Raw genomic sequence first — 243,793 nt, 5'->3', positions numbered from 1 at the left:
GAGGGACTCAGAGAATCAAGCCTGCAGTTTTAACCAAACCATCTTTGCGGGTAGTGTACTTGAATCTGGGGTATCCTCTTGTTTTATGTGGGTAATTTAAGGGTTAATAGTGTTATTATTAATAAACTTGTTGAACCTTTACTTCTGATTGTCCTTCGTCCATCTTACAAATAAGGGCACCGGGGTAAAACCTTGGAGTAAGCAAACTGGTTGAAAGTATCTGAGAATTAACTGGCACAACACCATTCATAGAGAAGGAAACAAGAGAGTGCAGAATGTAGTGTTCATGTAGAGAAAGATCAACTTAATGCAAGGTAAGCCCATTCAAAAGTCTGACAGCAGCTTGGAAGAAGATGTTCTTGAGTCAATTGGTATGTGACCTCAGACTTTTCTATCTTTTTCCTGATGGAAGAAGATGGAAGAGAGAATGTCCGGGGGGCCTTAATTGTGCTGGCTGCTTTGCTGAGGCAGTGGGAAGTGTAGACAGAGGCAACGGATGGGCAGCTGGTTTGCATGATGGATTGGGCTACATTGTGACCGTTTGTTGTTCCTTGCGGTCTTGGGCAGAGCAGCAGCCATACCAACCTGTGATACAACCAGAAAGAATGCTTTATATCGTACATCTGTAAACGTTGGTGAGAAAGACCTGGTAATCTGCTTTTATGATTTTGATTGAAGGATAAAATTTAGCGAGAGCACCTATTTCTAGTGCTCTCGGATTGTTTACCTTAACTGTAAAATGCAGATAGGATCTTGGCTTAATTTCTTATCCGAAAGACAGCAATTCCATCATTCGCTGAGTACTGTACTGAAGTGTAGACTCAAGTTTCTGAAGTGGTGCTTTGATCCACAGCCTTTTGATTCAGAGGTGAAGGTGTTACCAGATGAGCCACAGCTGACTCTTTAACTAAGATTTTCAGTCAAGGAGAGCACTAAAATTGTCAAGTTATAACAAGCTAGGATGTGGGTGTAAGCTTTCAACTCTTAAGGGAGTTAAATCATGGAGGATATATAAAAAAAATTTAAAACCAAAATGAGTGGTTGCCACTGTTAATTAATGACACAGATCAGTGAAGAAAGTCATTAGAAACTTACAGGACAGAAGGAGACCATTGAGCCATTGTGTTTTCACTGGCCAACAAGGAGCCTCATCCCAGATTCTGGCTCTTGGAGTTTACAACGCTTCAGCTGGAGGGGTTTGAAAAGAAAAAATCAAAGACATGCAGTTACATCACACCTTTTGCATTATCCCAAAACATTTTATAGACAATAAGTACTTTTGAAGTGTAAAGTACTTAATAACTTTTTCAGGTTTCTGTCTGGACCACCTTTTCAGGCAGTGAGTTCAACCCACCACCCTCCTAGTGTTTCCCCTTGAATTGCCTCTATATCTATCTCTAACCATTAATCTATTCCCCCAGAACTGGATCAATCAATCAAAGGGAAGAGTCCCTTCTTTTCAGTCTATTTAAACCCCTCATAATTTTATAAACTGGATCTCCCTTGACCCTCTGCCATTCCAAGGAAATTAGACCACCTAACCATTCCTAATAACTAAAATTCTCTAGTCCAGACCATATCCTCGTAAGTCTCTTCGGTACCCTCTCTTTCCTGCTGTAGTGATCGGGACTGTGCTCAGTACTCTAGCCATGGCCGAACCAGTGTTTTGTTCACTTCCAGCATTGCATTCTATGCCTTGATGAATAAAGTTAATGGTGATTGTCCCCATTACAGTAAGTATTTTGTATGCCTTTTTAATCAACTTTTGTCTACATGTCAAGCATCTTCAGAAATATGTGGACTGCAGTCTCCAAGTTCCTCTTTCTATCCCTTAATGTTTACCCTATCATGTATGTCATGTAATCCTCCTTCTAACACAAATAAAAGACTTCTACTGCATATGAATTTGCCCTGTTTGCCCCTCCCCCATTAAATGTGCCATTTACAGGTTCAGGCACGGGCAATCTAGGGGGCCATCCATCCTGACTGTCTGCCCCTCTACTGTGGCTACGTTCGCCGCCAGGTGTCCCTGGAGAGGGAGCATGCAGTGTCCGCTGGCGCAGTTGACGCCTTCCGCGCCCGTTGGACACCGCAGGGGCTAGGGTGCATTGTAGACCCCAACAATCACATTTTGATTTAATGTTTTAAGTTTCCTACAGACTTTGGTTTTGTTCGGGCCATCCCCACTTTCTTTTTTGGGAGGTGCTTCTTTTAATATGTCCCTAAGTTAACTTGAGTTTGTTTACTTGTCTGATGCCTTAAAAGAGCCCCCCCTCCCCATTTCTCCAGTTGTCACCCATTTTAATCCATCTCACTCTTCTAAAAACCGTAGAGGTTTTGATTGTCACAACATTTTCTGATGACAATTTAAAATAACTTGTTACTTCATTGGTAAAGTTGCAAAGCCAATGTGCAGAGTGGACATGACAAAATCCATCTCCTTGCTTGCTCCCCCCAAAAAAATTAAACCAAATCCAATTCATGGTCCCCACAAGGATGTCCCGAGGCATGGTACATTGGGGAGACCATGCCGACGCTATGACAACGGATGAATGAACACCACTCGACAATCACCAGGCAAGAGTGTTCTCTTCCTGTTGGGGAACACTTCAGTGGTCACGGGCATTTAGCCTCTGATCTTCGGGTAAGCGTTCTCCAAGGCAGCCTTCACAACAGCGCAGAGTCACTGAGCAGAGACTGATAGCCAAGTTCTGCGCACATGAAAACGGCCTCAACCGGGATCTTGGGTTCATGTCACACTATCTGTAACCCCCACAACTGGCCTGGACTTGCAAAATCTCATTAACTGTCCTGGCTGGAGACAATACACATCTCTTTAACCTGTGCTTAACCATCTCTCCACTCACATTGTATGTACCTTTAAGACTTGATAAGCTGTAAAGACTCACCTTCCAATCATTATTCATGTAAATTGAGTTTGTGTCTTTATATGTCCTGTGTGTGATGAAAACTCCCACCTACCTGATGAAGGAACAGCCAGTTCCGAAAGCCAGTGGCGTTTGCTACAAATAAAACTGTTGGCCTTTAACCTGGTGTTGTGAGACTTCTTTCTGTGTTGTCTCCACAAGATTCTCAGCTCAGGTCACCGTCTGTGTGGAGCTTGCATGTTCTCCTCGTGTCTGTGTGGGTTTCCTCCAGGTACTCCGGTTTCCTCCCACAGTCCGAAGATGTGTGGGTTAGGTTGATTGGCCGTGCTAAGAAATTGCCCCTTAGTATCCAGGGATGGGTAGGTTAGAGGGATTAATGGGTATAATATGTAAGGATATGGGGGTAGGGCCTGGTTGGGATTGTGTTTAGGTGGAGACTCGATGGGCCGAAGGGCCTTTTTCTGCACTGTAGGGGATTCTATGGTTCTATGTTAAGAGACATACAAGATCCAGGCTGATCTGGGGTTTGATCTTGGCCCATAAGGCTGACATTGAGACAGGGGGAGGGATAAGGCTGGCTTTTTTTGTCCAGTTTGCCTCGCTGAAGGAAAGGAGGGCGGGACTCGTGCTGACTGACAGGTGGGGCGGCCAATCAGAGCCGGAATCCCGGGGCGTTACCTTGGAGATGTGTGACATGGCCAATGAGAGGTGGGTTAGGCCGCAGGGCGGGGCTGGGTTCAGTGAGCGGAGCTGGGTGAGGGAGAGATACGCGCGGAGGGAAGTTCCAGCCCCGGGCTGCCAGCTAGGGCCATGGTGTCGGCTATCATCTCGCGGAGTGTGGTGTAAGTGAGAGCGGGCTAGGCCCCGGCGCGGGAGGGGGAAACACCGCGACAGGGTATCGGGCTGCTCCCGGGGCGGCGAGGCTCTGCGGCCTCGGTGACGCGCACTCCCTGGCCGGGCAGCCGCCTGGGGAAGGCCCCGGCTTGAGCGAGCGGCCGGGCGGGCAGACTCTGAGTCCCGGTCACCGCCTCAGCCAGGCCGCTCTGTTGGGAACCTCTGTGGGAGGATGTGAAATGTGTTCGGTAATATTGTGGGGGATTGCGTGTGTCTGAATTCCTCCAGAAGTGACTGAGTGACCCGCTCATGGAGTGGCTGCTGTGGGCACATCTCCACCCAGCAACATCACCAAACTTAGTCACTGTAGATCCGCCATTCCAAATACACACCCTCGGGTTAGGACACCTCATTATTTGCTTTACACCTTTGGCACCCTGCCCTGAGATGTGGAACTGTTTTCTTCTTAAATCGAATTCCAACTTGCTTGTTTTGTCTTCCAGAAATAAGTCATTGGAGCCGAGCAGTGTTTTTCTGAGTGGCTGGGGATCCAAATAAGGACCCCTTAATTAGGATGATAAAAAGGCATGCCAGTTAACTATGAAATGCCTATTTATTTCTGTCTGCTTGCCTTTTTTGGGCTTGTTGCACAGCCTTGATTTGTTATTGTCACGTGTATTGAGATACAGTGAGACGTATTTCTTGTGTATTATATAGACAAAGTATACTGTACATGCAGAAGGAAAGGAGAAGGTGCAAAATGTAGTGTTACAGTTACAGCCAGGATGTAGAAAAAGATCAACTGATTATATGACAGGTCCATTCAAAAGTCTGACAATGAGGGAAGAAGCTGTTCTTGAGTCAGTTGGTACGTGATCTCAGACTTCTGTGTCTTTTTCCTGATCGAAGAAGGTGGAGGAGAGCATGCACGGTGTCCTTGATTATGGTGGGTGCTTTTCTGAGGCAGCAGAAAGTGTAGACAAAGTCAATGGTTAGGAGACTGGTTTGTGGGATTTTGTTTATTCATTCATGGGATATGAATGGCGCTGGCTGGTCAGCGTTTATTGCCCATCCTTAGTCGCCCTTGAGATGGACTGGGCTGTGCTCACAACCTTTGTAATTTCTTGTGACCTTGGTATGGCTCCTGCCATACCAAACTGATGCATCTGGAAAGGTTGCTTTATATGGTGCATCTGCAAAAATTGGCCAGAGTTGTAGTGGATGTGCTACATTTCCTTAGCTTCCTGAGAAAGTTGAGGTGTTGTTGTGCTTTCGTAACTGTAGCATTGGGATGGGGGGATAGGACAGGTGGTTGGTGATCTGGACACCTAAAAACTTGAAGCTTGTTGACGTTTCCATTGGTTGTGTGGTCTGGGGATGCTTTACCTCATGGCAACAACTAATAGGTTGCCATCTTTTCATATGAACACGAGTGTTAACAGTAGTGTTGGCATCTGTGCCTTTTTCACTGCACTGCTGAAGGGGTCTGCTTGTTCAATATTTATTCCTAACACCTTTTAACCTGCATTGACTATCATGGAAAATAAATGTGCTATACTGTAGCAAAATGTCCTAAAAGTACTTCAGAAGCATAAGGAATTGTCCTGAGCCAAATACTGATTTGCTTTATTATTGTCACATGTATTAGTACAGTGGAAAGTATTGTTTCTTGTGCGCTAAATAGACAAAGCATACCTTTCGTTGAGGAGGAAAGGAGAGGGTTCAGAATGTAGTGTTAAAGTCATAGCTAGGGCGCAGAGGAAGATCAACTTAATGCAAGGTAGTTTCAATCAAAAGACTGTTGGCAGCAGGGAAGAAACTGTTCTTATCAGTTGGTATGTGACCTCAGTTTCGATCTCCTTCTCTATGGAAGAAGGTGGAAGAGAGTATGCCTAGGGTGCGTGGGGGCCCTTAATTCTGCAGGCTGCTTTCTGAAGCAGCGGGAAGTGGACAGAATCAGTGGTTGGGAGGCTGCTTTGTGTGATGGACTGGGCTTAGTTCAGAACCCTTTGTAGTTTCTTGCAGTCTTGGGCAGACATAGCAAGCTGTGATACAACCAGAAAGGATGCTTTCTGTGGTGCATCTGTAAAAGTTGGTGAGAGTTGTAGCGGACATGCCAAATTTTCTTAGCCTCCTGAGAAAACATAGGCATTGCTGGGTTTTCTTAACAGTGTTGGCATGGAGGGACCAAGACAGGTTGGCAATCTGGATGCCTAGAAACTTGGAGCTCTTGACCGTTTCCACTTCATTTCTGCTGGAGAGGCCTGTCCTCCACTACACTTCTATCTCCTTTGTTTTACAGACATTGAGGGAGAAGTATCAATTTACCAATTCTGTCTCTTTCCTGTACTCCATCTCATCATTGTTTGAGATCCGACCCATCAGCAAACTTGAAAATTGAGTTGGAGAGGAGTTTGGCTCCACAGTCATAGATGTGTCAGGAGTGTCATAAGGAGCTGAGGACACAGCCTTGCAGGGCACTGGTGTTGAGGATAATGTGGAGGTGGTGTTGTTGCCTATCCTTATTGATTCCGCTCTGGGTTAGGAAGTCTAGGATTCAGTTGCAGAGGGAGGAACCGAGCCCTAGGCCATAAAGTTTGGAGATGCATTTTGGAGGGATAACAAGTGTTGAAGGCTGAGCTGTAGTCAATAAATAGGTGTCTTTGTTATCTAGGTGTTCCAGGGTTGAGTGTAGGGCCAGGGAGATAGTGTCTGCTGTGCACCTGTTGCAGCTATGGGTGAACTGTAGTGGATCCAGGCAATCTGGGAGGCCGGAATTGATCTGTGTCATGACTAACCTTTTGAAGCACTTCATAATGATGTATGTCAGAGCCACTGGGCAATAGTCATTAAGACATACTGCCTGGCTTTTCTTTTGTACGGGGATGATGGTCATTGTCTTGAAGCAGGTGTGGACCTCAGATTGGTGTAAGGAGAGGTTAAAGATGTCTGCAAATACCCCCACTATCTCTCCGCGCAGGATTTGAGTGCTTATTTGGGTGCCCCGTGTGGGCCATTTGCTTCAGATAATTAATATGCAGGCTGTCAGTGTTGGTCAGTGACCAGAGGGGTGCTGGGTGAGGTGGATCTGATTCAAGAGAAGATGCAAGCAATAGTGTTTTAAATTAAGGATGTGAATGTTGAAGTAGTTGAGGTTGGAGGTGACAAAGGTGAAGATTAAGAGTTTTAAACAGTGGATGAGCTGTAGTAGTGATGGAAGTAGGCAATGTACGAATTAATGTTATGGCTGATGGTCCTTGCCTTGATGGCTAAAAGACATTGAGTTAAACGTTCAGTTTGTTGCTCTGCTGGGGAGAGGAGCGTACAAAGTCGTAAGGATACTGAGTTGTTGGTGGGGAGCTGAAAACAATGGTTTTAGACTTGCTAATATTTAACTGGTGTGTTAGGTTTAAGTGTTGGAATGGAAAGTAGGATTTGCCCAGAAAAGGTAATGGAGTAGTTGCATGTGACAAATGTAATGTGCATTACAAATGAAGATAATTAACAAAAGAAACAAAGGTGAGAATGCATTGCTTTTTTGTAAATTTCTCACTGTCCTTCAATTTAGGAACCTCTGTGTTGGCACACAGTGTGTCCTTTAGCTGTTGGGCCACAAAATGCAACACAGCTGAGCCCAGTTGTGCCTTTGCACAATGTTTACTTGTGTTGTCACTTAGCATGGTGCACATTGCTTTGACACCAGTAAATGCTTGTGGAAGTTATAAGAAGCCTTTGTTTACATTTCTGAACAGTGCATATATTTAGAGTAGAATGTACAGTATGAAGAGGACTCCAGAGCATTTCCTTGTATGTTCCTACCTATATGGCTGATCTAAGCTCTAGTTCAGGTGCTGCCTTAGATCATCAGTAGGCAGTACTGTACACAGTCCCGGGTTAACCCTTAATGTACCAAATCCTTTTACAATATTTGCGCAAGGATTCTTCCTGTCAATCATAGAATTGAACAAACTGAAGCATGGAATACAATCACAGAATTTGATTCAACGGAAGGTGGTTATTTGACTGTCTCGTGCTGGATTTCTGAATGCACTCTGCTTTTCCGAGTGCTTAGCACTTGTGCAGTAATATTAATTATAGATGCTCTGGCAGGCCATTCCATCTTCTTAGATAACCCTCTAATGAATATATAAGGAAGTCTCCAAACACCCACCTTCATTGGCCTGGAGTTTGCAGTCAGCAACAAAATTGTAGCACTTATCACTGACCTGGAAGAAAGCTGACATTAAAAAATCTTGTCATCCCTGATGTGGATTTCCCCTTTACTGGTGATCAGGCAACAATGATGTCATCGAGCATGGGTCAGTATTTCATCATGTTGAAGTCTCCTCAAACAGCAAACTAGCAAGCAGAGTGCACCGATTAACCTTTGTTTTTTCATTATTTTAGAGTGTGAATGATTGTGGCATATGAATGACACTAAGCTGGAAGCTGAAATATCCACTTTGCATTTTAGTTTTTTTTATCAGAATGTATAAATTGGACTTTCAACAAATAAACATAATTGTTTTAATGCAATTGATGTTTCTCAGCAATAGTTATGAGCTTACAATGCCTTCAAAACCCAGTAACCCTCGTTCAAAAATGAGCGCAAGATTGGCACAGTGGTTTGCACTGCTGCATCACAGTACCAGGGACTTGGGTTCAATTCCAGCCTTGGGTCACTGTGCGGAGTCTACATGTTCTCCCCTTATCTGTGTGGTTTCCTCCCATATTTCAAAGATGTGCACATTAGATGGATTAGCCAAACAAAATACCCCTTAGTGTCTCAATGTGTAGAGGGGTTAGCTGGCTGAATGTGTGGGATTATGAGGATGGCCTGGGTAGGATACTGTCTGAAAGTCGGTGCAGACTCGGTGGTCGCTCGGCTGCCTTCTGCACTGTAGAAATTCTATGCAACTTGTTTGAGGTTTTTGCTGTGAAAAATTGTACAGTTTTAGTGATTTCTACTTAATTGCAGGCTTATGGCTTCAGCAATGCGCTGTTGGGGGAAGTGTAGAATCACAGAGCAACTTTGAATTTACATGTTGAACTATGCATTTGCAGACTCCAGTTTCAGACAGAGGAGTAATGACAGTGCATGCTGTCTGTTTTGATACCATTGCTGCAGCAAATTCAAAGCAAGTTTTTTGGCAGTGATAAGGGTACCATTTGGCCTTGGATGCTGATGCTATTCAGGAGCCAGGGTTTAATTATCAGCTGCTGACCTGCAGTAAAAGAGTTTCACTCTAATTAACCCATAATGACCTCCATATGTAGTTAATGCATATGATCTTAAAAAGAACAGCAGAAAAATGCATCATGCTACTTGGCATAATGTTGTTGAACTTGCAAAACAGCATTTCCTCTGCTTTAGAAGGGACATTTGTTTGAATTAGACTATTCCAGTGGATTGAATGCAGGGGGAAAATAAGAAAGGAACAGGGGAAACGGACACAACTGATCAAGCAATAGAAGATTGGCATTGATTGCTGATAAGAATTCTCTAGAGCTATCGTGCCCAAGTTATTTTTACTACTTATAAAAGTTATTTAAACTGTCAGCTTTTGTATTACTATTTCTGTTATCCACGTTTATAGTGCAAACTGCTTAAGTAATCTTGTCACATGCTTTAATTATACTTGTAAATGGGAATACTGAGTTGTAATTGCAATGTGACTAGTTTATGTAGGCTATTAACATTATAAATGCAGTCATAGTTTTTTACATTGGAGTTACAGAAGTGAGAATAGAAATGTGTGACTTTAAAATGGGACTGTATTACATAGGTATATGTTCTAGTCCAGTTACCACCTGCACTTGTAACCGTTTCATCTGAAGTTGAACAGTGCTCTCGAGCCCCTATATGGACTTGATGACAGACTGAAGAATCTCACAAGTTTGTGTAATTCACACCTTGTCTCATCCTCTCCTGGGTGGTGCTCCTGCATTTTTGCTGCAGCAGGGTTAATAGAATTTTGTGACTTTACAGTAAATATGGCAAAGCCATTTCTGTTCAGAGTTGCCGTGAAAGCATTAATTTGTTTTCTCAGTGGAATCATCTTGTTTCCTTGCTGATGATACTCCCCACATTATGTCTAGCTCATAAATGTGCACTACAGACATCAAGGGACCAGCATCAATACCTGTGGTACACCAACACCGGGCGTAGGCTTCCAATCATGAAAACAGCCTTCAATCGTCACCCCTGCTTCCAACCACAAAGCCCATTTTGGATTCTGGAGAGTAGTCCATGGTGAGTTTGATGATGGGATGGAACTTCTTGACGTCGTCATGTAGTTGTTTCTGTGATTGTTCGCCATGAGTCCAAAGGAAGAAAATGTCTTCAATGTATCTAGTCCGTAGCATAGGTTGAAGGTCCTGTGCGATGAAGAAGTCTTGAACAAGACTGCACAGGATCTTCAACCAATGGACAACTCTCCGGAATCGGTTGCGTTCTTAGACGTGCATCTCCGTCAAGGACAGTCACCTCAGCACTTCACTATACTGCAAGCCTACAGATAACCTCACGATGCTTCCACCCTAAACATATTAATGAAGCCATCCCCTACAGACAAGCCCTCTATATTCATAGGATCTTCTCAGATGAGGAGAATCACAACAGACACCTCCAGACGCTGAAAGATGCCCTCATAAGAACAGGATATGGTGCTCAACTCATCAATCAACAGCTTGGACACACCACAGTGAAAAACTGCGTTGACCTCCTCAGATGACAAACACAAGACACAGTGGACACAGTACTCTTCGTTGCCCAGGCAGAGAAGCTACAAAATCTTCTCTGAAGCTTTCAGCATGATGAAGATGAACATTTCTCTGGTGTAGTCCCGGAGGATTGGAGGATAGCGAATGTTGTCCCATTGTTTAAGAAGGGGAACAGAGACTTTGCCGGGAATTATAGACCGGTGAGTCTTACTTCTGTTGTGGGCAAGGTTTTAGAAAAAATTATTAGGGATAGGATTTATAGTTATTTGGAGTGTAATGAATTGATTAGAAATAGTCAGCATGGTTTTGTAGCAGGTAGGTCGTGCCTTACTAACCTTATTGAGTTTTTTGAGAAGGTGACCAAAGAGGTGGATGGGGGTAAGGCAGTTGACGTGGTATACATGGATTTTAGTAAGGCGTTCGATAAGGTTCACCATGGTAGGCTTATGCAGAAAATGCAGATGTATGGGATTGTGGGTAATCTAGGAAGTTGGATCAGGAATTGGCTATCAGATAGGAGACAGAGGGTGGTGGTGGATGGTAAATATTCATCATGGAGTGCAGTTACGAGTGGTGTGCCTCAGGGATCTGTTTTGGGGCCACTGTTGTTTGTAATTTTTATTAATGATCTGGATGAGGGTATAGTTGGGTGGATTAGTAAATTTGCTGATGACACCAAAGTTGGAGGTGTGGTAGATTGTGAGGAAGGGTGTCATAGTCTGCAGGGAGACTTAGATAGGTTGCAGAGCTGGGCCGAGAGGTGGCGGATGGAATTTAATGCGGAGAAGTGTGAGGTAATTCACTTTGGTAGGAGCAACAGATGTGTCGAGTATAGGGCTAACGGGAGGACTTTGAATAGTGTGGATGAACAGAGGGATCTAGGTGTGTGTGTACATAGATCCCTGAAAGTTGGGAATCAAGTAGATAAGGTTGTCAAGAAGGCGTACGGTGTCTTGGCGTTTATTGGTAGGGGGATTGAATTTAGGAGTCGCAGTGTAATGTTGCAACTGTACACTACTCTAGTGCGGCCGCACTTGGAGTACTGTGTGCAGTTCTGGTCCCCGCATTACAAGAAGGATGTGGAGGCGTTGGAGAGGGTGCAGAGGAGGTTTACTAGGATGTTGCCTGGTATGGTGGGGAGGTCCTATGAGGAGAGACTGAGGGATCTAGGGTTGTTTTCGTTGGGAAGAAGGCGGCTAAGAGGGGATCTTATTGAAACATATAAGATGATTAGGGGTTTAGATAGGGTGGATAGTGATAGCCTTTTTCCTCGGATGGAGAAAGCTAGCACGAGGGGGCATGACTTTAAATTAAGGGGGGGTAGCTACAGGACGGATGTCAGGGGTAGGTTCTTTACCCAGCGGGTGGTGAGGGATTGGAATGCCCTGCCTGCTGCAGTTGTAGATGCGTCTAGTTTGGGGGCGTTTAAGAGATCTCTGGATAGGTTTATGGACGAAAAGGGATTGGTATAGGCTAGTGGGTCATTGTTTTTGTAACTGGTCGGCGCAACATCGTGGGCCGAAGGGCCTGTTCTGCGCTGTAATGTTCTATGTTCTATGTTCTATTTCGTCAAGGCCATTCCCCACATCCCCTCTTCTTGCCTTCAAACAACCACACAACCTAAAATAGTCCATTGTCTGCAGCAAACTACACTGCCTTCAGGAGAACACACTGCCTTCCGGAGAACAGTGACCACCATACCATATAATCCTGCCACAGCAACCTCTGCAAGACGTGCTGGATCATCGACATGGATGCCATCATCTCACGTGAGAATACCAGCCACCAGGTACATGGTACATACTCTTGCAACTCAGCCAGTGTCATCTACCTGTTGTGCTGCAGGAAAAGATGTTCCAAGGCATGGTACATTGGTGACACCATGCAGATGCTATGACAATGGATGAATGAGCACTGCTTGATGATCATCAGGCAGGAGTGTTCCCCTCCTGTTGGGGAATACTTCAGCAGTTGCGGGCATTCAGCCTCTGATCTTAGGGTGAGCGTTCTCCAAGGTGGCCTTCACGACACATGGCAACGCAGAATCACTAAGCAGAAACTGGTAGCCAAGTTCCACACACGTAAGGACAGCCTCAACCGGGATCTTGGGTTCATGTCATACTCTCTGTAACCCCCATACATCTGTTTAATCTATGTCTAACCTTCTCCGCTCAAAGACTTAGATTCTAACTATTATCTTGTAAATTGAGTTTGTGTCTATATATGCCCTGTTTGTGAATGCAACTCCCACTCACCTGATGAAGGGGCAGTGCTCCGAAAGCTTGTGGCTTGTGCTACCAAATAAACCTGTTGGACTTTAACCTGGTGTTGTGAGACTTCTTACTGTACTTCTGTGACCAAAGACGATTTGCAAGTTAGCATCAGATCCCAGCAATTTCCTCCTTGGCCTCTCAGCAGCCTGGGATGCCTCTTGTTTGGGCCTGGGGGATTTATCCACTTTAAAGTCATCAAAAACTGCTCATACTACCTCCCTCACAACGCTGATCTGTTCAGCTATGTCTCAGTGTCACTCCTTGCATTCTATACCTCTGTCATTCTTCTCCATTGTGAACACCAATGCAAAATACTCATTTAATTTCTAAGGCTACATCTTTCAGCTCTTTGGTTACTGTCTTGCCCTGAATATACTTGTAAAACACCTCAGAATTTTCCTTTAAAGTTCAATTGTGTCACAATTAGGCTTACATTAACATTGCAATGAAGTCATTATGAAAACCCCGGTGTCCCCACACTCTGGTGCCTATATTTTGCCTGCCATTCCCTCACTTTATTCAATTCCCCCACTTTGTTCTCCTTTAAGTACTTCCCTGCACTTTCTCTCCTCCTCTACAACATCCACTTTTCAGTTCCCCTCTAGTTACTGTAAGTTTCACTTTGTTCTTATCCAACCTTGTATATCACTTGACATCCAGCATTCACTGGATTTTTTGGTCCTGCCCTTTACAGGAACATGTTGGTTTTGTACACTCTCTCATTCCTTTTGAAATACTCCTACTGTTCTGTTGTGGATTCCCCTACAAGGAGTTGCTCCTCGTTACCTTGGGCTGTGTAAAGCATTATGCTATTAAAATGGACCTTTGCCCCAATCCACAACTCTTATTTCTGGGCCATCTTTGTCCTTTTCCATCACTACTTTAAATTTTACTGAGTTACGGTCACTATCACTGAAATGCACCCCAGTCTGTCCAGTTTCATTTCTTATTTACTATTTAGCAGTTTGATACAACTGAGTGGCTTGCTAGGCCATTTCTGAAAGCTTTTAAGAGTCACCTGCACTCTGGTACATTATTTGTTGACAGAGTAAGAAGTCTCACAACACCAGGTTAAAGTCCAACAGGATTTAATCCCACTCAGCTGATGAAGGAGCAGCCCTCTGAAAGCAAGTGGCTTTTGCTACCAAATAAATCTGTTGGACTTTAACCTGGTGTTGTGAAACTTCCTGTTACTGTTTTTACCTCAGTTCCATGCTGGCATCTCCACATCATTATTGGTTCACAGGATCAGGTTAAAAGAGGTGACGCGATTTCTTGAATATTGCAGTAATTTAACTAGCCCTGGCATGACCACATTCACTTTGTCTTGCTGTTGTGCTTACAGTAGTGCTGAGTTCTTTTGTCTCCCATTGTTGCTGGTAAAACCACTTTGCTTACAGGCAGAATTATTGTTGGCCTTGTGCTGTGTCAGCAGTTTTGATCTTATTGTGGTTGCAGCAGCTTGCTTCTCCTTCCTGCAGCTGCTGTACATGCTGAGAAAGGAGTTCTCTGTGCTCAGGCTACTATGAAATCTGAACTAATATTTTTTCCCTTTTCCAAACTCTTACATTTTTCCCATTCCCACTGTTGTCAAATCCACACCTTTGACAATGCCTCTAAATACCAACCTGTTATGGTCCCAATTCCTGTGTGCATAAATGCTCCAAAATGTCAATATCCATTCCCCATGTTCTCAAATTCCATCTATAGATGCCTGACTCCATGCCACATATTCTCACACTCCAATATTTAGACCTAAATTTCATCTAGAATTTTCTGTTCACTTATCCATAGCAGTCCCTGACCACTTTGTTTAATGTCAATTCTTGCAGGCATCAACCTGCCCAGCATTGGCACCTTGCATGAGCCAACCTCACGTCCTAGGATTATTTGTCACCAACCTATGCCTCTGTGTCTACATTTTCTGATATTGCATGGGATCCCCTACCTGCTGGGTAGTTTATCCCTACTCGACCCAATAGTTGTGTGCTAATTTAATAATAGGTAAGAGGTGGAACTTGTCAAGTAACGCAATGTACTGACATGCTACAGTGCTTCAAAGAATTGAGTGCATGTAGTCCAGCTGTGAGATCTCAAACCTCCAACTGAGTAACACTTTGTTGCAGTCTCAGTGGCCAAAGTTGACTGTAACTTATGATTTTTAAGCAGTTGATTGCCTTTTTGCAGGTCTTCAAATCTTTGCATTGTTCTCAACCAATATAGATGAAGTGAAGCTATGTTGGGCTGGATGTAATCGCCTTCTGATTATATTGTAATTGTCAGTTGCTGATTGTAACTAGGAATGAAGGGTAGTGAATGCAGCTTAAAAATTTTCCTGAGAAATGTTACATTACTAGGGTCAAAAGTAGAATTCTTTTGGTTGTATGGAAGATGAACTGCTATTTATAAACATTCTTCAGGTTTAAACGATGGCCATTTAGATGACTCAAATGTTACATTTGAAAGTTTGTATTTCACCAAACCACTTGGGCCTTATTAGAATTGTCTTTAGGTTCTGCTGTAATAGCATAGACCCAAAGAGGAGTTTGATTTTTTAAAATGCAACGATTAGACAGTTATGGATGTTAAGGCTGCAACATACAGTGGGTGAAAATCTGCTCCACAGACAGCTGTGGGTTTGAGGAAATTCCAATCTAATTGCCACAGCCGTGGAAACCGGAATCTGCAAAGTCATTGAGGTGGTTTGAAATTCAAGCTGTGGAAGCTAGAAATATTCTGAGCTTCCACTGAGATGAAAGAACATAAAATAAAGCAGACTGCATTAAAATTGTTTCTTTGAGGTATGAGAGCAACTGAAAATCAAGATTGGATACTTAAAAGTTAATGTTACTATTTGAAATATTCCTGTCTGCTATGTTATAACCCAGTGAAAAAAATTGAGGTGTCTGAATTTACACTGACACCAATTATTTGGCTTGCAAGAAAAACTTGACACTTCTACTGAAAAAAATTGTCCATCTTGCTGCATAATTAGCCTCTGCAAGAAATAACACAAGAAAGAGCTCATCAAAGTAGCCCTATGAAGACAGTGGCCTTCTTGCCAAACAGATTTTACAAATTTTCAATCTTGGAAGGAATAGTGGCTGGCAGAACTGATGCTTTCATAGACCTATTCTTCAGCACAGATGACCACATCACATTTGAGTAGCTTCCTATTAATGCAGAGTCAATTCAGTACCACAGTGAATAATACAAGTTCCTAATTTGGTTCCTGATTGGTTGAGGTCAGCAGTATTTGCTGAATTGACATGCTACAAAGTATGACAAATAAGCATGGATTCCATGTTGATCATTGCTTTCTGCCTCTTGTTGGAACCAAGGTACCAAGTGAAGAGCATTGGATCCAGTTTTGGTAGATTAGTGACATGTAATTTGGAAATAGGGGCATGCTTTAAGTAAAGACGATCATAATCGACATCTGAGATTTTTACCGTGTAGTTGGTAGGTTAGATTAAGGAGGATAAATGGATGTACAGTATTTGCATTTTCTGGAAGCATTTGATAAGGTCATGGACATTGTTAGATAACTTGAGTGCTCATGGTTAGGGAAATGTATCAGTATGGATTGAGGACTGGATAACTGATGAAAAACGCAAGTGAGTGAGTCTTTTCTAAGTTGGCAAGCTGTAACTGATAGGATTCTGAAAGATTGAGTGCTCTGGCTTCAGTTGTATAAAATCTATGTAGATAAGAGGACTGAGGATAACATATCCAAGTTTGCTGACAACACAAAGTGAGGTGGGAAAGTAAGCTGTGAGGAGAACACAAACTACAAAAGGATGGAGACTCTAAGTGAGAGGGCAAGAAACTGTAGGTGGAGTATCATGTGGAGAAATGTGGCAATCTTCCTGAGTAGGACAAGTAGCAAAGCTGTCTACTTTTGGAATATTGTTGGTCAGAGATTTGTGTTTCATTGTACACAATTCACAGTTAACGTGCAAAACAGTGGCAATTAGGAAAGCAAATAATAAGTTGCTTTGTATGCCAGTGGGATTAGGTGCAGTGAAGTGGATTACAATTCCAGCCCCAAATGGTGACTGCCGTAGATTGGGAGCACTGCTTCAACAGTCCCTCTCATCTGAGTTCAAGGCAGCCAGTTCCCTCACTTTTAGATCTGAGGAAGATACGTCTTCCCTCAAGAAAGGTGACTATTAAGAGACCTTACCTCCTCCGAGATGGCCAACAAATTATATAACAGTCTAAGTTTTTATTAACTGGATATTTATAAGTGTTCATGGGTCATGGTCTCTCTTCAAAAATTGGTGAGACAGACAGAAAAATTGAGATGGCAGATGTTGTGCTGACTGTTCTCAGTGAAAAGATCAAGAGCAGGTGGGTGGGGTCTAGTTAAAATGAGAACATTGGAGGTGGGTGAAATGATCCATTGAATGGGAGAAAGATTCCTGCCCAGAGTATGGAGACACTGATTTTCTGCAAATAAAAGGAGTTACTATGGGTACCCGCATGGGTCCTAGTTATTATAGCTGCATTTTTGTGGGTTATGCGGAACACTCCTTGTTCCAGCCCTACTTAGGCAAGCTCCTGCAAATATTCTGTTATAGTGATGACTGTATTGGTGCTTCATGCCGTTTCATGCTTTTATCTGGACCTGAAACAAATTATGAATTCTGCCTCCAATTTCACCCTTCTCACCTTCATATGGTCCATAACCACTTATGTGGCTTTTGAAAAGTCCCAGGTAACTTGCTTCACACCATTGGCCTCTGTCAACTATGGCAGCTAAAAATCTTCTAAAAATTCATGAACCCCCAGAGATGAAACCAAATTTGTTGCCCCTAATGAGACCACGCTCTTTCCAAAAAATCCCCGATGGTCCTGCAACACACAATTCCAGTCATTTTCCAATGTGAAAAATCAAACTGACCAGCTAATAATTCTCAGCACCCTTTCTATTCCTTTTTTCAAAAAATATAACAAGCGGTTTTCAATTCTTTAGGTGTTTCTCCATCTTCCAAAAAGTGTCAAAGAGCAGACAAAGCAGATGCGATTTTAAAAAAATCCCTCTTTTTCAGAATATGATGTGTCTTATTTAGACCAGCAGATTTCTTGCATCTGAATAGCTTTTGTTGAAGATGGTGGTACAGTGGTTAGCACTGCTGCCTCACAGCAGTGAGCTAAGTGCACAGCCGTGAGTGGTTAGCACTGCTGCCTCACTGCACCAGGGACACTGGTTCAATTCCAGCCTTGGGTCACTGTCTTCTGGAGTTTGCATTTTCTCTCCATGTCTGTGTGGGTTTCCTCCCACAGTCCAAAGATATGTGGGTTAGGTTGATTGGCCATGCTAAATTGCCCCTTAGTGTCAGGGGGATTAGCAGGGTAAATGAGGGTTACGGAAGTAGGGCCTAGGTAGGATTATGGTTGGTACAGACTCGAGGGGCTGAATGCCCCCCTCCTCTACTGTAGGGATTCTATGAAGACCATTACGAGTGAAGTTAATGGCCTTCAATCAGTCAGTTGTACTTTTGAGAGGTGACTGAAACTTGAACTAATTCTTCGAGCGCAGCCTCTGGAATAAAAATCACTAAATATTTGAGCATGTTGTTGGGCATGATTGGCGACTCTCCCAGTTCCTGGATTAAATAGGAGGCCAGTAAGATTTTTAACTTTCTGTTTGGGCTTCACATAGTTCCAGAATGGTTTACTGTCCCTACATTCTGCAATCATGTTCAAGATTCAGCACCACTTATCACATGACAGATTTGAAGTTGTTAGCAGATCTGTTACAAGTAACATGATTTTCTTCTGTCCTGTGCATTTTATAAGTCAACTCAGCTAACTGCAATTGTCTCTTTGCTTCTCATACTTGCTGTGTTTCCCAGAGCAGTTGGCGGGTTTGCTTCCCTAAAATGACCTGTGCCAGTAGGTTTATACTCATCCATGGTCACCATTATTGGTACCATATTTGATGTATTGTATTTAAATACCCCAAATGTCATGGTAGGAATTTAATTTGTGCCTCTGAATCATTTAGATCTCTGAAATACTAGTGCTAGTAATGTGACAACTACACTCGTGCCTGCAAAGATTGTAGTTAATTGGAGTGATGGCTGAAACTTAATCAAGGTACAAATTTTCTGTGACATTGCAGTTTAAGGCAGACTCATTATAATGTTGTTAATTACAATGCTGAAATGGGAGGGTAGAGTTTCTGCTCTCGGCGGAATTGATGATCCTGGCACAAATTGCACCATGTTACTAAATGTTTATTCCGCTGGAATTTTGACAATCTAATTAGCATACCAAATATAAAACTTGCCATGGAGTAGCGGAATGTTTTGAAGTGCTTTTATTTGAAAAATGTTCCTTTGTAAACTTTTTTCACATTTAAAATCGTTGACTTTGCAAGATCGAATTAATGCAGCTGAAAATATAACTATAATTTATTTTGTATTTAATCACTAGAAGTTGTTGAAGGGCAGGTCACACCACTTCACACACTTTTTGCAGATTGAGGTGAGATACTCTGCGTGTTTCAGTGTTCGTTCTGAGCCGGGGGTGGGGTGGAAATCAATGTCCACTTCATAACAATCACGAGTATTTTAAATCTGTCATTCAGCTACCTGTGTGCAACCTTGTTTTAAATTGCAGAATGATGTTTAAAGATAGACGGAACAGTTTTCTAATTAAATTGGGATGCAATCTAGTCAGTTTCAGCAAATTTTTAAAAACGCGTTCAAAACCTATCAAGTTTCTTGCATCCTCAAACTTAATTTTTGGAGCCTTGTCAAAGCCTGCAAATAACTATGATTAGTGGAGACTCCACAATGGTGATTAGTTCACCCTTGGCTTTATTAATTATGGAATAGAATACACAAGCAAGGAAGTTATTGCTGTGCCCATTGAAGCACTACTTCGGCCCCAGACGGAGCAACATGTCTAATTCTGGCCGCCCTGGGGGGTGAGAGGGAGGGTGTGTGGTGGTGGTGACCGTATTTTGTAGGCAATGCTGGTTTCAATTTTTTTATGCATCAGCCCAAAGGATTGCAGGTACTTGGGCGACTGAACACATGCTGTACTTATATTTCTGCATTCTTTATATGCCAGTGTTGAGGATGGTGCCAATGCAGTCGCGTGTGATTCCCAGCTGTGGTGTTTTAAAATGTTCAAATCTGGTTGCGTGTTTGGAACAAAATCAGAAAATCCACTCTGTCGTTTTTACTCTTCTTGCTCTTATCTGTTTCTTGGAGAGATGCTTGAAGACACTTCTGCTTTCTGCTATTCATGTGAAAATGCAAAGCTGAAATTTGCAATGAGGATTTATGCAAGCGCCAACCTGCATTCCACCCCCCCCCCAAAATTTGATGCATCACCACATCATGATCGTGAAATTTTAAGAGGGCAATGGGAATGCAGAATTTATTTGCAAGTTGGGTTGATATGGTCACCATAATCACGAGAGGAAAGGGGCCTCTTATCCAAGATAAAAATGGAAAATGCTGGAAATACTTGGCGGATCTGGCAGTGCCTGTGGAGAGAGAAAGGGTTAAACAATTTACGTTGAATCAGTGCTGACGAAAGCTCACAATCTGAAACATTAACTATGATTCTGTCTCTGCTTTTCCTCCCTCCCTCCTCTCTCCACAGATGCTGTCAGATCTGTTTAACGTTTCCGGCATCTCCTGTCTTTAATATCCGTGTTACCTTAGTCGTGCCCCATCATTGCCTGGTGTTGATGTGCAGGTTCCAACAATTGAAACTTATTCTCCTCCATTTCCACAGCCACATGGAACCATTCCTTTCCTTTCTTTCCAGATGGTCAATTTTGTAATGATCAGAAATGTAGTTTAACCCCTAGTGCTGAGGTTGCAGTAGTGAGCTCACGTGTATCGTTGTGATCGGCACTTCAAGGGTTCATTTTATCAGCAAACTGAAAATGCCTGTTATTATGTAGACTAGATTGCTGAGCACTGATGTATAAAGATTTATTGCTTCGATTACTTGGGATGGTGTATTTAGTAGTTTACTAGATATTAAATCCAATATACAAATTAGAGCAGTAAAAATTCTTGATTAAAATCAGGAAATCCTATGTTTTCTCTTTGAGGTGTTGGATCCAACTTGCTGTCTCCTGTTTACTACGTTATCTGTTGGGATTTTAGCCAAGGTTTTTTTTAGCAAAATAGTCTGTGTGTTGTCTCGGCTTAGCAGAGGAGTTTCAGACATGTGTTCATATCCTTTCCCTGTCAAGGAAGAGGTTTCATTCCAGGGGCTTTGTGATCAGACATGTCCTTCCCTTGTGCATGTCACACTGAATCTAAATTGGCCAGCTTTTGAGCTATTCTTTAATGAAATTCACTATTTTTGTTGTCATTGGTTGACTTAAAATACTTGTTCATGCCATGCATGTTCCAACAAGGATTTTTGCACTGAAAATGAATCCATGCTGATTAGCTGTGCAAAATGGGCCTCCCTTTATTTGCAGATTGTTCTACTCTTGTGAAAAATCATCTATAACTGCATCTGACCTCAAAAGTGCAGCAGGTTTAAAGGGTGTTACATTTATAGCAACTCAAGTAAATAATGTAATTTTTAAGCAAGTGGGTAGTTGGAATGGACAAAGTTTCTCCGTTGAATATATCTGTAGATTTTTAGATCTGTATGTCAGTTCAATTTAACTTTTATAACCATAAACTTTAGCAGTATGTTTTCAGATTACTGTAAGTATACAGCTGCCATAATTTTTGAAACTGTTCGAAACACAGTAATAGAGACATTTTTCAGGCCAGTGCTGTCTATTGTGCCTGCATACTAGACTTTAGTTCACCAACCCTGAATTCTGTTTCCTGGTGGGAACTTTTGAACCTGCCTGAATTTCTTGCTGAATTATTGTTGTTAAGTCTATTCCAAATATTGCTCTTCTACATGTGAAATAAATTTATGGATTTTCCACTTTAGTCCTTCAGTTGAAACAGGAGCTATGATTCTCTGTGCACAGCAGGAAAACCAGATGTTGTCAAAGGCTGCTGACATATACACAACTGGTGTATGTAAAGTACTGTTAACTATATAGCAAATCTGTTTCCATTGATGTAAAATTCTTACCAACTTATGTCAATGTCTGAATATTAGTTGGCTTAATATACCCAATAATCTACATTTGAAAGGTCTGATGGACGATTTGCATGAGCATATTTCCTTACACAAGGAGTAAGGTCTTCTCTCGTAGAAATGTACAGAGCACTGAGTTCATCTTAAGTTGCACTATTATTCAGCACATTTTCAGTAACAAATGTGGTTATTGGTACAATTCTGACACTATTACAAAATCTTTTGGCTGAGTACAGTATCTGGTCAGGATTTGTTGTCTGCGAGCATTTGCTAACTTCAATATACAAGTCTTCCATTATGAAAGACTTAAATTTTTAGCTGAAGCCAGAGTGAAAGCCTGGCTTTGTTCCCATCTGGTTCATCTGGGCAAACTGCCATTAGTCTGTACACAAGATGTACGCTCTCATGTCTACATGTTGGCAGAGTTTGAACTGAGTGCTTGTAGTTTTTAAAACCATTTGAGATATGCAGTTCTTGAGGACGCAGCAAACATTGTATTGCTTTGTGGAGCAAAAATTTTGAAATGCTGTTACATTTATCAAAGCTTGAAAATAATAATGAAGGCCCAAAGATGAAGTGATGTTGAAGGTATATCTGAATAGCTTGAGCAGAATTATTTGCTGGGAATGAGGAATCCACTCAGCATATGAATTACTCTGGTGTGTTGTAATTTTTGGAGCAGAAGCAGATGGGCATATATCAAGTCATAAACAAATCGTCCATTGTCTCTTTTTCTTGCCATAAAAGTAATGTCTGCTTTTCGCCAGTGCATCAACAAAGGGTGTGTTTTTACTTTGAAGTCTGGTATAGTTCAGTTTGAGAAAATTTATGTTTTATGTTTAGGCAAGGGGGATACGTTATGGGCATAATGTGAAAATACCTACAACTGATAATGCAGGACTAGATGTTTGTCTCTCCCTTACAACCATTATTTTTAAACTCTTGTCCAATAAATTATCTACTTGCAACATGGCTAATTGTAGTTTTGGTTACTGGAGATGGTTGACCGAGCAATCTTGATACTCGTGCATATGTACTGTAACCTTGATGTGAGTTTCTTCATGTTAAGGTGGAGAATGTATTTGTGCTTTTGGTCAGTTTTTGTGCTTTGCTTTGGTTACCTGTGGAGCATTAAAAATGTTGGTCTTTACCATGGAGTCAGGGAAGGCGGCAAAGGCACATTGCAGGCAGCAGGGGCTGGGGAAGCACTGGTCTCAAAAATTGGGTGGCCTGGAGCATTTCGTCGTGCAAATCAACAGTCATGCAGGCCAGAGTGATACAACTGCTGGACAGCAACTAAATTACCCAACTGCAATGTCCGATGAATTCATTGCAGAATTCCAAACTTTGAAAGAGTGAAACTGCAAAATTAGACACACTGGTGGCAGATGTTGTGTAATGTGCACATTTTCTTTTATTCCTTTATAGGAATGTGTGTGGCGAGCTAGAGCAGCATTTGTTGCCCATACCTAACTACCCTTGATAAGATGGTGATGAACTGTCACCTTAAACCATTGCAGTCCATAGCCATGCCCACAGTGTTGTTTGGAGAGAGCTCCAGGATTTTGACCTAGTGATGGTGAAGAAACAGTGATGTATTTCCAATTCAGGATGATGGGGCGGGGTGGAAAAAATGTGGTAGTGATTTTCCAATGTGTCTCTGTTCTTATTAGTTTAGATGGTGAAGATTGCAGGATTGCCAGGTACTGTTGAAGGACACTTGGCAAGTTGCTTCAGTACATCTTATAAATGTTGTACGTAGCTGCCACTATGCACTGATGGTGGAGGAAGTGAATGTTTATGATGGTGGATTCAGTGCTGATCAAGTGGGCTGCTTTGTCTGGATGATGTCAAGTTTCTTGAATATTGTTGGAGTTGCACTCATGGATGCAAATTGCGAATGTTCCATTGCACCCCTGACTTGTGCCTTGTTGATGGCAAACAGGAATTGGGAAGTCAGGAGGTGAGTTACCCGCCACAATTCCCAGCTTTGACCTGCCCTTGTAGCTGTGCTATTTATATGGCTGTATGGCATGTCACTAAAACGGTGTTACCGTAGCACTCTGTAGTTGCATAAAGGCATCTGTCACCCTGCAAATAGTTCACAATTTTCCAAATGTATTTTTGTTTTAGGATACTTGTTTACTCCCTTCAGCAATGCTGTGTGTGTATTAAAGACAATTCTTTTTTGGAAACACCTACATTTAATTTCAGTGCACAAAACTAGACCTAGGATCTATTGGGCTAAGTGGGACAATAACTTCTATCTTCCCAAAGAACATGGCAATGTAATCTTAAAATTACAACTAAACTGGCTGAAAGCAATTCTAGAAAAATGTCTCTGTACAGACTTGTATGAGAAGTGATATGCCCTGAAAGGGTAGATTTGAGAGTTTACAAGGCAGATTGGTGTTGGGGACGGAAACTGTCAAGAAAGCATGGAAAGCTGCTACCTTCAGCAAAATAGCACAGCAGGCTAAGTGGATTCTCCTGCTGCTGCTAGATGGATCATAGTGTTTCAAACAAAAATAGTCCCCTACATATTTTCAAAGCTTCTGTTTTCTCAAAGGGGAAGGGTCAGTTGACTAGATGGGCCAGAGTCTGGTGGAGAATGTCACCATGTGGAGATGCTGGCATTGGACTGGGGTAAACACAGTAAGACGTCTCACAACACCAGGTTAAAGTCCAACAGTTTTATTTGGTAGCAAACGCCACTAGCTTTCGGAGCACTGCTGCTGCGTCAGGTGAGTGGGGAGTTCTGATCACACACAGGGCATATAAAGGCACACATTGAGTTTACAGAATACTGATTAGAATGTGAGTCTTTACAGCTAATCAAGTCTTAAAGGTGCAGACAATGTGAGTAGAGATAACATTAAGCATGGGTTAAAGAGTGAGTGAGATGTCGCAAGCCCAGGCAAGTCATGGGGGTTCAGATAGAGTGACATCAACCCAAGAGCCCGTTTGAGTCCATCCTCGTGTGCAGAACTTGGCTATCAGTTTCTCCTCAGCGACTGTGTTGTCGTGTGTCGTGAAGGCCGCCTTGGAGAACGTTTACCCAAAGATCAGAGGCCGAATGCCCATGACCGCTGAAGTGTTCGCCGACAGGAAGCAAGCAGTCTTGCCTGATAATTGTCAAGCAGTGTTCATTCATCCGTTGTCATAGCGCTTGCATGGTCTCCCCAATGTATCATGCCTTGGGACATCTTTTCTTGCAGCATATCAGGTAGACAACGTTGGCCGAGCTGCAGGAGTATGTACCAAGTACCTGGTGGATGATGATCTCGTGTGAGATGATGACATCTGTGTTGATGATCTGGCATGTCTTGCAGAGTTTGCTGTAGCAGGGTTATGTGGTGTGGTCACTGTTCTCCTGAAGGCTGGGTAGTTTGCTGCGGATAGTGGTCTGTTTTGAGGGTGTGCGGTTGTTTGAAGACAAGAAGTGGGGGTGTGGAGATGGCCTTGGCGAGATGTTTGTCTTCATCAATGACATGAAGACTCCAGAGAAGATGTCATAGCTTCTCCGCTCCGGGGAAGTACTGGATGACGAAGGGTACTCTGTCCACTGTGCCCTGTGCTCATCATCTGAGGAGGTCAGTGTGGTTTTTCGCTGTGGCGCGTCAGAACTGTCGATCGATGAGTCAAGCGCCATATCCTGCCCTTATGAGGGCATCTTTCAGCGACTGGAGGTGTCTGTTGTGATCACCCTCATCTGAGCAGATATTGTTTATACAGAGAGCTTGTCCATAGCTGATGGCTTCTCCAGCTTTCACCCTAAACACATTAAAGAAGCCATCCCCTACGGCCAAGCCCTCTGTATACACACGATCTGCACAGATGAGGAGGATCGCAACAGACATCTCCTGAAAGGTACCCTCATAGAACAGGATATGGCACTCGATTCATCGATCGACAGTTCTGAAGCGCCACAGCGAAAAACTGCACTGACCTCCTCAGAAGACAAACACGGGACACAGTGGACAGAGGACCCTTCGTCATCCAGGACTTCCCCGGAGCAGAGGAGCTACGACATCTTCTCTGGAGTCTTCAACATGTCATTGATGAAGACGAACATCTCGCCAAGGCCATTCCCACACCCCCACTTCTTGCCTTCAAACAACCGCACAACCTCAAACAGACCACTGTCCGCAGCAAACTACCCAGCCTTCAGGGGAGCAGTGACCACAACACCACACAACCCTGCCACAGCAACTTCTGCAAGACGTGCTGGATCATCGACACGGACGCCATCATCTCACGTGAGAACACCATCCACCAGATACATGGTGCATACGCCTGCAACTCAGCCAACGTTATCTACCTGATACGCAGCAGGAAAGGATGTCCCGAGACATGGTACACTGGGGAGACCATGCAGACGCTACGACAACGGATGAATGAACACCGCTCAACAATCAGCAGGCAAGACTGTTCTCTTTTTCCGTTGGCGAACACTTCAGCGGCCACAGGATTTGACCTCTGATCTTCGGGTAAACGTTCTCCAAGGCGGCCTTCATGACAGATGACAGCGCAGAGTCGCTGAGGAGAAACTGATAGCCAAGTTCCGCACACAAGGACGGGCTCAACTGGGATCTTGGGTTCATGTCATACTATCTGTAACCCCCATGACTTGCCTGGGCTTGCAACATCTCACTTACTGTCCTGTCTGGGGACAATACATATTTCCCTAACATATGCTTAATGCTATCTTCACTAACATTGTCTGCACCTTTTAAGACTTGATTAGCTGTAAAGACTTGCATTCTAATCAGTATTCTGTAAACTCAGTTTGTGCCCTTCTATGCCCTGTATGTGATCAGAACTCCCCACTCACCTGACGAAGGTGCAGCTGAAAGCTAGTGGCATTTGGTACCAGATAAACTGTTAGACTTTAACCTGGTGTTGTGAGACTTCTTACGGAGATTGTCACCAACTGCCCTGTACTGGCTATGGCAGCCTGCTTCCTTGGTTTGCCTTGTGCTTGATGTGCAGTGGATGCCTCTCAAGCTACATACCCAACTGTTCCTCCCTGTCTCTCTCTGTCACTGTACCACAGCTAATTACCATTACTTTGCATATAAATGTGTATTGCGTATCTTCTAACTGATTTTCTTTTTTCCAACAGCCTTGTATTTGGGACCTTGTATCCTGCTTACTATTCGTACAAAGCTGTGAAAACCAAAAATGTAAAGGAATATGTAAGTGCCTCTTTGAATTGGATCCTACAACTTCTTATGCAAAAAAATCCTTTTAAACTGAAATTACTTGGTCATACTACACTACCACAAATTCTAGTTTTCAATCCCTGCTGTCCTGTTTCCAGATATGTAATTACGAATAGCTAAAGGTGATTTTTAAAAATTTAACTGAATATTGTCAGTTGTGCTGTACATTATTGAATGAATTTGTAGTATCATAACACAGTGGTGAGGCTTTTGGATTGGTTCTTTACCCTCGTAAAGAAATCTTATGAGCCACAAGTAATGATATAAGATGTGACTTACCCAAGTATGACAATGTGATCTTGATTTTAAAGTTGCTGGCAGCTTGTGAGGTGAGAATGGTATTAAGAAACAAAGATAAGGTGGAGTGATTGTGAGTAACTGATAGGTCACTTTTACTTTTGCAATATTGGAGTAACCAGCTTGTTGAATAAAAGTTGTTTGTGTTGTCATGCCACCGGGTTCTGTTTCTTCCCTGCCCCCATCCTTTCTGTTCTGCTTAAATTTTAAAACATAAGTTGTGACCAGACACCACCTTGTCTGCCTCGTCTTGACAAGATTTGTTTTCCTTGATCTTTCTGCTGCTGTAAATTCTTTCCAAGGTTTTTTTTTCATATCCCTTGGCACGAAGTGTAGATTGCATAAGTGAATGCAATGAAATTGCATGATCAAGCCAATTTAACTAAAGTACAGATGTTTCAAAGATTGTGTTCCATATCTTGAACCCTAAAGTTTTTCAAATTCTTGTTTCTTGTCTTTCTAGTGTCTTGTACATAGTCTCATGATGGCAAAATGAGTTTGGACACCGCTGAAATTATTCTAATTCCGTCTGAGATTTCAGTCATTTAGCTTTATGTACAGTGCTGTATGCACAAGTGGGAACTTGAGTCCCAAAACCTTGTAAGGGGAGGACCTTTTGTAACTTAGTTCAGAGGAGACTTGTGTCATGCTGACTGGAAATCAAGTTTCAGGAGGTTAAAAACACAATATGCATAAAGAGAGTGATGCAGAGAATTTTTATATTTTAATAAATCTAAATCTTAAAAAAAAATCCACCTGCAGTGTCACTTAACAAATCAGATTAAACCTGGTTTTAAATATGGAGGGTGCATAGAGAAGACTAAAAGCAATGGATCGCAATTAGTCTGCAAAACCAACTGTTGAAAGTAATATCCAGGTAAGACAGAGAAATTGTGATACTCAAAGTAAGTGTGATAATGAGGAAGTGTGCATTGGACACAAGACTTGGATTATAAAGTAGCAGATTTTGTGGTCGTGCTGAAACCAGATTATTGTTGGAGGTAATGAACAAACTGAGTCTTCCAATTTCAACAGGGTCTTTGCTCAATATGCATGAGGAGCAGTACTCAGAGCTGTAATTCCAGCTTGTTCCCTAGCGGCTCTGCTAATCATAGGTTCTTACACATTCTTATACTATAAAAGTGCTGCATCTTGATTAGGTCACCACATTGTCACTTGAAATTTGTTGAAGTTCTGTTTTGATCACATGCTGATCCATTGTCATGTGTGCTTTATCTTTAATTGTTTTCTGAACATATCCTGTCTACCTGTTTGCAATATCAGAATACTGTAGTTATCAAGCCGGTTTCAACGGTGTGTTAATTGTCCCTGTTTCCCTAATACTTGATTAATATTCCAGAGACGCAGTGGCTCTTCTAGACATTGTGAAGTATTGATAAGTAATGTCAATTCTCTTATTGTTGCTGTAACCTCAAAGATCTCACCTGGCGTGTGAATGTTTTCATGCCACCTGTGATGTAGTTGCTTGTAATCTGTCATGTGTCTGCCTGCAGTGAATTCAATTTAACCATTTGTGATGGAAAAAATGAATAACTGCGGCACTGAGAGGAAGTGAATAAGGACTGGATTGGTAATATTGCTTTGAACTAATGATGAGCAAAGCCGCAAGTCAGGACGGAAAGATTAATGTGACAAGTAAGAATAACCGGAATAAAAACTACAAATGCTGTGTAACTATTTGGCATGTCATGACTGGAGGGACTGATTGTGGACAAGTCCCCAGGACCGGATGGAATGCATCCAAGGGTTCTGAAGGAGATGGCGGAGGTGATAGTGGATGCCTTGGTGATTATTTTCCAAACGTCGCTGGATTCCGGGGACGTGCCGGAAGATTGGAAAACGGCTAATGTTACGCCATTGTTTAAGAAGGGTGGCAGGCAAAAGGCGGGGAATTATAGGCTGGTTAGTTTAACGTCTGTTGTAGGAAAAATGTTAGAATCTGTGATCAAGGAGAAAATAGCGAGGCATCTTGAGACTTGTTTGGTAGAGCAGACACAGCACGGTTTCGTTAAGGGGAAGCCGTGTCTGACGAATTTATTGGAGTTCTATGAGGATGTGTCTAGGGCGGTGGATAGAGGAGAGCCGGTGGATGTGGTCGGTCTTGATTTTCAGAAGGCGTTTGACAAGGTGCTTCACAAGGTTATTGCAGAAGGTCAGGGGGCATGGAGTTGGGGGTAGGGTGTTAGCATGGATAGAGGATTGGCTGTCAAATAGGAGGCAGAGAGTGGGGGTCAATGGGTGCGATTCGGATTGGCGGTTGGTGACTAGTGGAGTGCCCCAGGGGTCGGTGCTGGGGCCTCAGCTATTCACCAATTATATAGATGATCTGGAGGAGGGAACCGAGTGTATGGTGTCGAAATTTGCTGATGACACGAAGATTGGTGGAACGGCAAATTGTGCGGAGGGTGTGGAGAGTCTGCAGAAGGACCTAAATAGGCTGGGCGAATGGGCCAGGAACTGGCAAATGGAATTTAATGTTGGCAAATGTGAGGTTGTCCACTTTGGTAGGAAGGACTATTACTTACGTGGCGAAAAACTGCAGCATGCGACGGTGCAGAGGGATCTCGGGGTCCTTGTGCATGAGTCACAAAAACCCAGCCTGCAGGTGCAGCAGGTGGTCAGGAAGGCGAATGGGATGCTGGCCTTCATAGCGAGGGGGATTGAATATAAAAGTAGGGAGGTCTTGCTGCAGCTGTACAGGGCACTGGTGAGGCCGCAGCTGGAGTACTGTGTGCAGTTTTGGTCGCCGTACTTACGCAAGGATATCTTGGCCTTGGAGGGAGTGCAGAGGAGGTTTACTAGGCTGATTCTGGAGTTGAGGGGGTTGAACTATGAGGAGAGGCTGAATAAACTAGGCTTGTACTTGTTAGAGTTCAGAAGAATGAGGGGAGATCTCATTGAGACGTACAAGATGTTGAATGGGATGGATAGGATAGAGGTGGAGAGGCTCTTCCCGCTCAGAAAGGACAGTAGGACTAGAGGGCCCAGCCTCAGGATAAAGGGGGGGGCGGTTTAGAATGGAGTTGAGGAGGAACTTCTTCACTCAAAGGGTGGTGAATCTCTGGAATTCTCTGCCCGTTGAAGTGGTGGAGGCTGCCTTGCTCAATATTTTTAAGACGCGGGTTGATAGGTTTTTGATAGGCAAGGGGATTAAGGGTTATGGGGAGAGGGCGGGAATGTGGAACTGAGCCACGACAGATCAGCCATGATCTTATTGAATGGCGGGGCAGGCTCGAGGGGCTAGATGGCTACTCCTGCCCCTATTTCTTATGTTCTTTATGTTCTTATGTCAGGCAGTATCTATGGAGAGAGAACAAGATTTGATGTTTCAGAGCTTGTTTCGGACCTTTCATCAGAAAAGGAAGAAGTTAACACATAACAAGGTTTCTACCAAATGCAAAGATAGAGACAAAGGGTAGGGGAGAAGGCCTTTCAGGTGGAAGGCAGAAGACATTAAGTGACAAAAGAGAAATCATCAATAAATGAGAGTGGGCAAGGAGCGACAGAATGGCACTAAATAGTAAGACAGCTAGCACAGATTTAATAGGCTGATCATTCTTTTGTACTGTGAAATGTGGATTCTATAAAAGATCCTTTATTTTTCCCCCCAGTTTTATGATGCTTTTAGTTCATAAATTTCTTCAACTAGCATTGATTTGAGCTGTTACAGGCTGAAGTGTGAGTATCAAACGCCATCCCAATGTGGAAATAGGCTATCTATAATTGTACCACTGGTTGGTCATCTGAGCTGAAGTGAGCATAGTATAAAAATTCATATTCGCAGAATGATGTACTAAAATCCTGGTGACAACTTTTCACCATCTGTTGCTCCCTGTCTGGCCAGCTGCTGGCATAAGCAGTATTGTTGATTGGAGCTTCATGCCTTTTATGCAGTAAATTTAAACATCGTGTTGATGACCATCATATTCTAACTCTCAAGTTACAGGAACATGTGTTGAGCTGCAAAATCTCTGCCCGCTGAAGCCCCATGTAGGATTTATTTGTACGCTACTGGCAAACGGCAATTTCATTACATTTGGCCCGAAGCAGTCCCAATATTACAGTGTGATTTTATTAAGTAGATCTGCAATTCCAGCAGAATAAGCTGATCATAAAGGTGATATATGTCAAACTGTGAATTCTGGAAATGCACAGCATGGGTTGACTTGCATATGAAGAAGCATCTTACTAGATTTGGCAAGAAGAAACAAATCATTAGTCTGTCTAATGTTTGGCTTGACTAGATCAGGCTTAGTTCTTGCAATACAGTTAACGCTTAATGGATATGGTACTTGATTTCAAGGTATGACTAGCTCGGAATACTGCAGGATGACGATGTTCTACTGTAGTTGGCAGCAAAGATCCTACTTGTGTTTCATTAAAACAAAGTGGATTAATTCTAAATTCCTTGCTAAATCAATATTGCAGCAAGATTTTTGCATACAAAGTGTTCTGTGAATGCAGTTTTAAAACATTATTCTTTTTAACCAAGTCATTTCTTTACACATGGTTCACACTCGTGGTTTGCAACATGCGAGTGTGGGTAGTTCCCTCGCCAGAGCTACTGACAAACTCCCTGAGACCTTTTGCTAATGTCAGCTAACCAGAGGGAAACAACGCTGCTATTATGGGGGAAACTCATTTTTTTTTCTCTGGCATGTTATTTCTGTTGTTAAACAGCGAATCAGGAAAGAGACAGCAATCTGATCAGAGATGGACAAGCCCCTGGGATTGCCACACATGCAGTGGATTCGGAGTTGGCTTTCAATTCCACAGATGTTAGTTGTTAAACTGTATTTATTCAGGACTGCTGCTCCTTGGGTTTGCGTGTGTTTTTATGAAGAGACACTGGTTTCAGCCTTAGAGTTGATCCCAGTGAAGGCCAAGAGAAGTTTAATTTGGCTTTTAGACAGTGAGGATATTTGACGCCGAACCCTGAAGTAGTTGCTTTCTTACTTGATCTGCAGTGAGCTGGCCAAACTGCAGCCCCACGAAGGGTGTTTTAACTTGCTGTGATTCACATTATCAGTAAGTTAGCATTCCACAATTTCAGACATGTTTTGTAAACAAGTCGTGACAAGTCTGTTCGCTTGCAGCTGTTTCAGTAAATCCTGTTTGCTTTTCCTTACTATAAGTGAGAGGTGCCATTGTGTTATGTCAATGTTGTGAAATCTGTCAAACTGGCTCTTTGAGGCAGCTGAATCACCTTGAAATTTGGTCATGTTTCAGATTCTGGTGTTTGTGAACAGAACTCACGTTTAGTGTATCACTGTACTTTTAGCTCACTTATAAGGAAAACTCAGTATTCACAAGATTGAAGATGCCATGGAAACCATATTGTAAATATATTCAGTAGACATGATGTAATTTTCACATATTTAAAGCAGGGTATTTTGCACTCAGTTGCTTGATGACAGCTGCATTGGCTCTTGAGGCTTTCGGTTGTCAATGCTGTCTAAGCGTGTGTGACTTCTTTCTCTATGAACTTTGCTTTCACGAGGCTGGTAAGTTGTTGCTCACCCTATTGTTTATGCCTGTTAACTTGCCAGATAAAATAACTGCAGACCAAAAAAAATTGTTCCCTCATCCAAGTAACAAGTTTATTTTCAGCTGCCCTTCTGTGTGGAAAGCTACTCAAGTCCATTTTGACCCCTTGGAACAATCTTTGTGTCCATGTTCAAGTTACTTTTTATGACTGGTTGCTTTCCCAAGATGTTCGCAGTGAAAGATTAAAAGTGTCTTTTTTGTATCTAGCTAATTCTTTCCAGCTTATTTTTTTCAATGCCGTGTTTCCTTCACTGCATCTCTTCTTCCCCATCCACCTCCGTGACATGGAGATGCCGGCATTGGACTGGGGTGGACACTGTAAGAAGTCTCACAACACCAGGTTAAAGTCCAATTGGTTATTTGGTAGCATGACCTTTTGGAGTGCTGTCCCTTCGTCAGGTGACTGAAGGATTGGATTCGCAAACAGGGCATATATAGACACGGACTCAATTACAAGATAATGGTTGGAATGCAAATCTTAACAGGTGCAGACAATGCAAGTGGAGAGAGGGTTAAGCACAGGTTAAAGATGTGTAAATTGTCTCAAGCCAGGACAGAGATTTTTTGCAAGCCCAGGCAACTCGTGGGGGTTACAGATATGTGACATGACCCCAAGATCCCAGCTGAGGCCGTCCTTGTGAACGGAACTTGGCTATCACTATCTGCTCGGCCATTCTGCATTGTGTGTCTTGAAGGCTGTCTTGGAGAATGATTACCCAAAGATCATAGGCTGAATGCCTGTGATTGCTGAAGAGTTCCCCGACAGGAAGGGAACACTCCTGCCTGGTGTTTGAGTGAGTGGTGTCCATTTATCCGTTTTCATAACGTCTGCATGGTCTCCCCAATGTACCTTGCCTGCAGTGCATCGGGTAGACAACATTGGCCGAGCCGCAAGAGTATGTACTGCGTACCTGATGGATGGTGTTCTCATGTGAGATGATGGCACCTGTGTTGGTGATCCGGCATGTCTTGCAGAGGTTGCTGTGGCAGGGTTGTGTGGTGTTGTGGTTAGTGTTCTCCTGAAGGCTGGGTAGTTTGCTGTGAACAATGGTCTGTTTGAGGTTGCACGGTTGTTTGAAGGCAAATAGTGGAGGTGTGGGGATGGCCTTGGCGAGATGTTGGTCTTCATCAATGACATGTTGAAGGCTCCGAAGAAGATGTCACCCAAGGTGGCCTTCAAGACACATGGCAACTCAGAATCGTCAAGCAGAAACTGATAGCCAAGTTCCAACACATGAGGCTGACCTCAGCCGGGATCTTGGGTTCATGTCACACTATCTGTCACCCCCACAACTGGCCTGGACTTGCAAAATCTCACTAACTGTCCTGGCTTCAGACAATTCACACCTCTTTCCAACCCTTTCTCCACTCGCATTGTCTGCACCTGTAAAGATTGATCACCTGTAAAGTCTCGCATTCCAACCGTTATTTTATAAATTGAGTCTGTGTCTATGTATGCCCTGTTTGTGAACCCAATCCTCCACTCGACTGATGATGGGGCAGTGCTCTGAAAGTTTGTGCTACCAAATTAACCTGTTTGATTTTAACCTGGTGTGAGACTTCTTGCTGTGCTATCTACCCCCGATATCCATTTCTTTAACTGTTCTATTCTCTGTGATTGAGTAACAATGTATGCGGCCCTTCCATGGGCAAGAATGAAATGAATATTTCTGAAGGCAGAAGCAAAAGTGTAAAAAGTGAGATGTACCAAGTAGAGGTTGACACTGTGAGCAGATACAGCAAAACTGTTAGGAAATGAGTGCATAGGAGAAATTGACCAGGAAACAATTAGAGAGGGGATAGCATTGGGAGACTGGGATTGGTGCATGTGAACTGGCAGTGGAGAATCTTTTCAGGCTACTTTGGAATCTAGATAATCTGAGCCTTAAGAGCATTCTAGAAACAGGATACTTGGAGCATTAGGGTGGATTCTGGAGCTCAAAAATGAGCTTGCTTGTGTTCGTGAGAAGTTTATTTGAGGTATTAGAAGCTTCCAGGAGTAATTTTTGAGAATTCTACTTTGGTATTGCAGGGACACATCATAATGCGAGTTTTTCAGATGTCTTGTTTTTGGTTTATTCTTTGACCACTTGGACCTGTTGCAGGTAGCAAGGTGCCACAGTCGAATTGGTCATTTACAGAACTAATATTTGTACAGTCTTGAAGTACTTACCAATTCTTCTGTACAGCAGTATTTTGTGGGGAAATCTTGAGGCTTAAAGCATGGCTATATATCTGAAGAAGTTATACTGGCTATGTGCTTATCTTTGTGTCATCTTTTTAATGCATATTGCTAAACCACCCAGTACCATGAGCAGGTCAGTTTGAACAGACAACATTGATTTGTGTAGTGGTTCTGGACAATCAGACTGCACATCACCCTTTTCACTGAGAATTTGGTTTCTATTATCCTGGGTACGAAAGGGTATTAGCAATGGAAATTATGGTTATTATCTTCCAAAATCTGAATCATGATGCTGTCGTCAGGATCAATTCTAATTCAAAAATTATGGGTATTGGCAGAAATTTTTTTGAACAAAACATTATATGCTATCGATGGGTGTGTACGCTTAATTTCTTTGGAGCAAAATCATGACTTGGTGGAGCAATATGTCTTTAATCATTGTTGTGATTCATAGTTAATCTGTGTCTCCTTGTAAACAACGTCACCAGCAATTCTTTGTATTGAACCAAACAGCATTAACAAAAAGTTAAGACCATATCTTTACCTCCCCCTGCTTGAAGTCTGGAAATATGCTTGTGTAACTTTATTTGCAAATACTTCATATATTGTCTGGTTGTCTATTGCACATTTTGATCTGTGGTGTTGGAAACATCTGCAAGTAAAGCTAGGGTCCATATTTGACAGGTGCTTCATGTAATGTTAAGCCAAGTCTATTCTCAGTAATGGATGAACTCTGTCAACATGGAACTCATGATCCATAGTATTTGCATCACTAAATTCTGGATTTAGATCTCTTAGTGACACTGGCATGTGGGATCTCTTTGCCACCTGGTGATATCCTTAGAACTGCTCTGAAATACTTGAAAAATGTTGACAAACGTGGTTGCAAATTTGTGCAAACAAGATCCCTGAACAGCAATGAGAGGAATTGTCAATGAAACCACTTTTGTGATGTCCATTGAAATAAATATTGACTAAGGCACTGAGGGAATTTCCTCTAGGTGACTTCAAGTAATGCTATTGGATCCTCACACCCCACATAAGCGTACCCTTTTTTTCAGAAATTTGCAGACCCTTAAAAGTTTTTTTTTTACACAGTCCTACATGCATGACATCTTTAAGGGGCTGACTTGTGTACGCTCACACAGGAACTTCTGCATTTCTGCGCAGTTGTATAAATCATTACATCAATGATTTGGTGGAAAATGTAGGTGGTCTGATTAATAAATTTTCAGACGATACAGAAATTGGGTGAGTAGCAGATAGTGAGGAGGATTGTCAGAGGATACAGCAAGATATAAATCAGCTGGAGATCTGGAACGAAAGAGAGCAGATGGAATTTAACCCAGACAAATGTGAGGTGATGCGACTTGGAAGGTTTACTGCAGAAGGAAAGTATACGGTAAATGGTAGAGCCCTTAGAAATATTAGAGGGATGTAGGTGTGCAGACCCACAGTTTTCTGAAGGTGGCAACCCGGATGGACAAGGTGGTCAAGAAGGCATATGGCATGCTGGCCATCATAGGCCAGCGCGTTGAGTATTGGAATTGGAAAATCTTGTTGCAGCTGTCTAAGACTTTGGTTAGGCTGCATTTGGATTACTGTATTCAATTCAGGTTGCCACATTGCCGGAAGAGTGTGATGCATTGGAAAGGGTGCAGAAGAGATTTACCAGGATGTTGCCTAGTTTGGAGGATATGGACTATGCAGAAAGGTTGAGCAAACTGGGATTGTCCAGAGGTCTGGATAGATACATAGGCAGGGATGAGGGATATGAAACACATAGAGGCAAGAAAATATTAGATTAGAGAAGCATGTATGTTGGCACAGACTTGGTGGGCCAAAGGGCTTGTTCCTATACTATAATGTTCTTGGTTATTGTGCAGTTTGGAGGGAACCCTGAGAACTGGAGCTTGCTCTTCATGTCTAATCCAAAACTGACAGCAGTTCTTCTGCAACACTGCACCAGAGTGTAATCAAAGTGCGTGTTCAAGTCTCTGTGGCGGGACTGAACCAAAGACCACCTGCCCCAGGTGAGTGCTCTCAATGAGGCAAAGCTGACAGCTGGAATAAATGTACAGCTTTACTGCCAGTTTTTTATATATATATATATATTATGTATAGATACAATGCAAAGCATGTATCGTCCTATTTTGGCCAGATGGCCATTTGGCCAAAACAAGATAATATGCCTGTCTAGGTGAATCTCATTAACTTTTCCTGAATTATTTCTTTCTCCTGAGATGTATTAAATTATCTCTTGAATCCACTTCTACTATCAAGCTCTGTGAAAGAAACTCCTTCAGGGATCAAGAGTTTTCTGCTGTTTGACAGATTTCTGACATTTGGATTTTGGAATTCTGCCATTCTAAATATATCTTAAGCATCAGCCTCCTCGAAAATCCAAACAGGGCTGAAAAATTGAAAGTGCAAGCGTCAGTCAGAGTAGGAAAATAGTGCAGAGCTGTTGTTGGAAGAGCAATAAGCATGGTAGTGATGCAATCTCTGAGGGGTACACTCCTTCAATCACAGATTCTGTTTCTCTCAAGCTTGCTATTCCAGCTCCTGCATTTGCAGGTTTCCTCTCTTCCACGTTTTGCTTCTTCTCTGGGGACACAACTTATGATTGGAGGAGCAGCATGGGCAGAAGGATAGGAATCTGAGATGGGTTGAACTCGCAGTTATTCTGTCCAGTCCCACGACCGCCATGCTGGAGACCAGTCGCTTTGACCAGACAGATGTTTAATATCCCCTGAAAGAGAAGCTGAATAAAGAAAAGAGGAGCAAGACAGCCCAAAACCCAGAGGGATCCCTGGCAACTTCTTGTGCGCCACCTTCTCCAAGGTGGCGAAACCTGGGGGCATATTATAACTCTCCAAGTAATGACTCCTGGAGCAGGACTAGAGGCACCGCTGTATCAAAATGATACCTTTGTGGCCAGCAGAGAGAGAATCTGCGGCCCAAGGCCTTGGAGTACTGGACAGTGGAAGGGGTTATCAAAATCTCAGTTAACACAAAATGCTACCTGGGAGTGATTGTGTGCTTGCCTTCATCCTGCAAACACTGGGCTTTGAAGATGACCAGGCTAATAGTGAACTGGTAAATGAAGCTTTTATTGTTTCTGGAATACTCTTAGTTAAAAGAGCGTAAATGTAGCTTGAGGTTCCATTTCTGTACAAGAACAATGAACATCAATATGTGGTGCATGTTAAATGCAGAATTTGATGATTGTCCAGAAATACCTTCAGTGGGGTCAGGGCATTGCAGTGGATGTTGCAAAGCTCTGTTTGAATCTGGCCTGGGATTGTCATGGCAACACTTGTTTGTTTATTTATTCGTGTCACAAGCAGGCTTACATTAATACTGCAATGAAGTTACTGTGAAAATCTAGTTGCCACACTCCAGCGCTTGTTTGGGTACACTAAGGAAGAATTTAGCATGGCCAATTCACCTAACCACGAAATTGGAGCACTCAGAGGAATCCCATGCTGACTTGGGGAGAATGTGCAAACTCCACAAAGATAGGAATTGAACCCAGGTCCCTGGCGCTGTGAGGCAGCAGTACTAACCATTGTGGGGCCCTTTTTTGGTTTCGGGGGGGGGGGGGAATCAACCTGCTGATATTTTAGCATTCTGAGTCAGGAATGATGTACCTTTGGGGAATGTGGCCACCCTCATTCCCACATTATTGCCTCACACTGAATGTGTTGATTCTTGGCTATGGCATAGTTTCACTGAATCTGTTCATTTCAGTCAAGGTCAGTCTGTTCAGCACAGATAAATAATTGAATCTGGGAACTTCCTGGCTCGTGAGACTAGTGGATAAGTTGCTAGACATATGGGATGTTAACGACTACTTTCAAATAAATAAACGTGTGATGGTGGGTGGGGAGACAGACACATGAGAAGAGATATGATAAACCATACCGGAATTCATTTGGTCTGTTGCTAACTTGGATAAACTGGTTAAACCTGACTGGTTCGTGTCTCATTGCATCAGATAGTTGGAATTTGAGATGAATCTGATCTTGGTTTATTTTTTGTAAGTGTGGGAATTGCGTTTAGAATCCAAATCGGAGAGAAAACACCAAGGAGCTAAGGAAGACTGGTTCCCTGAACATGTTATTTGCTTCGAATGACTGGGATTGAATTACCGTGTACTCGTAGATGATGAACAGAGAATTTTCAGGATCTTAGCTCACGAATGGCAATTCCCTGCAGCAGCTTCCCTGCCATTGACATACGTAATCCAGCAAGGCCATGTCCTGTTGTTAGTATGGATGCCATCCTGTATTGCATGTATTAACTACATGAAAAGTTGAAATGCTGAGGTCATTTGGTAATTTGATACGAATGCGTTGGCCCAAAATTTTGATGATACTAAAAGGAAAAAGAGAAATCTGAAGTAAAAATGAAATACTGCTAATGCTGGAAAAATAAAGTGTTAGCAATATTCAGGTTTGGCAGCATCTTTGGAGAGAAAGAAGCGGTTAAATGTTTTGAGTTGAATATGACTTTACTGTTACAGGCACAGCTTTTATCCAAGAGAAAGATAGTGACTTGAAGTCTCACAGTTTGCCCATTGGAAATGGCCTCACAGTCCTTCAAATGCTATAAAATTTGGCACCTTGTGCTGCTGTGACTTCTTTGCTTTGTGCTATCATATGAAAATGTTACAAAATTTTCGCACCTTTTTGATTTTGACCATTTCCATTCCCAACTCCTTATATTATGTTTCCTCATCAAAATTCTCTGTCATGTACAATTAACTCCTGTTAAATGGGGTTGTTGTCTTGGTTGATTTCCAGTGGTTTTCTTTAAATTTTTAAGAGCTCCATTATTTTGGGCAGGAGAAGGCCATACTGTGTCCCATGTTGTAGATCTTACCCTTTTCTGTTAGTGTAGATGCTGCTGCTCTTCTCCCCCCCCCATTCCCTCTCAGGTATTTGACCTTTCATCTTCTTGAAAATCAGTCGCCTCATTTCTCACTTCTGCCCACAGTTCGATTATATTTTATATTTATAATCAAATATGAGAGGCTTCAATCAGCATCCTTCACACAAAATACATAGATTTCAGTCGCTTTGCTAATGCAACCTGTTACAATCCCAGAGGGGATCCACAAACCAAAACAACCCAATTTACTGAATGTACCACCCCAAGATCTCAGTTTTTGTAACTTGTACTTCACAAATTAGAATCAATGTAAATTAAATATGAATTAACATGCAAACAAATAGAGGTAAATTTCTCTTTAAATAGATGATACCACAAAACTGTGCTTAATGAATCAAACATCACTGCTGTTCGTGCCACCACATGCAATTCCAAAGTTTTCCAATTTAGCTTATAGAATATGTAGGATCTCCAACTTTTCCACTGAATCGCTGTGGCTCTTGAACCACTTCAACAGTATTTGTATTCCACCTAAGATCCTAGGTTAGTCCTGACAGGGTGGGCAGACATTTATGATCTTTTCTCTCACACGTCCAGTCAGTTCCTTTTCAATCAAGAATAACCAGTTCACAACCTGGGCATCCAATATCGGCCTGAGCTGTTTGCACTGAGTTTAGGATTCAGTTTATTTTAGCTTGCTCGTATGTTGTTTCCCCGAGAGCTTCTGGAATTCTGTTTCTTCTTGCTGCTACATAGATAACTGACCTTGTCATAGAAAGCTTTATTTCTTCCCATTTGAATTCCGATCCTCTATCTGTTTTCAGCCTCGCAGACTCTCCATTTTACCATTCCTTCTGTTGGTACTGCTTCCAGGTCACCAGTATTCCACAAATTATAGTTTAAGACATTTAAAACCATTGTTAAATGTCCTCCTTCAAACATTTTTTTTTTAAAAACCATTAAGATTCCCCAGACATTTTCCAGTAATTACTTATTTTCCTTCATGTTACTGTTTTTAGGTCAAAGGTTGTCACACTTGAGTGGGTTTCTGTTTGAGTTTCTCTCCCTGTGACAACCAGATCACATGCATGTCTGAAGTGAGCTATTTTTCTAGAATGTCCTGTTTATGTTGAATTAAAGGTACATTTCAAAACATAACGGTTTGTCAAGTTCAGCGTTCATGATAAGCACATTTCTTATTTGCCATTTTTTCCTATTAATAAATCTTGAGCTGAATGTTTGAGACTTTTCTGCTTTAAGCTGTCATTCACCTTTTGCAATCGACATTTTGTACTATTGCTTCATTTAATACAGCACTTAACAAGGTTTTGTTTGTCAACTATTTCTACCGGCTTGTGGCAAAAGAGCAGTGAAGTGCAACTCATTGAATGGCTTTTTAAAAGAGCTGGTATATGAACGATGGGCTGAGTTGCCTCCTCCTGTGCTGTAACCTTCTGTTTTTTAAATTTTTTTACTCAATCCAGTCACAGAGCCAATGCTCAGAGTGGACTGGACAACCCCAAATCTATTCCTTGCTTGCTCCAAAACCAAATTCAAAATCCAATTCTTGGTCCCCACAAGACAGACAAACAAGATCCAAGCTGACAAGATAAAGCATTGCATCCCATCTTGGGCTTGATCCGACACTTGATCTTAGCCAGAAGGCCAAGAAGCAATGTGGCAGTTCACAAAGTAGTGTGAAGTTAATTGTGGCTTCGGTTACCCGTGATTTGTTTCACTTGAAGGAAGAAAAAATTATCTCATATTAAATAAATATTTGAAATCTAAATTTATTTCAGCCCAGTAGCAATTTTACTTGATTGGTGTTTGAAAAATCTTAAATGAGAAGTCCCATTATGTTGAACCTCCGTTACTTTTTACAACACTCTGTACTGTTTCAACTTAGTTATTCGTGATACTTTCAGTTTCTAAAAGATTCTTGAAAGGGGGTAAGGCAAGAGTGGGAGTTTGTTGCTCAGTAAGATTTCCATGTATCCCTTTCATTCTTGGAGGAATCTGTTATCAGCAGGTAAGTTGAAGGGCTTTTCCATCCAACACTCCAAACATTCTCAATCTTCTCAGATGAGCAAGTGATATTCGCAAGCATTGTTGTATCAATTTGGTTCAGATTTTTAATACCCTTGTGTCAGAAGAAATACATTCAAGTCCTATAATCTAGGTTGACATTTCACATGCCTTGGCATGATGCATTGTTGAGAGCTTTGTACTTTTCTTCACCTGCCTTCAAGAGATCCTCGGCACTGTTTGAAAAGCAGGGATTTCTCCCAGTGTTTTGGCCAACATTCATCCTGCAATGTGAAAGATTGACAGGCAAAAGCAAAATTTTGTGGATGCTGGAAATCTGAAATAAAAATAACCTGCTGGAAATACTCAGCAGGTCAGGCAGCATCTCTGAAGAGGATTTGAGATTAACTGTCCATTTACTTCACGTACTGATTTGCTGCTTTGTTTGCCTATAAAATAGGAACAGCATAAGAACATAAGAAATAGGAGCAGGAGTAGGCCATCTAGCCCTTCGAGCCTGCCCCGCCATTCAATAAGATCATGGCTGATCTGTCGCTGCTCAGTTCCACTTTCCCGCCCTCTCCCCATAACCCTTAATCCCCTCTCTTATCAAAAACCCAAAAAAAAGTTCAAAAATTGATCTCACACTTTTTCCCTCGGTGGTGATTATAGTCTTGAGCATGAAAAAAAGCTTGCAAGTGGGCTGAAAAAACAGCTGTGTTTTGTCTTAGAAATCTTTTGGGAAAAAAAGCTTTTATAAAATGGAAACGGAGTCAAAGTTGTTGAAACTTGTTCCATAAATGCACTGTAAATGAGCACTCAATATTCTTTGTGTCCCAGGGAGTTTGCTCTCAGGATGGTTCTCTCTCCGACAAGATCCTGACACATTTGAAAACCGTTCTGTTTTCTGGTGAACCATTAGTAATTATCTTTATGCATTTGATGTAAATGAATATTATAGTGGTGAGCACCCGGTATGTAATGGAGAGTATATCCTCCTTATTTGTGTATCCACTTTGTTATTTATGGCAGCGATGGTGGCTGAGCGAGTGGAGGGGAGAAATCAATGCCCCTTTTTCATTGCAGGGGGATAATGCTAGCTAGTTGGAGGGTTGGTGACTGGAAACAATACACAACCTTTTGTGGATGGCTTTGTAAGGAGACTATTGCTACTTTACCATTGAACACCTTTTGGGACCCTGCAACCTCCTATCCATGTGCCCCCAAAGCACCCCATTCCCTCAATGGAATCCATTTGTGCTGAAATTGTAGTTTGTTGCACCTCAGCCTACTGGCCTCTGGGTTAACACTGGATCCTTGAAGATCTAAGGTGCAGGATTGCCCAGTAATGGGGGTTCCTGCCTCCTTTTACTTTATGTACAAGGATGAGATGGACAAAAGCCCTTATATGGGAATTGATAGAAAATCCTAAAGGGCTTTTGTATTCTTCCTGGGCCAAAGTTCAAGATGAATGTGATCTGGTCAGCAATCCTCTAATAGTTTTACAGCAATTGCAGTTGCTGTTTTTAGTACTATTAATGACTGATTGCAATAACAAAACACAGTAGTAATCTTCTGAAGGGCAATTAGGGATTGCAGTAAGTGCTGGCCCACGTCCTATGAATGAATTAAAAAAAGTCAGTGTTGATAGTGTTAGCAGGTGTTCCTGTGCTGGATTTATTTTCAATTAGATATTGTCCACTTTAAAGTAAGTTGACTAACGGCTGCATTTAAGTCACAAAATGTTCGTTTCTAGATTTGGTATTGGTTGTCCTATTGTTTGGGGATTATCTAAAACAGATAGCAGGCTTTCTCACTGGCCTTTTCAATGGATTATTGAACAAATAACCAAACAACTTGTTCTGCAATTATTTTCTGGGAAATATCCTGGTGTGGATTTTTTTTTTAACTACTGTGTCTCCTTGGGGAAAAAAATGAAACCCAAGGAGAAAATGCTGGAAGGCATACAGTCAGGTCATAATTATCAGTGAGAGGCTAATCTGAAAAGCTTCGGTCTGTCCTAACTTTAACCTCTGACATGAGGATCAGACTGTGGCTTTTTATTTTGCACTGCCTGCAGAACTTGAATGTCTCCCTTGTTTCCTTGGACCAGAACTGGATGCAGTGTTCATGATGTAATTTGATCCAAATAGCACTCTAAAGTTTGAATATTATTTTCTCTGTCCTAGATTCAAATGCTTTGGCCATGTAATTCCACATCCTATTAACTTGGATTGCTGCTTTGTAGTGTTTGGATATGTTTTAACATTGAATCCATTGAGACATTTAGATGTCTGTGGCTGTTTCAACGCTGTTTATGGAGTATGAATGTTGTCTGTGTTTCCTTCCTGTGCAGTACATTAAATTTTATCTGTTGCTGTGCCCATAGTGGCACAGCTTTTTGTAACCAGGTTGGAGGTGAAGTGTAGCTCCCCTGCCAATCATACTGGAGACAGTATAGCTCGAAGTGACTGATGTGCAGAATTTATTGTGTAACTATTTTCCACAGCTGAATTTGATTGTTGTTGTTTTGTGTGGAACTTTATTAGAAGCTTCATGCAAATTGGAATGTACTCCATTGTGAGTTTTGGTGCACTCTGACCCAATTGTCATTTCTACCTAGATGCTGAAAGTGTTAGTAAGGCGAGTTAGTTTGCAGTGAATCTAGCTATACCAAAATTTGTAGCACTCTTCCTTTTTGAGAAGGCGGTGGGCTCGAGATCAATCCAGAGACTTAAATACGTAATTGTCTGGCGCAATGTGGTATTGGGCGAGTGATATACTGTTTTGAATGAGATGTTAGAACCTGTCTGCCTGCTCAGGTGGACATGAAGGATCCCATGGCAGCATTCAACGAGCTGGGGAGTTGTCTGGTCCAATCCTTGTCCTGCAAACAAAAGCACCACAGAGTATATGGCACCTTATTCTGGGGATCTTTGTGGAATCCTGATATGCACAAATCGGGCTCTATGCTTTTCTTCATTGTGACTACATTTCATGAGTACTTCATTGAATAGGAAATGCTTTGGAATGTGATGAGTAATTTTATAAACACAAGTTGATTTGTTGTGCACATGATTCTCAAGTTTAATTTTTCCAGTACTTTACATGAAATTGAAGTAAGATTAATACGTTAATTCTGTGTTAGCTGCCACACTTACTTTGTGCCTCCTCTTTGTGGGAATGGGTAGATGTTTGTGTTGCGATGCCTGGGACCAATAATGGTAAAAGAACATTGCTTTCATTGAGAGGAATTTTGTGCCCTAAAATGAAGGATCAATAATTTTAATTGCACTTGTGTTGTTGCTTGAAACGCTGTCCTCAGGAAGGGAATATCAAATTGCAAAACTAATGCAAAGTTGAGTGTGTGGTAGAAATTATTTCTGAAATTATGGTGTTATTTGAGGTTATATTTTTTGATGTTGAAGTCACTGGATAGATGCAGCTTTGTGCCCGTAGTTTACAACATGGCAAGTTCTTGTTTGCCTGTATTTTCAGGGCGGAGATGAGTAGTGGTCAGGCTTTCTTGCAGGGCAGTAGTTTGAATATTTTAGGGACTTAATGTAAAATTGCAATGTGTATAACACTGCATCACATGCCCAGCGCTTCATTGTGCGAATGACCAAAGCTAAATCCTGATAGGGGTGTGTGTGAACCTGGCAAAGTTGAATGGAAGGGAGCGGCATAATGGTGTTCGTTTATGTATTTGCACTTGATTGTGGCCAAACCACAGACTCCAAGTGACATTTATCCTGGTATTCTATAATTCTATGAATCCCCTTGTGTATTTCTACTGTAGTCTAAATTATTTTCCTATTTAACTATTTTTCATTAATTTGTAACATAATAAAAGATTGTTATTGGTTTTTTTTTAGCATGATTAAAGCTAATTTGTTTTAAATTTGTCAGATGTGAAACCAGGGCCTGGGAGAGGCGCTGCACAATCACACCTGGAGTCTGAAATTGTATCAGCAACTTGGTTTAATTTTATGCATATAAATTTTCGTTAGGGAGCTACCTTTTGCTTTTAGCATTTTGCTGGAGAAATAATCTTGCTGTATGCTGTTCCTTCGCTCCAGAGTTTAAACACTACCAAATCCTGAGCTGCCTCCAACTCGCTCACAGAAACAGTTGAGTGAATATTCTGTTAGAATATTAAAATAAGCCTATTACTGTTGTGTCGTCAACCGTCTGGATGCCTAACAGGCAGAAGTCTCTCCCCTTCTCACTTCCGGTAGCAGAGTGGTAACCTAGCATCTTTCAGCCTGTTGTTATTATTCAAGGGTACAAAATTGCAAATAAAATTAAGCCTCGGAGGAGGTGCAATGCCTGCTGCAATCAGCTTGGATCATGTAGATCAAGCCCAAGACAGGAATTGAGAGCCCTGTCTTGTCAGCTTGGATCGGGAATGTCTCACTTGCTGAGACTCTGAATTTGGATTGGATTGAATTGGATATATGAACAAAAAAAAAGTTCATGAGATGTGGACATCACTGGCTAGGCCAGCGTTTGTTGCCCACCTCTAAATTGCGAAGATGCTGGTAAGCTACCACCTTGAACGGCAGTGTCCATGTGGTATAGCCACACCTATAGTGCTTGCTGTTAGGAGGGAGTTCCAAGATCTTGACTTAGTGACAATGAAGAAATGGCAATATATTAGCATGTCGGGATGGTGAGTGGCTTGGACGGTAACTTGCAGGTGTTGGCGCTTCTGGGTGCCCCCTTGCCCTTGTCCTTTTGAGGCGGTGGTGGTCTGAGCGGCAGTGCATCTTATAGATGGGGAAGTGTGGAAACAGACAAGAGAGAAAAAGCTGGAGTAAGATCAGAGCAGCACAGGACAGGCTCCCTGGTGAGGAATCCAATCCCATGACTCCATAAGGAATAGGAACAGGCCATTTGGCCGCTTGAGGCAGTGGCTGGCTCCTGGGGCTGTGAGGTCCCCCGCTGCTTTTTTTCAGTTCCTAATTGGAGAGGCAAGGCTGTGAGCAGAGCGAAGGCTGTGAAGTGCTAGTCTGTTGAGGTGGCTGGGGCAGGGATGTTTCTGTGTAATGAAATGTCCTCAGTGGCTCTACCTTCCCTTCTCTTTCTGACTGGTAGCACAGTAATGCTATCACTGCTTTGATCAATGCACTTGTATTATGCTGTTGCTGCTCTTGATACTCATGACCTATGCGACATATGTATTAGGTGCCATTTGTACCCAGATGTCAGCAATAGGTGTCACCATTTTGCGAGCAACTTTGTGATTGTTTGGAGAATATAGAAAAGGGGGGAGAAAACATGGATGATTGGGGAGGGTTCTGCTCTGGGGCAGGGGGGAGCGTGAAATAGTAGACGCATCAGTGCCCCATGATTTATCTCCTTGATCCTGGTGAAATCAATTCACGTCACATACCAGCTGCACAATAGCTCCAGCCAGTCTGCTGTTTTTAATGTTTTGAAGTTTCCCGAGAACTATTTTTTATTTTCTAATGTTTAAGTACGTGGAATGTTGTAAATTTAAACCAAATATCTGCAAACGCGGTAACTACACAGCAGTACTGTCTGATACTGGGATTGGTGTTTTAGGTTCAACCTTTTGTCCTCTCTTAAACATATGCAAGTATTTTGTGAAAGTTGGGAGAAAGATTGGCAAGTATGAGAAGGCCCGATTAAATGTTAGAATTTTGTTGACTGTCCTTGTATTTTGCTTGCATGTGCTTTACTTTGCTGGCTCCTGGGAGCTAATAGCACAACTCGCCACCAAAGGTGGCACCAAATAGGCACTGGCGCTGAACCACACCATTATGACGGTGGTAGCGTGAGAGGAACAGATGGCCAAGTTCATGGAAAGTTCATCAATTAAAGCCAAACGTTGCTTGTCCCAATTTCTACGTGGCATGCGTGCATTTTGCTTCACTTACTCAAGCTGAAAATAACCCCTTAATTGCTATGAGAGTTTGAACTGACTGCATGGCATAACTTCTAAGAAGCAACACTGAAATTCCAAGGTCAAGTGCTAGATTTTAAGATATTATGGGACATAGCAGTAATGATCTTGTATAGATGTATATGTATCTTGCAAAATGTGCATTGCGGCTCTATTTCCATAATAATGGCTAGTAAATGTTGCTTAGTATTGATTGGAATGTATCTTAAACATGGTCCCAGATCTGTATGCACTTTGCAAGAATGTCAAAGGATGTCACTTGAACATTAAGTTGTGACTTAATATTGTTTTGTATGTATTTATATAATCCGTTTAAGTGTGCCCCAGAATTGTTACTGTTTAATTCCATAAATTTATCACACCTGCGTGTGATTTTACAGCTTGGTGAGCTGAGTATTGTGAGTGACATGAATGCCATTCACACCATTATGTAGCACAAATAGTGAGTAGATTCCTTTGGCCATTGTTTGTGGCTTTCAGCAGCATATGTTCACCCCATGCTGCTCACCATTCTTGATTTGATGGTGAACTGCTGAAACCAGACACAAGTGACCTCCAGTAACAACTTATTCCTCGTGATTCACTGATGTCCCTCCAATCTCTCTGGATTCTGCTCAGTGACAGCCCACAGCACCTCCATTAGGTTGCTGTACATGCCATGTGGAGTACTGTGGGCATTTTCCTCCATCCTGTCCCCTTCCCAAATAAGGGCTTTTTCAAGCATAGTATTTTGGTTCAGCAGCTTGTCTTCACTCCTCCAAAGTGAGCAGTTTGATCACTTTATAAAATGCTAAGTGTAAGCACAGGTTAGGATTTATGAGGGTTTGCTTAATCATTTTTGCTTCCCTTTTGGAAAAGGCAAAGGTATTGCTTCTGTTAAATTAATTTGACATTTCTAACTAAAATATTGTTCTGTGTTTCCCTCTTTCAGGTTCGTTGGATGATGTACTGGATTGTGTTTGCCCTTTACACTGTACTTGAAACTTTTGCAGATCTCATGATATCTTGGTAAGCTTACGAAATAGCAATGAAACTGTTGAGTTGTCCTTGAAATGATACTAGTTCACATAAAAATTTTAAAATTTATTAGAAAGAGTGTTAGAAAGTAGAAAGAACAACTCTTTGGAAATGCACAAATAAAAAACTGGAAATGCTAGAAACACTTAATAGTTCAGAGAGACAAATGGTTACTGTTTCTGGCTGATGACCTTTCATCAGAGCTGGAAAAGGTTTGGAATAAACAAGATCCAAATAAGTAGAAAAAAGGTCAAACGGGGAGGAAAGAACAAAAGTCAGTGATTGGCTGGAAGGCGAGGAAGAAAAGGAATGATGACAAAAGGAGGTGGTAATGCAACAACTTTATTTTAACAAAAAGTTGAGTCTAGCAAAATGTAAATGACAAAAACAGAATCATGACCAATTACTGCTGCTCAGAAATAGAAGGGACAGCTATGATCTGAAATTATTGAACTCCTGAGTCCAGAAATCTATAAAATGCCTCCTGTATGGCAGGCAAGCTGGCCACTCTGAAGAGCAATAACAGGTTATGATATTTCTGCTGTATACTTACCCATCAGTTGAAATCATTTGATGAGTAAGTGCCTCCAAGATTGCCATTTGTTTTTCTCGTAACAGCAGCTGACTCACTATATTTCCAGTAATTTGTTGGTTGATCAGCCTGTTTTGAAACTGCTGGCTGTTCCCTTCATGCTGGCTCGATTGTTACCACAAAAAGTAGTTGTGGCTAAAACATTGTACTTTTTCAAGAAGTTGGATGTAGCTCTTGGGACTAAAGGAATCAACAAAATGGAGAGGCAAGTGAGAACTGATTACTGAGTTGGATAATCAGTCACCCTGTCAGGAGCATTGACCAGTTCATACTTTAGCCATGAGTGGACACAATGATGGCATGGATAGAGGATTGACTGGCAGAGGGCAGAGTGTGGGGATAAAGGGGTCTTTTTCAGAATGGCAGCCAGTGACTAGTGGGGTGCTTCAGGAGCCAATGCTGGGACCACAACTTTTCACAATATATATTAATGATTTGGAGGAAGGAACTGAAGGCACTGTTACTAAGTTTGCAGATGATACAAAGTTATGTAGAGGGAAAGGTAGTACTGAGGAAGCAGGGAGCTGCGGAAGAACTTGGACAGGTTAGGAGAGTGGGCAAAGAAATGGTAGATGGAATACAATGTGGAAAAGTGTGAAGTAATACCTTTGGAAAGAGAAATGGGCACATAAGCATTTTCCCATTTAGAAAATAGTCTAGGAAATCAGAAACACAAAGGGACTTGGGAGTCATCGTTCAAGATTCTCTTAAGGTTAACGAGAAAGTTCTGTCGGCAGTTACGAAGGCAAATGCAATGTTAGCATTCATGTCGCAAGGGCTAGAATACAAAAGCAGGATGTACTTTTGAGACTGTATAAGGCTCTGGTCAGACCCCATTAGGTGTACGGTGAGCGGTTTTGGGCCCCATACCTAAGGAAGGCTATGCTGGCCTTGGAAAGGGTCCAGAGGAGGTTCACAAGAATGATCCCTGGGATGAAGATCTTGTCATTTGAGGAACGGTTGTGGATTCTGGGTCTGTATTCACTGGAGTTTATCAGGATGGGGGACGGTATCTTATTGAAATTTACAGGATACTGCGAGACCTGGATAAAGTGGATGTGGACAGGATGTTTCCACCAGTAGGAAAAACTGGAACCAGAGGGCACAACCTCAGGCTAAAGGGACGATCCTTTAAGACAGAAATGAGGAGGAATTTCTTTAGCCAGAGAATGGTGAATCTGTGGAACTCTTTGACACAAAAGGCGATAGAGGCCAGGTCACTGAGTGTCTTTAAGACAAAGATAGATAGGTTCTTGATTAATAAGGGGATCAGGGCTTATGGGGAAGAGAAAAATATCAGCCATGATTGAACGGTGAAGCAGACTTGATGGGCCGCGTGGCCTAATTCTGCTCCAATGTCTTAAGGTCTTATGCCCACATTTCTTGGCTCAAAACCTTGAGTATTTAGCATGCATGTTACAAATGAGAATGGGTGCCTGACATACAAGGGCCTACAGAATTAATCATGTCACTGTGGATTATGTTGAGGACAAAAATGCTAAATAATACAAAGGCAGATGATACTGACAGCGGCAAGTTAATGAGCATGATATCAGTAAAACAGGATCTTCTGCAAAGGGACCATTGATGGACCATGAGAAACATGGCCAATTAAGCAAAATGAGGCATGGTTTTATAGGTGAAGGATTATTTCTCACACCAGTTGGACTTCCCTGAGGGCAGAATGGTTTGGGTGAAATAAATAAGGGAACTCAGTAGATGCTGCTTATTCAGCTGTTAGTAAAGCATTTGACACCACTCCACGTGGGTTTGAGAGGGTATGGTGAGAAAAGAGACTTTAAGAATTGACTTGGTTACTTAACATCCTGATTTGGGATCTTAATTTAGTTGTGCAATATTGCTTAATCATTCTTTGAATCATTGCATGTGTAAATTTAATTGCTCATGGAAAATATTTTCTGAATTATTGAGATTGGAATGGAACTGCTGTGATTCTTGGGACCCATTTTGAAGAAGTTGACTCATTCCCATATAAACCTATCAAGTATGTGGCTACTATTGTATCTATGCCTATGGAACATTGAATTTTTCATATGGATTATATCGAGTTTCTTTCAGTCTTGATCGGTTAATTGTTTCCAAGGTTTCAAGAACCAATTTCCAAATCGAGTCAGCAAATGGCTGATGGGTTGTATTCTCCACTGCGTTATCCTAGCTGTTGGAAACGTTAATGGCTGTGTCAGAGGTCATTTCATCTGTCGCTCTGGCTGCTTATGGGATACCCATGAAATAGCTGTCCGTTAGCCAAGGTGTTGCATATATCAACCTGTATTCCCTTTGCACGCTGTTTGAACTTGTCTGTTACTTCCTGGTAGCAGAAACCACTGTGTCCTTTTTCCAATAAACTCTGTCTTGATGTTCTCCTGAGTACAGCTGGCTATTGTATGTACTACTGCAAACCAGTCTTGCAGTGAGTGCATGGGAAACTGATCTTTGCATGGTGCCTGCATACTTTTGGAAAGAATACAAGGATCAGTGCTGGAATAGGCCACTTGACTCTTGGACTTTGCCAAATCAGCAAGATCATGGTTGATAGTCTACCTTAACACCATCCTGCACTCTCCCCTTATCCCTTAATTCCCTCAGTACTCAAAATTCTGTTGACATCTTGTCCTGGATACACTGAACAACTAAGCATCCACATTTCTCTGAGAGAATTTATTAGATTCACAACCCTTTGAGTGAGGAAATTGCTCCACGTTTTGGTTCGAATGGCTGACCGCATATTCTGAGGTAGGGATCCTGTGTTCCCAATTCCCCAGATGGGGAAGTACTTTCTCTGCATCTACCTCTGAAGAATTTTATGTAAGGGCGGTACGGTGACGTAGTGGTTAGCACTGCTGTCTCAGTGTCAGGGGCCAGGGTTTGATTCCCAGCTTGGGTCACTGTCTGTGCGGAGTCTACACGTTCTCCCCGTGGATTTCCTCTTGGTGCTCCAGTTTTCTCCCATAGTCTGAAAGACCTGCTGGTTAGCTGCATTGGCCACAAAAATTCTCCCTCTGTATACCCATACAGGCACTGGAATGTGGCAATCAGCAGATTTTCATTGCAGTGTTAATGTAAGCCTACTTATGACAAATAAACTTAGATTTCATTCTTCTGAACTCCAGGGAATACAAGCCAAGGCACTTCATCTCACCTATCGGGACATTACCTTCACCCCAAGAACTGTTCAATGTTGCACTCCTTTGATGGCAACTGCGTCCATACTTGGGCAAGGAGACCAAACTGCGCTCACTAGTTGAGATGTTGACCATAAAGCATGTTTTCTTCTGGGAAGAAGTGACTCAAAGTTGCTGTGTTTATGCTCCAAAATTACACACACATTTCCTTTTAAAATTCTGATCATTCATTAATATGATAATTGCTTCCTGTACCTGCCCATTATTTTTCTGTAATTCATGTTGAACACCCATGTCCCTTTGAGTGCAAAATTTTCCAGTCTGTTTAAAAATGCATTCTGCATTTTTATTTTTCCTACCCAAGTGGATAACTCTCCCTTATCAGTTACTTTCCCACCTTAATTTGTAAATTCAACAAACTTGGATATGTCACCTTCAGCCCTTTTCATAGAAGTCATTACTATGGATTGTATGTAGCTGAGGTCAAATGATGCCACGTGGAGGGCTGCTGCCTTGTGTGATGGTCCTTCTTACAAGATCTGCAGAATATGATGTGATCTGGGTCAACGTTTACTGTGGTTTGAGCAGAAAATTGTTGCTCAAAGAAAATTGTAAGGACTCTTTGAGGTGATCTTACTTTTCCCCCAAGTTCCTGTTTTAATAAAACTTGCCAATAATTTGTGTTCTATTATTGTAGTATGCTTCCGGTCTCTGGTGAGGTGATAGGGATTTTTGGCAGAGGAAGTTGCATGAAACTAAAATTGCAGAAATGCAGATTGTGACTTCTGGAAAATGTATTCTGATTGTTTCCAGCTTAGATATATTTCAATGGGTCAAATTGCAACTTGTGTTTTACAGAACTGAACAAGCATGAAGTAATTTAGAAATGACTGGTTTTGTCAGTGTGAAACTAAATGCCTCCCTAACCTGGCTTTTGATATTGTATCTAATTTGAAAAGTGTTGCTCTTGGTTGCAGGTTTCCACTGTACTACGAACTTAAAGTGGCATTTGTTATCTGGTTGTTGTCTCCATACACTCGAGGAGCAAGTTTAATTTATAGAAAGTTTCTACATCCTCTTCTCTCCTCACGTGAACGAGTAAGTTTTTCTGCTAAGTCTAAGCATAGTGTCAGTTCTTAAAATAATCCTCATTCTAACTAGATCATATTGGTGAAAGCATTTTAAATTGCTAGTTTTATCTGAACCCTGGTTTCTAGGACGTGACGCACAAAGTGAAAATGTGCTACAGTGCGGAAAGCAACATGAGTTGCAATTTTGTGAAGTAAAACAATTCAAAGCCTTACTTGTTTGCTTATTTGCCAGTGAAATGTACTCCTGCTGCAACAATAATTTAACTGAAAGTGTATGTTTTAAAATGTTTGCAACTGGGAAAATAACAGCGCAACTAAGGTTGGAAAACTAAACTTAAATATTTTAAAGCTTGTAATTGATAGGCATAAGTCCAGATACTACTCGAGATGCTTTGCATGTTGTACGATGAGGGATGATGCAGTTGAATGGCAGTCTGTTTTTGAGAGTGCATTACACTGTTTCTTCCAGGTTAAGATTGGTGCTGGGAAATGTTATAATTCCAAAGTTTGGGGCTGTCAACTGTTTTTCAGGTCGGTTGTGCAACGAGTGGCTGCAGACTAAGCTGTTGCTCAGTCCCAACCTTCGAATATGTCAAAATGCAGAAGTGAGACCTCCGACTAATGTTGCCAGATAGTGTCAGATTAAATGGGAGGTGGATTAAGCTTGGCTCAATTCACATAGGACTTTTGTAATCAAAAGAAAATAAATTTTCATCACATTTGTCCAAGTTTAATTCAGGTGCAGGTGAAAAGTCTGTGGCATCCAATTCTCGTCCATTTCCCTTTCTGTGCATCCAGGTGTCACCCTTGGTTTAATGATCATGTGATACCCTCCTAGTTCTAGGGTCTGGGTTCAAAGCCCCATTTGAAGCACATGATCCACTTGGTGGCACTGCACCAATGTCAGTGGGGGATGTGTGTTTCAAATGAGGTGTTAAGTTTGGGTACTGTTTTCCTTCCCAAATGGATATGTCAGAAAGCAGGAGAATTTTCAACTTGTATTTCTTCAGGAATGTCATGAATAAAAAATCTAGCAGTTTATATCATTGCCACTTGTTGGACAATCCTGTGTACAAATTGACTACCAATTCCTATTTTTCACCAATTATCACACTTCAACCTACTTGTGCTGGATCTGAGATTGTCTAAGTGCAAATTTTGACTGAACATTTCAGTAATATTTTGAGCTTTTCCATTTTGGATATTGGAAGCGATTTTTGTTCGTCATGAAATGAGGTATACAACATTTCTGAGCAACAGAAGACTTTTTCCACACGAAAGGCTGTATGATGTAATTTGCAAACTGGTATTTTCATGACTAAATATTATGGTGTTTGTACATTGATTTTTTTTTATCACAGGATATCGACGAATATATTAGTCAAGCCAAAGATCGAAGCTATGACACAATGGTGAAGTTTGGAAAGCAAAGTCTAAATTTAGCTGCAACTGCTGCTGTGTCTGCTGCAGTGAAGGCAAGTGATGATGTGTCTTTGTTGCAGAGTCTCAGATAATTGAAAATGGCTCAAATTGAAGATCTCAATTAAATTCCTGCAGAAATCCCATAGTATTTTAATACCTGAACATAACACTGTCATTGACCCTTTATTCTGCCCTGCTTGCAGGCTGAATTCAGTATCCTGTGTACTTGCAAGGTTTATTTTTTCAAAGCTTTAGTGTGTGCAACTCTGGTACAAGAATGAGGGCAGTTTATGTACTGTTTTATTATGTGTAATATACTTGTTGAAAGGTGGTGCACAAAGAAAGAGAAAGCAGAAGATGTTTTTCATCTTTGTGTAAAGATCATCCTCCTCCCTCAAACCCTCATACCTCATGCCCAGACGTTTTAGATTTACATTTTCAGCATTGGATTATGTTAAGATATGTCTTCATTAAACCTCCAAAAAGCATTTAGTCGTCCAAAGGTTGATGCACAAATTAAAATTATGGTCTATTCCCACTAGTTTAATTCTGCATCAACAGTTTTATGGAATTTTTATATGCCTAGCTTGTCATTTCCCTTCTGTCTTTTATTCTAACTATGATATTGCTTTCTCTTGCCTGTACTCGCAAACTGTCTTGCAGGATTGTTGCTCAGCTTTCTACTGTTGTACTGGCCCATTCAAGTTGAGGTAATAAGACTATTGGCATAAATAGTTTGACATGGATAATTGCTTCTGTACTTATTCTCTTAAGTTATGGGTGAATGGCACTAATTACCTTTTTGGCCTTAAAAGTGGATGTTTGTTACCATTGGGAAGATTCCAATAAATGGGATTGTACTGCTGGCTTTTAAAGCTACTAACAGCATGCTATTCTCATTAGTAACCTTGCAACTCCAATTTTCAGTACTCTTTTAATATTTCTGCACAGCTTTTGTTCAAAAGTGTATGTTTTGTGTTTCCACTGGAATTTCAAAACCTTTTCATGAGTTGTAGTCAATCTGAAGATTAAAATGGGGACTTTTGGAGTTTATTTGAATAATCTTTGAGGTCAGGCAGCCAGTTATGGAATGCAAATTGACTAAATCTTTAATGCAAGTTGAATTATCAGTTGGAAAGGTGAAAATTTCTGATTGACACAGCTTACCAACACGTGCAAGTCTTGTCTACAAAATTCAGCTCCCCATCAGTGGACATTGATCTTGGAGTGTGTTGTTTCATGCTCTGAATAATTTTGGGATTTGTCTTGACCTACAAATTTTATATAAAACACAAACAGTTTGTAGTTTCCCCCTTAAACATTTGAGATTATTTTAAAACTCTGTTGCTTGTGCTCACTCTGGAGAACACAGTACTGTCCAGTTGCTTGAATATCATCATGATGTGTCAGTAAAAGTTAACTTGTAACAATACCCTGCGTTTGCTTTTTACCTGTAATGTTGCTTTTATGGTTTAGAACAGGACTTTGGTAACACTGCATGCAAGTTGTTTCCTCTCTGCAGCATTTTTCTTTGTTTGTTGCCCCTTAATTTAGTGATGACCATTAGTTTGAGATGTGTGGATTTTGTAAAAAAAACCTCCCTGTGTAGTTTCTTTTGCAGCTGTGTGCTGCATTCCATGTCTGTGTTCTATGTATTGGCAGAAGCCTGAAAATAAATTCCTGAGATGAGAAAAACACGCACATCCCCTGTGTTGAAAGAAGTGTAGGATGGCACAGTGGTTAGCACTGCTGCCTCAGCACCAGGGACCTGGGTTCGATTCCCGGCCTCAGGTCACTGCTTGTGTGGAGTTTGCACGTTCTCCCCATGTCTGCATGGTTTTCCTCTGGGTTCTCCAGTTGCCTCCGACAGTCCTAAGATGTGTGGGTTACGTTGATTGGCCATGTTAAATTGACCATTAGTGTTGAGAGGTTTGTGGGGTTATGGGGATAGGGCCTCGGTGGGATCGTGGTCGATGCAGACTTCTTCTGTACTGTCGGGTTCTATGATTCTGAGTGACCAATGCTGGATGCACTTCCATGGCAGTGGCATTTTCTCCATGTCAAAGTCAACTTGCTTTATGAGAGAGGCTGAACATTGATGCAGTTGGATATTTGAATTGGGACAGGGAGCGGACATCACACCAGCTATTTTAATCCGAGTCCCAGTTGGCATCTGAGCATGTTTTTGTTGAGTGACATTAGGGGGTCTGAGTCCAGGCCTAACCTTTTTTAAAATCCCATTTAGTCTGGCCATGGTGGTCCCATTGTAGTACCCCAGCTAACGTTGACGTGTTCTAGATTTGTGTTTAAACCTCGTACTTTCTGATCTGAGTTGGTGCCACAGCACTTAATGTTTGTATCCACTGAGGCTGAAGCAAAAATTTTATTTTTAAATATGTGAAAGCTCTTGGTGTTCAAAAATATTTAATGGAAAAATGCTGCATTTACGAACTCTCATTTTTGTTGTACTTTGCAGAGTCAAGGTGCAATTACAGAAAGGCTGCGAAGTTTAAGTATGCATGATTTAACAGCAATACAAGGTGATGAACCGGTAGGACATTGCTCCATAATCAGTGCTGCTGATACCAGACAGAAGGTGAAACATCTGCCAAAGGAGAACTCTGGTAAGTAGTAAAAGGCACTACGCAACCACTCAACTAAACTTTGAAAAGTAATGATTTGTATAATGCAACTTGGCAACTTACTGGAAAATAAACCAAGTGAAGTGTGACTGTGTAAATAACAAGCCAGAATATTTTTTGGAAGGATGGGGGAGGGTTGAGAGCAACAACTGGCATTCAGTGAGACCTCCAACAGTCTCTACACAGCCTACTGAGTGTGGCTCAATAGATTTGATTGCCATCTTTAATCTGTGAAATCTAGGCTTTGAATTTGAACTAAATTATGATTGAAGTGTATCTTGTCAGTTGCTTGGAGATGCAAGCATTCTGGTCATGTTTCAGGGCCAATAATCCTGCGGTCAGAAGAGAGGGACTCAGATTCTACCATGGCGACTAGCATCAAATTTATTTAAATGTGTGGAATAAAAAGCTAGAATATATAATGTTGACCATCTAGTGATAGAATTGGGACTGCCATCAAGCCCATCTAATTCACTAATTTCTCTCAGGGAATTTAATCAGTCCGTATCTTGTTTGGCCGACATGTGTCTTCACATCCGCAACAATGTGGTTAACTCTTAATTGCCCTCTGAAGTAGCTTAATGAGCCATTCAGTTATCTGAAAATGACTAACTACCTTAAGGGAAAACACTTGTTAGTGTTCAGTTTGGACAGTAAAATTCACTTTCTTCCAGGTGACTAATGGATGGTGAATCATTTCATGTTTCTAGAGATCACAAATCCCCAAAATGGGAAATAGTCTTCACTGTAGTTGAGCATGCTCCTTGCGATTTGGCTGGGCTGGCATGAGTTTTAGCTTGATTCTGATTTCCCTGCTTGATTTTGAGGCTGGCTTCAGAAGACAGAGCTACTTGCTTTCCCAGCCTTGACATCTGGGAAGTTTGGCAGTCTGCCAAAATTGAACTGAAACATGGTGATTTGGCACTAATCACACTAATGATAGTGGAAATCTGCAACTCTCAATCTGTCACAACCCCCATCCCGCACACCATTCCCATTCCTTGAAAGGCCAAGTGTAAAATACCTCCAGATACCTTGCTGGATACTTTGAACGTATGTTTAGCTAAAGTATTCTAATCTACTGCCAACCATTTTGTAAGTTTTTTGTAAGCCAGAAACAGTTTATATATATAGTGACAAAGTGTCAGTTTGTACTACGCTAATAGATTTTCACACTATAAAAAAGTTCATGGTAAAAGGACATCTGTATTGTATTTCAAAAATAGAATCTTTTTGCCTTTTCATAATGATGTTAGTGTATCCTGATGATCATTTGCTTTCTGAATGCTTTGTTGTACAAGTGCGGCATTGATACAAAGTGATTTCACTGCCACCAATGATCCAGTGTTAGTTTGACCTAAATTCAAAATGAGGAGGAATGGAGTGGAGGATCTGGTGGCTTATCAAAAACCAGAACAAAACGAATGTTATTCCCCAGAGGAGTTGAGTTCTTGGCACCAGGTTTGTACTTTATAATTTTGACGCAGAGCCCAATCTGAATCATAGAATAGAATCCCTCCAATCTTCAGCCCATCGAATCTGCAGCACCCACAATCCCACCCAGGCCCTACTCCCGTAACCCCACATACTTACCCTGCTAATCCCCCTGACACGAGGGTCATTTTTAGCACGGTCAATCAACTTAACCCGCACGTCTTTGGACTGTGGGAAGAAACCGGAGCAATGACTCAATTTGTGTAAATGCATCCTGAATAATTAATTGCGGGTGAAACTTCCATTTTTGCCCTGAGTTCTTGCTCTGATGAATTAATTAAGTGGATTACAGTTGTTGCTTCTAAGACTGGAGTAGTTACAACAAGATATTCTGTTATTTCACTTAATCTTTCAAGTTGCTTATCTTGTTCCAACTGAAATCCTTTTCTTCTCATCTCCTATTCAACTGGCAATTGATACAGTTAATAAAAGCTTGAAAGTTTTCATGATTATATATCGATCCTTTGACCGCTTAAGTTTGTGTTCTCTGATTCTCTCACCATGCTGAAAATAGCCCATTATATCCATCTGTCATCTGCTTGTTGGATGAAAAACATCAATTGTCTGTCTGAACCTGCTTTTTCCCCCCTTGAGATAATGGTTTTGATTAGAGTGCATACTTGCCATTGTAATATCCTTGTACATGTGTGGCCAGGTGCATCTTCTGAAGAACAAATCCAGTAGATAGTGACCATCACTGGTAATGAGGAGTGGTTAACAGTACTATCCCCAAAACAGATAGCAATGTCAACGACAGTTAGCAATCTGACCAGCTAAATTTCTGGGCCTAGAGTTTTTCAATTTGGAACACATATTTTTTAATACAATAGCAAATTGTGGTTACTATTTTGAATATTGAGATGAAAAGCAGTGGTTCGTCCCCAAAAAAAAGGTCTTCAAAGAATTGTGTTATTATCTTTGTGCTCTGATCACCTTGCTGAACCTGAGAAGTGTAATAGTAGAACAGAGTGTGTGGGTTCAGTGAATGCTGTCTGAATTGATTGTAAACTGGAATCTCAGGGAATGTTAAAAAGAATTTAAAAATGTTGGTGGATTTGTTAGACCATTATGATGTGCATACAGTATAACTCAGGAGTAGTTTAAGTTAGGTGAAGCATAGCTGGAGTGAGAAATTTGTGTACACAATTGACTATCTTGGTATCAATGTGCTGAGGGGTGCCAGATTGCTGAGTAATTATAGGGGTGTTACGTGACTGGAACTTTGAGGTTGGCAAGGCTGAAGCACTGTGTTTGACAATTTTCACTTCCTCCCTGATTCCATCCCTTTCTCTCGCAGCTGTTACTGAATTAAGTTCAGACCCCTCACCCTTCTCATTTAACAAGGTTTTTTGGTCCATCTCCAGCATCGTCATCCACCTCCACACCTCGTGTTCTCAGTGATCTCCTTGCTGGTCGCTCACCCCAAATTTATCAAATGCTTCATGACCCACATCCTGTCCTATTCACCATTCATTCCCGTCCCTCCAAACTTCCATTGGACCCCTGTCGCTCTAAAGAATAGAATTTGTATCTTTGCCCCCACCCTCCTCTACAAATCCTCACCAGGCATCAAAAACCTACTCCAATCCTCTGAGCAGTTCTGTGCCACTCAGTTTGAATGTGGCCATTCCTGTCCACCATTGATGCCTAATTTCTGAATATAAAATTGTTTCCCAGTGCATAGCCTTCAGAAATTTCATTGGAACAGTCTGGAATATGCAGATTGATGCCATCCCAGTATGTTGCAAGTTGTGAAGTTCATTCATTGTTTTTGGGAAGTCATTCTGAAGATAACTAATCTTAACTTAAATTTACTTGTACAATATGTGGGCTATATGGGGGTGGCACAGTAGTTAGTGCCAAGGACTCTGATTCAATTCCCAGCTTGGGTTACTGTGTGTGGAGTCAGCACATTCTCCCCATGTCTGGTGGGTTTCCTCTGGGTGGTTTGGTTTCCTCCCATAATACGAAAAATGTGCTGTTTAGGTGCGTTGACTGCGGTTAAACTCTCCCTCAGTGTAAACCGAACAGGTGCCAGAGTGCGGCAACTTGGGATTTTCGCAGTAACTTCATTACAGTGTTAATGTGAGCCTACTTGTGACCAATAAACTTCAACTTATTTCCAGTATTTGAAGCATGATCAATTATATCAGTGTATAGAATGACAGAATCTAGCCTGTGCTGTCCTCAGGCCAGACAATGCTGCTGTCATCACTGTCAGTTCAGATGATGTTTTGTTTCTCCAGTTAACCAGTCTCTTAACTTGCTGATACAGCTAAAAGAAAATTGCAAGTGAGAAAACACAGCTCCAAAAGTGCACATTGGGTTGGTTGTTCTTGAAAACTATACTCATATGGCCTGCCTTTACATACACAATTCTTCAGAGCAATCTTTTCTTCACACCCCATAAAATTTTAGCAAAATTCCAGCTTTGATTTTTAAAACATGTAGTGATATTTCAAATGTAGAATAGTTACAGTCTTTAAGCTTGCCTGTGAGGGCCTTTAAGAGCATAGTGCTCACGTCACTGTAGAAGCAGATTTTAATTGGGTATTGACAGGAGCAGCATGTAATTGACATTTGATTATAATATAGGCAATATACTTGTGCTGTGTGCATGTGTGTGCGTGCGTGCAGGCTGATTGTGTGGGGGGGGGAGGGGGGGTGCGGTTGGGTGGGGCATTTTGTTGTCTGGGCTGTGTAAAGGGAAATTATGAAATTGCAGCATGCTTTTCCAACTCTCTCTTGTCTAGACTGCAGTTTTAATTTATAACATTTTGGGGGACTTATTTTGTTTTGGGAGTTGGGTATTGAGGTGTGTGGTGCCCCCTCGTGGCCAATTGGATAAATCCTATGTACATTCTTCCATATTGGTACATTTGTTGTTAGAATTTAAACACTGAACATGTGGGAAAGAATTTCACTGTTTGTGCAATGACTGACACTTGGCTTTCATATTCATAAACTTCCGTAAGAGCAGCTGTAGAATGTGGTCAGCATGTTCACTAAATTGCCATTTCACCCATCAGACAGACATTTTGATTTCGATGAAGTGGATGACAAGGAACAATTGGAGAATGAGCAGGATGGTGCTCATTCGGACGATGACATCGCCACACAGAAGTACCTCCGACGATCGCAGAGCCTCAAAGTTAAACAAAAAGGCCACCGTAGAGAGGTAAATTCTATTGGCTCCCTGTAACTGGACCTTTCTCTCTCGCTCTGCTGTTTTCCTGCTTTGATTCCTTCCAATGTGTTAAGCATGTATTGAGAGAATTTTTGATTAGTGTATTTCCAAATATAGTTTTGAGTAAAGTTTTAGTTGCAGTATTTGTAAATCCTGTTTGGTGTTAAATATAAAGCTAGGTGACTTTTTGGTACAAGGTGAAATTATGGAACTGCTTGTTAGAGCAGACACATCTCAAAGGCTTTAATAAACAGAGTGGCTTTGATAAAAGTAACTGCGCAAAATGGCTTGAGTCGGTGATCAGAAGGCATAGATTTAAGATCATGCTAATTGATATTGAATCTGCTTCCAGTCTTTCAGGCAATGCATTCCAATTCGCCATAACTTGCTGCATAAAACAAATTTTTAAAAAAATCTGACTTCAGGTTCTTGACTAATAATTACCTTCAATCTATTTCCCCTGGTTACCAAATCTACTGCCTGTGTAAACATTTTCTCTCTCCATTTACTAGATCAGACACTTCATCACCTCTGTTAATAATTTCAACTTCTCCAGTTTCTCTCTGTGGCTCAAGCCCTACATTCCTGCTACCATTCAGTAAATCTCCTCCACACCCTCCCAAAGGAATGGATTGTTTACGAATGGGGAAGTTAAGAATGAGCTGTTAATAATTGGAGAAACTCTTTTTTTTGACCCAAGCATCAATAAGTATGAGTTATAAATTGAGGGTTTGTACTTGTTTAAAAGTAAATGCATTAAACACTTTTTGTTTTGTACAGGTTCGGTATGGATCACTGAAACTGAGAACAAAGAAAAGGCCCCAGTGCAGTTACATCACCATGGGATAGAGTGGAGCATTTTGTTAAATGTTTCGGCTAATTGTGACTTGACCTGAACATGTGCAGTTTGATTTCAGTTGTAAATATTTCAATTTTCCGCAAAAAAAACTGCGAATTGGTGGTTCCTTCATATAACTCTTGTCTTCCTGACTGATCCCATTGAGTTGGCCCAATGAATTAGGCCTTATTTTGTATGCGCGTCCTGTGATTGGGCTTAGAAGTAAGGCGCAATGAGGGGTAGTTTTCAGTTATTAACAAGAAAGGTGATCATCACTCAAACTAACTTTTCACCTAAAATATGAAACTTAAGTAAAGAGCAATACAAAGGAGAAATGCACAACCAAACAGATTGGTTATTTTAAGGAGAAAACGTGAAATACTTGAATCCAGGAAATACTTCTGTTTTCAATACTGGAGTAGCTGATGGAAAGCTTGAATTTGAGTTCTGTTTAACACAACAAAGATGGCAAATATTCCAGATGCACTTCTGTTGTGGCAAGTGCATATCTGACTCAAACCACACTTGCTCGGTAATGATTTGCTAACTTTCTGGGTTAATAGTTGGAATTTTATTCTGTGATATGTGCATGTATATTTCAGATAGCATATTTCAAAAGTTGTGTATACTTAAAGCCAAAATGCAAATACTTAGTATTTTTAAATGCAAATATATCAGAACACTAACTGCATGTTTTTACAATTTTTTTGTAAAGGATAATGGTACTTTTGGTTGGTATATGCTGTAAATCCTTCAAAACTATAAATATAGAATATACTGATGTAATTTCAGTAGCAAGTACTTGAGGAAACTGTATGATCATGAATGTTGTGTGCTTTGAGATTCTGACATTCAGATAAACGTTGGCACTGTAGTATATGACTATTTATTTACCAGGTCCTCAAATAACTGAAGTTGTTGGCTTTGTTTTGATATGTAGAATGCAGCTGAGCTGCAGTACATGTACCGATTAGTGCAAGACTTGAAGCTTTTTTGTAATAAATCTACTTCTGATTGTAAAAGCTTTGCCTCAATCTATTAATTCCCGTGTACTTTGTCATTTCTACCTGTTAACTGATGGGAATGCAAAAGACCCAATGTTTCCCATCGCTCATGTTTTGTATTGAATCAACTTCAAAGAAAGAATTGCGTTTATGGTGCTTTTCATGTCTACCAGATGTCTCAAAGCCAGTCAAGTGCTTTTGAATTGTTGCGATGTGGAAAACATGGGGAGAGGTCATGACTAATCTGTGGTTTGAGATGTTGGTCAAGGGACAAATGCTGGTCAGAAGGCCAGGGATAATTCCCCTTTTCTTCACAATAGTACTGTTGGTCTCTTTTAGATCCAACCAAGCAGGTAGATGAGCCTCAATTTCCAAGAAAAAGAGAGAGGTACTTCAGGAATCTCCTTGGGCCTTGCTCACGTTGGTATTCCATTTTGGAGGTTCCTTCAGGGAGTGCAGACAGAACCATACTGGCACCATAAACAGCTCCTCTGTATAGGAGAGGAGGAAAAGGGGAAGAGCAATAGCAATTGGAGATTCCATAGTCGGAAACAGACTGGCCACAGTAGCGCCTATGTGATTCCAGGATGGTGTGTTGTGTCCCTGGTGTTCGGGTCCAGGATGTCGCTGCACTCTGCACAGTATCATGAAGAGACAGGGTGATAATGCAGAAGTTATGGTACATGTTGGTATCCGTGACACAGGTAGAAAGAGGGCTGAGGTTTGCATCAAGAATTCAGGGAGCTAGGCAGTAGACTAAAATGCAACACCTCTGGTTGTAATCTCTGGATTACTCCAGTGCTACATGCTAGCGAGCACAGAAATAAGAGAATATTACAGATGAATGCGGGTTTTAAGAGTTGGTGCAAAAGGGAGGATTTTAGATCCTTGGATCACTGGGACCATTTCTGGGAAGGTGGGATCTATACAAGGGGAATAGTCAACATCTGAACCAGAGTGCAACTAACATCCTTGTGGAATGTTTTGCTAGTTCTATTGGCAGGAATTTAAACTAATTCAGCAGAAGGGACGGCCATAACAGGAAACATTTTGGTCTACATTTACTTTATCAATCCCTTTTAAAAATTTGACATACCTCAATCAGATCCCCTCTCATCCTTCTAAACTCCAGTGAGTACAAGGCCAAACTGTTAAATCTTGCTTCGTACGTCAACCTTTCATCCCCGGAATCAATCTGGTGAACCTCCTCTAAACTGCCTCCAATGTCACCACATCTTTCCTCAAATAAGGAGACCAAAACTGGACACCCTGTTCCAAATGTGGTGTCACCAACACACCATATAATTGCAACAACGCCTCTCTTACACTCCAGTCTCTTTGCAATAAACACCAACATCGCATATGCCTTTTTTACTGCATATTGCACCTGTATCCTGACTTTCTGCAACTCATGAACATAAACACCCAGATCCCTCTGCCCAGACGCATTTTGAATCTGCCTTCCATTCAGGTAATAAAGTTGCTTTTCAATTTTATCTGCCAAAATGAGTAACCTCTCACTTACCCACATTAAACTCCATCTGCCAAAATTTGGCCCATTCCCCTAGCCAAACATATCCATCTATATAATCTTTATATTCTCGTCACTGCCTGCTTTCCCATCTGTTTTAGTGTCATCTGCAAATTTTGCATTGTTACACTCTGCTTCATTTCTATATAGATTGTAAACAGATGAGGACCAAGAACTAATTCCTGTCTTACAGTTACATTTTGCCAGCCAGAGAAGGATCCATTTATCCCAACCCTCTGCTTTCTGGGAGTCAGCCGATCCTCAATCCAATCCAGTATTCTACCCCCAATCCTCTACGATCTCACCTTCTGGATCTGTCTTTTCTGTCGCACATTGTCTTCTGGAAGTCTAGGTATACCACATCCATAGACTCCCCACTATCCACCTTGCTGCTTACATCCTCAAAGAACTTGAGCAAGTTTGTCAAACATGACGTTCCCTTCATAAAACCATGCTGTCAATGTTAGATGGAGCTTTCTTTCCAAATGTTCAGTTATCTCCTCCTCAGTGATTGATTCTGGCAACTTTCCCACCACAGGGTCAAGCTAACTGGCCTACAGTTTCCTACTTTTTGCCTCTCCCTTTTTGAACAGGGTTGTTACATTCATGTGTTTCAAATCCACCTGGACCTTACCAGGATCCCAGGAATTTTGAAATATCACAACCAATGCATCTGCTATCTCTGTTGCTACCTTCTTTAATACCCTAGGGTGCAGAATATAGGGTCCCAGAGACTTATCTGCCTTTAATCCCATTAGTTTATTCAATATCTTCTCCCTAGTGATGGTTTTTGCACCAAGTTGCTTTGCATTAATGACAGTTTTTTTGGAAAATCTTCATTATTCTCCATGAAGACAGAGGCAAAATATTGATTCAGTGTCTCTGTCATCTGTGTTCCCCATTAACATCTCACCAGTATTGCCACCTTACCAGTGGTACAGTGGTTTGCACTGTTGCCTCACATTGCCAGGGACCCAGGTTCAATTCCAGCCTCAGGTCACTGTGTGGAGTTTGCACTTTTTCCCTGCGTCTGCGTGATTTTCCTCCGGGGGCTCCGGTTTCCTCGCACAATCCAAGGATATGTGGGTTAGGCTGATTGGCTGTGCTAAATTGACTTTTAGTGTCAGGGATATTAGCAGGGTAAATGTGTGGAGTTACAGGAGTAGAGCCTGGGTGGAATCATGGTAGGTGCAGACTCAATGGGCTGAATGGCCTCTTTCTGCATTGTAAGGATTCTATGAAGTTTTCATAATGATAAGTAGATTAACATGTTGAACAGCAAAAAAAAGGAGACTTTAATACAATGTACTGCACTGAATTCTTGTGGAGATTATGACCATTTTATACAATAGGTGATATATATGGGTTATTCAGAATAGCTTCAAAAGCAGATGAAATGGTTTAATTTGTTTGTTCCTCATGGTGCCATGTCTCAGTACACGGAGAATCACAGGCTGGATGGGTGACTGAGAGGGTTAAAAATGTTATAATAATTACATTTTCAATAAAGTGACTTTGGCAGAAAATTCTCGACAGCGAGGAAGTTTCTAATGTTGGAATGGAGGGAACGGGGAAATGGGTGAGATCTTGGTGTCTGATGCTGCGGGAGAAGCAGGAGTTGTAAATGGGAACAGGTAACTGGAGAAAACTAGAGGCACGATTGTGGTCACTGAGGGACAACCATGGCAATTCTGGGTGACAAAGACACGGATTGCGAGTTTGAGCAGTGCAAGTGTGAGGTTGGAGTACAAACAACCAGTCATTGGGAAAAGCAGCTGAATCTATCAGAATAGCACGTTTGTGTGTGAGCTTTGTGGTTTCGGCCGAGTGGGCGGTTAGGGAGGTAGGTGGAGATGAAGTCAGAGGCACTGAGGCGCTGACATAAACTAAAAAGTATGGCTTAAATTTTGTTGAGTTTGCAATGGAAGGAATCTTGGCTGATGCAGGACTTGATGCAAGACAGATGGATAGGATGTGACTGCCAACGATGTCAGATGTAAAACCGGGAGTACTCAGTCAAAAGATGACTATATACATGCAATGACTGTGATGGAAGATAGCATTCAGATGAAAAATGTGAAATGTCAATGTGGAAAGGAGGCAAAAGGCAAACCCAGAAAAAAAGGTAACAACGTGCATTAATATAACATCTAGAATACCACAAGATGTTCCAAAGCACATCACAGCCAATGAAATACTCTGAGACATGTAGTAACATGTTGGAAATGCAGGACTCAGTTTGTGCACATCAAGGTCCCACATATAGCAATGTACAAATGACCTGGTGTTGGTTAAGGAATAAATATTGGCCAGAACATCAGTTGGACCCCTGGCACTTAAGTAGTGTCATTGAGTCACATACAAACATGAGAGGGAAGGTGGCCTCACTCACTGCAGGCCCAGTCTGACAGACATATCCTTAATGACTCAGCCAGTTCAGAGGGCAGCTAAACCACTCTTTGCGAAGGACAATTGAAGTCCCTCACTCAGAGTACATCCTGTGCCTTGGCCACCCTCAGTGCTTCTTCCAAATGGTGTTCAATATGGAAGAGTAATGATTTATCAGCTAAGGAAGGGCAATTGGCAGTAACCAACAGGGTTTCCTTGTCCATGTTGAACCTGATGCCATAAGACTGCATGGGGCTTGAAGTCAATGTTGAGGATTTCTAAGGCGTTTCCCTCCTGACTACAGACCACTGTGCTGTCACCTCTAGAGTCTGTGGTACCAATGGATCAGGACATAACCAGGGATAGTGAAATATATGAATTTCATTGAATTTACATCATAAAACAGACCATTAAGCTGAATTGGTCTACATTGGAGTTTATTTTCCAGTAGAGACTCCTCCTGCTTCCCTTCATTGAACCTTTTGTTATGTACGATGTACTGATTTATTATGTACTCATTTAACTTCTGCATAAACATATCTATGCTAATTGCTACAGCTATGAAGTGGCATGGTACTGCATCACAGTGGCTAGCATAGTACCTCACAGTGCCAGTGACCTTGGTTCGATTCCCGGCTTGGGTCACTTACTGTCTGTGTGGAGCTTGCACACTTTCCTTCCGTCTATGTGGGTTTCCCCCAGTTTCCTCCCACAGTCTGAAAGACGTGCTGGTTAGGCGCATTGTCCGTGCTAAATTCTCCCTCAGTGTACCCGAACAGGCACCAGAGTGTGGTGACTAGGGGATTTTCACAGTAACTTCCTTGCAGTGTCAGTGTATGCCTACTCGTGACACTCATAAAATAAAAAAGTGGTAATTTTCACAGTCTAACTAGCTTTCCCCTGAATTCCTTATTGGAGTTATTGGTGACCATCTTATATTTGTAGGTGGTGTTGTGACGCAGTGGATAACATCCCCTGCCTCTGTTCCAGAAGCTCTGGGTTCACCTAGATTTGATGGCCAAGGAAAGTGTGTTCATGCAGCTGAACAGAATGTCAACCTGAAAAGAGCAGGACAGACTCCTGGTCAGTTGTGGTTGACGTGGAGTAGCTATAGGCCTCTGGCAACAGGCTCATGAGCTGTTCCAGGAGAATATCCTTGCAATGGCAACAGACAAAAGTCTGCTTTGTGCCCCCACGAGGTGTAGAGAGATAATAACCTGATATTTATGGCCCCTAGTTTTGGATTCTACCATAAATGTAATATGTTTATTTCATATGCCAGTCAATCATTTCATGACTTTAAAGAAGTCTATCAAGTCATCCCTCAGCTTTCTATTTTTTGTTTATCTCTCCAATCCAATTGAAGTCCAATTCAGAGTCTCAGCAAGTGAGATGTTCCTGATCCAAGCTGACGATGTTGGAGTGGAGTAAACACAGTCAGAAGTCTCATAACACCAGGTTAAGGTTCAACAGGCTTATTTGGTAGCACAAGCCACTAGCTTTCGGAGCGCTGCCCCTTCGTCAGGTGAGTGGGAGTTGTGTTCACAAACAGGGTATATAAAGACACAAACACAATTTACAAGATAATGGTTGGAATGCGAGTCTTTACAGGTAATCAAGTCTTAAAGGTACAGACAATGTGAGTGGAGAGAGGGTTAAGCACAGGTTAAAGAGATGTGTATTGTCTCCAGCCAGGACAGTAAGTGAGATTTTGCAAACCCAGGCAAGTCACGGGGGTTACAGATAGTGTGACATGAACCCAAGATCCCGGTTGAGACCGTCCTCATGTGTGCGGAACTTGGCTATCAGTCTCTGTTCAGCGACTCTGCGCTGTCGTGTGTCGTGAAGGCCGCCTTGGAGAATGCTTACCCGAAGGTCAGAGGCCCAATGCCCGTGACCACTGAAGTGTTCGCCAACAGGAAGGGAACAGTCTTGCCTGGTGACTGTCGAGTGATGTTCATTCATCCGTTGTCGTAGCGTCTGCATGGTCCCCCCAATGTACCATGCTTCGGGACATCCTTTCCTGCAACGTATCAGGTAGACAATGTTGGCCGAGTTGCAAGAGTATTTACCATGTACCTGGTGGATGGTATTCTCATGTGTGATGATGGTATCCATGTCGATGATCCGGCATGTCTTGCAGAGGTTGCTGTGACAGGGTTGTGTGGTATTGTGGTCACTGTTCTCCTGGAGGCTGGGTAGTTTGCTGCGGACAATGGTCTGTTTGAGGTTGTGCAGTTGTTTGAAGGCAAGAAGTGGGGGTGTGGGGATAGCCCTGGCGAGATGTTCGTCTTCATCAATGATATGTTGAAGGCTCTGGAGAAGTCCACGGATAACCTCACGATGCTCCACTTCTCCAGCTTCCACCCTAAACACGTTAAAGAAGCCACTCCCCGTGGACAAGCTCTCCGTATACACAGGATCTGCTCAGATGAGGAGGATCGTGACAGACACCTCCAGTCGCTGAAAGATACCCTCATAAGAACAGGATATGGCGCTCGACTCATAGATCGACGCACCACAGCGAAAAACTGCACTGACCTCCTCAGAAGACAAATACCTCCTCCAGCTGGTTGGGGGGCGCTCTGCCAGGAGGTCTGCGTGTGATATCGGCTCCGGCCAGAAGGGCGGCAACGTGCAGGGGTGGAGTTCGGGTGTAATACCATCTCCGGCCGCGCGGCTGGGTGGCCAACTGTGTGCCGGGAAGTTTGGGTGTAATACCAGCCCCGGCCGGGAGACGGCAGTGTGCCGGGCCGTTTGGGTGTAATACCAGCCCCGGCCGGGAGACGGCAGTGTGCCGGGCCGTTTGGGTGTAATACCAGCTCCGGCCGGGAGGGTAGCGGTGAGCCGGAAGGTTTGGGTGTAATACCAGCTCCGGCCGGGAGGGTAGCGGTGAGCCGGAAGGTTTGGGTGTAATACCAGCTCCGGCCGGGCGGGCGACGGTGTGCCGGGAGGTCTGTGTGTAATACCATCTCCGGCCGGGTGAAGGGCGCTGTGCCGGGAGGTTTGTGGTAATACCAGCTCCGGCCGGGCGGGCGGCGGTGTGCCGGGCGGTTTGGGTGTAAACGAGCTCCGGCCGGGCGGGCGGTGGTGTGCCGGGAAGTTTGCGTGTAATACCGGCTCCGGCCGGGAGGGTGGCGGTGTGCCGGGAGGCTTGTGTGTAATACCGGCTGCGGCCGGGTGGGCGACGGTGTGTCGGGAGTTTTGGGTGTAATACCGGTTCCGGCCGGGCGGGCAACGGTGTGCCGGGAGGTTTGGGTGTAATACCAGCTCCGGCCGGGCAGTCGGCGGTGTGCTGGGAGGTTTGGGTGTAATACCGGTTCCGGCCGAGCGGGCGACGGTGTGCCGGGAGGTTTGGGTGTAATACCGGCTCCGGCCGGGCGGGCGGCGGCAGGTGTGGGTGTCATACCGGCTCCGGCCGGGCGGGCGGCGGTGTACCGGGAGGTTTGGGTGTAATACCAGCTCCGGCCGGGCGGGCGGCGGTGTGTCGGGAGTTTTGGGTGTAATACCGGCTCCGGCCGGGCGGGCGGCGGTGTACCGGGAGGTTTGGGTGTAATACCGGCTCCGGCCGGGCGGGCGGCGGTGTACCGGGAGTTTTGGGTGTAATACCGGCTCCGGCCGGGCGGGCGGCGGTGTACCGGGAGGTTTGGGTGTAATACCGGCTCCGGCCGGGCGGGCGGCGGTGTACCGGGAGGTTTGGGTGTAATACCGGCTCCGGCCGGGCGGGCGGCGGTGTACTGGGAGGTTTGGGTGTAATACCGGCTCCGGCCGGGCGGGCGGCGGTGTGCCGGGAGGTTTGGGTGTAATACCGGCTCCGGCCGGGCGGGCGGCGGTGTGCCGGGAGTTTTGGGTGTAATACCGGCTCCGGCCGGGCGGGCGGCGGTGTGCCGGGAGGTTTGGGTGTAATACCGGCTCCGGCCGGGCGGGCGGCGGTGTGCCGGGAGGTTTGGGTGTCATACCGGCTCCGGCTCGGCGGGCGGCGGTGTACCGGGAGGTTTGTATGTAATACCGGCTCCGGCCGGGCGGGCGGCGGTGTACCGGGAGGTTTGGATGTAATACCGGCTCCGGCCGGGCGGGCGGCGGTGTGCCGGGAGGTTTGGGTGTCATACCGGCTCCGGCCGGGCGGGCGGCGGTGTGCCGGCCTCCGGGCTGTATCTCAGTCCGTGCCCCGCTGCCGTTCTGATGGATGTGGACACTGCTCTGCTGTCGGTCGGTGAATTCGGGCGGTATCAGAAACGGTTGACGGTGACTTTCGTCCTGTTGCAGGTTGGTGCCCGGGTCCGGCAGGAAGCAACTGCTTCAAACTCGAACTGAAAACCGGCCGGGAAAGCGGTTGTTTTCCTCCATCCTCCCCTCCCCCCCCTTTACCCCCTCAGCACCCTCTCACCCTCCCTCCTCTCTCTCTGGTCCCCATCTACCTGGGCTCCTCACCCATTCATTACCCTCTTTACCTCCTGTTTCCTCTCCAGTCTGTAGAGCCCAGCTTCACACTGCCTCTTTCTGACCCCTTCCTCTGTCTCCCTGTCCCTGTGATGTGGAGATGGAGGTGTTGGACTGGGGTAAACACAGTAAGAAGTCTCACAACACCAGGTTAAAGTCCAACAGGTTTATTTGGTAGTAAAAGCCACGAGCTTTTGAAGCACTGCCCCTTCATCAGGTGGGTGGGAGTTCTATTCACAAACAGGGCATATAAAGACACAAACTCAATTTACAAAATAATGGTTGGAATGTGAGTCTTTACAAGTAATCAAGTCTTAAAGGTACAGATAGTGCGAGTGGAGAGAGGGTTAAGCACAGGTTAAAGAGATGTGTATTGTCCCCAGTTAGTGAGATTTTGCAAACCCAGGCAAGTTGTACGGGTTATAGATAGCGTGACATGAACCCAAGATCCCGGTTGAGACCATCCTCATGTGTGTGGAACTTTATCAGTTTCTGCTCAGCGACTCTGTGCTGTTGTGAAGGCCACCTTGGAGAACGCTTACCTGAAGACCAGAGGCTGAATGACCGTGACCGCTGAAGTGTTCCCCAACAGGAAGTGAACACTCCTGCCTGGTGATTGTTGAGCAGTGTTCACTCATCCGTTGTTGTAGTATCTCCCCAGTGTACCATGCCACAGGACATCCTTTGCTGCAGCGTATCAGGTAGACCACGTTAGCTGAGTTGCAAGAGTATGTACCGTGTATCTGGTGGATGGTGTTCTCACATGAGATGATAGCATCTGTGCCGATGATCCGGCACTTCTTGCAGAGGTTGCTGTGGCAGGTTTGTGTAGTGTCGTGGTCACTGTTTTCTTGAAGGCTGTGTAGTTGGCTGCGGTCTGTTTGAGGTTGTGCAGTTGTTTGAAGGCAAGATATGGGTGTGGGAATGGCCTTGGCAAGATGGTTGTCTTTGTAGATGACATGTTGAAGGCTTTGGAGAATATGTTGTAGCTTTTCTGCTCCAGAGAAGTACTGGACAATGAAGGGTATTCTGCCTGCCATGTCCCATCTTTGTCTTCTGAGGAGGTCGGTGCAGTTTTTCACTATGGCGCGTTGGAACTGTCGACCGATGAATCGAGAGCCATATCCTGTTCTTCTGAGGGTATCTTTCAGCATCTGGAGACGCCTGTTGCGATCCTCCTCATCTGAGCAGATCCTGTGTATACGGAGAGCTTGTCCATAGCGGATGGCTTCTTTAACGTGTTTAGGGTGGAAGCTGGAGAAGTGGAGCATTGTGAGGTTATCCGTGGACTTGCTGTACAGTGAGGTGCTGAGGTGACCCTCCTTAATGGAGATGCGTGTGTCCAGGAATGCAACCTATTCCGGAGATTAGTCCATGGTGAGTCTGAAGGTGGGATGGAACTTGTTGATGTCGTCATATAGTTGTTTCAGTGATTGTTCACCATGAGTCCAAAGGAAGAAAATGTCATCTATGTATCTAGTGTATTGTATCTGTTGAAGGTGTTGTGCGGTGAAGAGGTGTTGTGCGGTGAAGAGTCTTGTTCGAACCTGTGCATGAAGGTGTTTGCATATTGAGGTGCGAATTTCGTCCCTATGGCTGTTCTGTGTGTCTGGCTGAAGAACTGGTTGTTGAAGGTGAAAACATTGTGGTCCAGGATGAAGCGGGTGAGTTGTAAAATTGTATCTGGAGATTGGCAGTTGTTGGCGTTGAGTACTGAAGCAGTTGCAGCAATGCCATCGTTGAGGGGGATGTGACAGGTTTCAGCAGCTTCCACAGAGTTTGAGAAGTAGGGAATCTTGATGATGTTGATCAATAAGTTTCATTGCTGTAGTAATTTTGAGGAACGGTTAATACGTTTCGTGGAATCCCCAGATTTGCAGATTGACCAGGTGGTTAACGGTGAGGTTGTATGTCTTGGGCTACAAGAAGATTTTGATGGTATGGTCAAATAGGCAGATAAATAGCAGGTGGCTGAAAAGTGAGAGGAGATACACTTTGGAAGGAGTAATTTGACAAGGAAGTATTCACTGAACGACACTAGTTCTGTCCAGAACTCTGAAAGCAGAAAGACATGTTGGTTGGGTGTTGAAAAAGGCAAATGAGACACTTGCCTTTGTCAGTCGAGGCATAGATTACAAAAGCAGGGAAGTCACGTTGGAGTTGGGTAGAACCGTGGCAAGGCCACAGCTGGAGTACTTTGTGCAGTTCTAGTCGCCACATTATAGAAATGATGTGACTGCACTGGAGGGGGTGCAGAGGAGATTCACAAGGATGCTGCCTGGGATGGAGCATTTAAGTTACAAAGAGAGGTTGGGTAGGCTTGTGTTGTTTTTGTTGGAGCAGAGAAGACTGGGGGACAACCTGAGCGAGGTGTATAAGATTATGAAAGGCATCGAGAGAGTGGATAAGGTTCCCCTTAGTTGAAGAGTCTGCCACAAGGGGATGTAGGTTCAAGGTGAGGGCAGGAGGTTTAGGGGGAGGATGTGAGGAAAACCTTTTTTATTCAGAGGATGGCGACAGCCTGGAAGGTGCTGCCTGAGAGGGTGGGAGAGGTGTGTTGCCTCACATCCTTTAAAAACTACCTGTTTGAGCACTTGTCACGTCATAATATTTAAGGATGTGGGCCAAGTGCTGGTAAATGGGATTGGGGGAAGGTCAGGTGTTTATCATTTGTCAGAGCAGACTCGATGGGCTGAAGGGCCTCTTCTGCACTATATGATTCTGTGGTTCTATTTTATGACTTACTACAACCTGACACGAGATGACACAATGCATCATTTGTAGCTTGTCGGGCTTTGTATTGAAAGGGTGGTACAGTGACAGAATTGTGTATCGAGACCACCTAAATTCAAACAAACATGAACTCAGTAAAGATTAATGATAAAGTAGGACTGCTGAGAAGCAAAACGATCGGCTAAAACTGGGAGAAAAATATCATTACGTTTGGCAGGACAGTTAATCAAATAAATCTCCACAGAAAAGTACATAGAATAAAAAACAAAGCAAACAAATTAAAAATACGTTTAAACAGCAGAACAGATTTGGCAGTGTGATAACAGAGTTTTGGCGAAATTATGAGGGTAGATTGCACAAACTTGGCTTGTATTTGCCTGGGCTCAGCAGACTGAGGAGTGATCTGGTCAAGGTGCTGAAAATGTTAAAGGGGTTTAGTTGGGTCGAAACTATTTTGTCTGGCAGAAGAATCAAGGACAAGGTGAACTGATCTTCAGACGAGAGCTTGGCCACCCAGCAGTGAAACGAGAAAGGACTTTGTCTCACAAAGATTGATGGAAAACTGAAATCCTGTCGCCAGTAGGCTGTGGACTGTTGGACCTTTACATGTCGGAGGTTGATAGATTTTTGTTGGACAAGTATATTGCTCGCACGGCTGGGTAACCGGATTTAAACTATCCGGTTGAGTGTAAGAGCTGGTCTGAGGAGCTAAGTGGAGGTCTCCTGTTGCTATATTCCTAAAGATTCTCATGGGACTTAAGAAGAGGAAAATGATGGAGTGCTGATTGAATCAGATGTAGAAAATGACGGTGAGGAAGCTGCAGAGAATATTTCCTTCACTCACCTGTCCAGGGGGCAACGGTCACTGCAATGTCCTTATTGCCTTCAGGGCCAGCCCAACACCAATTGCTGATCTAAGTTTGGACACTCTGGTCTCTGATTGTCCTCTGGGAAGTACCCCATGTCAAATTTGACAGAGGAAACCTGGAGGAGTGGTTTCCAGAGACAGGAGGCTTGGGGACCAGAGCGGATTCAAGATAGCCAGGGGTGAGTTGAGATATGTTGGAGGCAGTGAGTGTGGACGTGATCAGATAAGTCTGACAGGGTGATGGAGGTCAAATCAACAATAACTCTCAGCAAAGAAGTTGGATGAACATTTCAAAAAGAGAAAAATAAATGACAAGGCTGTAGGCGGAGTGGTTAGCCCTGCTGCCTCACAGCACCAGAGATGTGGGTTCGATTCCCTGTGTGGAGTTTGCACGTTCGCCCCATGTCTGTGTGAGTTTCCTCCGGGTGCTATAGTTTCCTCCCACAGTCTGAAAGATGAGCTGATTAGGTATATTGGCTATGCTAAATTCTCCCTCAGTGTATCCAAACAGGCGCTGGAGTGTGGCGACGAGGGGATTTTCACAGGAACTTTATTACAATGTTAATGTAAACCTACATGTGACGCATAAATATACTTAACCTTCAGCATGAACAATGAGTAGCGCGACTTACAAAGAGGTGTCTCAGGGCTGGCAGAGATAGGATGGGTAGAATGGCTTTCTGGACTGTGGTATTCTGTGCTGAAGCCACAAGGTGACTTGTGAAGGATTCTTCTGCGGAAAAATCCTGATGTATAAAAAAAAAATTGTGACCCTTGGATAAGGAAATACGTTGTTTAAAATCTCTTCAGGTAAATTGCACTGCAATAAAGGTCAAGGCTTCAGCTTGTTTTAGCAGCGTGTAACTGATTACACATTTCTCCTTTGTACTTAATTTATCACTATTCAGAAAGTGAGAGCAAGTCAACTGCAGGGAGTGTTCACTGTCCAGTTTATTATACTGAGGGGAGTGTTCACTGTCCAGTTTATTACACTGAGGGGAGTGTTCACTGTCCAGTTTATTACACTGAGGGGAGCGTTCACTTTCCAGTTTATTACACTGAGGGGAGCGTTCACTGTCCAGTTTATTATACCGAGGGGAGCGTTCACTGTCCAGTTTATTACACCGAGGGGAGCGTTCACTGTCCAGTTTATTACACCGAGGGGAGCGTTCACTGTCCAGTTTATTACACCGAGGGGAGCGTTCACTGTCCAGTTTATTACACCGAGGGGAGCGTTCACTGTCCAGTTTATTACACCGAGGGGAGCGTTCACTGTCCAGTTTATTACACCGAGGGGAGCGTTCACTGTCCAGTTTATTACACCGAGGGGAGCGTTCGCTGTCCAGTTTACTCTGTTACACCGAGGGGAGCGTTCGCTGTCTAGTTTACTCTGTTACACCGAGGGGAGCGTTCGCTGTCCAGTTTACTCTGTTACACCGAGGGGAGCGTTCGCTGTCCAGTTTACTCTGTTACACCGAGGGGAGCGTTCGCTGTCCAGTTTACTCTGTTACACCGAGGGGAGCGTTCGCTGTCCAGTTTACTCTGTTACACCGAGGGGAGCGTTCGCTGTCCAGTTTACTCTGTTACACCGAGGGGAGCGTTCACTGTCCAGTTTACTCTGTTACACCGAGGGGAGCGTTCACTGTCCAGTTTACTCTGTTACAGTGTCTGATGAGGTTTATTGTATTACACTTACTGAGAGAGTGAAATGCAGTGATCCTGCTGTGATCACAGTTGTTGACTGTGATTTCATTTATGTTCAAGGTAGTGTGCATTTTTGGTTCCGGATGATTAAGTATTTCACTTGCCAGCATGTTATCACCTGCTCCTTCTGGAAAAACCTCTTCTTCATGACTCTTGACAAAACTCCTATTCAAAATCTGTAAATAGTGCAACGCTTTGATGCTGAGAAGGTTAAGGAGGTAGGATAGAAATGATAACCATGCAGAGTTAATTATTGATGTTGCTCCAAAGGATGTGACAAATGCAACAAATTTTAATTGTTGACAAAATTAATCAAATTGGGGAAGGTCAATGTGGAATTGTCTACCTTGGTCACCTGTTGAAGCAGAGTTCTTGGTTTGATTAGGAAGAGGCATTTCTGTAATTGCTGGGTAGGGAAGGAACCATTGATCCCTGATACAAGTACTGGTACAAGCATTTACCCCACTGCCAGCCCACCTATACTGGTATGCAAATCAAACTGAGAAGAGACTCAGGTTTCTGGACAATGAGATTAAATTAATTGGATTGCAGAGGAAAATACCACCATAGTCTTTGATGTCAATGGCATAATCTTTGCTACAATATTCTCTAATTGTTTTCATCTAAGTAGTGAAGATTGGGTTGGTTACGTGCAGGAGTGCTGGAACCATGGTTGAAGGTTGTGATATACTGGAGAAGTGTTTTGTGAGGGAGATTCCGGGTATAAACTTCCACCATTGCAGCTGATCAGTTGAACTTAATACAGTGAAATGTCTGAGGGAGGGCATTTCCTACTCCAGCAGGGCTACAGAAGACTGACTGGCACCTACAATATGGTGTTGAGAATTATGAACAGGTAATTGGGATGTTTCTATTAGTAACAGTTGAAAAAACTTTTAGATTGGCCTTTTTCTGGAGTATGCTCAGAACTGAAAGAATTATGCCACGTTTAAAGGGAGGATTGGACAGCAGGCCTGCTCTTGCTGCCAATACTTGTTTGTAATTCTTGTGAATGTTGGCAGCAGAAACTTTTTCTGCCTCAAGTACTTTGTGAAATGTATGGAATAGCCAGGAGCTGTGTCTCATTCTGGCCAATATTTATCACTCTGTAAAAATAGATTACCTGATAATGATTCCATTTCTGTTTTATCAGAGTTCGCTGTGTGCAAATTAGCTGTTGCATTTCTGACATTGTAACTGTGACTACGTTTCAAAAGTACTTCTGTTTGTAAAATGCTTTGGGAATTCCTAACATTGTGAAAGGCACGCTATGAATGTTGGTTCCTCCTTTTCTGTACAGGAATGTAATGATGCATCTACTGGTGGTGCATTTGAAATAAGCTAATGTATACAGTTAAACTAAACAAGGTTACAGGAGGACCTTGACATGACGAGTGCATGATTTCAAAAATTACCTCTGTAAGGAGATGCCAAATGCCCTTTCTTAGAGGATATGGTGAAAATATTGCGGATAGTTCTACTAATTACAGGTGTAACTGGATTACTTTCTTTCCTAGAGGGGCACTGAGATAGATAAACTGGACAGTGAACACACCCCTCGGTGTAATAAACTGGACAGTGAACACTCCCCTCGGTGTAATAAACTGGACAGTGAACCCTCCCCTCGGTGTAATAAACTGGACAGTGAACTCTCCCCTCGGTGTAATAAACTGGACAGTGAGCTCTCCCCTCGGTGTAATAAACTGGACAGTGAACACTCCCCTCGGTGTAATAAACTGGACAGTGAGCTCTCCCCTCGGTGTAACAAACCGGACAGTGAGCTCTCCCCTCGGTGTAATAAACTGGACAGTGAACTCTCCCCTCGGTGTAATAAACTGGACAGTGAACTCTCCCCTCGGTGTAATAAACCGGACAGTGAGCTCTCCCCTCGGTGTAACAAACCGGACAGTGAGCTCTCCCCTCGGTGTAATAAACTGGACAGTGAACTCTCCCCTCGGTGTAATAAACTGGACAGTGAGCTCTCCCCTCGGTGTAACAAACCGGACAGTGAGCTCTCCCCTCGGTGTAACAAACCGGACAGTGAGCTCTCCCCTCGGTGTAACAAACCGGACAGTGAGCTCTCCCCTCGGTGTAACAAACCGGACAGTGAGCTCTCCCCTCGGTGTAATAAACTGGACAGTGAACTCTCCCCTCGGTGTAATAAACTGGACAGTGAACACTCCCCTCGGTGTAATAAACTGGACAGTGAACTCTCCCCTCGGTGTAATAAACTGGACAGTGAACACTCCCCTCAGTGTAATAAACTGGACAGTGAACACTCCCCTCGGTGTAATAAACTGGACAGTGAACACTCCCCTCGGTGTAATAAACTGGACAGTGAGCTCTCCCCTCGGTGTAATAAACTGGACAGTGAGCTCTCCCCTCGGTGTAATAAACTGGACAGTGAACTCTCCCCTCGGTGTAATAAACTGGACAGTGAACTCTCCCCTCGGTGTAATAAACTGGACAGTGAACTCTCCCCTCGGTGTAATAAACTGGACAGTGAGCTCTCCCCTCGGTGTAATAAACTGGACAGTGAACACTCCCCTCGGTGTAATAAACTGGACAGTGAACCCTCCCCTCGGTGTAATAAACTGGACAGTGAGCTCTCCCCTCGGTGTAATAAACTGGACAGTGAACTCTCCCCTCGGTGTAACAAACTGGACAGTGAACACTCCCCTCAGTGTAATAAACTGGACAGTGAACTCTCCCCTCGGTGTAATAAACTGGACAGTGAACACTCCCCTCGGTGTAATAAACTGGACAGTGAACTCTCCCCTCGGTGTAACAAACTGGACAGTGAACTCTCCCCTCGGTGTAATAAACTGGACAGTGAACTCTCCCCTCGGTGTAATAAACTGGACAGTGAACACTCCCCTCGGTGTAATAAACTGGACAGTGAACACTCCCCTCGGTGTAATAAACTGGACAGTGAACGCTCCCCTCAGTGTAATAAACTGGACAGTGAACACTCCCCTCGGTGTAATAAACTGGACAGTGAACGCTCCCCTCGGTGTAATAAACTGGACAGTGAACACTCCCCTCGGTGTAATAAACTGGACAGTGAACACTCCCCTCGGTGTAATAAACTGGACAGTGAACACTCCCCTCGGTGTAATAAACTGGACAGTGAGCTCTCCCCTCGGTGTAATAAACTGGACAGTGAACGCTCCCCTCGGTGTAATAAACTGGACAGTGAGCTCTCCCCTCGGTGTAATAAACTGGACAGTGAGCTCTCCCCTCAGTGTAATAAACTGGACAGTGAACTCTCCCCTCGGTGTAATAAACTGGACAGTGAACACTCCCCTCGGTGTAATAAACTGGACAGTGAACACTCCCCTCGGTGTAATAAACTGGACAGTGAACACTCCCCTCGGTGTAACAAACTGGACAGTGAACTCTCCCCTCGGTGTAACAAACTGGACAGTGAACTCTCCCCTCGGTGTAACAAACTGGACAGTGAACTCTCCCCTCGGTGTAATAAACTGGACAGTGAACACTCCCCTCGGTGTAACAAACTGGACAGTGAACTCTCCCCTCGGTGTAACAAACTGGACAGTGAACTCTCCCCTCGGTGTAACAAACTGGACAGTGAACACTCCCCTCGGTGTAATAAACTGGACAGTGAACACTCCCCTCGGTGTAATAAACTGGACAGTGAACACTCCCCTCGGTGTAATAAACTGGACAGTGAACACTCCCCTCGGTGTAACAAACTGGACAGTGAGCTCTCCCCTCGGTGTAACAAACTGGACAGTGAACACTCCCCTCGGTGTAATAAACTGGACAGTGAACACTCCCCTCGGTGTAATAAACTGGACAGTGAACACTCCCCTCGGTGTAATAAACTGGACAGCGAACTCTCCCCTCGGTGTAATAAACTGGACAGTGAACACTCCCCTCGGTGTAATAAACTGGACAGTGAGCTCTCCCCTCGGTGTAATAAACTGGACAGTGAACTCTCCCCTCGGTGTAACAAACTGGACAGTGAGCTCTCCCCTTGGTGTAACAAACTGGACAGTGAACAATCCATGAATTGACAGCCGTTGCATTAATAAAAAAGATTTCTTTGTGGCTTCCAGACAACACCAGAAGTCCTGTTCTGTTACACCGTGTGATGGGTGAGGTTTATTGTATTACACTGAGTGAGTGAAATGCGGTGATCCTGCCCAGATCACAGTAGTTGACTATGATCCCATTTGTGTTCATGATGTGGGTATGCCGGCGTTGGACTGGCGTAAACACAGTAAAAAGTCTGACAACACCAGGTTTTAGTCCAACCTATTTATTTGATAATATACTCACAAGCTTTCGAGGGGACTGCCTCTTCGTCAGGTGAATGGAGAGTTCTGGCCTCAGACAGAGCATATAGAGCACAGACAGTTTAGAGATTACTGATTAAAATGCGAATCCTTACACCTAACCTGCTGTTCAAGACCTGAAGTGGCTGATAATGTGAGTGGAAGGAGCACTGATCACAGTTTAAAGAGATGTGTATTGTCTCCAGACAGTACAGTAAGTGAGGTTTTGCAAACCCAGGCAAGTCACGGGGGTTACAGATAGTGTGACATGAACCCAAGATCCCTGTTGAGACCGTCCTCATGTGTGCGGAACTTGGCTATCAGTCTCTGTTCAGCGACTCTGCGCTGTCGTGTGTCGTGAAGGCCGCCTTGGAGAATGCTTACCCGAAGGTCAGAGGCTGAATGCCCGTGACCACTGAAGTGTTCGCCAACAGGAAGGGAACAGTCTTGCCTGGTGACTGTCGAGCGATGTTCATTCGTCCGTTGTCGTAGCGTCTGCATGGTCTCCCCAATGTACCATGCTTCGGGACATCCTTTCTTGCAACGTATCAGGTAGACAATGTTGGCCGAGTTGCAAGAGTATTTACCATGTACCTGGTGGATGGTATTCTCACGTGTGATGATGGTATCCGTGTCGATGATCCGGCATGTCTTGCAGAGGTTGCTGTGACAGGGTTGTGTGGTATTGTGGTCACTGTTCTCCTGGAGGCTGGGTAGTTTGCTGCGAACAATGGTCTGTTTGAGGTTGTGTGGTTGTCTGAAAGCAAGAAGTGGGGGTGTGGGGATAGCCCTGGCGAGATGTTCGTCTTCATCAATGATATGTTGAAGACTCCGGAGAAGATGTCGTAGCTTCTCCGCTCCGGGGAAGTACTGGACGACGAAGGGTACTCTGTCCACTGTGTCCTGTGTTTGCCTTCTGAGGAGATCGGTGCGGTTTTTCGCTGTGGCGCATCGGAACTGCCGATCTATGAGTCGAGCACCATATCCTGTACGAGGGCATCTTTCAGGGTCTGGAGGTGTCTGTCACGATCCTCCTCATCTGAGCAAATCCTGTGTATACGGAGGGCTTGTCCATAGGGAATAGCTTCTTTAACATGTTTAGGGTGGAAACTGGAGAAGTGGAGCATTGTGAGATTGTCTGTGGGCTTGCGGTACAGTGAGGTGCTGAGGTGACCGTCCTTAATGGAGATGCGTGTGTCCAAGAATGCAACTGATTCTGGGGAATAGTCCATGGTGAGTCTGATGGTGGGGTGGAACTTGTTGATATCATCATATAGTTGTTTCAGTGATTGTTCACCATGAGGCCAAAGGAAGAAAATGTCATCGATGTATCTAGTGTACAGCATCGGTTGAAGATTCTGCGCAGTGAAGAAGTCTTGTTCGAACCTGTGCATGAAGATGTTGGCATATTGAGGTGCAAATTTGGTCCCCATGGCTGTTCCATGTGTCTGGATGAAAAACTGGTTGTTGAAGGTGAAGACATTGTGGTCCAGGATAAAGCGGATGAGTTGTAAAATTGCATCTGGAAACTGGCAGTTGTCAGCATTGAGTACTGAGGCAGTCGCAGCAATACGCTGACAACTGCCAGTTTCCAGATGCAATTTTACAACTCATCCGCTTTATCCTGGACCACAATGTCTTCACCTTCAACAACCAGTTTTTCATCCAGACACATGGAACAGCCATGGGGACCAAATTTGCACCTCAATATGCCAACATCTTCATGCACAGGTTCGAACAAGACTTCTTCACTGCACAGAATCTTCAACCGATGCTGTACACTAGATACATCGATGACATTTTCTTCCTTTGGCCTCATGGTGAACAATCACTGAAACAACTATATGATGATATCAACAAGTTCCACCCCACCATCAGACTCACCATGGACTATTCCCCAGAATCAGTTGCATTCTTGGACACACGCATCTCCATTAAGGACGGTCACCTCAGCACCTCACTGTACCGCAAGCCCACAGACAATCTCACAATGCTCCACTTCTCCAGTTTCCACCCTAAACATGTTAAAGAAGCCATTCCCTATGGACAAGCCCTCCGTATACACAGGATTTGCTCAGATGAGGAGGATCGTGACAGACACCTCCAGACCCTGAAAGATGCCCTTGTAAGAACAGGATATGGTGCTCGACTCATAGATCGGCAGTTCCGATGCGCCACAGCGAAAAACCGCACCGATCTCCTCAGAAGGCAAACACAGGACACAGTGGACAGAGTACCCTTCGTCGTCCAGTACTTCCCCGGAGCGGAGAAGCTACGACATCTTCTCCGGAGTCTTCAACATATCATTGATGAAGACGAACATCTCACCAGGGCCATCCCCACACCCCCACTTCTTGCTTTCAGACAACCACACAACCTCAAACAGACCATTGTTCGCAGCAAACTACCCAGCCTCCAGGAGAACAGTGACCACAATACCACACAACCCTGTCACAGCAACCTCTGCAAGACATGCCGGATCATCGACATGGATACCATCATCACACGTGAGAATACCATCCACCAGGTACATGGTAAATACTCTTGCAACTCGGCCAACATTGTCTACCTGATACGTTGCAAGAAAGGATGTCCCGAAGCATGGTACATTGGGGAGACCATGCAGACGCTACGACAACGGATGAATGAACATCGCTCGACAGTCACCAGGTAAGACTGTTCCCTTCCTGTTGGCGAACACTTCAGTGGTCACGGGCATTCAGCCTCTGACCTTCGGGTAAGCATTCTCCAAGGCGGCCTTCACGACACACGACAGCGCAGAGTCGCTGAACAGAGACTGATAGCCAAGTTCCGCACACATGAGGACGGTCTCAACAGGGATCTTGGGTTCATGTCACACTATCTGTAACCCCCGTGACTTGCCTGGGTTTGCAAAACCTCACTTACTGTACTGTCTGGAGACAATACACATCTCTTTAAACTGTGATCAGTGCTCCTTCCACTCACATTATCAGCCACTTCAGGTCTTGAACAGCAGGTTAGGTGTAAGGATTCGCATTCTAATCAGTAATCTCTAAACTGTCTGTGCTTTATATGCTCTGTCTGAGGCCAGAACCCTCCATTCACCTGACGAAGAGGCAGTCCCCTCAAAAGCTTGTGAGTATATTATCAAATAAATAGGTTGGACTAAAACCTGGTGTTGTCAGACTTTTTACCCCATTTGTGTTCCCAGGGCTGCATCATATGGGGTGGGTTGAGCCTAACTGTGTGGGAAATTGGTGCAATGAGTATAACGGAGGGTTGTCAAATCTGGCTCTGTGGTGAGTTAAATAAGTACTTGCCACAAAGTTATGTAAGGGTACATGTGTTGTGTTTTGTTTAGCAGTTGGGAACTAATGGAGCAGGAGAAGAATAACCAGCTCCTCAAAGCAGTTCTCCCATTCAGTTGCATAGCTGTTGATCTGTACCTCATCTCCAATTTCTTGCCTTTGCTCCAATTCTTTTAATATCTAACAAAAATCCTGCATTCACAGATTTGAAAGCTTCGATATGTAGCTTTCTGGTGGGAGAGAGAGAGTTCTAACCTTTCTGTACCCTTTGTGTGAAGATGTACCTTCTGATGTTGCAATTGAAGAGCTGATTCTACTTCTAAGATTGTGGTATCTGGATTTTCTCAATGGAAATAGCTTCTCTACATCTAACTTATTGAATAGTTCTAACATTTCAATCACTCAACTTGGGTCACTGCTCATTCTTTTATATTCTACGAAGTACCAGCCAAGCTTATGCAATTTGTAAAATTAATCAATTTATTTTCCCATGTCTGTCCTATTAAATCCTTTTATCGTTTTAAACCCTTGGTTAAACCAAACTTCTGAACTCATTACTTTGCAGCAAATTTTGTCAGCAATTAAGTTATGTGGCTGTCACTGACCACCTGTAAATTGTCAAGATGCTCCTCAGATTGTGGGTGGTTTCCCCTGGTTGAGCAGGGCCAGGCTGGTGGCTGTAGGTAGGCTCATAGATAGTAAGTTTCATTCCCCGAGACGTAATGAGTTGATGTGATGTGTTTGCTTTGCAGATTTATATAGCCTGCCAATCGATGCTGATTGTACTAGTGGGAGCACAGCCTAAGTACAGGATAACCACACCAGAGGTGCCCAGTACGCATGAGGAGCTTGTCAAACACGTCGTATTTGAGGACGATTTCACCTCCATTGCGACTGAGGTAATTGAGCAATGTGATCCAGGTGGTGTAAAGTTGAACCTCCAGTTGAGTGATTTATCAGTAATATTAATACCTTGCCAGCCTTTTCTCTCTACTTCTTGCTTGCTTTGGGTGCAGTCCACATCTGCTGATCATCCTCTGGTATACCTTGCATTCATCCACTATTCCTTGAGTACCAGTGATTGTACAATCATCACAGCTGAACGAAAACTTACCCTCTTGATATAAGTATGTCTATATAAGGGGAAATTGGATAAGTAGATGAGGGAGAAAGGAATATTATTATATGCTGATAGAGTAAGATGAAGTGGCATGTCTGGGGCATGGACACTGAGGGCATTTGGGTTGAATGGCCTATTTCTGTGTTGCACACTCATTTAAATTTCCAACAGGCGTCAAATGGGAAGGAATCCCGGCTGATTACCTTTCCCTTAACAAGATTAATGTAGAGTCATCAAAGCACAGATTGAGATCAAATTTATGGCCAACTGGCCTGTAGAGCTCAGCTACTGACTGTACAAATCTGCTGAGGCATCAGAGGGGTCATTGCATTATTTAATTGAGTCTTGCATGAGAGAGAGGCTGGTCTTTGTTTGAGCAATGGATATTTGGCAGAATGTGAGCTTCCATGATTCGACAGGACTGGGACTGAGTGAAATTTGGGTGGTCCTCTTTAAGAGGTTGTCCTCATAAATCAACCCTGGAAATGAACCCAGAAATCAACCCTGGTTCAATGAGGAATGCAGGAGGGCATGCCAGGAACCTACTATTGATCATCAGTAAACTGATGGAAGGGGTCATCAACAGTGCAGTCAAGTAACACCTGCGCACTAACGCTTAGTTTGGATTCCACTAAAATCACTCAGCTCCTGAGCACATTACAGCCTTGGTTCAAACATGGATTAAAAACTCCTGAGCTGAAGTGAGGGTGACTTCCCGTGTCAGCAAGGTAGCATTTGACCAAGAGGAGCAAAACTGCAGTCAGTGGGAATCAGGGAAACGCTTTGCTGGTTGGGGTCAGACTTACCATAAAGCAAAATGGTTGTGCTTGTTGACGTTGTATCATCTCAGTAGGAGCCCCTCAGGATAGTGTCCTGGGCCTAACCATCTTCAGCTGCTTCAATGACCTTTCTTCCAGCATAAGGTCAGAAGTAGGTATGTTCCCTGATGCCTTCACAACGTTCATCACCATTTATGACTCCTCACATACTAAAGTAGTCCCATGTTCAAATGCAGCAAGACCTAGATAATATTCAGGCTTGGGCTGTAAAGTGGTAAGTAACATTTGACCATCTCTAACGAGAGAATCTAACGGTAGGACCTTGACATTCAATGGCATTGCTATCATTATCAACACCCAGGGAGTTACCAGTGACCAGAAACTGAACTGGACCTGCCATGTAAATATGGTGGCTACAAGAGCAGGTCAGAGGCTGGGAATTCTGTGGTGTGTATCTTGTTTCTTGGCTCTCCAAAGCCTGTCCACGATGTGCAAGGTGCAAGTTTGGAGAGCGATGGAATACTGTCCCTTGGCTTGATGGGTGCAGCTCCAACCACATTCTTGACAACATCCAGGGCAAAGCAGTCTGCTTGATTGGCACCCATTCGCAAACATTCACTCCCTCCACCACTGACTTGCAGTAGTCGCGGAGTGTACTATCTACAAGTTGCACAGTTGGAACTCACCATCCACACCCACAACCACTACCCATTTAGAAGGATAAAGGCAGCAAATGCTTGGAAACTCCACCACCTGAAACTTACCCTTCGAGCCATTCACCAGTGTGACTTGGAAATATATCACTGTTCCTTCACTGGGTCAAAATCCTGGAATTCCCCAAGAGCACTGTGGGTGTACCTACGCCTCAGGGACTGCAGTGGTTCAAGAAGGTGGCTCACTACTACCTCCTGAAGACAAGTAGAGATGGGCAATAAATGTTGGCCTAGCCAGTGATGTCCACGTCCAATAAAAAGTCAAATACACTATGCTCCATGGCTAATGGTAACAAATTGAAAGAAATGGAGTGCACTGCTGCACAGATTAATGGAGGGACATATGGGAATATTTTATACACCAGCTGTGATGATACTGTGCCTTTAAGAAATTATTTTAGTCATGTTTCTGTGCTGAATGTGTTTCTAGTCCCTTCCATTTTATCAGAGCCATTTTGTCTGGATCCAGTAGCAGCAAAATTATCTTAATTGTTGCAGTGTTTGTTTTAATCTGGACTCGTGCAGGATTCTGTTAGTTTGTGTTTTTCCCTGGGATATTGCATCGTAAGGTAAGGTCAAATGACTGGTACAGCTCGGCTTTCACAGAAAGTTCAAGGCAATCTGCTTTTTGACATCTTGAGAGAGAAGTTGCTTTCTCAGTATCTTTTGCTCTGGAGACTGAAATCTGTCAAAAAATAAGTCTTCATCTGCGATTCTATTGTTTGGGGGCGGAACTTTTCCCTGGAAGCTGCTGCATGCAAAGTAGAAGGCAATTGTCTGTTTGGATTACTCTCCAGAGGTGTCAAAGGCTGGCAATCTAGTACCCAAGTAAGCATCTTTGCTAACTGGTTCTGAAGAAGGGATTTATGTCTGTGTGGATAAAGCCGTGAGAAATGGTCATAGCTTGGAAAATCAAGATGTAGAATGAATTTGGGTAGAGATAAAGGCAAAATATTGTGGATGCTGGAACCTGAAACAAAAACACAACGCTGGAAAATCTCAACAGCTCTGACAGCATCTGTGGCGAGAGAATAGAGCTTACTTTGAATCTGGATGATCCTTCATCAGAGCTGCTCTGGCAAAGGGTTATCCTGACTCAAAATGTTGGCTCAGTGTTCTGTCCACGCACTGTCTCTGCACACCTGCTGAGATTTTTCCATCATTTTTTGTATTTGGTTAGAGATAAGATAGAAAAGGAGAAAAAAAAATCATTGGTGGGAGTAATTAATCGGGACTTTAATGCTTATCTCACTTCATGTGGAGATGTTGGCATTGGACTGTGGTAAGCACAGTAAGAAGTCTCACAACACCAGGTTAAAGTCCAACAGGTTTATTTGGCAGCACTAGCTTTTAGAGCCTCAAGCTCCTTCATCAGGTGAGTGAGGACTTGTGTTCACAAACAGGGTGTATAAAGACACCAACTCAATTTACAAGATAATGGTTGGAATTAGAGTATTTACAGTCATTCAATTACCTGTAAAAATCCAGTCTCACTTAAGATGGAGAATGAATCAAGAAATAGTGGAGGCTGTAAGAAAAGAGCTGCAGTAATATTGGGTAATTTTAATCTTTATATTGATTCGATGAATTAAATTGGCAAAGGTAGCCTGGAGAATGAGTTCATAGATTGCATTTGGCTCAGTTTCTTCGAACAATATGTTCTGTAATCAATTAAGGGAACAGGCTGTTTTAGATTTGGTAACATGTAGTGAGATCAGATTGGTTAGTGATCTTGTAGCAAATAATCCAGTGCTGCCGAAACTAAGATACTTAGGAAAGCAAATTATGAGGGGGATACAAAGACACTGAAAGGGATGTTGGATTTGTGGGTCCTACCATGGTCTCATCTGGACTCACCCATGAACACAGTGGCTACGGAGCAGGTCGGAGGCTAGGAGCACTGCGGCAAGTAACTTATCTCTTGACTCCTCAAAGCTTGTCCGCCATCCACAAGGCACAAGTCAGGAATGTGATGGAATACTCTCCACATGCCTGGATGAGTGCAGCTGTAACAACAGTTGAGAAGCTTGACACCATCCAGGACAAAGCAGCCCATTTTGGCACTCCATGCACCACCTTCAACATTCATTACCTCCATCACTGACGCACAGTGGCAGCCGTGTGTATCATATTCAAGATGCACAGCAGTAACTCAGCAAGGCTCCATCCACAACACCTTCCAAACCCAAGGCCTCTACCACCTAGAAGGACAAGGGCAGCAGATGCCACTACTTCCCCTTCCAAGCCACATCCCATTCTGACTTTGAAATATATCACCATTCCTTCACTGTCGCTGGGTCAAAATCCTGGAACTCTCTCCCTAACAGCATTGTGGGTATCCTTACACCACATGACCTGCAGTGGTTCAAGAAGGGAGTTCTCCTCCATCTTCTCATGAGTGGGCAGTCAATGCCCATATAGCCAGTGATGCCCCTATCCCATGAATGAATAATAAAAAATATGTTATATGAATGTGCAAAAATCTGGCAGATGGGGTATATAATATTGGAAAAATATGAAGTCCACTTTGATGGGAAAAATTAAAAAAAAAATAGAGTGGGTGCAGAATTCTGTAGTTTTAAAGAGGTCTGGATATTCTGATAATTGGGTGGTTCCAGACCACAGACTGGTAAGCAGGATGACTTACAGCTGTGGGGTGTAGCTTGGCTGAATGTTGGTCAAGGCAGCATCATCTGCCCTAAGTTTTAAAACTGTTTTTTAAGCTTTTACATGGTAGACAAGTGATACCTCAGTTGTATAAATCTCTGGTTAGATTGCATTTAGAGAAAATGCAGTCCAGACTGAAATGGGAGCTTGGAGAGTTAAATTATGAGCAATTTGTATGGACGATGGTTATATTTATTTGCGTACGAAAGATAAAGAGGTATTCAAGTTGAGGTGCTTAAGATAGTAAAGTTTGACGTGGTAGACAAAGGTACAGTTTCCTTTAATCGGGGACACCAAAGAAAGGAGCGCAATCTTAAAATTAACAACATTTCTATCACAAAAGGTGGTGGAAATCTGTAAATCCATTTTCAAAGGCTGTGACAATTAGAATTTTCAAGACTCTGATTAATAATTTGTGTTATGTTAAAGATGTTGAATGATGTCATGCGAAAGCAGATAAAATAAGTTGAGATTGAGTTATAGTCTAATTGATAGGATGTGCTTGTGAGGCTGGATCTTCCCAAAGAATAATTAATCCTTTTATTGCTGAAGGACTGGTGGCATTGATGCCTTTCCAATAGCTTCAGGCTGTGCAGGTAAAAGACCAGTCAGTGGTTGCTGCTGTCTGTGTGCTGCTTGCTGCACCTTGTGGTGTATACTCCATTTCCTTATTGTGTGCACAATGATGTGGTGTTGCCCTTGTTGCATGTGCCTTTGTGGCATTACGGTTGAAGTTGAGTTGAATGTCAGAGCTGCAGTGTACTTCCTATCTGGGGCACCCGGAGGAGACTGAGACAACATAAATGCACCCCAACTCCTTTAATGTTTCAGACCACTCATTGACAGAAATGGATGCACGAGCTGCCTGATTCTATCTAACATGTTTTTGGATTTTTCTGGTAATTTTACATTTTTGCTGAGATAGGCTTCTGTTCCTTGTGTGTTCTTTTGTTAATGTTTTCTCTCTGCACCCCAAATTACAAGTTAGACTGAGAGATTTAAATTGCTAATGAATTGTTACTTGCAGCTTTTTCTCTATATCAACAGTGGTACTTAATCAAGCAGGAAGCTTACAAAGTGAACTTGGCTGGATCCTTGTTCTTTGTCGGATTGCTTATTGGGAACATTCTGTTTGGACCCTTGTCTGACCGATTTGGCAGGAAACCAATCTTCCTCACAGGTAAAGATTAACGTAACCCGCTTATTAATTTATACCCACACTGGAATGTAAAAATGAGATTTATTTTTACCTGTGCAATTCCATCCATTTAATTAAATGTACAGGACTGCGATTTCGTCAACGGGTTGCATTTATAAAATGCCATTAACTTCAGAAAATGTTATTGATCAATATTTGATGGAGAGTCAGATAAGGAGATCTTAGCTTGGGTGTAGAGCTTGGTCAGAGAGAGAGGTGTTAAAGCACACCTTAATGGAAGAGCAGACGAGAGACAGAGACAGAGAAATTTGGGAAGTGATTTCCAGAGCTTGGGGCATTGGCAGTTGAAGGCACAACCACCAGTGGTGGAGTGGTTAAAATCTGGATCTTCAAGAGGCCTGAATCAGAGGAATGCAGATATCTGACAGGGTTGTAGGACCAGAGGAGGCTCCAAAAATAGGGAGAGACTTGAGGGATTTAGACATCAGGTTGAAAATTTAACTGAGGCCTAATATGAATTGGTGAGTGTGGAGCTGATGGGTGGACAGGGCTTGGAAAGAGGAATTTAGGATAGAAGCAGCAGCAATTTGGATGATGTGCAGAATGTTGGAGGCTGACCAGGAATGAATTTGAATAGTCAAATCTAGAGATAACAGATGCATGGAAGGTTTCAGCTACAGATAGACTGAGGCAGAGATGGAAATAGGCCCACGTGACTCCAGCTATCTGATAACAAACAAGGAACATCAGACTTTAGTTGGGCTTCACCTGAGCACTTTTCTCAAGCATCTCAAAGCATTAGCTAATTAATGAATTTCTCAACGGAATGTGCAGGCCATGCTTTTAAGTGGATGGAGTGATGTGGGCAATGAATTAATTATAGTCAGTTCTCCCTTCAGAAGAAGTCAGGAGTGGGTAATAGTTGGTGCTTGATCCCTTCCATGCTGCCCATCACCCAGTTGAACTACTTTCAAGGTCCAAGTCTTGGTTGAGCCCATTCCACAGAGCACAGATCAATACAGCTGGAATTGGACTCCTTGATCATTGAATGGTGTGGTCTGCTGAAGCAATTCTTCCAAACAACCTTCCTTTTTATTTCTTTCAGGTTTGTTCCTTGATGTGGTATTTGGGTTTATGACGGCAATCGCTCCAAACTATGAAGTCTTTGCTGTAAGCCGACTTCTTGTTGGGCTTGTGAATGGTGGCATGTCCCTAGTGGCATTTGTACTGACGCAGGAGTTTGTGGGAAAATCCTATTGGGCTTTGACAGGTGGGTGACTTTTCAGCAAAGTCTGTACCTCTGTTGCTTAGCTTTCTCAGCATCTTCCTTCAGCATCTCGAGTGGGGCAGTTGTTCTGTCTCTCTGGTAGTGTTTTAACCTTGTAATTTCATTTTTTTTCTCCCTGGAAAGGTGTCCAGAATGATATTGTCCCTGTAGTAGTCGATGAGAAAAGACCTGCAATGCTGCAGTTGGATGTTCTGATCATTTTTTCTCTCTGAATATGTGGAGAACATACTGGGATTCACTTGCAGATGAAGAATTTGCTGTATCAGCATGTTTTCTTTATTATTTGAAGATCAACGCTATTGAATTTATAACCATTTTGTAGATGTTTTTAACTGGAGCAAGATTACGGACATTGATGAAAGAGGTTGACAAATGCAGGTCCAGATAGATCATTATAAGTGTATATTGTATTTATTGGGCAGGATTATTTAATAGCAGTGTTATAAACAGTAGAAGCTTTGGTTGATTAGTTCTTTGTTGATCAGAAGTGGCCAGATGACCACTTAATATGTATGTATTTAATATTGAAGAAGAATTGCATTGGAATATATGTGCATAAATCATTGAAAGTGGAAAGTCAGGTTGAGAAATTTGGAGAAAAGAGTACGGGGGCCTGGACTTTATAAATGGATACAGAGAATATAAAAACAAGAAAGTTATAAATCGTAATAAAACAGTGGTTTGGCTTCATGGAGTATTGTGTCCAATCTTGGACATCACATGATGTGATAGCTTTACAGAGTGTACCAAAAGGCACCATGAGAATAATTCCAAGATGAAGGACTTAAGGTACCTGGATAAATTGGAGAAGCTGGGGTTGTTCTCCTTAAAGACGAGGAGAGCTGATGGAGGCATTCAAAATCATGAGGGGTCCAGGCAGAGAAGTTAGAGAGAAATTGGCAGAAAGCTTGAGAGCCAGCATTCACTGAGTTTTAGTTCTTATGCCAATCATCTGCGGCAAGCTGAAAAACGTATTTGTTATGCAGCAAGTGTTTAGGATCAGGAATGCACAGCCCAAGAGTGAGAGGGAGGCTTTCAACTGTGGCTTTCAAAAGAAACTTGGATAAGCATTGAAGGAAAAAAAGTGCAAGATCAAGGGAAATGGATTAGCTGAGTGGTTCTTGCAAAGACCTGCCATGAAAAAGTTGGCCCAAATGGCCTGCTGTGCTGTACCAATTCTGTGATTCCTCATATTATAAATTCTGTTTTTTTTATGCAGGATCACTCACCAATTTAGTGTTTGCAGTTGGAATTGCTGCTTTCTCTGTTATTGGCTATTACATCAGAGACTGGCGTATCCTTGCTGCTGTAGCCAATTGTCCCGGAGTGGTGTTTTTCCTTCTTTTCATGTGAGTTCTTATTTAAATCCTTAAACTGAGAAGTCTAACTAATATTACATTTTTGGAGAATAATTGTGAGTGAATTGGATACAAGCAGAACTGGAGTAAATCTAATTATGAATTTACATAATGCAGCATAAAGACCTTGTAAGTAGTGGCATTTTTCTTCCTGGGCACTGTACAGAAAATTGAGTGTCATGTTTGTTAGGATTGCAGAAGATTCACTGTCTTAAACATGAGATACTTGGTAGCATCCTTTCTAAGTCAAACCTCTGGGTTATTGGGACAGTGCATTGAGGGGTTTGCCTGCAATGTTGGGTTTCAAAGCCAGAACGTAATCCAGGCTGATGTGGAGCTTTGCAGGGTGTGGAGTCGAGCCACCAGATTTCTTAACTTTAGTCAGCTTTGGGCTGAGACACATTTGCAAATGTGCAGAAGGAAAGAGTGGCAACTGAAATGGGAGGAGTTGTGTTAGAGAAGGCCAGAGTGCTGAAGACCTGCTTTGAGGCCTGCATCAGCACTGAGATTCTGCACACAGTCATTAAAAGGGTACTGGCTAGCTGAGTTTTTCCGTTCTCTCCCCACCCTTCCCAAAACAGGAATTAGAGGACAGCACTCAGCTTTGGAGAAATTCGGAGTTTGGAATCTCATAAAAAAGTGAGTTAATCAAAAAGGTTAGGAGCAGATAAGGAAAGATGTGAGAGAGCATCAGGGGAAAATATGAAAAGAAACACCAAAACATTTTACTAAGAGCAGTAGTTTAGTTTTAAAAGTGAGATGGATCACCTGAGAATAGAAGATTGCCATTCTAGGTGATTAAATTGTGATAAGGATATTTAATAAATATATCTTATGAGAACATGAGTGGACCATTTAATTCCCACAGCTTTTGTACTATTCAATTAGAGCATGGCTGACTGTCTAAAATTACATTCAATTAAGAATATAAGAATTAGGAGCAGGAGTAGGCCTTGAGCCTACTCCATGATTCAATGCAATCATGACTAATCTCCACTCTCCTGCCCTTTGCCCATAACCCTTCAACCCATAACTAATTAAAAATCTGTCTATCCCTTCCTTAATGTCCCAGCATCCACAGCACTCAGGGATAGTGAATTCCACAGACACGCAATCCATTGAGAGAAGTAATAAATCTGCTACCCCTTATCCTAAAACCTCTCATTCTGCATTTCCCCACAAGAGGAATTATCCTCTCTATATCTAGTTTATCAATCCCCATTATCATCTTGTATACCTCAGTTAGATCTCTTCTCATTCTTCTAAACTCCAGGGACTATAGATCTAAACTGCTCAGTCTTTCTTCATAAGCCACACTCCTCATCTTTGGAATCAATCAAGTGAATCTCCTCTGAACTGCCTCCAAATCAATTACATTCCTCCTCAAGTAAGGGGACCAAAACTGCACACAGTACTCTGGTTGGCCTCACTCATGTTTTGTACAGTTGCAGCAACACTTTTATATTCTATTCCTTTAGCTATAAATGTCAAAATTCCATTTGTCTTCCTTAATAGCTGCTGTACCTGCATACTAGTATTTTGCAGTTCATGCATGAGGACACCAGAACCCTCTGCAGTGAAGCACTCTGAAGTTTCTCTCCATTTAGATAATAAATTGCCTTTCTATTAATCTCATACTTATCCATTTCAAACCCCATCTGCCACATTTAGGCTCACTAACTTAACCTATCCATATATTTGTAAATTTCTAATTTCCTCATTGCAACTTATTATCCCACCTATATTTGTGACATCTGCAAGTGTGGCTATTGTAGCTTCTATCCCTGCATCCAAGTCATTAATATAGATTTTAAATAGTTGGAGCCTGATGCAGAACCCTGTGATACCCCACTAGTTATATCTTGCCAACCTGATAATGACCCATTTATCTTGACTCTCTCTGTAGCCAGTCCTCTACCCAAGCTAATAAATTTCTAGAATCTTAGAATCCCAACAATGCAGAAGGAGGCCATTTGGCCTATCGAGTCTGCACTCAACTACAATCCCACCCAGGCCCTATTCACATAACCTCGCATATTTATCCTGCTAACACAATGGTCAATTTATCATGGCCAGTCAATCTAATCCACACACCTTTGGTCTGTGGGAGGAAACCGGAGCATCCGGAGGAAACCCACACAGGCATAAGGCATGGGGAGAACGTGCAAACTCCACACAGTCAGTGACCCAAGGCCAGAATTGAACCTGGGTTCCTGGTGCTGAGAGGCAGCAGTACTAACCACCGCACCACCCTTATCCCCATGTGATTTCACCTTATGTATTAACCTTTCATGCAGCACCTTATCTAGTGCCTTCTAGAAATGCAGGTACACTACATCTACAGGATTTCCTTTATCCACTTTGCTTGTTACATCTTCAAAGGACACTAGCAAATTAGTCAAATCCAACTTCATCAGTCCGTGCTGACTGATGGATTGTGTTTTGACTTTCCAGATGCCCTATTATTATTTCCTTAATAATGGATTCTAACAGTTTCCCAATGACAGATGTTAAACTAAGTGGTCTATAGTTCCCTATTTTCTGCCTCCCTCCCTTTTTGAATAATTAGCATTTTTCCAATCCACTGGAACCTTTTCTGCATACAAGGACCTTTGGAATATTAATTGCAACTGTCACTTCCTTTGAGGCCATCAGGACTTATCTGCCTTCAATCCCAATAGTTTGCTCATTATTTAGTCTCTAGTGATAAGGCTTGTTCTATGTTCTGCCCCCTCTATAAACTCTGCATTACCTGTTACTATTCACAGACAGTATAGGCCAGTTAATCCAACTCAATCAGCTCAGAGGAACAGAGGGTTCTGGGTGTGCTTGTCCACAGATTCTTGAAGACGGCAGGACAGGTTAATAACACAATTAAGAAGGCATATGGGACCCTTGTTCTTTTAAGTCATGGCATAAATGATAAGAGCAGGGAGGTAAGGTTGGAGCTGTAGGTTAGGTCACAGCTAGAGTATTGTGTGCAGTTCTGGTCACCTCTCTGTAGGAAAGATGTGATTGCACTGGAGAGGGTGCAGAGGAAATTCATCAGGATGTTGCCTGGGATGGATCATTGAGCTATAAGGAGAGACTGAATAGGCTGAGATTGTTTTCTTTAGAGCAGAGGAAACAGTGTGTATCTGATTATGGATGGAGTAGAAAGCAGCTGTTCTCCTTAGGTCGAGGTCATTAACAAGGGGGCATAATTTTAAGGTGACGGGTTTAGAGGAGATTTGAGGAAAATGTTTTTCACCCAAAGGTTGGTGGGAGTCTGGAATGCACTGCTTGGGAGGGTAGTAGAGGGAGGAAACTTCCAACCTTTAAAAAAACACATGCATAAGCACATGCAATGTCATAATATTTGAGACTGTGGGCCAAGTGCTGGAAAGTGGGATTAGCGTAGGTTTGTTGGTGCAGACTAGGTGGGCTGAAGGGCTCTTCAGTACAGTATGACTCTATATCAGTGCTAGTCTGTGCTGGTGTTGATGTTCCATATGAGCTGTTTTGACACTTCTGTGTGAAGAAATGCACCTTGACGAAACCCTTAATAGCTTGCTCTAATTTTAAGATTGTGCCCCTTCTTCCGAACGCAACTGAAGAAAATAGTTTCTATCCTCTCAAATCCCTTAATCATCGTAAACACCACAATTAGATAACCCCTGAATCTTTGATACTTGAGGGAATATAAACCTGGTCTATGCATCTTGCCCTCATAATTTAATCCCATCATCATTTTGGCAAATCTGCAGTCCACTACCTCCAAGACCACCATATCCTTCCAGTGGTGCAGTGCTCAGAACTGAAAACATTTCGTCTAAAAGAGCTTTCATTAACCTTTCTGTAAAGAGAGGAAGGTTGAACCCTGAAATGGTTAAGAACAGATGGATAAAGGAACTGTTACTCGACTAAAAATCATTTGTGAACCAAATTAATATTTCTGGTTTTAATTATTCCCTCATTCCTTGATTAAAATCCACCCGCATCTCATTTATCAGACGCTTGATGTCATTCGGTCTCTGAATATTGCCACTTTCCCCAAGGCATTCAGCTTTCCTCCAAAGCTTGATGATATTCCAGCTTAACTTCCTATTTTTCATACATTCATCACCAATTGTAAGTGGGAATAAAATGGTCCAGGGATTTTCCTTTCTGGCATTTTGCTGGGTTCAATGACCATTAATTTCCTGTTTACTTATTTATGATTCTATTTGCTATGTTTTCTTTTGTTACTTCTCCATATAAACTCTAGTTAGAAGGGTTGTCACTTGCCTTTTAAAGTGCAGTTTTATTGTTGTTTTTCAATCCTAGTAAATGTAATTTGGCAAGATATTAAATCACTCCTTGTACATTGAGGTTGAATCACCTAATTTAACAATACATTTGCCATGTTCTGTACAATAAATGTCAACTTCACAGAACTGTAGTTCCCAGACTCCTGATTAGCGCTCTATTAAAAATAACGATTGTATTTAGTGTTTTTGAATCTTGCATTTAATGAGTTGTGGCATAGCTCCTCAAGCTAGTCCTAAAATTTAATTGGTTCATGTCTGACCTGTATCTTAACCCTACTTACCAACATTTGTTCCATTATTCTTCGATTTTGTTTTGCTGGTTAAGGGTATTAACGATTTTAATTTATCCCCAACCTCAGCAGGTTTCTGCCCAAAAAAAGAGCTTGAGGAAGAACTATTTTCTGACATTACAAATGGTGGTTAGGTGCATTGGCCGTGCTAACTTCCGCATCAATGTACCCGAACTGGAGTTCAGTGGAGTGTGGTGACTAGGGGATTTTCACAGTAACTTCATTGCAGTGTTAATGTAAGCCTACTTGTGACACTAATAAATAAAACTTAATTTTAAATTTAACCTGGACTGGACTAGCTATAACTTTAAGATTCTGCTCCACTGTTCTGGACTGCCCCCACTAACTCACCAAAGGAGAGAGTGTGGAGGCAGAAGGGGTAGTATTCTTCATGAATACTTTGTTGTTTTACACAAAGGCTGTGTTTATTTTTGCTGGAACACCATGGGGAGCACTTCCTACATGTGCGTCGAGGCAGTGCCAACCATGTAAGCGAGAGCTGTTTTTAAGTTTAGTTGGTGTCTTGTGATTCATTTTATCATTCGTAACAAGACAGAGATTATGATGCAACCTGAAACCTGGTATTAGGGAATAAATTGAATCAGAATCATGTTTGGATTGACAGTTCTTTAAATGTTCTGTTCATTTCCCATTCATTTTTATTACAAATTTCGTTAGAAGTACATTGGGGTATTTTTTTTTAATAGGACTTTTTAAATTTGCTGTCAAAAAGTCTTTGAGAAGCATCAACATATATGAGTTGACTCCATCTTGCATTATTTATTGACATTTATTATTTCACAAATGATTATATTCTTTGGTAGCTAGGCTGTACCAGGATATAGTTTTTATGATTATAGTACCTGCCAAAAGGGCCTTTATTCACAATTTTTCACTGCTTTGAATTAAAACAAAATTAATAAATAATATGTATTAAATAGTAAAACATTGCATAATGTGGGTGTAAAGATGCTCGTTCACTAGCTTAGGAAAAACACAACTCATTTATTTACAGGTTAAAACTGTACAGAAGCTTGTGGCTGCAGTCAGTCCCGAGAGGACTCTGAATGCAGAAGCCCGTGTTCAGCAGGCTGATTCCTCACACTGCTCCCTGGTTGGTTTCCTGGGTTAGGTGACCCTTACTCTATAGAATGACCTTTAAAGGGACAATCACCTCAGTGGGGCTTGAAGTAACTCTGGGTTGGATTTGATGTTTCTTATACACACGTGCACTGTTTGTAACTGGGACTGTCTGAATGTGAGCAGTGACTTGATAATTTGCCTGTGTAAGGTGTGCAATAATACAAGAGAGGTGACAGTGCAGCAACTCCTGAGCTCCTTTTGAGCACATTGTCACTGAACATAGTATTCTGTGTGCAAGTTGTCCAAGTTTCTCTGTGGTAATTGACATATAAGCAGAACCCACGCTTCTCATGAGCTGCTGGGCCTTCAATTACCTGCCTGTTGTTCTATAATTACCCTGGAATGTTCCTGGATCTCTTGCAAGAGTAACATTGAATTCTGGTTCTTGGATTTTAAATCCACTCAATAAGAATGGCCCGTTTTGTGTCACCCGGCACTTTATTGTGTATTCTGTGTTCAGCCTCTGACATAATGAAGTTTATTTGTATCTGTACATGGGAACAATTGGAAGTGCTTATTTTGTTTTCAAGACTGTTCAATAAAGAGAGCCCTATTAACTAGCCAGGCTGTGCAGGAATTGGCACTTGCGTAACACTGATGTTCTTGCCGGCCACCAGAAATGCACCAGCAAGAGTTCCACAGGGTTGGCTGCTGCAGAGTGGGCTGAATGCACGTGCGCATCCATTCTTGACATCGTTACAGTCGCCAGCAAGAGTTGCAATGTTTCACAATGGCCACGGATGAAGCAGACGTTGTAGTTTCAGGAGAGGCGTGAAAAGTCGATGGGATTATCAAAATCGGGGGGTGGGGGGATGGATATTAAAGTTTTTAGCATCCTTGCAAGTGTATAAATAACCAGGTGAAATGTATCCCAGGCTGCAAAGGGAAGAAATAGCAGAGACTCTGATCATCATTTTCCAATCCTCTCTGGCTACAGGCATGACGCTGGAGGACTGCCAACATTGTGCCGCTGTTTAAAATGGGAAGAAGGGATAGCCGAGTAATTGTAGGTCAGTCAGCTTAACCTCGGTGGTGGGAAAATTATTGGAAAAAGTTCTGACAGACAGTATAAATCATCATTTAGAAAGACATGGATTAATCAAGAACATCAGCATGGATTTGTTAAGGTAAGGTCACATCTGACCATCTTGATTGAATTTTCTGAGGAGGTAAAACAAAGTGTCCCTCGTGGTACACGATTGATGTAAAGTACATGGATTTCTAGCAAGGTTTTTTTGACAAGGTTCCATATGGTCGACTGCCCGAAAATTCAAAGCTTAGGATCCAAGCAAAAGGGCAAGATGGATCCAGAATTGGCTCAGTGGCTTTTTGTGGTATGTACCAATGATTTTGACTTAAATGTAAGTGACATGATAAAGAGATTTGCAGTTGATATGATTGATAGCTGAAAGAAGGGAAGAAAGCTGCAGGAAGGTATAAATGGATTGGTCAGCTGTGTGGGGAAGTGGCAATGTGGAAATGTGTGAGATAATACCTTTGGGGAAGGCAAACAATGCAAGCAAATACACAATCAAATTCTTTGAAGTGGTGGCAGAACAGGAGGGTCCTTGGTGTGTGGGTCCAATCGCTGAAGGTAGCAACACAGTTAAATAGGGTGCTTAGAAAGAAATATGGATATTTTCCTTTATTGGCTGAGGCAGAAGAGAAGGGAGGTTATGATGTAGCTGCCTTGAACTCTAGATGTACCACAGCTGGATTAATGTGTACTGTTCTGCTTATATTACAGGAAGGATGCAATCACATTCGGCGGGGGGTGTCATTGAGGAGATTTACATGAATGGTGCTAGGAATGGTGATTTTAAGCTATGAGGAAAGATTGGATAAATTGGGTTTTGATTCCTTTGGAACAGAGGAGGCTGAGGAGTGTGCAAAGTTATGGCCCCCCTTTTTAGAGTGGCGAGGAAGGACATAATTCTGTTAGCAGAGAGTTCAATAACCAAGGGGCAGAAGAATTTGAGGGGAATTGAGCAGAAAGTTTTTCACGGAGGAGGTAGTGGCACCCTGAAAATTGAAAGGGCAATGGGGGCAGAAATCCTCAGTGCGTTTAAAAATTTAATGGAAATGCACTTGAATTGCTGTAGCCTATCGGGCTATGGACTGGGAATGTTGGATAAGGCTCTTTTGACCAGCAGATCCATGATGAGCTAAATAACTACCTTCTGGGTTGTACATGTTCTATGTTTCTATCTGCCCTTTAACATTGTTTGACCATTTTAAACATCTCAGCTAGATCACCCCTTATTCTGCTGAAGTAGTAAATTTTGTAAACTTAGAAAAAATTCTTCATTAGTTAGTACTTAAAAAAAAAAGTATTTGTATCCATCCTGTCCCTTAATGTATTGTTGTGACTTCCCAAAGAACTTTACAACAACGGTTTACTTTTGAAGATAATGTTATATCGTCAAACACAAGAAACAACTTTTGTTTAGCAAGTCCTGCAAGCAGCAATAAATAGGTGTTGGTGGCAGAGGGCACACAACAGAACGTTACTTTATTGCAACACTAATTTGAGTTAATTAACTCTGCAAAACGATTCCTTCAATTCTGACCTCTTGTGCATTGCTGGTGTTCATTATTGCACAATTGGTTACTATGCCTTCAGCTGCCAAGTTCTGGAATTCCACTCCTCATTCCCTCTACTCTCTTCCTTTCAGATGTGCTTCATTCATTGACTTTTAGTTACTTGCCCAAATGCTTCCAGTCATGGCAATGGTGTCAGATTATGCTTGATAATATTCATATGAAACACCTTGGGATATTTTACTAAGTTAAATTTGCTATATAAATGTGATTTGTTATTGATTTATTGAACAGTGAATTCAGTTGCTGGATTACAGTATACCACAAACACCATCAGTGGCAGCACTTGTCACCTTCTCTCAAATAGGGTATTATAAGGGTAGAAAGTGCAGTAATTGGGTTTCTTGTTGGTACTTTTGGACGATACCTCTTTACTTGGGGTTAAATGTATTGTTTTTACGACTTGACAATTTTCCAGTTTGATCTTCAGGAATCCCTGTAGCTCCAAGTGATGTAAATTTTAGTGATTTGAGTTGTGTTTCACAGTGCCAATTTTCTGATGCAGTACAATTCCAGAATCGCCAAGGTGGTTGTATTCTCAGGGGAGGACTGAGGAAGCAGAGGAGGGGCTACAATATATCGCACAAAGGAATGGGAATGAGAAGGTTTTTGTGCAACTGAAACCCTGTTCTGGAACACAGAAAACTGGTCAGTCAACTCATGGAGTGGTGGACCTGGTGAGATACCCGACGTTACGCTGGAGAACTGCTATCTTGATGTATGTGTGGTAAGTAATCATTAAAAGGTGCAGGAATTTGCAGATTCAAGTGAATCTGAAACATGTCTTAAACCTTTCCACTATAAAGGTACTGTAATCTACTGTTCTCAAGAGGATCATTTATTAAGTTCAACTTCCCCACTTCAATTTTTATTTTTACAACTTTGTGGGAGAAAATTATGATTGGATTAAATCTGAATCTCCATATGAATGCAGTGAGGTCTCACTTACATATTGATAAGTGACAAGTTAATTAATTCATCCCATACTGTTTTTGAAATTTACTGTGTAAAGGGCCAATGACTAAATTGAACTGCACAACATGAAGTTTATTATAACCAATGGCGGAAATATCATTGCTTATATTCCTTTCTATTAATTTCAGTCTACCCGTCCCTGATTTCATTTTCTACATTCTTTTTCTTTCCTTCTCCACTTCTGCCTCTTTGTCTCTGGTGCTTTTCTTGCAGGTGGGGTGCGATTGTAGGGTAAGGAGCTATTGCTGACTGTGCTTAGGAGAGGCTTGGAAGAGAATACACCCAATTTGATTTACTCCATGTAACGTCAAGAAACATCTGAAGGCACTGGTTATTGCAAAGGCTCGGGGTCCTGAAAACATGCAGGCAGTAGTACTGAAGACTTGTGCTCCAGAATTAGCTGCATCCCTATCCAAGCTGTTCCAGGAAAGCTACAATACTGGGGTCTCTACCTGGCAATGTGGAAAATTGCCCAGGTATGTCCTGTACACAATAAAGCAGGACAAGTCAAATCCAGCAATAACCTGCCCATCAGTCTACTCTCAATCATCAATAAAGTGATGGAAGGGGTCATTTACAGTGCTATCAAGTGGAAATTAAGTCAATTTTGCTTCTGCCAGGGTGACTCAGCTCCTATATTACAGCCTTGGATCAAATGTGGTCAAAAGAGCTGAACTCCAAAGGTGAGGTGAGAGTGACTGTCCTTGACATCAAGGCTACTTTTGACTGAGAGTGGCATCAAGGATTCCTAGCAAAACTGGAGTCAATGGGAGTGAGGGAGAAAACCTTTCACTGGTTGGCATCATACTTGGCACAAAGGAAGATGATCGTGGAGGTTGGAGCTCAATCATATCAGCTCCAGGACATCACTGCAGGAGTTTCTCAGCATAGTGTCCTAGGCCCAACCATCTTCAGCTTCATCAAAGACCTTTTCTCCAACAAAAGTCAGAAGTGGTGATGTTTGCTGATGTTCAACAGCACTTCCAATTCCTCAGATATTGAAGCAGTCCATGTTCAAATGCAGCAAGACCTGGACAATATCCATGCTTTTGCTGACATGTGGCAAGTAATATTTGCACCACATGTGCTAGGCAATGACCATCTCTAACAAGAGAAGGTCTAACCATCACCCCTTGACCTTCGGGGGTGTTGGGGGGGGGAGTTTGTGTGTGTGTGTGTGTGCGTGTGTGTGTGTGTGCGCGCGCACGCACGCGCCATTGACCAGAAACTGAACTGGACTCACCATATAAATACTGTGGCTGCGAAAGCAGGTCAAAGGCGCAGAATTCTGTGGTGATTAAGTCACCTGACTACCCAAAATCTACCTACCATCGACAAGACGCAAGTCAGGAATGTGATGGAATATTCTCACCTTGCCTGGATGAGTACGGTTCCACAACAATCAAGAAGCTCAACAACATTGAGGAATTGAGTTTAGGAGTCGGGAGTTAATGCTGCAGCTGTATAAGACCCTGGTCAGACCCCACTTGGAGTACTGTGTTCAGTTCTGGTCACCCCATTACAGGAAGGATGTGGAAGTCTCTGAAAGGGTGCAGAGGAGATTTAGAAGGATGTTACCTGGATTGGATGGCATGCCTTATGAGGATAGGTCGAGGGAGCTCGATCTTTTCTCCTTAGAGAGACGAAGGATGAGAGGGGATCTGATAGAGGTGTATAAGATGATGAGAGGTATTGATCAGGTGGATTCTCGGAGGCTTTTTCCCAGGGCTGAAATGGCTGCCACAAGAGGACACAAGTTTAAAGTGCTGGGGAGTAGGTACAGCGGAGATGTCAGGGGTAAGTTTTTCACTCAGAGGGTGGTGAGTGAGTGGAATTGGCCACCGTTGGTGGTGGTGGAGCCAAATTTGTTAGGATCTTTTAAGAGACTTCTGGATGAATACATGGGACTTAGTAGGATCGAGGGTTATAGGTAAGCCTAGTAGGTAGAGATAAGATCGGAGCAACTTGTGGGCCTAAGAGCCTCTTTGTGCTGTAGTTTTTCTACGATTCTGTTCTATAACATCCAGGAAGAAGCCACCTAATTGGCCACATCCCATCCATGACCATAAACATTCACTTGTCCACCACTGACACATGTAAGATCAGAAGCCATAGGAACAGCAGCAAGCCATTTGATCCATCGAGTATACTCCGCCATTTAATGAAAACCTGACTGCAATGATGTGACGATGCTCAACTCCATTTTCCCACCTTTCTCCATAACCCTTGATTCCATTCCTGATTAAAAATCACATTGTGGCAGCAGTGTGCACCACTTACTAGATGCACTGCAGTAACTCACCAAGGTTCCTTAGGCAGTACCTTCCAATCCTGCCTCTGCCACCTAGAAGGATGAGGGCTGCAGATGTCTGGCAACACCAGCACCTGCAGGTTTCTTTCGAAAGATCACACTATCCTGACTTGGACCTGTATCATCTTAACTGCAGCTGGCTTAAAATCCTGGAAATCCCTCCCTAACAGCACTGTGGTGTAACTATATCATGCAGACTGCACTGGCAGTACACCAGCACCTTCTCGAGTGCTATTAGGAATGGGGGCAATGATGGGCAATAGCAAGCCAGTGACACCACATCCCACAAAAGAATAAAAAAAACTCATCACCACCCAATCACCTGAATAACCCACTTCCCTCCGAGATAGTTCATCATACACATCAGCTTTCATCATCCACTTTACATCACTCCAACTTGCTCCGTCCTCTTCCCCCTGGTGTCCCCCCAAAACTTTATTCTCCGTTGGTCAGTTCACCAACTTAGCCTCTTGTCTGACTGTATGCTGATTGATTGATAGTTTTGTCTCTTTTTTTGTGTTTTAATGAAGCCATGGGTTGGAAATGTTCAGCTCTGGATTTAAAAAATAATTGGCCTCTGTTTGTTCTTTGAACAGGTATGTCTGTAGCCTTGTGTATTATGGCCTGACATTGAACGCGGGGGAATTGAAAGGCAATCGTTACCTGAACATTGCTTTGTATGGCCTTGTGGAAGTGCCAGCGTTCCCCCTCTGCCTTTACTTCATTGATAAATCCTGGTAAGGTTAATCTTCCACCTCATCTTTAAATTACTAATTATGGTTTTAGGTTTGTGTTGGCAGTGAAGTGTAAACCTTCAACAGTGGAATAAATCCTCTGCACACAACCTTGGGTAACATCTACTCTGCGATCTGAGGGGTAAAAGCAAAGCCCAGTGGGTGTGAGTTCCCTCTGTTTAAGCACTGGGTTGAATTCTAATGGTAAGAAGTCTCACAACACCAGGTTAAAGTCCAACAAGTTTATTCAATAGTAAACCCACAAGCTTTCGGAAACGCTGTTCCTTCGTCAGGTGTGTGGAAAGAACATTGCCACACTGAAGAACTTTCCAATGTTCTTTCCACACAGCTGACGAAGGAACAGCATTTCCGAAAGCTTGTGGGTTTACTATCAAATAAACCTGCTGGACTTTAACCTGGTGTTGTGAGACTTCTTACTGTGTTTACCCCCGTCCAACGCTAGCATCTCCACATCTTGAATTTTGATGGACAGGATCTGAAAGTGTGGTACTTATTGTAAAACCACCGCAGTTCACAATTGCAGAATGATATTTGAGATGCTGTTGAGAGGAGGATGATTCTGCCTCCGCCTCCCTCCAGTTCAGCAGTGTGACGGTGAAGGAATCTGTCATGTCATTTGCCTTTCCTAGGAGAGCTATAATTTGACACAATCCTGCCTTTCAAAGCTGGATTATCTGAGTGTCTTCTCTCTCTGTACCGAAACTTACAGCATGTTGGCTAAGCACCTACCACCTTAAATGGTAACCGGGGGCTATGTGAGGGGCAGTAGTTTTCCAGGACGGGTTTTACAGCAATATCTACATTATTATTGTCCAGAATTAGCTGGAACTGGGCATCTTATGGTGTAGGTTGTTAGTTAAACTTATTGCTACACAATGCAGCTCATTACATATCTACTGGTTCTCTGTTTGGAGGTGCAAGCTGCTAACAGCGCATGGGGGACCTTGCTGAATATTTAATGAGTGTATCAGCAGTGTACCTTTTAGTCAGTGACATTTAAAGATTATGAAATAAAGGGAATCACGGAGGGCTTGCTGCTCTGCCTCGAGATGGCATCTTTCAGATGAAGCATTAAAACGAGGCCCTCTGATTGCCTTGTGGGTGGACATAGAAGATCTCACTGCACTACTTCAACGTAGAGTCGGAGAATTCTCCTTGATGTCCTGGTCAGTAGTTATCCCTCAATTACTATCACTACAAGAACATTGCCACACTGAAGAACTTCAAGCCCACATAGAGGTGGATTTGTCACTTGTCGTTTAGTGTTCTATTTTAATTTTTTTCTCCTTTTTTTTTCCATCCTGCCTCGACTGGCTTTCCGACTCTGGCCAGGCGAGATCCAGAGAGTGCAGCCCGTCCCTGATGTTGTCTGGAGAATTAGACATTTTGACCAGTGTATTATAGCTCATTTACCAAGATGCCTTTTCTTTCATGATTACTGCAATACTTTTGCTCCCAAACTTTGACAAAACACCTTTGTTAAATGAAACTTAAATAACACTCTAGCATATTTACCTGAGACCCGAATATTACCATGAGGTTGAACTGGCCAGGGTTGCTCCACTGGTATGAATCTTGGTCTCGGATCTTCAACCATTGTTCACTGCATCCCTGTTGTGTTCTGCTGCTGATATTGAGTCCTTGCTGATGGGGTATCTAGGATTCCCTGCTTATCCCCTTTTTGGCGCCTTTCCAGAAAGCTCCTTGGCACCAGCCAGTGGGATTACAGAGTTCAAATATGTAAGACGCCATGACTATCTGTGGATATGTATTCCCAGATGCACGGAGCACACGTAACTCCTCCATATATGGAAATGCAGCATGTCTAGTGGACATTCATAACATTGTCCTAATTTTGAGGGGGGTGGGGAACTGGGGTTGGGCTGGCTGATTTTGTTACAGTAGTTATTGAGAAATTAGAGCAGGTTTATTGAACAGGAGCCATCCAAAGTTTGCAATTTAAATCATATTTTTGGATGGTTCCCAGGGCAATTGGCCAAGGGAACTTTGCACGTTTCTTCAGTGACTATGCAATTGCATTTGTCTGGAGTTTGACCCCTAATGATGCATCTTGGAATGTTGAAGTGTGTTATGTAAGGCAAGTTATTGTCCATCTTGTTTATTGTGTTCTTCTTGATCTGCGTCATTAATATTGGCAGCTTGAGGGCTCTGACCCCAATGCTGTTACCTGAAATACTGCTCCATTGTGGATCTGTATGGTCATATTTCAGATTATTGTTAATCAGTAAAGTTACAGTGATGATGATTCTGTTTAAAATTGACTGCACACTTAAACATAGAACAGTTTAGCTACTTGTTAGGAAGCCGTTTTGAATTGTCTTGTGGTAGCAATAATCTTCATTCCCACATGATGGAGCTCTTGAACTATCCCGCCTGTAGCTTGTTCTGAGTAGTTTTGAATGATGAAGTTTTGTTATGAAGTAACTAAAAAATATGGCATTCCGCTAGTTGGAACTTTCAACTAAAACCGTTCCATTTATGCCAACTGTTTCTTGTTAACTAGCCAATCCTATATCCATGTTAATATGTTATCAAGAGCTCTTATTTTGTTTCGTAACCTTTTGGTAATCTAAGTGCATCACAGCTCTGATTTCTCCTCAAGCCATGTTGTTTGTTACTTCCTCAGAGAAGTTTAATAAACTTTAATACATGATTTCCTTTTCAGAAATCCTGCCGACTACATAATTGCATTATGATTTTCTAACTGCCGTACTGTAACTTCTGTAATATTAGATTCTAGCTAACAGCTCTTGTAGTTTCCTGGTTTTTGTCTCACTTCTTCCTTGAATAGAGGAGTTAAATTCACTACTTTCCAATCTGATGGGATCTTGTCAGAATCTAAGGAATTTTTCAAAATAACAACCAATGCACCAACTGTCACAACAGCCACTTATTTTTAACGCCCTAAGAACCTAGTTCTCTAAGCTGTGTCTGCTTAGATTTTAACTTCAAGTTGCTGGAGTGTGACTTGAACCCATGATCCTCCAACAGAGGTGAGAATGCCATAATCTCAATCACAGAATGATCTTAATTGTGCAAAGTTAAAGTTAAGATGCTTTATCTAAAAGTCAAATCTGAGATAGTTGTGGTTGGTATTACACGGCAGGATTTGAACCAATTTGCGATTAAAGTCTGGTACTGTGACTGTTACATGACAGAGATTTCAGTTTATGTAATGATACTTAAGGACTGTGTAAACTTTTGCATGCCCTTCCATTCCAGGGACCTCTGCTGGTATTGTGATTCGATGTTCTGTATTACTAGAATATAATTTGGCTGTCTTCCTCTTTTTCTCTGTCTCCATCTCATTCCCAAGGTCAGGAAGACGCAAGACGATGACAGCATTCTTGTTATTTGCAGGGGTTGCCTGCATAAGTACCATGTTCTTGCCTAAGCACCTGGGTAAGGGGACATCCCACAATTTTCATTCTCTATAGCCTTATGCTCAGTCTAAATCCGACACTAAAATTGATCAGGTTCTCTATGGACCCTTACCAATGGGTTTGACATTAGTACCCTAAAGGCCAGATATATAATGTGTTGCTGTACCATATTGAAATATTAAAATTGTGGTTCTGTTCACCACTCTAATATGATGAACAGAGAAACGAGATAAACTATTTAGGTCTTGAGTCTGTTCCGTCATTTAATGACACCGTGACTGATTTCTGATGTAACTCCATATGTCTGCCTTTGCCCCATATCTAATTTTTTTTTTCTCTTAGCAGACTTTGACATGGGATTCTTGCTGAATGTCACTTCATTAGCACTGTGTGGAAAGTTGGCTGTCAGCGCTGCCTTTAATATTGTCTACGTTTTTACTGCAGAGCTTTACCCAACTGTGATCAGGTGAATATGTTTCATTCATGATGATTACAAAGTCAAATCCATTTTCCACTGACATTAAAAAAGATTTGTATTTTTGCAGCACTTTTCATGCATGACCTCTGCTGTCCCATAGCACTTTACAGTTGATGAAGGACTTCTGAGGTGTATTCACTGTTGTCAACATGGAAAATGCAGTAGCCAGTTTGCACACAGCAAGTTTCCACAAGCCGCGATGAGTTATATGACCTATTTTAGTGATGTTGGTTGAGGAATAGATTTGGGTCAGAACACTGAGAAGAGCTGTCCTGTTTATAAGTTTCATTTTGTTTTATGCATTAGTGTCACAAGTAGGCTTACATTAACACTGTGGTTACTGTAAAGTCACCACACTCTGGCACCTGTAGATTGATTGGTGTGAAAGTGGGAAGCGAAGTCATTGCAGTTGCTTCTCTGAATAAGACTGCGTAAGTGAGAATGGAAGGTGGTAAATGCAATCCCATTGTGCTGGACAAAGGAGAGGTGTTGGAGTAGATGGTGTGGCCAGTCATGTCAAGACTGCGGACAGGTGAGCTTGAAAAGGGTGAGGAAGAATAGTTTATCATAGTTACATGATGTTATTTATTAAGGGCCGTTTCAATACAGCAGCAGTGACAAACTTGATTGGAGGGATTGAGACAGAGTGTTTTGGAAAGGATGAGCATAGATTTTGGAGACGATAACTGTCAATAACAGCAAACTCCCCATTTAGGGCAGGGTGGAATGGACCTCTGGGGAGGCATCAGCCAAACTGGGGGCTCGTTCCTGACTGACCTTTTCTGTTTGCAGCACTAAACAAGAGCAATGTCAGTAAAGTGAATGCAACCTCCTTCTTAATTTGGAACATGTAGGATATACCCAATTGTCTCAAAGAAAGATGAAAAAAGAGAAAGTTAAGCTCTTGGTGTATCTGTTGCAAGATTTTAAAAAAGGCACAATTACTGTCTCCTTGATGAGATGGAGGTTAACCTTGTTGGAGCAGCGAACTCGATTAACAGTGAGGAAATTGTACAACTAGGATTTTGTTTCAGCATTTTTACTGAGAACGGATGTCTGAGTGATGCTTTCCATGGTCAGACCGAAGACACCTGTTTTAGCTGTGAATGGGTCATCATGGCCCTGAATCTGTTGATTAGTGGAGATTTACTGCTTTCTCCTTCTAATTTCTAGGCGTTAATTTAAACACCAGAGTACACAGGCATCAGTCGTAACAATAGAGAATCAGGTCTTTAATGAGCGCATATTAAACAATCCAACATGAGCAGATATATTGCACTCTACAATCCAGTATGATTGCAACATACAATGGCTCACTAAAAACTATGAAAGCAATTCTACCTTTGATTTCTATGTCCCCATTCACACTGCCACTAAATCACAGTACATCAAAAGACGTGTAGAGTGACATCAGAAAAGCCAGTATGTATGCCTGGGGATTCACTCAGGCATACATACCCCTACCATGCTCACATGATACATTTAAGCTCTTTTAATCACTTTATTACTATAAACACAGTGACCAGGCCATCATCTGTGGACAAGAATGAATGAACCTTGTACATTGTTTCAACTCCCCATTCTTGCCTTTGACCTGTTTCATAATGTGTCCTTATTCAGAAGAACACCATTTGAACCCATTAGTGCTGATCCCACAGAAAGATCATGGCAACCAGGTACACTGTTCATGTGAACCCACATTCCTACACTCACCACGTTTACCCCACTGTTAGATGACACAGATTTCCTTATCCATTGAAGCAGCAAGATTATCGTAAAGTGACTAAATTTGCATTAAGTACAAGTCAGGGTTTGATTCTTAAACACTACTTCCACCTCATCAAATAGATGAGTAAAGCAAAGTAGTGAACAGGTAAGATTATTTCTTAAGAAATTCAATCATCTGCTTCATTTACAGAGGCATGAGAAGTAGGAACTGAGGATAGACGTGTCCCAGACTGATTGGGCTGTTTTGCTTCTGCAATAGCTCAACAATAGAATCATGTTGCCTCCACCAACCACTTTGAATAACTTGGAATTGGAAACCAGGTGTTCAGCTGCACTTGTAATCCAGCTTGACTGTGTGCTACAAGAAAGCAGTGTTTCCCACAATTCTACAGAAAATATTAACAGGAAAATTAAGTAAGACAGGCTCACTTGCAGTTCTGGACAGATTTCATGCTGGCTTTTCTGATGTCACTCTACATGTCTTTTGATTTCATTACTGGTTACGATGGAACATTCTGGTGATATTTTTCCCACTCTCAGTGGCTTCTCCATGTGACGAGTAGGATGGGAATTAAAGGAGCAATTTGTCGACTCCCATCATCCCAGCGGCAAAGGGGTAGAAAGTGCCATGTTCAAAGAATTTTAGAATGGACCGAATCACCTTGGCATTAATGCAGTAAGGGGTCACAGAGTTGCTGAATTCACCCTTATTGGTATCCTTCATATAGCAGATTACATTTTCCGCACCTTCCCAGTGATTCAAAATAGCAGCCCGTTTCCCACTAATACTTCTCCTTGATTGTGATGAATAAATTTTTAAGCAACAGCTCTTGTGGATCAGGTTTCACTGATAATTTCTTTCCTGAGGTCCAATTTATCCAGAATATTGCATTCGTATTACCCATTGGTTGACCTATCTGTCTGTCTTTAAGATTTCTCTGTGTGATTGATGGTGAGGAAGGACATGTTAAGGGGGGAATAATGCTAGTTAGAGAATGCAGTAATTCAGGAGGAGTCCATATACGTATCTCGAGTGCATGAAGAGGCAGTATGAGGTGGGAGGTTGGGGGAGGCATTCTCATTTTGAATTACCAGGAAATCCAATCTGTAATGTCCAGATTGCGTCCGGGGGAAGTGGTTTAGTTAATTCTCATACAGAGAATGAAAACTAAATGTCTGAAGTAAGTATCTGTGTGTGTTCAGAAATATAATTTATGATCAAATTTCTGTTTCATCAGATTCTTAACACTGGAAAATTGATGTCATATCTTCCACGTTGTAATATTTTGCCTGTCGGAGAGGGCAGTGCTTTGTACTGTCTGATATGTGATTGACCTCTGAAACTTTGTGGAGTTTAATTTTTAACCTGCACTGAATTGGTGTGCTTTTTTCCACACAGGAATGCTGGATTAGGAATCTGCTCAATGTCGTGCAGAGTTGGTGGGATTCTGGCTCCATTTGTACCATCTCTGGTTAGTCTCAACTTGCTTTCCCCCCTCCCCCCAGATTTGCCTTACTGTGTGGAATCTCAGCATTTGGGCATTCAACTCAGGTGTATGAAATTTACTTTGAAATAAGTGGCCTCAGCTGGACTGTTGTGTCTAATCCTGGACACTATGCTTTAGGAAGGACGTCAAGGTCTGAAGGAGAGGAGATTTGTTAGAATGGTACTAAGAATGAGGGACTTCTGATATGTGGAAATATTGTAAGAAGTTGGGATTGTTCTTGTTACGGGGGGAACAGGTTAAAGGGAGATTTGATAGAGGTGCTCAAAATTACAAATGACTTTGATAGTATAGTTAGGAAGACGCCGTTTCTGCTCCAGGAGAATTGATAACCAGAAGGTACTGTGCCAGGGACCTGGGTTTGATTCCCAGCTTGGGCCACTGTCTATGCAGAGTCTGCATGTTCTGTGTGGCTTTCCATTGGGAGTTCCAGTTTCCCCTCTCAGTCCGAAAGACTGGTTAGGTGGATTAGCCATGTTAAATTCTCCCTTAGTATACCTGTACAGGCGCCGGAGTGTGGCGACTAGGGGATTTTCACAATGACTTCATTGCAGTGTTAATGTAAGCCTACTTGTGACACTACAACAAACAAAGAACAAAACAGCCTGGGAAACAGGCCCTTCGGCCCAACGAGCCCGCATTGTCATTTTAATATCGAGTCCCCCTCTCCATCCATACCCTTGTCTACGCTTATGGCATTCCACGTTGAGGGAAGACTAATTTAGGGACAATTTGTTACACCAGTCAGCCTAACAGCACATCTTTGGGGTGTGGGAGGAAACTGGAGCACCTGGATAAAACCCACGCAAGCACAGGGAGAATGTGCACACTCCCGCAGACACCGGCCCAAATCCATGAATCTGCACAGCAAACAGTGACAGTCACTGAGCTGTCGTGTTGACCAGCGTCTGGTCCAGTTTAAGCGTGCACTAATGACATGAAGTACTAGGCTATTCTTGAAACAACCAAGAGCAGCCCTTGTACGACCCATCGCGTGTATGCCCCTTGTTGGACAACAAGGTGGAGTGAAGCACCTGTGGATTAAAAGAGAAAAACATCAGTATCATCCACATCCTTATACGCACATTCAAGGGAATCCCCAGCTGAAACAAGTGAACCAGAAGATATGTTGGAAGGTCCATAGGAATCAATTGATTCCCAGGGACGCCCCAAGGCTCCTGAACCTTATTTAAAACAGTCTCCTTCTCCCTCCATCTCCATCCTGCTCATGTGCCTATCTAAGTAACTCTTAAACAACTCCAGCTTACCTGCCTCCACCACCTTGCTTGGCAGAGCATTCCATACCCCCACTGCCCTCTGTGTGAAAAACCTCCCTCTAACATCCGAATTATACCTCGCCCCCCTCGCCCTAAGCCCATGGCCCCTCGTAATGTGCGTTTCCAACCTAGGAAACAGCTTACCACTATTTACTTTATCTATATCCTTCATAATCTTATATACCTCTATTAGATCTCCCCCCAGTCGCCATCTTTCAAGGGAAAACGGCCCCAATTTGCTCAATCTTTCTGCGTGACCCAGTCCTTCCATACCAGGCAGCATCCTGGTAAACCTCCTCTGCACTCTTTCCAGGGTCTCCACATCTTTCCGGTAGTAAGGTGACCAGAACTGGACGCAGTACTCCAAATACGGCCTAACCAACATTCTATACAACTGCAACATTAGACTCCAGCTCTTACACTCTATACCCCTTCCTATAAAGGCTAACATACCATAAGCTTTCTTCACAACCTTCTCCACTTGTACTGCCACCTTCAAAGACTTGTGCACTTGCACCCCCAGATCCCTCTGCATTTCTATACTCTTTATAGGTCTACCCTTTATTGTATAACTCCCCCCTACATTATTTCTGCCAAAATGCATCACCTCACATTTATCAAGATTAAATTCCATTTGCCATTTATCTGCCCAATATACCAGCCTATCTATATCCCGTTGTATTGCCTGACACTGCTGCTCACTGTCCGCCAATCCAGCCATCTTAGTGTCATCTGCAAATTTGCTGATCACACCACCTACTCCCTCTTCCAAGTCATTTATGTATATTACAAATAGAAGAGGTCCCAGTACTGAGCCCTGAGGCACACCACTAGTGACCGACCTCCAGCTGGAAAAGGACCCTTGCACTACTACTCTCTGTCTCCTCTTACCAAGCCAGTTATCAATCCATCTACATACCTGGCCTTGTATTCCATGAGCCTTAACCTTTTCAACCAACCTACCATGAGGGACTTGGTCAAACGCCTTACTGAAATCCATATAGACGACATCAACGGCTTGTCCTTTGTCGACCGTTTTTGTCACCTCCTCAAAAAAATTCTACCAGATTCGTAAAGCAAGACTTCCCCTTAACAAAGCCATACTGCGTGTCCCTAATCAGATCGCAACGCTCTAAATGCTCATACATCCTATCCCTAAGAATCCTCTCCATCAACTTGCCTACCACTGACGTCAAACTCACTGGCCTATAGTTACCCCTCCTACCCTTTTTAAACAATGGTACCACGTTCGCTATCCTCCAGTCCTCTGGGACCTCACCTGTGTCCAAAGAAGAGACAAAGATTCGTGTCAGAGGCCCAGCAATTTCACCTCTTGCCTCCCTAAGCAGCCTAGGATAAATGCCATCAGGCCCCGGAGATTTATCAGTTTTAATGCTACCTAAAAGCCCTAACGCTTCCTCCCTCGTAATGGATAGTTCCTTCAACTGGTCTACAGCTCCCTCCAAGACAGTACCGGACATCAAGCCCCTCTCCTTCGTGAATACCGATGCAAAGTATTCATTCAGGATCTCCCCCATTCCCTCAGACTGTAAGCACAGTTCCCCTCCTCTGTCCCTGAGAGGACCGATTTTTCCTCTAACCACCCTTTTGTTCCTGATATAGGAGTAAAAAGCCTTTGGATTTTCCTTACTCCTGTCTGTCAAAGCCATTTCATGCCCCCTTTTTGCCCTTCTAACTCCCCGTTTGAGCTCCTTCCTACTCTCTCTCTATTCCTCCAATGCTCTCTCCGTTCCCAGTTGCTTAGACCGAACAGACGCCTCTCGTTTCTTCCTGACCAAGTCCTCAATGTCCCTAGTAATCCACAGCTCTCTAATTCTACCTTTCCCATCCTTCCTCTTAACCGGCTCATGTCTTTCCTGCAACCATTTCAGTTTTCCCTTGAAAGACTCCCACATGCCGAACATGGACTTGCCCTCAAATAGCCTCTCCCGGTCTGTATCCCTAAGTTCCTGCCTAATTCGGCTGTAGCTAGCCTTCCCCCAATTTAGCACCCTCCCCTTAGGACCGCACTCATCTGTTTCCATTAATATCCTAAAGTAGACAGAGTTGTGGTCACTGTTAGCCACATGTTCACCTACTGCAACCTCAACCACCTGACCCGGCTCATTACCCAGAACTAAATCCAGTATAGCTCCCTCTCTAGTTGGGCTATCTACATACTGCTCCATGGACCTTTCCGGTACACACCTTACGAATTCCTCCCCATCCGAACCCCCAGCTCTAGGCACCTTCCAATCCACCCCTGGGAGATTAAAATCTCCCACTACAACAACCCTATTCTTCCTACACCTATCCAGAATGTCTCTACATATACCTTCTTCCGCTGCTTGCGGGCTGTTGGGTGGTTTGTAGTAGACCCCTAGCATAGTAATTGCTCCCTTCCTATTCCTCAACTCCACCCACAGCGACTCAATTCCTAACTCCTCTATATCATCCTCCCTCTGCACCGCTGTGATGTGCTCTCTAACTAACAACGCCACTCCCCCACCTCTTTTCGACCCTCCTCTGTTGTGCCTAAAACACTTGTACCCAGGAATATTCAGCTGCCAGTGTTGCCCTTCCTTTAACCACATCTCTGTCACTGCCACCACATCTAAATTCCTCACGAGCATTAAGGCCTTAAGTTCATCCGTTTTACCCGTCACACTCCTCACATTAAAACAGGTGCACTCCAGACCTCCAGGTCCACTCGGATCCCCCTTCTCCTGGGGAATTTTCCTCTCATCCAAACTTACCCTGTCACCCAACTCACTCCCAATCCCAGTGCCTACTGAGCTATTGGTCTCATCCCCACCCCACCCCCCCTCCATATTAGTTTAAACCCTGCCGAAACACTCCAGCTAACCTCCCAGCTAAAATATTTGTGCCCTTCCCATTTAAATGTTCCCCATCCCTCCTGTACAGGTGCCCTTCCCTCACAAAGTCTTCCCAATGGTCTACAAATGTAAAACCCTCTGTCTTGCACCAATCCTTCAGCCACGCATTCAGCTGTAGGATCTCATTATTCCTAGCCCCACTATTACTAGGCACTGGCAGCAGCCCAGAGGTTGCCACTAATAAATAAACTTTGCCGATTTAATTGCTAAATTGCCTCCTAATGTCCAAAGATGTGTAGGTTAGGTGAATTAGCCGTGGCAAATGTGTGGGATAACCTTTGATAGGGCAGAGGGGAGGGCCTGAGTGAATGCTCTTTCGGAATGTCAGTGCAGACTCGATGGGTCGGATGGCCTCTTTCTGTACTGCAGGGCATCTATGATTAAAAGAACCAACAGTGAAAAATGAAATTTTTATGCAATACAGAAGGTTGTTGATAGTCAGAACGTGCTACCTGAAATGTTATAGGTTTGAAAAGGAAAAACTTGCAAGGCTATTGGGACAAAGAAAAGGAATGGGATTAATGGACATCTATTTCAAAGAGTTGGTGCAGACACAATAGGCTAAATGGTCTCTTGTAGATTTTTGTAATTCGATGATAGTGAATTTGCAAATAAATGCATTGTGTTCATACCCATTAATGCCAGAGTGATTTCACAGACATTTTGTGAGGTGCACCCACTCTGATACAGTTTTTTTAATTCACTGAAGATCTATTAAAACCAGGCAAAGTTAATTGTTGTGCGTTAAATGCTGTTTAATCAGACAATGTAATTTAGTGTAAATCTCGAGCGGTTTGGATAACATGATAAACAGCTTAAGTGAACTTGAGCACTTGATGCTTGAGAGCAGATTTATCCCGATGTAATCGCTCTCAATTACTGTTAAATTTAAAAAGAGAAGTCTTGGATTCATAGCAGTGTTGCTTATTAATTAGGCTACTATCTGTGGAAGGTTCTCTCTCCTCTCAGCAATGTGTCCCTGACCCAGTGTTGTTGGGTAGGAAGTTGCTAAACGCCTGTCCTAAGATCAGATGATACTTTTTGTGATCACTGGTTCAATCCTTTTTGTAAAGATCTTTATAACATTGCTTATTTCATTGTTGAGGGACATCCCCTTTAAAGCATTAATGTTAGAATCATTTCTCAATCGTATCATACAAAGTGATCTGGTAAATAATACTGTAGCAGCTGTGACCTTCAGCATGTTTCCATTCATTAAGCCTCAATCCCAGGACCAGATGCTTTCTATCCCTGGGCTTCAAAGGAAGTCAGTGAGAAAGCTGCAGATGCCTGAATTATAACCTTCAAAAGTTATCTTGATTTGGAAACCATTTCTCTAGATTGCAAAATTACTCTTACCACTCATAGAATCATTGACTCATAGAATCCCTACAGTGCAGAAGGAGGCCATTCGGCCCATCAAGCTTGCATCGTCAACAATCCCACCCAGGCCTGATCCCTATACCCCACGTATGTATTCTGCTGGTCCCCCTAACTGTAAGAGTCAATTTAGCATGGTCAGTTAACCCAACTTGTACACCTTTGGATTGTGGGAGGAAACCGGAGCACAAAGAGGAAACCTACGCAGACATGAGAATGTGCAAACTCCACACAGACAGTGACTCAAGCCAGGGATTGAACCTGGGTCCCTGGTGCTGAGAGGCAACAGTGCTAATCATTGTGCTGCCGTCTGCTTTTTGAGAAAAGTGACAGGGAAACCAGGGAATTATAGACCAGGTAATCAACCATCTGCTGTTAGGAAATTGCTAGAGTTTGCAGTTAGGGATAGGGTGACTGAATGCCTTGAAACTTTTCATCCAATTTGAGAGAGCCATCATAGATTTGTAAAAGGTAGGTCATGCCTGATGAACCTCATAGAGTCATAGAGGTTTACAGCGTGGAAACAGGCCCTATGGCCCAACTTGTCTATGCAGCCTTTTTTTTTTGAAACCCCTAAGCTAATCCCAATTGCCCACATTTGGCTCATATCCCTCTACACCCATCGTACCCATGTAACTATCTAAACGTTTTTTTAAAAGATAAAATTGTGTCCGCCTTTACTACTATCTCTGGCAGCTTGTTCCAGATACTCAACACCCTCTGTGTGAAAAAACTGCCCCTCTGGACACTTTTGTATCTCTCCCCTCTCACCTTGAACCTATGCCGTCTAGTTTTAGACTCCCCTTTCTCTGGGAAAAGGTATTGACTATCTACTTTGTCTATACTCCGCATTATTTTATAGACCTCTATAAGGTCACCCCTCAGTCTCCTACACTCCAGAGGAAAAAGTCCCAGTCTTTTCAGCCTCTCCTTATAACTCAATCCATCAAGTCCCAATAGCATCCTAGTAAATCTTTTCTGCACTGTTTCTAGTTTAATAATATCCTTTCTATAATAGGGTGACCAGAATTGCGCACAGTATTCCAAATGTGGCCTTACCAATGCCTTGTACAACTTCAACAAGACATCCCAACTCCTGCATTCAATGTTCTGACTGATGAAACCAAGCATGCTTCGCCGCTCTCCAGCTGTGACTCCACTTTCAAGGAGCTATGAACATGTACCCCTAGATCTTTGTTCTGTAACTCTCCCCGACGCGCTACCATTAACTGAGTAAGTCCTGCCCTGGTTCAATCTATCAAAATCGCATTTGCCTAAATTAAACTCCATCTGCCATTTGTCAGCTCACTGGCCCAATTGATCAGGATCCTGTTGCAATTGGAGATAACTTTTTTCACTGTCCACTATGCCACCAATCTTGGTGTCATCTGCAAACTTGCTAACCATGCCCCTTATATTCTCATCCAAATCATTAATATAAATGACAAATAACAGTGGACTCAGCACTGATCCCTGAGGCACACTGCTGGTCACAGACCTCCAGTTTGAAAAAACAACTCTCTATAATCACCCTCTGGCTTCTGTCAAGAAGCCAATTTTGTATCCATTTAGATAGCTCACCCTGGATCCCGTGAGATTTAACTTTATGCAACAATCTACCATGCAGTACCTTGTCAAACCTGATTGCATTTATTTGGCGGAATGACAGAAGTAGTGGCTGCAGAATGCCTGTTGGTGTTACTTACATGGATTTCTGGAAACCTCATAAGAAACTATTAGTTGGACTACAAGCTCATGAATTGAGAATAAATTATTGCCTTGGTTCGGAAATTGACTGAGTGGCAGGTGTTCGAGATGATGGACCAGTACTTGAATGCAAAGTCTGATTGTGGTTTCCCACAATCTGTTTCAACTAATAACTCCATTTGTTATTAACTTAGAATTTGGGTTAGGAAGTCACCCAGATTTGCCAGTGACACAAGATAGATAGTAAAGTGTCGATGGAAACATCAAATTACAAAGAGATGTCACTAGGGTTAAATAGGCTTCAGTTTAGGCAAATGTGAGGTTGTCCACGTGGATCTAAAAATGATAGAACAGAGCACTTTCTAAATGGTGAAAATCTATAAGCATTGGAGGTCCCAAGAAAATTGGTGATCTTGGCATCACCAGTCATGAACAGATACAGAAAATAATTTAAAAGGTTAATGGAATGTTTTTATACTGAGAAGACTAGAATGCAGGAGTTAGAAGTCTTGCTTCAATCATTTAAAACGCTGGATAGATCACAACTGGAGAACTTTACCACAAGAAATAGGAGCGGGAGTGGACTCTAAGGCCCCTCAGACCAGATTCCTTATTCGGTACCATCATGGGTGATCTTTTGTCTCAATTCCACTTGGCTCCCCATAATCTTTTGATTCCCATGGAGATCAACAATCTATCCCAGTGTTGAATATACCATTAAAGATGGAGTTTTAATAATCCTCGGATGGAGAGTTCCAAAGATGCACAACTCTGGATTTTATCGCAGTCCTTTAACCTGAGATTGTGCCCCTTTGGTTTAGAGTCCCCAGCGAGGGGAAACAAGCTCTACCTACCCCTTCAAAATGTTGTATGTTTCAATGAGATTAGCTCACATCTTTTTAAACTCGAGAATATAGACCCAATTTATTCTCATCCCAGGAACATAGTCGACTTCACTGTACTACTTTCCATTCCTTTCCTTGGTCTGTCACCTTGCCATGATGGATGTTGAACCTGAGAGCGATGCTGTTGGGAGTCTTAAACTCTGGGTTCGGTCACCCATAATGGTGAGGCTGAAGGGGAGGATCCAGACAAAACACAATCCAAAACCAGTCCTCATTGGTGGATCATGCGGAAGGTGCTTGTATGATATCAATGGCTACAAAGACAGATGAAGGCTGTATTAGTAGGGAGATCCCCAATTGTTGAGGTCCCTTGCCACTGGAACTGAACCAGTCTGTGAAGGATGTGCAACATCATACCTACATTAGAAGATGTCCTGCATCAGGCACCTACTAGAAGAAGCCACCACTTTGAGAGAAAAACTTATAAACCATGATACAATCATATCAGAACATATTTGAGGAAATCTCCAACTCCCCATCAAAGATGATCTTGGACTTCTATCAACCATGAACGATTTGAAGCTGCCATTAAACGTGAAGAATGGAAAAGTCGCAGGAGTGGGTGGGATTTCAGTGGAGACTTTCAAACTTGGAGAAGAGGAGATCACCCATCATCACTGTCAATTGTTCTTGAAAATCTGGGACAGAGAATACATTCCTGCTGACCTCAGGGATGCTGTCATCATCACCATCTTCAAGAAAAGAGACAAAGCGGACTTTGTGAACTGCTAGGAATCCCCTACTCTCCATTGCTGGAAGACCATTGCCCAAATCCTTGCTAGCCACCTTGTCCCAGTCTCTGAAGTAATCTTTCTGGAAAGCAAGCGTGTTTTGCAACCAAATATGGAACAGCAGACATGATTTTCACTGCATGACAACTTTGAGAGATGCCAGAAGCAATATCAACCACTCTATATGGCCTTCATCGATCTGGCCAATGTTGTTGACTCAGTTAACCAGGAAGTACTATGGAAGTCCCTGTCAAAGGAAGGCGGTACAGAGAAATTCATCAGCATCTTCCAACTCCTCCATGACAGGACAATGTTGGCTACCATCCTCACCAACGGAAATAAGCCTGGAACCTTCGAGGTCAAGACTGGAGTCAAGCGGAGATGTGTCATCGTCCCCACCCTTTTCATATTCATTGCCACCATCCTTCACCTTATCAAGAATAAGCTTCCCAGGTGAGTGGACATCTCCAGAATGGAAGAAAAACCTTTCAACCTCAACCGGTTAAAATCCGTGCAGAAAATGACATTGTTGTCACTTGTGGAACTTCTGTATGTGATGAAATTGCCATCTCTACTCTCAGAAGAGAATGTCCAAGTCAAACTTGACACCTTCGGCGAAGCATGCTGAAGAATTGGCCTCAGCCTCAAAGTCAAGGCTCAAGTCTTTTTTTAACTCTCCCCAGGGTAAGATCTGGTATCTCCCTCCATCAAGATCAACGGAGAAATTCAAATGTGGAACATTGCCCCTACTGGGGGAGCCACCTCTCATCTAACACTGACATCAATACAGAGGTCTAACATTGTATCCAATTTGCAACTGCTGCCTTTGGACACCTGAAGTCATAAGAGTTTGATGACTGCGACATACAGGCTGATACCAAGCTCCTCGTGTGTAAGGCAATCATCTCCCCAACTGTTCTATACAGCTCAGAAACTTGACCATGTACAGACCCCAGCTCAAGGCCCTGGTGAGGCACCATCAGCGCTGTCTGGTACAGATTCTCCATATCAGACAGGCACATCAGTGTCCTTGAAGGAGCCAAGAGCACCTGCATTGAGGCCATGATCATCCCAATCAACTTCACTGGCCCATCCATGTGTTTAGGATGTCAAAGTCTCGACTGCCAAAACAAATCATCTTGTAGCCCAACTCAAGGAAGACTCCTGAACATGAGAAGGACAAAGGAAATGCTTCAAAGACACCCTGAAGATCTACCTCAAGAAATACAACATGGACATCATCGCTTGGGTAACCCTTGCTCAGAAGAAACCTACTTGGAGAAATCTCCTCATTGAAGGTTCACAACTCTTCAAGGACACACAATGGCAAGTGGAGGCCCCGAAAAGGGGCCTGAGAAAATAATCGCAGTGATCTAAATTCCAAGAACCGAAGGCAACAACTGCCAAGTGTGAGGTCAAAGATGCGGCTCAATTGGGCTCATCAGTTTCTTAGGTGGACAATCATACTTGTTAGCAAGTGATCACAAAGGAAGAAGACTGCCACTCCTGTAACCATGTCTTTCGATATGGATATTAACAATGCACAATACAAAAAGCATGCTCTAATGAAAGCCCTGCCCAATTCTACCAAGACTTCCTTATTCTTGTCCTCCAATCCTCTTGAAAAGACTATTTGCTTTCCTGTTTACAACACTTGCTCATAACTTTCTTAACACTGATCCCTGCTTGATACTCTGTTCCATCACTTCCTTTCTTACAGCACCTTTCTATGCAAGTACCCTATGACATCCTGCCCAATAGGTGGTAGGAGTTTGGAATTCCCTTGCAAATGGCAATTGATGCACAATCAGCTATCAGTTTTAAATATGAATTTGATAGGTTTTTGTTAAAAACGTAAGGAGTTAGGTCACAGATAACCCATGATCTCACTGAATGGCAGAACATACTTGAGGGGCTAAATGGTCTACCCCTGTCTCTTTATTCCTGTCTTTCCATAACAGTGTGCAATCAAGTGTATATTGAGCTGAGGTTTCTTGTGTTATAGAGGACTCTGAACCCATCCATGCCGTTCATTGTATTTGGGATTGCTGGAATGTCAGGAGGATTTCTTGGACTCCTCCTTCCAGAAACATTAAATAAACCAATTGCAGAGTCAATAGAAGATCTTCACACTTCAGCCTCCCAGAGGCTTGAGGATAAAAGGAAAAAGGTGAGTTCATGCTTATAATTGTGTCTCTTTTTGTCAAACTTTTGATGAAATTGAAGTTTTTTTTTCCCTTGCTGCCTCTGGATCTAATCTGTTCATATTCTCAACACAGGACCAGTGACCAAATTTCAAGTATGGGTTACATTCTGTGGATGTGGATTTCTGTGGTCTTTGACACTTTTGAAAAATGGTGTGCTGGAAACTGACTCCTCCTATAAAACTAGTCATGCCCAAAATCAAATTAATCACCAGGCTGGGTTTCCCCTCTTTGTACGCCTTTAAGGGTGCTTTAGAGGCTTTTAAAATTAGGAACAAGGATATCAGTGAGATTTTTAAAAAACATTTAAGTATTAAAGCAAAAATTTAGAAACTGACTCATGGATGTAAATTAAACTGTAGAGTGTTTTAAAGTAATTTGAAATGATTTAAAATTGTATTGATCACAGATTATGGATTTGAGTTTGTTATTAAAAATTATGTTTTTGGTGATAAACCTCTCTTTTTAGCTGTATTTATAAAATTGTGCAGGTTACCATTTTTAAATACATCAATGAATGTTTTGGATTTGAAATCAAAAGACAATCACATTCTGAAACGCTCCTCGATTGCACAGGCCTATAGAAGATGTTATCTTGCTGTTATATAAATTACACAAATTTCAGCGTTAGCTTGGGCATAAAATTCAAAAATGAAAACTAGTGTACTTTTGAAGACAATTTGTGCTCTGATTGCCAATTGTACCCAAAGAAGAAACTTGACTTTGCTATTTATTCATGCGTGTAATTGCGAAATGTTTGAACAGTATATTAAAGGCTTTCGTGACATTCACTGAAATCTGATTTTTGCAGGTTTTCCCTTTCAATAATGTCAAGATTGCACTGTTTCCTGACATTTAAATTAAAATTCAAGCTAAATTTTCATACTATTGTTGATTACATATTGGCTTTCCCATTCTTTTTGCCTGTATCCTGACTTGCAGTAAGTCCTGTTGACCGACCTCTGTGAATGTTGGTTCCCCATCCACAGTAATGCCACCATTTTATAATTCTAATTCTTGGGGGCGATTCTTCCATCCCACTGGGCTAATTTTTTAGCGTAGCGGGCCGAGAGATTCCAGCAGTGCCTAATCCATGGGTGTCCTATCCCGACTGTGTCTCCCAGTGCTGGATTTCTGGTGGCTTCAATGGCATAAATTATTTAAATTAACATTTGCATATATTTTAAATAAGCCCAAAGATGTGCAGGTCAGGTTGACAGGCCATGCTAAGTTGCCACTTAGCGTCAGAGGTCTAGCAGAGTAAATTTGTGGGGCTACAGGGATAGGGGTTTGGTGGGATGGTCGTTGGCGCAGACTTGATGGGCTGAATGGCCACCTCCTGCACTGTAGGGATTCCATGGAGTGAAGGGAGGGGCAATCAGGGCCATCCAGAGGGTCGGGTGCAGGGGTACGGTGTCCCCTGAGCATTGACATCCTGGCAGTCCTAGCCTGGGCCCCACTGGTATTGCCCATTAGGCATGGGGCAGTGCCAATGGGGTGAGGCCTAATAGAGGCAGGGCCAGATGGGGGTGATTGGTCGGGATGAGCCGGGGGGGGGGGCGGTGGGGGGTTCCCACTGACCCTCTGCATTTTGGGATTGAGCAGAGGGAGGAAGGCCAGCAGTCGGGGATGGGCTGCAGAGAGGAGCCACTGTGCCGATCTCAGCACTGATAAATTGGCACATGCGCAGTGGCCTGCTCAGTGCTATGCTGCTATCTTTTGTGGGAATAGACCTTGTGCCCTGATTTCTGGAGTGAATCACGCTGGTGCACTCAGCACAGTGTGTGGGAGATTCTTCTCTGAACTCCTACTGAAAAAACCAGCGTGATTTACTCAAGTTCTTAGACAAATTTGACACTTAGTTTTTTTGGGAGAATTTTGCCCATTGTGTTCAAACCCCTCCACAGTGGTGCCCTTCCTGATATCTGTACCCTCTAACTCTCCTTTGAGATCCCTGCACTCCTCCTATTCTGGCCCCTTACACATCTTTGATTTACTTCGCCCCACCATTGGGTGGCCCTGCCCTGAGCTCTGAAATTCCTTCCGTGACCCTATCTGCCTCTCTACTTCTCTAACCCCTTCTCATTGCTTAAAATCTATTTTTTTTGTATCCTGTACTAATATCTCATTTTGTGGTTTGATGCCAAATGTCTTTCCTGTCCCATTCCTGTGAAGCACCTTGGGATGTTTTACAATGTTAAAAATGCTATATGAATGCATGTTGTGCGTATCAATAATTTTAAACTTCTTTATATTTGATTTGTCGGTACATTTCCCATTATTTTGACAGAGAGTTGAATCACAGGGAAACACTCAGTCATGAAGATCGGAGACTTAGCAAAGAACCACTCTGACTGAAAGGATGATCCAACGGATTAAAGACAGTGTTTTGAAATGAAGCCTCAGAGTTGCAAGGGGAAATTGTAGGAGATGCTACAAGAGGTTATGTACCCTGTTCAAAGAGACTTGGAAATGGTACATTTTAAGATTAGCTGGTTGTTCAAGTTGACACATGTGCAGCTGTTGGCTGAGGAAAGACTTATTTAAGCTAGAATGATTTACCTCAGTTATTATCTCTGTTGGAAAACAAGGAACTGAGAATTGCAGTTGTTTACATTTCTAATTGTACAGTTTACTAGTATTTTATACCTTTGTGACCTGCCGTCTAATGTATAATACTGCTGCATTACCTGAAGGATGTCATTTCTTCACTTTCATAAGTTCTCAGGAGCCAAATTATGACTTCAGAAACCTGGGAGCTGAGCTCCACTAAGCTTTTTAATACAACGTGCATTATAGTTTGTATGCATTGGACATACTTACCTCTCTTAAGAGTCTCTTGACACTTGTTATTTCTTCAAGGACCACTTTTTAAGGATCACAGTTTTTCCTTTTATTCTGCTCTGTTTCAATCTAGCACTTTTATATTAAGAAGTCTTTTGTAGTTAATAGAAGAACCTCCTTGGATAAAATTACTTAGGCTTACAGGTGCAATATGTGTCTTAGCATTTTACCCATTCCTCTCAAAAGTGATGTCACATCACAAGGTTGGACTGTGACTTCCAATTCTAATAACTTATTGTTCTATCATTTTCAACAGAGGCAGGATGTAAATCTGTGAACAATCAATTATTGATCGTTAACCTTAAATTTTTTCAGCTATTATTTCATCTCTGGGACTACAAACCGCCCATATTTCCGGCAGTGTGTTATTACACTTTCTCTTCAATGGACTGTGCACATCAACTTGTGATACCTTTGCTTGGCTTCCTCTTTAGTTGTCAGTTATATTTTAACAGCTTCGCTAATGCTCCATGTTTTATGTGTGGTATTTATTCTAGAAAAAAAACAAATTACTGCGGATGTTGGAATCTGAAATCAAAAGAGAAAATGTTGGAAAATCTCAGCAGGTCTGGCAGCACCTGTAAGGAGAGAAAAGGGCTGATGTTTCGAATCCAGATAATCTGGACTTGAAGTGGACCTGCTGAGATTTTCCAGCATTTATTCTAGAAACTTATTTATCCTGCAGCATTTAACTGGAGTTGAATGACATTGTCCTGCGACAGGATGCTGATTCCCTTCAGTGTTGCCTGTGATTTGACTGAAGACATTTCATTCCTCTGTTTCCATTCTCTGTGTTGTATTCTGAGGTTTGGCGGAAAATAGATAATATATGGATTGGTCCGCAACCAACAAATGTGCACAGATGACAGGGAATTATTTATACAGAAAGAAAAGCCTAATGTGATCTTGCATGTACTGCCCATGATGCACTGTAAAGCATTTCAGATTCTCTGTTCGAGATTTGCTGAGACCCAATTGCCAAACTCCCCCTGCTCCCAACTCTGGATCCAGTGACCAAAATCCCCCACACTCTGGATCCAGTGACTAGACTCCCTCACACTCTGGACCCAGCGACCAAATGCCCCCACACTCTGGATCTAGTGACCAAACTCTCCTACACTCTGGATCCAGTGACCAAACTCTCCCACACTCTGCATCCAGTGACAAACTCCCTCAGACTCTGGATCCAGTGAACAAACTTTCCCACACTCTGGATCCAGTGACCAAACTCTCCCACACTCTAGATCCCAGTGATCAAACACTCCCACACTCTGGATCCAGTGACCAAACTCACCCTCACTCCTCTCCGCTCCCCCCCCCCTCCCCCCCCCCCTCCTGACTCTAGATCAGTCATCAAACTCCCCAAATCCTGACTGGGTTTCATGAACAAATTCCCTGGATTCTGCCTCTGGATACAGTGACCAAACTCCCCTATGTCCCACCTCTGGCAAGCAGATCCAGTGGTCAAACTCCATTTCTCCCCCTGCACACACACTCCTTTCACACTTCCCTCTTCTCCACGCCTCCCCCCATCCCCACACCACCTCAAACACCTCATGGAACTCTGGTAGGATGATCTGTTGACTTGAATTTCCCCCCACCTCTCATGTGGAACTGGTGACCAAACCAGGTCCCGCAGAATGATCCAGTTAATTTGAAGGGAAGCTGTGTATCGACACAGATACAGTCTACTTGTTATTCAAAGCTGCTTCACTGAATCTGACTGATTATTCAGTATTTATGCACTAAATTCCTTGCTTGCTGTGTCATTCCCATTGCATATTGGCTTTTTTTTTGTTTTTTTTTAATGTAGCCCATAGCTGCTCTGGTTTTGTGAAGCACAGCAAAGAGCTTGGGTTTCAGGAATAGATTCTGTGGGATTTCTGTGACGAGAACCTTTCTCATTTTATTCTTAGAAAGTCACAGTGATCTTGAATAGAGACAATGAGAACATGCAAAAGAAGATAAGATATTAAACTCCAAAATAGTAGGAATATAATGCGGAAAGGAAGATCGAGAGTGGAAGATCTCAGCCTGAGTTAATATAGCTAATACCAGTCGGGGGAACGATAGGAAGTGATACATGTTCTAGGAAGGAGAGAATTAGCTATGGTTCCTGATCCTGATTGCTATCCAGTGACTTCCACTGAAAAATTCATCAAGGTACATTGGATGTGGTTGTGAATGAGGCTCAACTGTGAAGGCATTCATGACTGAATCACTGGCCAATGATGAGTTCTTTTAAGTGACTCAGTAGTAATATTTTCTTTAGACCTACTTAGATAAAGAAGCGGAAGGCTGCTGGATCTGATAACACTGTAGTTCAAGGGGCAGTCTCTCCAGGACTGGAGAGAGGGGCATAGGGAGGAAACTGGTGCCAAAGCAAGAAGAAGAATCAGGCTGGAATTAATAGAATGGAGCATGATGTCAAGTTTGGTAAAAGTGGGACAATTGGATTAGGAGAAAAGGGGCAAAGTAGGCAGTGTTTTCTTATTTTGATGTGATTTTGCAGACAACTGCTTCAGTAATAAATCTATTAGCCATTTTATTGCTGCAATCATGCTTGTTTCAGTATCCACGTAGGAGCTGAAAGCAAAAAAAAAGTCACTCGAGGGAAGCAGGATGTTTCCCTGCATCATTCGGCACTTTGATTTCGAACGTGAAGTACGTCCAATTGTTTAGCAGAGAGCATTCCACTCCATCAACGGTGTTAACTGTTTATCTCTGTCTTGTAAAACTATGTAGAAACAGTAACACTGTGTGTATACTACACTGGGCCCTGTGCTCAGAATGTGGGTTGTCATTTTTTGTTCTTTGCTTGAGGTCTGTGAGTCAGTGCAAGGGAGTCAACCAAACCAAGAAACAGAGAGATCTCCACATCCCTGACTAGCAACAACCCAGAGCCTTGCAGTGGTGTCGAGATGGATTTTCAACTGGCTCCCCATAGATCCTGTCTGTAATAAACTGAACATTTCTGTGTCACTGCCGTCGCTAATCATTTCAATGATCTGATGATTTCATGTCCTTGTGTATCAAAGCTATTGTGTGTTTTATTTTTGTTTGACTATTTCTCACAAATGTGACATTCTCACACTCCAGTTTTGTGAGCTTGGAGTCAGTTAACCAGACTGCATTGTACTTCATTTTTACACGGCAAAAGTCTGCCATGTGTTTAACTGTATCACGAAATGCGACTCCAAATATAATAAAAAATATCCCCTGAACTGTTGTTAAGTTCACTTTTTTTCTCATTGTTTATAGGGTCAGTTTTTTCAAAGGACAAACTCTTGTACTGAATTTGAATAAGTAACTTGTGCATAGTGATGATAAATGCATGACTTAGTTACGATTTGGAACACTGCTGTAGACGTAATTTAGATTTATAGAAAATCACAATAATTTTCATTGAGGTTGAATGGTAGATAAAAGCAAGGAAGACCTTGCATTTATATAGTGCTTTTAATGACCCAGGGCGTTCCAATGTGCTTTACAAATCATGAAATATGTTTGAAGTATAATTTAGACAATGAGGCAGCTAGTTTGCACACAGCAATATCCCACAGACAGCATTGTGACAATGAGTAGATAATCTATTTCATTGATTTTAGTTGTGGTGTAAAATTTGTCCATGTCACTGGGGAGAACTATTTGTTTTTCTTTGAAATAGTGCATTGGGATCTTAGAGGTGATCTTGAGTACTCACAGGGCCTTGGTTTAACATCAGCAATGCAGTAATTCCTCCGTACTGTGCTTAGCTTAAACTTTCATTCTCAGGTCTCAGGAGTAGGACTTGAACCCACAGCCGTCTAACTCCAGGCTACCCCCTGAGCCGCGGCTGAAACAACTTGTCCTTTAATTGTGAGTTTCAATGCATGGTTCAGTTGCAGTGACTATGCCATTTGGATTACAACATGCAACCGCTGCTGGTCACGGGATTAAGTGAAGGATGAGGTCATTGCTCAGTGCTCAGCTCTGGGAAGGGCCACCATCTGGCATCATTATGCTCCAGGACCTCCTCCATCACCATCAGAGCAGGGTTGCACTGAAGCAGATAGAACAGTTACGATAGTATGCACTTCTTCGAGCCTGTTGGTTTTCTCGAAACATACAGGCATGATTAAGCAAAGAGAGCTATGACTGTCACAAGAGGTGTAATACTGTGGAAAGCTGAGCAGAGTATAGGAAATACAGGGATGAAGTAAAATAGGAAATTGGGAAAGCAAAAACTGTGAAAAAGTATTGACAGGCAAGATCAAAGAAAATCCAAAGATGATTTACCAGTACATCAAGAGCAAGAGAATAATGGAGGAAAAATCAGAGATGTGCATGGTAACTTATAGGTTGATGCTGAAGATGTGAGCAGGGTTCTTAGAGTTCTTTGCCTCTGTCTTCACTGAGGAGAGGGATGATGCAGATGTTCCAGTTAAAGAGGTGTATGAAATGTTAGATGCTATAAACATGAGAGTTAGGAAGTACTGGAGGAACTGATAGCCTTCAAGGTGGACAAATCAGCAGGACCAGATGGATTGTGTCCTAGGCTATTAGCGGAAACCAGGGAGGAAATTGTGAATGCTTGGAGTATCGTTTTCCAGTCCTCACTAGATATAGACAGGGTACCAGAGGATTGGCAGTCTGCAAATGTTGTCCCACCATTTAAAAAGAGTGTGAGGGATAGGCCAGAAAACTATGGTACAGTCAGCTGGACTTTGGTGGTGGGCAAATCGTTGGAATCAATTCTTAGAGAGAGATTAAACTGTCACTTAGGCACAGATTGGTGAAGGATAGTCAGCATGGCTCTGTTAGGGGAATATAGCATTTTACTAACTTCAAATCTTTTGAGCAAGTAGCAAGGAGGATTGATGAGGGTCATTCAGGTTCCAGTGGCTTCCCACAGGGCTCTTTATTAGGGCCCGTGCTGTTTGTTGTAAATGCAAATGAATTTAAATGTGGGAGGCATGATCGTGAAATTTTCCAATGAGAATAGCTGCCATCTCCAGAATGTTATCAATTGTTTAGTTGAGTGGATGGAGAAGTGGCAAATGGAGTTCAGTCTGGAGAAGTATAAGTGACGGCACACAAAGCAAGTAATCAGTTGGGTGTTGAGGAATTGGAGTCTATATTCACAGATCCCTGAAGAAAGCTGGTGAGGTGGCAAAGAGGACATCTTGAATGCTTTTCTTTATTGGGCAAAGTATTGAGCACAAAAACAGGATGTAATGCTGTAACTGTATAAAACACAAGTTAGGCCACAGCTGGAATTTTACTTACAGGTCACTTTATTACAGCAAGGACACCATTGAATACAGAGGAATTTACAGGAATGTTGCCAGTGTTTGGAAGTTGCAGCTATGAGGAAAGAATGGATAGGCTAAGTTTGTTTTCCTGAGGACAGAGGAGGTTGAGGGGTGAATTAATTGAGGTGTACAAAATTCTGAGGGGCTGAGATAGAGTAGACTGGAAAGACCTGTTTCCCCCAGCTAAGGAGTCAATTACTGGGAAGGGGATGGGGGGGGGCAAAAGATTTAAGTCAATTGGTTGAAACTTTAAAGAGGACATGAGGAATAATTGCATCAGCCAGAGGGTGCTAGTATTCTGGAATTCATTGCCTGAATCAGTGTTTGAAGCTGAAACGCTCAAGTCACTTCAGAGGTATCTGGATCTGCACCTGAAGTGATGTAAACTGCAGGACTATGGATCAGGTGCTGCAAAATATAATTAAAATGAACAGTGTCTGCATCTGTAAAGACTAGAATATCTATGAGGACTCACATTCCAACCAATAGCTTGTAGTTGAGTCTGTATCTATATATACCCTGTTTGTGAACCCAATCCTCCACTCACCTGATGAAGGGGCAGCGCTCCAAAAGCTTGTGCTACCAAATAAACCTGTTGGACTTTAACCTGGTGTTGTGAGATTCTTAATGTGTCTAGACCAAGAGGCAGTTCTCTCCCTGGCACTGTTTTGATTCTGGTGTTGGTTGACTGTCTGTGGCCTTCGCACATTCTCCCCGTGTCTGTGTGGGTTTCCTCCCACGTTCCAAAGATGTACAAGTTAGATGGATTTGCCGTGCTAAATTAGTGTTCCAAGGGTGTGTAGGCTGGGGGATTAGTGGGGTTGGGATTACTTGGGGATAGGGCCTGGGTAAGATGATCTGTCGGCAAGTCGGTGTAGATTCGATGGGCCGAGTGTCTCCTACACTGTAGGGATTCTATGAATCTATGAGCAATGTTACAATAACACAAGTTGCTGAATTAAACGTATAAATTGTCTGATTCAGCAGTTGCACAGTAAGGGCTTAATTCCATTTGGATTTATAAAATTGAGACTATTTTAGCCTCCCGTTCACTATGTAAAATATCTCTGCCCTGAGGCAGGCTTTGAAGGCACTTTCTGTTTGCTAAGAGCAAAGAGAAGGATCCTCCCTTTCAGCCTGCTTTGTTGTAAGAAATGAATAAATGTTTAAGAATTAAAAAAAATTGTTGTGTCTTTATTGGAGAAAACCTGGAAGTCACGTTGGGCTGTCTTTACATCCTTTATATGCCTTTGCACCAAAGGAAAAGCATGGTAAATATGCAGCTACTTTGTCAGAGCAAACAGCTTTCCTTCTGTACTGGAAGATTGTACAATTGCTCTTACGCCTCCTCTTTCTTCTACCCTCTGGATCTGAAGTAACTGTACTGGCTTTTTGAAAGAGATAACCAATTAGGTTTGGTTATCACTCAGCCTTGAGAAGTTCTCCGCTTTATTTTTAAAAATGAATTTTCAACTTTTAGCAATTTGAACACAGCAAACTGCTTACAAATGCGAGGCCACATTCCAAGGTGAGAAACAGACAAATCACCCTTGGGATTGTGAAGAGAGAGGCATTTTCCCTAACCAAGACACCCATCGAATCTCATCACTGAGGGAGAGGCATTAAAATAGCAAAGTACTGGATAATGAAACAATGGCTGGTACAAACAGACACATCCAAAAGCCCCTGGGACTACACAATGGGTGAAGTTGTTCAAGGCAAGGCTGCAAGCCATTGAAGAGATATACTAAGTGATATAGGTGATGTAATAAAAAAGTCTTCAACAGAAGCTGGAGGCTGCTCTCTCCCTCTCCTTTGAAGTAAGTTTGAGAAGCCAACTCTACCAGAAACCTGCCAGCAAACCGAGATCTTGTAATAATTGCAACATCTATAACTGTTCACATCCAGGAAACCAGCTAATCCAAATCAGCAGCATCATTTAAAATCTATGCCTCAAGGCCAATCAAACTTGACCACAATTTTTTAAATTGGATTCTAAACTCCCTTTAATGCTGATTCATGTGTGTCCGCATACAGTGAAGAAAGCAGAGGGAGAAGTGGAGGACAGAAAGTGCAAGACAGAGACGGGAAAGGAGGAAAGATGTAATTGGTGGAGGAACAGAAGACAAATGTTGGAGGAATTCAGAAAGATGAAGTGAAGGGATTAAAGAGAAGGAAGAGATATACATGCCTGAAGGGGAGGGGACTGGGTGAATGGAGGAAAGAGAAAAATGAAGGAAGAAGGAGAAGAAACAGGTGAGGTTCCCATTCAGAAGTGTTGAATATTTATGAGAAGCAGGAGTGAAGAACTTGCATTTATACAGAAATAATGAATTATGTCCTTAGCATGCCAGAATTGGTTTACACTAATTTAATCACTTTTGAAGTGTTCTCTCTTCTATGTTTAAGAACGCAGCAGGCTGTTTGTTCTTAGCAATATTCCCACAAATAGCAGCGTAATGACTGGTCAGTACATTTGCTTGTGGGATAAACATTGACCAGGACACTGGGAGCCACCTGCTCTTTGTTACTGACCCATGGCGATTTTTCATCCACCTGACAATAGTGTGAGTTCCAGTTTGTTTCATCCCGAAGGCATTATCTGTGGCACAATAGCACACCCCCAACACTAAGTGTCAATCTCATTAGTTCTGAAAACAGGACTTGAATCTACAGCTTCTGTCTCCGCAGCAAGTGCCTATCTAATGGAAAGGACGGAAATGAAACTGCCAAGAAAACAGCAGAGGTGAAGGACAGGAGCAGTGCAAGGAGACTTGGAGATGGCGCAAGGAAGAGCAAAGAGGAGGGTCACCAGCATCAGAGGAATGATAGAGGAGAGCAGAGAAAGTGACACATCCAAGTTTTTCAGACTTTGTTTCAAGTGAAGCTCAGTGCAAAAATTATTTAATGGTCGTGTGTGAGTGGATGAGATTGTTTTTCTGGAGTCTGACCCAAAACAGTTTGAAAGGTAGTGAGTTAAGGTCTGCTATTCTGCATTAGATGAGCTTCTGAAGTAGAAACTCCTCACTTCTGGGCATACAAAAATGGCCAAAAGCAATATCACAGCTAGTCCATCAAGCTTTCCTCAAACACATCATGGCAGGAGTGTTATGAGGACTGTACACTTTGTAAAGCCACCCCCTTCTATAAGCCTGTCATCTCCTGGGAAAGGCAAAGAAATGGTAACTTGTTTCTAAAAAACCCTGTTATGAAACTAAAGGCCTGAGAAAGTTAAATTTATTGTTTGATTGATAGAATCAGAATTTTGCCTAGAGTACGTGGCAATTAATGGCTGAATACCAACTGGGAAGCATCCCGGAATCAGGGCAGTCGAGGCTCACAGAATGGAATGGCCTCAGGCGGGATTTTACAATCTCAGCAGGCTACCCTCTATCCACAGCACATATTGCACCATCAACAAACTCTAATAAATTGGTTAAACTTGATTTTGCTTTTGCAAAACTACGCTTACTCTTCTTCATTACTCCTGTAATGATCAATTTTCACACCTTCCCCACAACAGATATCAAACTAATTGGCCCGAGAATCCAGCAAACCTTGGAAAATTATCGCCAATACATCCAGCTCATTAGCCAACACTTTGAAGAACCCAGGATGAACATCATTGGGATCCAGAGATTTGTCAGCAAGCAGCTCCATTACTTTGTTCAGTATCACTTCCCTGGTGATTGTCATTCCACCAAATTTATTTCTCCCATCCAGCTCCCGATTTATAGCTTTTACTGGAATTATTTTGTATCATCTATGGGGAACACGGAAGCAGAATATTTATTTTATCTGCTATTTCCTTATTATGTACTATTATTGCCCCATTGTCAGTGGACAAATGCTCACTTTACTCTTCCTTTTTAAATACTTGTTGAAACTCTTACTATCCATTTTTATATTTCTAGCTGTCTTCCTCTTATACTCTAATTTTTTTCTCCGAATTAACCTTTTAGTTATTTTCTGCTGTTTTTATATTCTGACCAAACATTTTCATGTTTCCTTAAATTTGTAACTTTCCTTAACTTCTTTAGTTAATCACTGACAATGGGTTCCCATCTTAAATATTTTTCTTTATAGTAGAAATATACTTAAGCTGAGTATTCTGAAATACCCTTTACAAGTGTGCTGTTGCTTCTCTATTGATTTACTGTTTAGCCTTGTTTCCCAGTTCACTTCAGCAAGCTCAGCTTTCATATTTACGTTTATAATACTAGCCTTAGACCCATTCTTCTCCCTTTCGAACTGGATGTAAAATTCAATCATAATGTGGTCACTGCCACTTCGGCGTGCCCTAACTCTGAGAGCATGAATTAATTCTGTCACATTACACAATACCAAGTTTAAGATAACCTGCTCCCTAGTTTGGTTGCAGAACATGCTGCTTTACAAAGCTATTTCAAAAACATTCTATGAACTCCTCATCCAGGCTACTATTGCCAATCTGATTTTTCCAGCTTTTGCCATAGAGTCCACAGAATCCCTACAGTGCAGAAGAAGGCCATTCAGCCCATCGAGCCCGCAACAACAACAATCCCACCCACCCAGGCCCTATCCCCATGTATTTACACTGCTAATCCCCCTGACATTAAGGGAAAATTTAACCTGGCCAATCAACCTCACATCTTTGGAAAGTGGAGCACCTGGAGGGAACACACACAGACACAAGGAGAACGTGCAGACTCCACACAGACAGTGACCCAAGGCCGGAATTGAACCCGGGTCCCTGGCGCTGTGAGGCAGTAATGCTAACCACTGTGCCAACGTGTCACCCATGTTGTAATGTAGGAAAGGTGGCAGCTAATGTATGCACAGCAAATTTCCACAAGTTGCAATGTGATAATGATCAGATAATCTGCTTTTGGTTATATTGAGTGAGGAATAAAAATTAGCTAGGACACTGATTTGATTTAATATGTTATTGTCACATATATTAGTACACAGTGAAAAATATTGTTTCTTGCGCAATATACAGACAAAACATACCATTCACAGAGAAGGAAGGGAGAGAGTGCAGAATGTAAAGTAGATTTATGTAGCTTAAGATTATCCATGATTATTGCTGTCCCTCTATCACAAGCACCCAATATTTCTTCTTGTATACTTTGTCCTATGTTGTGGTTACTGTTAGGGGGCATGTAGCCCACTCCTTCTGATGCCTTAATTCCCTAACTATTCCTCATCTCCATCCAAACCTGACCTCTTGAACCAGGGTTATCTCTAACTATTACACCAATGCTATCTTTGATTAACAGTGTACCCCTCCATCTTTACCTAGCTTTCTATTCTTCCTGAACAATGTTAAGAAATAAAGATTTGCATTTATATAGTTCTTTTCATGACCACTGGCCATTTCAAAACACTTAATGTCGATGAAGTACTTTTTGAAGTTACTGCAGAAAACATGGCAGCTAATGTATGCACAGAAATTTCCACAAGTAGCAATGCAATAATGATCAGATAGTCTGCTTTTGATTATGTCAATTGAGGAATAACAATTAGCTAGGACACTGATTTGATTTGATTTATTATTGTCACATATGTTAGTACACAATGAAAAGTATAGTTTCTTGCGCAATATGCAGACAAAGCATACCATTCACAAAGAGAGGAAGAGAGTGCAGAATGTAATGTCACAGTCATAGCTAGGGTGTAGAGAACGATCAACTTAATACATGGTAGGTCCATTCAAAAGTCTGATGGCAGCAGGGAAGAAGCTGTTCTTGAGTTGGTTGATATGTGACCTCCGACTTTTGTATCTTTTTCCCAATGGAAGAAGGAGGAAGAGAGAATGTCCGGGGTGCGTGGGGTCCTTGATTATGCTGGCTGCTTTTCCGAGGCAGTGGGAAGTGTAGACAGAATCGCTGGATGGGAGGCTGATTTGTGTGATGGACTGGGTTTCATTCACGATCCTTTGTAGTTTCTTGCCAATTTGGACAAAGCAGGAGCCATCCCAAGCTGTGATACAACCAGAAAGGATGCTTTCTATGAGTTCCACTGCTCCTCTTCAAGCTAATTCCACGGGATCTGTTATATCAACCTGAGCTGGCAGATATTTGATATTCACAGTTTGATATTCACCTAAAATGCAGCACCTGTGGCTGTGCAGTGCTCCTGCAGTGGAGTATCAGTCTTCATTTTCGTGCTGAAGCCCTGAGGTGAAACTTGAATCTGGAAAAACGTGATTCATAGCCAAGTGTGTTACTAACTGAGCTGTAGCTGGCCCTAAGTGTTAAGTACAGAAGGCTGCATTGGTAAAGCTGGCAATGGGAGAAGGGGGACTGGTTCACGCAGATAAAAAGGTTACACGAGAACAGTTGTCAGGAAGCTGTTCCCTCAGAATGACTAACACAGAATAGACCCACAGGTTGGACAATAATGGAATCATTTAACAAATAGAAGCCTGTTGTTATTTATGGTCTTTGGTTGTTCTCTAGAAGGACGATCTAGTGTTGAGCAGTGGTATCTAATGATGTGATCTTGAAGCCACCAAAGTATCTGTACAAGAAGCATGTGTACAGCAAGGGCTTTGTCAGGAAACGTGAGCAAAGTTATTTTTGGGAGTTAGCCAACATTTCTGATAGACTGAGAAAAATGCTCAGGATTTTTGAGGGAAAGGAATGATAACAAATAAACATGAATCAAGTGGACAGCAACAAAAGGGTTGTCTAGCACACTGGAGCAGTAACGTAGCCAAGTGCCAGAGAATAGAATCCCTACAGTACAGAAGATACCATTCAGCCCATCGACTCTGCACTGACTCTCTGAAAGAGCATTTTACCCAGGCCCACCTCCCACCCAATCTCCATAACACCACACATTGATCATGGTTAATCCACCCAACCTGCACATCTTTGGAAGAAAACAGAACACCCAGAGGAAATCCACGGGAAGAACATGCCAACTCCACAGTCACCGAAGACTGGAATTGAACCGGGTCCCTGGCACTGTGAGGCCGCAGTGCTAACCCACTGTGAGGCCGCAGTGCTGACCCACTGTGAGGCCGCAGTGCTGACCCACTGTGAGGCCGCAGTGCTGACCCACTGTGAGGCCGCAGTGCTGACCCACTGTGAGGCCGCAGTGTTGACCCACTGTGAGGCCGCAGTGTTGACCCACTGTGAGGCCGCAGTGTTGACCCACTGTGAGGCCGCAGTGTTGACCCACTGTGAGGCCGCAGTGTTGACCCACTGTGAGGCCGCAGTGCTGACCCACTGTGAGGCCGCAGTGTTGACCCACTGTGCCACCGTGCCATCCTGGTTATAGTGGACGGTTAGGTGTGACATCAGGATTGATGATAAAAGAACTGCTTTGGCACGACTGCACCTTGGAGCTAACTGGTGAGTTGAGTTTCGATCTTGTTCTCTTTCATTGTGGTAAAAAGAGTAGAGTTGCAGGATTGCTGGCAGCAGGTGGGCTTCTGAGCCCTGGAACTGAATGCAAGGCACACTGACACAGCTGGATTTACATGACATTGGATCGCTGTTTTAAGAGATTTCTTTTGTGAACTATATCTATATAAGGAACTCCTACGCCTCTTTCTATTTCGGATTTGAAGCGACTTGTTTATTGTGATTGTTTATTGTACTTGCAATTTTTACACTTCCATTATAAATAGTTATACCTCAATCTCTCTCTTGTTATTGGCTCTGCAACTGTGCAGGAAAATTAATCTAATATCCAAATGTGTGATTACTTTTGCAGACAGCAACCTTTCTGATTGTCCTACTGGTCATTGGCTATTCCCTGAACTTAGATAGGGTTATGCCTGTCTCTTAGTGGAATATGTGGAACATTCCCAGTTCCGGTCCTAGTCTGGCCCCGTCTCACAAATCCTTTATTGGTACGTTGATGATTATTTTGGTGCTGCTTCATGCTCTCAGCTGGACTGGAAAAGTTTATCAATTTTGCTTCCAATTTCCACCCCTCTATCACCTTCACATTGTCCATCTTTGACACTTCTCTTCCCTTTCTTGACCTCTCTGTCTCCATTTCTGGTGATAAACTGTCAACTAGCATCCATTACAAGCCCACCGACTCCCACAACTACCTTGACTACAGTTCTTCGCACTCCACATTTTGTAAGGACTCCATCCCATTCTCTCAGTTCCTTCTCCACATTGGTCCTGATGATGCCACTTTCTAAAATATCTCTGTCAATATGTCTTCTTCTTCCTCAGTCGTGGTTTTCCACCCATTGGGGTTGACAGGACTCTCAACCGCCTCCACCCCATCCACCCTGCCCCCCGGGCCACTGCTCTCACCCCCTCCCTCCCAGAACCAGAAGAGTGCCCCGGTCGTCTTCACTTTTCACATTCCTCCACATTCAAAGGATCATCGTCCGCCATTTCTGCCAACTCCAGCATGATGCCACACATCTTGTCCCTCGCCACACCTCCCTTCTCCATCAGCATTCTCCAGGGTCCGTTCTCCCTGGGATACCCTGGTCCACTTCTCCGTCACACCCAACAATTCACACCCTGCCCACGGCACCTTCCCATGCAATCTTTGAGGTTGCAACGCCTGTCCCTTCACCACCCCCCTGCTCACTATCCCAGGTCCCAAACACCCCTTTCAGGCAAAGCAGTGGTTCACATGTACCTCCTTCGGTCTGGTCTATTGCAGTCGCTGCTCCCAATGTGGTCTACTCTACATCAGAGAGGCCAAATGTAGACTGGGCTTTGCTGAACACTTACAGTCCGACCACAAGTAGGACCTAGACCTTCCTGTCGCTTGCCAATTCAACACACCACCCTGGTCTCCTGTCCACATGCCCCGTCCTTGGCCTTATGTAATGTTCTAGCGAACCGCAACGCAAACTGGAGGAAAAACACCTCATCTTCTGATTGAGCCTCCTAGACTGAACATTGAGTTCAGAGCATGAAACCTCCTCCTCCACCTTCACCCCGTTTCCATTTAATTTATTCCATTTCTTCCCCTCTCATTCATCCAGTTCTGCTTTTAAGACGATAAGACATAGGAGCAGAATTAGGCCACTTGGCCCATCGAGTCTGCTCCGCCATTCAATCATGGCTGATATTTTTCTCATCCCCATTCTCCTGCCTTTTCCCCATAACCCCTCATTCCCCATATTGATCAAGTTAAGGCTGCTTGTTAGGCAGAGGTTGAATTTGATTGAATGAATATAGTGGCCTATTTAAACCCTCAGTTTGCCTTTGTGGATAGCATTCTTTACCCCCATGTCTGAAGATTTTGGTTTCAAGTCACACTCCAGAGACCTATAGTACAATATAGCACTGTGTGTGGATTGGATATTAGAATGGGGAAAGAATTTGTGTTTAGACAGTTGTAAAATATCATGGCGTTGTTTAAAGAAGAATAGGGAGATTCCCCTGTTGTTCTGGCCAATATAACCAAGATAAGAAGTCTCACAACACCAGGTTAAAGTCCAGCAGATTTATTTGATAGCAAAAGCCACAAGTTATCGGAGTGCTGTTCCTTCATCAGGTAATTGGGAGTTCTATTCACAAACAGGGCATATAAAACACAAACTCAATTTACAAGATAATGGTTGGAATGCGAGTCTTTACAGGTAATCAAGTCTTAAAGGTACAGACAATATGAGTGGAGAGAGGGTTAAGCACAGGTTAAAGAGATGTGTATTGTCTCCAGCCAGTTAGTGAGATTTAGTAAACCCAGGCAAGTCATGGGGGTTACAGATAGTGTGACATGAACGCAAGATCCTGGTTGAGGCCATCATCATGTGTGCGGAACTTGGCTATCAGTCTCTGCTCAGCGACTCTGTGCTGTCGTGTGTCATGAAAGCCACCTTAGAGAATGCTTACCCGAAGATCAGAGGCTGAATGCCCGTGACTGTTGAAGTGTTCACCAACAGGGAGAGAACACTCTTGCCTGGTGATTGTCGAGCAGTGTTCATTCATTCGTTGTAGCGTCTGCGAGCCAGTGTACCATGCCTAGGGACATCCTTTCCTGCAGTGTATCAGGTAGACAACATTGGCCGAGTTGCAAGAGTGTGTACCGTGTACCTGGTGGATGGTGTTCTCACGTGTGATGATGGCATCCATGTCGATGATCCGGCATGTCTTGCAGAGGTTGCTGTGGCAGGGTTGTGTGGCGTCATGATCGCTGTTCTCCTGAAGGCTGGGTAGTTTGCTGCAGACTTCCACGACTTGCCTGGGCTTGCAAAATCTCGCTAACTGTCCTGTCTGAGACAATACACATCTCTTTAACCTGTGCTTAACCCTCTCTCCACTCACATTGTCTGTACCTTTAAAACTTGATTACCTGTAAAGACTCACATTCCAACCACTATCTTATAAATTGAGTTTGTATCTATATATACCCTGTTTGTGAACACAATTCCCACTCACCTGATGAAGGAACAGTGCTCTGATAACTTGTGGCTTTTGCTATCAAATAAACCTGTTGGACTTTAACCTGGTGTTGTGAGACTTCTGACTGTGCTTACCCCAGTCCAACACCAGCACCTCCACATCAATATAACCAATACAGCTTAATCTCTGCGCAGCCCCAGTCCAATGAACTGGTTATTAGTGTTATTGCTATTTGTGGGACTTGCTGTACACCAGTTGTCTGGTGTGGCTCCTGATGCTGTATTAGTGAATGCACCTTTAGGGTACTTAACTAACGTTACTCTCTTTTCAGATGTCTGAAAGTGTGAAAGCCTCCGTGTAAAGACACATTTTCTTCTTATACCTTTGGGTAGATGCTCTTATTTCCCTGTAAATAATGTTATTTAATAAGATGTGAGCTGAACAAGGAAACACATGAAAGCAAAACACATGAAACAATGAAAATGTGAAATCTAAGCTGGTGGTGCTGCTGTTTGGGTGAAATATTAAACTGAAGCCCTGTGCTCTATTAATCAAATAGAAAAGATCCAGTTACATTAGTTTTAAGAACAGCAGGGAGGTTATCCCTAGCGTCCTGGCTCATACTTATTTCTCAAGCAGCATCGCTAAAACACACCACCTGGTCCTGATCATATTGCCCTTTGTGGGAGCTTGCTCATAAATGCGGTCTGAGTTATTTGAACTCAGGAAAGTGATGGACTAGTGGTGTTATTAACCCGGAAACCCAACTAATGTTCTGGGGACCTAAGTTCGAATCCTGCCACGGCAGGTAGTGGAATTTGAGTTTTTTTTTAGATCTGGAATTAAGGTTAAAAAACTATTAAAAAGCAGTTAGATGGGTATGGAGGGATACGCGGGCAATTGGGACTAGCTGAGTGGTAAAAACTGTGCGGCATGGACAAGTTGGGCCGAAGGGCCTGTTTCCATGCTGTAAACCTCTATGACTCTAAATATATTTACAGGAAGTATGGATCTGCTCCCCAAGCAGAATCTACATGATTCAGTTTGTTGTTAGCAGTCCCTGGCACACCTCCATTCATAGTTCCAGTGTGACTGAGTAATGTCACGCACACCACACCGTGTACTGATGCTGCAATTAAAAAGACAGATTTGCATTTATATAGCGTTTTTCACAACCACAGAATGACTCAACGTGCTTTACAGCTAGTTAAGTACTTTTGAAGTGTAGTCACCGCTGTGATATATAACAGGGCAACCAATTTATGCACAGCAAACTCCCACAAACGTAAATGTGAAAATGACCAGATAATTTGTCTTGTGATGTCGATTGAGGGATAAATATGGTCCAAGACACAGGAGCGAACTCAGCTGCTTTAAAATTGTGCTGTGAGAACTTTTATATCCCTCTGAGGGGGCAGATAGGGCTTTTATTTAACATCTCATCCTGACAGTGTAGCAGTCCCTCAGCACTGCATTGGTCAGTTTTTGTACCACGATTCCTAGGTTCCAATTCTTGCGCACTTTATTTCACTGAACAACTGATGAAATGATATAGTCCAGGAATGTAGAGTTAAACCACACATCTGCAGCATGAATCGTTTGGGCGACACGGTAGCACAGTGGGTTAGCACTGCTGCTTCACAGCTCCAGGGACCTGGGTTCGATTCCCGGCTCGGGTCACTGTCTGTGTGGAGTTTGCACATTCTCCTCGTGTCTGCGTGGGTTTCCTCCGGGTGCCCCGGTTTCCTCCCACAGTCCAAAGATGTGTGGGTTAGGTTGATTGGCCATGTTAAGAAATTGTCCCTTAGTGTTCAGGGATGCATAGATTAGTGGGTATAATGTGTAGGGATATGGGAGTTGGGCCTGGGTGGGATTGTGGCTGGTGCTTACTCGATGGGCCAAAGGGCCTCATTCTGCACTGTAGGGTTCTATGATTCTATGAATCAACCATGAACTTGACCAGGTTATTATATGTAAATCATACAAAGGCTAATGGGACAAGTGAGTAAGGTGCTGATCATAAACATAGTCACAGCTAAAGTTCCAAAGAAGACATACTGGACTCGAAACATTAACTCTGTTTCTCTCTCCACAGACACTGCCGGATCTGCTGAGTTTATCCAGCACTTTGTTTTTATTCAACATGAAGAGGACCCCTCTCAAGGATTCCAGCAAATGGAAACCAGTAATGTTAAAACTCAGGCTGTTTTACTGTGATTGGATAAGTAATGAGATGATTTACTTAGAGACATTCAAAATTAGTAAGGAGTAGGCAGGATAATTAGAACCCAACACTTATAAATGTGACCTACAACGTGGGGGGTGTATATGTGGAGATCATGTCAATATTTAAGGATGGGTTGATGTTCTGTTGAAGAGGATTTAAACAGATACATGGGCAGTGTGTACACAAATGGATTGGGGCATGTATGGAAGCTCGAGACCAACACAAACTGCTTTACTAAAACAAGATAGTTGAGGTGTGATTACCAGTCATTGTTATCAGCCAATATAACACAAAAAATTCAAATAGCAAATGACGTGAATTCCTGGCCTTCAGAACATGGGACTGAACAATGATGGAAATGTATAAAAGCAAATTACTGCATGCTGGAATCGGAAACAGAAACAAAAAAATGCTGGAATATCTCAGCAGGTCTGACAGTATCTGTAGAGAGAGAATAGAGCCAATGTTTCATGTCTGGATGACCCTTTGTCAGCTCGGTCACCTGGACTCGAATCGTTAGCTCCCATTCCCATACACAAACAGCAGACAATGATAGCCCATCACACTGTACCCACACGTTACACTGACACCCATCATACTGTACCCACACGTTACACTGACACCCATCATACTGTACCCACACGTTACACTGACACCCATCACACTGTACCCACACGTTACACTGACACCCATCACACTGTACCCACACGTTACACTGACACCCATCACACTGTACCCACACATTACACTGACACCCATCACACTGTACCCACACATTACACTGACACCCATCACACTGTACCCACACATTACACTGACACCCATCACACTGTACCCACACATTACACTGACACCCATCACACTGTACCCACACATTACACTGACACCCATCACACTGTACCCACACATTACACTGACACCCATCACACTGTACCCACACATTACACTGACACCCATCACACTGTACCCACACATTACACTGACACCCATCACACTGTACCCACACATTACACTGACACCCATCACACTGTACCCACACATTACACTGACACCCATCACACTGTACCCACACATTACACTGACACCCATCACACTGTACCCACACATTACACTGACACCCATCACACTGTACCCACACATTACACTGACACCCATCACACTGTACCCACATATTACACTGACACCCATCACACTGTACCCACACATTACACTGACACCCATCACACTGTACCCACACGTTACACTGACACCCATCACACTGTACCCACACGTTACACTGACACCCATCACACTGTACCCACACATTACACTGACACCCATCACACTGTACCCACACATTACACTGACACCCATCACACTGTACCCACACACTATACTGACACCCATCACACTGTACCCACACACTATAATGACACCCATCACACTGTACCCACACATTACACTGACACCCATCACACTGTACCCAGACACTACACTGACACCCATCACACTGTACCCACACACTATACTGACACCCATCACACTGTACCCACACGCTATACTGACACCCATCACACTGTACCCATACACTATACTGACACCCATCACACTGTACCCACACATGACACTGACATCCATCACACTGTACCCACACACTATACTGACACCCATCACACTGTACCCGCACACTATACTGACACCCATCACACTGTACCCATACACTATACTGACACCCATCACACTGTACCCACACATGACACTGACACCCATCACACTGTACCCACACACTATACTGACACCCATCACACTATACCCACACACTATACTGACACCCATCACACTGTACCCACACATGACACTGACACCCATCACACTGTACCCACACACTACACTGACACCCATCACACTGTACCCACTCATTACACTGACACCCATCACACTGTACCCAGACACTATACTGACACCCATCACACTGTACCCAGACACTATACTGACACCCATCACACTGTACCCAGACACTATACTGACACCCATCACACTGTACCCACACATGACACTGACACCCATCACACTGTACCCAGACACTATACTGACACCCATCACACTGTACCCAGACACTATACTGACACCCATCACACTGTACCCATATATTATACTGACACCCATCACACTATACCCACACATGACACTGACACCCATCACACTGTACCCAGACACTACACTAATGTCCATCACACTGTACCCAGACACTACACTGACACCCATCGCACTGTACCCAGACACTACACTATCGCTCATTGCACTGTGCCCAGACACTACACTATCACCCATTGCACTGTACCCAGACACTATACTAATACCTATCGCACTGTACCCAGACACTACACTAACACCCATCGCACTGTACCCAGACACTACACTAACACCCATCACACTGTACCCAGACACTACACTAACACCCATCACGCTGTACCCAGACACTACACTAACACCCATCGCACTGTACCCAGACACTACACTAATACTTACCGCACTGTACCCAGACACTACACTAACACCCATCTCACTGTACCCAGACACTACACTAACACCCATCACACTGTACCCAGACACTACACTAATACTTACCGCACTGTACCCAGACACTACACTAACACCCATTGCACTGTACCCAGACACTACACTAACACCCATCACGTTGTACCCAGACACTACACTAACACCCATCGCACTGTACCCAGACACTACACTAATACTTACCGCACTGTACCCAGACACTACACTAACACCCATTGCACTGTACCCAGACACTACACTAACACCCATCACGCTGTACCCAGACACTACACTAACACCCATCACGTTGTACCCAGACACTACACTAACACCCATCACACTGTACCCAGACACTACACTAACACCCATCACACTGTACCCAGACACTACACTAACACCCGTCACGCTGTACCCAGACACTACACTAACACCCATCACGCTGTACCCAGACACTACACTAACACCCATCACACTGTACCCAGACACTACACTAACACCCATCACACTGTACCCAGACACTACACTAACACCCATCACGCTGTACCCAGACACTACACTAACACCCATCACGCTGTACCCAGACACTACACTAACACCCATCACACTGTACCCAGACACTACACTAACACCCATCACGCTGTACCCAGACACTACACTAACACCCATCACGCTGTACCCAGACACTACACTAACACCCATCACACTGTACCCAGACACTACACTAACACCCATCACACTGTACCCAGACACTACACTAACACCCATCACACTGTACCCAGACACTACACTAACACCCATCACAATGTACCCAGATACTACACTAACACCCATCACGCTGTACCCAGACACTACACTAACACCCATCACACTGTACCCAGACACTACACTAACACCCATCACACTGTACCCAGACACTACACTAACACCCATCACGTTGTACCCAGACACTACACTAACACCCATCACGCTGTACCCAGACACTACACTAACACCCATCACAATGTACCCAGATACTACACTAACACCCATCACGCTGTACCCAGACACTACACTAACACCCATCACACTGTACCCAGACACTACACTGACACCCATCACACTATACCCACACATGACACTGACACCCATCACACTGTACCCAGACACTACACTGACACCCATCACACTGTACCCAGACACTACACTAACACCCATCACGCTGTACCCAGACACTACACTAACACCCATCACGCTGTACCCAGACACTACACTAACACCCATCACACTGTACCCAGACACTACACTAACACCCATCACACTGTACCCAGACACTACACTAACACCCAGCAGGATTAGCAGGGTGAAAATGAGGGTTACAGGGATAGGGCCTGGGTGGGATTGTTGTCGGTATGGACTCGATGGGCTGAATGGCCTCTTTCTGCACTCTAGGGACCCTATGATTCTATGTATTTCACATTGTCATGGAGATAGACTTTGAGAAGGGAAATGTCTCCAAGATATCTTTGAAAACTTTCAGATGTGTTTCGTCTGCTGGGATACAGAAGAGGGAAAGTATTTCTAGGCAGCATGGTACTTTGGATCACTGTGCAGGAACGTGGGTGGGAGTTCACACTTGGATTGGAAAGACTAAATTTGGGAGTAGTTAAAATGAGGCTGGATGATTTACCTCGAGGGACAAGTCTCCATGAAACCTTGCAGTGTGAGAAACAGTTCTGGAATCAAACATTTCCCAGGTAAGGAGAGGGAAAGATAGGAAGTAAACCCTCAGGAGCTCTGAGTCATTTTTGGACTAATCCTATGAGATCTGAGTATCTGCTGGAAGGATGTTGTAATGTATAACTGATCGTGGGCTATTTTGGTTGTGTTATAATTCTGTTCTGTAGAAGTTGCCTACAAAAGTAGTATTTTGTCGATAGTGCTTTTGGTCTGCTTATTACAGTAAACATCTTAATACATGAAACCTTGTTTCGTCATCTGTTGAGCTATTAACCGGAAGGTCGAATTTCTTTTTAAAAGTGAGCAGTCTCTCTATGGGGATGGTGGTATTATAAATTGATATTTCCAGAACAATTAGATTATACAAGTAAGAGTTACCATTATGACAGCATGATAGTTCCACAATTGACATAATTTCATTGTATCTCTTCTACAATAATTCAGAAGAACGGTTACTAGTTCAAGTCAATGTCAATAATGAATGTCAACAGTCTTAGAAAATCATGAAATATTGAAGAAGGGGACAAGAGGAGAATGGCTTAGAGAAATGTTTTATCTCATTAAAAACAAATAGCTCTGTCTCCAATTTTATCACCATCTGAGAAGTTAAATTAATTTTTGACACTGAAAATCACTGTTGTCAGGTCGTGAACTCAACTCAGTGTGACTGATGGCAACGAGCGGGAATCCTCTGCGACAAAGGATGGCTTCTGACTTTGTGGATGGTCTACGGGATCTCCTGGTCCTACCGATGGCACAGCGGTGCTGCAGGTTTTCTGATGGGGTAGGGTGCAGTTTGCTGGCAGGAAATCCTGGGTCCCTGGTGCTGGGAGGCAGCAGTGCTAACCACTGTGCCACTGTGCGCCCTGGCCATCTGTTTGGAGACATCCCCTACAAGCTGAAATAAATGTAAAGCCATACCAGGAGTATCTGAGTCGTGTAGAATCTGTGGAGGGAGAGTTCTTGTTTCATGCTTTTATGACCAGCCCCAAAAATTGTTGATCCGGGCGAGACCCCTCGATTTGTCACTGTTTGACCGGGATACCCCCAAATTGTTACAAACCTGGGTGAGGAAGGCTGAGTGGCTCTGTGTCTTCATTCAACCCATCCTCTGCTGGTAGCAACAAGCTTTAATCTAACAAGATTCCCTTTCTCTTAAATACCTTTCCCAGATCCATGTTTAAAAAGGAACCAGTTTAACCAGGGTTTCTCGAGTTAAGTTACAGTAAGTTTATTAACTACTAAAAAGGTAAGGAGAAATGGTAAAACACATTCTTCTACATTCAGACAGATTAGAAGAAAGAATTGAGTCCAATAGTAGGTAAATGTAAAATAAAAAGTCATATGGAACAGTCGTTGAGTTGTGAGGAATAGATGATGAAGTATTGGGGCTGAATGTAGTTTGATTCCAGTGTGGTTTAATTCCATGTACCTTATATATTATCTTATAGAGACATATAAGATAATGAAGGGGATGGATAGGGTAGAGGTAGAGAGATTCTTTCCACTTAGAAAGGAAACCAGAACTAGAGGGCACAGCCTCAAAATAAAGAGGGGGCAGTTTAGATCGGAGTTGAAGAGGAACTTCTTCTCTCAGAGGGTAATGAATCTCTGGAATTCTCTGCCCATTGAAGTGGTGGAGGCGACCTCGCTGAATATATTTAAGTCATCGGTAGATAGATTTCTGATCAATAAGGGAAATAAGGGTTATGGGGAGCAGGCGGGTAAGTGGAACTGATCCACTTCAGATCAGCCATGATCTTATTGAATGGCGGGGCAGGCTCGAAGGGCTAGATGGCCTACTCCTGCTCCTATTTCTTATGTTCTCGTAGTTTCTTCAGTTCAGGTGTACTGTGGTTTGGTAGAGATCTTTCAGTTCCTTTTTCCAATTTCAATCCTTTTTTTTGTTGGCAGGTTGACTCCCACAGTCAGAGAGAGAGTTTTAGATATCCTGTAAGAGACGAGTATTGCTACAGGTGCCCTGCTTTGATTACTGTATCACACACTTTCAGTGTGGAAAACCTCCAGCTGCTTTTCCTCACCAACAAGCAGACTGGCAAGACAGGCAGGCACTGGGCAGCTCTCTGTCAGCTTTCGCTCCTCTCTTGGTAAATTCTAACTGGAAACTCGGAATACAGTGAACTATCTAAGCAATTATACCTGAGATGAGACAGTTATTATATTCCTTCGTTTTACCGGCAGTGCTAATCAGTCTTTTGGATGCTTTGTCTGGAAACACACAAAGGGGGGGTCCCATTGTCCCTGAAACATCTTGCATCCATTCCTGTCAGTGGCTAACTGCATTCTCAGCCACCTTTGGGGTTTGTGTCCATCTTAAAAAGAGAACCCAGGTCTTTTTAAAAGTCCAATATTTCCGTGTATAATTCCATAGTTGCGTTTTCTCCATCATCATAGCAATCTTGATGAAGAAGTTAGAAATTTATCATATCTATAAACCAGTATGGAACTGGAGACTATACGTGGTGGGACAGGATGGTACAGTTGGTTGCAGGATTGGGGAAGAACAGAAGGAAAGTTCTGTTAAATCACTAATCCTTTCCAGTTCGGGTAAAATGCCCATGACCTAAGACATTAATCCTGTTTCTTTCTCCACACAGACCGCCTGATCTGCTGAGTATTTCCAGCCTCTTTATATCTCCGATTTCCAGCATCCGGACTATTTTGGCTTTACGAGCAGTTTGCAGCCATGGAACCATCGAATCTCTACAATGCAGAAGAAGGCCATTCAGCCCATCGGGTCAGCACTGACTCTTCGAAGGAACATCATACCCGGGACAAAGTCCTATCCCCGTGGACATACCATGGCTAATCCATATAACCTACACATCTTTGGACATTAAGGAGCAATTTAACATGACCAATCCACCTAACCTGCACACCTTTGAAGTATAGGAGGAAACCAGAGCACTTGGAGGAAACCCATGCAGACATGGGGAGAACATGCTAACTCCGCACAGACAGTGACCCAAGGCCACTGGTCCCTGGTGCTGTGAAGCAGCAGTGCTAACCACTGAACCACTATGCTGCCCTCAGAAAAGTTTTAAATAGATATAATTGATGATTCCTTTAAATGTGTTATCCCAATAATATATACTAAAAACTAAAGTCACCAGCAGGGAGGAGGATGATTTAATCTGGGGATTACCACACCTCAGGCAAGGGGCAAGGTTAAGGAGGCTGGGCCATTATGAATAGCCTCAGCTGGTACAGGAATTGAACCAATGCAGTTGGCATCCACATCACAAAACCAGCTGCCCAGCCAACTGAGCTAAACCAACCCCCAAATTAAAGTGGAGAATGTGGGCATCCCATTGCCTCTCACACACGAGGCAGGCCATTTGAGCTCATTCCCCCAGCATGGCTGTATGACAAGCATTCTGGATCAACAAAGTCAAAATGTGAAAAGTTGCCCTGCCCTGTTAACTGAGCGGTTCTAACACTTCCTATTTGATTTCAGATTTCCAGCATCTTGGTTTAATACCATAGAACCCTACAGTGTAGAAAGAGGCCCTTCGGCCCATCGAGTCTGCACCGAACACAATCCCACCCAGACCCTACCCCCATATCCCTACATATTATACCCACTAATCCCTCTAACCTACACATCCCTGGACACTAAGGGGCAATTTCTTAGCACGGCCAATCAACCTAACCCGCACATCTTTGGACTGTGGGAGGAAACCCACGCGGAGGACGTACAAACTCCACACAGGCAGTGACCCGAGCTGGAGAATCGAACCCGGGACCCTGGAGCTGTGAAGCAGCAGTGCTAACCCACTGTGCCACTGTGCCGCCCGTTTGGTCAACGTTTTCTCGAGCTAAGTAATGGATAAAATCATGGAGCGCATCCGTTTTAAAAACAAACTACATATAACGGCTGTAAAGATATGCCGGAATGTGGAATGAAATGGGTTAGTGTACACAAAGTGTGCAGCCATTGAGCTATTTGTTATGGTGGTGAGGCTCTCTGCTTTCAGAGGCTGGTTCATTAGGGCTGGAATACTGGAGCAGCTCCACAAATCAGTGCAGCCTGATTAAATATTTATGATATTTGAATGGATTTTGTTTTATGAATTTTTCTGATTAGAACCGTATAATCTTGCTGAGTGAAACTCTGTGCACTGTTTACTGTTATGATTTTATTCTTAAGTGACTTGAATAATAAGGAGTGATGGATAAGTTTTCAGAGCAGTATCTCAGAAAGTGCATTAAAAATTCAATTTAAAAGTCATCAAACATTTGTTACATTGTATGGCGGCGATACATTAATTAAATAGGAAATTTCTGCAGAGGATGCAGTGACAGATGGGTGCTCTCTGTGGAACCAGTTATCCGTTATTTGACCTGACAAAACATTGACAAAACCAATATTCTGCGGAAGCTGGAAATCTGAAATAAAAACAGAAAGTGCTAGAAATGCTCACCCCAAAAGAAGTGCTGGTTCATAGAACCCTACAGTGCAGAAGAAGGCCATTCGGCCCATCGAGTCTGCACCAAACACAATCCCACTCAGGCCCTAACCCCATGCATTTACCCTAGCTGGTCCGCCCAAAACTAGTTTGGCATGTCCAAACCACCTAACCCGCACATCTTTGGACTGTGGGAGGAAACCGGAGCACCCGGGGGAAACCCACGCAGACATGGGGCGAACGTGCAAACTCCACACAGACAGTGACCCGAGCTGGGAATCGAACCCAGGTCCCTGGCGCTGTGAGGCAGCAGTGCTCGCTACTGTGCCACCCTGGTTAGGTGCATTGGCCGTGCTAAATTCTCCCTCAGTGTACCCGAACAGGCAGTGGAGTGCGGCAACTAGGGGATTTTCACAGTAACTTCATTGCAGTGTTAATGTAAGCCTACGTGTGACACTAATAACTAAATTTAAACTTAAAAACTAGTGCAGGCAACTTTGCCTGTTTTGTGTTTTGTTGATCTAGAATGTTAGATTTGTATTAACATCATACAGGACCGTCTAAATGAACCATCAATTATATCTTTCTAACGCTTTCTAAAACCAAACAAATAATGGATTGTCCAAATTCAACCTTGCCCATTGACTGAATCCCTTTTTGCCACCTTTTAATGACCCTGTTTCGCTTTTGAAGAGCATTGTAATCCTACATGAAAGGATGATGGAGTTGGTAGCCAGAATAACCTTAGGGATTGTGAGACAAATTAAATATTTGCATTGTATAATTAACTTTCTCTCCGCAGTGTGTGTTGGTCTGTTTGAGGTTTTGTCACGGTTCTTGTTTCTTTAGTTCTGTTATGGCATTTCGTAACGTGGTTGACTCTGAGCTGCCCTCTGAAATGGTCTGGCAAGCCATTCAGTTGTATCGACGGGCAAAGTCAGTTAAGAATAAAGCCTGGCAGGTCACCCGGCATGGATCCAGGCATCGGCTATGGCAAAGGCAGGTCCTGTCAGCTCCCTCTACAACGTCTTCCTTATCAACGTCTGAGGGCCTGTGCCAAAATTGGGAGATCTACCAAACAGACCCCAGTCAAGCAACAGCCTGAGATCATTAGACACATCACATCACATCACATCAGACCCTACAATCAATGGCCTAGGCTCTCACATCACCATTTCTGGCTCAGTCCTGTCATACCAGCAGGGCAGGTCTACCCACCGCGATGACACAGTGATAAACAGTCAGGAAACTGTGGCCCTGGAAGTCCTCAAAAAATGTATTCATCATCCAATGAAGTCCTATGGCCTCTGACCAAACGTGGACACGGAAATATCCTGCTGATTGCTGCCTACCTTAGCTGATGAGTCAGAACTCTCCTATGTTGAAGACCACTTAGAAGAAATACTGAGGATGGCAAGGACACAATGTACTTTGGGTTTGGAGCAGTGGTGTCCATCGCCAAGAATGACATGGTAGAACCATAGAATCCCTACAGTGCAGAAAGAGGCCCTTCGGCCCATCGAGTCTGCACCAAATACAATCCCACCCAGGCGCTACCCCCATATCCCTACATATTTTACCCACTAATCCCTCTAACCTAAGCACCTCAGGACACTAAGGGGCAATTTTAGCATGGCCAATCAACCTAACCCGCACATCTTTGGACTGTGGGAGGAAACCAGAGCACCCGGAGGAAACCCACGCAGACACGAGGAGAATGTGCAAACTCCACACAGACAGTGACCCGAGCCAGGAATCGAACCCAGGTCCCAGGAGCTGTGAAGCAGCAGTGCTAACCACTGTGCTACCGTACCATTAGTAGCATTATTAATGACCCAACTGACCAAGTCCTAAAGAGCATAACTGCTAGGCTGGTCCTGTGGCTGATGATGAGGGAACCAACAACAAAGGAAAAAACTCACTTGATATCACCATCATTAATCTATCTGTTACAGATGCATTTATCTGTGACAGTTTTGGTTAGTGTAATCACTGCACAATCCTTGTGGGGACCAAGTCCTGTTTTCAGAGTGACAATAGCCCGCATCATGTTATGTTTTAAATGGGATAGATCTCAAACACTTCTCGCAGCGCAAAACTGGGCACCCATGAGGCCAACAGCAGCAGTAAGCTTACTCAACCACAATATAAAGCCACATGGCATATCCCCTACTTTACCATTACCATCAAGTCGGGAGTTCAACCCTGGAAGAATGCAGGAAGAGCAGCACCAAGCATACCTAAACATGGGGTGAAGCTACAGCGTAGGATACCTGCATGCCAAACAGCATAGCAGCATGCAATAGACAGAGCTAATTGATTCCACAACCAATGGATAGGCTTTAAGCTCTGCAATCCTGCCACATCAAGTTGTGAATGGCAGTGGGTAATTAAACAACTCACTGGAGGAGGAAATGCAACAAATATACCCATCGTCAATGGGAGAGCCCATTCGCATCAGAGCAAAAGACAAGACTGAATTGTTTGCAATTACGTTCAGCCCTGAGTGGATGATCCATCCTCCTCAGGCCCCCATCATCATCGATGCCAGTCTCCGGCCAATTTGATCCACTTCACAAAATGTCAGAGTTCACTGGGTACTGCAAAGGCTATGGGCCCTGACAATATTTCAGCAGTAGCACTGGGAACTTGTGCTTCAGAACTTGCTGCAGCCCCTAGCTGTTCCAGAACGACTACAACACTGGCACCTGTCCGACAATGCGGAAAATTGCCCAGGTATATTCCGTCCGCAGAAAGCAGGACGAATCCAACCCGGCCAAATACGGCCCCATCATTCCATCCTGGTGATGGAAGGGGTCACGGCAGCTGCAGCACTTACACAGCAATAACCTGCCCAGCAATGTTCAGTTTGGGTTCTGCCCAGGCCACCTGGCCTAACTGCATTACAACCTTGGTCTAAACAAGGGCAAGAGAGCTGAATTCAGGAGGCGAGGTGAAAGTTAAGGCCTTTAACATCAAGCCAGTGAACGTGGCATCAAGGAGCTCTTGTAATATTGAAGTAGTGGCCATCAGGGGAAGTATCCCCACTGGTTGGAGCAATACCTCATACAAAGGAAGAGGGCTGTGGTTTTTGAAAGTCAGTCATCTCGGTCCCAGGACACTGTTGTTCTCGGCCCAACCGCCTTCTATCATCTGCCATCATAAGATCAGAAACGGGATATTTAATAACAAACGCACAATGTTCAGCATCATTCACGAATCATGAATTAATGGAACAGCCTGCGCTCACATCTAGCAAGACCTGGACAACACTCAGATTTGGGTTAGTAAGTGGCACACAAGTGTCAGGCTTTTCCAATAAAAGAGATTTACCATCTCCTCTGAACATTCAATGGCATTGCCATCATTGAATTCTCCATTATCAACATCCTGGGGAGAGGGGGGGTTTACCATTGACCAGAAATTCTGCAGCAAACCTAAGTTAGTCTTCCCTCAATGTGGGATGCCATAAGCATAGACAAGGGTCATGAGTGGAGGGGGGACTCATAACGTTAAAATGGCGGTGCGGGCTCGTTGGGCCGAAGGGCCTGTTTCCCGGGCTGTGTTGTTCTTTGTTCAAACAACTCATGTACTGACCCCAAAGCCTGTCCACCACGAGACACAAGCCAGGAGTGTGGTAGAATAGCCTCCACTTGCCTGGACGTGTGCAGCTCCAACAACACTCAAGGAGCTCAACACCATCCATGACAAAGCAGCTCATTTACTTCCTCAGTTATATATAATTGAGCGATGTGGTGCAGCAAACCCTTAGAGAGATCTCGAGGCCGATTGGTCCCACAACTTGCTTTATCCTGGATCTTGATCAATTATTTACTTGACACAAGTTGAAAAGAGGGTAATAATCAGTGATGTTTTGAACAAGTTGAGTAGATGCTCTGGTTGAATGTTCCTGTGTAGTATTTTGGGAGTTTGGTACTGTCAGAGATGTCTTTTTGATGGGACGATAAACTAAAACCCAATCTAACCTCTGGTGGATGTAAAAAATCCCATGGTGTTTGCACAGCTAGGGGCATGGCTGCTTAGCTGTGATAATAAGATGCTTTGTGGAAACCTAAGAAGCTTTAAGTCAGATATAAATGTGTTGTTACAAAAGCTGAGCAACAACATTGGAACAAGTCAATATTCAGTCGCTTGAACATGCTCTGTTATTCCTTCAGATTATGGCTGACACGTCATTTACCAAAACTAATTTAACATCAAGAAGCACATCTGTAGAAATATCATAGTATTGTTCATCGGAATGTCGAGGTTATGCTGTTGTCTCTTTGAAGTGTGGGAGAAATTTTGAATGGTTTTATCATATATTAAGCTGATCTTTCTCTGCACCTAGCTGTGACTATAACATTACCTTCTGTACTCTCTCCTTTTCTTCTTCCCTGTGTACTCTATGAATGGTATGCTTTGTTTGTATAGCGCGCAAGAAACAATATCTTTCACTGTATCCCAAAACAATGGACAATAATAAATCAAATCAAATCAAAATGCATCTACCCCCGAAAGGAAGGTTGAGGGGAGATTGAAGGAAGGGTTTTTTGGTTGGTTCCATTAAAATAGTTCTTTTTAATCCAGCCCAGGTGAATAAATACACCAGGCAGTGATATTTCCTTTATTTAATATATATCTAACATCCCTTACTGTCTAAGGTGCTCTGTAAACCCTAAGGCTTGAGTTTGCTGGCGTCTCAGAAACACGTCAGTTGCAAATTCCAAACACATGAATAAGGAGCAGGTGTGGGCCATTCAGCCCCTCAAGTCTGCTCCACCATTTAATCAGGTCTTGGCTGATCTGATCGTAACCTCAAATCTGCATCCTGCCCACCCTAATAACCTTCCATCCCTTTGCTCAGCAAGAACCTATCTAGCTCTGCTTTAAAAATATTCAAAGACTCTGCTTCCAGTCCCTTTCCAGGTAGAGAGCTCCAAAGATGCTCTGAAGGAAACCATTTAATCTCATCCCTGTTTTAAGTGGGTGACCCCTTATTATTAAACAGTGCCCATAGTTCTAGATTTTCCCACAAGAGGAAGCATCCTCTCCATATCCACACTGTCCATACACCTCATGTTTTGATCACATTGACTCTTACTTTAGTAAACTCTAGGGCTTACAAGTCTAGCCTGTCTAATATTCCTCATCAGGCAACTCATTCATTCCAGGTATTAGTCTGGTAAACCTTCTCTGAGCTGCTTGCAAAGTATCGACATCATTCCTTAGATAACGAGATCAATACTGTACACAATACTCCAGATGTGGTCTCACCAATTTCCTGTATAACTGAAGCATAACCTCCCACCATTTGTATTCAATTCCCATTTTGCCCGCTCACCTAATGTATCTATATATTTTTGTAGCCTCCTTATGTTCTCGCTACAACTTACTTTTCTACCTACCTTTGTATCATCAGCAAATTTGGCAATCATTCCCCTCAATCCCTTTATCCAAGTCATTTATATAAATTGTAAACAGCTGAGGTCCCAGCACTGATATCTGTGGCACATCACTCAGTACATCTTGCAAACCTGAAAAAGACCCATTTATGCCTACTCTCTGCTTCATGTTAGTTAACCAATCTTCTATTCATGCCAATATGTTACTCCTGTAACACGAGCTTTTATTTTTCGCAATAATCATTGATGTGCCTCTTTATCAAATACCTTCTGGAATTCTTAGTACAGTACATCCACTGTTTCTCCTTTATCCACAGCACATGACTTCCTCAAAGAACTCCAAATTCATTAACTGCACCTTCCAGCGCCTTTTTGTGTATCAGATTCCCAGCATGTTCCAGCATGGTCAGGTACCTGCAAACATTGTGGTGGCATATTCCAATTAACATCGGAAAGACAATCTTCAGGCAATTTCTCAAAGTCTGAAGAATGAATAATTGTGATTTGGAGGGATTTGGACGCTCTGCAAACAGTAAGAAAAGTATTGTGGAGGAATAACCATATTGGCGAAAGGGACAATTGCTAATTTAGTTTAGAAACTAAGCAGGTTTATTGGCCTATAAGAATTGATATTTAATATTTCATTCATTGAGACATTGCACTATACACGTATTCAATGTGTGTTGATCTGTTTTCCCACGGATCCTGGGAAATGTGGGTTCTTTTCTTAGTTCCTTCAATCCGGTCTCTTGACTCATGATGTCCTTCAGGGTTTAGCTTAGCTAATGTAGCTCTAATGTGCATACAAATCTCTTTGCAGCTTTAAGACTTCAACTGTAGTTGGAGCCTTTTCTGGTCCATAACATTCAAGAGCGTATGGGGTGATTATTTGAATAGAAACAATTGTGCGGGAATAAGACAAGGGCGTGGCACTAAGTCATGATGCTCATTTGGAGAGCCAGCGCAGACATGATGGGCTGAATGGTCTCCTTCTGCACCGTATCAACTCTGTGATTCTGTGAACTTCCCAGTCCATCTTAACTGCTGAAGCTACACACTTCACAACTGCCTGCTGAGTGCTTTCTGTCTCCCACTTAAGCCAATTATTTTAGCTCTGGCAATCCTACCTTTACTTAATACTGGATTCCTTCAGCAGTCCTCAGCCCTGTGATAGTTACTTCAATCACTAACTAAGCCCAATACAGGGTGTATCCGGCAACCCCTCAATATGTGGATTGGCAAGACCCTCAGTAAAGATAAGTGCCCCACTTCTAAATTTCTCTTCTGACAAGTACCGCCAGCAATAATCCTATGTCAAATGCTAACCTTTTTTGCAAGATTTAGACCAAGTATGTGCATCTAGATCAACGCAACTAACTCCTAAGCCAATATTTACAACTCCTGATCAATGGGAAGAGCTTTCCTCTGGAGGCCGTGGAAAATATTAACCTCAGGCCACCTTCCTGTCCAATCAGCATTGAAGCTTTGCCTAAAGCCTAATGCTGCCTGCTGAGTCAGATGAGTGGTGTGAAAGATAGAGTTTGTCCAGAGTGTCGAGGTAGAGCTGGGAGTAGCTCACATGCATAGAATCCCAATAGTGCAGAAAGAGGCCACTCAGTCCATTGCGTCTCTGAATCTCTGACTGTGTATCCCGCCCAGGCTCATTCCCCACACCCTATCCCTGTACATTTACTATTGCATATCTTTGGACTGTGGGAGGAAACCGGAGCACCTGGAAAAAACCCATGCAGACATGGGGAGAATGTGCAAACTCCACTATACGGTGACCTAAACTGGGAATCGAACCTGGCACTGTGAGGCAGCAATGCTAACCACTGTGTTACCATGCCACATTTAACCTTCAGCCTCAACAGTGTTCTGAAGGAGGGGGGGGGGCAGGTTCTGATTTTCACTCCCCTCAGTGTCTCCCCCTGTGAAAGGCCCAGCTCTCCATTTTATATTATGCCTCTTTAATCTGGGGTTCCCTCATGCTTCCCATCCCCGGGGAAGTGGTTTCTCACTATCTCCCCAATCTTAAACACATACATTGCCCCTTATCCTCCTATATAATCAAGCGAATACGAGTCTTGGCTAATAAATAGGTTCAATGCTCCCTTAGAGCAGCACAATTCCTTTGTTATCTCGTGGGTGTGACTTCCAATCTATTCAAAATATGACAGCATTGATTGCCAATTGCAAGGTAGTATTCACACTGCAGTCCCTGAGAGAAGAGTTTAACCCTTAAGCAATGATTATTAATTAGTCAGGCATCCCATAGTGCACACGGCTCCGTCGCATGGTGTTCTGACACCTGCTTTATTGTCCTGTCAGTTACGCAGGATCATTCATCGCATCAAACCCACCAGTTGATAGTCTTCCTTCAGGTCTCGAATTAATGGGGACTGTTGACGATCCTGGTGACGGTGATTGCAGTCTGAACTGTTAATGCAGGCCTTGGGTGTACCATCAAATTGTCCTGTGGAAACAAATTAAACACTGAAAACCTCTGCGCTGATTAATTCTGTTGGAAAAAGGGATTACCTAACAGAATAATATTTAAGAAATTATCATAGCCATAAGGTACACAACACAGAAGGTACCAGATATAATAAATTATTTGTGTACCATAAAATCAATATGGTTTATTTAACTTATGGACAATAATGTAATCTAACTGCAATCTCATTTTTACTTAAGAAAATGATCTCATTACTTGGAAAGGCATACCAAAAGATTGTGAGATTAAAATGGGCAAAGGGCAAGCTACATGACTCAGGAATTCAACTTAATTAGCTTCTAATGCTTTTGTTTTATCTGTAAAAGCAGCACGTCTGTCAAACTGCAGCTCCTAACTCACGCCCGCACCAGCACCTAGTAGGTGGCTTGTTTTATTAGGCAGGTATCTATCACCATTTCAGCGTTACACATTCTGACACCATTTCGTTCTCCTGTTCAACAGTTGGAAACCAGAACTGTTTCAGCCTTCAACAGCATTCTCGTTCCTGAGAAGCTTGCGGCTGCGAGTGGAACATCGTCAGCTGGAGGGTTCCTCTCCAAGCCATCCTGAAGTGGTCCAGACCCTGTCCTAGCGCTGCCCTGATGTGGAGATGCCGGCGTTGGACTGGGGTAAACACAGTAAAAAGTCTCACAACACCAGGTTAAAGTCCAACCAGTTTATTTGATAATAAACCCACAAGCTTTTGGAAACACTGTTCCTTCATCAGGTGCTTGGAAGGTTCTGGTTAGCTGTAAAGACTCACATTCTAATCAGTATTCTCTAAACTGTGTGTGACTTTGTACACCCTTCTCTGATCAGAATCTTCCACACTCCTGACGAAGGAACAGTGTTTCCGAAAGCTTGTGGGTTTATTATCAAATAAACTGGTTGGACTTTAACCTAGTGTTGTGAGACTTTTTACAGCGCTGCCCCCTCAGTGGATGTAGTGGGTCATTTAAATTGCCGTTTACTTTGGCATTACCTTAATGTTTCGCTGGGCGGGACGGGGCTGTAAAATCCTGGCCTGTGAAATGTGCCGCTGTTCCTTCATGATCTCTGGGTCAAAATCCTGGAACTCCCTTCCTAACAGCACTGGGGGTGTACCTCCATCTCAGGGACTGCAGCGGCTGAAGAAGGCAGTTCGCCCACACCTTCTCAAGGGGTAACTTGGGACGGACAATAAATGTTGGCCAGCCAGCGAGGCCCACGTCCCATAAATGAATTTAAACAGTCCAAGTCCAGAGACCGAGGCACAGAATCTAGGCTGATGTATCAGGGAGTGCTGCATTGTTAAGGTGACATCTTTCAAATAAGCTCCTATCAGCCTTCATAATTGGATTTACCTGGAAACTGTGTTATAAACTTCTCAAAGGGAGACAGTACTGGAAGCCACTGGGGTAGGGAAGTACCTTGGAGCAGTACAGAATGGAACGATATAGACCCAGCGGTAAATAGAGTTAGGAAGCAGAGCAGCTATGGTCTAATTGAACAATGGAATGGGCTTAAGCTAAGGATATCTTGTGGTGCTGTGGGTGACATCCGTATCTCTGAACCAGAATCTCCAGGTTCGGTTCTACTCCAGGACCTGATGGCCATGGAAGACAGGTTTTTAACACACTCAAACAGGTTAAATATCCACCTGCAGATCCTTCCAAACACACCGTTAGCAGGCAGTAAGAACAGGGATGACTCCTGGTCAGCCACACTTGATGTGAAGTGACGCCCCTCAACTGATAGCTTCAGGCTTTAGAAAACATGAGCTATGGAAACAGAGATTAGTGTGTGCTTCATCTGCCTCATACAGCTCCAGCTGTGGGACCTTTACTAACTCACTTGAGGGGCTGAGTGGCCCGGTTCTGTTGCCTGGGGAATGTTAACCTCCATCGGAGTTTCCCACACTGGGTTTTGCCCCAGGGTTCCTCCCCATCACCTCTGGCCAATGTAAACCCGGAGAAGGTGTTCCTCCAGCTTGCCCAATTTTGGAAGCGGTTTTCACCCTCCATTGGCTATTGATCAGCACACTCGACAGCCTATCAGCAGCCAATGCACTGAGAAGTCAGCCTCTGATTGGACAAGCTGGAAGTAGCATCAAAGTGAGTATTCGAGTTCCCAGGAAAGGGTGAGAGAGAAGGAGGGTGTGTGGTGGAGTGAAGGTGGAGGAGAGTGGAGTGGGGAAGAGAGAGAGGTGAGAGAGAATGTGTGTGTGCATGTGAGTGTGAGTATGTGTGTGTGTGTGTGTGAGTATGTGTGTGTGTGTGTGTGAGTATGTGTGTGTGTGTGTGTGTGTGAGTGTGAGTATGTGTGTGAGTGTGTGTGTATGTGTGTGTGTGTGAGTGGATATGTGTGTGAGTGTGTGTGTGTGTGAGTGTGAGTATGTGTGTGAGTGTGTGTGTGTGTGTGTGAGTGTGAGTATGTGTGTGAGTGTGTGTGTGAATGGGTATGAGTGTGTGTGTGAGTGGATATGAGTGTGTGTGCGCCTGTGTGTGAGTATGAATGTGTGTATGAGTGTGTGTGTCTGAGTGGGCATGAGTGTGTCTGTGAGTGTGTGTGTGAGTGGATATGAGTGTGTGTGTGAGTATGTGTGTGTGTGTATGTGTGTGAGTGAGACCGTGTGTGTGAGTCTGTGTGAGCGTGAGTCTGTGAGTGTGTGTGTATGTGAGTGAGCGAGTGTGTGAGAGAGACCGTGTGTGCAAGTCTGTGTGAGCGTGAGTCTGTGTGAATGTTTCTGAGATTCCAACCCTCCAGCAGCACTCTGAATATTAAATGGATTTGTGAACAAAAGAAGCAGCTTCTCCCTACCTGGTAAACATGAATTAAGTAGTTTGTTGATGAGGGAACATTTTTAATTATAATGAATGCATACATATAAGAAAGAGAAAAATCTTACACGATGTTTTTAAGATGTTTGTACCTATTACACAAAATGCAATCATTTGTTTGTGATTTAGTTCTTCAACATAATAAGACTGTTACTCAGGGCTTCTGACAGACCCCTTGGGAGGTCAAAATGATTCCACGGCTGGAACAGTTAGGGAAACTCGGACCCACATCGGCTGTTGCTGAAACCCTCATCCTTACCTTTCTTACTCTGGGTCTGATTACTCCAACATAGTGCTGGCCTGCCTCTCACATAGGACACCATCCAAACCTCCACTGCTTGCATCCCAGTTCCTATCAAGCCCTAATCATCTATCACCCCTGTGCCCACTGACCTTTCACTCTTTGACGGATGTCGTTGGCTAGACTAGCATGTATTGTCCATCACTAATTTCTCTTGAAATGGTGAGCTGCATTTTTGAACCACTGCAGTCCATGTGGTGTAGGTACACCCACCGTGCTGTTAGGGAGGGAGTCTCAGGATTTTGACCCAACAATAGTGAAGGAAAATGATATATTTCCAAATCGTGATGGTGAGTGAATTGGGAGGGGAACCTCCAGGGGTGGTGTTCCCAGGTATCCGCTGCTCCTGTCCTTTGTTGTGGGAGAGGTTGCGGGTTTGAAAGGCACAGTCAAATGAGATTTGGTAAGTTGCTGCAGTACACCCTGATTTGAACTGGAGTGCCTGCAGCATTAGGTTCAGTGTCTGGATGACTGGTGCAGTAACATTACTGCTATCATCCACTCCACCTCACAGGCAGATGCCTAACTTGGGCACTAACCACTTTCCACTTCTTGCTGCTGGTTCGACAACCTCTTAATTATAAACCTCTGCATGATTTCACTCCTTCTTTTCTATGTTCCTCCACCAGCCCTACAACCTTCTGTGTTTTCTCCATTCCCTCAATTCTAACCAATTGCACATCCTTGATTTAAGTCTCTGCCAACACCAGGTTTCAGTCCGACCGATTTATTTGATAGTAAATTCACTAGCTTTCAGGTTAGCCCCTTTGTCAGGTGAGAATGATGAAGGGGCTACCCCGAAAGCTAGTGAATTTACCATCAAATAAATCGGTCGGACTGAAACCTGGTGTTGTCAGACTTTTTACTGTGTTTACCCCAGTCCAACGCTGGCATATCCACATCTTAAGTTTCTGCGTCATTACATTTAAGTTTATTTATTAGTATCACAAGTAGGCTTATAGTAACACTGCAATGAAGTTACTGTGAAAATCCACTAGTTGCCACACTCCAGCACTTGTTCCAGTGCACTGAGGGAGAATTTAGCACGGCCAATGCACCTAACCGGCATGTCTTTTGGACTGTGGGAGGAAATTGGAGCATCCAGAGAGAACCCAGACAGACACAGGGAGAATGTGCTAACTCCACACAGACAGTGACCCAACCGGCAATTAAATCCAGGTCCCTGGCGCTGTGAGGCAGCAGGACTAACACTGTGCCACCTATTGGGTAATTAGTGTCCTCAGCTGCCAAGAACCTTTGCTCTGGAATGCCCTGAACCCCCTCTGTCTCTCTGCCTATCTCTTTGACCAAGTGCTTGGTCACCTGTCCTCACATTCTGTCCTGCAAGTCAATGGGGCTGGTGTTTCTGACCTCTCTGCGGTGTGTTTCTCACCGATGGTGTGCTGTTCACCCTGTGACAAGATCTTCTGGTCCCACTGCTGCCAATGGGATTTTCCATCGACCGCATCCCACGCCATCAGGAAGCCCGCGGCAGGACCAGAAGTCCCGGACTGCGTAAACAGCCGGAATATTCTGGCCAACGTTGATGATACTTCAATGCAGCACCTTGAGATGTTTTCAGATGTGAAATGTTGTGTTTTTAACATTACAGCGGCAACTACACTTCAGAAAGTACTCGCAGACTGTAAACTGCTTTGACATGTTCAGTGGTCAGGAAAGGTGCTGTGTAAATGCGAGTCTCTTCTATAAATAGATGTTGTCGTTAAGAGCGATGCCCTTTATACAGAGGTGATTGGCACCCAATGTAAGCAGCTTCTGTTCAGCCCTTGAATATGCTTCAATCTCAACTGCCTTCACTCAGGATGCTTTCACGCTGAATACTAAATACATCATCACCACCTTTCACATCCTAACTGGGTTTTACCACCTGATAGAAGATTGTCAGCTTGATGCCAGTTTGTTCTCAGGAGTGAAACCCTTGCCCAGTTGGACACAGTTTGGGGCCTTTTTCTGCCAACTAAGATTAATGGGAGACAGGAGGCTTCATTATGAAATCTTTACTTCTGCAAAAATACACTTTATTTGTTAAATATTTGAAAGAACATCACAAACATTTTGAAATGACCACCACACAAAATGCAATAACTCAGACATACATCACATTGCACTCTGAGGTGCCTCAATATATTCGAAGAAACGTTACAGACATTTCAAAATAGTCATTACAAATGGTGCATCGAAACTTTAAAGTTCTAACGGGGATAGACAGGGTAGATTCAGAAAGAATGTCCCCAGTGGTGGGGGAGAATATAGAAGTAGGGGTTATAATTTGAGGATGAAAGGTAAACCTTTTAGAACCGAGGTGAGGAGAAATTTCTTCACCCAGAGAGCAGTGAATGTGGAATTCATTACCACAGGAATATAGTTGAAGCCAAAACGTTGTCTGATCTCAAGGAGAAATTAGATATAGATCCCAGGGATCAAGGGATATGGAGGAGGGGGGAGATCAGGATATTGAATTTGATCAGCCATGATCAAAATGAATAGCGGAGCAGACTTGAAGGGCTAAATGGCCTCCTCCTGCTCCTAGTGTCTATGTTTACATAGAGCAAGTTGCACTGAGGTGTTTCAGTACTATACAAGTATAATACTCACTGTATTCATTCACTGTGAGTGATACAGCCTGGGGTGCTCTATATAATTCCCATCTGCATAGTGTGACTGAAAGGTTCTGCACATTTCTATACATTTCCCCTTTGCGCTCCTGTGGTGACTGCCCCAAGCTTGAGTGCATCCCTCGGCACGTAGCCCCGGGCTTTGGAATGTGCCAATCGCACTGGCCAGTCACAATTATCATTACACAGTGCGATGGCGCGTTGCGGTTCACTCAGGGTACCCGCGGTGCTGTGTCAACATCGTGTTGTAGTCTGGAGCTATACCGAGTGATGTTAGAGGCTCCGACATTCTTTCCATTGCCGGCTAGGAATCTCTCTCACTCTCACCCCATGCCATTGTGCCGGAAGGGATTTTCAGATTGATAATCGATCTGCTTGGCTGCAATATGACTGCATCCAACTCGGTCAACAGGTCTTGGAGTGGGATTTGAACCCAGCGCTTCAGGATCAGAGGCAGAGCTATAAGACCCTCTCACACAGGGTACATCGCTACTCGGTAGTCCCTGATAAATCATGGTAACTTATTAAAGGAATACAAAATATAATCACAAATTGAGATTTGGCAGGGCCTGTCTCTCAGTAGGGACAGCACGGTGGCACAATGGTTAGCACTACTGCCTCACAGCGCCAGGGACCCAGGTTCAATTCCGGCCTCGGGTCACTGTCTGTGTGGAGTCTGCACATTCTCCCCGTGTCTGCGTGGGCTTCCTCCCACAGTCCAAAGATCGTCATAGAATCTTGCAGCGCAGAAGGAGGCCGTTCGATCCATCGTGTCTGCACCGACCACAATCCCATCCAGGCCCCACCCATGCATTTACCCTAGCTAGTCCCCTCTGACACTAAGGGGCAATTTAGCACGGCCTATCCACCTGACCCGCACTGTGGGAGGAAACCGGAGCACCCAGAGGAAACCCACGCAGACACGGGGAGAATGTGCAAACTCCGCACGGACAGTGACCCGAGGCCGGGTTAGATTGCGGGTTAGGTAGATTGGCCGTGTTAAAATTGAGTGTGCAGATTTTTGGGAGCAGCAGAGCAGGCAGCTTTTGAAATTTAGACGACTAAATCACTTGTATTTCCTAATCCTACATTCGCTTGTGACATTCCTTCAATCAGCTTCCTTGTGCAGTACGGTGCAATTTTAGGGAATAAACAGATCAGCTCACTCAAGCTTAAAACAGTTCAGGTTGGCTAGCTGTAATATTCTGCTTGTCGCACTTTCCCTGACATTATTACAGGCTGGTTCAGTGACTCGCCAACATGAGCATCATTACAGAGACAACGCTGGCTGGTCTCTGTCCGATTCCCATCATGTGCACTGGGTGGCAGGAGAGCTCAAGGCAAGGCAGCAAAGTCAGGGTCTGTGGTTGTGGTCCCCGATCCTCGATCCTGCTCCCTTTGGAAAGTGGTGTTCGGACTTTCTGGGTGATTTTCAACCTCATCCCAAGCTCAAAGTGACATATCTGAATTTTCAAAGGTCTTCCAAGCTGCAAACCATTCTTCTTAGAGCTCCTTGGCAGCTACAGACATTGTGCTTTAGCTTATGAAGAGAGATTGAATAGACTGGACCTGTACTCGTTGGAGTTTAGAAGGATGAGGAGGGATCTTATAGAGACTTACAAGATAATGAAGGGGATGGATAGGGTAGAGGTAGAGAGATTCTTCCTGCTTAGAAAGGAAACCAGAACTAGAGGGCACAGCCTCAAGATAAGGTGGGGGGGGGTGCAGTTTAGATCGGAGTTGAGGAGGAACTTCTTCACTCAAAGGGTGGTGAATCTCTGGAATTCTCTGCCCGTTGAAGTGGTGGAGGCTGCCTCGCTAAATATATTTAAGTCACGGGTAGGTAAGTTTCTGATAGAATTAAGGGTTATGGGGAGAAAGCGGGAAAGTGGAACTGATCCACTTCAGATCAGCCATGATCTTATTGAATGGCGGGGCAGGCTCGAAGGGCTAGATGGCCTACTCCTGCTCCTATTTCTTATGTTCTTAATGCTTCACGTTTGCCAGATAGAGAGATTCACATTTTGCTGTATGTTACAAACACAATTTAAAACTGGAAGCTATTGAGAGGGTGCAGAGGAGATTTACAAGGATGTTGCCTGGACTGGGTGGCATGCCTTATGAGGATATGTTGAGGGAGCTGGGACTCTTCTCCCTGGAGAGACGAAGGTTGAGAGGTGACCTGATAGAGGTTTATAAAATGTTGAGAGGTATAGATAGGGTGGATTCTTGGAGGCTATTTCTCAGGGCTGAAATGGTCGCTACGAGAGGACACAGGTTTAGGGTGCTGGGGAGCAGGTACAGAGGAGACGTCAGGGGTAAGTTTTTCACTCAGAGGGTGGTGAGTGAGTGGAATCGGCTGCCGTCGGTGGTGGTGGAGGCAAATTCAATAGGGCCTTTTAAGAGACTTCTGGATGAGTACATGGGACTTAATAGGATTGAGGGTTATAAGTAAGCCTAGTAGATATCAGCGCAACTTGTGGGCCGAAGGGCCTGTTGGTGCTGTAGTTTTTCTATGTTCTAAAACATAAACTATGTAAACAAAGTATAAAACACAGTCACATCCTGACCAGTTGATTGAGAAATGTGAAAATACAAATTGGGAACATCCACAATCCATTAAGGTTGCCATAGCGATACATGGAAATAGGCCTGTTTATTTTGCAACTTGTTTCCCTGCGTGCTGCATTAAAAAAAAGGGTTTTGTGATTCTTGTTACTTACCTCCCCCAATGTAGAGCTGAGATATTGTTCAGTCATGTCCAATGGGATAGGAGAACAGTGTTGATGGGCTGAATGGACTCCTTCTGTTGCCATGTTCCTCAGGCAGTCGAGGGACTGTCATACATTTGTATATATTTGCTATAGAGGCAGTACAGCGAAGGTTTACCAGGCTAATTCCTGGGATGGCAGATCTGTTGTATAAGGAGAGACTAAACTAGTTAGGATGATATTCACTGGAGTTTAGAAGAGTGAGAGAGAGGATCTCATAGAAACTTATAAAATTCTAACAGGGTTAGACAGGGTAGATCCAGAAAGAAAGTTCCCAATGATGGGGGGGTCCAGAACTAAGGGTCATAGTTTAAGGATAAGGGGTACACCTTTTAGGACTGAGGTGAGGAGAAATTTCCTCACCCAGGGGGTGGTGAGTGTGTGGAATTCACTCCCACAGAAAGTAATTGAGGCTAAAACATTGTCTGATTTCAAGAAGAAATTAAATATAGGTCTTGGGGCTAAAGGGATTAAGGGTTATATAAGGGATAGGGATATCAAGTCATGATCAAAATGAATGGCAGAGAAGGCTTGAAGGGCCAAATGGCCTCCTTCTGCTCCTATTTTCAAGGACGGGAGAATGGAGTTGAGGATCGTCACATCAGATCAGTCAGAATCTCATTGAATGGAGGAACACAGATACAGATCAACTCAATGTCAGAATGGGCTTGAGGGGCCAAATGGACTACTCCTCTCCCCTGACAAAGGATCATCTAGTCTTGAAATGTTGGCCACAGATTCTCTCCCTACAGATGCTGTCAGCCCTGCTGAGATTTTCCAGCATTTTCTGTTTTTGTTTCAGATTCCAGCATCTGCAGTATTTTGTTGTTATCTTTGGGCTCCTCCTCTTCCTTGTTCATTGGTTTGAGTTCAGTATTTCTATTTATTAGATTTGTTCGACCGTTGCCTCTGGAGGTCAGGGAGTTCCACAGCCCAATCCTAATGAGGATGAGTTAAAAATCTATGGCACAGTTCAGCAATTATTAATTGATGGAGTGATCTTGCCTGCCCATCAGCGAGAATGGACTGGCACTGCTTAAACCTTTGACAGGAACTGACACTGCTATTCTGTCAGGTTGACAGGTTGACGCTTCACACCTTGTCGATGTTGCTTGACTGATTTAAATCCTGGCTCTCTTTATTATAGATAGAGACCAGGGTGAATTAATAACTGAAGCACGGGTATGTGCCTGGGAGCAAGGTCATATCATCTCAGACACTTTGCTTCCCTCCCGTGATCTCTCTGTCTCCATTTCCTGGTGATAAACTGTACACTGGTATCTATTACTAGCCCACTGACTCCTACAACTACCTTGACTATAGGTCTTCACACCCCACATCCTGTAAGGACTCCATCCCATTCTCTCAGCTCCTTCGCCTCCACCACATCGGTTCCAAAACAGCATTGCCGATATAGCTTCCTCAATCGTGGCTTTCCACTCATTGTGGTTGACAGGGCTCAGAACCGCGTCCAACCCATCCCCTGGGCCACTGCTCCCCTCCCTCCCAGGATAGGGTCCCCCTCGTCCTCCCTTTTCACCCCACCAGCCTCTGCATTCAAAATTTCAGCAGTTGTTAGATATTGGTGGCAGCTTGAATGAGATCAACTCATGAGGACTCAGTACTGATTCCCTTTGGTGTGTCGTCAGCAGTTACTATTTTCCAGAGGCTGATGGAGAGTCTGCTGCAGTGGCTGCCATGAGTTGTGGTAGACCTTGATGATGTTGTTATAGCTGGATCAACAGGAGCTGAGCACCTAGCTAACCTAGACGAGGAGCTAAAGAGATTTCAGGAGGTTGCAGTTCACCTCAAGAAGGAGGAACGTCCTTTTCCAGCCACTGAGGTAGCCTACCTGGGCAACCATGTAGATGCACAAGGGTTACAACCCATGGAAGACAAGGTCAGAGCAGTAAAGAAGCCACCGGCCCCCAAACGCATCTGAGCTCAAATCATTTTCAGGAATGGTGACTTGCTATGGGCGTCTTTCTTTAACCAAATTTGCTGACGTTGTTGGCCCCCTTGTATATGCTGCTAAAGAAATACCAGCATTTGTTTTGGAAGATGCCCAGAGAGAAGCTTTTAACAGAGTAAAGCAATTGGTGCATTCTTCAAACTTGTTAGCACATTTTGGCCTTTCTAAGAATTTGGTGTTGCTCTGTCATTCCTCTCCGTATGGAGTGGATGCGGAATGATGGACGAAGGATCTGAAACGCCAGTGGGGTGATTCTGGAGAACCCACTCAGACTCCGAAAAAGGCTACTCACAAATTGAGAAAGAAGGATTATCGCAAGCTGTTGGTGTCAGGAAATGCCCCCAGTATTTGTACGGTAGGCAACTTTATCATCGTTTCTGACCATAAACTACCCTTGTTTCTTAGAACATAGAACACACACAGGCCCTTCGGCCCACAAGTTACACCGATCATATCCATTAAATCCCATGTACTCATCCAGAAGTCTCTTAAAAGACCCCAACAAGTTCACCTCCACCACCACCGACAGCAGCCGATTCCACTCACTCACCACCCTCTGAGCGAAAAACTTTCCCCTAACATCTCCTCTGTACCTGCTCCCCAGCATCTTAAACCTGTGTCCTCTCGTAGCGACCATTTCAGCCCTGGGAAATAGTCTCTGAGAATCCACCCTATCTATACCTCTCAACATCTTATAAACCTTTATCAGGTCACCTCTCAATCCTCGTCTCTCCAGTGAGAGGAGACCTAGCTCTCTCAACCTATTGTCATAAGGCATGCCTCCCAATCCAGGCAACATCCTTGTAAATCTCCTCTGCACCCTCTCAATAGCTTCCACATCCTTCTTGTAGTGAGGCGACCAGAACTGCGCCCAGTGGGGTCTGACAAGGGTCTTATAAAGTTGCAGCATTACCTCCCGACTCCTAAACTCAATCCCTTGATTAATGAAGGCATGGTGTTCTTTTTAAAGAACACAAAGTTCCTCCACCAATTACAGCAGCAAGAATTCAGCGTTGGACATTAATGCTGTCTGCCTATGAATGTACCTTTGAGCACCGACCTGAAACACAGGTAGCCAATGCAGAGTGAACTTAGTCACCTACTTTTGCAAGAGAGTGTTGCCCCACTACCACAGGAAATTGTTGAATTTCTTAGACACATTGTCAGTTTCAACGAAGCAGATCAAGAACTGGGCCATTTGGGATCCACTGCTGTTCAAAGTGAGGTACAGGATACGAATGGGTTGGGCTTGTGAGCCAGTTTCTGAAGAGAAGAAACCATATTTTATGAATATATGAATATTTCTCATCAATATTCACTGCTGAGAAAAGCACGGATGTGAGGGAATTTGGGGAAATAAATAGTGATGTCCTGAGACGTGTACATATTACAGAGAAAGAACGTGCTGGGAATCTTAAAGTGCATCAAGGTAGATAAATCCCTGGGATCTGATAAAGTGTATCCCAGGCTGTTGTGGGAGTCTGGAGAGGAAATTGTGGGTCTCCTAGCCGAGATATTTGAATCATCGATTATCACAGGTGAGGTGCCTGAAGATTGGAGAGTGGCAAATGTGCTTTTGTTTAAAAAGGGCTGCAGGGAAAAGCCTGGAAACTACAGGCCAGTGAGCCTCACATCTGTGATGGGTATGTTGTTGGAAGGTATTTTGAGAGACAGGATCTACAGGCATTTCGAGATGCAAGGACTGATTAGGGACAGTCAGCATAGCTTTGTGAGTGGAAAATCATGTCTCACAAATTTGACAGAGTTTTTTGAAGGGGTAACCAAGAAGGTAGATGAGCGCAGTGCAGTTGATGTTGTCTGCATAGACTTTAGCAAGGCTTTTGACAAGGTACCACATGGTAGATTGTTGCATAAGGTTAAATCTCATGGGATCCAGGGTGAGGGATCTAAATGGATACAAAATTGGCTTCTTGACAGAAGCCAGAGGGTGGTTGTAGAGAGTTGTTTTTCAAACTGGAGGCCTGTGACCAGCAGTGTGCCTCAGGGATCAGTGCTGGGCCCACTGTTATTTCTCATTTATATTAATGATTTGGATGAGAATATAGGAGGTTAGTAAGTTTGCAGATGACACCAAGATTGGTGGCATAGTGGACAGTGAAAAAGTTATCTCAGATTGTAACGGGATCTTGATCAATTGGGCCAGTGGGCTGACGAATGGCAGATGGAGATTAAAATAGATGAATGTGAGGTGATTCATTTTGGTAGATTGAACCAGGACAGGACTTACTCATTTAATGGTAGGACGTTGGGGAGAGTTACAGAACAAAGAGATCTAGGGGTACATGTTCATAGCTCCTTGAAAGTGGAGTCACAGGTGGACAGAGTGGTGAAGAAGGCATTGTGGCATGCTTGGTTTCATTGGTCAGAGCATTGAATACAGGAATTGGGATGTCTTGTTGACGTCATACAAGACATTGGTAAGGTCACACTTGGAATACTTGTGTGCAGTTCTGGTCACCCAATTATAGAAAGGATATTATGAAACTTGAAAGAGTTTTACTCAGAGAGATTTACCAGGATGCTACTGGGACTTGATAGTTTGAATTGTAAGGAGAGGCTGGATAGACTGGGACTTCTTTCTCTGGAGTGCAGAAGGCTGAGGGGTGATCTTATAGATGTCTACAAAATAATAAGAACATAAGAACATAAGAAATAGGAGCAGGAGTAGGCCATCTAGCCCTTTGAGCCTGCCCCGCCATTCAATAAGATCATGGCTGATCTGTCGTGGCTCAGTTCCACTTTCCCGCCCTCTCCCCATAACCCTTAATCCCTTCTCTTATCAAAAACCCATCAACCCGCTTCTTAAAAATATTTAGCGAGGCAGCCTCCACCACTTCAACGGGCAGAGAATTCCAGAGATTCACCACCCTTTGAGTGAAGAAGTTCCTCCTCAACTCCGTTCTATATAATGAGGGGTATAGATCAGCTAGATAGTCAATATCTTTTCCCAAAGGTAGGGGAGTCTAAAACTAGAGGCACAGGTGAGAGGGGAGAGATACAAAAGTGTCCAGAGGGGCAATTTTTTCATACAGAGGGTGTGAGTGTCTGGAACAAGCTGCCAGAGATAGTAATAGAGGCAGGCACAATTTTGTCTTTTATAAAGCATTTAGATAGTTATATGGCTACGTTGGGTATAAAGAGATATGGACCAAATGCAGGCAACTGGGACTAGCTTAGGGTTTAACAAAAAAGGCAGCGTGGACAAGTTGGGCTGAAGGGCCTGTTTCCATTCTGTAAACCTCTATGACTCTGTGCAAGAAGATGAGTTGAGTTTCCAAAATGGAGGATGAAGATTTGTCCTGTTACAGAATGTTGTTAATGGGACTTCATATCTGCCTGTTACACACTCTTTCACTTTGAAGGGACAATCAAACTGAACTGAACGGATTTTAAACCCTAGTCTGGAGTTTGTGACTAACAATGGGGTGAAGCAAAATATCAGGAGGGAATTATTTAAATTTAATAAATAACTCTGGGGAGAAAGAGTGTTATCACTGTCCCAGGAAGAGTGCTGCTTTTAATTGAATTCATAGAATCTTACAGTGCAGAAGAAGGCCATTTGGCCCATCAAGTCTACACCGACCAGAATCCCACCCAGGCCCTATCCCCATAACCCCATTACCCTAGCTAGTCCCCATGACAGTAGGGTCAATTTTAGCATGACCAATCCATCTAACCTGCACATCTTTGGACTGTGGGAGAAAAACAGAGCATCTGGAAGAAACCCATGCAGACACAGGGCAGCATATCAGGTAGACACCGTTGGTCGAGTTGCAAGAGTATGTGCCGTGTACCTGGTGGATGGTGTTCTCACATGAGATGATGGCGAGATGTTTGTCTCGCCAGGGCCATCCCCACACCCCCACTTCTTACCTTCAAACAACTGCACAACTTCAAACAGACCACTGTCCGCAGCAAACTACCCAGCCTTCAGGGGAGCAGTGACCACAATACCACACAACCCTGCCACAGCAACCTCTGCAAGACGTGCCGGATCATCGACACGGATGCCATCATCTCACGTGAGAATACCATCCACCAGGTACACGGTACATACTCTTGCAACTCGGCCAACATTGTCTACCTGATACGCTGCAGGAAAGGATGCCCCGAAGCATGGTACATTGGGGAGACCGTGCAGACGCTATGACAACGGATGAATGAACATCGCTCGACAATCACCGGGTAAGACTGTTCCCTTCCTGTTGGCGAACATTTCAGCGGTCACGGGCATTCGGCCTCTGACCTTCGGGTAAACGTTCTCCAAGGCGGCCTTCATGACACACGACAGCGCAGAGTCGCTGAGCAGAGACTGATAGCCAAGTTCCGCACACATGAGGATGGCCTCAACCTGGATCTTGGGTTCATGTCGCACTATCTGTAACCCCCATGACTTGCCTGGGTTTGCAAAACCTCACTTACTGTCCTGTCTGGAGACAATACACATCTCTTTAACCTATGCTTAATGCTATCTCCACTCACATTGTCTGCACCTTTAAGACTTGATTAGCTGTAAAGACTCACAATCTAATCAGTATTCTTAAACTGTGTGTGTGTCTTTGTATGCCCTGCATGTAATCAGAACTCTCCACTCATCTGACGAAGGGACAGCGTTCCAAAAGCTGGTGGCATTTACTACCAAATAAACCTGTTGGACTTGAACCTGGTGCTTTGAGGCTTCTTATTGTGTTTTGCCCCAGACAGAGACAAAGATTCAGAAACCCCCCCACTAAGAGGCTTAATTTATAGTTGACTAAATTCATGTATAAATGTTTAATTATCTTGGACTGTGTAAGTTGAGTATTAACATTTGTATAAATGGACATAGAGAGGGGAAGGATGTGGTGATTGTCCCTTTAAGGCTCAATCTGCAGAGTATGGATCACATGATTCAGGGAACCAATTGGGGATCAGGATGGGGGGTGGGGGGTTACCTTGCTGTGCTCAGGTTTCTGTTCTAGAACCTTCCTGGAAGCTGACTGCAGCCTGGAGGTTGCTGGTCTCTGTTTAGCTTTTACCTGTGAATAAATGAGTGGTTGCTTTTCCCTTGAATGGGAGTTATTAGATCCAGTCTGGCACTGGAGCAGGCTGGTTTGGTGGGGCCCTGAGGGCCACTTCACCAAATTACCTGCAGCTCCAATGCTCACCGACATTGATAGATACGGTGACTAGCTTTCCAAAAATCAAAACTGAGACACGTCAAGAAGCTCTGAGAAGACGGGGTCAGTGATGTTTGACTTGTTGGATGACTATGGGCGTGGATCTGAGGAAGAGCCAATTGAAGGTATGAGGTTGTGTGGTTACATCTTCCAAATATATCCAGCCAGGCACCCCTCCACCCACCATTTTCTACCCCCCTTACCCCACCTTTACTGAAGACAGTAGTTACAATCCACAGATGTTTGTTCCAGATGTATTGCTGCCTAAAAATCTAAAATTGCTCTCGTTGGGTTTGTTATGCGCTGGCTAAAAAGGTTTAAATGCATCCTTTCAATCTCTCTCTATCCCAACGCAGACAGGATCTTCGATCATAGTTCTTCATCCTGGGCAGCATCTGAGGAAACCTACACTGTAGACTCTCGACTGCCTCAACAGAACTGAACACAATCCCTTTGAAGTGCATCGCCATGTGATGTGGTGAGTGTGGATTCACTAATGGCTTTGAGCGGTGGGGATGGGAGTTTCTGCAAAGGGAAAACTTTACAAGTTAGACAAGGCTTGCTGTGCTCAGTGAGGGTGGTGACTGCAGTCTCCCATATTTTGTTTGATCTCCTGAGTGTTTGGAAGGAATTTCCCGGGGGATGTTTGTCTAAATTGAATTCTATTCAGCCTTTTTCAGAAGGTTAGACGATTCCGGGGCTGGGTTGATGGCAAATGCAGATTACGTGGCGTTGGCACGGAATGGTCTTTCTCCTGTAGACTTTCTTACCCTGGTTAATGCTGAATTTCAACTTGCCTCTATTAATTGGGAATAGCGCAGAAGAGTTTGAATTAATACAGGATTGCTTGGTAGCGCAAAGTGCAGCTGTTGATGGTAAATGGCTCAGATAGAAGGCAGGGAATGAAGATCATCACCTCTCCGAGCGACCAGAATGTGACAAAGTTTAATGTGATTTGGGATTCCACGGAGCAATGGCCAGGTCGCAACGTTCAACGAGGCCAAGGGCACGGGGGAAAGGCAAGAGCGAGCTTCAGGGATGGAGCTGGAGAGAATTAGAATGCTTTTGAAAAGCAGAGACAGCCAGACGTCAAGGGGCTACAAAAATCGGATTTTCAAATGCAGGATAAGCAAACATTAATGGATCAGAAATTAAAATGAAATGAGGGAAGACAGATTTAAATATCTGGAGGAGGGAACCGAGTGTATGGTGTCGAAATTTGCTGATGACACCAAGATTGGGGGAACGGCAAATTGTGCGGAGGGTGTGGAGAGTCTGCAGAAGGATCTAGATAGGCTGGGCGAATGAGCCAGGAACTGGCAAATGGAATTTAATGTTGGCAAGTGCGAGGTGGTCCACTTTGGTAGGAATAATGGTAGGAAGGACTATTACTTACGTGGCGAAAAACTGCAGCAGGCGACGGTGCAGAGGGACCTCGGGGTCCTTGTGCATGAGTCGCAAAAACCCAGCCTGCAGGTGCAGCAGGTGGTCAGGAAGGCGAATGGGATGCTGGCCTTCATAGCGAGGGGGATTGAATATAAAAGTAGGGAGGTCTTGCTGCGGCTGTATAGGGCATTGGTGAGGCCGCAGCTGGAGTACTGTGTGCAGTTTTGGTCGCCGCACTTATGCAAGGATATCTTGGCCTTGGAGGGAGTGCAGAGGAGGTTTACTAGGCTGATTCCGGAGTTGAGGGGGTTGAGCTATGAGGAGAGGCTGAATAAACTAGGCTTGTACTCGTTAGAGTTTAGAAGAATGAGGGGAGATCTCATTGAGATGTATAAGATGATGAATGGGATGGATAGGATAGAGGTGGAGAGGCTCTTCCCGCTCAGAAAGGACAGTAGGACTAGGGGGCACAGCCTCAAGATAAAAGGGGAGCGGTTTAGAACGGAGTTGAGGAGGAACTTCTTCACTCAAAGGGTGGTGAATCTCTAGAATTCTCTGCCCGTTGAGGTGGTGGAGGCTGCCTCGCTAAATATTTTTAAGACGCGGGTTGATGGGTTTTTGATAAGCGAGGGGATTAAGGGTTATGGGGAGAGGGCGGGAATGTGGAACTGAGCCACGACAGATCAGCCATGATCTTATTGAATGGCGGGGCAGGCTCGAGGGGCTAGATGGCCTACTCCTGCTCCTATTTCTTATGTTCTTAAATATTATAAAGTTTATGGGGGTGGGGGGGCTGGCTGTGAGATGACACTGAGAAGATGGTGGCATAAGCATCAGGCTAACTTTTCGGCTTCTCCTGCCGGCGGGGCCTTTTGGTCCTGCTGCCGATGGAGATGCCCCGCCTCGTGGGTTCCCCAGCAGGGTGGCCGGTGAACAATGCAAAACACCATTGGCGTCGGAGGGACTGGAAGATCTCGCTGCCAACCAATGGCGAGGTGCCTCCGTCACCTGAAAACATGAGGCAGCGGGATGGGAAGTGTGGGGGTGGGGGGGGGGATGGAGAGCTGGGAGGGTGAGGGAAGTTGGGGGAATGGGGTGGGGGAGTGTGTGGCAGTATGGGACTGTCGCATCTCTGATGAAATGAAATAACGCAATGTCATCTGTTGACGCAGCAGCAGAGTTGGGCATTTGTACGTAGATGCAGTCAAACTGTGGCTATCTCCCCTCCACATCCAGTTCCTCATTTTAAGTACTTAATCTTGTCTTTTCCGGTTCAAATCATGGCAACTGTGATCCTATCTCGAGGCCATGTGGACTTTCTAAGTGTATCAGCCGTGACCTGGTTGCAATGGCAGTGTGCTGCTGATTATTTCTGAGTCAACACTGCACAGAAATGTTCAGGAATATTTCCCTGATTTAATCCCGGCCATCGCTCCCATTTACAGTTTTATTTACCACCAGATTTTTCATAATTGAACAATACATTGCCAATTGCGGTGAGAAGATAACAGCAAAATTGTGGGGGGCTGGTGGTGTGAGGGTGGGGGGGTGGGTGATGGGGGTGGGGAACTGGGAGGGTAGGGTACGATGGTGGGAAGTTGGGGAAGGGGATGGTGGGGTGGCAGTGTGGGGGATGGTAGTGTGGAGGTGGGGTGCGATGGTGGGAAGTTGGGAGAAGGGGGTGGGGATGGGGGTGATGGGGTGGCAGTGTGGGGCTGGGGGTAGATGGGGGTGGTGGGGTGGCAGCGTGGGGGTGGTGGGGTGGCAGCGTGGGGGTAGATGGGGGTGGAGGGGTGGCAGCGTGGGAGTGGTGGGGTGGCAGCGTGGGGGTAGATGGGGGTGGAGGGGTGGCAGTGTGGGGGTAGATGGGGGTGGAGGGGTGGCAGGGTGGCAGTGTGGGGGTAGATGGGGGTGGAGGGGTGGCAGTGTGGGGGTGGTTCGGAGTATGGTGGAGAGTGCAGAAAATCCTGACATTATTTTTCTCCAACAGTATTTTGAGTTGGAGATTTTTGCAAGTTTTTATGTAGAGCACATTTCATTTCTAATTTCCATGTTGGGTTGATGAACTCTTGTGAATGATATTAAAATAGATGCAGCAACACATGAACATACGAATGAGGGACAGGAGTAGACCACTTGGCCCCTCAAGCCTGCTCCCCCACACGATAAGTTCATGGCTGGTCTGATTTTAACCCCAACCTCACAATCGGGGGTCGACACAAGATTTTCAATGGGTGGATCAGTGGCTGATGTTTTTCAATGCGGGTAAAAACGTGGGTGATGCGCATATTTTATTGATGAAGAAAGAATTTTATATCGTGTCTTTCACCGTGTTCCAAAGCACTTCATCAATAATGAATTATTTTTGAAGTGTAGTCATTGCCGAGATGTAACAAATGCAGCGACCAATTGACAGCTCCCACAGACAGCACTGTGATAATGAATGAATCTGTCTTAATGACGTCAGCTGAGGGATAATATTCCTCAGGACACTCAAGATAACACCCCTGGTCTGAAATAGTAGCGTGGGACCCTTTCTGCCCAGCTAAGAGAGTAGGTGGAGTAAAATCTCTCCCAGCAGTTGGTCCGTCTGACATTGCAGCACTCCCTCAGTGTGTTATAGGATTAGTTCTTGTCTGTAAGACTCTGGAGTGAGGCTTGAACACACAACTCAACTGAGAAGGATGAGTGCTCCTACTGAGCCACGATTGTATGCCTGTCCCTAATCACTCTTAACCTCGTGACCGTTCGAGATTTCTTCCAGTTTTGGTCTCTTGAACATTTTCGATTTTCATTGCTTCACTTTTGGCGGTTGCGCCTTCAGCTGCCAAGATCTAAGAACAACACAGGAACAGCCTCTTTGATCATGATGCCTATCTAAACTAAATGCCACTGTCATACCTGTTCCCACCACCCCCCAGGGCAGTGTGTTCCAGACATTCACCACCCTCTGTGTGAAAAAACTTGCCTCGCACATCTCCTCTAAACTTCTCCCCACGCATCTTAAACCTATGTCCCCTAGTACTTGAGTTTCCTACCCTAGGAAAGAGCATCTGACTATCCACTCTGTCCGTGCCATTCCTAATCTTGTAAACCTCTATCAGCTCGCCCCTCACCCTCCGTCATTCCAGTGAGAACAAACCGAGTTTATCCAACCTCTCCTCATAGCTAATACCAGGCAGCATCCTGGTAAACCAATTCTGTACCCTCTCCAAAGCATCCACATCCTTCTGGTAGTGTGGCAACCAGAATTGTACACAATATTCTAAATGAGGCTAAGGTTCTGTACAGCTGCAGTATGACTTGCCAATTTCTATATTGAATGCCGCGAGTGATGAAGGCAAGCATGCTGTATGCCTTCTTGACTACCTTATCCACCTGCATGGCCATGTTTGGTGGACATGTACTCCCAGATCTCTCTGCCTGTCAATACTCCTAAGGGTTCTACCATTTACTGTATTATTCCTGCATGCATTGGACCTGGAATTCTGAATGAAAGCTCTGGAATTCCTTCCCTAAATCTCTGTCTCGCTGTCTTTCTTGAAAATGTTTCTAATAGAAGTGCTGGCAACCAAAGACACGTAACAAATAATAGTTTATTCACTCGTCTGAGCAGATATAACATACTTACATCTGCCCACGCACTAGGGAGAACTCTTATGGTTCCATCATATGTTCTCTTAAATAACTGTTTCATCATGTGACCACTTGGTCTATATGCATTTAAACCTATCTCCCTGAACGAGTTTTTGATCATAATGTGGAGATGCTGGGATAAACACAGTAAGAAGTCTCAACACCAGGTTAAAGTCCAACAAGTTTATTTGATAGCCCAAAAGCCTGTGGGTTTACTGTCAAATAAAATTGTTGGACTTTAACCTGGCGTTGTGAGATTTCTTACCAAGTTTTGGATCATCAGGCCCTATGTAACTCCAGGTCACATTTTGATTGCAATTGCTCCAATGAAGCTCGGACATCTTATCACATCAAAGGTGCTTTATAAATGCAAGTTGTTGTTGTTGAACTGGCTACGAGTGAGATTAATGGAGAGGATTTTCTGTGTCTGTGTCCAAGAGCCTACAATCACATTGCCTGTGAGGGTGAAGAGGACAAAAACCACGGGTCGAGGAAGCTGGAACCTCCTCCATTCATCGTTAACTGAAATCAGTTGCCTCGTGATATTGACAAATCAGGCAAGCACAAGTTGGACATCGTGCTGAATTAGTTCAGAGTCAGACTTCACCCATCCTGATTTTAACGCGATACCCCAGGAGAACAATAGAAACCCCTCGGGTATCACCAATCTGACCTCCCAGTTTCGGAGAGGAACTGGAAGCTAGTGAATACTTTTGGGAAGATAAATCTGTACTGTTAGTTGAACGAATGCTGAGACTGAGTGTTGATGTGGAGATGCCGGTGTTGGACTGGGGTAAACACGGTAAGAAGTCTGACAACACCAGGTTAGAGTCCAACCAGTTTATTTGATAGTAAACTCACAAGCTTTCGGGGCTTGTCCCTTCGTCAGGTGAATGGAGAGTTCTGGCCTCAGACAGAGCATATAACAGCACAGACAGTTTACAGATTACTGATTAGAATGCAAATCTTTACACCTAACCTGCTATACAGGTCTTAAAGAGGCCAACAATGTGAGTGGAAAGAGCATAATGGTGCATAGTGGCCAGAACTCTCCATTCACCTGACGAAGGGGCAAACCTCAATCTTGTGAGTTTACTATCAAATAAATCTGTTGGACTTAAACCTGGTGTTCTCAGACTTTTTACTGAGAGTTGAACCAGACAGAGGTTCAAACTGGAGGGTAAATTACTGACCAATGCCAGGAAGCTATTCTACGAGCTGAATGTGATTAAAATCTGGAAGGCGTTTTGATGGCGGTTTAGAACGGAGTTGAGGAGGAACTTCTTCACTCAAAGGGTGGTGAATCTCTGGAATTCTCTGCCTGTTGAAGTGGTGGAGGCTGCCTCGCTAAATATATTTAAGACGCGGGTTGATAGGTTTTTCATAGGCAAGGGGATTAAGGGTTATGGGGAGAAAGCGGGAAAGTGGAACTGATCCACGACAGATCAGCCATGATCTTATTGAATGGCGGGGCAGGCTCGAAGGGCTAGATGGCCTACTCCTGCTCCTGTTTCTTATGTTCTTATGATTATCTCATAGAGTCTTAGGGGTTGTTTGGAAAGCAACGATGGGGGAAAGCATGGAATTTTCTCCTCATCTGCAGAACTGTCCTCAGAGAACTCTGGCAGGTGAAGCTTCAAAGGATTCACAGTCCAGCTGTGAGCACTCACTATTAACACCAGAACAATGAGGTTATTCTGGATTAAGTTTCAGTTGATAGCCTCTAGCTGTACAGACTAACAGGTTACACAGTCCCTGCCATATTTTCTTGCAACGCTTATTTGCAACCTCCCAGTAATTTGAATTGTATTTTCTGAAAGCCATTATTTATCTGAATATTAAAAGCACATTTGGTGCTCCTCTCTTAACCTCCTCTCTTGGCTGGCTGGCTGGCTGTGGGCGGATCAGAACTGACACTGTCCTGTCCTGCCTGTGGGGTGTCATCTCTCTTGGAAACCTTTGTCTCTTTATTGCTTAATATGGAAGCTAATGATAGGGTGGAATTGTATCCGTCCGATTTCCCGCTCCACCACCCTTTATTCCAAAAGATGTGCTGGTTACGTCTTGTTGTTTCGAGAGTTGCCTAGTGCTTCACGTCGTTAGTGTTTGCTTAAACTGGACCAACTGACGGGCAACACGACAGCTCAGTGACTATCACTGATTGCTGTGCAGACACATGGATTTGGGTCGGTGTCTGCGGGAGTTTGTGCATTCTCCCCATGCTTGCGTGGGTTTTCTCCGGGTGCTCCGGTTTCCTCCCACACCCCAAAAACGTGATCTTAGGCTGATTGGTGTTAACAAATTGTCCCTAAATTAGTCTCCCCTGAATCTTCCCCAATAGGTGTAGACAAAGGTCATGGGTAGAGGAGGGCGCTCATAATGTTAAAATGGGCGGCGTGGGCTCGTTGTTTCCCGTGCTGTGTTGTTCTTTGTACGCGCATTGGCCGTGCTAAATTCTCTGTGTACCCGAGTGTGGTGACTAGGGGATTTTCACAGTAACTTCATTGCAGTGTTAATGTAAGCCTACTTGTGACACTAACAAATAAACTTTAAACTCCAACCCCATGGCTGTGAGATGTTGGGGTTGAATTTGGAATGGAGTTTAGCACTGGAGGAGCACCAGGAGAGAGTTTGGACAATTGACGCAGGATGTGGTTGTAAAGGATAACCAGTGGGCGATGTTACTTTAGTTATGGAAAATCCAAGGTCCGAGATTGATGCAGGGCATTGAAGAGACAATGAACACAGCAGTGGGCAGGAAATAAGTTCCTGTGGGAACTGTACCATGATTGATATCACACCAGGTTGATTTAAAATCAAAATGAAGATTTCGGAGGCCATCATCGAATCCCTACAGTGCAAAAGGAGGCCATTTGGCCCATCGAGTCTGCACTGACCACAATCCCACACAGGCCCTATTCTTATAATCCCATATTTACCCTGCCACTCCCCCTGACACTAAGGGGCAATCTAGCGTGGCTAATCATTCTAACCCACACATCTTTGGAGTGTGAGAGGAAACCCCCGCAGGCATGGGGAGAACATGCAAACATGGACAATGACCTGAGGCTGGAATTGGACCCGTGTCCCTGGCGCTGTGAGGCAGCAGCGCTATTAAAATAGAAGTTGCAAACGTTGGAAACCTGAAGTAAAACTGGAAAGTTCTGGAAATGATGTGGAGATGCTGGTGTTTACGATCAGAACTCCCAGCCACCTGACAAAGGGACAGGCTGTCCCGAAAGCTTGTGGCTTTTGCTACAAATAAACCCGTTTGGACTTGAAGAAATCCCACAACACCAGTTTAAAGTTCTGGAAAAGAGATGAGAAGGAATTATTTTTACAGGATGAATGATGTTAACCCTTATGCTGCCAGCCCATTAGGCAGTAGAACCAGGGGGTCAGCAGTGATTTTTCTGACTTTTGGCCATTGCTTGCTATGCAGCGCTCTTGCCTCTGGGTTATTGGTTCGAGCCCCACTCTAGAATCGAAAATGAAGTCCAGCCTGACATTAGGACATAAACAAAAGGGCCCATCGAGCCTCTCTGTCATTCAATATAGAATCATAGAACCCTACAGTGCAGAAAGAGGCCCTTCAGCCCATCGAGTCTACACCGAACACAATCCCACCCAGGCCCTACCCCCATATCCCTACATATTATACCCACTAACCCCTCTAACCTACACATCCCTGGACACTAAGGGGCAATTTCTTAGCATGGCCAATCAACCTAACCCACACATCTTTGGACTGTGGGAGGAAACCAGAGTACCCGGAGGAAACCCACGCAGACACGAGGAGAATGTGCAAACTCCACACAGACAGTGACCCGAGCCGGGAATCGAACCCAGGACCCTGGAACTGTGAAGCAGCAGTGTTAACCCACTGTGCTACCGTGCTGATCTATTAGTGACATTTCCAAGCAGCAATTTCGATCTGTACAAAACAATCTCGTCATCTCAGTCCTGAACGCTCAGCCCCTTACCCTGAGACTGTTCCCTGTGTTTTAGAGTCCTCAGCCAGAGGGAAGCAATCTCTCTGTGTCTACCCTGTTAGGTCCCTTTGAACTTTAAAGGGGACATGATGGTCTTGTGGTATTATTGCTATTAACCAAAAAACTTGGGACCTGTGTTCGAATCCCCCCATGGTAGTTGGTGGAATTTGAATTCAGTAAAACAAAAATCTGGAATTAAGAGCCTACTGATGACCACGAAACCATTGTCAATTGTTGGAAAAACCCATCTGTTTCAGTAATGTCCCTCAGGGAAGGAAATACAAAGAACAACAACAGCCTGGGAAACAGGCCCTTCGGCCCAACGAGCCCGCGCCGCCATCTCAACACCACCAGTCCCCCTCTCCACCCATGACCCTTGTCTAATGTTTTATGGCCATCCACATTGATGGAAACAAATGTAGGGACAATTTATTCCTGCCAATCAGCCTAACAGCACATCTTTTGGGGTGTGGGAGGAAACCGGAGCACCCGGAGAAAACCCACGCAAGCACGGGGAGAATGTGCAAACTCCCACAGACACCGACCCAAATCCATGTGTCTGCACAGCAAACAGTGATAGTCACTGAGCTGTCGTCTTGCCCAGTATCTTGTCCAGTTTAGGCACACACTAACGACATGAAGCACTAGGCCAATCTCGAACAACCGAGAGCAGCCCAAGTACAACCCATCGTGTGTATGCCCCTCGTTGGACACAAGGCGGACTGACTTAAAACCTGTGAATGAAAAGGAAAAAAAAACATTATTATTGTACCATATCCATTTACCTTACCAGGGTCGCCCCAATGCTAATGACCCTTATTTAAAACAATCTCCTATATCCACCCATCTCCAACTCACTCATGTGCCTGTCTAAGTTACTCTTAAACAACTCCAGCATGCCTGCCTCCACCACCTTACTTGGCAGAGCATTCCATACCCCCACTACCCTCTGTGTGGAAAAACCTCCCTCTAATATCTGTGTTATACCTCTTCCCCCCTCACCTTAAGTCCATGGCCCCTTGTCCTATGTGCCTGTATCATAGGAAATAGCTTACCTCTGTTTACTCTATCTATACCCTTCACATTCTTATATTAGATCCTCTATTAGATCCCCTATCTGCCATCCTTACCTGGTCTGGCCTACATGTGCCTCCACAGCCACAGCAATGTGGTTGACTCTCAACTGCCCTTGGGCAACTAGGGATGGGCAATAAATGCTGGCCAGCCAGCGATGCCTCTGTCCCACGAATGAATAAAAATAATGTCAATGAGGACACCCCTAATTTTGATGAACTCCAGAGATATCGAGACCCCATTATAAGGAGGTGTTACACTGTTGGAAGTGCTGTCTTTTGCATGAGATTGAGACCTGGTCTGCCTCTATGGTAACTATGGATCAGATCTTACAGCACTACCTTTGAAGTTAAGCAGGGAAATTCTCTCCAGAGTTCTGGCCAATATTTACACAACAATCGCTATCTCTACAATAGAACCCCTGGTGATGATCACATCTGGAATTTCCTGCAGCCTATCAGCCCAAAATCCTTTTTGTTTAATCTGCAGAAAGTGTGAGCAGTGAGTGACAGCTGGGACCTTGGCAGATGGCAGGATCTGTGGCCCATTTCATTAATCAATGGAGTTTAAGGATTGAGAAGGAAGATGATTTACAGTCAGTAGGTACAGAAGGCACATGGGATGCTTGTCTTTGTTATCTGAGGCGTAGAATATAAGATCAGGGAGGTTATAATGGATTAGAATAGATCGACGCTGATGGCCAGTGCAGACATGATGGGCCGAATGGTCTCTTTTTGTGCTGTAAAACTCTATGGGTGAGATTTTATGGCCTTGCTCATCACGAAACTGTATAATCCTGACTGAGGTCAATGGACCTTTCCATGGTCTGCCCCTCGCCTGCTCTGATTCTCAAGGCAGGTGGGATGGTAAAATTTCGGCCCATAACTCTACTACAGAAAGAGGAGTGAAAAAGGGGAAGGAGAGGGCTGGATTAACGTAGAACATAGAACACTACAGCACAAACAGGCCCTTTAGCCCACAAGTTGCGCTGATCACATCTATACCTACCAAACCATAGACCTATCTATAACCCCCAATCCCATTAGATCCCATATACTCATCCAGAAGTCTTTTAAAAGACCCCAGCGAGTTCGCCTCTACCACCACCGAGGGCAGCCGATTCCACTCACTCACCACCCTCTGAGTGGAAAAACTTACCCCTGACATCTCCTCTGTACCTGCTCCCCAGCACCTTAAACCTGTGTCCTCTCGTAGCGACCATTTCAGCCCTGGGAAATAGCCTCTGAGAATCCACCCTATCTATTCCTCTCAACGTTTTATAAACTTCTATCAGGTCGCCTCTCAACCTTCGTCTCTCCAGGGAGAAGAGTCCCAGCTCCCTCAACCTATCCAGATAAGACATGCCTCCCAATCCAGGCAACATCCTTGTAAATCTCCTCTGCACCCTCTCAATAGCTTCCACATCCTTCCTGTAGTGAGGCGACCAGAACTGAGCCCAGTACTCCAAGTGGGGCCTGACAAGGGTCTTATAAAGTTGCAGCATTACCTCCCGACTCCTAAACTCAATCCCTCGATTAATGAAGGCCAGTACACCATATGTCTTCTTGACCACATCCTCCACCTGCGAGGCTGATTTAAGAGAGAGAGAGAAAAGAGAGGCAGAAAGGAAACATAAGACAAAAACATTTCACATTTAATTTTTGACATTATTGGAACATACATCAACAATTCATGAGGTGATGCAATGATGTTTGGGCTCTGGGCATTCATAATTGGCACATCACTAAAAGAATACTTACACTACTGAATACTAGACTTAACTTTCTGAGGTGATTTCAATGGATAATTAATATGAAAATGCAGAACTTCATGAAACTCACTAGAAGGTTGAGAGTGAGCTGCCTTTTACAAGATGCTAATAGCAGCCAGTAAACATGGCAATTCATGATTCATGGGCTGTCTCCTTTCTCGCTGTAAGTTGCTGCTGATTTACACATTAAGAATTGCAAGCATTCTTCATCATAGTTAATTTACAGAGGGAGCTGGCTGTATGTGAGCTGACTGCTACATTTCCTCTGTTACCACAATGTCTTACGTTTCCAAAGGGTTTCATTAATTGTGAATTGTGGTTAGCACAGCTGCCTCACAGCGTCAGAAACCCACGTTCAACTGTCAGTGTGGAGCCTGCATGTTCTCCCCGTGTGGCGTGGGTTTACTTTGGGTGCTCCGGCTCCCTCCCACACGCCAAAGACATAGTTTAGATGGATTAGCCATGCTAACTGTGCAGAGTTTATGCGAATAGGGTGCATGTTTTGGAGAGTCGATGTAGACTTGATGGGCCAAATGGCCACCTTCTGCACTGTAGGGATTCTATAATAATATGGCAGCTGCTGCTGTAATAATGGAGCATTGCACTCCCCGCACCCCCCACCTCACTGTGGATGTAATAGGCAGTGACATCAGATAGGAAAATCCTTGTTGGTGGTGGCTTTGTGTGCAGCATTGTCGCTCGCTGACTGGAAGATTTGGGTCAACATGTTAGCTTTAATATTCTGTGTCCGTCCTTCCTTTGTAATGCTCGCATGCACATCTCAATGATTGCTTCCTTTAGACATGTCTTGTTTGAATCAAAGTTTAGTCGAGTAACTCCATTATGTGGGTCACTTATTGCAGTTTAATGGGGTCAGATCACCACACTGTACCACTCTGTTCTGATGTTCCCATTGTAACTCATGGCTTGCCTCTGATTACTAGCTGTCTATGTCTGGCAGATAGATATCTGCTAAATGTTCCTCTAGGTTCCTGTTTCTCACCTTGCAATTTAATGTCGTTTCTCCATGATTACATTTCTCTTCTCGATTAAACTCCCTCTTGTTAGAGATGGTTAAGGCAGATTTTTCACTGTTTTGAGCATCTTTAGAGTGTTATTATCCTAACACAGAGTGTGCTCAAATGTAATCCTCAATTATTCAATGCTAAATTTACCATTAAAGCCTCACTGGGCCTTCACTTTCAAACTCTGCTCCAACACATCACATCGTGGGCAGCATGGTTAGAGCTGCTGCTTCACAGCTCCAGGGACCTGGGTTCGATTCCCGGCTCGGGTCACTGTCTGTGTGGAGTTTGCACATTCTCCTTGTGTCTGCGTGGGTTTCCTCCGGGTGCCCCGGTTTCCTTCCACAGTCCAAAGATGTGCGGGTTAGGTTGATTGGCTGTGCTAAAAAATTGCCCCTTAGTGTCCTGAGATGCTTAGGTTAGAGGGATTAGCGGGTAAATATATGGGGGTAGGGCCTGGGTGGTGTAGACTTGAAGGGCCTCATTCTGCACTGTAGGGTTCATTTATTAATATTATATCTAATCTTAATATAATGAAGTATTTGCTCTTTCTTTGTTTTTACTTGAATTGTTGTTAAATTTTATGTACATGAGTGCATTGAAGAATTTGTGTTTCTCCCTTTATTCAGACCACTCTTCTTATTGTAACGCATTTCCAGAATGGGGTTCCCCATCTTGATAACCCGTCGCACTCATGTGTCGGACTTTTAACTCTCCTCCGTATTACAATTCTTAACCATCAATGTCGTGGTGTTAAGTAAAAGAGGAAGATGGAAATTTAAAGTTATGAGTTGCTTCAAGGATACTCACTGAAATAAGAATTAGATGCCAGTAAGACCTGTCCGAAGGTCTCTAATAAAACCACCCGAAAACCAGTAGTAGAAAGTTTATTGGTCTCCTTGGTGTGCTTATTATATTAACAGGTTAGATGCGCTTTTGTAATGTGAGTGAAAGTCTATTCCTGTTGTGTAAGATCCCAAACAGTTTGTAGATAGAGGGACTGAGAGCCAATGTACTTCAGTGTGAGTGGGACTTGGCAGGAAATACAACACGGACGTTAGGATTTTGGATGACCTCGGGTTTAAAGGGGATGGGAAGACAGTCAGCTTTGGAATGGTCAAGTCTGCAAGGCTTGAGCCTCTCATAATATAAAAAGCCTTGCAGTGGGTCACTTAAATCACACGTAATGCTTACCCATACCAAGTTAAAAACCGAGGGTCCAGGCTGTCGTCGTTAAACACCTCGGAGTTTCTGGCTTGTGTCTTAACATATTGGACAAGTTGGGCCGAAGGGCCTGTTTCCGTGCTGTAAACCTCCATTATTGTTAATAATCAGGGTGGCTCCTTGATCAGTGGGTAGACTGGGTTGAGGAAAGTGAAGGCCTGAGGTGATCCATGCGGCAATGGATTGAAAAACCAGTTTGGTGTCAGTGACATTTGCAGATGGTGGACTTGAGAAAACACAGGGGAATGTACAAGGAGGGATAACCAGGATAGGAGAAGGTAAAGGAGTTACTTTTTTTAAACTCTTTTTCAGGAGGTGTGGCTTGGCCAACACTTATTGTCCATCATAACTGCCCTTGAGATGGTGAGCTGCCTTCTTGAACTGCTACAGTCCATGTGGTGTAGATAGAGCTGTTAGGGAGAGGATTCCAGGGTTTTGTCCCAGTGACAGAGAAGGAACAGTGATACATTTCCAAATCAAGATGGTGAGTGACGTGGAGGGCAATTTGCAGATGGCGTTCCCATGTGTCTGCTGCCCTTGTCCTTCGAGGTGACACCGAGTTTGCAAATTTGGACTGCGCTGTTGTAGAAACCTTGGCGAGTTACTGCGGTGTATTTTGTAGATGGTACACTCCGCTGCCTCTGTGCTGGATGGGGACTGATCCAGCTGACTGCTTTGTCCTGGATGGTGTCGAGCTACTTGGCTCCAGGCAAGGAGAGAGTGTTCCAGCTGTACCAGAAATTAGCATTTTATTGGGGAATTGTTCCCTATGCGCTTTTAATCTTCATTCCCTTTAGTAATAAAACTGCCACGTGATACTTCAGAGCGAGTTGATGTGAATGTATCTCCTTCCATTGATTTGATGATATGGTGTTTCAATTGCTAAAGGGAACAAAAACGTTAGAATTATTCTTTTCCCATCAACTACATTTATTTTTCTTCTCTTTACATCCCCAATGATTGTCACTATCCTGTAATTGAGTGCTGGGCAGTGAACTTGTGCCTGAGTCAGAGCTAAAGGACACATCTAATCCAGGCACTGTGGTGTGTATTACAGTGAAGGTGACCTGTTCGCTGCTCTCTCTGAAGCCTTAGTTCTTTAGCAAATCCTACTGACGGTGCAGCAATCCCATTACACCATCCTCAGCCCTCTTCAATACGGTTTATCCTAACGACTGTGGGACCCCATGCCGGGTTTCCAATCTCTCGGATTGTCCTTGTGTCTCAGGGAATTAAATGTTTTTAAACTCCAGGAATTTGCTCTGAGCAAGCCAGAAGGAAAATCCATGAAAATTTAATATGGTGTAGCTCCTCTGACTTTCTTTGAACGCTTTCACTAATTACTTGCAAAAGTGTTGGAGATGGGGAGAAAGGCTCTCTCACTGGGTGCTGGGCTGGAGGTGGGAAGGTAGGTGCTGGAATCTGCAAAGGCAAATCTAACCAGGGAGCTGGGGGCAAATAAGGGATTTTGACCAAAATCTGATTCAGAATAAAGATTGTTACTTATCTTTCTGTTTTCCTTGGTATGAAATAAAGAGGTAAATAAAATTACAAATACCGTCTGTGCGTCTGGTAGTCAGGAAGGCGAATGGGATGCTGGCCTTCATAGCGAGGGGGATTGAGTATAAAAGTAGGGAGGTCTTGCTGCGGCTGTATAGGGCATTGGTGAGGCCACAGCTGGAGTACTGTGTGCAGTTTTGGTCGCCGCACTTACGCAAGGATATTTTGGCCTTGGAGGGAGTGCAGAGGAGGTTTACTAGGCTGATACCGGAGTTGAGGGGGTTGAGCTATGAGGAGAGGCTGAATAAACTAGGCTTGTACTTGTTAGAGTTTAGAAGAACGAGGGGAGATCTCATTGAGACGTATAAGATGATGAATGGGATGGATAGGATAGAGGTGGAGAGACTCTTCCCGCTCAGAAAGGACAGTAGGACTAGGGGGCACAGCCTCAAGATAAAGGGGGGGCGGTTTAGAACGGAGTTGAGGAGGAAGTTCTTCACTCAAAGGGTGGTGAATCTCTGGAATTCTCTGCCTGTTGAGGTGGTGGAGGCTGCCTCGCTCAATATTTTTAAGACGCGGGTTGATAGGTTTTTGATAGGCAAGGGGATTAAGGGTTGTGGGGAGAGGGCGGGAATGTGGAACTGAGCCACGACAGATCAGCCATGATCTTATTGAATGGCGGGGCAGGCTCGAAGGGCTAGATGGCCTACTCATGTTCATATGTATATACTTGCATGTTTGTGTGTGTGCGCATGTATGTTTATTTGCGTGTGTGTCTGTGTGCATGTATGAGTACTTGTGTGCGCACGCATGTTTGTGTACTTGCATATATGTGTGTGTATGTTGTGCGTGCATGTGTGTGTGAGTTCAGTTAGAAGGGGGTGGGTGAGATATTTAAAGGGGTGTATGGGTTTTACTAGCTGTTCCTTTCTGAAGAGCTGAGGGTAATGGGATACACAGCAGTAAGTCAGTCACGGCTGCCTGAGAGCATCACCCCAGTGCCATAAGAGAGTCAATGGGTAAAAAGGATAATGCTATCCTCTTCAGCATGACACTATCGCTAAGAAAGCCCACCAACACCTCTATTTTTTTTCAGACGACTAAGGAAATTGTCAGCTACGACTCTCTCCAACTTTTACAGGTGCACCATAGAAAGCATTCTTTCTGGTTGTATCACAGCTTGGTATGGGCTCCTGCTCTACCCAAGATCGCAATGAATTACAAAAGGTCGTGAATGTAGCCCAATCCATCATGCAAACCAGCCTCCCATCCATTGACTCTGTCTACACTTCCCACTGCCTTGGAAAAGCAGCCAGCACAACCATAGGGTGGTGCAATGTTTGGCACTGCTGCTTCACAACGCCAGGGACTTGGGTTCGATTTCCATTTTGGTTGACTGTCTGTGTGGAGTCTGCACATTCTCCCCGTGTCTGTGTGGGTTTCCTCCGGGTGCTCCAGTTTCCTCCCACAGTCCGAAAGACATGCTGGTTAGGTGCATTGACCAGGTTAAATTCCCCTTTGGTGTACCTGAACAGGTGTTAGAGTGTGACAACTAGGGGATTTTCACAGTAACTTCATTGTGGTGTTAATGTAAGCTTACTTGTGACACTAAAAAATGAACTTTATAATCAATGGCTCCAGCATCCCGGACCCCATTCCCACTGGAATTGTAGTGGGCGGGAAGCAGACCACACAAAGGTCCAATGACATAGGACGTGATTCCCTGGTTTTGGAGTGAGCATAGCCAGAGAATCCCACCCACACACCCTTCCACCTTCTTCGATCGGGAAAAAGATACAAAATCCTGAGATCACGTTCCAACCGACTCAAGAACAGCTTCTTCTCTCCTGCCATCAGACTTTTGAATGGACCTACCTCCCATTAAGTTGACCTTTCTCTACACCCTGGCTATGATTGTAACACTACATTCTGCATCCTTTCCTTTCCTTCTCTATGAATGGTATGCTTTATCTGTATAGCGTGCAAGAAACAATACTTTTCACTATATACTAATACATGTGACAATAATAAATCCAATCAAATCAACTCAATAGGGTGTCTACATCACTGGCTAGGTGGCAGGGAGAGTGAACATTTAGCAAACAGGCTTTGAATGGAAGTATAACATTCAGGCTCTGAATGGAGTATAACGTTAGCAAATGTGAGGTTATCCACTTTGGTAGAAATAATAGTAGGATGGAATACTATTGAAATGGTGAAAAGCTGCAGCGTGCTACGGTGCAGAGGGACCTGAGCGTCCTTGTGCACGAATCGCAAAAACCCAGCCTGCAGGTGCAGCAGGCGATCAAGAAGGCAAATGGGATGCTGGCCTTTATAGCAAGGGGGATAGAATATAAAAGCAGGGAGGTCTTGCTGCAACTGTACAGGGTACTGGTGAGGCCGCAGCTGGAGTACTGTGTGCAATTTTGGTCGCCGCACTTGCGGAAGGATATATTGGCCTTGGAGGGAGTGCAGAGGAGGTTCACTAGGCTGATACCGGAGATGAGGGGGTTGGCCTATGAGGAGAGATTAAATAGACTGGGTCTGTTCTTGTTGGAGTTTAGAAGGATGAGGGGGGATCTTATAGAGACTTACAAGATAATGAAGGGGATAGATAGGGTAGAGGTAGAGAGATTCTTCCTGCTTAGAACTAGAGGGCACAGCCTCAAGATAAGGGGGGGTCAGTTTAGAACAGAATTGAGGAGGAACTTCTTCATTCAAAGGGTGGTGAATCTCTGGAATTCTCTGCCCGTTGAAGTGGTGGAGGCTACCTCGCTGAATATATTTAAGTCACGGGTAGATAGGTTTCTGATAGACAAGGGAATTAAGGGTTATGGGGAGAAAGTGGAACTGATCCACTTCAGATCAGCCATGATCTTATTGAATGGCGGGGCAGGCTCGAAGGGCTGGATGGCCTACTCCTGCTCCTATTTCTTATATTCTTATGAATGGGATTAGCACCCCCGGCATCACTGGAGCAGACAAATGAGGGGCAAGATTACCAAGGACATTTGGATAGCCAGCGGGCAATGGGAGCATGGACTGTCAGATAATGAGCCTGTGTGATGAGGGTAACAATTTTTATAGGATGGGGCAGAATCCTGGGCTTCAGGAAGGCATAAAAGAGAAAAGAGGGGCAGGGAGGACATGAAGGGCATACTCTTAGCGTAACATTGACCGCTGAAGACAGAGCTATCTGAGAGCAAATACTACAGGAGGTTGTGACTGGTCAAACAACTGGTTGCAGATAGCTCCTTATCACTGAAGATCTCACACCTTGCAACATCGATGTTAAACATCTTTACTTCTGATTCCTTCCAAGGATCAGACGTAGAGATTAGTGGCAACTAGTAAACAGGTGCACACCACTGGCTCTGATAGTCCAGAACTGGACAGCACATTGAATGGTGTAGCTCCAGATGCCATGGAGCAATGGCTATCATCCCCATCACTGGATTCCCCAAGGTGAAGGGCATCATTGATTGCATTCGTCCAGTCACCAAATCACCCAGTGGCCACCCAGTGCAATTCATCATTGAGGGAGTGGAAGTTCTTTCTAATGTCCAACTGCCTGTGGCCTTAACAACACCTTCCCTCACTTTCCTGACAATCCCAACACTCCTTCACCCTCCACCAGCCTCAAATCTTTATTCCAACCTGCAAACTATGTCAATAGATCCAAGGGATCAGGAGAAATGGCCCCTTGTTGGGAACCCCAGAGGCAGGCGCAGGAGTGATACAATCTAGGCCAAATGTCACACAATCGAATCATAGAATCCCTACAGTGCAGAAGGAGGCCACTTGGCCCATTGAGTCTGCACTGATACTCTGACAGAGTATCTTACACAGACTCTTGCCCCAGCCCTATCCCCATAACCCTACGCTTTTACCATGCTAATCCATCTAACCTACACATCTTGGGACACTAAGGGGCAATTTAGCATAGCCAATCCATCTAACTCCCACATCTTTGGTTCAGCAGGACCACCATTGAGAAGGCTACTGAGTTTAGAAGGATGAGGGGGGATCTTATAGAGACGTATAAGATAATGAAGGGGATGGATAGGGTAGAGGTAGAGAGATTCTTCCCGCTTAGAAAGGATAGCAGGACTAGAGGGCACAGCCTCAAGATAAGGGGGGGGCAGTTTAGATCAGAGTTGAGGAGGAACTTCTTCACTCAAAGGGTGGTGAATCTCTGGAATCCTCTTCCCGTTGAAGTGGTGGAAGCTACCTCGCTGAATATATTTAAGTCACGGGTAGATAGGTTTCTGATAGACAGGGGAATTAAGGGTTGTGGGGAGAAAGTGGGAAAGTGGAACTGATCCACTTCAGATCAGCCATGATCTTATTGAATGGCGGGACAGGCTGGAGGGGCTAGATGGCCTACTCCTGCTCCTATTTCTTATGTTCTTCTGAAGAAATGATATTGGTGTCAAGATTGATTTGGTGCTAACTCTCCGATATGTCCCTGCAAGGGTCTTGGGACATTGTAATGATCTGTTGCGTTCTCCATAACAAGGTCCCTCAGTGAGGAGTGGATCTTGAGGATGGTGAAACCCTAGAAAGAGACAGACCATCAGGGAGGAGGAGGAATTAGAGCCAGAGTGAGGCAGTGTTGAGCACAGAGAGCCTTGTGCACATGCAGGTCTCCTACTGCCACCACCCCACTCCCTCCTTTCCTCCTGGGAAGGAGATCTCCCTCTCCGCTTCCAGTATTAGATTTGGATCAACATTGTTGAAGTGAGGAACTGCCTTCCCCTTGGCCTCTGGCTCCTCTGTAATATCTCGGTTCCCTGTGTATCAATGGGAGGCTTTCGGCACAGTTTGCCGATCTCTCTCTTAGGGCAGCCAATAGCCTCAGGAGGGTTACAGCAGGGTGTCTAAATGAGCCCCACATTTCATAGAACCCTGCAGTGCAGAAAGAGGCCCTTCGGCCCATCGAGTCTGCACCGAACACAATCCCACCCAGGCCCTACCCCCCATATCATACCCACTAATCCCTCTAACCTACCCATCCCTGGACACTAAGGGGCAATTTCTTAGCACGGCCAATCAACCTAACCCGCACATCTTTGGACTGTGGGAGGAAACTGGAGCACCTGGAGGAAACCCACGCAGACACGAGGAGAATGTGCAAACTCCACACAGACCGAGCCGGGAATCGAACCCAGGTCCCTGGAGCTGTGAAGCAGCAGTGCTAACCCACTGTGCTACCGTGGATCATCTGATCCACCTCCATTCCCACTCTGTGACTCGATGGACACGAAAACCCTGGGCTCAACTCATGCAAACTTGAACTTTAACCAGTTTTCCAGCTGAGACCAAGGTTCTGACCCCAAATACAGGACCCAACTCCACTCTCCCGGGGTTCAAATCCAGCCCATGAACAATATTCTCACAACACTAAATTCCATTTCTGTTTTGTTATTATCAGTTTGTGGAGGGAATACATCAGATTACAATAACATTCCAAGGCAGCTTGTTATTTAGCACAGCAATTTGATGATTTTTTTCATGAGAAATGGATATAATTGCAGTTTGAGTAATAACAGATCTGCAGCTGAGCCTGTGTCTTGCAGACACAGGAAGGATATACTTTGTGTGAAGGAAAGGAGAGTATGACTGAACCTTTTCATACCTTTAACCACCTGACAGTTTGGAAAAAGATCAAGTTCACTGAATTTAAGTCAGGTGGCATGTGAAGATCTGATGTGTGTGGTTTTTGACGTCTCTTGTCACTGAACTGAAAGCAGTTTGAACTCTGGAGCCTGACCTCTGTCAATGAGGCATTAGTGATGGGATCCACAGATGTAGCGAGCACCATGCTTGGCGGGTTACACAGCCTATGAAGCAGTAAGCTGTCAACCTGGGACAGGATATGAATCCACGAGACTGACACCTGGACCAGGACTGAGCACCATCCAGCAAAGTGGAACAAATAGATCTTCTGGGTCTTGCTATTTGTGCCCCTGCATACAGGATGAGTCTGAATTGTTAGTGAGTGCACTGAGCATAAGAAATAAGAGCAGGAGTTGGCCATCTAGCCCTTCGAGCCTGCCCCGCCATTCAATAAGATCATGGCTGATCTGAAGTGGATCAGTTCCACTTTCCCGTTTTCTCCCCATAACCCTTAATTCTCCTATCAGAAATCTATCTACCCATGACTTAAATATAAGTAGCCTCCACCACTTCAACGGGCAGAGAATTCCAGAGATTCACCACCCTTTGAGTGAAGAAGTTCCTCCTCAACTCCGATCTAAACTGCACCCCCCCTTATTTTGAGGCTGTGCCCTCTAGTCCTGCTGTCCTTTCTAAGCGGGAAGAATCTCTCTACCTCTACCCTATCCATCCCCTTCTGTGTGAGGAATCCTAAGCCGGAAAGAGGATGTTGTTTGTGGTGTTCTGTGAACCTTGTGTACCGTTTGAGCGTCATTTTCCCTTAACCTTGGAATAATGGACTCCTTACGTGATTCAGAAATTTATTTATTTATTAGAATCACAGATTGGCTTACACTGCCACACTCCTGTTTGGATACACTGAGGGGGAATTTCGTGTGGCCAATGCACCTAACCAGCACATCTTTCGGACTGCGGGAGGAAACCGGAGTTCTTGGTGGAAACCCATGCAGACACGGGGAGATTCTGCACCGACAGTGACCCAAGCCAGGAATTGAACACGGGTCCCTGGTGCTGCGAGATGGCAGTGCTAACCACTGTGCCACTAAACTGCTCAGAACAGGGAGTGTCTTCTGATGGCAAGCCTGGCATTTACTGACATAACAGGGCAGCACAGCCAAGTGGCTTGCTGGGCTACGGAGGAGCTGTTAACCATCGGCCACGTTAGGGTTGGACTGGAGTCACAAAGAGAGGCCAGTCTCTGGAATGCTGTGCCGGGAATTGCTGGCGGCCAGCTTGGAGGGACTGACCCACCGACCTCTGTGGGGAACCATGCACTGTGTCCCGCAGTCGCCGACCGGATCTGCCTCCACAGACTTCTGTCCGTGCTCCCATTTTTGCTCTGTGGGCCCAGGGAGCCTCCAATTCGGTAGGACAACCGCACCCTGCGGTGCATTCTTTTCAACGGCTCAACACGGAGTGCCCGGAGCACCCCTGGACCATCTCTCCACCAGAGACTAAGTCCAAACTGGTGAATGGGTTTCACCAGCTCCATACACCACGGCTGGTTTCTCAATGGTTCCGCTGGTGCTTCTCCCCAGGTGCAATGGGGTAAATTGGGGTGTGCGCTAGGCTTTCACCCCTGAACAAAATCTGCTGTGTGTTAGCCACAATCTGACAGCTTTGTGTCCACTTTCACTGATGCTAACTTCTCACTTCCATAAACCCGGTTTGTATCCTCTTCAGTTTTGGTGGCTGAGAAATTTTTTGAATGTTGAATTCATCTGACAGGTTGCACACAAAGAAACTATATCCGCTGATGAGGAATCAAGAATGAGATATCACAGCCCCAAAATTAAGACCAGGCCATTCAGGAATAAAGACAAGGAAGCATTTAATCACTTGAAGGCTAAAAATAATGGGCAGTTCTCTTCCCCAGACTCCAGTAGTGGCAATTGGAGGTTTGAATAGGTTTTTACTCATGAACAATTTTAAGTGCTGGAGAGCCAAGGCAGCTGAGATACAGATAATCATTTAAAGAATATATTTTATGGGACACGGGCATTGCTAGCTGGCCAGCATTTATTGCCCGCCCCTAGTTGCCCCTGAGAAGGTGGTGGTGAGCTGCCTTTTGGAATCCCTGCAGTCCTTGAGCTGTGGATACACCCACAATGCCGTTAGGGAGGGAATTCCAGGATTTTGACCCAGCCACTGTGAAAGAACGGTGACGTATTTCCAAGTCGGGATGAGTGGCTTAGAGTTGCCAGGTATCTGTCCTTCCAGATGGCAGTGATTGTGGGGCTGGAAGATGCTGTTTAAGGAACCTTGGTGAGCTGCTGCAGTACATCTAGTAGATGGTACACACTGCTGTCAGTGTGCTTTGATGGTGGAGAAGGTGGATGGGTGCTAATCAAATGGCAGTATTCCATTACGTTCCTGCCTTGTAGATGGTGGATGTGTGTGTATGTGTGGAACTTTGAGTGTGTGTGTGTGGAATTTTGAGTGTGTGTCGCAGTCTCAGTCTGACGCAGACTAAGGCTGATATTTCCCCCATTGCTAACTCTGACCTCCCTGTGCGGGCAGCTTGCCTTCCTGGAAGGGGACACAATTCTGAAAACGAAGGCTGTGACAAGGTGCCGCTCTGCAAGAAAACATAACTCTCTTCCCTATCTACCACCTGCCATTGGCCAGTGCTGGGCGGGTGGGTTAATAAGCAATCTGTTTGCCCGTATTATGAATACACTTTCTGTGTCCATCAAACCTTGGAGCGAGACTCGAACCTGGAACTTCCAGCTCAGAGGCAAGGACACAAGACCACCGGTTATTTTTACTGATGAATTTCAATTTAATATTTTTGGCTGGTCAATTAATTCAACATAGTGGATGCTAGTAAGAAGAAAAGAACTTAATATGTGGGAGTGTAATTGAGAACTTAGCACTAACTGGGAGACTGGGATAGTGAATAATGAGCCATTGCTTGATCTGTTTATTAAGACTGCCTGTGAACCCTGAGACGTGTAAGGGGGAACAAAACTTCACACTTTCCATTCTGAAGCCCAAACTAATCTGAAATAAAAATCAGAGTATTGAGTCTAAAATCTATTGCAATTTCTATCAGAGCAGCTGCAGGTAATTTATAATATAAATTTGCATTTAAATAATCTGTAAATCAGGTGGGTAGTTAATGCTTTAACTGTCTGGAAGTATCTTATATATCTGACGAATATTGATTCAACAGAATAAATGTTCAGCATAAACATTTCTGCAGGACTCTGCTGACTCTGACTTTTTCCATTCCTTTGCAAGTGAAAGCTGTTTCTTAAGTCTATAGAGAGCACAGACACCAGGTAAACAAATGATACAGGAGAAATCTTTACTTGGAATGAATTATTTTCTCTCTTTCCCCCTTTAGCACATAGACTGATGTGAAATGGAAATGACGGATAATTGGATTTTGGTACAGCTTCGATTCCATTGCAGTAGCTTTGCTGTCTCTGTCACCCCGCTATCCCCCTGAGATATCTGCTCTCCCCCAACCCCGACTTCTTAATTCCACATTCCTAATTTTCATTGCTTCACAGTCAACAGCTGTACCTTTAGTTGCCAAGGTCCTCAGTTCTGGAATTCCCTCTCTAAACCTCTGCATCTCTTTACCTCTTCCCCCTTAAAACCTGTCTTAATATCTCCTTCTGTTGCCGATGAACAGTCATGAGAAACGCTTGGTATGTTTTATTCAGCTTTAAAGTGTGTACCTGGGAGTCGTTGATGTTGTAGCGATACTGGCGCTTGCTAAATGCAAGGAATTTACTGAGTTTTCCAAAACATAAATGATTATGCTTTTTTCAGAGTTTCCAGTGTATGTCCCACAACATGCTTTAAACTGTGTCACATCTGCTTCATGGGAGAGTGCAATGTGCATGTGGACAGAGTGAGGGTCTCATGAGCTACTTGGAACCACAGGGTCATATATGTGTGTGAGAAATGAGTCTCAGCAATGATGTATAAAGGTTAAGATAGCAATTGAAGAGTCAGTTAGCTGGATGGCTGGTTTGTGATGCAGAGTAATGCCAACAGCACGGGTTCAATTCCCGTACTGACTGAGGTTATGCATGAAGGCCCTGCCTGAGGTGTGGTGATCTTCAGGTTAAATCAGCACCAGTCAGCTCTCCTCCTCAAAGGGCAGAGCAGCCTATGGTCATCTGGGACTATGGTGACTTTATTTACTTACTATAAAGATTAAGTTTTGATTCCATTTAATTTGCCTTGATCTATAAGATTAATAATAACAGATTGAGACAAGAAAATAATTGTACTTGAGAATTTGTACATCAATGAACGTACAATAGATAGGGTAGAGGTAGAGAGATTCTTCCTGCTTAGAAAGGATAGCAGGACTAGAGGGCACAGCCTCAAAATAAGGTGGCGGCAGTTTAGATCAGAGTTGAGGAGGAACTTCTTCACTCAAAGGGTGGTGAATCTCTGGAATTCTCTACCCGTTGAAGTGGTGGAGGCTGCCTCGCTAAATATATTTAAGTCATGGATAGATAGGTTTCTGATAGACAAGGGAATTAAGGGTTATGGGGAGAAAGTGGGAAAGTGGAACTGATCCACTTCAGATCAGCCATGATCTTATTGAATGGTGGGGCAGGCTCGAAGGGCTAGATGGCCTCGTCCTGCTCCTATTTCTTATGTTCTTACGAACACAATGCCAAAATGCAGCGTGTGTCAAAGAGCCTGACCTGCCAACGTGAAACAAGCTGGTGAATAAGAATGATAAGTACAGGTGGGAATAACTTGGCTGGACTTTGAGAGCTGTAGTTTCCGGTTCTGACCTTTTCATAATCCACAGCTCACAGATTGGGCCTCACCAGTGTGATAATCTCCAGAACTCGCATGGGGAATCCCTGGTTTATCTCCTAGTAGCATGTGAGTTCCCATGGTGATAGGGAATTACCTAAACAGTTGGAACTCGTATCCCACCTTTATAAAACAGGTCCCCGAGGGGGGTCAAGTATCCTAACATCCCAGAGGGCACTTGTGCATATGGACCACAGGCTTTTGCTTTATAAAACACCATTCCTTCCCAGTTGGCTTTCTGAGTTATTACAACTAGAAAAGATAAGCTCCATCAATGGATAGCACACTGGCACAATGGTTAGCACTGATGCCTCACAGTGCCAGGGACCCGGGTTCGATTCCTTGCTCGGGTCACTGTCTGTGCGGAGATTACACATTCCCCCCATGTCTGCGTGGGTTTCCTCCGGGTGCTCTGGTTTCCTCCCATAGTCTGAAAGATGTGCTGGTTAGGTGCTTTGACCTGAACAGGTGCCGGACTGTGGCGACTCGGGGAATTTCACGGTAACTTCATTGCAATGTTAATGTGACTAGTAAATAATAAAAACAGAGCTGACACTTGAGAGCAGTGCTGAGGGAGTGCAACGCTATTGGAGGCGCTGGTGTTCAGATGAGATGTCCGCTCTCATGGATTGTATGTTAAATATCCCATTTTGATGAACGATGGGGGAGTTGTCCCTGGTGTGCTGGTCAACCCCTCAACCAACATCATAAAGAAGAACCTGGTCCTTTCTCTCACTGCTATTTGTGATCTTCACTGGCCATCATTGATCCTATGTTACTACAGTGACTATACTCAAACTATCATTGCTGTAAAGTTAGGACTTCCTGAGCTGATGACAGGCAGTGTAGGGACGTAGGGTGGGATTTTCCAGCCACACTCATCCCAAGGACAGGAAAATCCCACCCTAGGTCAACAGATCTTTGTTATGATTCTCAAAGCGAGCAGGACGAGAAAATTCTGCCTTAAGCTCTCTCTCTGCTGACCTGAGAACTAACGATGCGTTGAACGCTTCAGTTAATCATCGGTTTACACTTTTGCATGTCAACATTAAACTAAGACTTTGATGGTCAATATAATCATTTCCAATAAAATATTAGGAATAAAAGTGAAATGAATACTAAACAGGATACGTTTAAAATTCCACGTTGAGATGTGAAATTGGTTTGTCGTGAATTGGCAGCTGACATTTCAGAAGCAATTGCAAATGTTGAATCAGGGAATTTTTGCGTGTGAGGCAAGCGTGATAACCACTGCACTGCAAAACACCCCTGAGATTCATCCTGGCCGACACACTTTCCATTGAAACACACTCGGGAATGGGCCTTTTTAGTCTTGTTTCCTAATCTCATTGCCATGTTTGCTTGGTTTCAAGTTACAAATCTTAACAATATTTTCTGCCTCAATCAAAAATAAAAGCTGGTGTGTTGAAAACTTGGCTGTCAATTTGCCTTGAGCCTGTCACGGAATCATACAGAATTGTTATTGTGCACTGTGTCTGTACCAGCACTTTGAATGAACAATATGACTTAGTGCCATTCCCCCACCTTTTCTCCGTAGCCCTGCTCATTGTTTCTATTCAAATAATCACCAATTCCCTCTTGAAAGCCTCGATTGAACCTGCCTCCGCCACACTTCCAGGCGTTGCATTCCAAACCTAATCCACTCGCTGCGTGAAAAAACTTTTTCTCTCATCACGTTTGCTCCTTTTGTGAATCAGCTTAACGCGATGCCTTCTCATTCTTGATCCTTTTACAAGCAGGAACATTTTCTCCCAATCTATTCCCTCCAGCCCCGTCACGACTCTGAACACCTCTAACAAATCTCCTCTGCCTTCTTTCCAAGAAGAACCTCTCCAAGCTATTCTCTTAACTGAAGTTTCTCATCCCTGGAACCATTCTGCACTCTCTTCAATGTATCCTTCCTGTAGTGTGGCTCTCTGAACTGTACTCAATATTCCAGCTGAGGTCCAACTAGTGTCTTACCCAAGTTCAGGATAACCCCCTTGCTCTTATACTCTATGCCCTATTAATAAAGTCCAGAATATTTTATTCTTTATTAAAGGTTCTCCACACCTATCCTGCTACATTCAATGATGTGTGCCAAATTCATGAACTGGAGTGGACTTTCACTCCTGTTACACATAATGGGTTAACAACGCTCCATAAGGAAAGCATCATTTAAAAAAATCCACATTGCAAAAAATACTGGTTGTGAGATGTTTTATTTTCTCCCTGAGAGTGTGGTAATGAAGTATGTAAGTACATCCGTTTTATCATTTGTCATTACAGAGCTGAGAACGCCTCTACTTTCCCAGGAGACTAAGGAAATTTGGCATGTTGTTTATGACTCTCACCAACATTTTTTAGATGCGCCATTGAGATGCACCATAGAAAGCATGCTTTCTGGTTGTATCACAGCTTGGTATGGGCTCCTGCTCTGCCCAAGACCACAAGGAGCGACAAAAGGTTGTGACTGTAGCCCAATCCATCATGCAAACCAGCCTCCCATTCCACTGACTTTGTCTACACTTCCTGCTGCCTTGGCAAAGCAGCCAGCAGAACTAAGTACTCCAGGCACCCCGGACATGCTCTCTTCCACCTTCTCCTGTTGGGAAAAAGGTACAAAGATCTGAGGTCACGTATGAGGCTGCAGAACAACTTCTTCCCTGCTACCATCAAACTTTTGAATGGACGTACCCCGCATTAAGTTGATCTTTCCCTACACCCTAGCTATGATTGTAACACTACATTCTGCACTGTCTCATTTCCTTCTCTATGAATGGTAAATTTTGTCTGTATAGCGTGCAAGAAACAATACATTTCACTGTATGTTAATACATGTGGCAATAATAAATCAAATCATAAAAAGAGCTCAGGAAACTGAATTCTCTTCTTGAACCTGTCTCCCCTTCACTCTCCCATCCAGTAACATTCGATTGAGACAATCCAATTAGTTGCCTCTGCTGCATTCTTCCCTTCCATTGGTTCACCTTGCAAAAACTTTCTTTAATGCCCGTCTGTGCCCGGGTCCTGAACTCAAATCTTTCTCTAGTTTTTTTTCCTATCTCCTCTTTCCTATCTCCTCTCTGAGCTCATCTTGTCCGTGAGACCCACCTCCTGTTCTCTCAATCTTATTTCTATTAAACTGCTGATTATCCAACTTCCCCTCTTGGCTCCCATGATAGCTGATTTCATAAGCGGTTCTGTCTTGTCAGACTTTGTCCCCCTCTCTGTTGTATTATGTGTCCTTTAGAAGCCCCATTGATCAGATCATGAGACTTGTATGTTTAAACATGAACCATTTATTGTTAGTCTAAGCTATTTACAGATCCCACGTTACTGGTATACATGGTGCTGCTTCCATGCAGGTAGGTTTCTAGAGTATTCTCTCTGAATCTATTACCATGTGATTCTATACATCATACAGTGTGCAGTGCTATTCTCCAGTTCCATGTTAACCCTTGCTCTACCAAGCACCTTTAATTACAATGGTACGTACACAATATCACATCACTCTCCTTTAAATCTGCCATCATCACCTCTCCCAAAACAAGCAAACTTCCACAACTCCATCCTTAGAAATTACCATCCATTTCCAATCACCCTTTACTCTCAAGTCCTTGAATGTGTTGTTTTCTCCCAATTCCATCCCCCCCATGACATCCCATGAACTCCTGAAAACTTCCGAGACCTAACCTCAGCCTCAGGGAAGGTCCTATGAGGGGAGGCTGAGGGATTTGAGGTTGTTTTCGTTAGAAAGAAGGCAGCTAAGAGGAGACCTTATTGAAACGTACAAGATGATTAGAGGTTTAGATAGGGTGGACAGTGATAGCCTTTTTCCTCGGATGGAGAAAGCTAGCACGAGGGGGCATAGCTTTAAATTAAGGGGGGGTAGTTATAGGACGGATGTCAGGGGTAGGTTCTTTACCCAGAGGGTGGTGAGGGATTGGAATGCCCTGCCTGCTGCAGTTGTAAATGCGCCTAGTTTGGGGGCGTTTAAGAGATCCGTGGATAGGTTTATGGATGGAAAGGGATTGGTTTAGGTTAGAGGGTCATTGCTTTTTTCTTAATTGGTCGGCGCAACATCGAGGGCCGAAGGGCCTGTTCTGCGCTGTAATGTTCTATGTTCTAACCCTTCACCCAACCACCTGACACCCTATCCCCTCATCCACTTACCTCACAAACTTACCATCTCTTAGTAGTTTCTCCAAGTGGCTTTGGGTCATTTAACTGTCCGCTTAGCAAGTGCTGCAATAAGTGTACGTGGTTTCCACGATGTTTCTCTCCCCTGCTCCCTGTGATGGTAGTTGCTCTACATGAGTTTTGAAGGACCCTCCTTTGGAAGACAGGCCCAACAAGTCATAGGAACCGACGTAGGTAACTTTCTGTCTGATCTGGGTCAGGAATGGGGGGCTAGATCCCAGCCATTGCCATTCTTTACACTTCCCATGGCCTTGACAAAGCAGCTCGCATAATTAAAGACCCCACCCACCACGGAAATTCTCTCTCTTCCATCTTCTTCCATTGGGAAAAAGATACAAAAGTCTAAGATCACACACAGCCAACTCAGAAACAGCTTCTTCCCTGCTGCCATCAGACTTCTGAGTGGATCTACCTCACATTAAGTTGATATTTCTCTGCACCCTAGCTATGACTGTAACATTGCATTCTGCACTCTCTCCTTTCCTTCCCTACACAAGGTATGCTTTGTATAGCACACAAGAACCAATACTTTTCATTGTATACATGTGACAATAATAAATGAGGTATTTTCCCTCCTCACCTTTAGAATCCCAACCGTGCTGACAGAGGCCATTTGGCCCATTGAGTCTGCACTGACTTTGGAAGAACATCTTATTCAGGCCTATCCCCCTAACATCTTGGGACACTGAGGTGCAATTTAGCATGGCCAATCCATCTAACCTGCACATTTTTAGACATTAAGGGGCAGCTTAGCATGGCTAATTCCCCTAACACACATATCTTTGGACAATGGGAGGAAACTGGAGCGTCTGGAGAAACCCATGTAAACATGGGGGGAACTTGCAAACGCTACACTGACAGTCACTCGAGGCTGGAATTGAACCTGGGTCCCTGATGCTGTGAGGCGGCAGTGCTAACCATTGTGCCACCATGTCGTCTATATTAAACGGATTAATATGTTGAATGTATTAAGCCTTACTTGTCGAAGGCTGAGGGGGGATCTTATAGAGACTTACAAGATAATGAAGGGGCTAGATAGGGTAGAGGTAGAGAGATTCTTTCTGCTTAGAAAAGGAACCAGAACTAGAGGGCACAGCCTCGAAATAAGACGGGGGTCAGTTTAGAACAGAGTTGAGGAGGAACTTCTTCTCTCAGAGGGTAGTGAATCTCTGGAATTCTCTGCCCGTTGAAGTGGTGGCGGCTACCTCGCTGAATATATTTAAGTCACGGGTAGATAGGTTTCTGATAGACAGGGGAATTAAGGGTTATGGGGAGCAGGTGGGTAAGTGCAACTGATCCACTTCAGATCAACCATGATCTAATTGAATGGCGGGGCAGGCTCGAGGGGCTAGATGGCTGACTCCTGCTCCTATTTCTTATGTTCCTAAGCCAAGTACACAGTTGAAAATGCTGCAGATAATATATAAATAAACTGTAAGCTGCACTTTTGGAGCTAGACAACCTTCAGTGAGACTGAAAGAAGATTCACGATTACTAACACGTCTCCATCCATTAACCAGTCTGCAAAGTCAACCACTTTGATCTTCAGATCAAAAGGCACCATTAGCTCTTCAATTAAAATGAATCAAAGGAACTCAATTTCCATGGCACGACCTAATTTAATTGTATGCTGCAAGGATGCTACAAAAAGGATGCTTCATTGCCATCACTGGCGTTGGGAGAATTGTTCAAGTGCCCTGTTTAATATATACACCATTACACTGCAGTGGCAACAGGAAAGTTTCTTGATTGGAATTGCTGTAGCTTTCTGTGCAAGAATGGAACTGTATGGAGTAGAGAATAAAGTGTCAGTTAATCATTGTGCAAAAAGAGCACTAAATCTTTCTGGAGATGGTTAAAATATATTTTGCATCAGAAAATATACCATCCATTTTTAAATTTGCTTGAAGGTTTATTGGTATAAACAGATGGATATTGTTATGGATATCTGAAAGCGAATCAATGATCTTTGACGCATAATATCTCATTGAAGAATCAATGTTTTGCACACATTTCCATTGCAGCCTCAGTCTAGTCAGTAAAGCTTTTATTATAATCTCATTCTACCATCACTTAGTGTATCATAATGGTGACTGTAAGCAAGCCTGTCAGGAAACAATATCTTTAGTCGCTAAGACACTTACCTCCTCGAAACTGGTAAATGGGGAATAGTGGTGCGAAAGCTCTTATGTGTTCAGGTTCAAAGCATTGTGACTGTTCTATTAGAGGTAAGAGATTTCTGTTTAATAAAGCTTGTGGGAGAGACTAGAATGAGGGGGACACAGCTTACAAATAAGAGCCCTCCCCATTTAAGAGGAGAATTTATTTTCATCTTCGAGAGTACTAGGTTGGCAGGATTCTTTTCTCCACAGAATGGTGGAAGCAGGGTCATTGAATATTTTTGAGGCAGGGTTAGACAGATTCTTGATAGACAGAAGAGTCAAAGGTGCAGACAGGAAAGTGAAGTTGAGGCTACGATCATAACATAAGAAATAGGAGCAGGAGTCGGCCATCTAGCCCCTCGAGCCTGCCCCGCCATTCAATAAGATCATGGCTGATCTGAAGTGGCTCAGTTCCACTTTCCCGCTTTCTCCCCATAACCCTTAATCAGATCCCCCATGACCTTGTCAAATGGAGGTGCAAGTTCCAGGAGCCAAATGGCCTTTTTCTGCTCCTTGTTCTTACGTTCTTAGGAAAGGAGAAACCAAATCAGAGTGAAATCGGAGCATAGAAATGTTCTGATCGGGATGTTTGAGGAGATTTAGGGATTTATATGACAGATATGGAGAAACAATGTAAAGAATGATGCAGATATAATAGTTCAGGAGGAACACTATGAGACACTGGACAGGATAACCATACAGAGAGAGCAAGTACTCAAAGGGTTGGAATTCCATCAGTAAGTGGCCAGGGCCAGGTGGATTGTTTCGATGCTGCTGAAGGAGGTCAGGTATCTACATATATTGTTTTAACAGGTACAATACTTCAGATCCAGCACTCTCCGGACAAAGGCAGTGCTGGATTTTCAATATTACTGGGTTGGGTAGTTTGAGGTTTGGGCAGCTGGGCTGTGGGCAGTTTGGGCAGTGTGGGCCATGGGCAGTGTGGATCGGAGACAGTGTGGGCCATGGGCAGTTTGAAGTTGGGTTGTTGGGTGGAGTGAGGAGTCGCTTAGAGCGTGGGATAAAGCGGCGCATGAAGCAGAAAAGCTGGTTACTAATACAACACATAACAATATATAATAATGTGTATTATACATAACATAATAACTGAAGATGCTGGATAAATTCAGCAGCTCTTTGCAGTATCTGTAGATAGAGACAGAGTTAACATTTTGGATCTAAATAATCCTTCTACATAAAGCTAATAACTGGAGTCACAAAGACCTTGCAGCACCTACTCAAATTGTCCAACTAAAGTATTTAATTTTAATTTTAATCAATTAAAATTAATGATTGGAACATTATAACCGTGTCTGCTTTTCAGACAGCTCCTGTTGTTGAAATTTGAGACACTTCTATAGTATTTTTCCTGACCAATTGAAAAGTGGAGATAAAGAAAGTTCAAATAAAAAGTTTAATAAAAGTGATACACGTACAAAGTGTTGCTCTAGTTTCCAAGTCTGCAAGCTGAGAAGTTTCTACGTGTCTCCTACATGAGCAACGCTGCAGAGCTTTTAAAAACTAAGCAGAAGTTACTTTCAGTAAAAGTAGATTTAAAATTCTGACATAATGGGGTAAATTTTACCATCCCACCCACCCGGGAATCGGAGCGGCTGAGGGACGGACCATGGAAAGTTCTGTTGACCCCGGGAGGGATTTTCCAGTTTCGGGGTGAGCGAGGTTGGAAAAGCGAAATACTACAGATGCTGAAAATCCGAACTAGAAACAGAAAGTGCCAGAAAAGCTCAATCGTCTAGAACCTGTGGAGAGAGAAACAGAGTTAATGGACGGAATTTTACCTCCTCGCCTGCCCCAGAATCAGGGCAGGTGAGGTTCGCAGAACGAAATTCTGCGTTGGCCTCGGGCGGGATTTTACGAGCCTCACCCGAGCGAGGTGCTAAAATCCTGTCCAACGTTTTGTGTCGATCTTATTTAGGGCTGAAGGTGGCATTGATAGAGGCAGCCAGACCTACTGGGCTTTTCCAGCATCTTCTGTTTAGAATTCTCATTGTTTGGGGTAAAAGGAACTTTTCCCTCTTTGAGCATGGCTCTGGATTTGACCACCTTCCTCAACACTAGGTCAGTATTTCCTTTTTGCTACTTTCTCACCCTCCCTCTCAGTGCTTACCTGTTTAAAACCTGTTACATCTCCAACTTGCCCCAGTTCTGGTCTTTGACCTGAAGCTTTATCTCTGTTCCTCTCTGTGCAGATGCTGCCTGCCCTGTTGAGTATTTCCAGCAATTTCTGTGTTTATTTCAGCTTTCTGCTATTTCATTTCTCCAAGGGTCTCCTGTTTATTTGTCCGCCATCATTTCGGAGGAGGGATGTAAACACTTTGATGCTTGCTCCTTTGCTCTAGTGGTTAAACAGCGCTCACTCTTGATACATTTTCAGGAGAATCCCAATTGCAATTCACCACCTCACTACCAACATCACGAGGAGTTCAAATCCCATCATGTGAAGCCTTGGAGTTGAATTCAGTAAATCTGGTGATTGGTGACAGAAATGACCATGAAAGCTACTGGATTGTTATAAATGCCTAATTTGTTTCAGGAGAGAAACCATCAGCTACTTGGGCTGGCTTACATTTAGCTCCGTTTGGTACATTGGAGGGTTGTGGATCAGTCAACAGTGCCCCTGCCTCTGAGCCCGAAACTTTGGGTTCAAGTCCCACTCCTGGACTTGTTAGCTACGGACAGAGGATTCACAGTGAATCTTTGAATATTTTTAAAGGTTGAGCTGGATAGATTCCTGAGTAACGAGGGGGTGAAAGGTTATTGGAGGTAGACGGGAATGTGGGGTTGAGGTTACAAGCAGATCAGTCATGGTCTTATTGAATGGCGGAGCAGGTCTGAGGGCCTACTCCTGCTCCTAATTGGCATGTTAGCTTAACAGCCTTCCAACTATCCTCCAAAAGGGGAATAAAAGAAGAGCATGTGAAGATACAACACTCATGCGGTGGAGAACTGATAGTGCTGTTGGTGTAACGAAGGATGGATAATAAATGTAAGCTTGTCAGTGATGTCCATGTTGCAAGAATAACCATAGGTAGGAAATGGTTGTTAACTCAGGGTCAGTTCACTGAAGGGCAATCTAATCATTGGCTTTCCAATTCCAAATATCATCCCACAGCTATTAATGCTCTACGTCAGACTTTCATCTGTTCCCACAGCTAGTAATTCCCAGAACAGGCCTGTTGCTAGGGGCTTATAGCTTGAGGGACACCACGCCACATCAAGCATGGCTGACCAGAAGGCTCTCCCACTCTTACCATCACTCTTATTCCCTCATTGATTAAATTGTTTTAAACTTCCATGGTAACTAGCTGTCACATTTCAGAATGACCCACTCAAATTCTCCGTGCTGACATGTTAGACCCTAGTCCTGCTGCCCTTTAAAAACTTACAACAAAGCGGTTCTCAGTGCAGCAAACATGTCCTGAGATCAACAGCTAAATTTGTGAATAAGCCCAGAAGAAGTAGGAATCGGAGGAGGCCATTCAGCCCCTCGAGTCTGCTCCACCATTCAGTAGGATCGTGTCAGAATGGGTCAGAGATTAGAGGTAAGAATGAAGACGTTGAACACAAGCTGCCTGAAGTCACCACGTCAGGAGGGACCGTCAGGATTAGAATGGGCAGGCCAGCCAGAGGCCCCCCATTCCAGGGAAGAGTGCAGAGATCGATCTCTTGCTTCCAGCCTGAGTCCACCCAAACCCACTGGACACATGGGGGACCCTCCATCTACACCCTGGCAGTGGGAAAGGGGCAAATAGCCACTGGATCTACCTCTTTGGCCACCTTCAGGTTGTCAGTGTCAGGATGCTAGGAGGCAGTACACCGTTGGCACTGCCAAGGCACGTGGCCAGTAGGCGGGCTGATGAGGTAACGCATTTTGGTAAGAAAGATATGGAGAGACAATAAAAAATAAAGGGCACAACTTTAAATGGTGTACAGGAGAGAGGGTCCTGGGTGTACACGTGCATAAGTAGTTGAAGGTAGCAGGACAGGTGAAGGGAACAGTTAGTAAATTAAACAATAGCCTGGGTTTTATTAATAGGGCAAGGAATAAAAGAGTAAGGAGGTAACGTTGAACTTGTTCAGCCTCAGCTAGGATACTGTGTTCAATTCTGGGCACTGTCCTTTAGGAAGGATGTGAACACATTAGACAGAGTGCAGAAGAGGTTTACAAAAGTGGCTCCAGAGATGAGAAACTTCAGTTATGAAAATATTTTGAACAGGTTGGGACTGTTCTCCTTGGAGAAGATTCAGAGAAGATTTGATAGAGATGTCCAAAATCGTGAAGGATCTAGACCGAGTTGACAGGGAGAAACCGTTCCCACTTATGAAAAGATGAAGAGAGGGCACAGATTGCAATATGAGAAAAAGCTTATCACGCAGTGAGTGGTTAGGATCTGGAATGTACCGTGTGAGAGTGTGGTGGAGACAGATTCACACAGCGAGTGGTTAGGATCTGGAATGTACTGTCAGAGAGTGTGGTGGAGGCAGGTTCACACAGCGAGTGGTTAGGATCTGGAATGCACTGTCTGAGAGTGTGGTGGAGACAGATTCAGTCAAAGCACTCCAAACAGAATTAGACTGTTATCTGAAAAGAAAGAATGTGCAGGATTACGGGGAGAAGGTAGGAGGACGGAACTAAGCAAGAACTCATTTGGAGAGCTGGTGCAGACATGATGGGCTGAATGGTCTCCTGCACCATTACAATTCCTTGATCCTGTGACTCGTTGCTCACTCTGCTGTATTATAAAACAACCAAAGCTGATGCAGAGACACTATGGTTGTGTTAGTAATAATTTAGACTCTGCTGGTTAGCCTTATGTGTTCCTCAGTGATTAACCTTGTGATAGTGTTAATTATATCAGTATAAACATTGATAAATTGTGTTTATTAATGCATCTCTATGTCTGATAGATGGCTCTGGTAATCTGTACTGTGTCCCCTGGAGTATATAATTTGGCTTATGTGACTATTAATATCCCTTTGGACGGGGTAAATTAATACCATTCAATGGCCGGTCAAATCAACCTTTGAAATGAATCAGAAATTCCAAGAGAAATCTAAGTTTGCTGCATATTTGAAATGGGGCATTGACTTTCCTGATCTCTCTCTCTCTCCCTCCCTCCCACTCTAGATACCAGGTCTTACAACCATGAAGCTCTGTGTTGGCCCTTGGATATGCTTGAAAAGATAATGCCATGGTTTGCCTGCTACCCCTACAATTAATGCCCTTCACATAATTTGCAGATTTGCCTTTCTGGTTCTCATAGAATGAGGAGAAGCATCTCAAAAGTAATGGCTGATCTGTGGCCTAACTCTATTTACCTGCCTTTGTTCCATATCCCTTTGCTTAACAAACATTTATCGATCTTAGAATTAAAGATAACAACCGATCTATTATCTCCAACCAGCGGAAATTATTTATCTTTATCTACTCTGTATTTTCCTGTTAACTCTTGAAGACTTTGATCAGATTATTCCTCAACTTTCTAAATTTTAGAGAAATCGGGTCTAATTTGTGGAGTCTCTCCTTCTAGCTCAACCCTGAGGCCCAGGTATCATTCTTGTAAAGCCGCATTGTACTCCCCCCAAGGCCAATATATCCTTCCTGCGATGTGGTGCCCAGATCTGCTCACAGTGACTCCAAGTGGGAACTAACCAGGGTTTTGTATTGCTGCAGTCCAACCTCTTTTGCGCCATTCCTGTGGATATAAAGACCAGCTTTCCATTAGCCTTCTTGGTTATTTTCTGCACCCATTCCGGACATTTTCAAGATCTATGCACCCGAACCCCACGTCTCTTTGGGCGTCCACTAGCTTCATACCATCTAGAAAGTATTCTGGTGTCTGCTGAGGGGGAGGGGCGGGAGAAGGACAGATTGTTGTCCAGTGGTGGGGGAGGCCTCAACTTTCTCTGTTAGTGGGGGGGAGTTGGTGGGTGGGGGACGGGAGGGGCTCTGCTGCCACTCTGCAGGTGATCGGTGTGGGGGCAGGGGGTCACTACCGGTCTGGGTAGCGGGGGTGGGTGGATAAGAGGGAAAGTTATGTTGTAGGAACGGGGGTGATATCTATGGGGACTATCGTTCGTGCTTTTTGCCCTTGGGCTGCTTTTTGCGGCCTGGGAGCGATGTGACAATGGCGTGATTTTTAATTTTTTTCTCTAACTGCACATGTGCAGTTCAGAGCTCCAATCGTTTTGGGTGCGATAAGCCCTGCCCTCAGTGCAATTCAGACTTGCTGAGTGCTGAAAGCAGGGTTCCGAGTCGGACCTGAATTAGGCCCAGATTCAGCACTGTGAATCAAAATGGTAAAATTAGGCCCAAGTGCATAAAATTGGGAGCGAAAACTCACCTGAAAAATGGATCAGGAACTCTCCAGTTCTCATGCTAGCTGGAAACTTAGAAAAGATCTCGTAAAATTCCACCCATAATGTCTGTACTGACTCTCTAAATGGACATCGTGACTTGGTGCCGTTCACCCACCTTTTCCCTGAACCTCTGCAGATTGTTTCTATTCGGGTAATCATCTAATGCTCTCTTGATTGAAACTGCCTCCATCACACTTCCAGGCAGAGTATTCCAGACCCGCAACCACTCGCTGGGTGAAAATATTTTCTCTTATTTCACATTTGCTTCTTTTGCAAATCACTCCAAATCTGTGCCCCTCCCATTCTTCATCCTTTTACGAAGGGGAACAGTTTCTCCCCATTCAGACCCCCTCACGGTTTTGAACATCTCTATCAAATTGCCTCTTTCCCCTTCTTCTCTCCGAAGGAGAACAGTCCCAACCTCTCCAATCTATTCTCATCGCTGAAGTCTCACGTCCCTGGAACCGTTCTTGTGCACCTATGCTTTATACTCAGCCTAACATTGGTGTAGGTCAACTTTCAAATATCGCACCGGTGTCTTTCTCACATTGAGACAAAGCTCGTCCTGACACACACACACAACCTTACCCTTTCTGAACAAAGAACAACACAGCGCAGGAAATAGGTCCTTTGGCCCTACAAGCTCGTGCCACCCATTTAGACACTCAGTGAGTGCCTTATTCCAATCCTTCTCCTACCTACAACTTTTGTCTACGCCTCTAGGACTCCACAATAAAGGGGGTGCACATTTAGAGAATTATCTGTGCGCCAGATTAAGGGAGGTCTAATTTCAGGACAATTTGTTAACACCAATCAACCTAAGAGCACATTTTTGGGGTGTGGGAGGAAACCGGAGCACCCGGAGAAAACCCACGCAAGCACGGGGAGAATGCGCAAACTCCACACAGACACCGACCCAAGTCGGAAATCCGATCTGGGTCCACGTTTCTGCACAGCAGACAGTGATAGTCACTGAGCTGTCGTGTTGCCCGTCAGTTGGTCCAGTTTGGGTCTGCTTTGTTGATGTTGTATAGCCCTGCCTCCTTCTGAGAAGTTGAGATTCAGCTTTAGAGATGTCGGTGGCCTTTTGATCATCATTTCCTTCTTTCTTTGGTTCGTGCTTTCCCACCTGGGATTGACTGGACAGTTTCTCTGTGTTGTTAATGTTATATTTCTTTCTGTGTATCCAAACTTGATTTTTGGTTGGAATACACTTCTGAGAATCAACTCAAAGGGGTTAAAACCCTATTTTTCATCAGTGGAACTATGATTTCCATCCATGCACATCATTTACCTTTAGTCTCAACACTTTCTCTGGTTAGAAAACCTACTTCCAATGCATTTCTGTTAAGGGGTTTGACAGGGTAAATGCTGAGAGGACATTTCCCCCTCGCCAGAGGGCATAGTCTCAGGATAAAGATTTTGACTTGAAGGGGTGCCAATTTAAGAATGAGATGAGGAAAAATTTCGTTTCTCAAACAGTCTTTGGAACTCTTTGCCACAGTGGGGACAAGAGTCCTTGTGTATATTTAAGGTTGCGGGTGATAGATTTTTGATCAGTAAGGGAATCAAAGGTTGTGGGAAAAAGGACATGAGTGGGATTGAGGAATGTTGGATCAGAGATGTTCCTACTGAATGGTGGAGCAGGCTCGAGGGGCTGAATGGCCTCCTCCTATTCCTACTTCTTCTGGGCTTATTCACAAATTTAGCTGTTGATCTCAGGACATGTTTGCTGCACTGAGAACTGCTTTGTTGTAAGTTTTTAAAAGGCAGAAGGACTGATTCCTCAAAGGGTCTAACACGTCAGCACAGAGAACTTGAGTGGGTCATTGTGAAGTTAGTTACCGTGGAAGTTTAAAACAAATTCATCGGTGGAGGAATATTCCTGGGATTTTTTTCCTAAATGGGACTAAGTTTTCCTTTTCTTCGCTATTGCATGAATTTTTTTTATTATTCATTCGTGGACCATGGGTGTCTCTGGCTGGCCAGCATTTATTGCCCATCCCTAGATGCCCTTGGAGGGCAGTTGAGAGTCAACCACATTGCCGTGGCTCAGGGGTTATCAACTTTGTGTGGGTGCTGAGCGCAAATGATGATGGGCAAGTTCTTTTAATTTTTGAAAATTCTTATCCTCGTGTCCAAATCATAGCCCAGCCTCGTCATATATCTGTAACTTCTCCAACACGACAACTACGGAACCGTACAATCCCCACACTGCGGAAAGAAGCTACACCAACTCTCTGAAAGAGTGTCCCACCAGACCCCCTTCTCCACCTTATCCCCGCAATCCTGTGCATTTACTATGGCTGATCCACATCTTTGGACACTAGGCCAACCTACCTAACCTGCACATCTTTAGACTGTGGGAGGAAACTCTCCGAGATCTCTCAGGTTTGGCACACTGGCACAATGGTTAGCACTGCTGCCTCACAGTGCCAGGGAGCCGGGTTCAATTCTAGCCTCGGGTCACCGTCTGTGTGGAGTTTGCACATTCTCCCTGTGTCTGCGTGGGCTTTCCTCCCCATGCTCCGGTTTCCTCCCACAGTCCAAAAATGTGTGGGCTAGGTTGATTGACCATGCTAAATTGACCGTTGTGTTAGGGGGATTAGCAGGGTATATACGTGGGGTTACGGGTATAGGACCTGGGTGAAATTGTGGTTGGTGCAGATGGGCCAAATGGCCTCCTTCTCCATTGAATGATTCTTCCAAAACTGGCCTCATGCACGCTCTCGATTTTAATTACACCATCACAGGCAGCTTTACCTTCATCTGCCAAGAATTCCCTCACTAAACCTCTCTGACTCTCTGTACCTCATATATCCTTTAATCTGCATCTTAAAACCTACCCCTTTAACCAAATATTTGGTCGCCTGATCTAATGCATCTTTGTGTGCTCAATGTCAGTGTTTTGTCCGCTGGAGCTCCAGGGAGGTGTCTCGGAACATCTTAATGTGTCAAAGGTTTTCCATAAATTACTCTTACCAAAGTTACACCAAATCTGTCTGCTTTTCTATACTTCTAAAGCATTTCCCACCACCCCCAAAATCTTCCAATTTTGAGTTGAAAGTATCGCCTTCCATATTTTGGACGGTTGTGTTTGGTGCCAGCATGGTTCTAGGTGGTACAGGTCATGCAGGCTTTGTGTATAGCCCATGGGTAGCGCTGTTGCTCACAGTGCCAGTGACCCAGGTTCGGTGGCTTGGGTCACTGTGCAGAGTCTGCGTGTGTTTCCTCCGGGTGCTCCGGTTTCCTCCCACAGTCCAAAAGATGTGCTGGTTAGGTGCATTGACCATGATAAATTCTCCCTCAGAGTACCCGAACAGGCGCTGGAGCGTGGCAACTCGTGTGTTTTCAAAGTAACTTCATTGCGGTATTAATGTAAGCCTACTGTTGACTAATGAATAAATTAACTTTATAAATTTAAATGTGCAAACAGCCATCACCAACCATCTCCTGCATTGGTAACACACGGCAATTTCTACTTTAACAATGTGAATCCCTTTTAGGAGTGTTTCATTATTGGTGACCAGTCAGGATGATTCATCTAACTGTATAGATTCTTTCTGAGACAGGTACATGTCACATTTTAATTGCTTTGATAAAAAACAACGTTCTCATTAGCTATCAAACTCCTTTTTCCGGTATCTAAGTCGAAGCAAAAAGACACTTTGGTTGGATATCGATGGTCTTTAAGGACAAATCGTTATTCTCTTATTTACTTAGTCTAATCTATTCGTAGCCTGTAGTTTTGAACCTTGACAAGCCTATGTTTATTTAACTCTGCTCCTCTAATTAGAAAGATTAATGGTTCCTCTTGGGTCCTTTGTTAACATTAACTTTCAGTGAGCCTTTTTCGAGTTTTTTCAAAATTCCAATGTGAACTCCTTTGATTTTCCCAAAACCCAGTGGAATGCTGTGGAAGGATTGTTTGTAAACTGTAGTTTATGCTCTCTGCCTCAGGCCTTTCTCGCTGCTTCTGATTTGGTTCTGAGGTGGGACGGTGTGTAAAGATGCAGCAATAATCACATTTGGTTGGCCAAGGCTTGAGTGTTACCAAGCCAGGCATCACTTGACCAAAAAGATCCAGCAGTCCTTGCAAGCAGGCCTGACGGCAGAGGTGAGGACATTCTGTGAAGATCAGGACAGTGCATATTCTGTGGAGACAAGGCTCAGTCAATGTGGAGATCACAGGATGACAGTTCTGATAAGTAGAGTTGCTTCGTGTCTGACTTCTCAAATATGGTTGAGATTTGCGAGGGCTCTTCCTCCTAAGGAGATGCATATCAGGACTGAGTATTGCAGAGGGTGGAAACTGCAATGAAAACCATTGGGGTGAAAGTTGGTAGTTTTCAAAGACTTTGGCTTGAATTTTTTGGATGATGATATGAAGAGTTTACAGGGAACCCATCCCCACTGTCTCCCAATCCCCTACAATCGTTTCATGCTGAAACAAATATTATATGGCTGCAGGCAGAACTTCTGTCCATCACTTGGAAGGAAGCCTGCCTTGAGTGGCATGGTGGCACTGCTCCCTCACAGCATCAGGTACCCGATTTTCAATTCCTGTCTTGGGTTACTGTCTGTGTGGAGTCTGCACATTCTCTCCATGTCTGCGTGGGTTTCCTCCTGGTGCTCCGGTTTCCTCCCACACTCCAAAGATGTGTGGGTCAGGTGCATTAGCCATGCTAAATTCTCCCTCAGTGTATCCGAACAGGCACCGGAGTGTGGCAACTCGGGGATTTTTGCAGTAACTTCATTGCAGTGTTAATGTAAGCCTGCTTGTGAGATTAATAATAAACTAAAACTTTTAGACAGCAATTGGTCAATCAGATTGGCCTGCAGCTCTCCAGACCACAGAAGAAGGATGTCTGAACTTAAGTCTGAGCACTGGAGGCACAGATAAGTTAAAGGGGATCTAGGGCAGGGAGGTTTGGGAAGGCCAGGGGGTGGGCAGGGTGCAAAGGGGGTGATCGATGCTATATATTTAAAAGGGTTGCAGGTTGCTGTAAGAATTGATTACATGATTTGATGATGATGTCATTAGGGTGTTGCCACAGGCTGCTGTTTTACATTTAGTTTTGTATGTGATTTAGAAAATATCTCTTAATAAAACATGTTGTGAGTTAGTTTGAATCTCCGTGTGTAAACCACAGTTCTTTTTGCTTAAAATCCACAAACCTTCAATCAAACCTCCAGCCAGTCTGAAGACTGAGGCTGAGGTGAGAAACAGCCATTCAGTGGCCAGTAATTGTAATTGTCCAGTTAATGGCTTCATTGGGTCAAGAGTGGGTTTCCTGTCCGAAGCCTTGCACTTGTAGTTTATGCTCGCTGTCTCTGGCCTTTCTCACTGCTTCTGATTTGGTTCTGAGGTGGGACAGTGTGGAAAGATGCAGCAATAATCACATTTGGTTGGCCAAGGCTTGTGAGTGTTACCAAGCTAGGTGTCACTTGACCAAAAAGATCCAGCAGTCCTTGCTGTGAAGTAGATGTGAACTCAGAGGGAATCCCATCCCTTCAATTTCACGCTCCCCCCCCCCCCCCCAACATCCCCTCCTCCCCCTCGCCAGTGGGGGAGTGTCAAATCCTAACCCTTGTGTATTTCGCTCACTCGTACTCGGTTCATTTGTAAGGAATGGTCGCCCCACTGAAGGGATGAGCTTTCCTGTCCACTCACAGCAGTTTGATCAACTGACTGACCAGCTTCAGCTATGGAATGTTCACTTGTCCTGTGATTGTGAGTAAAGGGACACACTATTGTTGGCTACTTATCCAATGTTTCAATCCTAAAATTCAGACAATAATTTGAAGTGATCTCGAATCATAGTCAATGTTGTAACCATCGAGCTGATTCTGTCTATGCGGGCTCTGTAACAAGAATAAAAAAATATGGTGCTACGCCATTGACAATATACCAGCCACCAACACTCCCCAATCACAATCCTACCACTGAAAGAGAGGCAATAGTTGGGCTACCTGCCCCAATTGATGCCTTTAAGTAGGTAATTAATGTCGGTTTAACGGCCACATAGTGTCATAGAACCCTACAGTGCAGAAAGAGGCCCTTCGGCCCATCGAGTCTGCACCGAACACAATCCCACCCAAGCCCTACCCCCATATCCCTACATATTATACCCACTAATCCCTCTAACCTACACATCCTTGGACACTAAGGGGCAATTTCTTAGCACGACCAATCAACCTAACCCGCACATCTTTGGACTGTGGGAGGAAACCGGAGCACCCGGAGGAAACCCACGCAGACACGAGGAGAATGTGCAAACTCCACACAGAGAGTGACCCGGGCCGGGAATCGAACCCGGGACCCTGGAGCTGTGAAGCAGCAGTGCTAACCACTGGGCTACCGTGCCACCCTTCTCTAGGTTATGGGAGAGTGCTGTACCCAGCATGTAGACCAGCAGGTTTGTTCACATGAGTTGCTGGCCAGTGAATGTGTGGGGCTTCCTCTTTTCTGGGTGTCCAGTGCCAATCAAGGACCCCACCCCCAACAATTTTGTCCAACTCCGCTTTAGTCTTGTCCAACATCTTTCTCCCCACCACAACCTCTCCAGCGCCTGCCAGCCAGGGAGATCCTAAATTTACCTGGTGGTCCAAACTCCATCGCTGACTGTCTCCTCCTTGGCTTAACTGCAGTACCGGCAGTGACCAATTCTCCCAGTGGCACTGTAGGACTGTCAATCTCTGGTTGGCAGCTCTGTAAGATGTATCTTTCTCCTGGAGAGTCCTACCTCAGATAAATAAAGATCTATTGGCTGAAACATTACAGTGGGATGAGTTCAACTAACCAGAGGTGGATCTGCCCCCAACATTCGTGTTGTGGTGAGGGGACCCTGTGCTCAGCCCCTGTAGTAAAATAACCTGTTACAGAACTGGGTATGGATTTACGTTACAAATAAGAGGTAGGAATTTCTGACCCCTACACCAGTGGAACAAAGAACAACACAGCACGGGAAACAGGCCCTTCGGCCCAACGAGCCCGCGCTGCCATTTTATCATTGAGTGCCCACCTCTACCCATGACCTTTGTCTACGTCTAGTGGGGAAGATTGAGGGAAGGCTCATTAAGGGACAATTTGTTACACCTAAGAGCACGTTTTTTTGGGGTGTGGGAGGAAACCGGAGCACCCGGAGAAAACCCACGCAAGCACGGGGAGAATGCACAAACTCCCACAAATACTGGCCCAAATCCATGTATCTGCACAGCAAACGGTGATAGTCACTGAGCTGTCGTCTTGCCCGTCAGATGGTCCAGTTTAAGCGTACACTAACGACATCACTGTGGTCGGGAGATGAGAACTGGGAGAGCAATTAAAAGACAACGCTTCTCAAAATGTTCCCGGACGTGACGACAATGTCTGCTGGTGTTGGGGGCTATCCGGAGCGTTCGATAAGCTCAGTCAGTGAGAGTGGAGGTCTGACCCATCGCACGCACCATCACTCTGGGGGGGCTAGCGCATGACATCGATCGGGTGCTAGACCCCGTCTGAAAGGGGATACGTGACATTCGATCAGCAACTTTACCACATGAAAGTGAGACAGTCGTGTTGTATGAATGCTTTATGATTTCACTTTATTAGAATAAAAATACAACGTGACAATGGGTCTTGTATTTGCTTTGTTAAATCTGCCAGTTATTTAAATAGATTGCACACGATAACATAGAATGATGCAGAATTTGCAATGAAAAGGCAGATCAATTCGTTTGACTGGTTTATGCTTATGTTTAAGTTTCACACAAGCCTCCTCCCATTCTGTTTCATCGCACACTATCAGCATGTCCTTTCTCACTCATGCACTTAAGCAGTTTTCCTCTGAAATGCTTCCATATTATTTGTCTTAATTACTCCTTGTGGTGGCAATGAATATTCCTTCCAGTTTATTATATTAATTCTGAGCTCAGTTGTAAGTGGGGCTGAGGTATGATGCAGACCCCCTGCCATTCAATTCTAATTCAAATGGCTTTGCGGAATGACTAAATACGACAGCAAAATGATTATATTTCTGCACTTGGCAAATTAACCCTATTTTTAGCCTTTTATATAATAAAAATGACATATATTCTGAATTGCTCAACAAAGAAAGGTTGAAATGTCTGCATTTAAATAGCACCGTATACTACCCTGGTGCATTGCAAGCCCTTTATAGTTAATAATGTATTATTATCGGGCAATTGTGCCAATCCATTTGCACACAGCAAGGCTCCTCAAACAGTACTGAGTTAAATGACTAGGATTAATGGGCTAGGATTAAGTCTTAGTGGGCAAAACAATTAGACTGCTGAAGTCACACCATCCACATTGTTGTAATGGTCAAGATGGAGTTATAGGGTCATTTATGGAGGCCATTCAGCCCAGCAAATCTATGGTGGCTTTCTCTATGACACTCTAGTCAGTCCTATCCCCCAGCTCTTTCCCTGAAGCTCGAAAAGCTTATTTCCTTTACCTGCCCATCCAATTTCCTTTTGAAATAAATGATTATCTCTGCTTCTATTAAATGGCAGAGCAGACTCAATGGGCTGAATGGCCTAATTCTGCCCCTATATCTTATGGTCTTCGACCACACTCATTACCACTCGCATCCCCCTGCATCTCTGTGTCCCTCTCTTCCATCAACTGGCTGACTTTTCCAAACCTGTCATAATCTTGTACACCGCTATCAAATCTGCCCTCAATCTCCTTTGCTCCAAGGGAAATAACGCCAGCCTCTCCAGCCCTAACCTTGTTGTAAAGTCCCCTCAAACTTCTATCCATTCTGGTCAATCCCTTCTGAACCATTTCAAAGACCTGTTGGTGTCCATTGCAAGGGAGAATGGACTGTAAGAGTTTTACTGCAGCTGTACAGGGTCTTAGTGACATTACATCTGGAATACTGGATATCGATTTGGTCTCTTTAATTCAGAAAGGATGTAGTTGCATTAGAAGCAGTTCAGAGAAGGTTCATTCAACTCATTCCTGGGATGAGGGGTTTAGCTTCTGAAGAAAGGGTAAACGAGTTGGGCCTGTGGCCATTGGAATGTAAAAGAATGAGAGATAATATTATTGAAAAACATAGATGAGTTTTCTCCATCCTTGTTAACCCTGCCACTGCTGCCAGCCAGAAAGGGAGAACTTGGTGCCCAGCCAAAACTCCATTCACTGCAGCAGGACTGGAAAATCCCAGTCGTGGGCGAGATTGGACAATTCCGACCATAAGATCCCGAGAGATTACTGAGGGGGTACCGGGACGATGTTTCCAGTTGTGGGAGAGACTGGGACTAGAGGATGCTGTTCAAAAATAAGAAGTCAGAGATTGGGAAAAAAAGTGTGTAAATTCCCTTTTAGGTCCTTAATTGGACCCACTCCTCTTTTTACCACTTGTTCACTAATTACGTGCCTATCAAAGACTTTGGGATTCCACTTCATGTTGATTGTCAGTCTTTCCCTGTTCACTTCTCTAATTTGCTTTCCATCTCCTCTCTGCACCTCCTGTATGCCTCTTGGTTCTCAAATGTTCTACCTGACACCTGTCATAAGCACACTTTTTCTTCCCCTTAATTTTTATATCTTGTACAATCCAGGGAGCTCTGGATTTGTTTGACCTCCCTTTTCCTTGACTGTGCCTGGACTATTTCTGTTTTGGAGATAGCTACAGTTTTTCCTGCTAACCCTTCATTTCAGTCTAACCGGCCCAGTTCCATTCTTGCCCTATTGAAGCCAGCTCTCCCCTAGTTAATTACTTACACTCTGGATTGTCTATTTTCCTTTTCCAGCATTATCCAGACCTTGTAATACAATGATCACTGTCTCCTAAGTGTTCCCTCATTGACATTTGATCTACTTGGCCCACTTCATTTCCAAGAACCAAGTCCAATCTTGTATCCTTTTTTATTGGAGTGGACACACACTGCTGTAGAAAATTCTCCTGAACGCAGTCTAGGAACTTTTGCCCTTTACATATCCACTGTCCCAGTGGGTAATTGAAGTCTCCCATTCAAACGACTCTATAATGTTTGAAATTTTCTCTACAGATTTGTTCTTCTACATTCTGCTCACTAGTTGGCAGTCTAAACATTGTACAAAGCAATGGAATTATGTCTGTTCTGTTCCCCAGCTCCAGTGCCAATAAAGGTTGTTCCTTCCTCTTTTCCATTTTTAATCAAAACCTGAAGATACAAAGATCACTGTTACCCAAGTGTCATCCCACAGACACTTGGTCTACTTAGCCTGCCTCATTCCCCAACACTAAATCCTACAATGTCTTCTTTCTAGTTGGAGTGAGAATATACTGATCAAGAAAGTTCTCCTGAACACGTTTCAAGAATTCCTCCCCATCCTTTCAATTTATTTTAACATTAATTATAGCATTTGATATTTGGAAAATTAAAGTTCTCTTAATATCGCCACTCTATGGTTCTTGCACAAGTCTGTGATTTCCCTGCAGATTTGCTCCTTTATCCCTCTTTCACTGCTTGAACACCCCCAGCAATGTGATCTTACCTTTTTTTGCTCCTTAACTCTCAGCAAATGGATTCAGTCCTTGCCCCTTTAAGGATATTCTCTCTTTACACCACTATAGTGTTGTCCTTAATCACTGCTACCACCCACCTCTCTCTTTTCCTTCCCTATCTTTTCTGGACACTTTGTATCGCCCACGCCTCACCATTTTTACTCGACGTTTCAGTTATGTCATATTCCCAAAAACCCAGCCTGCAGGTGCAGCAGGTGGTCAGGAAGGCAAATGGGATGCTGGCCTTCATAGCGAGGGGGATTGAATATAAAAGTAGGGAGGTCTTGCTGCAGCTGTATAGGGCACTGGTGAGGCCGCAGCTGGAGTACTGTGTGCAGTTTTGGTTGCCGTACTTACGCAAGGATATCTCGGCCTTGGAGGGAGTGCAGAGGAGGTTTACTAGGCTGATACTGGAGTTGAGGGGGTTGAGCTATGAGGAGAGGCTGAATAAACTAGGCTTGTACTCGTTAGAGTTTAGAAGAATGAGGGGAGATCTTATTGAGACATATAAGATGTTGAATGGGATGGATAAGATAGAGGTGGAGAGACTCTTCCCGCTCAGAAAGGACAGTAGGACTAGAGGGCACAACCTCAAGATAAAGGGGGGGCGGTTTAGAACGGAGTTGAGGAGGAACTTCTTCACTCAAAGGGTGGTGAATCTCTGGAATTCTCTGCCCGTTGAAGTGGTGGAGGCTGCCTCACTCAATATTTTTAAGACACGGGTTGATGGGTTTTTGATAAGAGAGGGGATTAAGGGTTATGGGGAGAGGGCGGGAATGTGGAACTGAGACATGACAGATCAGCCATGATCTTATTGAATGGCGGGGCAGGCTCGAAGGGCCAGATGGCCTACTCCTGCTCCTATTTCTTATGTTTCCATATGGCTATTCATATTGTGGTTTACCATCCTTGGGTGGTACAGTGGTTAGTACTGCTGCATCACAGCACCAGGGACCCAGGTTCAATTCTGGCCTTGGGTCACTGTCTGTATGGAGTTTGCACTTTCTCCCCGTGTCTGCATGGGTTTCCTCTGGGTGCTCTGGTTTCTTTTTTTAAAGTTTATTTATTAGTCACAAGTAAGGCTTACATTTAACATTGCAATGAAGTTATCATGAAATTCCCCTAGTCGCCACACTCCGGCACCTAACCAGCACGTTGTGGGAGGAAACTGGAGCACCTGGATGAAACCCATGCACACATGGGGAGAATGTGCAAACTCCACACAGACAATGACCCGAGCTGGGAATTGAACCCAGGTACCTGGCGCTGGAAGGCAGCAGTGCTAACCACTATGCTACCATGGCACCCTGCAATTTCCTCCCACAGTACAAAGATGTGCGGGTTAGGTGAATTGGCCAGGCTAGATTGGCCCAGAGTGTCAGAGGGATTAGCAGGGTAAATACATGGGGTTATGGGGATACAATCTGGATGGGGATTGTTGCTGGTACAGACTTGATGGCCCAAATGGCCTCCTTCTGCCATTATCTTTGATCCTTATTCATCACATTTTGTATTTTTTGCATATGTGTATTGTAACCATGTCTTTGTATTCCTTGTATTCTTTCTTAGCCTGCTGCTATCTAATATGGTATTACTTCTTCCTCTCTTACTATTCAATGTTCTCTCTCCTTTTTTTTTCCTACTTCTATCTTTTGCCCACCGCTCTCTGCCAATTTAGTTTAAACCCTCCCCACTTGTGAACATCCCCACAAGTATACTGGTCCCAGTCCTGTTAAAGTGCAACCCATCCCTTTTGAATTGGTGCTGCCTGCCCTAGAGTGATCTCAACGTCCAAGAATCTGAAGTTCTCCCTTCTGCACCAAGTCTCAATCCACAATTGATCCTCCCTATCTTCCTATTCTACCCCTGGGGAGCCTGGTTGTGAGAGTAATCCAGAGTCCTTTGAGGTCCTACTTTTTAAGTTTGTCCCTACTGCCTGAACATCTGATCAAAGGATCTCAGTACTTACTTTCACTATGTTGTGTGTACCAAAACCCGTGGCTCACTCCTTTCCCCCTGCAGAATATCTGCACCCTCTTCGTGATGTCCTTTACTCTGGCACCACAGGGGCAATATGATGGTTATAGAAATGCCCGTCTGTCTCACTGACTATGGAATCTTCTCGAAACAACTGCATTTCTACACTTTGCTATTCCCAACCATGCAGTCCTTGCCATTGCTCCCATAGTCTGGATTGCACTCCTACACATCACTGTCACTCCCAGCAATATCCCATGCTGAATATTGATTTCAGAGTGGCACACACTCTGAAGACTCCAGTACCCTTCCACCTAGCCTCGAGTCTTTAACCATAGAACCCTACAGGGCAGAAAGAGGCACTTTGGTGCATCGAGTCTGCACTGACCACAATCCCACCCAGGCCCTAACCCCATATCCCTACATATTTACCCAATAATCCCTCCAACCTACACATCTCAGGACAATAAGGGTCAATTTTTTCACATAGCCAATCAACCTAACCTGCACATCTTTGGACTGTGGGAGGAAACTGGAGCACCCGGAGGAAACCCACGCAGACACAGGGAGAACGTGCAAACTCCGCACAGTGACCTGAGCCGGGAATTGAACCCAGGTCCCTGGAGCTGTGAAGTAGCAGTGCTATCCACTGTGCTACTGTGCCTCCCTGTCCTCCTATTACCTATTATCCTGAACTCCTATACTGCCTGTGAGGTGATCACCTCCTGGAATGTACAATCCAGGAAACTCTCTGTTTCTAGTCCCTCGGAAAAGCAGGCAGCATAATCAAGGACCCCACGCACCCTGGATGTACGCTTTTCCATCCTCTTCCGGTGGAAAAAAGATATAAAAGAGGTCATGTACCAACCCACTGAAAAACAGCTTCTTCCCTGCTGCTGCTTTTGAATGGATCCAACTTGCATTAAGTTGACCTTTCTCTACACCCTAGCTGTGACTGTAACACTACATTCTGCACCCTCTCCTTTCCTTCTCCACGTACGTTATGCTTTGTTTGTACAGCACGCAAGAAACAATACTTTTCACTGTTTGCTGATACATGTGACAATAATAAATCAAATCAAATGCTCTGCTTTGCCCTCAAGCTTGGGAATCCTGAATTTGAGCTGGGGCACCTGGAGAAACCTCTGACACTTCTGGTTCCCCCAAGATACACGGGGCCCGATTTTTACCAACAATTTGCGCCCATTTTCAGGTGCAAAATCATGGTAAAATCGGGCGCGAGGCCTTTATCGTAATCTGCACCCAAGTCCGTGCAGATCGCCACTTTACCGAGACCCACGAATGGAGGTTCCGCGTCCAAATCGGGCACAATGATGATTTAAATGCATTTAAATTGAATTAATGAAGTGCCCGCCCATCTCTATCAGCCTTTACCACTGCATTTACCAATCCAGAACCGCGCTTTTAGGGACCTGCTGAATAAAAGTCTGAGTTGGTGCAGATTAGATGTATCTCTGGCGGAGTGGGGGGGGGACGGCTGATCATTGTCTGGGGGGGTGGGGGAGTAGGAGGCAGGTGGGGAGGAAGGGGGCAGGGTGGCAATCCATCTGGGCAGTGGAGGGGGGGGGGGCATTGATGTACGTATGTCCCCCTTATCCACCCCCCCCCCACTACCCACACACATCACTGCCTCCCCCCCTTATCCAACCCCCCCCCCCCCCCCACTACCCACCTCCCCCCGCCATCAATCGCCTGCAGAGTGGCAGCGGACCCCCATGCCTCCCCCCACCAGAGATCCGTCTGCACCCCCCGACCCGAGAGACATCTTACCTGCCCCCCGCCTACACCCCCACTCCCGGGCTGCTTTCCCTGTGGCTCGGGAGCGATCTGACACCGGGCGCGCTTTTCCCAATTTTTTTTCTAAATGCGCACGCGGATTTCAGAGGCTCCGATCGTTTCCCCACAGCCCGGCTCGGACTGGAGATGGCTGGGAGCGTATGGGGGGGTGTCCGAAAGTGGATTTCTGCGTCGGATCTGTACCAGGCCCAGACTCGGCACTCGGTGAAAATGGTAAAACTGAGGCCCATGAAGTTTCTACATGAACCGCAGGGTTCCAGATGCTGCTCCATTTACTAAAACAAATCCCTTCTTTTACAATCTGGGTGGTACCTTGTTTCAATTATTAATTTTAATGAATGCCTCCAGCTCTTACTCTGTGCCAATGCTGTTATTATACACTCACTGTGATACCTACTTCAATAGGAACTTCTCATTTCACAGCCCCTGATTTGAGTGAATGATTTAGTTTAGAGAGAGAGAGAGAGAAGGAAATGTATTCATCACCTGCTTTCTGTAACTTAGATTTTAGTTTAAGACATGCTTGGGCAGTTCTGACCCCCAGCAGCCTATTCCCAGCTCTTTAATCCCCCTGTTAGTCGTGCTGTGCAGTCTGAGTCCAATGCTGACTGTCTCCAGGTGGAGATTATAGGTGCCGAGATTATATTCCAGCCATGTGTTTCACTGCCAGCCTCCTGAGTCACTCACGCACACACACTCTCACTCTCTCTCTCTCTCACACTCTCACACTCTCTCTCACTCTCTCTCTCTCACTCTCTTTCTTTCTCTCTCTCACTCTCTTTCTCTCTCTCACTCTCTTTCTCTCTCACTCTCTTTCTCTCTCACTCTCTTTCTCTCTCACTCTCTTTCTCTCTCACTCTCTTTCTCTCTCACTCTCTTTCTCTCTCACTCTCTTTCTCTCTCACTCTCTTTCTCTCTCACTCTCTTTCTCTCTCACTCTCTTTCTCTCTCACTCTCTTTCTCTCTCACTCTCTTTCTCTCTCACTCTCTTTCTCTCTCACTCTCTTTCTCTCTCACTCTCTTTCTCTCTCACTCTCTTTCTCTCTCACTCTCTTTCTCTCTCACTCTCTTTCTCTCTCACTCTCTTTCTCTCTCACTCTCTTTCTCTCTCACTCTCTTTCTCTCTCACTCTCTTTCTCTCTCACTCTCTTTCTCTCTCACTCTCTTTCTCTCTCACTCTCTTTCTCTCTCACTCTCTTTCTCTCTCACTCTCTTTCTCTCTCACTCTCTTTCTCTCTCACTCTCTTTCTCTCTCACTCTCTTTCTCTCTCACTCTCTTTCTCTCTCACTCTTTCTCTTTCTCTCTCACTCTTTCTCTTTCTCTCTCACTCTTTCTCTTTCTCTCTCACTCTTTCTCTTTCTCTCTCACTCTTTCTCTTTCTCTCTCACTCTTTCTCTTTCTCTCTCACTCTTTCTCTTTCTCTCTCACTCTTTCTCTTTCTCTCACTCTTTCTCTTTCTCTCTCTCTCACTCTTTCTCTTTCTCTCTCTCTCACTCTTTCTCTTTCTCTCTCTCTCACTCTTTCTCTTTCTCTCTCTCTCACTCTTTCTCTTTCTCTCTCACTCTCACTCTTTCTCTTTCTCTCTCACTCTCACTCTCTTTCTTTCTCTCTCTCACTCTCACTCTCTTTCTTTCTCTCTCTCACTCTCACTCTCTTTCTTTCTCTCTCACTCTCTTTCTCTCTCACTCTCTCTCTCTCTCCCGGTCATCCTAGTTTCCCATGGTGTCACTGATGTTTCCTTTATTATTAAATTTCCAGTCTGTTTGCCATAAGTCAAAAAAAAGGTAGAAATATATTCATGTGATTGTGATACTGTGCTCTAGGTGTCAGCCTTGCCTCAGGTGGTAACCCTATTGCCTTAGGATTAGGAGGTTTTGAGCTCAAGTATCACTTTAGCACACTTACTCCGAGGTGAGTGCCGCACTGTCTGAGGCGTGGTTTTACAGATCACCACTAAACCACCTATTCACTAATGTCATTGCTGTGTGTGGGATCTTGCTGTGTTCAAAGTGACCCCCGTATCTCCTACATTGCTGCTTTGCCTAATTGCTCTGGGTTGTGCTGAGGTTGAGAAAGGAGCTGTAGAAATGTGAGCTGTTTTGTGTTAACATTAAGAAGTCCTGTACTAATGAAGGAAGAACTGTCGGGTCATATCATGTCACCGTGAGGTCAGACCCAGTGGCTACAGGGCAATAGAGTCATAGAGGTTTACAGCGTGGAAACAGGCCCTTCGGCCCAACTTGTCCATGCTGCCCTTTAGGTGAGAATCAGGGTGGGTTACACAGTAACAACCGTGTGGAACACACAGTGACATAGGATGGTGCCTGACAGTGAGAATTGTGACAGTTTTGATACCAGTATTTGTGTGTGTGGGTGTGTGAGAATGCGGGAGTGTGAGTGTGTGTAGGTTTTGTGTGTGTGCGCACTTGTGTGAGAGAGTAAGTGTTGTGTGTGTGTGTGTGTGTGTGTGTGTGTGTGTGTATGCGCTTGTGTGATTGAGTGTGTGTGCACGTGTGAGAGTGTATTGTGCGTGTGCATGTGAGAGAGAAAGTATTGGTGTGAGTGTTGCGTTTGTGAGAGAGTGTTGTGTGTGTGTGTGTGAGTGCATGTGAGTATTGTGCGTGTGTTTGAGAGAACGTTTTGTGTGTGTGCATGTGTGAGAGAGTAATGTGTGTGTGTGTGTGTTTGTGTGTGTGCGTGAGTGTGTTGTGTTGTGTTTTGTGTGTGTGTGAGTGTATGAGTGTGTGTGTGTGAGCATGTGCTTTCTCAGCTGTTTCATCAATGACCTTCCCTCTATCATAATGTCAGAAGTGGGGATGTTCACTGATGATTGTACAATGTTCAGCACCATCGTGATGCTTTGGAAAGTGAAGCAGTCCATATCCAAACACAGCAAGACCTGCACAATACCCAGGCTTGGGCTGACGTGTAGCAAATAACATTCACATCACACAAAGTGCCAGACAATAACCATCTCCAACAAGAGAGGATCTAAACATCACCCCTTGACATCCAGTGACATTATCACCACTGAATCCTCCACTATCAACACCCGGAGGGGGGTTGCCATTGACCAGAAACGGAACTGGACTAGCCATATATAAATACTGCGGCTACGAGGACAGGTCAGAAGCTGGGAATCCTGTGGTGAGTAACTCACCCCCTGACTCCCCAAAGCCTGTCCACCATCTACAAGGCACAAGTCAGGAGTGTGATGGAATACTCTCCACTTGCCTGAATGAGCGCAGTTCCAACAACACTATTTTTAGCTTGTCACATGGAAGTGCTCAATGTTAAAAGGGTCATTTCTGATCTTCTCTCTGCCCTGGAACTCCTCTCACCAGCCTGAAAGTGGAGAGTGGGCTGGGAACAGCCCTTCAGTGGTGACTAATTGGCCACGTACAGGCCTCAGTGAGAACCAGGGCGGGCAGACCTAGGCCTTGCCCATCCCAGGGTAAAACAGGTGAGAGTTTGAGTTGGGCAGGTGAGAGGGAAGCTCCTCTGAAAACATTTACTGTTGCATCCCATCTACAAAGCTATTGGTGAGGGAATGTAACGCACAGATGTGGGTGTGTGAGAACGTGTGTTTGTGTGAGTGTGTTGGTAAAATCATTGAGTTTCACTTCTAAAGGTTCAAATTATCAGCGACACCCTTGATTTTTGTAACCCTTTTCCCTGTGTTGGTTGGTTGGTTGTGGGGATTACGTTTTTATATGATTGCAACCTTAGCTTTTGTCTTTGTTGACTTGTCCATGGTGTTTTATATAGCGAGCTGATATAAATGAATAGAATTGAGCTCAGTGTAATTAGAATTCTTTTTGCTGACTACAGTGTCTCTTTTTCTGACATTCCTTGGTTTCTTTTAGCATTTACCCAGGATTTTATTTTTTTACCTCTCAGGCTTTTCTCCTGTAACTTTTTTCCTTGTGGAAGTGTTGACACTGGGACTGATAGTTGTTAATGTTTACAGGAGTTAAGCAGTGATAGTTCACTACCGCCTAGATCCATCCTCTTTCACACCATGGGAGTCATTGTTATAACTGGGAGTGCAGATTACACCCAAGTTACAGACATTTTTTGTGCTTCAAATGTGCCACCGGCCCTCCTGATAAACACGATGTGGAGGTGCCGATGTTGGACTGGGGGTAAACACAGAACATAGAACATTACAGCGCGGAACAGGCCCTTCGGCCCACAATGTTGCGCCGACCAGTCTTATTTTTAAAAAAAACATTGACCCACTAATCTAAACCAATCCCTTTTCGTCCATAAACCTATCCACCAATCTCTTAAACGCCCCCAAACTAGGCGCATTTACAACTGCAGCAGGCAGGGCATTCCAATCCCTCACCACCCTCTGGGTAAAGAACCTGCCCCTGACATCCGTCCTATAACTACCCCCCCTTAATTTAAAGCCATGCCCCCTCGTGCTAGATTTCTCCATCCGAGGAAACAGGCTATCACCATCCACCCTATCTAAACCTCTAATCATCTTATATGTTTCTATAAGATCCCCTCTTAGCCGCCTTCTTTCCAGTGAAAACAACCCCAAATCCCTCAGTCTCTCCTCATAGGACCTCCCCTGCATACCAGGCAACATCCTGGTAAACCTCCTCTGCACCCTCTCCAAAGCCTCCACATCCTTCCTGTAATGTGGGGACCAGAACTGCACACAGTACTCCAAGTGCGGCTGCACCAGAGTTGTGTACAGTTGCATCATGTTACAGTAAGAAGTCTCACAACACCAGGTTAAAGTCCAACAGGTTTATTTGGTAGTGAACGCCACTAGCTTTTGGGGTTTGCCCCTTCGTCAGGTGAGTGGGAGTACGTTGGGGGAATGCATGGTACGTTGGAGAAACCATGCAAACGCGACAACAACGGATGAATGAACACAGTTCCCTTCCGGTTGGCGAACACTTCAGTGGTCACGGGCATTTGGCCTTTGATCTTCGGGTAAACGTTCTCCAAGGCGGCCTTCACGACACACTACGGCGCAGAGACCGATAGCCAAGTTCAGCACACGTGAGGACGGCCTCAACCAGGATCTTGGGTTCGTGTCGCACTATCTGTAACCCCCGTGACTTGCCTGGGCTTGCAAAATCTCACTAACTGCCCTGGAGACAATACAAGTCTCTTTAACCTGTGCTTAATGCCATCTCCACTCACATTGTCTGCACCTTTAACGCCCGATTAGCTGTAAAGACTCGCATTCTAATCAGTAGTCTGTAAATTGACTTTGTGTTTTTATACACCCTGTTTGTAATCAGAACTCTGACTCACCTGATGAAGGGGCAGTGCTCCGAAAGCTAGTGGCGTTTGTTATCAAATAAACCTGTTGGACTTTAACCTGGTGTTGTGAGATTTCTTACTGTGTTTACCCCAGTCCAACGCCGGCCTCTCCACATCATGACCCCTTGATAAACACAGAAGCTGTTTCCTTTCCATCGTCCTCTCTCTTCTGATTGCCCCCCTCCCTCTCCTGGTTTCTTCCAATTGCCTCTTCCCTCCAATCACTTATACTCCCATTCCCGATTGCTCCTCTCCCGCCTGATCACTTCCCTCCAAATACTTCATCCTCCCTACCCTCTCGCAGGACCTACCGAGGGCCGCAGTCGGCAATTCAGTGACCTGGAATTGAAAACCTCTTTGCTACCCAGTTTGCTGAAGTAATTCAGGCCTGGGGCCCACCTTTTTTTTTTGTGGGATTTGGGCATCACTGACTGGCCAGCATTTTATTGCCCATCCCTAGTTGCCCTTGAACTGAATGCTAGGCCATTTCAGAGGGCAGTTAAGAATCAACCACATTGCTTTGGCTCTGGAGTCATAGATAGGCCAGATCGGGTAAGGATGGCAGATTTCGCCCCGTTAAAGGACATTCGTGAACCAGATGAGTTTTTCTGAAAATTGACAGAGATTGACAGTCCAAAGATGTGCGGTTAGGTGGATTGGCCACGCTAAATTGTCCCTTAGTATCAGAGGGGCTAGTTAGGGTAAATCCATTGGGGTTATGGGGATAGGGCCTGGGTGAGATTTTGGTCGGCGCAGACTTAATAGGTCGAATAGCCTCCTTCTGCACTGTAGGACCTACGACAGTAGTTTCATGGTCATCAGTAAATTCTTAATTCCAGACATTATTTTATTGAATTCAAATTCCACCATCTGCCATGGTGGGATTCAAACACAGATTCCCAGAACATTAGCTGAGTTTCTGGATTAATAATCTAGCAACAATATCACTAGACCACCATCTCCTAGTGTAAGGTCAGTCCCTGTATGACTGGTGTAGCAGTATTGTCACTGGATGAGTAATCCAGAGACCCAGGGTAATGCTCTGGGGTTGAATCCCATGATGTGGGTATGCCGGTGTTGGACTGGCGTAAACAGAGTGAAAAGTCTGACAACACCAGGTTTTAGTCCAACCTATTTATTTGATAATATACTCACAAGCTTTCGGGGTTAGCCCCTTCGTCAGGTGAATGGAGAGTTCTGGCCTCAGACAGAGCATATAAAGCACAGACAGTTTAGAGATTACTGATTAGAATGCGAATCCTTACACCTAACCTGCTGTTCAAGACCTGAAGTGGCTGATAATGTGAGTGGAAGGAGCACTGATCACAGTTTAAAGAGATGTGTATTGTCTCCAGGCAGTATAGTGAGTGAGGTTTTGCAAACCCAGGCAAGTCACGGGGGTTACAGATAGTGTGACATGAACCCAAGATCCCTGTTGAGACCGTCCTCATGTGTGCGGAACTTGGCTATCAGTCTCTGTTCAGCGACTCTGCGCTGTCGTGTGTCGTGAAGGCCACCTTGGAGAACGCTTACCCGAAGGTCAGAGGCTGAATGCCCGTGACCACTGAAGTGTTCGCCAACAGGAAGGGAACAGTCTTGCCTGGTGACTGTCGAGCGATGTTCATTCATCCGTTGTCGTAGCGTCTGCATGGTCTCCCCAATGTACCATGCTTCGGGACATCCTTTCTTGCAACGTATCAGGTAGACAATGAATCCCACCCCCATGGCAGAGTTCGATAAAATATCTGGGATTAAAAATCTAATGATGACCATGAAACGAGTAGTGTAGAAACCCATCTGGTTTACTAATGTCCTTTAGGGAAGGAAATCTACTGTCCTTACATGGCCTGGCCTACATGTGACTCCACAGCCACAGCAATGCCCTCTGAAATGACCTAGCAAGCTACTCGTTTGATGGGCAATAAATAAGACCTTAAGAAATAGGTATAGGAAGAGGCCATTCAGTCCCTTGTGCCTGTTGGACCATTCAATTGGATCATGGCTGATCCAACATTCCTCGCGTCCACTTTCCCGCCCTTTCCCCATAACCCTTGATTTCCTTACTGACCAAAAATCTATCTTTCTCAGTCTTAAATATACCCAAGGAATCTACCTCCAAACTTCTCTGTGGTAAAGAGTTCCAAAGACTCTCAACCCTCAGAAGAAATTCCTCCCCCTCTCAGTCTTAAATTGGTGCCTCTTTATTCTGAGACTGTGCCCTCTGGTCCTGGACTCCCCAGTGAGGGGAAACATCCTCTCAGGATTGACGCATTCCAGCCCCTTAAAAATCCTGTATGTCTCAATGGGATCTCCCCTCACTTTTCAAAACTGAGTAGAGTCCCAACCTGTTTAACCTTTACTCATAAGACAATCCCTCCATATCAGTGAGCCTTCTCTGAACTCACTCCAACGAGATAATATCTTTCCTTAAATAAGGGGATCAAAAAGTGCTCACATTACTCCAGATTTGGTCTCTCTAGTACTTTGTACAAAATATCGAATAGTTCCTCTCTGTCCACTCTGGTTAGGACTTCCTTGAAAAACTCTAATAAATTAAATAGATGTAATTTTCCTTTCATAAAACAATGCTGACTTTGCTTGATTAGATTATAATTTTCCAAATGTACTGCTATTACTTTCTCCATAACAGGTTCCAACATTTTTTTGCAACAATAGATGTAAAGCTAATCAGCCTATGCTAAACTTTCTCAGTGTACCCGAACAGGAGCTAGAGTGTGCCGACTAGGAGATTTTCACAGTGACTTTGTTGCAGTGCGAGTGTAAGCCTACTTGTGACGCTAATGAATAAACTTTATAGTTACCTTTTCGGTACGCCCCTCACTCTTTGAATAGGGGTATCACACTGGCAGTTTTCCAATCCTCCGGTGCTTCTCGAGATTCCAAGGATTTTGGATAACTACGATCAATGCATCCACTATCGCTGTGGCTACTTCTTTTGGGATGCTAGGATGCAAGCCATCAAGGCCTGAGGATTTATCTGCCTTTAGCCCCATTAGTTTGTCCAATACTACCTGTCTAGTGATGGTACTGAATTTATCCCATGTATTCTTTAGTGTCAGTGATGTTCAAAGTATCTGCCACCATAAAATATCTGTTTAGCTTCTGTGTCATTTCTTTACTCCCCTCACTGTCTCAGATTTATTTTCTCAGGGTCCTGCGTTCATTTTTATCTCTCTCTTCCTTTTTTATATATTTAAAGAAGCTCTTATTGTCTATTTTTATATTCCTCACTGGTTTTCCTTCGTCGTTTATTTTCTCTCTTCATTATCTTTGTAGTTGTCCTGTGCTGCATTCTGAATTTATTCCAATTTTCATAGAATCATAGAACCCTACAATGCAGAAAGAGGCCCTTCGGCCCATCGAGCCTGCGCCGAACACAATCCCACCCAGGCCCTACCCCCATATCCCTACATATTATACCCACTAATCCCTCAAATTTACGTATCCCTGAACACTAAGGGCCAATTTCTTAGCATGGCCAATCAACCTAACCCACACATCTTTGGACTACCACTGACTTTTACCTCCTTTTTCTCTCAATTTAGTATTCTCCTTAACTTCCTTGCTTAGCCGTGGTTGGTTCATTCCTCCTTACTGGGATATCGACTGGTTCACTAGGTTCATACCGGAGATGAGGGGGTTGGACTATGAAGAGAGATTGAATAGACTGGGTCTGTACTTGTTGGAGTTTAGAAGGCTGAGGGGGCATCTTATAGAGACGTATAAGATAATGAAGAGGATGGATAGGGTAGAGGTAGAGAGATTCTTCCCACTTAGAAAGGACAGCAGGACTAGAGGGCACAGCCTCAAGATAAGGGGGGGTGCAGTTTAGATCAGAGTTGAGGAAGAACTTCTTCACTCAAAGGGTGGTGAACCTCTGGAATTCTATGCCCGTTGAAGTGGTGGAGGCTATCTCGCTGATTATATTTAAGTCACGGGTAGATAGGTTTCTGATCGACAAGGGAATTAAGGGTTATGGGGAGCAGGTGGGTAAGTGGAACTGATCCACTTTAGATCAGCCATGATCTTATTGAATGGCGGGGCAGGCTCGAAGGGCTAGATGGCCTACTCCTGCTCCTATTTCTTATGTTCGTATTACTGGCCACTCCTCATGAGTGAATTAAAGGAAAAACCGATGTCTTGGCCAAGGAATATACACAATGGAAAGGAGTTAGAATTCTGTATGAATGTTCTCTGGTGCTCACTAATGTCAGTGTCTGACATCCTACCTGACAATTACACAGTTTGAGAATACATGATGGATGATAAGGGACAGTGCCTCAGCAACTGGCTGGGAAACTGAAGCTCAGTCAGATGTGAGCTGGAGGCAATAAGTGGGACAATAAAAGCGGAATGTGGCACCGATAATCCACTATGAGGTATGAATGCAGCTTTCAGGCTGATTTGTATATATGGCAGGTAGATGTAGAGACAACAATCGCATCACGATTTACAAGATGTTCATTAAAAGAAAATCCCAAAGCAATAAATCTACAGCTAGAAAGTTATAAGAAGCCTTGTACTTAAATTGTTTCGAGTTTCTCGGAGTATATATATATGTGGGTTTGGATTAATTTTTCATTACCAAATAATAAAGTATTAGGTTTCTGGATGAGGATTTATTAGGTGGTGATTTTTCATTTTAAATCTCTTGGATAGTTTTGTGCTCCATTCTCCAACTTTTTTGTCTCAATTAGTTTCTGTGTACATTCTATATCTCGGTGAGATCTTTCCGTCACAGAGGGGAGAATTTTCCTGTTCCAGTGACCACGGGAATCAAAGCGGGCGGGGAGGCAGACGGTGGCAAGGTCCATTGACCTCGGGTGGGCTGGTTTCGCGGCGAGCGCTGCTGGAAAATCCCACCCAAAATCTTTACAACACAGAAGGCCATTCGGCCCATTGTGTCTGCACTGACTGACAGTCCCTTTTGGTCACTTATTATTAAAGACTGAGGGACATGTTTGTTAGCACCATATGGACAGAAATCTCAGGGACTGGATTGCGACTCTATAACAATTGGTACATTCTACAGCTGTTGAAGCGAGGGGGTAGTCTGCTCTGTAATATTATATTACGCCTCACATTGCAAAGTCAAAAATTTACCCCATCAAGTTTGATCTCTGCTTAGATTCTTTTTTTTTGGATTCCAAAGCTGACATCTTGCATCATTTAATCACACTACGTGCTGTCAGTATCAGCTATGGCTCAGTGGACAGTTCTCTTACCTCCGTACCAACTTGCTATGTATGCTGGGACATACCTTTTGTAGGCAGTAAGAACATAGAACACTACAGCACAAACAGGCCCTTCGGCCCACAAGTTGCACCGATCATATCCCTACCTACCAGGTCTATCTATAACCCTCAATCCCATTAAATCCCATGTATTCATCAACTTGTCCAGATTTTGGACCTTTTTAAAATGAACTAAAGCATAGGGAACAATAGGTTCATTTGCCAAGGCAATATCTCCACCAATTTCTTTTCATGCAGAACAATTTGTTGTTGCCTATGAAATTTGGTATTCTTGTATCTGTCCTGATGAGTGTAAGAACATAAGAACATAAGAAATAGGAGCAGGAGTAGGCCATCTAGCCCCTCGAGCCTGCCCCGCCATTCAATAAGATCATGGCTGATCTGTCGTGGCTCAGTTCCACATTCCCACCCTCTCCCCATAACACTTAATCCCCTCGCTCATCAAAAACCCATCAACCCGCGTCTTAAAAATATTTAGCGAGGTAGCCTCCACCACTTCAACGGGCAGAGAATTCCAGAGATTCACCACCCTTTGAGTGAAGAAGTTCCTCCTCAACTCCGTTCTAAACCACCCCCCCCTTTATCCTGAGGCTGTGCCCCCTAGTCCTACTGTCCTTTCTGAGCGGGAAGAGTCTCTCCACCTCTATCCTATGCATCCCATTCATCATCTTATACGTCTCAATGAGATCTCCCCTCATTCTTCTAAACTCTAACGAATACAAGCCTAGTTTATTCAGCCTCTCCTCATAGCTCAACCCCCTCAACTCCGGTATCAGCCTAGTAAACCTCCTCTGCACTCCCTCCAAGGCCAAAATATCCTTGCGTAAGTGCGGCGACCAAAACTGCACACAGTACTCCAGCTGCGGCCTCACCAGTGCCCTATACAGCTGCAGCAAGACCTCCCTACTTTTATATTCAATCCCCCTCGCTATGAAGGCCAGCATCCCATTCGCCTTCCTGACCACCTGCTGCACCTGCAGGCTGGGTTTTTGCGACTCATGCACAAGGGCCCCGAGGTCCCTCTGCACCGAGATGAACAGTTTTGACAGCATGTCTCTTTTATCAGTGACACTCAAGTTCTGTATTACCAAATGACATTTTAGTGGTCCAAACCCTTCTGTCTCCCAGATGGTCGGAGAATTACTGGGGAGGTCTCAACTTCCAATGGATAATCCCTTTGCTTCCTGGAATCCCCTGTGAAATACACTCAACTAGTGTCTGAGATTTTGGGTAGCTCAAGCTTACTTAACTGGATAGTTACCCAGGAACTCCGCACTCACCCTCTGCTTCTCAGGATCCTCAAAATAATCTCCAATCCTGAGTTAGAGATGGAGATTGCAGAGTTCTCCAACCCAATTACCTGGATAGGTACCCATAGTCAACCATGTCTAACTCCTGGCTAGCTATATAATTGAACCCCCCACTCGCTGCCATCCCTGACACCCCATCGAACCCCTCCAAATCCCCACCGATCCCTCTAACACCCCCAACCCTCCAAAACCCCCGATGCTCTGACTCACCCCACCAACCCTCTGATACCCACCCCTGACCCTGCCTGAATGTTATCATTTATTGCGAAGGGAATTAATTATAAAAGTAGGGAGCTTATCCTTCAGGTGTTCAGGGCATTGGTGAGACCACATCTGCAGTATTGTGTACAGTATTGATCTCCTTATTTATGGTGAGATGTTCAGGGAGGGAGTGATTGGGTTGTGTCTTATCAGGAAAGATTTGAGAGGTTAGGTTTGTATTGACCTGGATGATTAAGAGGTAATTTGATCAAAATCTTTAAGATCCTGAGATGTATTGACAAGGTGAACGTAGAGAGGATGTTTCCAGTTACGGGAGAATCTAGTACTAGGAGGTCACTGTTTA

General features: G+C 43.9%; 2 protein-coding genes across 3 annotated transcripts; both read left to right on the top strand.

The window, feature by feature from the left end:
* Positions 1–3,639: 3,639 nt before the first annotated feature.
* On the top strand, positions 3,640–64,375 carry LOC145354298 (receptor expression-enhancing protein 3-like). The gene is made up of 8 exons (XM_080205411.1): positions 3,640–3,730; positions 26,934–27,006; positions 48,865–48,941; positions 53,663–53,783; positions 55,138–55,251; positions 57,675–57,822; positions 62,364–62,512; positions 63,302–64,375. Exons 1-8 carry the CDS (start codon positions 3,699–3,701, stop codon positions 63,368–63,370), a joined length of 783 nt encoding a protein of 260 aa, XP_080061537.1. The 5' UTR covers positions 3,640–3,698; the 3' UTR covers positions 63,371–64,375.
* An 8,050-nt stretch (positions 64,376–72,425) lies between these two features.
* Positions 72,426–131,350, top strand: slc22a15 (solute carrier family 22 member 15). 2 transcript variants are annotated; one of them, XM_080205408.1, is made up of 12 exons: positions 72,426–72,548; positions 86,371–86,517; positions 91,945–92,077; positions 93,162–93,326; positions 94,564–94,693; positions 103,531–103,752; positions 106,908–107,048; positions 110,404–110,489; positions 110,816–110,936; positions 114,076–114,148; positions 125,084–125,248; positions 127,573–131,350. In XM_080205408.1, the coding sequence occupies exons 1-12, from the start codon at positions 72,465–72,467 to the stop codon at positions 127,603–127,605; spliced, it is 1,500 nt and encodes a 499-aa protein (XP_080061534.1). In that variant the 5' UTR covers positions 72,426–72,464; the 3' UTR covers positions 127,606–131,350. The 2 variants fall into 2 exon arrangements, with proteins under 2 accessions (XP_080061534.1, XP_080061535.1); XM_080205409.1 differs by lacking the exon at positions 127,573–131,350 and adding an exon at positions 125,358–126,073.
* The last annotated feature ends 112,443 nt before the right edge of the window (positions 131,351–243,793 follow it).

The sequence above is a fragment of the Carcharhinus amblyrhynchos genome, chromosome 17 (assembly GCF_965287045.1).
Source record: "Carcharhinus amblyrhynchos chromosome 17, sCarAmb.v2.hapA, whole genome shotgun sequence".
Lineage (NCBI taxonomy): Eukaryota > Metazoa > Chordata > Chondrichthyes > Carcharhiniformes > Carcharhinidae > Carcharhinus > Carcharhinus amblyrhynchos.
Note: the sequence above shows the minus strand (reverse complement) of the source record. Positions and strands in the feature narration are given on the sequence as shown.

What these genes read in the sequence shown, in the direction of transcription:
- LOC145354298 (XM_080205411.1), top strand. Translation starts at nt 3,699, where the DNA reads ATGGTGTCGGCTATCATCTCGCGGAGTGTGGT. An exon ending in CCAAAAATGTAAAGGAATAT is followed by an intron (nt 27,007 to 48,864) that starts GTAAGTGCCTCT and finishes TCCCTCTTTCAG; the next exon opens with GTTCGTTGGATGATGTACTG. An exon ending in TTCTCTCCTCACGTGAACGA is followed by an intron (nt 53,784 to 55,137) that starts GTAAGTTTTTCT and finishes TTTTTATCACAG; the next exon opens with GATATCGACGAATATATTAG.
- slc22a15 (XM_080205408.1), top strand. Translation starts at nt 72,465, where the DNA reads ATGGATGTGGACACTGCTCTGCTGTCGGTCGGTGAATTCGGGCGGTAT. An exon ending in GTGTTTTTCCTTCTTTTCAT is followed by an intron (nt 94,694 to 103,530) that starts GTGAGTTCTTAT and finishes TTTCTGATGCAG; the next exon opens with TACAATTCCAGAATCGCCAA. An exon ending in CTTTACCCAACTGTGATCAG is followed by an intron (nt 110,937 to 114,075) that starts GTGAATATGTTT and finishes TTTTCCACACAG; the next exon opens with GAATGCTGGATTAGGAATCT.